Genomic DNA, 229,880 nt, shown 5'->3' with positions numbered 1-229,880 from the left:
GTTCTGTGGAGAAATAATATGAATAATATGAATAATAGCTAACAGTTATTAAGCATTTACTATCTATTAGGAATGTCTCAAGTTGCTTTTTTTCTCATAAAATCTTTGCAACAATCTTATGAGGTTGATAACTAGTATTATCTTTTTTTTTAAAGAGGGGGAAGCTGATGCTCAGAGATATTAAATGTCCTGTCCAAGATCACCTAGGCAGGAAGTTGCAGACCTGGGATTCAAACTCAAGCAGTCTGACTTCAGCCCCCCACCTCCCCTCTTTCCCTTTTAAATATGATTTTTTTTTTTTCAGAGAGAGAGAGAAAGGGAAAGGAAGAGAGAGAAACATCAACTGGCTGCCTCCATACAGCACCCCAACAGTACCCCAACCAGGGATGGAACCCAAAACCCGGGTATATGCCCTCACTGGGAATCAAACCAGCAACCTTTTGGTGCATGGGGCACTGCTCAACCAACTGAGCTACACTGGCTAGGGCAGGACCTCTCTCTGAACCATGACCTTATACTCCCTATTTCATGACCCCTTTGAAGTCCACAGCCCTTGACCCCCAATTTTTGGATATTGTTTTGAAGTATATGGAATGATCAAATGGGCAGAGATAAGAATAGGATCTAGTGGAAGTTGTTTCACTTTTTTTGTTGTTGTTTTGTTTTTTACCACCTTCTTAATCTGCTTCTGGTAATCACAGCCTAGAGGTGATACTTCTACACCAGAATACGCAGATAATACGTCAGTCCTTACAGGGGCTTTTCTAGGACACGGGGGGCCCAGCTAACTTTAATCACAGATCAGAAAGGGAGCTGGTTTCCTGAAGTCCTAGAAGTTAGTGAAAATTCTGGGGTTGCTGATTACAGTCCCAGATGAATTTCTGCCGAGATATGAGGGGTGTGCCCAGAGGGTCGTGGTGCTGGTTCTTCCTTACTCCTGCGACCTTTTCCCTAACAGCTCTGGGAAGATCAGAAAGGGAGGTGGCAAAGAGTACCTTCCTCAGGGAACACTGCGGGGAAGGCTTTCCGCGGACAAGGAGTACTTAAATACCCGGCTTTTGTAAGTCAAGCCTCTCTCTAGTTGGAACTGGGGCCTGTGTGTCTGGGTGCTGAAAGCCACTTCTCATGTTGGCTGAGTCAATTCAAGACATCGTGATAAGGGCTTACAAAAGTATGAGGGGAGAAGGAAACCCGGGCTCTACCCTACCAACATAGCAGGGCGAGACAGGGAGTCACTGGCAGGAGGAGGCTGGTGTACACATCTACGATGCTATGGGGCAGACCAGCTAGGCTGCAGTGGTTCTCGACCTGTGGCCGCCGAACGACCCTTTCACAGGGGTCGCCTACGACCATCCTGCGTATCAGATATTTACATTACGATTCATAACAGTAGCAACATTACAGTTATGAAGTAGCAACGAAAATAATTTTATGGTTGGGTCACAACATGAGGAACTGTATTTAAAGGGCCAGAAGGTTGAGAACCGCTGAGCTAGGGGGACACAGTGTCTAGTTGACAGCGTGGTAACCAAGGGCCAAAGGTTGTTTGAACATGTAAAAATCTTCATGGTTTAGAATTCAAAAAGCCTAAATACAATGCAATATTCTGGGTTGGGTTCTGAAATAGAAAAAAAGACATTAGTGGGAAAATGGGTGAAATTTGAGTAGAATCTTGAGTTTAGTAAGTATAAAAAATACAAGGACAAATGGATATTCCCTTCCATTTGTGTCCCCCAGGTTCTCAGTTACCTTACCATAACCAACCAAAGTGATTAGTCACATCTGTCCTTCTGAGGGTTTTTTAGGCTTATACAAGCACACATGTGTGCATTCTAATTTACAGAAATGACAAGATAATATATACCGTGTTTTGGCACTTGCTTTTTAAAAAATCTTAAGATATTTTAGTATTGAACAGGAAGAAAATGGCGGCCGAATAGGCAGACCTGTCATGCCCCTCATCTCAGGGCCAGACTGGAAATGCAACTAAATTGGAGAACATTCAGCTGGAATTACCATCTCAGGTCCAGCGGAGGAGGAAACGTATATCAAGGAAGGACAGAGAATGCCTGGAGATGGGTAGGAAGGGCAAGGTCGCGAGAGGAGCTGACCCAGCTCCCGGGGCAGCAGGCTGGTGGGCTGAGAGGGAGGAGGGCGCTCCCCACTACGGGAGAGTCTGCTCCCTCAGGAGATAGAGGCCCGGCCCCCAGGCTGGGCTCCACAGCCCGGAGCACCAGAGCCCAGACCAGCACCCCTATCATCCAGCCGTGAAAGGCAGCGGGGCTGCTGGCTGCCGCGGAGGCTTGAGCCCATGGACTGGAGCTGGTTGGAAAGAAAATAGCGGTTTCGTGTTTTGTTTTGTTTTTCCGTAAACCAAGAGCCCAGGAGTTTTTCATTTGCAACTACTCACCTGAGGCTCTTAGGGGTCTGACCTAAAGCACATTAGAATCCTTAACAGATCTCAAAGGCCTATAACTTCTGAGGAAGGCTGCTGTGCCTGCTTGATCTCCAGGTTTGTTGTAGCTTGTCTACCCTTGGGGTTAGCGGAAGTACTGGTTCTGCTTTGGGGCCTGGGGACCTGTACACCTTGAGTATAAGTCTCCAGGTGTTCTCTGTTTGTGTTCAGGGAGCCCTTGGTCATCCATCACATAGCTTCTAACATTTGTGTAGTGCTTTCCATTGACAAGGAACTTTACATTATGGACCTTATTCCTCACGACAACCACGAGAGGGAAGTATGGAAAGATTTGCCCTTGTGTTGCCATGAGAAAGCCTTGTGGAAGGCCTGGGATCAGGTCTTCTGATTCTAAACCATGTAGTCCTTTCATTCTTTCACCTGGTCCTCTTTGCTGGGAAAGCTGAGTTGCTTGGAATGTTTTCTTACCTGTTTCTACTTCCTCAGTAGATAATTATTTATGGCTAATATTGGAGGGCTTACTCGTGTCAGGCACCACTAATCTAAGCACTATATAGGAATTATTTAAGCTTAGCAAACACAGGAGGCAAGCTACACAGCCCCACTATACAGATGCAGAAACCTAGATTCAGAGAGCATAAGTTATTTGCCCAAAGTTGCACCAGTCATTGATGTCAACCTAGGGCTTCCTGACTCTAGTGTACACTCTCTTAACCCTGGGTACGCTGCTCTGCATCAGGACTGACTGTCCATCTCCTTGATATGCTCTTTCTAAGGACTCAAACAAAGTTTTTCTCTGGAAATCCAATACCTTTTTTTTATATATAATGATAAACTATAGCATGGAGATAGGGCATAAAGCAAGGAGTAGTGATAATATCTGGTTATGAGTTCTACAGCTTCTTCTGATTTATTGTGTAATTCCAGGTAAAGTCTCTTTCTCCGTCCAATATTCTCAGCCATAATAAGGAATTAAAATTTGGCCACAAAGCAGAGAAGAGAAAGAACATGAAATATTGAGGTGCAGTTGAGGGAGAAATATTTGAGTCCCAGAGAATGAAGACATTTATTTGTACAAATAGAAATTTGAAATATCATTAATGCTATGGTGATCATTACTACTTTGTAATGAATTAGATTCAGACCTGGTAACCCATTTACCAGGTCATCTTGCTAAATAAAGGTAGTTGGAAAATGCCTGCATGTACCTTGGTTTTCTGTACATGAACTGTACTGTCCACCACTTCTTTGTTATTGTATTTTTTCCATTGATTCTTTGAAAGAGTGGAAGGAAAGGAGGATGGGGAAGGGGAGGAAGAGAGAGAGAGAGAGAGAGAGAGAGAGGAGGGAGGGAGGGAGGGAGGGGAGGGGAGGGGAGGGGAGGGGAGGGGAGGGGAGGGGAGGGGAGGGGAGGGGAGGGGAGGAGACACATTGATTGGTTGCCTCCCATGTGCTCCTGACTGGGCTGGGGATCAAACCTGCAACCCAGGTAGATACCCTTGACTGGGAATCAAACCCATGACCCTTCAGTGTGTGGGCTGATACTCTATCCACTGAGAAACACCATCCATTACTTTCTTGATGGCCTTTTCAATGGAACAACACTTCTGGGTCTGCCCTGAGAGAACTGGCTACACACAGGATTCTCTCATGCACTGCGTGGAAGAGGCAAGCTTAATAAATGTGAGGCAAGAGGTCAGCGAGCCCAACAATGATGTCATTCTGACTTGCTCAGGACTGACCGTTTTCTGTTGTGGCACTGAGAGGTATTCCAAGCACAAGAGTTGATGGCTGTTGATCCCATCTGCCTGTGCTTCTCCACATTCTTGATGTTTTGTCTGACAGGCACTGGGCAAGTCTAACCCTGTCTTCCCTTGACTCACCGAGTGAGCGAACTGTTTGTGGGTGTTAGAACTCAGTGCTTTTGTGCTGAGAATGTCATATAGTTTCCCCTTGGGTTGCCTTAAATCCTCAACCCAATCTCATCTCTTGCCTCTGGTGCTCCCTCGTCTTTAGTTTCATGTGGGGTGTGTGGGATGCCGAGAGGAGACCACAGGGAGCAGTAGAGAGAAGAGGGTATGGAGACAGCTCAGTCCGGCAGTTCTATACTTGCAGTGCTTAGCTGACTTCTAGGACACCAGTAAAAAGGGATCATTTTAATCTGGCAAAACCCACAGCCGATCGGGACAGAATTGCTTATTGATGAGCAGCTGTAGCTGTCATTTGCTTTTTCTGAACAGAGACTTTTAAGACTCTCCCTGAGCAGAGGATGCCTTTTTGTTGCATAGAAAGTATTTTTCCAGATGAACTTTTAAAATCAATGACTTTGAACATCAGTGTATATTAGATTCATCAGGGGTGCATGGTAAAGTGTCCCACCCCATTCTCAGGGGTTCTGATTCAGTAGGTCTGGGGTGGGAGCCAGGGGTCTGCATTTTTAAACAAGCATCCAGTGGCAATTCAGATAGCCATTGGACCACACTCCCCAAAGACTATCTTAGATTTTGTTCCAGTTCCATTGGCTCACCTTTTGAAATAGCCTCTTTCTGCTACAGTCTGTTTTTTCTTTCTTTTAAAAAAAATCTTTATTGTTGAAAGTATTACATAGGTCCTCCCCCCACCCCACCCCCATTAACCTCTTCTAGCTGTTCCTATTCCCCCCCCCCCCCCAGGCCCTTACCACACCATTGTCTGTGTCCAGGGGTTATGCATATATGCATACAAGTTCATTAGTTGCTCTCTTTCCACCCATCCTCCCCTGCCTTCCCTCTGAGCTGCTACAGTCTTTTTTAATCACTTTCTTTATTGCAGGATTTATTAGCATCTCCATGTTTACTACCTGTTTCATTGTCACATCATCACTGTAACCAGAGAGGAAACCAGAGGTGATTACCTCCATTTTACTGGTGGTAAGGGGGTGGGAGGTGAAATTGAGACATAGAGAGAGGTAGGTCACAATGAGTCAGGCACAGTGGTGGGAATTGAAGTCCAGAATTGATGACTCTCAAACCAGGCAATTTTCTGGGGCCTATTTTCTCAGCTTGTGATTTCATATTTAATCATAGTTATTCCTTAGATGTCCAATTAATTGTGCTTGGGTAAGCAAAGCATATTTGAGTTTTAAACAAAATAGTTTAGTATCAGTGTGCTAATTTTTGCTCAGCATATCTAAGCTTGCCAAAGCTTGATGATGATATGTATGGAACTGACTTAATGTGCTTCTCTGTGCCCTTGCTTCCTTTATCATTTCTGAAGACTTTTTACATAAAATGTAAGGGACATATTTCTCGTCCCCAAACCAAGTAGAACCCTCTCTGATCTTCTGACTAGTAAAGTACTAAATCGAAAAGCTTCTTAGTCCTCTGTTTCTCAAATTTGTATAGTATTTGAATCCATTTCTAAAGAAAAAAAAAATCTTGCAAGCTCTGTCAACTTAAATTATTTTTATTACAATGTTACTTAAATTTACAAATAAAAAGTAGAAACAATGTTCTTTTATTTATAGTTCTTCTTCAACTAAAACATAAAAAATAGATTTATAAATGAAGTACAAATAAGACCACAAAACTAACACTATGTTGATAGTATAGTCGTTTAACATGACAAATGAAGTATTTTGCTGAGACTAAATCATCCCTTGTATTGTGACTAAGGTATTGCCTTCAACTTCCTTTGCATCCAAAGTGCCACCACGTGACCTCTATTTTCTCACTTTTCTGTTAGCACTGCTCGGACAGTACAGTCCCATGATGTCATCTGGCTTTCATTTTGCTCATGAAAATACTACTTTCCTTTTAAATCTACCACTGTTATTTTCTTCTTATCCCAGAACAATAAAAGCAGCACTGAAACACACATAGTAAATGTAGGTATCGAAATTGTGTGGCAACACCAAGCTATACAGCAGTCATTCAAGTAATGCAGAATATGCCATGTGAATCCAAAAGAAACGTCAAAATGAAAATCCTAGAGAATACATCCACAGACTTAATTTTAGAAATACTGTTCAAGTCCATTGGTCCCCAGACTTGCACTGCTATCAAACTTCCTATCTATTGTGTTTACTTCCAGGACCCCCACATTTGAAAAAAAAAAAAAGTAGCTTAAGTTGCATTTATTAATAATTTTACATTTTTATTAATCCCACTTTAGAGCTTGTGATCACCACATGTAATTATCACTCCAAGTTGCTTATAGTCCAAAACAAACAGAAAAGACCGGACATTCTAGTAATGCTGTGCTGTCCTCACAAGGGTAAATAAAAACTTTCCATGAAGTCTTGTAAGAAAGAATCCCATGCCCTCACCCCCGCCCCCTGCTGCCTTTGACTCGGAGTTCAGGGGAGCTGGCTGAGCCTTTCTTGTACAAGCAGAGGAGCCACTCCATCCACTTTGGAAGGAGTCAAGCTTGCCCTACTTTTGCTTGATTGTTGTACTTCCAAGCATGTTAAAGACCTAAAAGATGGGAGGGAGAAAATACAACAGAAGGCACCATGCCAGTCCCAAACTGAAAAGAAACACAAAAACAAGAGAGCAGCATGTTTTTAACAGCTTGCATGCAGAAAGCGGAAAAAATACTGCCTGGGAGTTGGGACAGCACTGTTCTTTTTCTCCCGCCGCCCTCGTTATTTGTCTGCGGAGCGGGAGCCAGACATACAAGTCTGGAAGGAAGAGGTGGAGGGGTTCTAGTGGGGAAAGGAGGGAAGGAGACCCAGGGGCGCAGGGCCAGGATGAAGTCGGGGAGGCGCTAAATCTTCTTCCTCCTGGCCTTGGGCATCCCCTTTGGTCCGCCCGAGTCCTAAGAGGCCACACAGCGCAGGCCACCCACCCAGGCAGTTCCCGACCGCTTCAGACCAGCACGAGCAGGATGAATCCCTGCCCCTGTTTCCTTCGCCCAGAGAAAGGATGCGGGAGCTCACTGCGCTTCCCCAGCCTGTCTTTCTTCAGGCGTTCACACCTACAGTTCCCGCCCGGGGGCCGGGCGGAGACCGCCACCAGCCGAGCAGCGCCTCAACTCCTCCGCCCGCGCGGAGCCGGAGCGCAGGACACAGCCCACCCTGCTGGGGCGCGGGGCGTGGCCGGGGCGCGGGGCGTGGCCGGGGCGCGGGGCGTGGCCGGGGCGCGGGGCGTGGCCGGGGCGCGGGGCGGGGCCGGGGCGCGGGGCGGGGCCGGGGCGCGGGGCGGGGCCGGGGCGCGGGGCGGGGCCGGGGCGCGGGGCGGGGCCGGGGCGCGGGGCGGGGCCGGGGCGCGGGGCGGGCGGCGGTGAGCAGGCTGAGGAGAAAGAACATGGCGGGTGCGGCTGGGACCGGGACCGGCTCGGGGGCAGCGGGCGGAGACGGAGACGATTCGCTATACCCGATCGCGGTTTTAATCGATGAGCTCCGTAATGAGGACGTGCAGGTATTGGAGTTGGGCCGGGGGGAGGAGGCGGGCTCGGTCGGGCGCGCGGGTAGGGAAGGGGGAAGGCCGGCGGCGAGGGGGGCGGCCAGGGATTCAAAGAGCTGGACTCAAGCAGAAACTTGAAGGGGAGGAGGGGGAAGCCCCATGAGGACCTCCACCCGACCCCCGGGGACCTCCCCGGCACCCCTCCTCCGGGCCCCCTAAGGCGTAGGCCCGGCGTCTCGCCGGGCGGTTGTGGAAGAACCGGCTTCCCGCCGGGGCGCCCCTTCCGGGCGGTGCGGAGGGAGCGCCGCGCGCCGCGCTGGGCCGGGGTCTGGAGGAGCGAGCGGGAGCGGGGTGGCGCCGGGCGGCGGGGCTCTGGGGGGCTGCGCGGTGCCAAGGGCCCTTTGAAGTGAGGTGAGTCGGGCCTTGCTCCGGGCCGGGAACTGGCCCGGCTGGTCGGGTGGGACGCGGGCGGCGTGGCCGGACCCGGCGGAGGCGGTGGGGCGGCGCGGGTGGAACGCTCCTTGGAGAGGCCGGGCTGCGGGCAGCCCGTCGCCCGCGTCCCCCCGGCCGAGCTCTTTGTAACGTGGCCACCGCCTGGGTACCCCGTCCGCTCTCATTCCCTTCTCCCAAGAGCCCTTCCGTGGGCTCATGGAGCCACGTTCCCCTGCCCCCGAGTTTCCTCGGAATGAAATCTCAGTGGAAGGCGTTCCTGCTCCTTCCCGGGGTGCCATTCTCTCGCCAGTTTGCAGCTTTAGCCTTTGGTTTCTGTAGTTTGTTTTCTTCTCGCGTTCTTTTCTGAAGCTCCGCCTCAACAGCATTAAGAAGCTGTCGACCATCGCCCTGGCGCTCGGAGTGGAAAGGACGCGAACTGAGCTGCTGCCTTTCCTCACAGGTCTGTGCACTTTTGCTTAAAGAAAGGCCTGGGCACCACCATCTTCCGGTTGCTTTCAAAACTGGGTGTGTGAGGATGGGTTAGGCATGGCATCGGGCACTAAATTGAGCCTGACACTTTTGGGCAAAAGAAACCGTATTCGGGCATTAACTACTGTTTACCTAACAGGGGAGCAACGGATAGGGGATTGTGAGATTCCAGTTCATTCTGTAGAACAGATCCAGGAAGGCTCCGGGTGGAGGAGGAGGAAACCACCGTTAGGCCAGGACAGGACCGTCCAGTGACAGACTGAGGCTGTTCTGAGTTTCGTTTGCGGGTCCAGCCCCGGGCTGGCTGTCCTTGCTGATGCCTACGGGGTTGCTGTCATTTCCAGACACAATTTATGATGAAGATGAGGTGCTGTTGGCTCTTGCTGAGCAGCTGGGAAATTTCACCGGCCTGGTGGGAGGACCTGACTTTGCCCACTGCTTGCTGGTGAGTATCTTCGCCTACCCTCCTTCTAGAACTTCTACATACAAACGGTTCATTGTTTGGTGATAGGCACACGGCAGCATTTTTAATGCAGATCTTATGGTTAGTCCCAGCGTTAGCCGTGGAGAGAACAAATATTGTAGGCACTTCGGATTCAGTGAACCCAACCCATTCTTAGTTTTTCTGACTATGTATATAAGAACTTCTTCCTCTTTTCTTGTCTGTCTCTGTTGACTTGTTAGTTTAGACTTTGGGAGAAGGATTGTTTGTATCTGTTTATGCTCCTCACACCCCATCCCTGAAGTTGGAAATCTTAATTCTCATCTAGTAATATGATGACTTTGGAAACATTTGTCTACACTAATAAAAGGGTAATATGCTAATTACACCGGGAGACCTTCCAGACATCCTTCCGGATAAAGCCATGGTGGTGGGCAGAGGCGGTTAGGGGTGATGGGGGGGGCCCCGCGGGGGTATGGGGGGGCAGTTGGGGGTGAGCTGACGGGCAGGGGGTCCAGTTAGGGGGCGAGCAGGCCAGCAGGGGGGACAGTTGGGGGCGAGAAGGCCAGCAGATGGGGGGTCCAGTTAGGGGCGAGCAGGTCAGCAGGCTGAGTGGTTAGGGGCCAGAGGTCCCGGATTGTGAGAGGGGTCCCAGATTGGACAGGGTGCAGGCCAGGCTGAGGGACCCCGCCCCCATGCACAAATTTCATGCATCGGGCCACTAGTGTGTGTATATATATATATATATATATATATATGTGTGTGTGTGTGTGTGTGTGTGTATCTACACTAATAAAAGAGAAACATGGTAATTGGCGTACGACTGCTACCCTTCCCATTGGCTAATCAGCGAGATATGCAAATTAACTGTCAGCCAAGATGGCAGCCGGCAGCCAGGCAGCTTGAAACTAACATGAGGCTTGCTTGCCTCAGTGACGGAGGAAACCAACGTTCCCCGCCTGCGGCTGCAGGCCTCTGAGCCTGCAGTTTAAGAAACATTGTAACGAATACTGCCAGACTTCAGCCAGCAGATTCGCAACATTGTATGCAAAGGCCAGAAACCTACTTTCAGCAGCGGAGGCCTAAGAGCTGGAGCCAAGCCTCAAGCTAAAGCTGGCCCAGAATAAAAAAAAAAAGGAAAAAAGGAGCGTTTGGGAGTTCAGTCACCCCCAGCCTGAAAACAGCCCTCAGCCCCTCACCCAGACTGGCCAGGCACCCCAGTGGGGACCCCCACCCTGAAGGGTGTGTGACCAGCTACAAACAGCCATCATCCCCTCACCCAGGCTGGCCAGGCACCCCAGTGGGGACCCCCACCCTGATCCAGGACACCCTTCAGGGCAAACGAGCTGGCACCCACCCATGCACCAGGCCTCTATTCTATATAGTAAAAGGGTAATATGCCTCCCAGCACCGGGATCAGCGGAGCCGAGAGGCCTCCAGGCACCGGGATCAGCGTGACAGGGGGCAGCGCACAAACACCCTGATCGGCCTGCTCTGTGTGTGACAGGGTGCGGCACCCCAACCCCCCCCCACCCCCCCCGGGCCCTGCTCTATGTGTGACAGGGTAGAGCCATAACCTCCCCATCAGCCCTGCCCTGAGTGTGAGAGTGGCGGCGCCCCAACCCCCTGATCGGCCCTGCTCTGTGGGTTATAGAGGGCGGCGCCCCAACCCACTGATCCGCCCTGCTCTGTGTGTGACAGGGGACGGTGCCCCAACTCCCCTATCGGCTCTACTCTGTGAGTGACGGGGAGCTCCTCAACTCCCTGATGGGCCCTGCTCTGTGCGTGACAGGGGGGAGCTCCCCAATCCCCTGATGGACCCTGCTCTGTGCATGACAGGGTACGGAGCCCCAACCCCCTGATGGGCCCTGCTCTGTTCGTGACAGGAGGGAGCTCCCCAACCCCCTGATGGGCCCTGCTCTGTGCATGACAGGGTACGGAGCCCCAACCCCCCTGATGGGCCCTGCTCTGTTCGTGACAGAAGGGAGCTCCCCAACCCCCTGATGGGCCCTGCTCTGTGCGTGACAGGGTATGGAGCCCCAACCCCCAGATGGGCCCTGCTCTGTGCGTGACAGGGGGTCGTGCCACAACCTCCCCATCGACCCTGCCTTGAGTGTGACAGGGGGTGGTGCCCCAACCCCCCAATTGGCCCTGCTCTGAGCCCGACCAGGGACTGCACCTAGGGATTGGGCCTGCCCTCTGCCACCCGGGAGCAGGCCTAAGCCAGCAGGTCGTTATCTCCCGAGGGGTCCCAGACTGCGAGAGGGCACAGGCCGGGCTGAGGGACCCCCTCCTTCCCCCCGAGTGCACAAATTTTTGTGCACCGGGCCTCTAGTGTGTGTGTGTGTGTGTGTGTGTGTGTGTGTGTGTGTGTGTGTATATATATATATATATATATATATATATATATATATATATATACATTAGCTTTCTGTCTTTGATTATAAGCATAACTTTTACTTCTGACTTACTTTGTGAATTTGAAGAGTTCAGTTCAATTTAGTTGGCAGTTATTAAGAGCCTGCGATATCAGGCACTGAAGTTACAGTGTTGATGTTAAAGAAGACCATTGTGAATGGAATGAGATCTCTGTCCTTACGTATCAACAAATAATTACTGTATAGAGTTAGATGGAAAAATAGAAGCCCATAGAAGGTATCCAAGTAATAGAGAATAGAAAGGTATTATTAGTCCAGAGTGATAAGGGAAAACCTCTTGGTAGATGATGTCTGAACTTGGTTTTGAAGGATGTTAGGAATTCCACAGTTGGACAAGATAGGGATGTATGCTTAAAGGCTGAAATGCTGTCTATATGATGCTGACTCATGATTTCTATCTCTACCTCCAACCTTTCCATGGAATTCCATGTATATATATATATATCTGTCTCTATATCTGCCTGTGATTTTTCCACTTGGATATCAAACAGGCATTTCAAATTTAACATGCCTAAGACAGAACTCGGTTTTCTCCCCAAAATATGTCTTTCATGTAGTTGTCCCATCTCAGTAAATGGCTTCACCACCTACCCAGTTGCACAAGCCAAAACCTCGAAGACATTCTTGACTCTTCTTTCCCTCATTTTCCAAATCTAATTCATTAGTAACTCTTGTAGATTCTCTATATATTCCAAATCAATCCACTTTTTTCCATCCCTATTACTACCTAGCTCATGTTTCCTCTAGTCTTTTCATATCACATGATTTTTCCTCTAGATTACTTCCTAACTAGTTTCCATCTACTCTTGCCTCCCACCCACCTTACATGTCACTCTTCACCCCACAGATGCATCACTTCTGCTATGACTCTCAGAATATCCATATTCCTGCCATAGCTTTACCTCAGCTTACAAATCCTTGCCTTAAGACTGTTGCCCTAGGTATTCCCTCTAATATAATGTTCTTTTGAGCTTCCTGTGACTGGCTCCCTCCCAGGCATTCAGATATCAACTTCAGTCTGTTTACTCAAAGAGGCCTTCCCTGACCACCCAACCTGAATTGCCTCCCAGTCATCGCTTATCATCATATTCTAGTTTTTTTCAGAGTACTCGTTTTCTTGATTAGTTGTTGTCTTCCTCCATTAGAGTATAAACTCCACTCAAGCAAGGAACCTGTCTTCCTGTTTCTTCTCTATCCTCAATGATAGAATCCTATATAATAAAAGGATAATATGCAAATTGACCGAACATCGGAATAACCAGTTGTTATGACGCGCGCCAACCACCAGGGGGCAGACACTCAATGCAGAAGCTGCCCCTGGTGGTCAGTGCACTCCCACGGCGGGGAGCGCTGCTCAGCCAGAAGCTGGGCTCATGGCTGGAGAGCACAGTGGCAGTGGCACATGCCACTCCCGCCTCCGTGGCAGCACTAAGGATGTCTCTCTGACTGCTTAGAAGTGGGACTACAGTCAGATATCCCCCGAGGGCTTCTGGACTGCAAGAGGATACAGGCCGCCAGGCTGAGGGACAACCCCCCTCCCGAGCATGAATTTCATGCACCAGGCTTCTAGTATAATAATAATCCTTTATTGAAAGATCTTGGAGTTTAAATCAAGAGACAACTCATATGCAATTTTCAGGAACTTGGCCTTATCCTGTAGTAGTGATAGAGATTATACCATGACTAGGGGCCCAGTGCATGAATTCCCTTGAAAATAACTGGCGGGGCAGGAGGTAGGGGGGTAAGAGATCAACTAAAGGACTTGTATGCATGCATATAAGCATAACCAATGGACATAAGACACTGGGTGATAGGGGAGGCTAGGGGACTGTCTAGGGCGGGGGGATAAAATGGATACATATGTAATACCCTTTGTAACACTTTAAGCAATAAAAAAAAAAAAAAAGAAAGAAAATAACTGGCTGTGAGGCTGCGGTTGCCACAGGGGTGGGTCTCGGCCTATCCTCTGTGCCCCCACCCGGCCCCTCCCACAGCAGCCCCCGGTCCCCTGTCTGCTGGCAGCCCCTCTCCTGCCACCTCTGCTCCCATACACTGACTGCATGAAGCGATTGGGGCCAGTGCCAGCAGCGGGTGCGAGCGGCAGCTCTGGCACTGGCAACGGGTATGAGCGGGGCCGGCGCAGGCAGCAGGCGCAAGCGTCAGGCGGGACCACAGCACGCAGGAGCAAAGAATTTTCAGTATCCACCAGAGGCTCGCCCCGATGACAGCTACCGGCACCCTGCCTTGGTCTGGCACCCCCCGCTCACCTGCTCCACCATCCCGCTGCGGCCTACGCCTGCCATGTTCTGTGCTCTGCTGCCTGCTGCTGACGCCCGCCATGTTCCGCACACACTCCCTGGTGGTCAGCGCACGTCATAGTGACCGCTTGTTCAGTTGTTTCGCTGTTCGGTCTATTTGCATATTAGGGTTTTATATAGAGAGATATTGCATGAGAGAAGGTCAGAAGGCATGGCCAGATTATGAAAAACCTTCGCAAGTAAGAAAGCAGTTATCTTTTCAAAGGGTTCCCAAAATCCTCTTATGAAAGTTGAGTACTTTCTTTTCTTTTTCTTTTTTTAAGGAAACTTTTGGTGTTTTTTAAAAAATATATTTTTATTGATTTCAGAAAGGAAGGGAGAGGAAGAGAGATAGAAACATCAATGATGAGAGGGAATCATTGGCTGCCTCCTGCACGTTGGACCAAGCCCGCAACCCAGGCATGTGCCCTTGACCGGAATCAAACCTGGGCCCCTTCAGTCCACAGGTGGACCCTCTATCCCTGAACCAAACTGGCTAGGGCAAAACTTTTGTTTTTAATATATATTTTTATTGACTTCTCAGAAGAAGGGAGAAGGGGAGAGATAGGAACATCAATGATGAGAGAGAATCATTGATTGGCTGCCTCCTTCAGTGCCCCCACTGTAGATCGAGCCCACACCTGGGCATGTGTCCTGACCGGGAATCAAACTGTGATCTCTTGGTCCGTAGGTTGATGCTCAACCACTGAGCCACACTGGCCAGGCAAAAGCTGAGTACTTTCTGCCTTAGTGTTTCAAACAATTTTTGAAATGGATTATTAAGAAGATATGCTTCTTTCCTTTGACTTACTATAATTGTTTCACTCTTTACAAAATTTTTATTGATTTTAGGGCGAGGGATGTAGAGATAGAAACATCAATCTGCTGCCTCCTGCACGCCCCCTACTGGGTATCAAGCCCGCAACCCGGGCATGTGCCCTGACCAGGAATCGAACCGGTGACCTCTTAGTTCATGGGTTGACCCTCAACCACAGAGCCACTCCAGCTGGGCGTAATTGTTTTACTCTTTTGGTCAGTTCTAAATGTGGTTTTTATAGAAATGACCAAATTCAGTTCATGGCATATTCTGAATGTACCTGACCAAATACAAACCCAAAAGGATGAAGTTTAAGGAACCAGCTGCTTTCACTTTTCACTGGATGGTGTCACTTATGGATCTCACACCAGAGCAACCCCTTTGATCTTTTCTGTTTCTTAGCTGCAAGCAAGGATTGCTACCATCTCTATACTCTACTTAATTGTTAGAAACTACTGCTACATATCTGGCTAATGGAAAGATTCTGTATGTATTCTGAAAAAAGTGATTTTGTACTCAGCCTTCTATAGGTTGGATAAGTTGTGTGGAGGTAGTGGACATGGGTTGCTTACATCTCCAGGAATGGTAGAATAATACTCATGGCCTGATGGAGATGTCATCATATTATTATGGTGCCCAGTGTTGGTCATGATTTTGCACTACTTTTGAATAAATATGGATGAACCTGTCTGAATTTGGCTATGTATCTTTTAAACCTAGTGATTCAGCTCACAATAGTATTAATATTGTGTCAAGTCCCCTCCACTGTGTCATTTGTAGACACCATCTGGGAATTGCCATCTGGGACATGAGATCTTGGCTGTCCTACAGAAGTCGTGTCTTCAGGTTGGACACACCATATGTTATCGCTGTGTGAACTGAAAGTAGCCATTTGGTGTGATGTAGCTAACATTCTGGTTACATGTACCACCTCCCTTCAGTCACTTTAAAAGGTGATAATCTGCATCTAACCTGATTCAGTAAGTTTTTTTCTCTGGTTTTCCTCTTTGGTCTATTCAGCCTCCTTTGGAAAGTCTGGCAACGGTGGAAGAGACTGTGGTTCGAGACAAGGCTGTGGAGTCCCTGAGGCAGATCTCCCAGGAGCACACGCCTGTTGCTCTGGAAGCTCATTTTGTACCTCTGGTGAAACGCCTAGCGAGTGGGGATTGGTTCACGTCTCGCACATCTGCGTGTGGTTTGTTCAGCGTTTGCTATCCCAGGGCTTCAAATGCTGTCAAAGCAGAAATTAGACAGTAAGATATGGTATTTTTTAGTTATTTGGGGTTATTGGGACAATTTACACAGCACCCTCTTACCAGTAAGTGGCTGATATCAGGATAATAAGATTGATGACATCACTTTTTATTGTCATGTTGAATATACCAGTGTTTTGTCTTTGTTTCTTCCATGAGTAGAAACCTAATCACAGTGTTTGTAAGAGAAAACCTCTAAAAATGCCTTGCTGTGTTTGTGTTGTTGGGGGGAGGGAGTATTTAATCAATGATATTTGACAGGAAGTACCTTCATTATTTTATCTGCTCCAGGCACTTCCGTTCCTTGTGCTCAGATGATACACCAATGGTACGACGTGCTGCTGCTTCCAAATTGGGCGAATTTGCAAAAGTTTTAGAATTGGATAGTGTGAAAAGTGAAATTGTTCCATTGTTTACTAATCTAGCTTCAGATGAACAGGTAAGTTAACTCAGTATTTACGTTACACATATATGCTCCTCTCCTCTAATATTTTAAGTATTTCTTTGGGGAGTTTGGTTCTCATGTTAGGATTCTTTTTGCAAAATTAATACTTAATTCTGGCCTTGATAAAGTTTAATATGACTCATTTCATTGTCTTTATGTTTCTTTCTTAATCAGACCATGATTTTCTCTTACATTGGCAGTTGTTATAAAAGGGGGAAGTCAGAGGAAATGGGATCCATAATTAGGACGATCAAAGTTGCATTAAGGGGTAACATACCTTTGTGCATTGAAGGCTGGCTTGTCCTATGGGAGGGTAAGGATTCCTGGAATTTTTGACTTTCAGATAAACAAGCACAGTATATGTTAGGAAAGCCATTTGGCCCTTTGCATCTCTGTGTGCGTGTGTAGGGTGATCTCACATAATAGCAATTTTAAATCCAAGGATCTAGATTTCTTTAGTGTAGAAATAGCAATAATAATAAAAACAGCAAGCACCTAAATGCAGTACTTCATCTTCCTTGGCCTCTTTAAAGTTGTTTATATAAATTAATTCATTTTTTCACAACAGCCCCATGGGGTAGATAACCCATTTTACATTTTAGGAAACAGAGGCACAGAAAATTGAAGTAACGTGCTCAAGGTTGCCTCATTAGTAGTGGAGCTGGGATTGGAATCTAAGCACTTCACGGCGTTCACAGTGAGGCTGTACTGCCTCTGTGTGGTGCTTCAGAGGATCAGACACCAGAGTTTGTGGGCTAGAGTGAGTCCTTTGGGGTTTTTAATTTGCCTGGTATCTGCTCTAGAATCACTTAATGTGGACAGGACCAAGAGCACCAGGCACATGCTGATGAGTCTTATTTTTAGATTCTAAATTTAAAGATGATAAATTTTACTTCCAAAGAATTTTTAAAAATTATTAAAATAACATTAAAAAAATCAGTACAAAGTATGCATCTTAAGTGAATTATTATAAGGTAATGTCATCTTGTAGCTGTCACCTATGAAACAACAGAATTTTGACAGCCACTACCCCAGAAGCCCTCTCTGGCCTCCCAGACACAACACCTCCTTCACTCCCCGCTTGTCACTGCCCACCCCCTTAAGACTAACACTTTATCTTGACTTTTATGATAGTTAACTACTTCCTTCTCTTTGCACTTTTATGACTCAAACATTATAGTTTAAAACATTGTCCGACAGATCTCTAATGTAAACTACCTATTTTAAGCTTTTTGGTAGCCACATTTTAAAAAGTAAAAAACAGGTGAAAATAATTGTAATGATGTATTTAACCCAATATACCCAAAATAATTATCATTATAACTAGGCACTTTTCACGTGTGGATAGTGGTTACCACATTGGACAGCACAGACTTAGAATCCTCATTTGGGATTTTGGTGATTACATTTTCTATAGTATAATTTAACATTTTCTTTGTCCTCTGTATTTCCTGTAAAATGGTAGTTGAATCTTGTGGTGGGGGTGGGGTTGGAAACTTTTTCTGTAAAGGACAAGGTAGTAAATACAGGGGTGGGCGAAAGTAGACATACCGTGGCAGTGTGACATTCTCTTGAGTTATTGAAGCTATTGTAATAATAACCTGCATGTGTTTTTCTATATTTGCCCATGCCCACCCCTGTAATTTAGGCTTTGTGGGCCAGACAGTCTGTTGTAACTACTCAGCTCTGAAGGAAAATAGGTGATAAAGAGATAAATAAGCAAAATATCAGGGATAAATGCTATGATGCAAATATAGAGTAGGGTGATACAATTGGAAGTGATTATAGGACATTTCTCTAAACTGGCTAGTCAGAGAAGGACTGTGAAGAGGTGACATAAACTGAGACAAGAAAGAAAAATGCCAGCCATGACCTTTCCTAGAGTGTCAGCTCCAGGAAGGGAGGACACATGTGGATAGTGGTCCTACAGTTGGAACCTAGTGGGTGAAAGGGACTCTGGTAAAAGATGAGGTTGGAGAAGATAAGCAGGGGTCTGGTCACAGAGGGCCTTTAGGCCAGGATATGTAGAGTTTGGGTTTTCTTTTCTAGATGCAATGAGAATACACCAAGATTTTAAGCAGGGGTGTGACTTGATGTAATTGAGGCTTCTGGGTGGAAACTAAATTGTAAGGTTTACTTTACAGTTCGGGGGGGGGGGGGGGGGGCCCGTGGCGGGGAGGGTGAGAATAGAAACAGGAAGACCAGTTAGGAGGCTTGTCTATACTCCAGTCAATACACAGTGGTGAACTAGGGAGCTATAGTGAAGAGGGAGAGAATCTGGAGGTAGGTATGGAGGTAGAGTTAGTAGAACTATGATTGGGTTGGGTGAGGGGAAGAGGCATCAAGAAGATCTTGATTTTTGGATTGAGCAACTGGGTGGGTGGTAGTGTCATTGCCGAGGTAGAGAAAATTCTGGGAGGAGCAGGTTTGGGGAGAAAATCAGTTCTGGAAGAGAAGTAATTGATTAATTGAACAAGTATTTATTGGTATATTTTTCCATAGATGGTAGCAGTCCCTTGATTTAGCATCATTTTGGGAGTCCAAAAATATCTATAGCTGCTACCAAGACCTAGTTCTGCCCTTTTTAACCTGTTCATTTGGGTAGAGGAGTGTCTTGGGCACATAGTAAGTTTTTGTTGATCTGAAATTTTAAAAATTTGTAATATTTTGGAAAGTTGGAATCACTCTTATCTTTCATGTATATGTGTGTACATATGTACACATATATGTATGATATATGTGCATATATAAAATATGTAGTTATATAAAGGACTTTGTCCTGTTTCTCCTGGGCACTTATGTTTACATATTTTCAGTTTCTACTTATATAGTTATTCCCAAATCTGTGGTGTCAGTTCCTAATTTCTCATTGATTTGTCTAGTTGTATATTCCCACTTGCTCAAAGGACATATAGGTGTCACATTGACACTTGGCACTTTACATTTGGAAAGCTCAGTTCAATCATTCCTTATCTTTCTAATTTTTTCATTTTGCATTTTCCCAGACTTGGCTACCGCAAAGTTATCTTGTTCCTGGGTCTCAACATTGAAATCCAACTTTTTAAATTACTCTTTTGTTTTTCTATGTGTTTCTTTCCAAGTCATCATCTTATACCTCAATTCCTATTACTGCCTGCCACTTCAAACTGAGTACAGGCTGCCCTATCTGAAAGCAGAGCGTTCCTGTGAAACCTTTGTAAGCCAAAGTGGCGTAAAGCAAAGAAGCAGTTACCTTAGGGATACATCTTGCTAATAGGTGCACAAGTTAAATACAAATAAAACCCAGGTGCACTGACAGTTCAAGGTGCTGGCATCTTGATGCTAAGACGCCGGGTGTAGCTCCTGAGAAGGAGCTCTGTGCAGCCACTGCTTGAGGCGCGCTGCGTCTAATGGCTCCTGCAGAACAAATGCTGAATGCTGGCTTCGCTTTTCACCTTTTTTTGTAAAAGCAAAAATCCTTCTCAGGCTCCTTTCAGGTACGGAAACATGTATTAATCTAGGTTTTTCATAAAAGCAAAGTTGCAGAATGAACTTTTGAGAAGCGGGGGTACCTGTATTTTGCTAACAGCTCCCCAATGATTCCCTTACTTATTATTCTCTTTCTCTGTCCGGATCTGTTATAAACTTATATAAGCATAGTTTTCATTATTTCTCTCAGCTTTTTTATTAGAGTGAGGCTTTGAAGATATCATTAAAATGTTCTTTTTATTTTTACTTCATTTAAAAAACAGCAACTCTGCACTAGCCAGTGTAATTATTTTGCTGTTCATTCACAGAATAAGTTTCTACCTTTGTGACTTTGACATACTATTCCAGTCAGAGAACAGCTATTTCCAGACACAGACACATGAAGCTGCATGTAGTGTAGTTCAGCAGTCGCCAACCTTTCAGACCTCACAGACCACCAGTGGTCCACGGACCACCGGTTGGCAACCGCTGGTATTGTTGGTTTGCTTCTGTGTGTTTTTTGAAATGACACTCAGAGCACACCCCCACACCATATACTTTGACTGTCAGTAAATGTTGTCTAACAGAAATAAATTTTATTCCTTTAGGATTCAGTGCGCCTCCTAGCTGTGGAAGCTTGTGTCAGTATTGCCCAGTTACTGTCTCAGGATGACCTTGAGTTTTTGGTGATGCCTACACTTCAACAAGCTGCAGAAGATAAATCTTGGCGAGTTCGCTATATGGTAGCTGACAAATTTTCAGAGGTAAAATTATTGCACTGGTATTTTCTTTAAGTACTAAAGAAAAAGAAAAACAAGAAACCCACAAGTTTGCTGTGGTACCAAAAATCTCTGAATTCTTATGAATCAGAAGTGTTTGTGGCAAAAATGTATACCTGAAGTTGTGCTGTTTTGTGTTTTCATATTAATTATTTTGTTAGTTTGCATTTAAACCTGTACATATTATTTTATAGCTCCAGAAAGCTGTGGGTCCCAAAATCACCCAAAATGACCTCATCCCCGCCTTTCAGAACCTACTTAAAGACTGTGAAGCTGAAGTCCGAGCGGCTGCTGCCCACAAAGTGAAAGGTTAAGGAGTTCCGTTTATGTTGCAGGATGGCTTGTTTATTTTGGTGCATTTTTTTTTATGTCAGTGAATTTTTATGATTTTTGTTCTAGAATATGTTTTCAAATAAATAGAGATGATTTTATTGTATAGAAGTGTTACATTATGTAAGTTAAAACCAAACAGCCATTTTACCTTGTTTCTATTTTTTAATGCCTTTTCACGTTGGATTAGTGTGATCCACAGTGCCATCTAGATTGCCAAAAAAGTGTATTTAGAACAAGGGTCACTTCTTAGAGATTTTTTGCTTAAACGTATGATTGATTTAACTTGAAACTTGATATAACTGGTTAAATTTCTTCATTTGGCTCCTTATAAATCGTTCTATGTAAGCATTATTTTTTCTATTTATCTCTTTTAGAACTTTGTGAGAACTTGCCCATTGAAGGTAGAGAGAACATAATTATGAATCAAGTGCTGCCCTATATAAAGGTAAACCTAACTTTAGTTTACTTTTAGCTTTACCTCTGCCTTATGTGAAGGCAAACTTTGCCTCTTTTTTGTTTGTTTGCCTTAAAGCTCTTTTGAGTTTAATGGAGGACAAGGGATGAATGGGATAGGTGTGTTAATGTGTGACATTATTTATCACTTATTAGTAGTGCGTTATAACTGAAAAATGCTGGTTGGCACAAAGGTTTGTGTTATCTGACAGTTGATCTGAGGAAACATTATCAACGAATCTATTGAAATAGTGCTGTCTTTTTAAATTCCTTGGGAAATAGTATGGAAGTTTCTGTTGTCTTGCAAAAAAGAAAGGCTTTTAATTTTTGTGTTTTTTTTTGTTAGGAATTAGTAACTGATACAAATCAACATGTCAAATCGGCTCTAGCTTCTGTAATTATGGGATTGTCTACCATTCTGGGCAAAGAGAATACCATTGAACATCTTCTACCTCTTTTTTTAGCTCAGTTAAAGGATGAGGTGAGTCTGGCTATAAATTCTATTGCTTGATAGACAGTGATTTGGTTTGGTTTTGGTTTGAGGTTTCACTAAAATAGAACCCAAAACAGGGATAATGCGATTTTAAAAAGTAACCTATTTTAAACTAGTGACAGTCCTTGTGTTTGAATATGGGTTGCAAGTTCCCCAGAAAATGGGCACTAGGAGCCATAGATATAGACTTAAAAATGTCTCCTCATTCTCTTTGTCTGATTCCTGCTGAGAGGCTCTGGTTTCTTCTCTTCAAACTTAATAGATCTTTGTTTAAAAAGTATCTTTTATTTAAATATAATATCAACATTATACTGATAGCTAACATTTATTGAGTAAAACTATATGCCAGGCATGATCATAAATGCTTTGGCACGTATTATTACCGGTAATCCTCACAGCAGTCTTAGAGGAAGGTCTTATCCCCATTTTACAGATGAAGCTGAGGCACAGAGATCAAGTAGCTCACCCAAGGTCTCGGCAGATCTGGGATTTGAATGCATATAATTTGATTCCAGAGCCTATGCTCTTTACCATCCTGTAGACTTTTTTCATAGATATATATTTAATTGATTTCAAAGAGGAAGGGAGAGGGGGAGAGAGATAGAAACCATCAATGATGAGCAATAATCATTGATTGTCTGCCTCCTGCACACCCCGTACTGGGGATCGAGCCCGCAACCAGGGCATGTGCCCTTGACTGGAATTGAACCTGGGACCCTTCAGTCTGTAGGCCGACGCTCTATCCACTGAGCCAAACCAGCTAAGGCCATCGTATAGACTTTTTATTGAGAGTTAAGAACAGTTACAGTTATGTGCTTTGAGTTATTTGTGTACCCAGTATTAAGTATTTCTTCCAAGACTACTTACTTTTTTACCTGAGTCAATAATTTCTTATTTTAAACTTTAGTTAGCAGTTTTTACCTCATCATGACAATAGGAAAATATTGGACAGAAAACTTGATTTTTATATGTGTTCTTTTGGGGCTTGTGTACTTGCAGTGTCCTGAAGTTCGTTTGAATATCATCTCCAATTTGGATTGTGTAAATGAAGTGATTGGAATCCGTCAGCTCTCTCAGTCTCTTCTTCCTGCCATAGTGGAGCTGGCTGAAGATGCCAAGTGGAGGGTCCGGCTGGCCATCATTGAGTATATGCCACTGCTGGCAGGCCAGCTGGTGAGTGTGTGTGCTCCATGAAGTGAAGGATAGCATCAAATAGTTGAGCAGATTTATTGTGCCAAGTAGAAGGCCCCAATAATTTGTATGATTTTGTTCATTTAGACACATCTAAGTATGGTAGGTCCTAGTTGCTTGTAGATGGCTTTTATTTTCATTAATGCATTAACTTCTAACAGAAAGGAATTATATTATAGAGACACTTTTTACCTCACCACCATCTAAAAGCAAAGCCATAAAAACAATGTTTCTTGGAATGTAACAGATTTTGTGTAATTTAATGTCTCTGTGACATAAGGAATATTTAACTGAGAGGAAAAGGGAGTATTGTTTTAAGATAAGTTAGCTTTGATTTTTGCTCAGAGCAGCTTCCCTGCTTGCCTATATACTGAGCAAAATGTCCCTAGCTTCTGCTTTTTTTTTCCCCAGCTACTTTTTTTGCTTTCTGGTTAAAAGGGAGTTGAGGAATTTGATTAGAAAAGGAGTATTGAAGTTTTTTTTTGTTGTTTTTTTTTTTTTTAAATATTTTATTGATTTTTTTCAGAGAGGAAGGGAGAGAGACAGAGAGCTAGAAACATAGATGAGAGAGAAACATCCATCAGCTGCCTCCTGCACATCCCCCACCGGGGATGCGCCCGCAACCCAGGCACATGCCCTTGACCGGAATCGAACCCGGGACCCCTCAGTCCGCAGGCCGACGCTCCATCCACTGAGCCAAACCAGCCTCGGCGAAGTTTTTAATGCTAGTATTTTGGCCAGAGTCCACATTATCAGATTATCTATTACTTTTTTTTTTTTTTTACCTATTACTTTTTGAGTTTTCACGGTTATTTTTACTCTGTTATGTTAATTAAATTTTCAGTGCTGGGTTTTATGGCCACATCCTTTCCTTTCTGTTTTCATAAATGCCTAGATCAGCAGTTCTCAACCTGTGGGTCGCGACCCCTGAAAATACATCCTGCATATCAGATATTTACATTACGATTCATAACAGTAGCAAAATTACAGTTATGAAGTAGCAACGAAAATAATTTTATGGTTGGGGAGCACCACAACATGAGGAACTGTAGTAAAGGGTCGCGGCATTAGGAAGGTTGAGAACCACTGCCCTAGATAGTTCTAAGTGTGATATACCATTACCCTATTGGTAGCATTTATTGCAGTGCAGTGTGGCTGTCAAAAACTAGTTGGGGGGAAAAAACTCAAGGCCTATCATGTGCCCTAATTTTTAGAGGAGTTACATTAAATATGTTTCTCTAACCAAATGAAAACACAATTTTTAAATAATAAAAATTGCTATTTAATATCCCTGGGGGGCGAGGGAACTAGTTGGGAAGATAGACAGGTGATCTTTTTTAAGGTAAGGACTGTGTTTAGTGTTGGATTGCCAGTGCCTACTATAGTGCCTGCCATTATCAGGCACTTAGCATTTGTCGAGTATTAGATAATGAATACCTGAATATTTTTAGAGAAAGCTCAAAATATGTCAGTTTACAGCTAACATTACTGCAGTTTGTTCCCCGTCTCTCACCCCACTTCCATTCCTTTCAGATCAAACCATATGGAATCTAGTTTTTTACTTTCTTGAACCACTGAATTTGTATTGCTAATTTTGTTATATTTAAATGCATCTTGTGATTATCTGTGGCATCATGTTTTATAAAATTTGAAGTGTCCCACTCTTCAAAATGGATGTAAAAAATATCACTCTATAGCTAAAAGGGTCAGGCGAAGTCATCTTGTCACTTTTTTCCCCATCACTCCCAAGCACTGAGGGTCATCCTTTGTTCTTCACTGGTGACTGTCATGGGTCACCTTCTCCAGAAGGGAAAGCAGCAGTGGCTAACTGGTTGGCCAAAGGCTGAAACAACTGTGCAGAAGAGAGGGAGAATTGTAGTACTCTTTTCTTAAACCTCTATTCCTCATAGATCTGGAGGCCAGCAAAGGCTGGCAGCTCCACAGAGGAGTATAGAAGCAAGTAGATGCTGACTTTGGCCGACTCATACCTTTTGGGCAGGGCTGATACACATTGGTCATGAACATTTTGTTAATACAACTTCAATTTCTTGTTCGTATATATTTTGTTTTTATTTTTTTATCTGTATCAGGTAGTCAATTTATAAAATTCTTTCAAGACATTACATATGGCCTGGCTTATGGACCATGCTGAATAAATGTAAAGTTAAACCACAAAAATCAAGAAATAAAAGTTAAGATTTAAGAGCCTTGGCCAAGTAGTTCAGTTGCTTGGAGCCTTGTCCTGGTATGTCAAGATTGTGGGTTCAATCCCCAGTCAGGGCACACACAAGAGTCATCCAATGAACACACAGATATGTGGAACAGCAGAATGATGTTTTTCTCTCTCTCTCTCCCCCTCCCCCCGCCCTCTCTCCTTCCTACCCTGCCTCCCCATCTCTCTCCCGCCTTTCCTCCTCATCTCTCTTCCCCTTCTGCTCTCTAAATTCAATTTAAAATTTTTAAAGAAAAATTCATAACTTGAAATGAAAAAGAAATCTTTGAGAGCTGACAGTGATTTAAGTATATGCTAACACCTATTCATGATCTATTATTATAAAGCATTTTATGTTATTAAATCACTATTTTCAGAGTACTTTATTTGAACTATATAATCGCTGTTCAGGAACTTCTTAGATCCAAAGAAACATGTAGATCCCAAAGGGAGACTCTAGGAGAGCACTGTGTCACAGCATTCTCTTGCATGGTACAGAATCCCCACAGTGACAGGTCTGTGTAAATCAGCTCTAGGAGCTTGTCCCCTCTTGTGCTCGAGTGGCCTAATGTTGACAGGAAGAGCTAAACTGGAAGAGCCAGGATGGTTCCACCTGTGACTCTGCTGGGTCACCTGCAGTGTTACGCCTGCTTTATTCTCCCTCTGCTTCCTCCCATCATCTTAGAAATATTCTGTTTAAGTGGAAATATCTGTATTTCTTGATATCAGTTTCTTCATCCTTAATGATTTATTATAATCTTAACCAAAAAGGGAAATTTTTTGAGACTTATTAATATTATTGACAGAGAAGTACGGATTGATAGTTTCAAAAATAGTCATGAGGATATAAAGTACAGGAAAGGAAATACAATCAGTGATACTGTAATGACTGTGTGTGGTGCTAGTGGGCACTGGGAATACCAGGGGAACACTTTGTAAAGCATACGATTGTCTAACCACTACGCTGTACACCTAAAATTAATACAAGTTTATATCGAATGAACGTAAACTGTAATTGAAAAAATTCTTTAAGTAGAAAAATATATGTTATTGACAGATATTTTACTGGGTAGTTCCTTTTTACAAATAATCTAGATAATGCTTGGCAGACTGTCCATACTGCATTCTTTCTATCATTTGCAGTATCGCATCTGGCTCCTGACCATCCGATTCTCTCCCACTTAGCAGGGCCTGGGCCATCTTACTTTGTTTATTATTTCTAGCCAATAAAATAGATTTACAGTTTGTAAATCAAATTCCATGGTAATTGTTTTCTGGCTGGTTCATGAATTCAGCTTATTTGGAAACGAGTGGTTTTTAGCTTTTAGTTTATTTTGGTGCAATAAATAGATTATCTTGATTTCTAAATTTTGTTAGATGTGTATTAATGGAATCGTCTACCCATAGGGTGTGGAATTCTTTGATGAAAAGCTGAATTCTCTATGTATGGCCTGGCTCGTGGACCATGGTAAGTAAATAAGTTAAAACCAGGTTGTTATGGAGTGTTCGTGTCTTCGCATCTATCCCGTGTTGTTTATTATTTCTTTTTTAGAATGGACGGCTCATCTGATTGCCTTCCTGGTGTAGTGATGAAGAAATACTGTGATTAAAGTCCAGTTAGTTTCCTCTGAAACACAAGTTTGATGTTTCTGTTTTCTACCAATATTTTCTGTCTTAAACTTTATTTTTTTCATGAACAATCTCTTTGCTTCGTTTCTTACTCATTCTATTACATTATTTTCAGACTCTTACATACACATATACTCACTTGTTGGGGTCCAGCCCCAGCAGGTCCAGGGGTCCCCAAAGGTGTGGACGGAGTCGGCGAAGAAGGAATGACACGGAGACAGTGTTTAGTTGATCAGCAGCCTAGCCAGGTTCTCTAGCCAGGATCTCCAGCCAAATTCTGTCTTTTATTGTCTTGTTACATCTGTATTTATACCAGTTGATTTTAATCCTGTCAATTTCTATTCCAAAGGTTTCTTCATTCCAGGGAGTAAAGATTATGTAGCTTAAGCGTGATTGTTCATAGTTAAAGTGATTAACTACCCGCCTGGCATTTAGTTAAGGGGTTTTATTCCCTCCCTAACTTCAGGGAAAAATCCCTACCTGGGGAAACAACCTTTCCCAGAGAGGTGACCTTGGTTAAAACACATAGTGCCATGAAGGTGAGCAAACATATTAAGAACAGTATGCTATATACACCAGGTCCCTTGAAACATATGCTGTGCAGATGTTTCTTCCCTGCAGCGACTGTGTCAAGCAGCAAGGATGGACCGCCTTCCAGCACTCACTTTTTTTTAAATCCTTACTTAAGGATATTTTTCCATTGTTTTTTTTTTCTTTTTTTTAAATGGCGCCAGCACCCAAGGTCAGGGAGTCAGAGATTTTAAATTGTTTTATTACTTATCTGTCTGTTTTTCAGCATCATTTTTTTTAATCCTCATCCAAGGGTATTTTTCCATTGATTTTTAGAGTGGAAGAGAGAGGGAAAGACAGAGAGAAATATTGATGTGAGAGAAACATCGATTGGTTGCCTCCTGCCCTCACCCTTCAGTCCGCAGCCCGACGCTCTTGCTACTGAGCCAAACGGGCTAGGGCTACATATACTCATCTTGAGGTCTTCTGCTTGACCATGCTGTCTGGGTGGGGCAGAGACTGGAATCAGATGAAAGGCCCATGGGGAAGAAATGGTTACATGGCTTGTTTGAGTGACACAGAGAAGGAGCTATACAGTGGCACAGTCACGGAGTCCAGTCCAGACCTGGCATCTTCAGTATAGTCTGAGAACTGTTCAGGTGGGGCCCACGAGGGAGGTCGTGACATAATCCTATGAGCTTCAGTTCCATATTTTGGTGCATATAGTAGGCATTGTGTTCCACAGCATCTTATGTATACTTTATGTACTGAGTGTATCTTTGTTCTGCAGCTGCTTGTGTCTGGATATTTGGGAGGACAGGAATATTTGTGTCTGCTTGTACATGTAGGTGGTTTTGTTAAGGGCATATTTGGATCATATGGGAGGTCATATGGCTAAGAGTATGAAGAGGAGGGGTATGAAAAATGTGCAAGTCTCATAAAGGCATATATATATGTAGATAATAGTAGTGTTTTCAAACTAGATTTTGAGGACTATTTCATTTTTCTTATCTTTTAAAGTTACCTTTCTGTGGCCTAACTTTTTTTCTTTTTAAATGAATCTTAATATGGTGAATCACAGGAGAGAAATTTCTCTTTTTAGAATAAAAGTGTTTATGTGATTTCTGATATATATTTAACATTAGTGAGACTGACATCCCAGAAGATTCTCTACTTAATTATTCTTTCCTTTTAAAAAAAATAAATATTTTTATTGGTTTCGGAGAGGAAGAGGGAGAGAGAGAGAGAGAGAGAGAGAGAAAATATATATCAATGATGGGAGACAAATGTCGATCAGTTGCCTCCTGTATGTGCCTCAAACAGGGATCGAACCCACAACTTGGGTATGTGCCCTCACCAGGAATCAAACCCACCACCTTTTGATGCATGGGACGACACTCCAACCAACCAAGTCACCTGGCCAGGGCTTGTAGGGAATTATTAAGTGTTAAAGCAGGTACATTTATTCACAGAAGACATTTAACATTTCTCAACATAAACATTTTTAAGGGAAAACAGGCATGAAGGTCTGAAGTTTTTATTTGCTATTGTGTAGATGACCACAGTGGCCGCCAAACTAACCTCCTCGCTGTCTTCTCCCTTTAGCTTTCTTGCCACTATTGGAGTAGTCTTGCTAAAGTACCACACTAGTCACCAGGTGACAGCTTTGCTTTAAAAACCCATCTTTTTATTTTTTTTATTTTTAAATATATTTTAATGATTTTTTTACAGAGAGGAAGGGAGAGGGATAAAGAGTTAGAAACATCGATGAGAGAGAAACATCGATCAGCTGCCTCCCTCACACCCCCTATTGGGGATGTGCCCTCAACCAAGGTACATGCCTTTGACCGGAATTGAACCTGGGACCTTTCTTTCTGCAGGCCGACGCTCTATGCCAGCCGTGGGCAAACTACGGCCTGCCGGCCCGTTTGAAATGAATAAAACTAAAAAAAAAAAAAAAAGACCATACCCTTTTATGTAATGATGTTTACTTTGAACTTATATTAGTTCACACAAACACTCCATCCATGCTTTTGTTCCGGCCCTCCGGTCCAGTTTAAGAACCCATTGTGGCCCTCGAGTCAAAAAGTTTGCCCAGCCCTGCTCTATCCACTGAGCTAAACCGGTTAGGGCCCATCTTTATTTTTTTTTTATAACCTCTCAGTGTACCTTTCAAGATGTTCTGTGTTTTGGGTCTCCTATACCTGTCCAGCCTCGTGTTTTCCCAGATTTCAGCTATCTCCTTTGTGTCCTGGGTAAATTTTTTTACCCTTTCTAGGAATTACCCTCTCTCCTCTTTCCTTACACAAATCCTCTCTAATCTCTGAGGCCCAGTACAAAGACTTTTTAGCGCTTCCTGTTCTCTCTTCTCAACTGCTACAGCTCTCACAATCTTTACACAATTTCACACTTTATTATAATCAGTCTTATACCATGTGACTACTTGGAGTATGGTAGCTTTCATTTTTCTAAGTGTATGATTGTGAGGAGAAATACATGTATTTTTCCTGTTACACATAGCATATAGTAGGCACTGATACTTGTTAATTAATTAGTGATGCCTATAATGAGCTCCTTACCTTCTTTTTCCTTGGACATATTACACATTTTGAAACTGTAGTAAAACCAGATCAGTGTATTTATGAGTTGTAGCTGACATGCCACTGCAGCATGGCTGACTTTGGAGTGTGTTTGCAGAATCTTGATTTTGGCCCGCCTTTGCTGATGATGTACGTAAACTAGGTCGTGCTGTACTGTGAACAGCATTTGTTTTTCCCTCTCCTGCAGTGTATGCCATTCGCGAAGCTGCCACCAACAACCTCATGAAACTAGTTCAGAAGTTTGGTACAGAGTGGGCCCAAAATACCATCGTTCCCAAAGTGTTAGTAATGGCAAATGATCCTAATTATTTGCATAGAATGACCACCTTATTCTGCATTAATGTAAGTATTACACAGCTATTGCTCAGGCGTTAAAGCAGTTATTCAAGATTGTGTTCCTGAATTCTGAATATATTGTCTTCTATTTGGAATGTATTTCTTACTGATTTCTTTGGATAGTTAAGAGATGAGAGAAAAATGTCAGCTCTCAATCCATGTTAAAATCTACAGTAGTGAAGTCAGTTGTGAATTCTGCTCTAATTCTGTTTGGGTTTTTTGAATTCTACTTTGTATTCCTCATTTTGTGCTCAAACTAGAAACATTTTCCTGTTGGCCAGTTACTTTTTTTTTCTTCTTTTTTTTTTGCCCCACCCAACCCACTTTTCTCTCTTCACCCTACGACCCCCACTCCCCGAGGCTATGCCTCCCACGCCCCTCCCCCCATTGTCTGGCCAGTCCCCATTGTCCGCTGCCCTCGGTAGTTCCAACCTCCTCCCCATTGTTCCAGCCCCGCATCTCCAGCCCCACTTGCCCCTCACATCTCTAGTCCCCGTCGCATTCCTCATCCTTCTCTAGCCTGGGTTCTGTCCTACGACCCCCCAGAAATCAAGATGCTGGGTGGGGAGGGGGTCGCTTTGAGGTCCTGGCATTCAAGCGCCCTCTTCCAAGGAACCCAGGTTCCAAGAACCGCAGGACCCCCTCCTCTGAGACCCTCCACACCCACACACCCAGGTTCCGGAGTGCCCGCATCCGTGCGCACCTCTGGTCCGCATCTCTACCCTGGATCTCAGGGTCTCCTCTGCGCCCTGAGAACCCTAGACGCTCCTCCGTGGACCCTGGCATCGGAGCTCCTCTCCCGCCATCCATCCCCAGCATCTGGGAGCCCAGCGCTTGGTTCTGTTTTCCCTCGGGGAAACCTGGACCCCTAGGGTTCAGGTCCAGGGAAAGAGAACGGGCGCCCCTCCGGCTAGCACTCACCCCCAGCAGCAGCAGCAGCAGCAGCAGCCGGCGCGGCGGGTCCATGGCGCAGCCGGCGGCACCTGCCCCCATCGTCCGCCTCCCGCGGCCACGCCAACTTCCAGTTAGTCGCACTGCGGACCGACCGGGTTGCGCTGCTCCGGCACCCGCCCCCCGGAGCTGGCGGAGGCTCCACTCCCTCTCTACTTTTTTTTATTAAGTATTAATTTTTCTCTTTAGATTTGGGGATATTTTACAAATAAAAGTGTTTTCTAGGTACTGTCTGAAGCCTGCGGTCAGGAAATAACTACCAAGCAGATGCTGCCTATTGTATTGAAAATGGCAGGAGACCAAGTGGCGAACGTCCGTTTCAATGTGGCCAAATCCCTGCAGAAAATTGGACCAATTCTAGATACTGAGTAAGATTTTAATATTATCCTTATTTTATAGGTAGATTAAAAATATGACATGATAGTGGGGAGTAATGGTTACAAATAAGTTCGGTGATTTTTACTTTACCTAAGGTGTGGGTTTGTTTAAAGAAAATAATAAAATAACCATTTTTGCAGGTGTCCAATCTTTTATATTTAAACTCATATATGTGGAGATCATTGTCTGAAGCTATTTCTGCTGAGAACTTTAGATATTATTTAGTATTTGTCAAACTTATAGGTGTTTTAAAAGATTTTTATATTTTAAACTTTAAAAATTGCCTTAGAGCCCTAGCTGCTTTGGCTCAGTGGCTAGAGCATCGACCTATAAATCGAAGGGTCCCGGGTTCAATTCCAGTCAAGGGCATGTACCTCAGTTGCAGGGTCCTCCCTGGCCCAGGCCCTGGTTGGGTCACATGCAGGAAGCAACCAATCGATGTGTTTTTCTCACATCGATGTTTCTCTCCTACGTTCCCTCTCCCACTCTAAAAATCAGTGGAAAAATATCCTTGGGTGAGGATTTAAAAAAAAAAAAAGTTACCTTAGAGCATATGTACCATAAAACATTTTTCTGACCCAGAAGACTGCCTTTCACAGATCATACTGTTGGATTTCAGTGCTTTGCAGGAGGAAGTTAAACCGGTACTGCAGAAGTTAGGCCAAGATGAAGACATGGATGTCAAATACTTCGCACAGGAAGCTATAAGTGGTATGTCCTTCTGTTGTCTGCCTTGCAGCTTTTGCTTTGGTTGACGGGGTGTAAGTGACGTTAAGTGGGCAAGGCGATAAGCATATGGGAGACGGGAGGGTGTTGAGTGCCTGGAATGCTTCTTCCCTTCCTGGCTCACCACTGAGCAGGCCGTTTCTCAGCCCCATGTGTAGGGATGGGGAGGAATGTGATTTTCACTAGTAAGAACAGTTTGTTTGGATTTTAATCAATTTTTAAAGTTTAACTTTGATTAGCCTGACAGAGTAGAAAAACTGACCACAATGAGAAGTTCAGTCTCCTGCTTTTGGATAACTGTTGTGCTCAATAGTCACATAGGTATTTCATGAACTTTCTGTGCCACTAACTTGATTCTGTTTGGAATTTTCCAGTGCTTGCGTTGGCATGATGAGGAGCAGGAGGGAAAAGACTTTACTAATTTCTTAACACAGATTTCTAGTCAATGTGTTCTTCAACTGGATGGAGAAAAAAATGGAAAACCTTCAAGACCTCATCCAAGCAAATGGCAACAGCTTCCAAGAAATCAAATTTCAGTGACTTGATTCTTTTTAAAGATGTAAAGGGATTGTTTTTGCTTGTCTTCCTTGTTGGGATAATTATACACCATTCTTTTTGTTTGTGACCAGTTCCTGACACTCGGTACAGTCGTTTCTTGATTGTCTCCAGGGATTTATTGGGCACTTCTGGGCTCCTGCACCCTCACCGTTCCATCAGCCTGGCCACTTACTGTCCTGACCAGGGCTGGATGGGTTGGGACCCAGACATGCAGTGGAGTGATTCTCTTGGTGTCTGCTTGTAGCTGTGTGTCTGTTCATCATTCCAAAGTTAAATGTACATGGTTTAGAATAACTTATGTTATAAACCCTCTATCTGGGAGACACATCGAGATTTAACTGTAATGAAAGCCACATTTTCCTGGATAATGATGGTCTGCGTCAGTGTCTTACATGAAAGGGGAATGTGGAAGCTCAGAGTTCATGTGTTGTTTGTTCTGGTTTTTCTTTGCCTTATTTTGACTGTAATCATGTCACTCAGAAACCTGATGTGCAGATGTATTGCTGCTAATGTGTAATGTTAAATCCGAACTGAATTTCCACAGCTTATACCACTGTGTTCAAAATACTTCTCTCTCTCCTTGCTGAGAAACTTAAAATTTAGTGCCTTTGAATAAGCAGTAGTTCTACCGTGTCATTGTAAGATTGCAGTTTTGTAATTCCAATGAGAAAAGGAATGACTGGTATAATACTGTGAGGATTTCCTGCGCTTAACCTCATTCTGCTTCCAGCTGGGTTAACATCTGGTCCTTGCTATGGCTTTCCAAACTAAATTTCATTACTACTTCTTTGGTATGGATGATGCTGGAATCATCATTTGAAAACTTTGTTTTTCTGCTTTTACAGTAAAACCTCATTAACTTTTCCTGGAACTTAAGATAACTAGTTAAGCTGAAGGAAGGGTTTCCTGGAGCAAATTAATAGTTTGTAAGGAAACCTCTTGGATCCGAACTAAAACTGTTTTGAAGCTCTCTTTAAAAAGTACCCTTTTGCCAGTTAGTACACCGATTACTAATCACTTTTCAATTACATTAAATACTTTTCATGAGGATTTTTATGAGCCCCCACTTTTTTTTTTTTTTTTTAGATATATTCAATTTAGTCTTTATCCCTAAAATATATACATTTGTATTTCATGGAGAATTTAAATATATTTCCATGTAAATTTATTTACATTGTCACCTATTCAAACTCACCTTGTCTCTAATGAATGTTAATGAAGTTTTATTGTAGCTTATTTTTCTCAGTGCCTCTTGCTAGATAGTTTGCTTGTTCCATTTTGGTTTTGGAATTATTTCTTTTATTCACAACCTCTTTTAAACCCAGTGCACCCTATTCTGTTTTTTGAAAACCAAGTTTGAGTGAATTACTTTCAAGTTTGTCTTACCGTAGAAAAACAGAACATTTTGAATCAGAAATTGCCTGCATTTAAAATTGTCAAATTACCTTATAGTAACTTTCTATTTTATTACTTTTGGGGCTAAGAATTAAATATTTTTCCTAAGCAAAAATCTTTTATACAGTCTCATTTTTTATCTTAAACTATTATGCTGTAAACATCTTAATTTTAGTTTCATGGTTCTTTTTATTATTATTATTATTACCTGTAGGTTATGTTTATTCTTCATTGAATTTCATTTTTCAGAGGCTGTTGTCTTCATTCTTGAAACAAATTTGTACAAACATTGCTTTATTCTTTGGTTGGAAATACTGGTTGGTTGGAAATGTCCTGGTTTTGGGGTAGACTTTTAAATGCTCTTGTGTGCCCCCTGGGGGTCCTGTGTATGGACCTTCTACCCCAAGACTATGGCAAAGGGGAACCCTTTGCTTTTTCAGACATGGGTCAGGGAGCTCAGCAGGGCCCTGCCTTTTTAGATGACTTCTTAGGGACTTCACTGTGTCTTTCTGCCTTAAATGGTAGGGAATCCCCTTTGTTACTGCTCAGAGGAGTTGTCTTTTTTTTGCTAACTTGGTCATTTTCTCCACAGGTTATCTTGCTGTCACTATAATGTAAGCTCCAGGAGCTCAGTAAGGGCAGGGATTTTTGTCTGCTATATCACCAGCACCCAGATAAGTATCTGGTGTACATAGTAGGTACTCAATAAAAATGTGTTCAATGAATTTTTAAAATCTGTCCTCTGATATGTTGTGTTCATGGAACAAGTCATCAAAGGTACCAGACTGCATCTCATTCTCCCATTCACAAATGAAAGGCCCTTACTGCTTTTAAGAAATTAGCTTTATGTGACCCTTCTCCGTCCCCTCTCTTAGGCAACAGTTCCATTTGGCTTGGTGCAGTCACTAACATAGACTGCTGCTATTTTTTCATCCCAGGCAGTTCATATCAGTTGTTTGGTCGATTAGGGAAGGGAAGCAGAGACAAACATACAACCTATGTCAATAAAAATGTCTCCTCAACAGTGGAATTCACTTCAGTGTTCTTCCCCATTTGTGTGGGGTTTACTCCTCGGAGATTTGAGAGACCAGACCTTAATTCTCTGTGCTGCCGAGTGGGTATGAACCTGAAGATGCATGGTGTTTCCTAAGAATAAGCTGGTTCATGTGTGACTTCTGACAAGGCCTTGTTGACAGCCCTCAGCTCGTGGAACTACCACAGCTTGACCACTGTGATGCATGGTCTTGGGGTCTCTGCTGGACAACTTGTCCTGATTCACAGTAGGCAGCACGCTAACCTCTGAGCTGTCCTAAGCATTCAAGATAGTGCATGGGCCTCCCGGGGAAGAATGTCATCTGGACCCCGTCGTAGCTATGGCAATGCTCTCCTTGCGATTGTGACGCTATGTTGGTGAGTTCCTGTGGAAGTCACGTGGTACCCTCCCCACAGAGATGGCAGGGCCGCAGCCACAAGCTGGGTGCTTGTCCTACCCTTTTGCCTTTGACTTCAGTTCCTCTGGCCTGTTTTCATTTTGAAGCTCCTGGCTTACAGCCTCCTGTTGGCTGCTTGGGTGTGACCTGAGCGAGAGGAGCTACCTTGTTAGTAGGTCTAGGGACTGGTCTGCTCCTAAGTAATCGTTCCCTCGGATTCTCCTGTTTCCAGCCAGTTCCTTGCGCTTCTCCTGTTCACTCACGTGTCTCCAGTCCTTTCTTTGTACCCAAAATAGCCCCTCTGTCCTCCCCATGAGCCTGCTGTGTCCAGGAAATGACAATGTTCAGTTGAGGGAAATGTGGAGGACGGGGAGTTAGTTCCTCGTTGGGTAGGAAAGCCAAGCTGCTTTCTGCAGAGCTTTCTGACGGGTGCTCTCAGTCCTGAATGGAGCCAGTGCTTGTCTGGCTGGGGCTCTGTAGGCCGGCAGCACCGAGGGGGGAGCAGCCCCGGCTACCATGAGGCTGATCACGCATGTACCGCTCTGGAGGAAAAGCACCCTCAGTGAGGTCCTGGTGTCACCCCGCCTCCTCCGCACAGAGGTGCATGTGCCTCCCCACGGCCACGCCTGAGCCACGGAGGGCATCCTGGCTGGGACATGCCGGCCCAGGGACAGTTTCTGTGCTGCCGTCTGTGGCTAGTGGTGGCCCACGGGCTGAGGAAGCTGGATTTCCCCGTGGGCTGTGGAGAGCCCAGCGCCCCTGGGGCTGACCACCTCCTGCGACCCAGAGGGCCTGGAGAGGACGCGCACAGACACCCTGGGCCTGAGGCCTCCCCGCCCAGGGGCTTAGGTGTGGGTGGAGGACAGTCGCGTGGCCTGCTGCTACAGCAGGCAGGGGGAGCTCCGTCCCGGAGGACAGCAACGTTTTTAGGGCCAAGAGAGTATACAGGGTGGGGCAAGAGTAGGTGTACGGCTGTTTGTATGGAAAATAGTACCATCTATGATAATAAAAGTGTAATATGCAAATCGGCCAAACAGCAGGACGACCTTCCGGACGACCTTCTGGAGGACCACGCTATGACGCGCACTGGCGCCAGGCCAGCCAAGGTGGGTGCGATGCGATTGGTCAGGGGGCCCCGCCATCGCTCCTCGACTGCCCCCCGTAGAGGGCGATCCATGGGGAGTTCTGTGATCCATCGCCCGCAGGGGGAGGCCCAGGCCACCCTGCCGGCGTCGCTGTGGCAGGTGTGCGGGGCTGGGCAGCAATCACCCTGTAGAGCAGTGCTGGGGTGACCCCGCTCAGCCGCAGCCAGCCCCTGTCCGACAGGTGCCTGAGGGGGTCAGCCTTTTTCAGTTTCACGGAGTTGGCCTTGGGGAAGACACATTGGTGGAAGGAGCAGGAATAATAGTTTTTAGGTCTAAACCACAGACTTAAACAAGGAGTTAGGTTTTCCTACAAATGCAGGGTCAGCTGGCCATGTCATTAAATGTGTGGTCCGCCCCTGATCTGAGCAGGGACTGGCGGAGGCGACCCCCCCCCCCCCCCCCCCGGCAGGCTTGCTCAGGCCTGTAGGTGGCCCTGTGAGAGCCACAAGCTGCAGAAAGAGTATTAGCGGCCATGCCCGAGCCTCCAAACTGTGTGCAGGCACCTTGTCAAGCGCTTGGCACAATCCCACCTAATTCTCACAACTCCAGGCATAGGTGCTGTCAGCGCCAGTTGTCAGGTGGTGGTGAACATGTGCAATACCCAGACCCTCCTCCAACCCCGTCCTGTCCACTGGGGGGGGGGGGGTGGGGGGGGGCGGGGATGGCCAGGCCCAGCAGCTCGAGGCCAATGAGTGTGCAGTTCATTCAGCCCAGAAGGCCCTGCTCCGTCACACAGGAAGCCTTCCCTGCACTTGTTTCGCTTAAGGAAAATGACTCGGGGTGAGACAGAGAGGGTGTGAGCTGTTGCCAGGCACGGCCCTGCATGTCAGGGGCCAGCGGCCAAGTGAGTGATCCAGGAAGTCATCCAATTACAAACCAGAAATTGTTCTTAACCCCTCACTCACTGTCCGGGGTGCACAGCAAACTCGCCCAACTGCCCAAATGGGGTCAGAGTGAACGCTGGCTGCTCAGAACCCTAGCAACTCTCCCCAGTTCCTGGCTGGCTTTGGGCCCATGTGGGAGCCAGTCCTCCTCCCAGGGCTCGGGCCTGCCTCTTGGTCCAAGAGTGAATGGCCCGACGGTGCGGGAGCCAGTTCTTTTTGGTGAAAGGTGCCTCTTTGGTCCCTCGGAGACTGGGCCTCCGTGTCTGCAGAGCCGTCTGTGCTCTGACGTGGCACGGGTCTCCCAGGCAGGACCTGCCGGGGCACCGGCCACCGCGCACACCTGGTCGGTCCTGCCGGGCCAGGTGGGACTGCCCTGGACAGTCTGCAGGCTGCTCCCTGATGACAGCTGCTGGGGGCTCTGTCAGGAGGGTTAACAGACAATTTGTTTATTGAATCACGAAATAGCTGTCACATGATTTTAATCAAAACACCATTTCCCTGGCAACAGTGATGTCAGTCTTGTTATTGCAGGAAGGAGCAGCTGTGAGGGACATTCAGTCTCCAGGCCGAGCCCAGGTTTGGAGACGGAACTCAAGTGACGCACCCATAAATAATGGGCACAGGTCCACGTCCGAGTCCGCCCTCCTCCTCTTCTCTGACGGGACAGCGTCCTGCACAGACACTGGCCGGCCCGGCCTGCATCCGACTCCACGGAGCTCTCACCTTCTGCACACCTTGCCGTTTCTACCCTTGTTTCTACTTCTGATTTTTCCAGTTTTCCTCGTTTCCCCCAAACTCAGAAAATCTCTGGGGCCATGGGACCTCTGGCCTCTGCCTCCTGGCATCTGTCTGCCCTCGGTGCCCTAGGCTAGCGCTTGCAGAGCCAGGCGGCTCCAGCAGCCTTGGGGGGCGGGAGGGGCCATTCTGTGGAACCGGCTTTGTGGGGGAGGAGCAACGGCTGGTCCTTTCCTTGTCTCCTGAGAGCAGATGGGGGGCCAGGTGCTGCCCGAGGGTCTCCAGGGCAATTCTAAGGAGCTTGGCTGTGGCAGGGCCAGAGGATCAGCTCTCTGAACCCAGAAGGACTAACGAGGCCTGACAATGGATCAGAGCCCAGGGAGGTCAGGGTGAGCGTCATGGCAGCTGGAGCAGTGCCCTCAGGCTCCAGCCTCCACTCCCCGGGCAGAGAAACCCCCCAGGCCCTCTCACCCCTCACCCAGGAGCTTGACCTAAAAGTTGGGGACTCGTGATAAAGGCCTCTTTCTAGGTGCCCATGGCTACTGCTGCCCAGAACGCGTCACCGAAAATGAAGAAATCTCAGGCACAGTTCTTGGTTCTTAATCTGGAGCTGGGCTCAGGATAGGACAGCCATTCCTCACGAGGGAGGAGATCCCAGGCGCCAAGCAGCATCTCTCTGTCCGGTTGGAGCAGTTACGGTTACATGACAGCAGGGCAGCCGGGAGTGATGCTGTGAGCATCGAGGTGCTGCCCAGAGGCGTGTTATGCCAGCTGCACTGAACCTTAGAGTAAACCGGGGATGAAGTCAGCCAGGCTGTTTCCAAGTTACTGGGGGGATAGCGAGCCTTTGCAGTGATTTTCCCAGATCAGGGGCAGGGCTGGGAGAGGTGCCAGAGGCTGAGGACTCAGAGGTTCTTCCCTGCCTAGGCCTGTCCCTGGAAGAGAAGGGGTAGGCACCACCCTGCCTGGAGGGCCTTTCTGGCCAGGTGGCTTCTCCAGGGGCTGCGCTGGGGAAGCGGGGCCCAGTTCTCAGCCTCGTTCCTGCACAGGCCCTCCTGGCCCTGCCCTTTCCCTCCCGGGGCCCCTCCACCTGCCCTCACTTCGCTGGCACAGGGACCAGAGGGCAGGTCTCGCGGTCCCAGACTGGAGTGGGCCAAGGCTGTGAACCCAGGGTCCTCGCACGCTGCGCTGCCAGGGGAGGCCGGGGCCCTTCCTCAGCTCAGCTGCATCCAACTCCCCAGCTGCTGGTGGCCCTGACGTGGTCAAGGACTGACTCCTGAGTTCTCAGGCCTCCTCTGGGCATCCCTGGCCCATCAGTCCCTCCTTTTCTCTGGGGAATTAGGGAGATCGAGTCAGAAACTGTCAAAGCCTGCCTGGTCGTGGAGCAGCTCACTCCTCCCTCTGAGAGGCTGGCCCCCCGGTGCCTCCCTTCTGGGCCTGCGTTTTCTGAGGTTCTGCCAGGCCAGCTCTTGGGGGACAGCGCAGGGGAGCTGCTTCCCGTGGTGCTGGGTCCTCCTCCCTTCCCCTGTCCTGGCGCCCTGCCTGGTGGCTCAGCCCTGCACCCACTCTGCCCAGGCTTCGGACTGCCGGTTCAGACCCGCTCTGGGTCAGGCGTGCCTAGGAAAGGCCCCTGGAAACATGGACGAAGGAGGTGCTAACACTCCTGAGGGGGGTCTGCAGCTACAGGCCCAGGAGTTCAGTTGCATGGTGGGCTGGGACAGTGGCAGGAGGAGCTGGAGCTGAATGGCTGGGGGCAGGTAGCAAGCTCCCCACTGCCTGGCCTGGCTTTCAGGGTTGGTCTCAGTGATTTGTGGTTGTAGCTTCCCATCTGGGTGTGGGCAGATGTGCTGGGATGGCTAGTGTCTGAGATGAGGGGCCGGTGCCTTCACTTCAGTTATGACCCACATCGGTCTCCCAAGGGTCATGGCTAAGTATGAGCCTGCACAGTATCCCCGCCCCCCCCCCCCCCCCCCCCACCACCTGCCCCGTCCTTCAGAGCTGCTCAGCCTGGTCACTGCTGTAAAGTGCTCGTTGGCTGGGGCTGCAACAGGAAGGGCAGAGCAGCTCATTGCCGGGAGCCGGTTCATGCTTGCTGTTTCAAGGGACCTGGCATATATGGCATACTGTTCTTAATATGTTTGCTCACCTTCTTGGCGCTGTGTTTTAACCAAGGTCACCCCTCTGAGAAAGGTTGTTTCCCCAGGTAGGGATTTTCCCCTGAAGTTAGGGAGGGAATAAAACCTCTTAACTAAGTGCCAGGCGGGTAATTAATCACTTTAACTACGAACAATCATGCTTAAGCTACATAATCTTTACTCCCTGGAATGGAGATAAGAAATGCCCTAACCTTTGTAATAGAGATTGATAGGATTGAATCAACTGGTATAAATACAGATGTAACAAGACAGCAAGAGACAGAACTTAGAACACAGAACTTAGAACACAGAACTCAGAACACAGAACCTACAAAGAACATTCTCTAGAGACAGAAGAACTTCGCTGGAGAGAACATGGCAAAAGATCCTGGACAGAAACTGGCCTCAGAACCTAGAGACAGAACCTAGCGAGAGAACATGGCAAAAGATCCTGGACTGAACCTGACTACAGAAATTGACAAGAGAACCTGACTAGAACCTGGTGACTGAACCTGGCTGGAGAACCTGGACAGAACCTGGCTGGAGAACCTAGCGAGGGAACATGGCCACAGAACCTGGCTGGAGATCCGAAGCAGAACCTCTCTGGAGATCCAGACCAGAACTTGGCTGGAGATCTGGGCTAGAGATCCTGGCTAGGCTGCTGATCAACTGAACGCTGTCTCCGTGTCATTCCTTCTTCGCCGACTCCGTCCACACCTTTGGGGACCCCTGGACCTGCTGGGGTTGGACCCCAGCAGCTCATCCTGTGCAGGTGACTGATTTGGTAGTCGCGTGGCACCTAGGATTCCGTGCACAAAGCTCAGGACGTCCTCCACGGTGTCCTGGGGCTGCAGGCAGAGCCGGCGCCTCCCTCCCTCACCTGGGTCCCTGGGGAGGGTTGGCATACTCAGCAGGGAGGGCCCGTCAAGAACCCCGTAACTGAAAAGGGTTCGCGTCAAGAACCCCGTAACTGAAAAGGGTTCGGGGCTGCAGGCGGAGACACTGATGTTCTTCTAAGTCAGGGGTTAAAAACACCATAACTTGGGGTCCATGAATGGGCCTGGTGGGTGCAGGAATCAACTCCTCCCCTGAAAATACCTGTCCAAAGATGTGCCTATATGCCTGTTACTTGGGAAGAGGGGCCAAAGCTTCCACCAGCGTATCAAGGGGATCTGTGAAACCTCAGTTTAAGAACTCATGGTGTGTCCTGGCCGGGTTGGTCAGTTGGTTAGAGCGTTATTCCAATACTCCAAGGTTGTGGGTTCAATCCCTGGTCAGGCACATACAAGGAACAACCAATGAGTGCAGAAATAAGTGGAACAACAAAGCGATGTTTCTTTCCCGTCCCTCCCCTCTCTCTCTCTCTTTCACTAAATCAATAAAAACAAACAAAAAAAACCATGCACCTTAGCTCGTTTTGCTCAGTGGATAGTGTTGGCCTGTGGACTGAAGGGTCCTGGGTTCAATTCTGATCAAGGGCACATGCCTGGGTTGCGGGCTCGATCCCCAGTAGGGGGCGTGCAGGAGGCAGTCGATCAATGATTCTCTCTCATCACTGATGTTTTTATCTCTCTCTCCCTCTCCCTTCCTCTCTGAAACCAATAAAACATATTAGAAAAAAAAACACAAAACAATAAAACACACATGTAAAAACCCTAATGAGGTAGAGAAGAGCAGATGGCCAACAGAAGCTGGGGCCCTGCTGCTACCTGCCTGCCTCAGAGGGGCACTGGTACTGCCTCCCTTCGGAAGTGTGGGCGCTGTCAGCTCGGGGCCTCCAGCCCAGCCCCTCCCGCCTCTGGGCGGAGCCTCCGGCTCTTGGAGGCCATGGAACTGCAGTATGGCTCTGGGGCAGGGCGGGCCGGGGCCTGATGGCTGCTGAAGTTCTGGCCGGTCTCTGCTGGCAGGCCTGTTGTTTTTGCCTGTACCCTGCGCACTGGGGTTGTTTTTGGCAACACAGAAATGATGGAGAAATTTGGTGGGAAAGGGGAAAGTTTGCAAAACACCATTACTGAAATCGAGTGCTTTCCTTAAAAAGAAGTGCACTTGAAATTCACAGAATTCTTGGGTAACAGCCGTGGGGGCGCAGTGCTGAATGCCTGTGAGCAGCGCCAGGCCAGCAGAACACATCCATGGAGACGGCTAGGCTCTCCTCCTGCCTTAGCTGCCCCGCCCGCAGCCGGCAGATGCCCTGGTTCGGGAACTGTCTCAGTTCTACAGCATGGGTTCAACTGGAATGGTTTGAGTGAAACCAAATCTCAATTGAATTTGCTGTCAGAAAGTAAGGCTTTTCCTCAGGGTCTGGCACTAAACCAAGTCCCGAGCAAGCCTATGAGTGGCCTCAAGTGCTTCGGCAGATGGATTCTTCCAGCACCCGAGGGCACCGAGCGGGCGCCTGTCCCCGGTGACGTCCACAGCCTGTGAGCCGAGGCCCTTGGCAGGCCCATGCAGAGACCTGCCATCGTGCGTTAGCAGCGGTCTTGCTGGCCTTCTGTCCCCAGCCCTTGCCCTGCAGCTGGCTTGTCCTGCCGCACGGCCCTCGCCAGGCTGCCTCTGAGTCAGCCCGGAGCACCAGGCCCCAGCGCGCCCACCCGCCCGCCCGTGTGCAGGCTGCGGTCAGCTCGCCGCCAGCGTTCTGCCGCGGCAGCCGTGTGCTCGGGCCATGTCAGAGCCGGTATTACTTACCCTGCTGACGTCAATGGAAACATACTATCCATGCCCTTCGCTGCGGCCTGAAACGAGCCAGGGTTCAGGGCACGCGGCCACCTCCGTACTCTCAGAAAACCCACCCAGGCTGACAGGGTAAAGTCCCCTGTCATTCGCCTGACACTCAGCGTCCAGGCTCTTAGAAAACACGTTTTTATTTTAATTCAAGAGTGTTGGAAATGTAAAAGCAGTATTTTTTCCTTGCAGAAAACTACCCCATTTAAATTAATGTTTGATACAAAGATCATTTATTAAACTGCATTTTAGGCTATTTTCTAACATTGAGTGACAGTTACATTGTTTGTTTGTTTTTACTTTTTCACATTGAAGCTATTATGATTTGCACTCAAAATACCAAAGCTGTTAAACTCACCATTTATTCCTTAGTCATTAAAAAAAAGCACACGTTAAAAATAACAATTAGATTAAACTTTATCAAAAGTAAGTCACAGACCAAACCTCCCTCAGAAATAAGTGAATCGTCCTGCCCTTCCTACAAAGTGCCATTATCTCTGTATGACTTTTATTTCTGAAACTGCAGCCCCCAAAGGAAGCCGCCTCCTTTTCTGTCTGTTCATTTCCCTTCAGAGATGTTGGTGGAGGCGATTTCTCTTACATCAGTGTGGGGAGGTGTCACCACACGAACTTCTTTGAATGAGAGTTTGGCCAGACAGGCATCACAGCCCACGGCAGGTCCCAGTTCTCTGTATTTGCAAATGTGAACGTCATTCCAATCTGTGGTCATATTTCCTGGGATGCTATTATTCTATTTTTATTTTTTTTTAATTGATCTCAGAGAAGAAGGGAGAGCTAGAGAAACATCAATGATGAGAGAGAACCATTGATTGTCTGCCTCCTGCACCCACCACACTGGGGATCGAGCCTGCAACCCGGGCATGTGCTCTGACCGGGAATTGAACCCTGACCTCCTGGTATACACTCAACCACTGAGCCACACTGGCCAGGCTATTTTTATTTTATTTTTAAAGCTCCTCTCTACCTACCCATTTTGCTTCTGAAAAGACAAAGTATCAAAGTATGTTATTTTCTTTAATCATAAGTGTCTAAGCAGCACTTTTACTTGATGTACCTTAAGTGGAAAGCAGTACAGCCCTCCTGGGGCCCAGGTGAGGTCAGGTTCCTGGGGCGAGTCTGCTGGCTGGGCAGGCTGCAGCTGTGCCATCTGGCCCCTTGGCACCCGAGGAAGAGGTGTCCTAGCGCCTGCTTCTGTGGGAAATGACCGTATGGTGTAGCTGGGAGAAACTAGACGTCTTCAGTGTGAGCCTACACGTCTGGAGTTGGTTGGCGGGGCTGGGGGGAGGTCTGAGGGGCCGCACCTCCTAGCCTTGTTCAGAGGGCCACCTGGACAAGAGCAGTCGGCACCGGAGGGCCCTCTCCCTCCAAGCCAGGACGCTGTGGAATGGAGAACCAGGCCGAGGGGACGACGTCACTCACCCAGCGCTTAACCGACTTGGGGGCTTGGTACGTGGGGCTGTTTGCTCATGAAGCGTCAGCTGTTACTGGTGATGGGAAAGGACATGGAACGAGCAGCCAGAAAGCCCAAGAGCTTGTCTTGGCTCCCCCACTGGCGAGCTCCGCGCCCTTGACAGCCACCCAGACTTCCGACAGCTTTGGTTTCCTGGCTGTAACAGTGAGGACTGTCTGTCCAGCTAATTTCAGAGAACTGTGAACAGAGGAGGTCACTGTGGAAGTGCTTGGTTAACGTGCAAACCTCAGCAATGCTCCTCTGGACAGGCAAGCTGCGGACTGGGCAGGAGCCTCAGCCCCACCATGGCGAGGTGTGCGGGTGGCGAGGTCTACGGGCAGCGCGGCCGCCAGTTTCTCAATCCCCGAGATCACAGGCCCCAGTTCTGCCCACGTGGGATGTGGACACAAGGTGGTGATGCAACTAGCTAGGGCAGTGGTCGGCCAACTGGCCCCTTGAGTGTGGCTCTTCCACAAAATACCACGTGTGGGCGCGCACGTACAGTGCGATTGAAACTTCGTGGCCCATGCCACGGGGCCAAAGAGCCGCATGTGGCTCACGAGCCGTGGTTTGCCAACCACTGAGCTAGGGTGGCTGTCAATCTGGAATCAGCAAGGCGACCCTCGTGGGGAACAAGCCTGTGAAGGGCCCTGGGGACCGGGCTCCGGGCCAAGGCGCCGTGGAGGGCCGGCCCTCGTGCACCTTGCTGCTCCCGGGGCCGCAGCTGACACAGAAAGAACTGGAAATGCGTGGCTTCCTGGGATTCAGGCCAGGGACCCACACTGCTGGCCCCGCCAGAGGGAGGCATACGTTCAGGAGGGCAGAGGATACTGCTCTTGTCCACATGTCACTCTGGAGATAAGCTCTGAAAACATTTCCAGAAGCAACAAAATGACCCAATACGCGGCCTGCCGATACAGTGACTTCAGCCAACGAGCTGCTCCCGTTTCTACCTCTGATGTCCAGGCAAAGTGACGGAGCAGCTGGGCTTCCCAGGAGGCAGGAGGGGCGGCCCAGGTGAGGGCCCCACGGTCGGCCCTGCACAGGGATGACCCAACCGTCCCGGGACCAACGCTGCCCAGGGCGCCGCGTGCTGTCGCCAGAGGACTGTGAGGTCACCTGGAGGACGCGTTTCCTCACCGACAGGACTTACGCAGGACTGCGCCCGGTGCGCACATGTAACCCGGAGCTGGGAATCCTGACCCCACACAGACCCCTGTGTAAGGACTGGGCGGGACTAGGGGTCGGAGGGCCCCAAAGGACCCACTCGCCTCACCATGTCCGCGTGTCTGAAGGGTCTGCCCTAACCAGCGGCGGCTCTGGCCACCGCACACCCGGACCCGACCACCCAGCAGGGAGGCGGCCGCTGCTCGCCTCCACCTTCCGGGCCATCCAGTCACTCTCCAGTCACACACCCTCTTGCCCACCCAACGGCAGGCTTCTCTCCAGGAGCCCGAGTTCAGGCACTGATCACAGTGTGGCCGGGGCCAGTGTGGGAGGGGCACTCCCTCAGGCTGGGCCTCCCTGCCCAGGGGGGCGCCGGCCTCCCTGCCCTGGGGCCTCTGAGGTTAGGGGCTCCCAGTCCCAGGCTCCTGCCAGTCCCACTGACCAACTCAGGACCCGGCTTGCACACTCAGCTCTTCGTTTCTGAGGCGGGCGGGGCCTCACTCTTTCCTGGGAGGCGGCTGGTTCAGAAAGAAGGGGTTTTGTTCACATAAGAGCTGACAGACCCTCCAGTCCTCCTTTCCTAGTTCCTCTCCTGGGCCCCGGGGCTTCCCATGAAGATACTAAGGGCGGCTGGTGAGGAGACCCTCTGGGCCTGTGCCCAGGCAGCAAGAGGGCACAGCAGGCCTGGGAGGGCCGGGGTGGCGCCCGTGGGACACACTCTATGCCCTTGCTGAGCCCAGCATGTCAGTGGCATGTACAAACTAGAGACGTTCTTGCCAACTGGAAATTGCGGAATTAGTGCATTTTTCCCGAAATAGAGACTAACCCTGGATTAAAAAAAGGACAAAAACAAAAAATAAAGTACCGCACATATTGCACTGTTTGCTGAATGAAATTTTTACCTCATGTTCATCTCCCCCAGGTCTCTTCAGAGGAGCCTGGTTCACACGCTAACAAAGCCAACGATGCCCATACAAGGGTGCACCCGCTGCCGACGTGGAGCGCGGAGCCCGGTCAGCGGGCAGCAGCGAGGAGCCGTCCCAGTGCCACGTAGTGTCTGTGCGGGGAGTACCTGAGGGGGCAGGGCTGGGAAACGCCGGCTGCTGCAGACCGTCTCCCCACCAGCCTGTGTCAGTGAAGACAGAGGGTTATGGGACTTGCTGATTTCTGCTTGAAATACACAAGAAAAGGAAAAGCGAACAGGAGCTCACACCCCTGGCCCAGCAGGCCAGCTCAGGCCCCTGCACCAGATGGGGGCCTGTCCCCGACCGGCCTGGCCACCACCGCTGGGTGCTGGCCGAGGTCTGTCTCTGGGTCCCTTGGCTTCCAACAGCCTCTCTGCTGCCCCCCCGCCCCCGTCGGCCTGACTGCCTGGCACAGCCGGGGTGTCCTGGCTAACGGGCTCCTAGCCTTGCTGCCCGCCTGTGACCACGCCTCTCCCGTGACCGCGCCTCTCCCGTGACCGCGCCCCTCCCGTGACCAAAATGAGCAGCCCCCACTGCTTGTTCCAGTTCACTATGGAAGGATTTAAGTTTCATAAATATTACAGCACTTCGATAATAATTTTGGGAAAACATCCTTCAGTCTAAACAAATTCAGCCCTGGTTTACAACTGGCATATTCTGCAAAGACTTAAAACAGATTAGAGGCCTTAACAGAAGGATCTCTTAAATGAAATATTTCACGAAATCATCAATCTTAAGCACGAGGGGCAAACCATCCCCGAGGAAGAGAATGAGTCCTCCCGCTTTCACATGTGCTCCTCACAGACATGCCCGCCCGCCCTCCCCGCAGCCGCCCTTGCTGACCAGGTCCTGCCCTCGCCCAGGGCCCCACGCAGTGTCCAGGCCCCAGGGGGAGCCGGGAACAAGGCTGCTCAAGTTACCAGCCCGCGAGGGGCTGGGCAGGTGGGGGCAGAACAGGACTCAGACCCTCCGGCTCCTCCTCACCCGCCCGGGACACACACTACGAAGAGGGAAGGCGCCCTGGACGCAGCTGAGGTGGCTCCGCTCGTGCTGTAGGAAGAAGCCGTGCCTAGTGCATTCACCTGCTGACAGGAGAGCAGGGAGCCTCTGTCACTAACACTGAGCTTGTAATGCGTGGCTGTGACCGTCCAAATGACAGGTGACTCGGCACACAGTTAACTGGCTGTAGCATCTATTTCTTACTTATTTTGATGAATGGACTGCAAGGGTTAAGTTTTGTTAGTAATACAGTGAGTTTGGCAGATGATTTGCTTCCGTGGCTGGCACGTCTGTGGTTTGGAATATTGCTGTGATACTCTAACATTTCATTACAAGTCAAACTTTAAGGAAATGAAGAATGCGATTCCCACACAGTGGGAAACAAACTGAAGTGACTTTGGATTTAGCATTGACATGAATGGAAACTTGGTTTCTACAGAAAAGAAATAATTAAAGCGTGATCCGGGAAAAGGCACGGCACTACCACGTCACACGGGAGAGAGAAGTTCATTCTTCTGGTTCTTAAAATGTCTAAGTCCTCTATGCAACTGTCCGGATATACAAAGCTCAGTAAACTACTAGCAACAATAATATAGTGTGAAGTCAAAGTAGTTACTACATTTGAAGAGACACCACGTCCCGTCCCCTAAAGGCCGACTGTCCGACCGGAAGCCCCCACAGATCTGTGCGCCGAGGGCTCCTCGAGGTCCTGGCCCAGCCCGCTGTGGTGGGTCCTGTGGGTTCTCCAGGCGACATCTCCGGAGCCCCGAGCCCTCTGCGTCTGTGACCCACGGTGCCTTCTGGAGGGGTGCTGCTCCGGGAGACGCTGCTGTAGGGCTTAGTACCAGCGGGTAGCGGCCCCTGAAACAGCTCACACTCGATGCTCGGCGATGGTCTTGGGGACAACGTGCATCAGCAGCTCAGAACTTTGCTTCGGCGACAAAGCACAGCCTTCCCTTATGACCTGTGCATCACATTCATTATGTATCTTGCTGGGCCTTTAAGCATGTTGCTCCTGGCGTCAGTGAAAAATACTGCCTCTTCCCCCCACATCTCCCTGCGTTCACCAGTCTCCCTTGGTAATGGTGTAGTTCTGTATAAAACCGAGGTCTGGGTGTCTTATAAAACGTTTGTCGGCGTCTCCGTGAAAGCTTGCTCCACCCGGCACAGCTGTGTGCCAGCGTGGGCCACCGGGAGCCGGGAGGGCCGAGCCGGGAGGGAGCAACAGCCACCTGGCCAGGCCTCCAATTCCAGTTGGGCAAGTTGGTTCTCCCCTTTCGGGAGAGGACAGAAAACAAGCTTTAAATGTAAAAGGCTGAAATAGAAGTAAAAACACACGTGCTTCCTACGCTGGACCTGCCCCGCTTCCGGGCCGGGGCTAGTTCACCAGGACGTAGCCGCTGTGCTGCGGGTCCACGGCCTCCAGCATTTCACAATCCAAGAGCCCAGGGAACTCGGGGAGGGCGAGCGGGTCATAGCTGGAGGGGTCCTCCTGCAGCCCCGAGCTCCTGGGACAATCTGGCGCTGCCACGCCGCCCTGCTGGGCTCCGTCCAGGGGGTACTGATGGGGAGTGGGGTATTCTGGCTCAGGGGAGACGGTGCCTGGCAGCTCGCAAGTCTGATAGGAGAACTGTAAGGACGCTGGGGCAGCTCCCGACTGTTGTGGTGGTGGCGGCGGCGGGGGCGGGGGCGGCGGTGGCGGCTGCTGCAGGTGCGCCTGAGGGCCGGGCGAGGAGGGCAGGGGCCGCAGCGGCATCTCGGGGTACTGGCCGAGGAAGGGGCTGTACTGCATTTGCTCAGAGGCCGCCAGGACCGGGCTCAGGGGCTGCGTCAGGCTGAAGGGCGGAGGCTGTTGTGGTGGCGATGGTGCCTCCTGGTGGGGCTGTGGGTATGAGCTCTCCGCTATCTGCATCTGGTTAAAGTATGCCTGCAGCTGAGACTGCTTCTGGAGGAAGAGTCGCTTCTGCTGGAGTCTACATTGGCAAAACCAAAAGAAAGCATGTTAAATCTCCCTCAGTGATAGCAACTTTAATGTAAAGCAGTGTCCGCCACCAGCCTCAGCCACCCACTTCTCTTTCTGTGGCAGAAAAAAGAGTCGGGGGTAGGAGCAAATAGTGTCGCTTTTCTTCAACCTAATCTCACTTTTTGTCCCCCAATTCCGACTGGCCTCAGTGTGACAGTAAACACGAACTCATTTTCTCTGAGGCGCTCAAGTATTTCTCCCTATGAAGCCAGAGGCTGATTTCCCAGCTGCAGTGTCCAAAGGGCGGGGGTGACCCCTGGCCTCCCTGGGGGCCTTTGGTTGATGGGGCAGGGCCATGCCGCCTTGGCCACGCTGCTCCTGCTTGTGAGGCCAGGGGGCAGGAATTACCGCAAGGGAGGATGTGAGATGAAAAGGAAAACAGCACATCTAGGGCTGCTATTCCCCGGCAGGCGCACAGCCGCGTTAGCCGTCACGTCTTGGACACTGGCTCATGCATCAAAACCTATTTTCCACCCTGGCCAGGTGGCTCGGTTGGCGCATCACCAAAAGGTGGCGGGTTTGATTCCCAGTCAGGGCACTTTCAGGAGGCAACTGATTGATGTTTTTCTCTCTCTCTCCATCTCCCTCTCTAAAAACATATCCTTGAGGATTAAAAAATAATTTAAAAACCTATTTTCCTAGTAGAGGCAACACCAGGGTGAATGGATACACCCAGCAATCTTTTTTTTTTTTTCTTTAACTGATTTCAGTGAGGAAGGGAGAGGGAGAGGGAGAGAGAGAAACATCAATGATGGGAGAGAATCACTGATCAGCTGCTTTCTGCATGCCCCCACTGGGGATTGAGCTTGCAACCCAGGCATGTGCCCTGACCAGGAATCGAACCATGACCTCCTGGTTCATAGGTTGACGCTCAACCACTGAGCCACACCAGCCAGGACCAGCGTTCTTAAGTCTTCCACAAAACAAAGTGACTTCTTCGGCCAAAGGAGCTCTCTCACCTGTGTTCCTGCAGCTGCTGTTCAAGGCTCCGCGGTGGCTCCTTACAATACAGCTGACAGGTGTTCTGGGCTTTTGGCAGAAGGCTGGGCTTCTGGAAGAGCAGAAAACAACCCAAGCATGACAATGTGTTGCCATCTAGGGCACGGTCATCAGACTGGGCCGCTGCCTGGAGGAGGAGGCCAAGTGTGTCCTCCACAATCCACGCAGAGGGAAGGGACTGATGACACTTGCTCACTGGGACCCTGGGAGAGCTTCGGGGCCCACAGCTTTGGGTCAGCAGGCCTGGGCTGTCTCAGCTCTAACCTACTTCAGTTTCCATTTCTAAAAGTCCCCTGGGACTGCGAGGTTCGTGGAGAGTATAAACAATGGGAAAAATGGGGCTAAACCTCGATAACAAAGGCAGCAGCACCAGCTGAATGAACAAATGATTCATCTTTTGAGGTTTTCAGGCACCAGTGTAGACGCTGACGTTTGAAATCTGCGAACGTGAGATTTCCATTTTATTTGTTCCTCATGATGAGGCCTAACGTGAGAAGCAGAGGCCGGGCTTCCCCTTCCGGCCACTGTGGTGGTCTCCCTGCCTGGGGCTGAGGACAAGCCCGCTGCCGGCACAGAGCATGCCCTGAGTCTGAATGTGTTTCCAGAAACCAGAAGTGCGCTGTCAGGCCCCCTGCCTGTGAGGGATCAAGCCGCCACCCTAACCTAGTCCTGAACAAGCCAACAGGCGCCTGCTGTGCAGAGCCGGTCCTAGCCCAGCACAGCGGGAGCAGCAGGGGAAGGCCCACCTGGAGTCTGTGCTGCAGGTACTGGGCCTCCAGGCTCTGCTGCGGGGACAGCGGTGGGTGCACGCTGGAGGCGAGCGCAGGAACGCCTTCCGGCTGCTGAACAGCTTCCTCCTGAGGAGCAAGGCGCACGTTTTCAATTCTCCAGGAGAAAGTTTCAGCTTTTAGTTGAAGCACCTGGGCAAATGCCCAAGAGGAACTCCAGCCCGTACACACGACCCTCCCAGCTTTGGCACAGCCAGCAGGTGGAGGGCTCATCATTTACAGAAAATCTACCCGTGGGCCTGCAGTGACGGTCACCTCGTCAGTGCTGGGCAGTAGGCGCCAGCACCTTCCCGGGGCCTCAAAGGCTCGAACAGCCTGAATGCACTAACAATAGGCTCAAAATAAACTTACTGGATAAATAGCAATTTCTTTTGTATCTTTAGCACAAAGAATCCATTTATAATATTTAATGAAGTGATAGCACATTAAAAGTAGTGGTAGTAAGCTTCTCATTTGGGTAAAGTTTATTATTCTAAATTTTTGTGTGTGCGCCTGGGGGGAGAGGATCAGAGGTAATTCACATACAATCTGCCCCGTGAACCAGACACAGCTTGAGGTGCCAAGGCCTCCATGGGGCCCAGATCACCTGGCCAACGTGGACAGGCATCACCTGTCAGCAGCAGGTGGCAGCAGCAGGAAAAGTTTTGCAAAAGAACCTGTTTGCTCCAGGACTGGAGTGAGTCCTCCCAATGAAGCGACACATCTTCAGGACACACTCACTCCTCGCACTCACCAAGCCACTGTGGAAAGGGCCGGAGCACTCACCTGAGGGCGGCTGCCAGCCAGGTCCTGGAGCTGAGGAGCAGCTGACGCCAGGCTGGGGTCAGCCTCTGGCCCCAATTGTTCATACAGCAGCTGCACTTTGTTCAGCTCTAGAATTCCTTTGGTTCTAGCCAGATTCTGAAGATGTTGTCTAAATGCTACAATGCCTGGAAGAAAGGGCAAGACCAAACAGTTTAAATAAAACACAGGCCTCTCAGTGACTACAGGTATGATACCAATATGGCCACAACCCCCTTCGAATCCTACCAGCTGGGAACTTGAGAAGGCAGGAGGGGAGCGGCAGTTACCTTGGGTGAGGGAGGTGTCTGAGGCCCTGCGGCCCTCCCTGAAGCTCACGGGTGACCTGTTGTGGGCCTCTCTTCTCTGGGAGGTCAGGGCCTGCATGGCTGGGTTGGCAGGTCTCAGGCTTATGAAGGGAGATGCCATGCGAGGTGAGGGCTGGTTGGCTAACATGATGTCTTTAAGGGAAGGGTTGTCCTCCAGAAAGTTCAGGTCCCTCTGAACAGACCCCATGTCATACTCAGAGTCCACACTGTCCAGGGAAGGGTTGTCACTCATGGAGAAAACTTTCCCTTTAAGAGAAAACAGAGCAGATATGAGGAATAGCAAACAGTGTCTTCTTTGAACAAAAGACACAAAGTGCAGCCAGCTTGAGTTCTCCCAGTGACAATGTCCTTAATCTCCAACCAGCACATTTTTTTCAGCACCATTTTTCACGTCAATTTAATAAGCTTTGAGTTTTGTGGGGAGAACACACCAGAATCTGTGCCCAGCAGATCTCTGCCACCCCAAAGTGCCAGGGTCCTGGGTAAGCCCCCGGCACTCGGTGAATTCTGGGAGTAAGGAGACAGCTCAGAGGCGACTGCCCTCAACTGCTGAATGTTGTCCACAAAGGAAAAAGCAGACTGGTTTCCACAGGGGAAATGCTCATCACAGACTACGTCCTAGGAGCTGATTGGAGACTGGGCTGTGACTGATAGCGTGCAGACTTCACCTGCAGCTCAGTGGATGGCATACCTGAACCCGGCACCACGACCAGCTGATTGGTCACTTCGGACAGAGTGTGCCGTCTCTGCCCACCACGCGTGGACTGGAACGCGTCAAAGGCCTGGCTGGGGTCTTCCTCGGCCTCTCCCTCTGTCTCCAGCCCTTCGTCAATGGAGGTCTCCATCATGCTGCTGGGCAGGGACTGGCACCCCTTCCTTGCCAGGACAGGCGGCACAGGGTCCAGCAGACAGCCATTGACCTAAACGTCAGTGCGAGAGGAAACTGTCAGTTGCTGCTCTGCTGAGACATTTGAAAAATCCACGAGGATTCAAACATGTTAGCACTGTGGCAAATCAGTAATTCAGGATGAAACTGAGTTCAGCAAACATTTTCTTTGTTTTTAGTATTTTATGACCTTGTAGGACAACCTTCCTGAATCCTTGAAATAAAGTGATGGCCTGGGTAAGTATTGTGATCCCTCATAGCTCTAACATTTGACTCAAAGTAATAGTCCAGCCTGTTATTTTCAAGAAACTATTTCAAATGGGATGGTTTATTTGTTTATTTATTGTACAATATATAAATACTAAAAATGTACAGATATGTTATTAATGACAACATGGAGGGCAAGCCAACTGCAGCACCGAGACCGGCGCCCAGTATGGCCACACCGGCACTGCCTCCCAGGTTTCTCTGAGTCAGCATTACAATAAACAATTTCTTTAGCAGTTTCCAGGTGAATAGGGGTACAGTAAGTTGATGCCTACCAGTTATTTCTTTAAAATCAGGGGAATGAAGAGGGGGAAGATGAGATTTTTAAGAAATGCATGGCTCAGAGCTAACCGAAAAGAGTAGTCACCACCATTCTTCTAATTTTCAACCACAAAACATACTGCAAGGTTCCAGACATACTTTTATGTTTATAATTTAAGTACCTAACTATCTGGTTAGGTCTTTAACTGGTTCTATGTGTTTGAGGAATGGAAAAAAGAATTCTTTAAAGATGGACTGATACCACAAAGAGGACTGAAAAAGATTCACTGGCAAACAGCCCGAGCCTTATGCTACAGAATAACAAGCGACTCGCAGGCCCCTGCAGAGGCACGGAGCGCTGTCCTCCAGCCACACACACAGCATCCCCAGTGCCCATCCCCCAGGGGGAGCACAGCACAGCTCCCAGGCAGCTGACACGCACACCAGCTAACGGCAGCAGAAACAGCAGACAAAGGGGAGTTGTGGTTGCCTGCTCTTCTGGCTGGTAAAAGCCCCACCGAGGAGGCAATTATTTAGCTCATTACCTTAACTATCCCCCCGTGGAAATCAATCTGTTTTCTCCTATGAATAGCTGCTCAGGAACAGCCAGTCACAGACGCTGAGTTGTAAGCAGCACTTTCACCTGAAATACACTGGGTAGAGCTTTTGTTTCCTTTGGAAGCAGGCTAGGCGCATGTGTGAGAGGTGACGTGGGACAGGCCTGTGCCAGACACAGGAAACTTTCCTCTTATGGCAACCCGTCTGAAGGCGCTGCAAGGCCCTTTATTTGGAGCGGGAGCCTTGGGTGACTCAGATCTTTGTTTGCCTGGGGGAGGGGACAGTAATTCCATAAAAACTGCTCTGGGTCTGCGGCCATTACTTGGATAAGGTGGCCAGTGCGTTTTAAAGTGAGGAGGTTAATTTAAAATGAAGAGTGTCAGATGCTTCCGTTCCAGACTAAGACCCATCTTCCCCATGGCACCAGTAAAACCTGAAATCCGGTCAGCAACTTCTATTCTGCCCTTGGCCCTTCTCCAGATCAGTTTTCATTCTTTGACTACACTTAATAGTTTTCTTGTAGGAGAGAAGAAAACTCAGTCCTCTTTTTGGCTGTTTAGAAACTTATTCATACTTCTAGGTTCCTTCACTGTCTACTAATACAATTTTCTAAGAATAGCAGAGGATGATTTAGAAATGAAAAAGCAACAGAGAAAGAACTGTTATAAAGTAATTATCTATCTTTACACTTACAGCCTATGTCAAAATTTTATCAGATACTTCTTGCAGTATAGTCTTACAACAGCCAGAGCCTTCTGTCCTTTTTGTCCTTTATAGAGAAAAGTTACCTTTTTTGGAGTACTAAAAAACCTTTCAGTCTCTCTGAATTTGTCATTTTTCCTGTCAAATTATCTGCTTATAAACTCATCTCCTCATCTAAACTACAAGAGGAATTATGTCTTTTAGTTGGAAATGTTTGCTGAGCCCTGGCTGGTTTGGCTCACTGGATAGAGCGTCGGCCTGGGGACTGAAGGGTCCCGGGTTCGATTCCAGTCGGGGGCATGTACCTTGGTTGCAGGCACATCCCTGGTGGGGGGTGTGCAGGAGGCAGCTGATTGATGCTTCTCTCTCATCAATGTTTCTAACTCTCTATCCCTCTCCCTTCCTCTCTGTAAAAAATCAATGAAATTATATATATATAAAAAAAGATAGAAAATGTCTGCTGAATTCAGTTTCATCCTGGGACAGGCAGAAGACAATGACCGTTTCTGAGATGATGTTTGATGATTGAATCAGAAGCAGCCTGGAGTCTGGCACAGGTGTGGTCATCTTCAGCTGTGAGTCCACTTTCTGGAACAAGGGGTCATCATGCCGCCCTTCCCTGCCAACTTACTACCAGGACACTTGATAAAACAAGAGCCTAACTGAGTTCTCGGATTCTGTGATCGCAATATTGGGCTGATCAACCTCGGCTGCTAGAAATATGATCTTCTGCTCTAGGAAATAATCTAGGCTAACTGTAAATTACAGGAATTCAAATAGAACATGGGTAAATGTATATTTTCCAATACATTGTTTTTGCCTTTCCTTAAAGCTCAAGCAATCACTTCACTTCTAGTAAGAGACTTCCTATGCATGTAGGAGTCAAACTCAGAGACTCTACCGCTAACTGATACCATGTGCCTGTGCTGACCACAAATACAAGATCATAGCACAGGTACACTGTTATGGATGGAATGTATGAGTCTCCCCCTAACTCTGAGCGTGGCTGAAGAGACACAAAAAAACTCTCCATACGAGCAGAGGAAAGGCCCTGGAAGGACACTGTGAGAAGGTGGTCCTCTGTAAGCCAGGAAGAGAGCCCGAACCAGAAAACAAATTGGCCGAAACCTTGATCTTGGGCTGTAAAAATACATTTCTGTCATTGAAGCCACCACCCAGGCTGTGGTATGTTGTTGCAGCAGTCTAAGTAGACCAATACACAATATTAGCCCGTTGAGTTTGGAGGCTGGGACTGTGGCTTATTGAATTTGTATCGAAGTGCCTAACAAGCTGGCACATGTTGAAAAGGTGCTATGGGGCTCAAACCTCAGCTCGATCACTGTTATCAAGTTGCTTAACTTCTATAAGTTAACTTCTATTTTCTTTTTCACTTGTAAAATGGAAGTAAAGTTGTTTGGGAAGATTAACTAACTAACTATATATATAAAATGACACAGTACCTTAGGTACTCAATATATTGTATGTATTATTTTTTTATTGACCAAAGAGAATGCTTTATAATAATAAAACATTTTAAAGTATCAGAATGAAAGGAAATTTTCTTTTAAAGCCTTTTTACCATCTTGAGGCAAGTTAAAATAAACAACCAGGTGAGGAAGAGAAGAACTGGATAAGCTGAGTACTAGGAATGTCTCTGAAGGAAACACTCAGAGGCACCAAGATTTAGACACAAACATATTCCCCTGAAGCATGGAGGAGAAGGAAAAATAAGTACCCAATGTCTAAAAACAGGAGTGTGCACAGTTAAGAAAGGATCTGTCTAATACAATATATTAGGCAGTTAAATATAACTCATGATTTCAAAGATTTCATGAGATGGGAAAAATGCTCATGATGTTATATTATGTAAAGCAAAATACAAAATCACATATCATAGAATATAATTTTTAAAAAGTCTATCTACTTACTGAGTCCCCCTACACTCACCCACCCACCCACCTCTCCATCTATCTGTAACTCCCTCTCAGGAAATATACCAAAATATACTTATCTCGGGTAGTGGGATTATGGATAAGCTAATTCATTCTTTAACAGCTCTCTGGATTTTCCCTATGTGAGTTTCATTTGTTTTGTTGTTTCCAATTATGTGTTTAAAAATTCAAATTCAGATATAAAAGTGCGTTTCTTCCCTTTACCAAGCCTGAGAGGTGAAAACTGTTAGGAGCTGGATGTACATCCTTCTCAGAACTTCTCTTAGGTGTTTTACTACCTCTATAATAACAGTTATTAAAAATGTAAGCAGACATGAAACACATTTACTACACTAGCATTTTCAGTTTAGCCTCACGGTTCCCTTCTGCTATCCAGCTATGAAAGCGGAACTTGGAAAATCCAGTTATTATCATCTCCAATAAAATGTTAAAAGAGACTGAAATGTGTGTGTGTAAAAAAATTCAAGATTCCCAAAGAAACCCTCAAAAAAGACCGACACAACAGGGTTTGTGCATCTGCCCTCCAGATGGTCTCTTTGTCACCTGGGTTTCAGTTAGTGCTCAGAGTTGGGTGACTGTCTCAGAAGGGTGCCATTTTTTGGAGGAGCCCCAAATCAACATTTCAACACGAACTCCCTAAAGGACTTCACTGACAGTTTTAAAGTGAGGACTTTTAGGAGGGAAGGAGTGAAAGCTCTGAGATGCACAGAACCTGCCACCACCTGAGATGTAAAGGGGTGAGCAATACATGCAGTTATGAAGCATCTTCTAGAAGACAACCAACAGGTGTTACGTAGTCAATGAGGATGAAGCCGTAGGACCCACAAGGGAACTGGATGTCTGCCTGCTAGTTTGGGATGTGTGGGCATTTATTGATGGGCCCCAAGGAAAGTACTAGGGAGGAAAAGGCATGAGCATTTTAAAAAATATGTATTTTTCTTATTGATTTCAGAGAGGGAGGGAGGGAGGGAGGGAGGGAGGGAGGGAGGGAAAGTGAGAGAAAGAGAGAGAGAGAGAGAGAGAGAGAGAGAGAGAGAGAGAGAGAGAGAGAGAGACATCATTGATGAGAGAGAATCATTGATTGGCTGCCTCCTGAACACCCCACAATGGGGACTGAGCCTACAACCCAGGCATGTGCCCTGATTGGGAAGTGAACCATGACCTCCTGGTTCATAGGTCAATGCTCAACCACTGAGCCATGCCGGCCAGGCACGTGCGAGCATTTTTGCTGACAAACAAAATGGTCCACAAGTAAGACAGTGTATCTCTACGGGCTGGCTGCGTGCCAAGGTGGCTCTGCCAGTGTGGGTGGCCAGTTCTAGCGTGGCACTGCTTTTCCTACAAATGCAAATATACCATCTAGCTACTATCTATATCTTTCACAAAAATCATTCATTTCCTGTCTGTTTCCTAGCTACGGTAACAATAACAAGCTTTAAAAATAGCTTGTCCTATATAATACAGCAGACAGTGCCCAATCTGTGTTTTGGGCCTGATGCCCTCATAGACAAGATTTTAGCAGACTGCAATTTTTCAAGGGACTTAGATCTTAAAATAAATAAATTATGTCACCCCAATGTAGTAGCAGTTTATGAGATTACTGAACATGCCAGGCAACCACGGCAGAGGGAAAAAGACTGTCCCCAGCAGGTGGTGTTCTCAGGGGCATGGACACTCCTGGGGTTCAGCACTCCACTTACCAGCTCTGTGTGGCGGCCCAGCATCCAGCTGCCTTGACTATGCTCTAGCTAAACTCAATATTTAGCTTCTGAATCAGTTCTGCCTCCAGAGCCCCCTATTTCTGATAATGGCACTCACCCTCCCCATCATCGAGGCTCAAAATACTACTATCAGTTTGTACTTCTCTCTGGACCCTAACAGTCTACCAGTTTTATCTATATGATCTCACTTATAGCATCCCCTGCTCTCTGGTTTCACGAGCACTACCCTATTTCAGGCCCTCTTTGTCTCCCCCACTGGACACATGTTCTAACTTTCACTGTCCTTGTCACCAGTCTCTCTCCTATGCAATGTACCCCTCCTGGCTAATTTCTGAAGTACAACATGGATCATAGTGCTTCTTTGATAAAAAAAAAATTCAATTGTTTCCCCCTACCTTGAAAAAGTCCATTTGAAAAAACTCTGTTGATGACACTGAGCACATTCCTACACAGAGCACCCTAGCCTGGAGAAAAGCTTCCATCTCTGACATGCTGCTCATCTTTCTCCCACACAACTCCCCGTCACAGCCCTTTCCACAGAGCCACTGTGCTGGCTCGGATGGACCCCAACTGTCCTGATGTTTGCTGTGCCCGGGCTTTTCCCTCCACCTAGGTGTCACACCATTTCCATCCAGCCAGATTCTGCACATCTCTCAGCTGCTAGCTCTGACTGTTCGCCCAAAGACTTTCCTGTTCAAATCAGCTAAAATCAACTCCCCCTGCTTCCTTCTAGTTTTAAATCACTTTGATTTCTATTTATTTAAACCAGAGGTGGGGAACCTTTTTTCTGCCAAGGGCCATTTGGACATTTATAACATCATTCACAGCCATACAAACTTATCAACTTAAAATTAGCCTGCTATATATGGTCAAACATTTAATTAACTCACCCCTAATGCCTTGGCAGGACCAGACCAAATGATTTCATGGGCCTTCTATGGCCCACCAGCTGGATGTTCCCCACCCCTGCTTTAAAACAATAATCTACACTAATAAAAGACAAACATGCAAACTGACCATACCTTCACTATGCCTTACAGCGAAGTTACGCCCACCAGCCAATCAGAGCAACTATATTCAAATTAACCCAACCAAGATGGCAGCCGGCAGCCACGGAGCTGGAGCAAGCAGGAGGCTTAGTTGCCCCAGTGATGGAGGAAGCCAAGCTTCCCGCCTGCCGTGGATGGCTCTAAGCTCCACTCAAAGCAACAAAGTTTCAATCATTGAAGGTAAATACACCCACGATATCTGCTTTCAGCAGGCTGTGGCCACGGAGCTGGAGCGAGCAGGAGGCTTGGGTTGCTCCTGGTGGTGGAGGAAGCCAAGCTTCCCTCCTGCCCGCCTTGGCTGGCTCTGAGCTCCTCTCAAGGCTACAAAGTTTCAATTATAGAAGGTAAATAAATCCCGGAATAAAAAAAAGAAAAAGAAAAAAAGGAGAGGCTGGGAGCTTCCATCACCAGGGGGGCTTGGCCAGCCTGAAAATGGCCCTCAGCCCCTCACCCAGACTGGCCAGGCACCTCAGTGGGGACCCCCCACCCTAAAGGGGGTGTGGCCAGCCTGAAAACAGCCATCAGCCCCTCACCCAGGCTGGCCAGGCACCCCAGTGGGACCCCCCACCCTGATCAGGGACACCCTTCAGGGCAAACCAGCCAGCCCCCACCTGTGTACCAGGCCTCTATCCTATATAATAAAAGGGTAATATGCAAATTGACCCTAACAGCAGAAGGACTGGGAATGACTGGTCACTATGACACACACTGACCACCATGGGGCAGATGCTCAATGCAGGAGCTGTCCCCTGGTGGTCAGTGCACTCCCACAGGGGGAGCTCTGCTCAGCCACAAGCAAGGCTGATGGCTGCCAGCACAGCGGTGGTGGCAGGAGCCTCTCCCGCCTCCTCAGCAGCACTAAGGATGTCCGACTGCAGCTTAGGTCTGCTCCCTGCTGGTAAGTGGACATTCCCCAAGGGCTGCTGGGCTGCCAGAGGGATGTCTGACTGCCAGCTTGGGCCCTATCCCCCAGGGAGCGGGCCTAAGCTAGCAGGTGGACATCCTCCGAGGAGTCCCAGACTGCAAGAGGGCATAGGCTGGGCTGAGGGATCCCCTGAATACACAAATTTTTGTGCACCGGGCCTCTAGTGAATGATAAGAAGAAGAAATTAAGAAAATTATCCCATTTACAATTGCATTAAAAAGCATATTATATCTAGGAGTAAATTTAACCAAAGAGGTGAAAGATCTGTATTCTGAAAACTATAAAACACTGAAGAAAGAAACTGAAGAGAATACAAATAAATGAAGCATATACCATTGTTCAAGGACTGGAAGAACGAGTATTGTAAAAATGTCCTTAGTACCTAAAACAATATAAAAATGAAATGCAATCTCTATTCAACTGCCAATGGCAGTCTTCTCAGAACTAGAACACAGCTACAATAATCAAAATAGTATGGTGTTGGCATAAAAGCAGATATATAGATCAATGAAATAGAATAGAGAGCCCAGAAATAAAATTTCCAATAAATAAACTCCAATAAATAATAAATTGACTTATATGGTCAATTAATCTATGACAAAGGAGGTAAAAATACACAATGGGGGTCAAGACAGTTTCTTTAGTAGTGGTTTTGGAAAAATCGGATACATGTAAAAAATGACACTGGACCACTTTCTTGCACCATACATAAATATAAACTCAAAGTGGATTAATGATTTAAATGTAGGACCTGAAACCATAAAACTTCTTGAAGAAAACAGGCAGTAAACTCTTTGACATTAGTCTCAGCAACATCTTTTTCAATAGGTCTCGTTGGGCAAGGGCAACAACAACAACAACAACAACAAAAATAAACAAATGGGACAACATCAAATTACAAAGCTGCACAGTGAAGGAAACCATCAACAAAAAGAAAACTACTGAATGGGAAATGATATCTGTCAATGATACATCCGATAAGAGGTTAATATCCAAAATATATAAGACACTCATACAGTTTAACATTAAAAAACCCCCAAAAATCCATAAAAAATGGGCAGAGGACCTAAATAGACATTTCTCCAAAGAAGATATCCAGAAGGTCCAAAGACATATGAAAAGATGCTTAACATCACTAATCACCAGGGAAATGCAAATCAAAACCACAGTGGGATACCACCTCACACTTGTCAAAATGGTCACCATAAAAAAATCAAGAACAAGTGCTGATGAGGATGTGGAGAAATGGAAACCCCTGCTCACTGTCGGTGAGAATGCAGACTGGCAAAGCCACTGTGTAAAATAGTATGTAGGTTCTTCAAAGAAATAAAAATAGAGCTGCTATATGACTCAAGAATATCACTTCTGGGTATATATCCGAAGAAACTCAAAACACTAATATGGAAAAGCTATATGCACCCCTATGCACACTGCAGCATTATTTATAACTAGAGGCCTGATGCATGAAATTCGTGCAAGGGTAGGTCTCCTTCCCCCGGCTGCCAGCACCGGCTTCCCTCTGGCTGCCAACAGGCACCTGGGACCTGGGCTTCCCTCACAGCCTCAGTTTTGTCTGGAAGGTCATCTGAAAGGACGTCCGGTCTAATTAGCATATTGCGCTTTTATTATTATAGATAGCCAAGACATGAAAGCAACGTAGGTCTCCATTGACAGATGAATGAATAAAGAAAATGTGGTGTATATATATATACAAGGAAATATTGCTCTCAAGGAATGAAATCTGGCCATTTGCAACAACATGGACGGACCTAGAGGGCATTATGCTAAGTGAAATAAGTCAGAGAAAGACAAATACCATATGATTTCACTTACATGTGGAGTCTAAAAAAAAAAAATCAAAAGAAGTGAGGAAATAAAATAAAACCAACCCATAGATACAGAGAACAAGCTGATGGTTGCCAAAGGTGAGGGGGCTGAAGGAGGGGTGAAAAAAATAAAGGACCTATTATATTTTATCAATTTATTCAGAATAGGGTACACTGTTTTTAGTTATGCATCATGTCTTTTCTGCTACATTATAAACTTTGAGGCAGAATTAATGTATGACTCACCTTTTTATTACCTAAAAAGGCCAAAAAAACAGGAAACCAATACTTATTAAGTACCTACAATTTGGCCAGAACCTCAGACATTATTTTAATCCTCACAATAGTCTCATAAAGTTGGTAGTCTGATATTACATAAGAGAAAAAGCAGTTCAAAGAAGCTAGTCAGGCCCTGGCCCGAATGGCTCAGTTGGTTGAGCATCATCCCATGTACCAAAAGGTCACAAGTTCGATTCCCAGTTAGGGCACAAGCCCAGGCTATGGACTTGATCCCTGGTAGGGGCATGTGGGAGGCAGCCTATTGATACTTGTCTCTCTCTCTAAAATCAATAAAAAACATATTAAAAAAACACAACAACAGCAAAGAAGCAAGTCAGTCTTCTTGCCCAAGTTCACCCAACTAGCAAAGAACAAAGTCTATTTTGAACATACTCCAAGACCTGCCCATTTCTACGATCCTTTGTATATCATTTGATGCTAAATATATAAAACACACATTAGAAGTAAATATCCATTAAGTGAGAGAAGCTGTCACCATCCACATCCTAAAAGCCACCTGCATATAGAATAGTAGGATAAACTTATCTCCGCTAAGCATGTCCAAACAGGACAAAAAGGATGTTTCACCAGAACAGATAGCATGTCATCACAGAGCTGCAGTAAAGAATCTAAGAATGCTCTTTTTAAAAAATATTCAACAAACATATATTGTATATAATCTTACGTATATTACCCTGGAAAGATATAAAGGAAAGTCCCTGCCTCTAGGAACTCAAAACTGAGCCAGGGATAGATACACCCCCACAACTAACTATAATATAAATATGCACATTTCTTAGAAGAGAGGCAGTCAACTCAGACAGAGCCACGTCAGCACCAGTTATATTTGTTATCAGAATTACAATTTGTTTAAAAAATATAAAACCTATGTGTGATCTAGAAACTTGAAAAGAGAAGGATTTGGCTAAGGAAAGAGAAGGAAAGCTTTTGAAAGGACATATGAGGTCTGACAGTTAGGTAAGTGCTAATGATATGGCGGCGATGAGAGCCCAGTTCAGCCCTGAACGCTCTTCTCAGGCTCTGCTACTCAAACAACACTCCTGAGTGACGTGAGGACATGACAGAGTTCAACAAAGTCCAAGTCCAACACCTAAGGACCCAACTGAAGTCTCCAGCCAACCTACAAGCTCAGCCTCTCAAACACACCCGTACCTTTGGAGTGTCAACACACTCTTCTTCCATAAACGCTGCTTCTGCCTGACAGCTGGACGCTGGAAATGAAAAGGCCTCCACATTGGATGCCTGAGGGAGGAGGGTAGATCGCATCAGTCGCATGTTCGGCGAATGCATGGTCACTGGGAAACCCACAGTTTGTGCCTGTAAATAGGGCAAGAACAGACAGTTTAGGAACATTAATACCTTCCATATAAATACACACATTTCTTAGAATAAAACAACTCTTCCTGATACAATTAAAGGATAAATCGTTATTTGTTGGAAACTCCAGAAAAGGTATTGATTTGAAGCAGTCTCAGCAACCTATTATTCTGAGATAGGCTGTACAGAATTTCATTCCTGTTCCATGTGAGGCACACAAGTTTCCCAGAGATGACAAGAAAGCCAGTCTTTCTAAGGAATCTAAGAATGCTCTTTTTTAAAAAATATTCAACAAACGTATATTGTATATAATCTTACGTATATTACCCTGGAAAGACAAAGAAAAGTCCCTGCCTCTAGGAACTCAAAACTGAGCCAGGGATAGGTACATCCCCACAACTAACTATAATACAATACAAAGGACACTGCAGTAAGTGCTCTCTATCTGCCCTTGTGTGTGTGTGTGTGGGGGGGGGGGGGCGGGGGCGGGGGTAAGGTGGTGTGCATTTCTTGGCAAGGGTGTGTATGAAGAGGAAGAAGAGAGTGGCAGCAGTTACTTGGAGGTGACAGGAATGCCCTTCTTTCAAGGAGACACTGTCTGAACACAGCTTGCTGGCCCAGCGGAGAGAGATGCTTATTGCTGAGCAACTTCAGTTCCTGAAGTCAACCTACTAGAGAAAGCGCTCCTGGCGGTGCAAAGCCCATTCTTCCTGTCTCCTTTAAGTAAACAAGCATTGCAAACTCTCCTTTAAAAAATCATTTTAAAAAGAACCTTCCTTCCTGACAGAAGGCAAGGATTAATTTTAAAGATGAAACTGTTGGACAATCCTTTCCTCCCATCTCTTCAAAACTAGCAGAATAATTCATTAGGTGCCCTTTGAACATTACAGACATTGTAAACATCTGAGGGAACAATCATCAGACTAGTTTCTAAAAGGCAGAGGAATGGCCTATATTTCTCCCATAATCACCTCAATGGGCATAGGATGGTGAATTTTTAATTCAAACAAAAAGGACCAAGCAGTATGATGCTAGCTTCTCCACTTCCAAGCCCTGGAAATAATTCCTGGCTCCATCACTTACTACTTGTGTGCACTTTACTAGGTTACTTAACCCTCTGAATTTTATTTTTCACCAGTAAAAAAGGGCATAATACAAGTGAAGTTAGTGTAAAAGGTAGCATGTAAAATCCTTCACTCAGTGATGCTAATTCCTCCTTTTTTTTCTTCTAAAATCTTAAAATGATCACAAGAATTTAACATAGGAATTAGATTGCAAAGTGAATACAGTTTTATTCTTAGACACTATCTAATGGTTCCCAGTTAAAATTTCAGGTTGATGTTTTTAAAAAAAAAATATATTTTATTTATTTTTTACAGAGAGGAAGAGAGAGGGTTAGAGAGTTAGAAACATCAATGAGAGAGAAACATTGGTAAGCTGCCTCCTGCACACTCCCTACTGGGTATGTGCCTGCAACCAAGGTACATGCCCTTGACCAGAATCGAACCCGGGACCCTTGAGTAAACAGGCCAATGCTCTATCCACTGAGCCAAACCGTTAGGGCAGGTTGATGGTTTTTAACAATGGGGAGATATGTTAGAAATACACTTTATATTTGAATACTAGAGGCCCGGTGCACAAAAATGTGTGCACTGGCGGGAGGGGGGGGTGTCCCTCAGCCTGACCTGTGCCCTCTCACAGTCTGGGACCCCTCAGGAGATAACCACCTGCTGGATTAGGCCCACTCCCCAGGTGGCAGATGGCAGGCCTGATCCTGCAGTGCCTGCCCTGCCTCCCCTGGTCACAGATGGCAGGGCCGGATCTCACGCTGGGTCACAGATGGAAGGCCCGGATGGCGGCGGGGCGGGCGGCCAATTGCACTGCCCCGCCTGGCCGCCCCGGGTTGCACACAGCAGGCCCGGATGGCGGAGCCCCAACCTGCAGTACTCAAATTTAACGGCCATCTTTGTTGGGTTAATTTGCATACTCTTCTGATTGGCTGATGGGTGTAGCAAAGGTATGGTCAATTAGCATCTTTGTCTTTTATTAGTGTAGACTAGAGGCCTGGTGCACAAAAATCTGTGCACTCGGGGCGTCCCTCAGCCCAGCCTATGCCCTCTTGCAGTCTGGGACTCCTCGGAGGATGTCCACCTGCTAGCTTAGGCCCGCTCCCTGGGGGATAGGGCCCAAGCTGGCAGTCAGACATCCCTCTGGCAGCCCAGCAGCCCTTGGGGGATGTCCACCTACCAGGAGGGAGCAGACCTAAGCTGCAGTTGGACATCCTTAGTGCTGCTGAGGAGGCAGGAGAGGCTCCCGCCACCATTGCTGTGCTGGCAGCCATCAGCCTTGCTTGTGGCTAAGCAAAGCTCCCCCTGTGGGAGTGCACTGACCACCAGGGGACAGCTCCTGCATTGAGCATCTGCCCCCTGGTGGTCAGCGTGTGTCATAGTGACCAGTCATTCCCAGTCCTTCTGCTGTTAGGGTCAATTTGCATATTACCCTTTTATTATATAGGATAGAGGCCTGGTGCACTGGTGGGGGCTGGCTGGTTTGCCCTGAAGGGTGTCCCGGATCAGGGAGGGGGTCCCGCTGGGGTGCCTGGCAAGCCTGGGAGAGGGGCTGATGGCTGTTTTCAGGCTGGTCAAGCCCTCCCCCCGCCCCCAGTGGGGACCCTCACCCCATGGAGGTTTGGCCAGCCTGGGTGAGGGGCTGATGGCTGTTTTCAGGCTGGCCACAACCCCTTTAGGGTGGGGGGTCCCCACTGGGGTGCCTGGCCAGTCTGGGTGAGGGGCTGATGGCTGTTTTCAGGCTGGCCAAGCCCCCTGGTGACGGAAGCTCCCAGCCTCTCCTTTTTTTTTTTTTATTCCGGGATTTATTTACCTTCTATAATTGAAACTTTGTAGCCTTGAGTAGAGCTCAGAGCCAGCCAGGACGGGCAGGAAGCTTGGCTTCCTCCATCTCCAGGGGCAACCTAAGCCTCCTGCTCGCTCCAGCTCCATGGCCACGGCTGGCTGAAAGCAGGTAGCTGGGGTTTATTTATCTTCTATAATTGAAACCTTGTTGCCTTGAGTGGAGCTCAGAGCCTGCTGCAGCAGGCGGGAAGCTTGGCTTCCTCCATCACTGGGGCAATCAAGCCTCCTGCTTGCTCCAGCTCCGTTGCTGCTGGCCGCCATCTTGGTTGGGTTAATTTGCATATAGTCGCTCTGACTGGCTGGTGGCCATGGCTTAAGGCATAGCGAAGGTACGGTCAATTTGCATGTTTGTCTTTTATCAGTGTAGATACTTTAAAAAATATGTAGAATGTACTTTATATTTGGTATATTCCAACATCACTGGGTATACTTAATGAGATAAAACAAAAATAGAGCCCTAACTGGTTTGGCTTAGTAGATAGAGCATCGGCCTGTGGACTGAAGGGTCCCAGGGTTCAATTCTGGTCAAGGGCACATGCCGGGTTGTGGGCTTGATCCCCAGTGGGGGGTGTGCAGGAGGCAGCTTATCAATGATTCTCTCTCATCATTGATGTTTCTATCTCTCCCTCTCTCTTCCTCTCTGAAATAAAAATATATTAAAAAGAGAAAAAGAAAAAATAGCAATAGCAAAGTGTTGGATTATTATACGGATAGTTAAAACAGAAAAAAAAATACATTGCATACTATTCTGAGCATGATAAAAAAATAGCTTTCCTTATATCATCTTCTGTAGGCTTATATCCTGGGCCACTTTTGAAGCTAAATAACTTTTTTTCCTTTCAAGCATTAGTCATTTAAATTACTTTTTTTTTAGCCACCATATCACAATATAAAATTTAAATTTCCTAACAAAGTACTTTTGATATATTCTGCTCACCCTCATCACCAGTTTTTCAAAGGAGAAAGCTGAACTGTGATTTCTATTTCTCAAAATTACTACACTGCCCTACATGAAAGTGGTCCATGTCACCAGGTGAAGACATTTCTGGGAGATACTGCCCGGGAAGTGAGATGCCCACCTGGCCACTGCGATGAGCTGCTCCCTCCAGAGCCTGTCTCCCCTTAGCTGTGACTTTTTACAGGGCAGGGCCGCCTGTGCCCGACAGTGTAGCACTGTCCTAGGCAACTCTCTCATCCAACCTGGACTCCGGCACTAACTTACCATGAACTTGGTAAGGACAGAGGAATAATATTTTATCGTGACAATCACTTCATTCAGGTTTTTGGGGTCTGCTTTTTAGGATTCTTGCAATCACTGAGGGGACTAACCAGTTGTTTTGGAACTAGGTAAGTTACAAATATTCAAACAGTATGCTCAGCACTACAGAGCTGACTAAAGAATATATTATAATAAATAGATGGCTGATTAATAACCCCACTTCTTTGGTAATAAACAATGATCATCTCTAACTAACTGTAATGACTTTTAAAACCATGTTTATTTTTCTGAATCTCTTCTGATTCTGTTCTTTCCAGAATCATGAAAATAACGTTTCCTTCTAAGGGAAAATCTTTATTGTCCCAATAAGAACATGCATGTATTGACAGAATTGTTTCTCCCCTCCCCCGCCCAAATCCATATGGGGGAAAAAGTAGGTTTACAGTTGTATAAATTAACAATAAGTAAATAATATGAGAATAAACTGTTTCACATACTCACAACTGTAAACCTACGTTTGCCCACCCCTATATGTTGAAGCCCTAACCCCCAATGTGACTATATTTGGAGATAGGGCCCTTAAGGAGATAAATAAGGTTATTAAGATGTAGGGTGGGTCCTGGTATCCCTTTAAGAAGAGGAGGAGACACCAGAGATCTCTCTATCCAAACACATGCAGAAGAAAGGCCATGTAAGGGCTCAGCCAGAAGGCATTTGTCCACAAACCAGGAAGGAAGTCCTCACCAGAAACCAGCCCTGATCTTGGACTTGTAGCCTCTAGAACTGTTACAAAATAAACTTTAGTTGTTTAAGCCATCCACTCATACAGTACTTTTTCTTACAGTTGTGGAAAGCAGTAATTAAAGAACTGGGATGAGTGTTTCATTCTTGTCTACTTACAGTTGATGGAAACTTGGAGTAGAAGAGCTGTTAAGAACTAGGAATTAGAAAAAGGCATGACCTTTTTTCTCAGTAGTTGTCTGCACTCAATTAGATGCAACATTTCCTGCATATTATACAGCAATGCAAGTACTCTACATCTATCTAGGAATGGAAATCTCACTGTTTTCTTAGTAGTATCACTAGACTGTGACTCCTTAAGGGCATGGACTGTTTCCTAGGAACCTCTGACATAGTGGCTGATACACAGCGCTCTACTTGCTGAACTGAGCTGCTGGTATAGTTTATCACTTTATCTTTGTAGCAAACTTATGAAACAAGCATTTCTATTGCTATTTTATATTTAAGGACACTGGAGCTCAGAGGTACTGCCTGCTGAGGTCACTCAGCTCATTATGGAACCCAAGGCCTGCATGATTCGACGCTCATGTAACCTTTGCGTGGGATTGTGTCATTGCTCCAATTTCTTTCTGCTGCATCAATTAAGTGATTTGCACTTCTATAAAAACATTCAAACATCAACGAATTAAAGGGAGGAGGTCCTATGAAAACTTTAAGCAGATTTATATTCATAAATCTATTTTCTAACAAGTTCAGCGCTAAACATTAGAATGTGAAATCTTGGAGGGAAATGAGCACCTTCTTCAGCCCAGTGCCTGCTGCTTCCAAAGGCACTGCGCTAAGACAGTTCATGAAGGTGAGCTAGGATTTCTGCTCCAATGACGTACATTTTAAGTCACAGTGGTAAGTAGTTTTCTATGGCAACTTGCGTCAATGTATAAAATGAAGAGAACTCATGGGGTGTGTGGTACTAAAACGTTAGCAAACATAAGAAGCTATATTCTACATCCGAGCCCCAAGCCAAATGAAATATAATTTGAGATCTCCCAGGGTATGTGCTTCAAGTTCAGATATGAAAGGAAGTTGTGTACATGTGTATGCTCCAAAGCAACCGTTTAAAGAGCCCCCTCCCTCACATGTGCAATGATAAGAACACAGAAGTGGGAGGGAAAGCCTGATCCAGCAGTGGGTTCTCTGCTTCTCTCGTTGTCCAGCAGTGTTTTTGAGGGGAAGGCGACCACTATATCGCACTATTATTACCCCAACTCAGGAATTCTCATGTTACCCCCTCCTTTCCATCTTTAAAGCAAAACCATTTAATGTTAAAGGATTCCAAGTACTCAGAGATATTCTAGCCCAAATATCTGGAACTTTATCAACATATTTTTTACTCACATTAGTATTAATATTCACATTATTTTACATATTAAAGTATACCATTTGCCTCTTAAAATCAAGATTTTAACTTCCTTGGTTATTTTTTCCCATATGTTCTATAGAAGCCAAAACAAAATACTATTATAATCCTTTAGATTTTAAAAAACTGCTACACAAGAAACACTCTGGGGCTCTTCCTGCACTCTGAACAAAGTAAGCACTCACAGAAGTATATGGAAATCCTAAAAGATGGTATGAATGAATCACTTCTCTTTTCAACCTTTATACAGATGGTTCCCCAGCTCTCTTCAGTCCCAGCCTTTCTTCTAGATCCAGATCCAGTCTTCTTCTAAAGCAACTGAGTCGATGCTCCACTAACTATTCTCTCAGCCTTTGGCTCAAGAATGGAGTCTTCTCTAACTCATCGTTATCCCCCTCCTCCCCAACACTTATTTATTACTTTATATAACGAAAACTTACCTAGCACTTACATAGCACTGTTGTAAGTGCTACACAATTATTCACTAATTTAAACATCATAAAATCTCCATTTTATTACTTGGGAAACTGAGGCATGTATGAGAACAACAAGAAACTTTAAAAAAATATGTTTTTCTTGATTCTAGAGAGAGAGGAAGGAAGGGGGATGGAGCAATAGAAACCCCAGGACTCACTGCCTCCCACAACCACATCAAAATTACAACAAAAATACAGAACAACCATCATTCAGAATCGCCTGAAAGCTGGCTGAATGGAAGTACAACTAGAGAAGGAAAGAAGAAAGTACATTGAGACTGGTAGGAGGGACAGAGGTGCAGAACGGGCTGGGCTGGTACCCACGTGGGCTGTTTTTGTAATCCAGAGGGAGATCGTCCCTGCAGAGGCCTCCGTAAGGAGCAAGGGATCCCAGCCCCACATCAGACCCCCCACCCCGGGTCCAAGAGCTGGGAAGCGAAGTCCTTGTAACTTTAGGCTATAAAAACCAGTGAGCATTGTAGCTGAGGGAACATGGAGGCTACTGGAGAACCAGGTGTACCCCCCTTAAAGGATTGTGCACAAACTTACTCTGATTCACTTCCTCTGAGCTCCAGCGCTTGGAGATGTTGGGGGACCCAGTCACATAGGGGGAGGAACTGGATTGTCTGGCATCAGGGCAGGAACTCAGGGGTGGCTTTCTATCAGATGGAGGGGCTCGCAGGGGTCATTGTTCTTATGCTGAGACCTCCCCTGCCCCAGGGCTGACTGGCAACCATATCTGAGTTCCCATCAACCTGGAGCACTCTGTTTGCTCCACCCTGATGATTCCCTGAGACCTCATCCCATCTAATTTGCAGCCCCACCTAAGCTGTTTGTAGCACCTTTTTCGTATGAATGGCTTATCCTCATTCAGGCTTCAGACTTTGCTAAAATCTCTCAAACAGGCTGCAGCCTGTGTCAGCATGCCCAAAACCTATCAATAAGAGACCCAAGACTTGGCACCAGCACCAGCCTGCCTTGCTTCCCAGCTGGGCCTAGCCTGGGCACTAGCAAATCCAATACAACTAGGAAGAATCTGCAGATCTATCTGTAGCTCCTTCCAGGTGGCCCAGGCAGTAGCTGTCTTTGCACCTCCCTGGAGACCCAAGAGCCAGAGCACCTGGTGGACAGCTTCAGACCATACCAGATTACAACTCTACACATCCACAAGAGACACACTCAAGGGGAAGACTCAGTGAGCACCAAAACCTTACTGAAGCAAGTCCTGCTCCATAGGGGTGTTTCCTGCACAGCAGCTCTCCCACTGTAGTTGCAGCTTGTCCTCACAGCCAATTGGCCTGGAGGTCAATTCCTCCCAGTAATGCCAATAGCAATCAAGTCTCAACTATAAGACTGTTCGTACAGCCCACCCAGGGGTGCACCTAGAGTGCCTACCTCAAGTTACTGGAGAGGCTGAGCCACTGGGCCCTAGAGGACACCTACTATACAAGGTCATTCTGCCAATTCCAGGAAACATGGCAGCTCTACCCAATATATAGAAACAAACACAGGGAAGCAGTCAAAATGTGGAGACAAAGAAACATGTCACAAATGAAAGAAATAAAAGAAAGCAAATTGCTGGATACAGAGTTCAAAACCACGGTTATAAGGTTACTCAAGGATCTTCAGGAGACCTTCAAGGATCTTAGTGAGAATGCCAAGGACATGGAAAAAGACCAGTCAGAAATTAAGCATACACTAACTTTAATAAAGAATAATGTACAGGGATTCAACAGTAGGGTAGAGGATCCCAAGAATCAAATCAATGATTTGAAATATGAGGAAGCAAAAATCACCCAATCAGAAGAGCAAAAAGAAAAAAGAATCCAAAAATATGAAGATAGTGTAAGGAGCCTCTGGGACAACTTCAAGTGCACCAACATTTGCATTATGGCAGTGCCAGAAGGAGAAGAGAGAGAGAGCAAGATATCGAGAACCTATTTGAAGAAATAATGACAGAAAACTTCTCTTCTCTGGTGAAAAAAATAGACTTACAAGTCCAGGGAGCACAGAGAGTCCCAAACAAGATAAACCCAAAGAGGACCACAACAAGACACATCATAATTAAAATGCCAAGGGCTAAAGACAAAGAGTGAATCTTAAAAGCAGTAAGAAAAAAGCAGTTAATTACCTACAAGGGAGCGCCCATACAACTGTCAGCTGATTTCTCAACAGAAACTTTGCAGTCCAGAAGGGACTGGACAAACTTCCCCTACCTGGTGCAAGAAATAGACTTACAAGTCCAGGAAGCGCAGAGAACCCCAAACAAAAGGAATCCAAAGAGGACCACACCAAGACACATCATCATTAAAATGCCAAGAGCAAAAGACAAAGAGAGAATCTTAAAAGCAGCAAGAGAAAGACAGTTAGTTACCTACAAGGGAGCATCCATACGACTGTCAGCTGATTTCTCAACAGAAACTTTGCAGGCCAGAAGGAAGTGGCAAGAAATATTCAAAGTGATGAATGCCAAGAACCTACAACCAAGATTACTTTATCCAGCAAAGCTATCATTCCGAATTGAAGGTCAGATAAAGAGCTTCACAAATAAGGAAAAGCTAGCCCTAGCCGGTTTGGCTCACTGGATAGAGCGTCGGCCTGGGGACTGAAGAGTCCCAGGTCGATTCCGGTCAGGGGCACGTACCTTGGTTGCAGGCACATCCCCAGTGGGGGGTGTGCAGGAGGCAGCTGATCGATGCTTCTCTCTCATTGATGCTTCTGATTCTCTATCCCTCTCCCTTCCTCTCTGTAAAAAATCAATAAAAATATATTAAAAAAAAAATAAGGAAAAGCTAAAGGAGTTCATCACCACCAAACCAGTATTATATGAAATGCTGAATGGTATTCTTTAAGAAGAGGAAGAAGAAGAAAAAGGTAAAGATACAAATTATGAACAACAAATACATATCTATCAACAAGTGAATCTGAAAATCAAGTGAATAATCTGATGAATAGAATGAACTGGTGATTATAATACAATCAGGGGCATAGAAAGGGAGTGGACTGACTATTCTTGGGGGGGAAAGGGGTGAGGGGGATGCGGGAAGAGACTGGACAACAATCGTGCACCTATGGATGAGGAAGTGGGGGGGGGGTAAGGGCAGGGGGTGGGGTGGGAACCGGGTGGAGGGGAGCTATGGGGGGGGAAAAGAGGAACAACTGTAATAATCTGAACAATAAAGATTTAATTAATCAAAAAAATGTTTTTATTGATTTCAGAGAGGAAGGGGGGGAGAGAGAGAGAGAGAGAGAGAGAAACATCAATGACAAGAGAGAATTATTGGTGGGCTGCCTCCTGCACGCCCCCCACTGGGGACCAAGCCCGCAACCCGAGTATGTGCCCTTGACTGGAATCGAACCTGGGACCCTTCAGTGCCCAGGCCGACGTTCTATCCACTGAGCCAAACTAGCTAGGGCAGAGTGACAGACTTTTAACCATTAAGAAAAAAAGAGAGAAGACCCAAATAAATAAAATCAGGAAAGAAAGAGGAGAAGTAACAACTGATACCACAGAAATACAAAAGATTATAAGAAGGTATTATGAACAACTAGATGCCAACACAATGGATAATCTGGGAGAAATGAATAAATTCCTAGAAACATACAATTTTCCAAAACTGAATCAAGAAGAAAGAGAAAATCTAAACAAGCCATTTAAAACCAACAAAACTAAAGCAGTAATCAAAAAGTCCCAACAAACAAAAGTCCTGGACTGGATGGCTTCACAGATGAATTTTACCAAACACTGAAAGAACTAACACCTGTCTTTCTCAAACTATTCTAAAAAATTCAAGAGGAGGGAAGACTCCTAAGCTCATTTTACAAGGCGGGCATTACCCTTATTCAGATAAAGACACTACAAAGAAAGAAAATTAGAGGTCAATATTGCTGATGAACATAGATGCAAAAATCGTCAAGACAATATAAGCAAACTGAATTCAGCAATACATTACAAAGATCATACACCATGATCCAGCAGAGGTATTTCTGGGATGCAAGGCTGGTACAGTATCTGCAAATCAATTAACGTGATATACCACATTAACAAAATGAAGGATAAAAATCATATGATCATATCAATAGATGCAGAAAAAGCATCTGACAAAATCCAGTATCCATTATTATTTTTTAATATATTTCTATTGATTTCAGAGAGGAAGGGAGAGGAAGAGAGAGAAACATCAATGAGAGAGAATCATGATTGGCCGTTTCCTGCACAGCCCCTACTGGTGATCAAGCCCAAAACCTGGGTATGTACCATGACCATGAATCAAACCATGACCCCTTGGTTCATAGGTCCATGCTCGGCCACTGAATCTCACCAGCTGGGCCAGTATCCACTTATGATAAAAACTCTCAGCAAAGTGGGAATAGAGGGAACATACCCCAACACAACAAAGGCCATATATGACAAGCCCACAGCTAACATCATACTCAACCCGGAAAAACTAAAAGCGTTTCCTTGCTCTAGTCTGTATGGCTCAGTGGATAGAGCATCAGCCTGTAGACCAAAGGGTTCCAGGTTCAATCCCAGTCAAGGGCACGTACCTTGGTTGCAGGCTCTTTGGGCCCTGGCCCTGGTCAGAGGCAATCAATCAATGTGTTTCTCTCACATCTATGTTTCTCTCTGTCTTTCCTTCTCTCTTCTACTCTCCCTAAAAATCAATGGAAAAATATCCTCGGGTAAGGATTAACAAAAATAAATAAAAAAAATAAAAATAAATAAAAAAATTTAAAAAAAATAAAATAAAATACAATAAATAAAATAAAATAAATAAAATAAAATAAAAGCGTTTCCTCTAAGACAGGGATGTCTTCTTTCAATACTCCTATTCAAAAATAGTACTGGGCCCTAGCTGGTTTGGCTCAAAGGATAGAGCTACTACCTACTGAAGGTTTGATTCCAGTCAAGGGCACATGCCTGGGTTGCAGGCTCAATCCCCAGCAGGAGACATGCAGGAAGTAGTTGATCCATGATTCTCTCTCATTATTGATGTTTCTATCTCTCCCTCTCCCTTCCTCTCTGAAATCAATAAAAATATTAAAAACAAAACAAAACAAAACAAAACAAAAAAACAACAAAATAGTACTGGAAGTCCTATCCACAACAATCACACAAAAAGAATAAAATAAAAGGCATTCACAATTGTAAAGTAAGAACTAAAACTATCATAATTTGGCGATAACATGACACTATATATACATATGGACCCCTAAAGATTCCACCAAAAAAAACTCCAACTAGAACTAATACAGGAATTCAGTAAAGTAGCAGGATACAAAATAAATATTCAGAAATCAGTTGCATTTTAATATATCAATAATGAATTATCCTTAAGGGAAACTAAGAAAACAATCCCATTTACAATTGCATTAAAAAAACAATCTAGGAATAAATTTAACTAAGGAAGTAAAAGACCTGTACTTGGAAAATTATAAGACACTGAAGAAGTTGAAGATACAAATAAATGGAAGCATATACCGTACACATGGATAAGAAGAATTAACATCATTAAAATGTCCATACTACCAAAAGCAATCTATAGAATCAATGCAATTCCTATCAAGATACCAATGGCGTATTTCATAGAACTAGAAAAAATATTCCAAAAATTTATATGGAACCACAAAAGGCCTCGAACAGCCACAGCAATCTTGAGAAAGAAGAACAAAGTTATAATTATCATGCTATACTAAAAGGCAATGGTAATAAAAAAGCATAGTAGTGGCATGATAACACATTTAGATCACTGGAACAGTATAGAGTACGCAGAAATAAATCCATGTCTATATGGCCAATTAATATTTGACAAAGGAGGCAAGAACATAGGAGAGAGTAAAAACAGTCTTTTCAATAAATGATGTTGGGAAAGTTGAACGATACATGGAACTTCTTAAGACCACCTTTTTACACTATATTCAAGAATAAACTCAAAATGAATTAAAGACTTAAATGTAAGACTCAAAACCATAAAACTCCTAAAAGAAAACCTAGGCAGTAAAATCTCTGAAACTCTCTTAGCAATATTTTTTCCCCCTGATATATCTTCTTGGAAAAGGGAAACACACACACACACACACACACACACACACACACACACACACACAAATAAACAAATGGGAGTACATCAAACTAAAAAGATTTTGCACAGTAAAGGAAACCATCAACAAAATGAAAAGACAGCCCACTGAATGGGAGAATATATTCACCAATGATACATCTGATAAGGGGTTAATATCCAAATTCATAAAGAACTCATTCAAATCAACACCAAAAACAATAAAGAATCCAATTTAAAATTGGCAGAGGTCCTGAACAGACACTGCTCCAAAGAGGACACACAGATAACCAACAGACATATGAAGAGATGCTCAACATCACTAATATCAGAGTGATGCAAATTAAAACCACAATGTGATATCACCTCACACCTGTCAGAATGGCTATCATCAATAAATCAATAAACAAGTGTTGGTGAGGATAGGGGGAAAAGGTAATTCTAGTGTACTGTTTGTGGGACTGCAGATTGGTGTAGCCACTATGGAAAACAGTATGGAGGTTACTCAAAAAATAAAAAAATGGAATTGCCTTATGACCCAATGATTCCACTTCTGGGTATATATCCCAAGAAACTCAAAGCACTACTTCAAAAGAATATATCTACCTCTATGTTCATTGCAGTGTTATTTGCAATAGCCAAACTATGGAAGTAACATAAGTGCCCATCAACAGAGTAGATAAAAAAGTGGTGGTACATATATATATAATGGAATATTACTCGGCCACAAGAAAATCTTACCATTTGAGAAGGCATGGATGGACCTAGAGAATATTATGCTAAGGAAATAAGTCAGTCAGTGAAAGACAATTAGCATATGATTTCACTTATATGTGGAATGTAAAGAACAAAACAAACAAAATTGAAACAGACTCATAGACAGACAACAGAAAACAGACTAATGGTTCACAGAGGGGAGAGGGATTGGATGAAAAAAGATGAAGGGATTAAAAAGTACAAACTGGTGTCCTGGTCACTATGGTTCAGTTGGTTGCGCATCCTTCTGTGCACTGAAAGATTGCTGGTTCAATTCCCATTCAGAGAATATGCCAAGGTTGTGGGCTCGATCCCCAGTAGGTGGTTTGCAGGAGGCAGCAAAATGATGTTTCACTCTCACATTGATGTTTCTCTCTCTCTCCCCCTCTCCATTCCTCTCTAAAAATCAATAAAAAAAAGTTAAATTGGTAGTTAAAATAAAATCACAGGATGTGAAGTCTAGCATAGGCAATCCTATCTAATAAAAGAGAAACATGGTAATTGGCATACGACCGCTACCCTTCCCATTGGCTAACCAGGGCGATATGCAAATTAACTGCCAGCCAAGATGGCGTCAGGCAGCCAGGCAGCTTGAAACTAACATGAGGCTTGCTTGCTTCAGTGACGGAGGAAACCAACGTTCCCTGCCTGCCTTGCCGGCCTCTGAGCCTGCAGTTTGAAACATTGTAACAAATATAGAAGCTAAACAAAACCCCAGAAACCTACTTTCAGCCCGCCGGGATCTCAGAGCTGGAGTTATACATTGTTTTGATTATAGAACCGAAACAAACCAGATACCTGCTTTCAGCAGCGGAGGCCTAAGAGCTGGAGCCTCAGAGCTAAAGCTGGCCCAGAATAAAAAAAAATAAAAAAAGGAGCGGTTGGGAGCTTCCGTCACCCGCCAGCCTGAAAACAGCCCTCAGCCCCTCACCCAGACTGGCCAGGCACCCCAGTGGGGACCCCCACCCTGAAGGGTGTGTGACCAGATGCAAACAGCCATCATCCCCTCACCCAGGCTGGCCAGGCACCCCAGTGGGGACCCCCACCCTGATCCAGGACACCCTTCAGGGCAAACCAGCCGGCCCCCACCCGTGCACCAGGCCTCTATCCTATATAGTAAAAGGGTAATATGCCTCCCAGCACCGGGATCAGCGGAGCCGAGAGGCCTCCCGGCACCGGAATCAGCATGACAGGGGGCAGCGCCCAAACCCCCTGATCGCCCTGCGGCTCTATGTGTGACAGGGTGTGGGGCCACAACCTCCCTATTGGCCCTGCTCTGTTTGTGACGGGGAAGGCGCTCCAACCCCCTGATCAGCCCTGCTCTGTGCCTGATAGGGGGGAGCTCCCCAACCCCCTGATCGCCCTGCGGCTCTGTGTGTGACAGGGTGCGGCGCCCCAACCCCGTGATCGGCCCTGCTGTGTGTGTGACGGGGTAGAGCCATAACCTCCCCATCAGCCCTGCCCTGAGTGTGACAGTGGCGGTGCCCCAACCCCATGATCGGCCCTGCTCTGTGGGTGATAGAGGGCGACGCCCCAACTGCCCCCACGGGCCCTGCTCTGTGTGTGACGGGGTAGAGCCATAAGCTCCCCATCGGCCCTGCCCTGAGTGTGACAGGGTGCGGCACCCCAACCCCCTGATCCGCCCTGCTCTGTGTGTGAAGGGGTGGTGCCCCAACTACCCTATCGACCCTATTCTGTGAGTGACAGGGAGGAGCTCCCCAACCCCCTGATCGGCCCTGCTCTGTGGGTGATAGGGGGAGCTCCCCAAGCCCCTGATGGGCCCTGCTCTGTGTGTGACAGGGTACGGGAGCCCCAACTCCCCTGATGGGCCCTGCTCTGTGAGTGACAGGGGGCAGCGCCCCAACCCCTTGATTGGCCCTGCTCTGTGCGTGACAGGGGGTGGCGCTGCAACCTCCCCATCGACCCTGCCTTGAATGTGACAGGGGGCGGTGCCCCAACCCCCCAATCGGCTCTACCCTGAGCGTGACTGAGGGTGGCATCGCAACCTCCCGATCCGCCCTGCTCTGTGCATGACTGGGGCGGCGCCCCAACTCCCCAATCGGCCCTGCTCTGAGCCCGACCAGGGGCTGCACCTAGGGATTGGGCCTGCCCTCTGCCACCCGGGAGCAGGCCTAAGCCAGCAGGTCATTATCTCCCGAGGGATCCCAGACTGCGAGTGGGCACAGGCCGGGCTGAGGGACCCCCCCCTTCCCCCTGAGTGCACAAATTTTTGTGCACCGGGCCTCTAGTCTAATCTAATAATAGACAAACATGGTAATTGACCATACCTCCGCTATGCTTCCCATTGGCTAATCAGCAGGATATGCAAATTAACCCAACCAAGATGGTGGCTGGCAGCTATGCAGCTGAAGCGGGCAGGAGGCTTGCTTGCTCCAGTGATGGAGAAAGCCAAGCTTCCTCCCTGCTGTGGCTGGGCTCTGAGCTCCACTCTAAGCAACAAAGTTGCAATTATAGAAGCTAAACAAACCCCAGATACCTGCTTTCAGCAGGCTGTGGCTTCAGAGCTGGAGCAGCAACAAAGTTTCAACCATAGAAGGTAAATAAATCCCAGAATAAAAAAAAAGAAAAACAGGAGAGGCTGGGAGCTTCAGTCGCCGGCTTGGCCAGCCTGAAAACAGCCATCAGCCCCTCATCCAGACCGGCCAGGCACCCCAGTGGGGACCCCCACCCTAAAGGGTGTGCAGGCAGCCTGAAAATAGCCATCAGCCCCTCATCCAGGCTGGCCAGGCACCCCAGTGGGGACCCCCACCCTGAAGGGGGTGTGACCAGCTGCAGCCATCAGCCCCTCACCCAGGCTGGCCAGGCACCCAAGCGGGACCCCCCCTCCCTGATCCGGGACACCCTTCAGGGCAAACCAGCAGGCCCCCACCCGTGCACCAGGCCTGTATCCTATATATTAAAAGGGTAATATGCAAACTGACCTTAACATCAGAAAGACTGGGAATGACTGGTCACTATAACACACACTGACCATCAGGGGGCAGACGCTCAATGCAGGAGCTGCCCTCTGGTGGTCAGTGAGCTCCCACATGCAGGAGCTCTGCTCAGCCACAAGCCAGGCTGATGGCTGCCAGTACAGCGGTGGTGGTGGGAGCCTCTCCCGCCTCCTCAGTAGCGCTAACGATGTCTGACTGCAGCTTAGGTCTGCTCCCCGCTGGCAAGTGGACATCCCCCGAGGGCTGCCGGGCTGCCAGATGGAAGTCTGATTGCCATCTTAGGCCCAATCCCCCGAGGAGCAGGGCTAAGCCAGCAGGTGGTCATCCCCCGAGGGGTCCCAGACTGCGAGAGGGCACAGGCCGGGCTGAAGGATCCCCCTCTCCTCCGAGTGCACACATTTTTGTGCACTGGGCCTCTAGTACAGTCAATAATATTGTAACAACTATGTATGGTACCAGATGGGTTCTGGAAATATTGGGAGGGGGTAGCACTTTGTAAAGTATATGATTGTCTATCCACTATTCTGTATATCTGAAACTAATACAAAATAATATTAAATGTAAACTGCAAACAAAAAGAACAAAATCTTGCCATCTGCAGCACCATGCATGAGCCTAGAGGCTATTATGTCGGACAGAGAAAGACAAATGCCATATTATTTCCCTTGTATGTGGAATCTAAAAAAACCAAAATAAACAAGCAGACTAGAAACAGACTCACAGATAGAGAACATTTGGATGGTTGCCAGATGGAAGGGGGTTGGGAGGATGGGTGAAAAAAAGGTGAAGGAGTCAGAAGTACAAATTGTAGTTATATAATAGTCATAGGTATGTAAAGCACAGCATAAAGAATATAGTCAATACTATAATACCTTTTATGGTGTCAGATGGGTGATCATTTCCTAAATTATATAAATGCTTAATCATGGGTTTTACATCTGAAACTAATATAATATGTATGTCAACTGTAACTGAAAAAAAAAAAAAGGAAGGTGCTAAAACATTTGAGAATCTAGTGAATGACAGGCAGAAACTTTACAGAAAAACAGAGCACAGAGGATGAAATCCTAACCCTTTGTAATACAAGATGAACAATGTGTCAACCATGTGAACAGGCACATGCACAGATAAGACTATTGGCTAATGGGGTGTTACCTTGGCAACTGTTTGTTCAGCAATGGTGCTGGGCCGCCGCTGGCGGGCATCGAGCCTCTGCTCCACAGGAAAACTGCTCCTATGTGATTTCAGGCGCTCCACCAACAAGTAATAAATGGCAGCGAAGTGATTGTAGCTCTTGTTCTGCAAAGACTGAAAGAGAAAACAAGTGCTGAAGGCCAAGAGCCATAAAAATCAATCCAATGATCTATACCTGTCTAAAAAAAGATGGAAGAAATAATGTTTTCTTTCTTACAAACAGAGTAACAAAGTATGCCTCAAAATAAAAGCTATTCTAGAGTTTAGAATAAAAGACAGATCGTTTCAAGTTTCTAGTTTTAATTATATACAGGGTAATACCTTTAAATGACAGGCCCTTTGATATTAACAGGATCCATTTATTTTTCTGCATTCAGAGAAAATGCCATCACTGTCTCATGCAGACATTCCCCAATGCTGTCATGTGGTTCCATCTCATAGCTGTAACTATGGTATAAGGTCGGTTAGCAACCTGAGCCCAGAGGCTCTAAATCTATAGCTTCTACACAAGTACAAGCCATTGTACTCTGAAGTGACTGATTAAAGTCTTTGGGGAACTTTCTGGTGATTATTTTAGGCTGGAAAATGACATTTGGATGCTATATTGAGAGACTCTGTGTCTCCGTTCCTAGGTAATTTTTTCCTCTTGAAACCTTAAATATAAAGTTGCTTCCCAATTTTTCACATTCCTCGTCTGCCAGATTTCCCAGGGTACTAAGGAAACAGAGAAACAACTGCTCCTTTCACTTTCAATTCCACCTGACAGTCTGCATGGGCGCTGTGCAGTACACCTCAGAGGGCAGAGCACTCAGCACAAATCCCAGACCAGTGGAACTGTGCTCACAGCTGCCACTCTGTACCTACTTCATGGACAAGTACAGGAAAACATCAGAGTGCATGACAAGCAAAGCAGGAAAGCCAGTCTGGTTTCACTTATGGCTACACTGAAGGAAAAGGAAGTACAGTTCAGAGCACTTAATATTCATAAGGAAGCATTTAATATTTTTTGTTATGGTCCCTCCTTAAAAGTACTATTTTCTGTTTGTTTTACTGTTGTGTAGGTATTAAGAATATGTATATCTTATGAACATGCTATTAAGGAAAGAAAGATATGAAAGTGACGAGAAATTTTCTAGGTTCAAACCTTCTCGTACTTCCATATCAGGAATCTACCTGTTTTTGTTGTCTCAGTTTCTCCAGTTCACAAGCTAAATCCAGTTGGTTTTCCTAAATCTGATGCCTACCATTCTTGTTTTCTGCTCAGCCCTCAGCCTTGTTCCATAACTGCACATTTATGTTCCATATAAACTAGTTTATTACCTACATCAAACGTTATGGTTCATCTTAGAAGAAACTTGCTCTTTGTATTTATTAAGCTTCTGTCTTTGTCTTTTTCTCAGACCTATATACACTGAGTGGCCAGATTATTATGACTGGCCAGATTATTATGACCACCCCATCAGTACTTCGTTGGGCCACCTTTTGCCTTCAATACTGCGGTGATTCTTCTTGGCATTGACTCCACGAGATGTTGAAAGGTGATATGAGGAATCTGACACCATGCCTGATGAAGAGCACTGTCCAATTCTGTGAGATTTGATGGTTGTGGAACCAGATGCCTGATGGCTCTTTTAACTTCATCCCACAAATGCTCAATTGGATTGAGATCTGGTGATTGTGGGGGCCACCTAAGCAAGGTAAAGTCTCCCTCGTGTCCTTGAAACCACTCCTGCACAATTCTAGCACCGAGGCATGGCGCACTGTCTTGTTGGAAGAAGCTGTCTCCATTGGGATATGCCATCAACAGGATGAAGTTGATCAGTAACGATACTTAGGTATGTTGTGCTATTCAAACATTTATAATGATCTGGCCCTCTAGCAATTTCAGCGGGAAATTATAGATAATTTGCCTACAAACATCAGGTGGTCATAATAATCTGGCCAATGTATACCATTCCTCTCGAGTTTTTGGCAGATGGGGCAAAGGTAGGAATTTATACGTTGAGTAAAAGCAAAAAAACACACAAACATCTGATTAATCTTCAGGGAATATTGAACAGTATGTCTAGGTGCTGGGGATGGCCATGCTAAACGACTAGGCTGATAGGTATGAGCATGAAATTACAAGTTACTGAGTACAACAGAATCCTAAAATTTTTTCAGTCAAATCTCTGATCACTTTACCTCAATGGTTTTCTGCTGATCTATTCCAAGGCTGTGCATCAGTCGCAGAACCTGTTCATTAAACTCCCCAATGGATGGCTCATTTTCTTGGCCTTGTGGATAGAGAACAGGTCTCTGTACAGGAACTTCTATGAGCATCCATTTATGCTCCTTGATTTGAGCTATGGTTAGCCTTTTGGACGGGTCTAGGACCAACATCCTTCGAATAAGGTGCTCACAATCTATGGAAAACACAATGGTACAAAAGTCACGTCAATCGCCTTGCACTTCAGGGTGTTTGCTCTATTCATGTGACTTTGTACAATGGCAGTAATCTTTGTGTCCTCCACAGTGCCTACTGGAAAGCAGAAGGTCAAATGAATAAATAAATACATAAAGGTTACTTATATTTGTCAAGTACTCAGGGTGAATGTTGACACACAAAATTAACCATCACTGTGAATGAATACTTAAGAAAAACAGGAGGCTGCAGGCCTATCCAATTTTGTGCTAAATGAACTGCTTTATCAACTGAAAATATCTAGACACAGACTTAGATTTCCACTAGAGGAAAAAACAAGCCTTCTTCCTAAAATAAGCAAATAATAAATGATCCTCAGTTATGTCTAAGACTCTGTGAGGCAAGAGCTAGCCTGTGGACTGTTGCTTTCTCCTCATCAGTGAAACTGAGACAAATGTATGTGAAATATTACTTACTCCTGATTACACTAAGAAAACTGTACTGCTGCAAGTCTGGGCACCAGCTTATTTCCTGAGCTGATATCATGCTTTTTACCATCCCACATAAGCTTGGATCACTTGGTAGGTGCCAGGAATTCTGCTAAGTGCTTTATACAGATTAATTAATCCTCACCACAGCTCTCTTGGGAACTATGGTTTTTTCCATTTTATAAATTGAAGAAATAGAAGAACAGAGAGGAGATATGACTGAACTTAGGATTGAAACCAGGCAGTCTGGTGCTAAAGTCTACACTCTTAACTATTGAAGCATCATTTCTACCGTTTCTAGGAACAAAAGCATTAAGGGTGATAACTAAAAACTAATCTAAGGAGTAAACCTAACTGCTGCCTATGTGCATGAATTTCATCCACCGGGCCTCTAGTCCAATATAAAACTGGTTGGGATTACAGCACTTCATCTTAATTCAATAGTTTTGCCAGTTGGTTTTCAAATTTAATTTAAACATTTTAATTTTGCAACTTCCTGCCAAAAGATATGATAAAATCCATTTCAAACTTAGAGTAAAATGGTTGTGAATCTGTATCTACAAAGAACTTCTCTAAGGCTAAAATAAATGTGGGGCATTTATAGACGGAGAGTAAATGGGGATACTTGTGTTTTTAATCTGGGAAACTTGTTGTTTTCAGTTAGGAAGGCTGGAACTTTCCTCACCTACACGGAGAGAGTTGCTTATTTCTATGGCTTTTAAAGTAACTCAGTCACTTCATTTATCACCCAAACTCTTAGAAAAAGGGAGGCTTTGCCTACGCATTTCATTAGGAGCACAGACTCCGTAGTGCCCAATTAGTAAGATGAACAGGTTGTTACCTTCTGACATGAAATACGGAATCCGGAATCTTCCTTCCAAAACCCTTTGCCTCAAAATAGGAAGAGTGGGTCCATCAAAAGGCAGAGCTCCACAGACAAGGACATAAAGAACAACTCCCATGCTCTAGGGGAAGAAAATAACGGGGTAATTTTCATACCAAGAACTTCAAACACTCTTTGCTTCCCAAAATATCCCTTAATATCCTATGGACTAAAAAAATTTCTGTTTGAATGTACTATTTTCTTGAATTTGAAAAAAAATCTGAAATGCTAATTATTACAATAAAGTATCCTATAATAAATATCAAAATATGTTAATCATTTGATTTCTACTTAACTTTAAATTACTGCTGATGTTAGAATAAGAACATCTGTCCTTAGAAATTCTTCCCTAGAATCCAATTCAAGATGCTCAACTAATTATAGTCCAATGGGTAAGGAAAGTATGAACTACTGCCTATGTGTCAGATACAAGAGCTTTAAAGATGAGCCAAAGTACCAAGTATTATCCTTATAGATTCATTTAACACAACACAGCAAAGCAAAGAAATACCCAAATATCCAGCTGTGGTCCTTCATACTGCTGCCCTTCAAAGACTTCTGGGGCTGCATAAGGGGGGCTGCCACACCAAGTTGCCAGCAGTTCACCACTTTTAAAGAAATTTCCAAAACCGAAATCTGTTGGAGTGGAAATAAATGTTACTTTCATCTATGGTCTCAAACTATACTCAATTTCTCTGTAACAAATTTTATATGCTATATTAACGTTATCACTGCTATTTACTTTGTGAGGAATGGGATGACATCTATTCCATCTTCCTAGCACTCAGCATATATTCAGCATTCAAAAAATATTTCTTGAATGAATGTATTAATGAATCAAGTTTTCTTCTCAAAGATAATAAGAGATTAGAAAAAATACTTTAATACTGTATTTTTAAGGCTGAAAGAAAATCCATTGGTGTGGACAACAAATTGAATTTGATAATCTCAGAATTTTAATCACTCCATGATTTAAGAGTTAGCTGTCTTAATATGGTCTACAAGAAAGGAACTAAATGAGTAAAACTCTAAGAGATTTACCTAAACACAACCAAGTGACTGGCTGTTCCTACAGTCATTATCCCAGGGCAGCAAAATGTATCACCTTTTAAGGCAACTGAGTACAGTGTTTCCTAAGTAACAACTCTCTAAGTGCTGGCCCATGCATCTTGATATAGGCAGATACCTACCTGAATAGCTAATTAACATGTGATGGCTACATGGCCCAGTCACAGGCCACCTATCACCAGTACTTACTCATTTGTGGAATGCAGTGGCATTATACTTCAAAACAGTTAATGGCCTTCCCCAACTACTCATACTGAATCTACATCTTCAATATACAGCATGCACTCTGGAAATACTATACTCACATGCCTTCAATATGCATGAAAATTACAGCAGACTTCAGTGAGCTCTGGTATAAACACAAGCTTGTGCCCTTCTGCTCAGCCTTCACATAGTCTCATGTTCTTACTGACGAAACAAGTTCCTATTATTTTGTCAGGTATAGCCCCACTGTTCTGTTACAGCCTGACTGAAGAACACTGCCCTAGTGACAGGTACTGGCTCTGCACAGCACTGATGGACAGTGAGCGGCCCCAGGGGACTGGATCAAGTCTCTAGTGCCAGACTGACTGGCTGTGTGACTTTGGATCAGTCTTGGTGCTTTGTGAGCCTTAGTTTCCCCATCTGTAAAGCTGAAATAATAAATATACATAGTCAGCAGGTTGTTGTGGGAATCCAATGATAATATAACCTCACAATCTTCACACCTTGAGTTTGTACCTTACATGGAAGCATTCTCTCAGCGAGTTGATTTAAAGCTGGTGGCAACCAGCAGTGTCAGTAACAACAGTCACAATCTCCAACATTACAGCTTCATGGCAGAGTACAAACTAGGAAGTTAGGGAGAACTAGAGCTGGCCTCCCATTTTGCCACTTTCTAGCTTCAAGTCCTCTAGGAAAGTAATTTAACTTCCCTGAACCATAGTTTCTGTATCTATAAATGTGGGGATACCCACCTGCCAAGACAGGATGCTGCGAGGATTAAGCCAGATTAAGAGTATAAAATGCCTGGAGCCTATGTGAAACGAGCTCCCTTCTCCTTGTGTGGAGCATCATTATCAACTACCGCCTTTCAGAGAAAAAGGTCCTGAGAAAACACACAAGAAAGGTAGGAAAAGTATAGTGGAGCTCAAGGGTTCAGAAGAGAAAAGGGTGCATGGGGGAGAGCCTCAGGCGCAGTCTACACCTGGTGGAGCAACACTGTGGTCTGTCCTTGGCATCCAGGAGTACGAGACAATGAGAACTTCTTCCTTCTCAGCTTCAGTCCTATACTCTGTTTTCCAAAAAGACTGTGAGAAAGGTCTTATTTTCTCAATTCCACCTCTAAGACTAACGACTCACCACACAATATATGTCCACATTGATACACTTCTAATAATCTAGAAAACCTATATTCTCAAATGAGTCAAGAACTACACGTTCAAATAATATTTAAAGAGGAAAATGTTAATTTCACGCACACAGAAAAGCACACGGAGCTCTGCATGAGTGTTTGGAGATCCTGAAATAGGTCCGATAATTGCTGTGCTTCAAACCATAATCACAGGATGAGTTTTAGCACACGTAGTTGAGGATACACTCCAAGCAGCATTGTAAAGTTTTAATGTCTCAAAAAGCCATTCCAGAACTCCTTCATTCTGAACTTTCCTGGACTCTGGTGGAATGAACTCAGGGGTGACTGGGCAGGGGCTGGGCAGGAAGCAGCCTGGCCTTTTTATTGCCTGAGCTTGCTCACTGTACATTTCCTAGGCATGAAGAGGCGAGGGCAAGGAAAGCGTCACGTGCTTGTGGCATTCCAGGCTCAACCTTGGCTTTACATGTCTAGGACACAGAAGTGTCTTGTTAACTTGTGAGGAGTGGTTACCAAGCAGATGTGTACTTCTATTTCCTGTAAGTAACTAAAGAAAATGGGAACTTGAGCCTGTAGAAACAATAAAACACCCAAAGACATTGAGGTTTATGAAGGCTATTATTAATGGCATATATGCAGATGTTTTCTATAAGCTTGTCAAAGTGCTTATACACATTGTATTTGTAATCAATCATCTGATACACCAGTGAAGGAAAACTCTAGAGTCAGGCAGATTTGGAATCAAATCCTGGGTTTTCACTTAGCTGTGTGATCTTGGATAAATTACTTAACTTCTCGAACAGAGCCTTGGTTCATCATTTGCAAAATGGGGATAATACCTACACTTCATAAAGTCTCTGTGAGCAACTTATTGTATATTATCTATACTAATAAAAGGGTAATATGCTAATTAGACCAGGAGACCTTCAGGGAGATCTTCCAGACAAAGCCATGGTGGCGGGGCTGAGGCAGAAGTGGTTGGGATGATCAGGACAGGAGGAGAGGGAAGTTGGGGGTGATCAGGCCGGTGGTGGGGGGCAGTTGGGGGCGAGCAGGCTGGCAGTGGAGGACAGTTGGGGGAGATCAGGCTGGCAGGGGGGCAGTCGGGGGCGAGCAGGCTGGCAGGCAGGTGAGCGGTCAGGAGCCAGTGGTCCCAGATTGGAGAGGGTGCAGACCGAGCTGAGGGACAACCCTCCACCCCCTGTGCACGAATTTCGTGCACCAGGCCACTAGTCTATTATAAATAGATAATATATAATGCATGAGTTACTCAAAAGAATAGAAGAATAGTAATTCTTCCTCTTCTTGCTTTACTTATCTGCCTTCTCCATCAGACTAAACTCCTTGAGAGTAGAGAGGGGAATGATATATGTCTGAACTCCCATCACTTAGCACATGCTCTCTGTAGAGAGCAGCCATTCAATGAGGGTTTGCTGATGAATATACTGTCATCTCTCTTGGAAGTACTTACTATGTGTCAGAAACTTCTCTAGGCCCTCTGAAGATGATTTCTTCTTAATAACCCTCTTTGGTATTCTTACAGGGTTATTAAGAGAAAGTGAGGGTAGAAAGTTAAGGACCTTGCTAGAGTTTATACTAAGTTGTAGAATTGGAATGGAAACAAAGTCCTCACTGTTAACTGCCACCTTTGTGTCCTTCCTGGCAGTGATTTGTAACTATTTTTGAGCAAATTAATAATGGTCAGGTTTAAGAAGTGGCAATGGAAAGGCACTTAAAAAGAAAAGCTTTTATTTCTTCACAGGAATCTGGATGACTTGCTTCACTCAGTCTGCAGCTTTCTGCCTAGAAGCACACAGTAAAATGAAGGATGAGCAAGAGGGATGAGATACGAAAATGGAACAGCTATGCAGGATTTGTTTCTTATTGCCATTTATTCAAATGCAATGCATTAATGTGTCATCCTACCAACCAAATTCACTGCATTCTTTCATTAAACATTTGAGTGCATACATGGATCAACCACTGTGCAAACACAGAAGAGATTCTAAGTACAACAGAGAATAATAAAAGACAGTACATTTTCGTCTGAATTTTGGAAAGCATTAAGAAAACAATCACTTGAGCATTATTCCTCTTTATGCTAGACCCAGATCCAGCCTGGCCTGCTGGAAAGGAAAGATTCTTCTAGTCTAATTTCTTCTGCAGTGCTCTGATCTGTAAGTTAATTCCTAACACGATGGCCGCTATGTCCCTCAGCCGTTGTTTCCTGTTTCTCCGTCATAAATTGTATGCCATATAATGTTGAATTTGCTTTGTCATGAATATTTATTTTATTGTTTGGGTTGCAATTCAATACTACTGTTATACTGTTATTTATTATGATGCTTTGGCCATTAGGAGCTAACTCAGGTTGGCTCCTTTCAACATGCCATGTCTTTTAAAAATTTCATTTTAGCCCTGACCGGCTTGGCTCAGTGGACAGAGCATGGGCTTACAGACTGAAGGGTCCCAGGTTCAATTCTGGTCAAGAGCATGTACCTTGGTTGCGGGCACATCCCCACTAGGGGGTGTGCAGGAGGCAGCTGATGGATGTTTCTCTCTCATCAATGTTTCTAATTCTCTATCCCTCTCCCTTCCTCTCTGTAAAAAAATCAATAAAATATATTTAAAAAAATAAAAATTTCATTTTAAGTATTTCCTTATTTTTTGGCAACAGAAGATGTTCCAGGCTCATCTTGTATTTTCCCTACCCCAGCCTTGAAATCAACCACTTTCCCAGAGGGGACCTGGTTCCCTTTACAGAGGAATGACATTTAGAAACCAAGACTAGGACTTAGAGGAGCTCATCACAACTGGGATGTCACTGCTTCTAAGCCCCGTCAGCAGACAGTTAGGAAGTGTATGTATGAGTGCTAGTTCATAATAAATACTTGTATTTATTTTTGTACCTATCTATATGTATATATGTTTTCTTAAAACCCTTCATTTCATACTGATACTTCTCACACTGATCCAGGGTTCAGCCTAGAATTTTTATTTATTTATTTATTTATTTTTAAAAAATATAAATATTGATTTTTTACAGAGAGGAAGGGAGAGGGATAGAGAGTTAGAAACAGAGAAACATCGATCAGCTGCCTCCTGCACACCCCCTACTGGGGATGTGCCCGCAACCAAGGTACATGCCCTTGACCGGAATCGAACCTGGGACCCTTCAGTCCGCAGGCTGACACTCTATCCACTGAGCCAAACCGGTTAGGGCTAGAATTATTTTGATACTATTTTTATTCATACATAATTGAGCAACTCTGAAAAAATTGTGAAGGTATAAGTGAGGCAGGATAGAAAGAGGTTAGGGAAAGCTCCCAACAAGTGGAATGAGGAAGTAAAAACAGACACTGCAAGCCCGATAAACTGCTAGGGCCTCTCATCAGAGCCCCCACTTCCATGCATGATCAAAGTGAGACAGTTTATGGCAGGAAATCACTGAGGTGGTGACAGAAGTCAACAAGAACTGGCTAACACCAGATCAATCCAAGATGGAGGAAAAATTCACTGGAAACTGACCCCTAAGCTCTTTATACCATCATTATAATGAAAATTGACACAAGTAGGAGGGGGCACCAAGGATGAAAAATGCCAGGGCATTTCAAGAACCGAAGGACTTGTATAAGCATAACCAATGGACACAAGACACTGGGGGGTAGGGGGGAGGTGAGGGCATGTGCAGGAGGCGGGGGGGCATTGGGGAGGCTGGGGGAAGGTCAATGCCGAGGGGAAAAAAGGAGACATATGTACTACTATCTGTAATACTTTAACAATAATAATAAAAAAAAGAATGACCATTTTAGGAACAAGACCCCCCTTCCAACCAGAAGGCAGGCACAGAATTTGACTCCACAAAGTTCAGGAACAGCCCATGCTTATAAACATACAAAATCCCAAGAACTGACTGATCACGCTTGCCCCTCAACTGGCGAGTTTGCTCGCCTCCCTGTGTACTTTGGCTTCTTTCAGAGCAGCGCCTGGGTGACTTACAGGCAGTGGCAGCTCCTTTCGGGCTTACCCTCTGACCCTGACTACAGGAACCCACGTCCTGGCCTCTTTCCCTTAACCTACATAAAACTCGCTTTCCCTTTCACTCCAACTATGATCTTGACTTCTTTCTTGCACAAAGTCAAGAACCTGCAGGTCATGGAGTGCTTAGGGGTCCCATGTTGGGTTGGCTTTGATGACATAAAGAAGTTTCTTTCCTCTGCAGAAATTTGTCATTTGGGTAAGAGTAATTGTACTCTCCCTCATAACATACCTTGAATTTGTCAGATGAACTGTGATTTTCAACATCTGAAACATAGCAGGAAAAAGACAAATCTTCCTAAAAAAATATCTTAGCTTCTCAATTTTAAGAAAGTTCAATATAAGATCATAATAAGTTTTAAAAACAAAATGACAACTAGTCCTTCAACACTGACTAATAAAATCCAAAAACTTTATGTCATGCCTACTTTGGGTTAAGCATTATACATTTGATATTTCTGCATTTATTCTCTCACCTAATCATGAGGACGGCCCTGTGAAGTGCTGGGAAGTATCATCACCCTTACGTTACAAAGGAGGGAACTGAAGCTCAAAGTGGTTAGTTGACTTGCCCAAGTATCTACAGGTCCTTTGAGTTCCAAGCCAGAGGTCCTTTTTCACTATATCACAGATGTTCCAAGAATACCACGAGTCAGAGAAGTTTAATTCAATTTCACACCACACAGAGAGATTTCCTAATTTATCCCTCTGCCAGCAGACCTTGACAAGTGAATGCAATGTTAATAGCATCCTAATAAGTGAATGGGAATAATTAAGATGTACACAAAGTAAATGTTAGAAATCTACACCAACATTCATTTTAGGACTCTATCTTCATTTTAAGACTGCATGAGGCGTTAACGTACCTATCTTGTTCTTTTCACATGAAGATGATCCATGCTCCTGTCCCTATGACCCTAATGCATGTAGTCCAAGGTTTTACTCTAACGATAATTTTGAGATTTCCTTATATTAGCATATTCTCTTACCTGGTTTCTGTGTGACCTAAAATGTTTATAAAAGAGAGAATTTGGGGTAGAGTATTTAACCACAGAAAAGATAAATTACTGTTGACTGGCTCTCATGGAAATTTATTTGGCCTTGAAAGCTGAATCCTCTAGGTATCTCTTATCTAACTAACGAGTAACAGAACATGAATATATTTGAAAAGAGTACTAGAACTGCTATTATTGTTTTCTGTTTTATATTTTGAAAGTGACTGATTGACTTGTATCTTCCTGATAACAAAACCTAATTAGTACAGAGTGTATAAGCTGATCCTGATGCTTACTGTCTGATGAGGACCAAGCACATTAGAGAATTCTGTGGTGTCTGTTGGAGTGAAGTAAATTAAACATTAGCATGCATACAAACCATCTGGGGAACCTGCTAAAATGCAGATTCTAATTCAGTAGGTCTAGGTTTGGGCTTGAAATTCTGCCTTTCTAACAAGCTCCAAAGTGATGCTTATGTGCTGGCTCCTAGACTACTCTTTGAGTAGCCAGGAAATAGAGATTAACCAGAAGCTGTGGAAAAAATATGGACGATGCTAAACAGTGGACTGTTTATTGTTGTAGAATGATTATAATTACTAAATACTTCAGGATTTTTACTTAAATGACAGATAGACCAAGTAGAAGATGTCATTAGGTAAACTAAGTCATTTTTTACAAAAAGAAAAAAGCAAACAAAATATCGAACATCAGTCTTTAAAGCTAATAAAAGGTAAACAATTTCTAGGAATGAACACAACCAAGGCAAAACTCCAGCAGGGTGTTAAAATGTCTAATTTAGAATTAAAAAAACCACAACCCCTCCTCCAGAGCAGCACATGGCTTTAGGGTTAAGTTTATCCTGGTTTCTAAAATTATCAGTAGAATTCAGATATGTAGACTCACTGAAGAGTTACACCTCTTTTGTAACTATTATAATAGGAGCGAAGAAGACAATTATGAGGAAAAGAAAGCTGACCAATGGAAGGTAGGTGCGTGGTAGAGATGAAGCTGACCCACTGCACAAACTGAATAGCCATCAGCCAACACTGACGTCAACGCACACTTTATTGCCCACCAGCAAGAAAAGGCCAGCTGCATAGTTGACTGCCAAACATCAGGCACGCCCGCCCTGCCTGACCGAAGGGCACAAATACAATCAGCACAGCTGAGATGGAATGCCATCTTGCTGACCAGAGCAAGGCAGCTATTTGTCCAATGAGAGAGTTCAGTGAAATAAGAAGCAAATCAATTCCTTTAGTCCAAAATGGAGTGGGGAGGTGGAGGTGGGAAACAAAGCAATATGAAACAAACCCTGCGAGCTCTCTTCCATATTCCAGGCTTAATGTGCTGCTAGGGCTAAGTAGGCTTGAAGGATAAAGATAAGGTCTCATTGGGCTTGCTGAGGCAAAGCTGTTTTACATTGGACCTAATGCTAGTGGCAGGAGAATAATAAATGAAGACTTCTAATAAATATTTTACCAATGAAATATGCCTCAGGCTCCCCCACTCTTTTTTGGTTCCAGGGCACAAAACTGGATTTTTATATACAAAAACCTTGTCTCAAGGTCTTCTAGCAAGCAGGAAGATTGTTAGAAGCAATAATGGGAGAGAGTGGCCACTCAGAAACCCTGGGTCAACTCCTAAAGGAAGCACTGGCCTTCGGCTAAAGACAAGGGACTTATGATGCACAGGTCAGATTAACGAGTCTCATTACACATTACTAATTATAATGAAGGTCCCTCGGGGAAAAAAAATTAATTTGCATCAAGCAGAGATAATTTAGAATATAAATGGTAAACTTTCTTTATTCCTCTGAGGATTTGTATTTAATAAGGCTATAAGGACTTGGTAATTAAAAAAACCCCACATATAGTGTGGGGGTTTATATAGCTATAAAAAATTTCAGGATTTGTTTTCATATGGAATCAATTACACATTAAATACAAATACCAGCTCCCTTTAATTGAGTGTTACAGGGTGTCAGCAACAATTTATTTAACGAACACTAAAATACTACTATGTACCAGGTACTGTTCTAAGCATTTTACAAATATTAACCAGTAACCACTAGGAGATACGAACTTCTATCATTCCCTCTTTACAGTTAAGAAAACTGAGGACAGAGAAGTTAGGTAATGTGTTCAAGGTCATGCAGCTGGTAAGTGGCAGAGCCAGGATTCAAACGCAGGCAGCCTGGCTCTGGCTCCCATGTTATTATCTACTACCCTCACTGTCTCTAACATTATCCCTAATCCCTACAATGTTCCCAAGGAACAGAGTAATCTCTGCCTAACAGATATGGAAACCTAGACTCCAAGAGGTTAAATAATCAGCCCAAGGTCACAAAGCCAGAATTTGCACCTGAACTGCCTGATACCAACTCCACATTCTTTATGTGAAGCCTTGTTTAAACTGTGATATTTGTGAAAACTTCCTTCAGGTAATTCATACATTTTTATCTTTATCTAACTATTTATTGCTAACATTTCAGACTAGGAAAGTTAAAGAATAAAACTAAATATCGTTCATCTACTTATTTTCAACTTTATGCTTAAATAATCATAGCAAAAATAACTAGGAGAAATGAGTGCTCCAATTACTAATACTAATGAAAGCCAATATTTCTTTGCATTTTGCCTCTTACTCTGAATGTCCTAACACTCATATTTTGCGAAGGCTGGAGGTCTCATAATTGAGGCACCGAGCATACACAGGTGTGGATGAACCCATGGCTCATCAGTGTCTGGTGTCTTTGCCCACTGGAGCATAAAGTAGATGCTGATTTCAAAACCATGTTTCTGTACTTATTGAAATGAACTGTTGGTTTCTGTTTTACAAACAGAGACAAATACAGGATAGTTTAATCTAGTTTTGGTTTGCAATTCTCTTCAATTTCAACATATAAGATGGCTAAAACAGTTCATTTAATTCAACCCATTTAGCAATTAAAGAGATCTTCATAAGTAGAATAAACAGAGACTGAGAGAATAATTTTATATTTTATTCTGGGTTCTTGCAATTTTTCCATGGAGCCCCATCTTTCCTACTTGTGTTAGATTTATTTAAAATTTAAGAAGAATCTTCTGAAGTCGGCAGATATTTTTAAAGAAAGCAGAGCCATAAAGTTATAAAATCTATGGATAAACATAAATATCCTGGAGAAGTCCTTTCACAGCACTGGAGCACATCTAAGCTTTGATGGCATGTGGAATCCCTCATGATCTGGCTCTGCTTACTTGTCCAAGCTCCTTACCTATCATTCCTCATGGGGACCTATGTCCCACTAGATCTGCTCTGTAGTTTCCCTACAAACTTTGAGTTTTCGGGCCTGCCTGCCTTTGCACATGCTAATCCATCTGCTTGGAGCTGCATCCGTACCTCACCCCTTCAACACACTCTCGCTGTCCCACCACAGATGTCTTCTTCTTAAGCAAGTCTTAGCTAATACTCTCTTCAAGGCAGAGTCAGTCTTTCTCCTAGCCTTTACAATAATTTTCTCTCTGTGTTATATTGACTTAAAGGTCTAGTTCTGGATTAACTCAAGGTAAGAGCAGAGTTGAGTTTTATTGCATTGCTGCCATTTTGTCTTGAAATATTTGCATCTATAGGACTTAGCTCAGGAGCACAGTAGATGCTTAATAAACATTTACTAAAATTTGTGGTAAGTGGTAGTGAAGATGACAAAAAAATGTGAGCAAGAAGACATCTGAGTGCTTAGATACAGTGTGTGTGTATACTTATGAGACATGGAATCAAGGACACCAAATGTATACATACAGAATGATGGAACTCAAAATTCAGTTAGTGAGTACCCCTTGAGGGATAACTGGCAATGCTTGGAAACAACAACATGGTGCAGTGGGAGAAATAACACACTGTGGTCAGAGAGACCTAGGTTTGAATTCCGGGTGTGCTACTTATTATCTGAGTCACCTTGACAAGTTATTTAATCTTTTTGTATTTCATCTTTCTCACCTAAAAACTGGCAAGAGCTATGCAGCTTCTAGGGTTGCTGTGAAGATTCAATGATAAAGTACCTAGCATAATACCTGAAAATAGTGAAGGTTCAATAAGTTAGCCGTTTTACTAGTTTAACCAGAGAGAACACTTTAGGTCTTGGACATTTTACTGATCTTCTAGATAAAAATTAGAAGACCTTGAAGTTTAGATATTAAAAAAAAAATAAAGCAACAAAAACAAACAAAAAACTAGATATCCCATAATGACGTTAGAAATACTGAGTTTACCTACCAATATTCCTAGATCATATAGATAGATGATAGCCAGGTAGAGGTGAGTATGTTTGTTTCCAAGTTTCTTTGGTTCTACTTGAACATTTTCTTTTGAGAAGTTCTCTACGGAGCACTTTGTAATTCCTAGAGCGTATGACTCACACTCTAACCTTTCTCTGCTTGAAAACACTCCCAAAGCTCCTCTGAGGTATTGTCTTGTGATTTTTTGTTGTTTTGGTGATAAGTGAATGCAAAGGTGAAGCAGGGGTTCCCCCCTCCTTTCTACAGAGGTAAGGACTTCGAAAAACAAGAGCCAACTCTGAAGAGGGCAATTTGAGGGCAGCAGATTTTTTCAAAGAGAAGTAAACAAAAATTCCAGGGACGTGCAATACAGCAAAAAGGAGTGAAATGAAAGAGAGCAAATGGAAGGGCCAGAAGATGGGAAAAACACAAACGGGAGAAGTGAACACACATAAGAAACTATGGAGACACTAATATAGTGGATTGCATTTTCAAAACAAAAATGACAAATATATAATTCTTTATATATATAAAGTGGGACTATAGCAAATTAACTTTAGCTTATCAAACACTTTGTCTTATTCAAGTATTCCTATTATTTAAAAAAAATCACAGACTACAGAATGGAAAATCCATTCATTACCTCCTTGCAACATATGTAACACTGGCATTTAAAATTAATTATTAAAATTAAAGTAACAATAAATAAAGTTAAAGTAAATAAAAATTATGTACCTTCCTCAAAATGCTCAGACAAAAACTAATGGGACCTGGCATAAACATAACCAGTTAAATGAATCAATCAGAGGTTTTTAATAGAGGTTCTATTTTATACCTCAAGGAGCTGTTTTCTCCCTAAACTTTCTCCAGTGAATATCTAACCTCGCTGGTCAACCAAGAATTTCTTGGTCAGCGCCTCTCATCTGCCTTTGTTCCTCTTTCATAACCCTATAACAAAACACCAGCATTTGCAATGTTGTTAAAACCCTATCCAAAATAAATCTCCCTCCCTCCATCTCATCCTACAATCTGGTTCAGACCCACATTTTCTTTCTTTTTTTTTTTTTTATTTTATTTTTTTATTTTTAATTAAATCTTTATTGTTCAGATTATTACATTTGTTCCTTTCCCCCCCCCCATAACTCCCCTCCTCCCAGTTCCCGCCCCACCCTCCGCCCTCACTCCCCACCCACTGTCCTCATCCATAGGTGCACGATTTTTGTCCAGTCTCTTCCCACATCTCCCACACCCCTTTCCCCCCCAAGAATAGTCAGTCCATTCCCTTTCTATGTCCCTGATTCTATTATAATCAACAGTTCATTCTGTTCATCAGATTATTTATTCACTTGATTCTTAGATTCACTTGTTGATAGATGCATATTTGTTGTTCATAATTTGTATCTTTACCTTTTTCTTCCTCTTCCTCTTCTTAAAGGATACCTTTCAGCATTTCATATAATCCTGGTTTGGTGGTGATGAACTCCTTTAGCTTTTCCTTATCTGTGAAGCTCTTTATCTGACCTTCAATTCTGAATGATAGCTTTGCTGGATAAAGTAATCTTGGTTGTAGGTTCTTGCTATTCATCACTTTGAATATTTCTTGCCACTCCCTTCTGGCCTGCAAAGTTTCTGTTGAGAAATCAGCTGACAGTCGTATGGGTATTCCCTTGTAGGTAACTGAGTTTCTTTCTCTTGCTGTTTTTAAGATTCTCTCTTTATCTTTTGCTCTTGGCATTTTAATTATGATGTGTCTTGGTGTGGTCCTCTTTGGATTCCTTTTGTTTGGGGTTCTCCGCGCTTCTTGGACCTGTAAGTCCATTTCTTTCACCAGGTGGGGGAAGTTTTCTGTCATTATTTCTTCAAATAGGTTTTCAATATCTTGCTCTCTCTCATCTTCTGGCACCCCTATAATTCTGATGTTGGTGCGCTTGAAGCTGTCCCAGAGGCTCCTTACACTATCCTCGCATTTTTGGATTCTTTTTTCATTTTGCTTTTCCGGTTGGATGTTTTTTGCTTCCTCGCATTTCAAATCATTGACTTGATTCTTGCGCTCCTCTGGTCTGCTGTCGGGCGTCTGTATAATATTCGTTATTTCAGTCCGTGTGTGCTTAATTTCTAGTTGGTTCCCCAATATAAGATCGAGGGTCTTATTAGTTTTCGTGTAGATCTCATTAAGTTTATCGGCAGCTTCTAAACAGTTCTTGAGAGACCTTAAAAGTGTGGTTCTGAACTCTATTTCTTCCATTGACAATTTTGTCCTGTTTCTTTGTCTCCGCATTTTGTTATGCTTCCTTGGTGCACCCCCTAGTGGTCTTTGTTCGCAGTCTTATAGATAAATCTTGATTGTTGTAGCTAATTCCAGGGAGGGTTTGACCTCCAGGCCAAGTGGCTATGAGAATCAGCTGTGTCAGCAGTGAGAGAACTTCTGTCCTCTAGGGAGGTGCTAATCTAGCCTTTGCCTGAGGCTATCCGGCAAATGCCTCTGTGCAGGGCTTGGGTGGGGCGGGTCGCACAGGATCAACAGGGTGGGCCGGAGAGAGCAGTTATGGCGGCTCTCAGTCCTGTCCCAAGGGGCTCTGCCTCTCTGAGTCCCAGCAACCGCTGCAAAGCTCCGAGAGAAAGCTGTCCTCGCTCTGACCGAAGCCAGACAGTCCCGCTTCTCCCGTTTGAGTCTGGGTCCCTAAAGACTCGCCCGGATCTGGTGCTCAGAGTCTGCGACTCCCTCCCGATTGAAAACAACAACCGCGCCCTCCGCCGCCAGCCCGCTCCGCGCACTCCGCACCTCAGAATTTGACTTCAGCACTGCGCCTCCTCTGAGTGTCCGTATGCGTTTCTCTTTCCTCCTAGTTGTAGGACTTCCACTCAGCCAGCGTTCCTGTGGTTCTGGGTGATGTCCCTTCCGTTTTTTGGTTTCACTTTTGAAGTAGTTGTTCAAAGCAGCAAACTCCTGCGTTAACCTATGCCGCCATCTTGGTTCTCCCCTGGATTTTATCTTTGGATTCCAGACCCACATTTTCATTCATTCTCTTTTTTTAAATTTATCTTTATTGTTGAAAGTATTACAGATACCCCCGCCCTCCCCCTTTATCCCCTTCACCGCACTATTGTCAGGCCCACATTTTCGTGATTGGACTACTGCATTAGAGTCCTTATTATCTTCCTGTCTTCAGTCTTATTCACATGTCCCACCTGTCTTTACTCTGGTGCCAGAGAGAGACATCATTCTAACATGCAAATCTGTCATCCCAATCCCACTTCACCCCTATCCCCACCCTAAAATGTTCAATAGGTTAGACCCCCTATGACCTACAGAATAAACTCTAAAATCTTTTTCATGGCACTCAAGACCCTTCACATTCTGGTCTTGGCCTACCTGCTCCTCCTGTATCAATCTACATCCCTCCCTTTTCATTTTCCCCATCTGTAAATCACTGTAGCCACCCGCCCCAGCAACCTGCACTGCTGCTGCAGACCTAGCATCTCTCTCCTCTGGCAGGGCCCCACAAACAGACCTGGACACAAATCAGATCGAAGATACAAATGAGACACCAGCTATAGCCCTGCCACTGTGCACATTAATAACAAACCGATTTCCCTTTCTTTTCATTGCATATATTTCTAAGGAAATGAATAGAATACACTTGTTTTTTAAGAAAGCTTGATGTCATCAGTAGAAATGCTCCAAATCTCTGCCTGCAGTTCTCTTTCTGCAAACACCCAGCACAAGGACTCACAGTTGATCACATTAGAGCCAGCTGTGCCCCAGTTACCTGCTATTTTGATATTCATGTTGTTATCCAGCAGGAGATTTTCAGCCTTGAGGTCACGGTGCACAATCTTCCGACCGTGACAATAATCAACAGCAGACAGGATTTGCCAGAATTTGCGCCTGGCCTCAGACTCATTTAACCGGCCGTGATTAGCAAGATAGTCTGTAAAAGAAGAGAGAATTTAAAATATTCACCAAAATAAAATGACCCAAACATTCAGATTTGGGATTTTTTCCCCTTGAAAAGTTTTTATAATGACTAAAGGTTCATGTTCAAATACTATGCTGTTTTCCAAGTTTCTTGCCTTGAGAAAGCAATTCCAATCATATTTCACTAGAATCCAGAAAAATGAAGAGTCCAAGATGAGACAATAGCTAGTGGCATAATATTCACAGTGCAACTTAAAGTAACCTTTATGCCCAAGCACTCCCTCTGTTCTTTTCCTTAAAAATTTACTGAGTACTGAATATTCCTAATCACATTAAAAAATAACATTTATGTAAAACGAAGAACATGAATCAATTCTCTGACATCCAATCAATCAAGGTTATCTTTCTTTGTTTTTAAAAAAATGTTTTCATTGATTTTTTGAGAGAGAAGGGAGAAGGATAGATAGAAACATTGATGATAGAGAAACATCATCAATCAGCTGCCTCCTGCATGCCTTCTACTGGGGATTGAGCCCACAACCTGGGCATGTGCCCTGACCTGGAATCGAATCAGTTCCTGGGTTGAAGCTCAACCACTGAGCAACACTGGCTGGGCAAGGTTATCTTTCTTTTAAAAATTCATTTTATGTAGTTATTATAGAAACCACCTGTAACATGAGATACAGTGGTCCTTGGAAGTAGCTTCAATAATTCACACCATGTTGTTCAATCGAGCAATTCAGATCCATCCAAGAACATGCAGACTTGTTCTTGAAACCAAGCACTCTTATGAGAGACACTGTTCTCTAAAAAATATGCTTTATAAGATACATTAGCCTTCTGTGCAATGTTATAATCTCTATTAAAGCAGTTTACCTGAAAATTAATTCTGCATATATTTATATAAATTTAATAAAACTAAAATAAATATGCAACTCATACAAGTTTTACCTGAAGATCTTAAAGGCCTCTGAAATGATCTTTTGAGGGAAAGAGGATAACATAAACCATGACAGGCTTTTCTATTTAATTATTTCCCCCAAGCAAGGAACTGTACTGGTGAATCAATAGTGACAGCACCTTCACGCATTTTCTGCTCTAGACAATGTGGTTTACTGTTTGCAAATTCCATGCCTTTGGCTCATATCATATTTACTATAAAATTTACTAACATTTGTACAGCCCTTTACAGTTTATAAAGCATGTTCACATAACAGTATCTCAATCTTCCTAACATCCCTCTATGATAACTATTACTCTAATTTCTATTATATTTGAGGAAGCTGAAGATCAAAGGAATTAAGTAACTTGGCTAAATTCATACATTTATTAGGTGGATGGCTGATCTGGAACTAGAAACTTTTTTTTTTTTTTATGTGTCATGAATGAGTTTTATTTATTTATTTATTTATTTATTTATTTATTTATGTATTTATTTTTATTGCTTAAAGTATTACAAAGGGTATTACATATGTGTTCTTTTCTTTTTTTCCCCCGCCCTTGACAATCCCCTGGCCTCCCCTACCCCTCAGTGTCTTATGTCCATTGGTTATGCTTATATGCATGCATACAAGTCCTTCAGTTGATCTCTTACCCCCCTCCCTCCTGCCCCCAACCCTCCCCGGCCTTCCCGCTGCAGTTTGACAATCTGTTTGAGGCAGCTCTGCCTCTGTATCTATTATTGTTCAAAAGTTTATAATGGTTTCTATTATCCATGAATGAGTGAGATCATGTGGTATTTTTCCTTCATTGACTGGCTTATTTCACTTAGCATAATGCTCTCCAGTTCCATCCATGCCGTTGCAAATGGTAAGAGTTCCTTCTTTTTTACAGCAGCATAGTATTCCACCATGTAGATGTACCACAGTTTTCTAATCCATTCATCTACTGATGGGCACTTAGGCTGTTGGAACTAGAAACTTTTGAATTTTTTTTAACTCTATCAAGCTGCTTCTTTACTAGATTCCTGTTAAAATCATAACCATCCTTTCAAACCCTACTCAAATGCCACTTTGATATTAAACAGTCCCTCACCACTTCAAATAGAAATAAATCACTTCAAATCTCTCTTCTTGGAACTCCTCATCACTTATAACACACTGCCTCACACTTTATCTGCATATATATCATAGTTATCCCAATGTGTGTTCATGCCTGGATACACACACAGCCCCAGTTCCAATACAGTGTTTCAGAAAATAAAAAAATACCTTCATTAAAGCTTCCCGAGGGTAGGGACAATATCACTCTTCTTTGTACTTCCCACAATGCTTAACACTGTGCACAAAACATCGTAGGTATAGTATTTAAATACTTAATTGCTTAAGGTCTTATCCTGGATGCTATCATGAAACTTTCCATCAACAGTATTACAAAATATGGAGTATTAGTGTTATACTCTACAAGTTATAGGCTTTAAATTTAGCTGGACATTTTGTATTTCCTTCTATATCAGCTATTATCACAAGCTGAGATCATCAGCTCATCACATAGTAGACATCCATACTTCTGAAAGGCAAAAGGGCCACTTAAGAACAAATATGCAGGACTTTCAGTCAAAATGTCCAAACTGTATGTCTAAGTGCACTGGCAAGTAGACCCTGTGCTTTCTATTCCTGAGTATACCTGAGCCTCCTTCTATACTGGATGAGTTGGGGAATCCATAATGAAGGGTTGGACCTGTGGGCCAAACTTAATGAGGGAATGCAACGTTTTCTGTGAGGGAATCTCTTTTGGCTGGTTAGTAATATATTCCCTATGATTCCACACCAAATCCTATTACAGTGAGGCAGCTATATCATAGACAAATAAATGACAGACAAAATTTCTTCCTGTTGAAAATGCTGAGTTAATGTGCATCCTTGGAAAATACTTTTGAAATTTTGGCAATATAGAGAAACCTAACAGATCCAATGTGAACATGTATGGATTAATATGTACGGAAAAAGAACCCAAACTGTTGTCTACAAAATGAGTCCTGGGAAGCACAACGGAATCTACAGCAATATGATTTTTTGAAGCAGTCAGTAAAAAACTGGCACCACCACAGCCAAGGGGGGAAAAAGCTTTAATACTTGGCAAGAAGGGTACTATCGTAAAAACTAAGGCACAGTACATCTAAGCCTAAAATTATCATGTAGAGTCACAGTCCTCACATGTCAATAAATGTATAACACACAGTGTGAGAAAAATGACAACATCTGCATTCCAGAGGTTTAAAGAAGTGGTATTTTCACCCCTTAAGCAAAAATCTCAGCGAGTATTACAGCAAGTATATCTATTATCTTCCCAATTCTTTATGATTTCTGCAGTGTAGGCAGCCTTCAAAACTATATACATCTGCTGAGAAATCAGTAGAAGTAACTGAGGCAAAAACCTGTGGCTGCCAGTAAAACCAGTTTAGGTATCCACCATCCTCAGCGAAGGGCACTGTTATCAATCCAATCTCCAGTTAATAAACCATGACATCAAGTTACTATGCAAAGAGCACACACACTCGTATGTGACAACTCGTCTACACTCATGGCCTATGTGTGTATTTTTGATAAATGGATACGGTTTTCAAATAATTGTTTTTTTCCTACCCTAACTGGTTTGGTTCGGTGGATAGAGCGCCGGCCTGCGGACTGAAGGGTCCCTGGTTCAATTCCGGTCAAGGGCACATGCCTGGGTTGCAGGCTCCATCACCATTAGGGGGTGTGCAGGAGGCAGCCAATCAATGATTTTCTCTCATCATTGATGTTTCTGTCTCTCTATCTCCTCCCTTTCTCTATGAAATAAATAAAAATATGTATTTTTTAAAAATTGGCTTTTTCTTATGTTTGCATTTGTACTGATTGTAAAGTGAAATGTAATTTTGTTTGTTGACTTTAATAATAAAACTTTTTAAGGTTTTATTTTGTATGTCCCCCCCCCCATTTTGTTTTTATGTTAATTGGTTTTTATTGAATATTACAAAAGTCATGGTCTGTGACACATTGGACAATTAACAAATTGGTCTTTCAATACTGATAGTTTGAGAAATATTGGGATAGACAAATATACAGGCAATTACAATATGCTGTGATAAAGGCTAGAACAGAAATAAATATGTACTAATAAATATATTATTTTTAAAAATCATTTAAAATTTTCTTTTTATTATGAAAGTCTCTAATATGCATGAAAGTAGAAAAATTAGTATAATGAACCCCTAAGATTCAAGAGTTCTCTAAATTTTGCCATACTTGCTTCATTTATCCTTTTTCCCGTTAAATTCCTTTTTTTTTTTTTTTTTTTTGCTGTAGTAACCTAAAGCAAATCTTGACATAATTTGGTTTCACTCTAATTTTGTATCCCTAAAAAACCCACACCCCTTTCTTATATAAATACAATGCCATTATCACATCTAACAAAATCAACAATTCCTTAGTATTATCTAACACACAGTCTGAATTCAGATTTTCCCAGTTGGCTATTTGAATCAGGGTCCAAACAAGATGTACATTTTGCAATTACTTATTTTGTCTTTGGAGTCCTTTCATTCTGGAACAGTTCCTCTCCCTTCCCCACCTCTCCCCATGGCACTGACTTAAAGAAACTGGACTGGATGTCCTACATTCTGGATTTGTCCTTGGCTTCCTCATAATTTTGTTTTGAGTTATTCTTCTAGCTCCTGTATTTCCTGTAAATTGGAATTCAAGTATAAAGAATAGAATAGATTGTTTACATTTTTTTGGAGTGGCAAGAATATGTCACAGGTGGATCTACTAGGAGGAATATAAGATCTGGTTCTCCTACTTCTAGGAGCACTAAGATCAATCAATGAATTATGGGGATGACAGACTGATCTTTCAATTAAAAATTTTCACCACTCACTCTCCAAATGTGGTTCTAAAGCTTAAGTACACATCAGAGCTCTTAGAGGGCTTGTTAAAACAGATTACTGGGACCTACCCCCAGAGTGTCTGATACATTGTAGGTGTTGGAAAGGGCCCAAGAACTTACATATTTTTTAGAAGTATCCAGGTGATGCTTAAAATGCTGGAATGGGAACCACACTTTGAGAACCACAGCTCTGATTTCAGTATTCATTGGTGGTCATACCTCAATCAATTACTTCACTTGCAAAACTGTGGTCTTCCTATTTTTAAAAAATTCCTGCCACATTTATTAGATGAAATTCTTCTGTAGAAAAGAATTTTCTCTTGTCAGTTAGGGCTATTTAATTATCCTGGAATACAACTAAAACAGGTGAGGAAGGAAAACTGTTCAAATGTTCAATTCTTCCTCCTTTAAGTACCAATTTTCAGAGTAAGGGGTTGGTACAATGACTACCTCCAACAGTATCTATTAGGATGTGTGTGTGTGTGTGTGTGTGTGTGTGTGTGTGTGTGTGTGTTTCCCTCTTACATTTAGCTTTCTTTTCCCTTTCTCTCTTGTATGATTCTCTTAACTATCATAACGAGTGCATGGATTCTTACTCCTATATATTCAGTTTCAATCAACTATAGTCACTATTCTTTTTGATGCTCAAATTTTTCCACCTCTGTCTAGTGGGAACCACTTTACAATGTTTCTGTCTTTTAATATGACCAAAGAAATATTTAATACATTTACTGCTTTCTGACATAATAAAAATGTCTCATGCTTATCTTGAATACTTCTTGCCCCAAACCTGGAATCAGTCATTTCTCCAGAAAGCACTGGAAATGGTATCTGGGTGCTCGGGTGCTTTTTAGTTAATTGGTTGGTACTGCTTCTAAGCTTTTTCAGGGACAGAGTTAGGAAATAAGTACTTTTAAAGAGAAAAAAAATTAATCCATTCCATTTCAAATTTAAGGTTATAGGAATTAGTTTTCTTTGGTTTTTATATTTGCATTCTTTTCTCTTACATAAAAAATCCTGGTTCTTTTTTTTTCCTTTTCTCTTTTTAAAGATATTCTGATTGATTTCAGAAAGGAAGGGTGAAGGAGAGAGAGAGAAAAACATCAATGATAAGAGAGAATCATCGATTGGCTGCCTCTTGCATGCCCCACACTGGGGATTGAGCCTGCAACTTGGGCATGTGCCCTGATCAGGAATCAAACTGTGACCTCCTGGTTCATAGGTTGATGCTTAACCACTGAGCCACGCCAGCTGGGCAAGATCCTGGTTCTTAACATTAGCATACATTACTTGTTTTATCCTACAATACTCATAAAATATTTTCAAAATAGTTATACTAATATTACTACTAAAAATAAAATTACTGGATGAACTTTAAAAGTTAACATTTCTTTGCAGTTCTTTTAACTTTGAGATTATACTGTCCTAAGAATGCACAGGCCTACTACAATGCTTTATAATCGCTTGAAAAGCTATTGTGTCATGTGTTGCCACCATGATATAAAGATAGTACATTTATGTGTTTGTTTATAAATATTAGGGATTCCTTTTTCTCCTGTTTAACTTCATTTTTTGAATATGTAAAACACTTACCTTCTGTTTAATACGATGCCAAAGTTAAAACTATGTAACACCATATAGTCCAAAAAGTCTGTTCCTATCCCCTGCCCAAAAGTAATTGTTTTTATTAGTTTTTGGTTTACCCCTTCTGTGTTTCATTTTGTATGTGAAAATATGTGTATATAATTGTATACTCCCTGCTTCTTACACAAAAACATTTGTCCTTTTTTCCTCCCCAGTTCATAGCAGTACACACTAGATACTAAAAGTTAGTAGTGTGGTGCTAAGAATAAAGGCTCAAGAGTCAGGCTGCCTGGGTTCAAATACTGTCTTCACACTTGCTAACTATGTGACCCCAAGCAAATTACTTAAACCTAACCTCCTATCCCTTCATTTGGTCTAAAAATGGGATAATAGTAGAATCTACCTCACAAAGTTATGTGAAAATTAAATGGAAAAACTGCCATGACAGTTTTACTGTATGTGGTTAGATGAGGAAAGAAATTAAAAAAGAAAAATAAAACACCCCTTCCCAGTGTCTGACACATAAGTGCTCAAAAATGTTAGCTGCTATTATTTCAACTATGATAATGTTGTTATACTGTCAGGAGCTGACTCAGGTACCTTCCTTCCCTAACCACCATCTATCCACTGCTTATGATATGGTTTCTATGTTTCACACTCCACTGACAATGCTTTAAATTTCACCAGTAACTTCCCTAGTCTAAAGCCAATTACCTTTTCTCAATACTCACCTTTTATGACCTTTCATTAAATTTCACACTTAATTGGTTCTCTAAATATCCCTCCTGGTTGATTTCATGTTTATCTAGTTTTCCTCCATCTCTTTCACTAATTGGCTCTTCTTTCTCATCTAACCACATAAAACTACCATGATCTAGTTCTGGGCCTTTGCCCTTTTTTTTTCCCTAAACTCCTTCTCTCATAGAATTAATCGAAATTGCCACCTTCTTGTGGATAACCTCGGATCTACTTTATTTTTAGCTGGATGATGTTAGTTCTCTTTCACGCTCTTCTTATTGAGTGCCTGTCTCATGAGTGCCTCTTTAGTCACTACAGTCACGACATGCCTTTACACTGGCCTGGGGCCTCCTGCTCACAGATTCTATTGAGAATCCAATGAAAATTGTATTTACATACAAACACTCACATCTGATATGCAATTTTGAGGTGTCTATAAAATGTTAGGTTTAATCAAGGTTAAGAAACTCTGCCTTGGGATATTTCATTCATTGATTAGAATTTTTATAAAAATAAATTCCAGATTTGCCAAGTGCATTTGACTTTTTAGTAATTACTCAATTGTACATCTACACAGATTTTTCTTTCTGCTACTGCAGTGTTATCAAGACTGAACTCTCTTTCTTTGTATAAACTTTATTACCACCTTCTAAGTCACTGTAACTATTATCTTAGTCACTCAATCTCAAAAATTCAAGTCACTTCTACCAACCCCAAAATTAAGTATAACGGAAGCCCCAAAATGTAGATTTCAAGTTACATAGATATAATTTTGTAATATAATTAATAAATGTTCTCAACCTGTATTTATAGATAATAAGTCTAGATTTCATAGCACAATGCCTGACACATAAGAAATGCTCAGTAAATGTTAGCTGTTATCCTCCTCACAATCATCACCACCATCATCACTACCATCACCACCATGTAGATATCCCTCTCTTCCTCTAAGGATAAGGGGCAGCTTTCCTAGCATCGTATCAAAGTGGAGAAACCCAGCCAATTGCATTTCCTTAAGTTTTAGGGATATCAGAATCTTTGAATGACTTCCTTTCAGCTTACTGTTCTTCAGTTGGAATTAGCATCTCTTAAAGCTGGAGCTGACTAATAATAGTCCAAAAGATTAATAATTTATAAAATTAATGTTGCATTAAAGTGATTAAATTTATAATTTTATCAATTTGTATTTTGGGAGTAAAAAGGCTGATGCCAATTTAATATTTTATGCTTAACTAGCCTTTTAAAAAGGCTAAAAAAAACCCCACATATTAGATAATTAAATCCTGGTCAAAGGTGCCTAACCCACTGATTTGCATAAACTTCACACTTCTGAAAATCATAAATTTGAAGGGAAATTGTGTTTTTAGGAATATAATCACTCTCAACCATGAAGCTCCAATAAAGTAATTAAAATTGGCTCATTTGTCCCTTTCAAATATTGTGAAGGTCCATTATTTTCAACCCTCAGATTCAAATTTCTACCCTTCTTTTTCTCTAACATTTCTCTCCTCTAATCAATACAAAACGTTGCTGGAGCCCGGCTGGCATGGCTCAGTGGTTGAGAGTTGATGTATGAACCAGGAGGTCACGGTTCAATTCCTGGTCAGAGCACATGCCCGGATTGTGGGATGGGCATGTAGGAGGCACCAATCAATGAATCTCTCTCATCATTGATGTTTCTATCTCTCTCCCTCCTCCTTTCTCTCTGAAATATATGTGTGTATATATACATATACATACACACACATACACATATAACATTGCTATATAAAAAAGATACTCTTATCTTACTGTAACTCAGCACTCTGGCCTTTGCCGACTTAGACTGTGCTGATCCTAACCAGTCATTCCTAAATAAAATCAAACTAAGAAAGGAAGGTTTATTAATAAAACAAAGCGCTAAAAACAGTTTTAGTACATTAATATATGTATCACTTTACATCGTGAACACTAAAAATGGATTAAGTATATGATTTGTATTAAATTAGGATAACATTAATTATTCTCATTTTAAATCTTAGATTATAACATTACTTATATTAAATTACATTAAGCTTAACCTTGAGACACATTTATGAATATGAAACTATAAATTTTAAAACATTTTATTTTCTGTTTGTTTTTATCAGTGTGTAATCATTTCTAATTGTGTGCCTGACAAAAATTAAAGGAAATTGTTGTTGTGGTACACTCTGGCAATAAATGTGCTTTCAGCAATTTTCCTACATTAGATTGTTCACATCTGTTAAGACTCTGAATCAGTTCTTCCAGCTATGTGGGACTACTGAAACCAAGCACAGTCTTCTGGTAAGTAAATGTGTTTTGAGGTACATAGTTTAAAATGTTAAAGATTATTTACAATTGACTTTGGAACTATATGTTAAAGTTTTCAGCAACTATTAAAAGCAAATATGATCAAACATTTCTAAAAGTATTTATAACCCTCATATAGAAGCCAATAGGTTGTAATATCTGGTTATAGCAACTTCAAAAAGTTTCATACCATTTTTTTCAACTTTATTTTTATTGTTGACACTATTAGAGATGTCCCCATTCTCCCCTCCCCTTTGCCCACCTCCTTTTGCAACAGCATGGATGGACCTGGAGATTATTATGCTAAGTGACATAAGCCAATCAGACAAAGTTTCAAATCTTTAATAAAACACACAATATAAATTTATGATTTCTTTTACCTAAGAAGATTTCAAAGTATAGTAGAAAAAGGTCCTAGAGCAGTGGTTCTCAACCTTCTGGCCCTTTAAATACAGTTCCTTATGTTGTAACCCAACCATAAAATTATTTTTGTTGCTACTTCATAACTGTAATGTTGCTACTGTTATGAATCGTAATGTAAATATCTGACATGCAGGATGGTCTTAGGCGACCCCTATGAAAGGGTCGTTCGACCGCCAAAGTGGTCGCGACCCACAGGTTGAGAACCACTGTCCTAGAGGCAAACACGCCTGATTTGGGATGCTGTTTCTACTTCTCACTGCTGTGTGACCTTGAGCAAGTTAATCAGGTCCTGGATGACTGGTTTATCAGGAATAAACCCCGCGTTTTGTCTTTTGTGGGAGGGCCCTAGCTTAGGCTTCTCCACATATAAATTCCAACTTGATGGCAAAGACCTTTAAGAGTGTTTCATTTCCACATGTATACTCTCGGCTCTGTCCATACACAGTAATTTCTTTATCCCGTTGCATGAAAATATGCTGTTTGCAGTGTCTAATAAGAAACTAGTAGTTACAACACAAAGTATGCATTAGAAAAAATTTATACTTCCAATTCTGAAACATTTAATAGGGCAATCAAGCAAGAAGGGTTATAAAAACAAACATGTGCAGAGAATATGATTTTGGCCCAGTATTCCATATATCTGTACAGATCTCAATAAAAACACCCCCACCCCATTTATGAAGCAGAATAAAATCAACAACAAAAGAATCATGACCACAGTAGCTTACTTAGACCCTCAATTGTATTGAATCTCTTCAGGTCAATCTTAGAGCACAATGCTTTCTCCCTCATGGGATCAAATTTAAAAAGACAGTTGAACTTTATTTTGAGTTTAAAGTGTAAGGGTCATTAATTTATTTATTCATTTAACAAATACTTGGTGACTTCTTTGTGTTAGCCACTATAGTTGGCACTTTGTCCTCATGGAACTTCTTTTTGGGTGGCAGAAATGACAATAAATAAATAGAAAGGTAAAAATGATAGACTATGAAAAGTTCTACTTCAACAGGGGAGAAAAGCATTCAAGGAACGATGCAGCACACTCATGAAACCAAAAGGACACCAACAGAGGCTAATGCATAAACAGCAAGGAAGAAGGGAAGGCTGATGATGAGACCCAGGAAGTGGAAGTCCAACTCTGTCAGAATACAGAAGGCTAAGGAGGGAGTCTATAATTTAAGGTATTGGGACTGTCCTGCACTAGAGATTGAGAGATGTAGAGGATCTACCTACTACATAGTCACAAACCTAAACAGAAAGCCAAAATGAGGGGACAAAGAAACAACTCCCAAGTGAAAGAACTAGAGAATTCTCCAAAGGAGAGATAAATAAAGCAGAGATAAGGAATTTATCTGAAACAGAGTTCAGAGTAATGATGGTAAAAATGCTCAACAGCATGAAAAAAAATATAGTAATTATGAAAAAAGAACAGTCTCAGATAAAGAATGACATAACACAAATAAAGAACACATTGGAAGGCATACACAGCAGATTACAGGAAGATGAGAATCGAATCAGTGAATTAGAAGACAGAGTTGAAAATATTACTTAATCAGAGAACCAAAAAGAAAAAGCAACTAAAAAACAGGAGGCCAGATTAAGGGAGCTGTGAGACAATGTGAAACATAACAATATTAGAACAGTAGATGTGCCAGAAGAGGCAGAAAAGGAGAAAAGAAGAGAGAAGGTGTTCGAAGAAATAATGGCAGAAAACTTCCCTAACCTGGTAAAGGAAAAAGTCACACAAGTTCAGGAGGCACAGAGTACCCCAAATAAGAAGAACCCAAACAGGCCCACGGCCAGACACATCACAATTAACCAGTTAACTTTCACAATATTTTGGATTTAAGAAAGGTCCGCTGCTTGCATCTATAGACGCTTATGGCATACAAATGGTTAAATAGCCAAAAATTAAAGACAAAGAGAGAATCTTAAAGGCAGCAAGAGAAAAGAACACGGTTACCTACAAAAGAGTCCCCATAAGGCTGACACCTGATTCCTCATCAGAAACTACAGGCTAGAAGGGAATGGCATGAAGTACTCAAGGTAATAATAGAAAGCAAGGATCTTAGACCAAGGTTACTATATCAAGTAAAGCTATTATTCAAATTGATGGTCAAATAAAAAGCTTTCCCGACCAAAAAAAGGTTAGAGTACATCACCACCAAGCCAGCATGATAAGAAATGCTAAAGGCATTGCTGTAATGAGAAGAAGAAACACAGAGAGAAACCTACTCATACAGAATTAAAATGGCAATAAAAAAGTACCTATCGGCCGAAACCGGTTTGGCTCAGTGGATAGAGTGTCGGCCTGCGGACTGAAGGGTTCCAGGTTCGATTCCGGTCAAGGGCATGTGCCTGGGTTGTGGGTACATCCCCGGTGGGGGATGTGCAGGAGGCGGCTGATCGATGTTTCTCTCTCATCGATGTTTCTGACTCTCTCTCTCTCTCTCCCTTCTCTCTGTAAAAAATCAATAAAATATATTTTTAAAAAAAGTACCTATCAATAATAACCATAGCCCTGATGGTTTGGCTCAGTGGATAGAGCGTCAGCCTATGGACTCAAGGGTCCCAGGTTCAATTCTGGTCAAGGGCACATCCTCAGTAGGGGATGTGCAGGAAGCAGCTGATCGGCGTTTCTCTCATCGATGTTTCTGACTCTCTATCCCTCTCTGTAAAAAATCAATAAAATATATTTAAAATAATAATAATAACCGTAAATGTAAATGTATTAAATGCTCCAATCAAAAGGCGTAGGGTAGCTGAATGGATACAAAAACATGACCCAACTATATGCTATCTACAACAGACCCACTCAAAATAAAAGACACACACAGGATGAGAGTGAAGGGAGAGAAAATTTTTTTCCATGCAAATGGAAAAGAAAAAAAAAACTGGAGTAGCAATACTCATATCTGACAAAATAAACTTTAAAATGAAGGCCATTATAAGAGACAACAAAGGTCACTACATAATATTAAATGGATTGATCCAACAAGAGGATATAAACCTGGTAAACATATATGCACCAAATATAGGAGCAGCTAAATATATAAAAAACATGTAGAGGACTTGAACGGAGAGATTGACAACAATACAGTCATTGTAGGGGACTTTAACACCCCTCTGACTTCACTGAATAGATATTCCATACAAAAACTTAACAAGGAAACAGAGACTCTAAAGGGCACACAGGATCAGATGGATTTAATTGACATTTATAGAACATTTCATCCCAGCATAGCAGAATATACATTCTTCTCAAGTGCACATTGATCACACAAAGATAGACCACATGTTAGGACACAAAACAAGTCTCTCAAGTTGAAGAAGATGGAAATCATATCAAGCATCTTCCCAATCACAGTGGAATGAAATTAGAAATCAACTACAGTAAAAACACCCCAAAACATTCAAACACATGGAGGCTAAATACCATGTTATTAAACAATGAATGGGTTATCAATGAGATCAAGAAAGAAATAAAAAACTTCCTGGAAACAAATAAAAATGAACACACAACAACCCCAAACCTCTGGGACACAGCAAAAGCAGTCCTGAGAGGGAACTTCATAGCACTACAGGCATACCTTAAAAAACAAGAAAAACCATAAATAAACTATTTCACCCTATAGCTTAAAGAACTAGAAAGAGAACAACAAGAAAAGCCCAGAGTAATTAGAACAGCGGTTCTCAACCTGTGGGTCGCGACCCCTTTGGGGGTCGAACGACCCTTTCACAGGAGTCGCCTAAGACCATCGGAAAACACATATATAATTACATATTGTTTTTGTGATTAATCACTATGCTTTAATTATGTTCAATTTGTAACAATGAAAATACATCCTGCATATCAGATATTTACATGACGATTCATAACAGTAGCAAGATTACAGTTATGAAGTTGCAACAATAATAATTTTATGGTTGGGGGTCACCACAACATGAGGAACTGTATTAAAGGGTCACGGCATTAGGAAGGTTGAGAACCACTGAATTAGAAGGAAGAAAATAATAAAGATTAGAGCAAAAATAAATAACATAGAGACTAAAACAACAATACAAAAAAATCAATGAAACCAAGAGCTGGTTCTTTGAAAGGATAAACAAAATTGATAAACCATTAGCCAAGAAACAGAGAGAGAGGACCCAAATAAAATCAGAAATGAAAGGGAGGAGTAATCACTGATACCACAGAAATACAAAGGATTGTAAGAAAATACTATGAACAACTATATGCCAACAAGCTGGATAATGTGGATGAAACAGACAAATTCCTAGAAAAATACAATCTCCCAAAACTGAATCAGGAAAAATAAAAAAACCTGAATAGTCCAATAATAAATGATGAAATAGATGCAGTAATCAAAAAACTCCCACCAAACAAAAGCCCAGGTCTGGACGGCTCAACAGGGGAGTTTTACCAAACATTAAAAGAAGAACTAATACCATACTCCTCAAACTATTTCAGAAAATCCAAGAAGAAGAAACACTTCCAAACTCTGTTTATGAGGCGATCATTATCCTAATTCCAAAGCCAGGTAAAGACACTATAAAGAAAGAGAATTATAGGCCAAATATCCCTGATGAACATAGATGCTAAAATCCTCAACAAAATATTAGCAAATTGCATCCAGCAATATATTAAAAAGATCATACACTATGATAAAGTGGGATATACTAGTATTCCAGGGATGCAAGGCTGGTACAATAATCGCAAATCAATAAACATGATACATCACATAAACAAATTGAGAGATAAAAATCACATGGTCACATCAATAGATGCAGGAAAAGCATTCGACAAAATCCATCACCCATTTTTTATAAAAACTCTCAGCAAAGTGGGAATAGACAGAGCTTAACTCTACATGATAAAGGCCATGTATGAGAAACCTACAGCCAACATCATACTCAATGGGCAAACACTAAAACCATTTCCCCTAAGACCAGGAACAAGACAGGGACGCCCACTTTCACCACTCCTATTAGACATAGTACTGGAAGTGCTAGCCACAGCAATCAGATAAGAAGAAGAAATAAAAGGCATCCAAATTGGAAAAGAAGAAGTAAAACTGTCATTATTTGTAGATGACATGATATTGTACATAGAAAACCCAAAGACTCCATCAAAAAACTACTAGACTTAATAAATGAATTTGGCAATGTAGCAGGATACAAAATGAACACCCAGAAATCTATGGCTTTTTAGACACCAATAATGAGCTCACAGAAAGAGAAACTAAAAAAAAAAATCCCATTTACCACTTCAACAAAAAAATTAAGATACCTAGGAATAAACTTAACTAAGGCGTTAAAAGACCTGTACTCAGAAAACTACAGGACATTGAAATAAGAGATAGAGAAAGACATAAACAAATGGAAGAATATACCATGTTCATGAACTGGTAGAATCAACATCATTAAAATGTCCATACTACACAAAGCAATATATAGATTCAATGCAATCCTCATTAAGATACCAACGGAATATTTCACAAACCTAGAACAAACTCTCCAAAAATTCATATGGAATAAAAAAAGACCCTGAATAGCTGCAGCAATCCTGAGAAAGAAGAACAAAACTGGAGGGATCACAATATCAGATATCAAGCTACATTATAAATCCACTGTTCTCAAAACTGCCTGGTACTAGCACAAGAACAGACATATACACCAATGGAACAGAATTTCTCTAACCCAGAAATAGACCCAAGCCATTATGCTCAATTAATATTTGACAAAGAAGGCAAGAGCATACAATGGAGTTAAGATAGTCTCTTCTATAAATAGTGTTGGGAAAACTGGAAAGATACATGAAAAAAAAAATGAAATTAGACCACCAACTTACACCATACACAAAAATAAACTAAAAATGGATAAAGGACTTAAATGTAAGATGGGAAACCATAAAAATCTTAGAAGAATCCATAGGCAGCAAACTATCAGACATATGTCATAGCAAGATCTTTACCAGTACAGATACTAAGGCAATGGAAACTAAGGAGAAAATAAACAAATGGGACTACATCAAAATAAAAAGCTTCTGCACAGCAAAAGAAACCATCAACAAAACAACAAGCCCACTGCATGGGAGAACATATTTGCCAATGTTATATCTGTTAAGGGTTTAATCTTCAAAATTTACAGGGAACTCATAGAACTTAACAAAAGGAAGATAAACAATCCAATCAAAAAATGGGCAAAGGACCTAAATAGACACTTTTCAAAAGAGGACGTACAGAAAGCCAAGAGACATATGAAAACATGCTCATAGTCACTAATCATCTGAGAGATATGGCTATCATCAACAAACCACAAGTGCTGGCTAGGATGCGGAGAAAAAGGAACCCTCCTGCACTGCTGGTGGGAATGCAGACTGATGCAGCCACTGTGGGAAAAGTATGGAGTTTCCTCAAAAAACTAAAAATGGCACCTCCATTTGACTCAGTAATCCCACTTCTAGGAATATATCCCAAGAAATCAGAAACACCAATCAGAAAGGATATATACACCCCTATGTTCATAGCAGCACAATTTACAATAGCTATGATTTGGAAATAACCTAAGTGCCCATCATCAGATGAGGGGATTAAAAAACAGTGGTACATCTACACAGTGAAATACTACTCCGCTGTAAAAAAGAAGGAACTCTTACCATTTGCAACAGCATGGATGGACCTGGAGAGCATTATGCTAAGGGAAATAAGCCAGTAGGAGAAAGATAAATATCACATGATCTCACTACTTTGTGGAATATAATGAACAAGATAAACTGATGAACAAAAATAGAGCCAGAGGAAAAAAATATTTTAGAATAGAAGTAATCTTGTTATTTGCAGATTTTTAATATTTCCTAAAAGTTTTGTGATATTATACTATGTTAGTACAGTTTTGGTAATATTATTATTTTTAAAATATTTTTTCTTGAAAAATTAATTTATTTATCATATTTAAAATTGTTTTTCTTGAAATATTTATTTCATGTAAGATTATTATACTTAAAATCATTTTTCTCAAAATATTAATGTTTATTGCATGTAACATTATACATAAAATTGTATTTCTTGAAATATTAATGTTTATTACATGTAACATTACATTTAAAATTATTTTTCTTGAATTATTAATGCTTATTGCATGTAAAATTATATTTAAAATTGTATTTCTTGAAATATTAATATTTATTGCATGTAACATTAAAAAAATAAATTAAATTAAATAAAGGGACAGTAAAAAAAAATTCAATTTTAGAAGAGAGAACATGGAAAAAAAAGATTGGAAAAACATTAAGTGCTTTTTAGTTGAGAGACCTGTTCTAATTTACATTTTAAGAGCTCTTAAAAATAATCTGAAACTATGAACTCTATTTTAATAAGCTGTACAGTTCCACAAGCAAAAATTCAAACAAAAATTTAAGCACCCTTATGGGAATGATCCTAATAGCTGATGTGAGAGCCATAAAGAGATAAATTCAGACCCTAATGCAAACAAATTTATAATAAATATGAGAAAAGAAGGTTAAATATTAAGAGTTTTAATCAGCCTTTCCAACAATAATAGATGTCATGAGGCAATACTGGCTTACAGACATAAGATGAGATACTGTCTGAAATATCATAAGCTCTCTTAATTCCAGAACAACAGCCGGGTTTTCTTACTAATTTTGATATATGTAGTAACATTTCATTAATTGTCCCAGAACTGTTTTTTAGGCAATGATTAAAAAAAAAATTATGTCAACTGAATAACCTAGGGAAGTACCCAGTAATATTTAAACCACCAGGTGATGATGTCATCTCGAAGGCATTAAAACATTCCAGACAATTCTCTAAATAGGTATTTTCATCCCACCTATTTTTATCATGTCTACAGGATCTCAAGGTCTGCTGTTAATTATTTCTGAGCAATGACTATGACTGGACTAATAAATGAATCACTCTAAGCTGAACTACTGATGTGTCTATTTACTCAATTTGTGGTAGTGTTATAATAATATTTATAAATGCAATCTGGTCACACTTCTAACACATTCTTTACACAGATAAATATATCCAGATAGCTATTTTGATATGCCATTATTTTTTTAAAAGGGAAGAAATACAGTCCAAAGAAAAGACTATGGTTTATCAAACCATGCAATTTTTAGGAATTATGGTTGTAATGCCAAACATGGGGAATAAGATACTGATGATGAAGGAAGCAAATGTGTTAATTTTAATATTTTCATTTCTTTATATAGTACTCTAAAGATACATTTTTAGCAAATAATTGAGGTCTAGGACATTGTCATCATTCACTCATAAGTCAAAGGGCAAAGACGTAGTTTTATGTTTTCATTGATTTCTTCAGGTGAGTTGAGAGAGGAAAACAATGAAGACAGGCTGGACTGGTTCATTCAGAAATGGGCTCAAGAGTATAGATATGGCTGTGCTGCATAAAAACAATTTTTCAATGAAGCTCCTGAAATAAACTTAGTTAAATAATAAATCAAGTTTCTCGGGTAAAAAAGCCCCTTAGTTTATCAGCCAGTGGCCTGACTATGTTTCCTGGGGTCTTACACACTAATTAATAAGTCACTTGTCAGAGAGGAGAAAGGATAACAGTGAAAAGGAAGGGATAGCTGGGGGAAAAAATCACACACAAACAAACAACAAAATAAGACCCTAACTATCTGCTCAAATTTTCAGAAATCAAAAAGGACAGTTAGTTCAACAACAAACTGACATTAGAAGGTTGAAACATTTCTGTGGTAGACTTTTGTCCCCACTTCTTCATTCCTTATCTGTAATAGGATTATTTATCTATAACCTCTTGGGTGACTCTGAATGCCTCCCAGGAAAACAGACGGTATACATCCATACCCTATCGCATTTAATCTTGGTCAAGGGGAATACAGGTGGTTCAACTTGGTCTCCTGTATTTCTACTATCTACTGTGAGAAGAGAATGCCCTGGAATGAGAGACAAGTGGAACAGAACTGAACCCAGCATTCAGCTTGATATAGAGCCACCCCAGCTGCCTCACAGACAAAATACAGTGGGGCCTTGACTTACGAGTTTAATTCGTTCCGAGACCGAGCTCGTTAAGGAGCACGTTAACTCAAATTACTCTACCAACTCAATGCAAAAAATCGGCCGAGAGACAGCTGGTATCTCAAAAAACTCGTTAGTCGGGACACTCATAAGTCAAGGCCCCACTGTATACTTGTTAATGTAAATCATTGAATCATAGAGGTGTTTGTTATATAACATTATCAGAGCAGAAATATGACTGATGAAGTTTCCAATAATAGAAAAGTGGTTGGCTTAGCTATAAAATAAACTACAATTGCACAAAGAAATCTTCTGAACATTTTTTGCTACACAATTTAGATGACATTTATAAATGTTTTTATTGATTTTAGAGAGAGAGGAAGAGAGAGAGAAACATCAATGTGAGAGAAACATCGACCGGTTGCTTCCACGGGACTGAACCCACAAACTGTGTATGTGCCCTGATGGAGAACTGAATTGGCAACCCTTAGTATGGGCTGATGCTTAACCAACTGAGCAACACTAGCCAGGGATTTAGCTGATATTTTGTATTACTAATTACACATACATTTGCTATTATTTTTATACATCTGGATGACATCATTATATATCAAAACAAACCTGACTGAGTAGGAACTTCTCATGTAGACTGTATTAATTACTGGCTCTATTATGTTGAGCATTTTTACCATCATTACTCAGGACTCTGTTTCAGATAAATTTCTTATCTCTGCTTCATTTATCCCTTCTGGAGAATTCTCTAGTTCTTTCATTTGGGGGTTGTTTCTTTGTCTCTTCATTTTGGTTGACTGTTTGGGCTTGTGACTGTTTTAGGTAGATCCTCTACACCTCTCAATCTCTACTGCAGGACAGTGTTAAAGGCTGCTTCTGACTAATTGGATCAGGCAAAGACTCAAAGCCTCCAGAGACTGCCTCTGTCTGCAGACTAATAGGATTCTGACTTGAATTGTCCCCAGGGAATCATCCTCAGGTGTAGCCAGAGTATTTTCAACAGGGTGGGGCAGTTGCTTCTGCTTGGAGGCTAATTATTATTTTTAATCTCTTAAGTGTCCTCAGGGCAAGGTGTTTTCCAAGAGGGTGTGTCAATTATCTTCTTCCCAGGCCAGGCAAATGTCTATGTGAGAAAGATGTCCTCTGCTGTGAGAGGGAATGACTCAGCCCAGAAAACTTGGGGTGTCTGCCTTCTGAGCTCTATCCCCAAGTCCCCATTCCTGATTTCTGCTTTCACAGCTCCAGTCCACTTCACCCACCCTGTGCCAGAGCACAAGGTGGGTGGCTCCACAGGGAATTTTTGTGTGTTGGCCCTTCAAGAAGGTGCCGGAACTTTCAGCTGCCACTCCCTGGCAGACAACACCCTGCTGCTTTTCATAGCTGGATGTTATGTGGGTACCCTGCTCACGTTTGGTGCTCTATGCTGGTGAGCCAAGCTTGGGGATAGATCCCAGAGTTCTCAGTGGCAACCCTCACAGCTGAGATATCTCTCTGGGACTTCAGTTGCTGTCTGTGGGCACCCGGCCAGCCCTTTCACATCTCTGCCCCTCCTACCAGTCTCTATGTGGTCTCTACATTCGGTCCTTGGGTATTAGGGTTCTTCCTGTGAGTTTTCCAATGATTATTCAGGAAGCCTTTCCATATTTCAGTTGTAATTCCAGCTTGTTCCTGGGAGCATGTCCGTGTAGCATCCATCTACTCTGCCACCATTTTTAATGTTTATTGGCTCTATTATGTAAGACTAGAGGCCTGGTGTATAGATTTATCCACCAATGGAGTCCCTCGGCCTGGCCTGTGGGGATCGGGCTAAAACCATCTCTCTGACATCCCCCAAGGGGTCTCGGATTGCAAGAGGGTGCAGGCCAGACTGAGGGACCCCACCGGTGCACAATTGGAGCGGGGAGGGATCAAGGAGGGGCTCCAGGGCGTGTCCAGCCCATTTCGTCCAGTCCTGATCGGCTAGACCCCAAAAGCAAGCTAACCTACCAGTCAGAGCGTCTGGCCCTGGTAGTCAGTGCACATCATAGTGACTGGTCAAACGGTCAGACACAGCATATTAGGCTTTTATTATACAGGATAATGTAAAAAGCACTAGTTTTATTTCCTCTCAAAAGTTCACTTGATCAATTTTTCCAAGCCAAGTTACCCACTATTAGCACCTGGAATTACCTACTGCTTCCTATATCAGCTATGTGTACAAATGTGACTTCAAATTTGCTTTTTGTTTATTTATTAAAATTTTTTTTACTGTGGTAAAATCATGTAATATAAAAAAAATCTTAACCATTTTTAAATGTACAGCCCCCCCCCCCTTGTTTTATTTTTATCTCATCATTTTCTCTGTAATTTATGGCACAAAAATTGCGAGGGCACTTATTTTAAGTATTGGAGAGAAGTTAGATGCATTGGGGTAGAAGCTCTGAAGCTACTACTTATTCAGCAATGAGGCTGACAGGACAGAATCCAAGGTGAACAATGACTGCTAGAAGCCAGAAGAAAACATCAAATTCAAGAGGGGCACAGGGAAGATAAGAGGTACATGGTTCCAGCTTGGGCAATATTTAAGATCCAATACAGGTAGATTTCCTAAAATCTACTTTTAGAAAACAAGATTTGACATTTCATAAAGCTAGTAGTAGTGTGCCAAAACAAGTGTACTCCAAGTGACAGAAATACAGTTAAATGAAAGCATGGACATAAGGACTGTAACCATATAGCTAATTAATACATGTTCTTTTTAAAAATTTATGTATTTTTAAAAAATATTTTTATTGATTTCAGAGAGGAAGGGAGAGGGAGAGAGAGACAGAAACATCAATGATGAGAGAGAATCATTGATCAGCTGCCTCCTGCACACCCCTTACTGGGGATTGAGCCTACAACCTGGGCATGTGCCCTGACCGGAACTCAAAATGTTACTTCTTGGTTCATAGGTCAACACTCAACCACTGAGCTACACTGGCTGGGGAATACATGTTCCTTTTTAACAAAAGAAAAAGAAACTGTAAAAGCTTATGAAACCTGCTGGTTCTAAAAATTTAGTGGTGATGTCCCTGAATAACAGAGGAACAGGTACAGTCTTGAGCAAAGTTTTCTTCGGTGGCCTTTGAAAGATTAATATTTGACAAAGGACATGACTTCAGAGAGTTGGTTTGCAGAGTTAACTCTTACATTTACTGATGTCTCCAGGTGATTTGAGTGGCTAGTCCTATTGCAAGTGTGGTTAACCAGGAAAGAGATTAGCATGGTTTTCTAGTAATTACTCTTAGTAAAACCAAGCACACTGTTACCATGACTGCTAACACACAAAAAGCACTCTAAGACACAGTTTGTCTTAAACACTTTCTCACAAATTCCTAAATTTTAATTAAGTCAGAGTTTAAGCTAATAGTGGTTGGATCTACAATTTAGAAAGTGTTTGCATTCTCATCTCAAAGTTCCACATCGACTGAAGTTAGAATATGGCTCTATGACTTGAAAGACTTTAAAAGTCCTTGTATCCTAGTGCAGGTGATGTCTATAGATTTCAAAGCAAGAGTTTTCTGATTACCTATTGTTGTTGTTTAGTTAGCAGGTTTCAATGGTCTCTGACCTATCTTTCCATCAATCTTTTGTATCCTCTTTGAGCAAAAGAAAAAAAGAATTTAATGATAAATCCATGCTTTCTAGGAATTTCTTAGAGACATGTTAAATCTAATCACCGTTTAGCCAATTATTACAAGAATGTTAGTAATAAAGAATAAATTGATTCCTTTACAATTTTTATTTAAACATTTCCACTTTATGCCCTATCTGGTGTGGCTCAGTTGGTTGAGCATCGTCCTATGCACTAAAAGGTCGCCAGTTCAATACTCGGTGAGGGCACATACCCAGGTTGCAGGTTTGATCTCAGTCGGAGTGTGTACTGGAGGGAACTGATGGATGCTTCTCTCTCATATTGATACTTCTCTCTCTCCCCCTTTCTCTTCCTCTCTCTCTCAAATTTAATAAAAGCATATAAAAATTTTCCACTATAAGGTTTACTAAACATCATAGGCACTGTAGAGCCATGTAACTCTGAGAGGAGCTAAAGCTAGAGCCTTGGGGAAATTCTGAGCTTGCCATATTTTAAATTTAAAGCCCATCAAGTTCTAGTATTACCAACAGTTCAAGTAGAATACCTTATGTGCTATTCAAATATTTGTGGACCCTTAAGCTTTTCCATAAATAAGGATGTCTATTAACCAAACAAACTGGAAAAAGCAAGTGAGACCTGTCAATGCCTTTGGATTTGATCCTTTGAATTCTACAGAATTAAGCAATCAGTGCGAGCATGGATTAATCATTCACATGAGTTTCTGGCTTTATGTTTCTTCATGCAGATAAATGATAAAGATTTAATGCACAGCATTGTAAACTACTATAATTAGGCTACCGTTTGTGCCATGAATGGAATGAAGTTTCTTAAATACAGGGAGCCACATAACACACAAATAAAAGGCAGAAAAGATACTTTGGGAACTGAGAATGTGCAGCAGGGTTTGGAAGTGTAGTCTATGATCACTGAGAAAGGGATAGTCAAGTTCAGAGATGCCGGTAAGGGATTAAGGAAATGATCTAAGTCAGTGGTCGCCAACCTTTCGGAACTCATGGTCCACCAGTGGTCCGTGGACCACCAGTTGACCGCTGATCTAAGTAACCATAATGTCATTTGGGCTGGTTAAATTACCGTAGCCAAAATGCTCCAAAGTGATTCACATTTTACTGCTAACTTATCTAGACATTTCCAATTAAGTTTATTGGAATTTTTTTGTGAGCACACATTTCTAATTTTAGATGGAAGTTCAAATGAAAAGTGGTTTCCTTAACCATCTTCTTTTTTTTTTTTAAACAGAATAGTTTATTGATTTTTTCTTTTTTTTCTTATTTTTTTAATTTTTTTTATTGCTAAAAGTATTACAAAGGGTATTACATATGTGTCCTTTTTTTTTCCCCCACCCTTGACAATCCCCTGGCCTCCTCTACCCGCCCGCCCCCCCCCCCCCGTGTCTTATGTCCATTGGTTATGCTTATATGCATGCATACAAGTCCTTCGGTTGATCTCTTCCCCCGCCCCCCTCCTGCCCCCCAACCCTCCCCGGCCTTCCCGCTGCAGTTTGACAATCTGTTTGAGGCAGCTCTGCCTCTGTATCTATTATTGTTCAAAAGTTTATAATGGTCTCTATTATCCATGAATGAGTGAGATCATGTGGTGTTTTTCCTTCATTGACTGGCTTATTTCACTTAGCATAATGCTCTCTAGTTCCATCCATGCCATTGCAAATGGTAGGAGTTCCTTCTTTTTTACAGCAGCGTAGTATTTCATCGTGTAGATGTACCACAGTTTTCTAATCCATTCATCTACTGATGGGCACTTAGGCTGTTTCCAGATCTTAGATATGGTGAATTGTGCTGCTATGAACATATGGGTGCATATATCCTTTCTGATTGGTGTTTCTGGTTTCTTGGGATATCTTCCTAGAAGTGGGATCACAGGGTCAAATGGGAGTTCCATTTTTAGTTTTTTGAGGAAATTCCATACTGTCTTCCATAGTGGCTGCACCAGTCTGCATTCCCACCAGCAGTGCACAAGTGTTCCTTTTTCTCCACATCCTCTCCAGCACTTGTCGTTTGTTGATTTGTTGATGATTATTGATTTTTTTTACCTTAGTACATAGTTACTTCATTTTTAAAATCTTTATTGTTGAGAGTATTACAGATGTAATTTATTGATTTTTAGAGGGGGGGGGAGAGAAACATTGATGTGAGAATTTAACATCAATCGGCTGCCTCCTGCATGCCCCCAACTGGGGGTCAGGTGTGAAATCCAGGCTTGTGCCCTGACTAGGAATTGAATCATCAACCTTCGTTCCCAGGATGACGCCTAACCAACTGAGTCACACTGGCCAGTGCCTAATAATCATTTTGATGAAACATAGCAATTCCATAAAGCCAGAATATTTGTATATAGATTTTAAAGCAACTATATTTCTTAGGACTGTCATGTTTTAGATACAGGGAGGTTCTGAGAGAAATAAATACACATATACAAGTGTATTTCCACCCTCCTCCCACCCCCCAACTTCTCCAAACTCTCACCAGCTTAGCTCTATTCCAGTCGGAATGAGACCTACCTGGAAGCGGACAGAAAAGGACCATGCATGTGAGTCATACTAAAGGAGTTAACTGTAATTCTTGCTCTCTTTCAAACTTTTGTTTTCTACATTTCCTTCCTAATTTACCTATCAACGATACATCTTTCCTAATCTTCCCAACTCAGGAAAAGACCACTCTAATCTTAGAGTTAATCTTGAGACCCTTTTCTCTCTCCACATCCACATCCACAACCAATCCATCAGCAAATCCTGCAAACTCCAGCTTCAGCATCTGTCTAGAATCGCATTTTCCTTCATCATTCCTCCTCTCTTCTAAGCCACCATGATCCCCTGTCTGAACTATTATAATAGCTTCTTAACTGGTTTTCCCACTTCTATCCTTGACACAGCAGCCAGAGGATCTTTAGAAACATCTTTATGTTATGCCCGTCCCCTGTGCAAAACCACCAATGGCTTCCCATGTCACTCAGAGTAAAAACCACGTCCTTACCATGGCCAAATACAGTCATAAATTATCTCAAACTGAAAACATCTCTGATTTAATAAAAAAAACAACACACTTAACTCAACAACTATATAATATAGTGAAGTGTGACTGGCCATAACCCAAACCTAAGGTATGTAGTCAAAATTGTCAGTGCTGGCTATCAAAAACAGGCCTAACCTTTGACACAGAATTACATCTAAAGTTTTCAAGGACACGTGTAGAAATAAATTCAGTGCCCACACCAAGCAACAATCTAAATGTCCATCAATAGAGGGATGGCTAAATAATTTATGGCATATAAGCATACTATGGAACACTATGAAGCTGTTAAAAGTGTTATGAATCTTTACGTATTTACATGGAAGTATCCAGTATTCATATTCTCTCTCTCTCTCTCTCTCTCCCTCTCTCTCTCTCTCTCTCTCTCTCTCTCTCTCTCTCTCTCTCTCTCTCTCTCTCTCCTTCTCTCCCCCCCCCACACACACCTCACTTTAGTAATTCCAAACTAAATGCAGTTTTTCACATATACTTGCCCTTGCACAACTGTTCCCTCTTAACATCTCCACCCTCCTTACTCTACTGATTTCTACACATCCTCAAGACTCATCTTAGAGTATCATCTCCTTAAGGAAGTATTTCCTGACTTCTCTGGCTGGATAGGACAGGTGCTCAATGTTTGTTGAGTAGATTATAGGGAAAATATCTACATTTTCTATATTCTAAAACCTAGCCTGAAACTTTACTCTAAAAATTAAGTGTTATCTACTCTCTCTAGTCCTCACATCCAGTGTAATTTGTATGTAACAAGTTCAACCACTGATATGGAACTATGGTCCTTCCCTAGAGGTCTTAAGACATCGACTTGGAAATGTGTGGATGAAGAATAACTTTCTAAACAGCTTTATTGAGAGTAATTAGCACCACATACAATTCACCCATTCAAATGACACAATTCAATGTGTTCTAGTACATTCATAGGGAGACTTATTTTTATTTATTTTTATTTTTTATTATTGCTTAAAGTATTACAAACGGTATTACATATGTGTCCATTTTATCCCCCCGCCCAAGACAGTCCCCCTAGCCTCCCCTATCCCCCAGTGTCTTATGTCCATTGGTTATGCTTATATGCATGCATACAAGTCCTTTAGTTGATCTCTTACCCCCCTACCTCCTGCCCCCCTACCCTCCCCGGCCTTCCTGCTGCAGTTTGACAATCTGTTTGAGGCAGCTCTGCCTCTGTATCTATTATTGTTCAAAAGTTTATAATGGTCTCTATTGTCCATGAATGAGTGAGATCATGTGGTATTTTTCCTTTATTGACTGGTTTATTTCACTTAGCATAATGCTCTCCAGTTCCATCCATGCCGTTGCAAATGGTAAGAGTTCCTTCCTTTTTAGAGCAGCATAGTATTCCATCGTGTAGATGTACCACAGTTTTCTAATCCATTCATCTACTGATGGGCACTTAGGCTGTTTCCAGATCTTAGCTATGGTGAATTGTGCTGCTATGAACATAGGGGTGCATATATCCTTTCTGATTGGTGTTTCTGGTTTCTTGGGATATATTCCTAGAAGTGGGATCACAGGGTCAAATGGGAGTTCCATTTTCAGTTTTTTAAGGAAACTCCATACTGTCTTCCATAGTGGCTGCACCAGTCTGCATTCCCACCAGCAGTGCACAAGTGTTCCTTTTTCTCCACATCCTCTCCAGCACTTGTCGTTGGTTGATTTGTTGATGATAGCCAGTCTGACAGGTGTGAGATGGTACCTCATTGCTGTTTTAATTTGCATCTCTCGGATGATTAGTGACTTTGAGCATGTTTTCATATGTCTCTTGGCTTTCTGAATGTCCTCTTTTGAAAGGTGTCTATTTAGGTCCTTTGCCCATTTTTTGATTGGATTGTTTATCTTCCTTTTGTTAAGTTGTATGAGTTCCCTATAAATTTTGGAGATTAGGCCCTTATCAGATATGACATTGGCAAATATGTTTTCCCACACAGTGGGTTTTCTCGTTGTTTTGTTGATGGTTTCTTTTGCTGTGCAGAAGCTTTTTATTTTGATGTAGTCCCATTTGTTCATTTTTTCTTTAGTTTCAAGTGCCCTAGGAGCTGTATCAGTGAAGAAATTGCTTCAGCATATGTCTGAGATTTTGTGGCCTTTGGATTCTTCTAGAATTTTTATGGTTTCCTGTCGTACATTTAAGTCCTTTATCCATTTTGAGTTTATTTTTGTGTATGGTGTAAGTTGGTGGTCTAGTTTCATTTTCTTGCATATATCTGTCCAATTTTCCCAACACCATTTATTGAAGAGACTATCTTGGCTCCATTGTATGTTCTTGCCTCCTTTGTCAAATATTAATTGAGCATATTGGTTCGGGCCGATTTCTGGGCTCTCTATTCTATTCCATTGATCTATATGCCTATTCTTGTGCCAGTACCAGGCAGTTTTGAGAACAGTGGCTTTGTAATACAACTTGATATCTGGTATTGAGATCCCACCTACTTTGTTCTTTTTCAAGATTGCTGCAGCTATTCGGGGTCTTTTTTTATTCCAGATGAATTTTTGGAAAGTTCGTTCTAGATCTCTGAAGTATGCCGTTGGTATTTTAATGGGAAGTGCGTTGAATTTATAGATTGCTTTGGGTAGTATGGACATTTTAATGATGTTGATTCTACCAATCCATGAACACGGTATGTTCTTCCATCTGTTTATGTCTTCCTCTATATCTTTTTTCAACGTCCTGTAGTTTTCTGAGTAGAGGTCTTTTATCTCTTTAGTTAAGTTTATTCCTAGGTAGCTTAATTTTTTTGGTGCAATGGTAAACGGGATTGTTTTTATAATCTCTCTTTCTGAAAGTTCACTATTGGTGTATAGAAATGCCTCAGATTTCTTGGGGTTAATTTTGTATCCTGCTACAGTGCCAAATTCATGTATTAAGTCTAGTAGCTTTTTGATGGAATCTCTAGGGTTTTGTATGTATAATATCATGTCGTCTGCAAATAAGGACAGTTTTACTTCCTCTTTTCCAGTTTGGATGCCTTTTATTTCTTCTTCTTGCCTAATTGCAATGGCTAACACTTCCAGTACTATGTTGAACAGGAGTGGTGAGAGGGGGCATCCCTGTCTTGTTCCTGTTCTTAGGGGAAATGGTGTTAGTTTTTGTCCGTTGAGTATGATGCTGGCTGTGGGCCTGTCATATATGGCTTTTATTATGTTGAGGTATGATCCTTCTACTCCCACCTTGCTGAGAGTTTTTATCAAAAATGGGTGTTGAATTTTGAGGGAGACTTATTTTTATAAACAACACTAAAAACAGTCTCTGAGTTTGGAAAAGATCAATTTGTGATTACTATGAGATGTAACAAAGAGGTGGTTTTAAAAAAGCAAATGTTACATTTTATATAATTGTCTTAAAATATTTCCTTAAGAAAACCCATCTGGGGACCACATTCCTGTGCATTTAGGAGGAGGAAAGAAACATGTACCATTCTCAATCTCCTCAAATGTTAAGAAAGGCATGTCTAGGGCTTAAAAATATTTGTTGAATGAATAAAATTTCCAACTCTCTAGTAAATCTTTCCAACTGGATATTATTCAATTCTTCATATTCAACACATTCCAAATGTAACTAATTATTTACTGGTTTCCTTTGTAACTTCATCAATTCCTATTACCAGTATTTCCTTCATAGTCACTTTTGACATCTGCCTCTCCTTCATTCCATTATATTTTCTAGTGTTGACTTACAATTTCACAGCTGAAAATCACACTCAGGACACAATCCCCTCCTCTTACTTGGCCCACCTGAAACGTTCCTGTTGGTAGCCTCTTGGCGTTTTGATGCATGTGGAGACACTAAAAATCTAAGTCTCAACCCAAACTCAGTTTTCAACCACAAACTGGGTCTGCCTCATCATATAAAAAAGTAATACTCATTATGATAACCAACAATAGGCTTTAATAAATATTTTAAAAGATGCCTCTTGAAGGAGACACAAACATCTGGTACAATCTTGTATCTTTCTTACTAATATTATTATCTATAACTAAATCTAACTTTCCTTATCTCCAAAATCTGATTAGAATGCTAATGAAATCCTGGAGACTCCCTTTTCATCACACACCTTTTTGAGACTACTTATTTTTGGCACTGCAAATCGGTTAGCCATTCAGGAATTTGCTCTAACTCTCTTGTTCTCTCAAGTAGTATATAAAAAAAGGGACTATACCTTAGAACTTAACAGAGTGTAAATATGCCATGATTATTCTCTGTAATAAGTTCTGTTTTCCTAAGATTTTTCTGCTCTTTGTGTTGTTACCCCCAGGATTTACTAGTTAGGTGTTTCCTGAAATTTACATTCAATTTCCAATTTTTAGCCTGATTTGACATTATAAATGTAGATTGATTAAAAAGTTAGGCAAAGCTTTGAAGCATTAGAAATTTATTAATCTTATGTGAAAACCATGAATGTGCCCTAAAACTGAGGAGAAAGAGAACAATCCTATATAATAAAAGCCTAATATGCTAACTGTCCGGTCGTCCAGCCAGCCGTTCAACCAATCAAAGTGTAATATGCTAATGATATGCTAAGGCCACTCAACCACTTGCTATGACGTGCACTGACCACCAGGGGGTAGACGTTCTGACTGATAGGTTAGCTTGCTGGGATCCAGCCAATTGGGACTGAGCAAGAACGGCTGGACATGCCCTGGAGCATGTCCCTCTCTGGCTGGCCAACCTCCTGCATCCCTCCCCGGCCCTGATCGTGCACCAGTAGGCTTCCTCAGCCTGGCCTGCTCCCTCTTGCAATCTGGGACCCCTTGGGGGATGTCAGAGAGCTGGTTTCGGCCCAACGGTAGAACAACGAGTGACTATGATGCACACTGACGACCTGGAGGTAGATGCTCAATGCAGGAGCTGCCCCCTAGTGGTCAGTGCATTCCCACAGGGGGAGCACCGCTCAGCCAGAAGCTGGGCTCATGGCTGGCGAGCGCAGCGGTGGTGGCGGGAGCCTCTCCTGCCTCCATGGCAGTGCTAAGGAAGTCCGAATGACGGACATCCCCAAGGCTTCCCAGACTGCAAGAGGGCGCAGGCTGGGCTGAGGGACTCCCTCGAGTGCACGAATTTCGTGCACTGGGTCTTTAGTACAATATAAGTGTTTGGATTTTTTAATGCCCTAAAAAAACACAAACAAACAGCAAAACAAACCAGATTATTGAGTTTAGGAGACTAATCAGCCTGCAATTATGTTTGCAAAAGTCTGTTGTTGCTGAATTTACTTCAGCTTTTATAAACCACCTTTAATACACAGAGTATCTTTTTTTATCTTTCAGTTAGAAACATAAGTGCCTATCAGAAAACAACTTTTAGGCAATCCATCCTCCCACCCTCACCAAGGATTTTAATTAGTTTTATAATAGCTCGGGAAATAACACAGGGAAGCAATACCATTCATTCCTTAGGAGTGTCCTTAGGAGAAAGCCCAGTATCTGAAATTGTGTCCCTCTGTATCACAAGAATTTAACAAAAACTCCATTGCCACTATGTCTTTGTGCTTGTTCCACAAGACAAACCGAAACCTCTAGCCTCACTAAGATCTCCATAAGGTTGTGGGGAGGCAGAGGTGCCAGAATTTTAAATTTTGGAGATCCTAATAGGAAGAAACAATAGGGTTGCTTCAGCATCAATTTTAAGAGCCTTCTATCCTCTTTACTTCATGCCAGTGTAACAGCTACAATCACGTTTCTCTGACCCTGTTCTTTCTGGAACTCTCCAAGGTTCTGACCCTTACTGGTGGTCTAGTGACCCAGAGAGCAGCACTTGGAAAATCAAAGTTCATGCAAAACAAGGGAGGCTCAGTGGTTCTCTGCCATTTCTAAATTTTGATTCTAATGTCTCACACCCACCTTGACCTTACTCTGATCATTTCATCCTATCCCTGGTCTACACCTGCCTCACCGCATTCCTGGTGCATCTCTAAATCGAAATTCCTACAGTATCTGGATCTATTCCAGGTTTTATTTTGAGTGTTTAACCATTATTATTATTATTATTGTTATTATTTTTAGAAAAGAGCTTCAATGAATTGTGGGAGAAGGATCAGATTTAATTTAACATTGACTGGGTGGTTAGATCAGAGCCAATGCAACTGGAGAAAAATATTTCTCTCAACACTTTATATATTTTATTCCACTCACTTCTTGCTTGCTTGGTTTCTGAGAAGCTGGATGTTATTCTTCGCTCCCCTACAGATAAGGTTTTTCCTCTGGCTTCTTTCAAGATTTTTCATTATCTTTGATTTCCTGCCATTTGAATACACTCTGCCTCAGTACAGTTTTTAGGGACCATTTATCTTGCTTGGTGTTCCTTGAGCTTCCTGGATCTGTCTGTGGTTTGGGCTTGACATTAATTTGGGGGAAATTTTCAGTTATTATTACTTCAAATATTGCTTCCATTCCTTTCTTTCTTCTCCTCCTTCCTCATCACACATATTATACCTTCTGTTGTTCCAGTTTTTGGACATTCTGTTCCATTATTTCCACGTTTTTCCCCTTTGCTTTTCAGTTTGGGAAGTTTCTATCGACATATCCTCAGAGATTCTTTCCTTAGCCATGTCCAGTATACTAGTAAGTACACCAAAGGCATTCTTCATTTTTGTTAGTGTTTTTGATCTCTATCTTAGACTCCTTCTTAGAATTTCCAGCTCTGCTTATATTACTCATCTGTTCTTACATGTTGTCTACTTTTTCCATTAAAGTCCTTAGCACATAGTTGTTTTAAGCTTCCACTATGATAATCCTATTATCCCTGTCTTATTTGAGTCTGGTTCTGATGCTTGATCTGTTTCTTCAAACTGTGTTTTGTGCCTTTTAATACGCCTTGTAATTTTTTGTTGAAAGCTGGTCATGATGTACTGGGTAAAGGAACTCTGGTAAATCACCTTTAGTGGTATGGTGAGAAGATATGGGAGACAGGAAAGCATTCTTTTGCTCTAAAACTCACAAAAGTGTGCAGCCATACCCCTCTGCAGTTTTTAACTCTCAGACCCATCTACACTGAGCTTCCCACAACTCTTCATTCAGGTTTCCCCATCCCAGGACTGGTTCCTGCTGTGGCTCCTGCTCTGGTAAGATGTGATTCTCTGCATTTGCCTATCCATCTTTCCAATTTAGGGGCAGCAGTTTGCCCCGTGACTGCTGATGCTTTAGTTTGTTCAGGTTTTTATTTGTCGTTAGGATGAGGTGATGACTTCCAAGCTTTTTATGTGCCAGACCAGAAACCAGAAAAAATATTGCAAATGTGCAAATTCCCCAAGACTGTTTCCTCTCTCCCAGAAAGTATTCTGAAGCCCTGAGCTAACGAGGGAAAAGGAAAAGATAAAGTAAGGTGATGAGCAGCCTAAGAGTCCGCCTGTTCCAAACATACCTATCAGAATCACTCACAATAGTTAGGCCATTGTGAGCAGGGAAACGAAAGGCAGCTCACGGCATCCTGACTGTGATCGCATTTCTCTAATGAGAGAGAGAGAGAGAGAGAGAGAGAGAGAGAGAGAGAGAGAGAGAGAGAGAGAGAGAGAGAATATGAATGTGTGTAGGGAATGTTTCAAAGAACTGTCAGAAGTAACTGCAAAAAAATACCTGGAATCTTATCTCACTTTCTCCCACACTCCCGTCTACCCAGCACCAGTTTATGCTGCCTCAACCTTTTACTGTGGTGAAAAATAGTCAGAAAACATGATTTCCAAGTCTTTCAAAAGCAATTTCACAGAAAAACAAAAAAGGACAAGGTTATGCAGAACTAGCTCAAACGCTTTAAAAGCAGGTTAAAGAAGAAAAACTTTGATTTTATTTCTTATGAAGTTAGCATTACAAATGGTGGAAGGCAGAAGACATTAATGTGGTGTTGCCTGGTACTGGCCCAGGGTTTTCCTCTGATTCCTCCTTAGGGAGGGTAGGGGTGGGTTGCATAATGGATAGATCACAGGCTCTGGAGTTACAATGTCCAGGTTCCAAATCCAGTACCACCACTTATTAACTATATGAACTTGGGCAAGCTACTTTTCTGTGCTTTAATCTTCTCAGCTGTAAAACAATGAAAGCTGTTTTCTTTTTCTTCTTTTTTTATATGTGCCTCAGGCATGAAAGAGCTCTAGCCACCAACACAGACATCAAACTAGAATCAACTAAGGACTGTACATCTGCTTTGCTCCTAATTCATATAAGAGCAACACCACCAATCAGGTGTCTCCTTGCCCTTTGACAGGGGGTTAAAGCTGTTTTCTATGAAGGTGAAATAATTAGGGTTACACACTTAAAATAAAACCTGGCACATGGTATCATCAACAGAAATTCTTGTCAATTTTTAACTCCAAAATTTATCTGGCTACCTACCACCTACACCACTACCTTCCAAGCCCAAGCCACCATCAGTTCTTGTCTGGAACTTGGCAATAGTCTTAACTACTCTCCTTGTTTCCACTCCAATTCTAGTCTAGTCTATTCTTTAGACAGAAGTTAGAGTGATAACTTAAAAACTATGCCACTCCTCTGCTCAAAAATCTCCAATGGCTTCCAGTTTTAATCAGGATAAAATCCAAAGTCCTTACCATGGTTGATTCGGCCTTACCTGATCTCACCCATTCCTGGCCCCTCCCATATCTCCCCTTCCCCATCTCCTACCATCTCTGCTCTTGCCACACTGGTTCTCTACTTCTAAGACTTTGCATTGCTCTTCCCTCTGTCTAGATATTCACACTGCTTTCTAATCTAATTCAGGTCTCTCTTACATATTCCCTCCCCAGAAAGGCCTCTCTCTAACTACTGCCCAGAGACTCTACCTTGCCTCTTCTCTGCTTTATTTTTCTTTTTAGCACTCTTTGCCACTTGTCATTATGTATATTTGTTTATTTACTGTACTATTTCTTCTTCTCTTAGGATGTAATTAAACTCTATGCAAACAAAGATTTTAATGGTTTTTTTGGTATCATCTGGATCTAGAACAATGCTTAGCATATAGTGGCTCAATATATACTTGTTGAATTAATGAATAAATATTTACTATTTTCCGATCTGTGACATTTTCTTTATTCCAAATTATTCCAACAGCTTCCAAACAGGATCACATGCTTCCAATCTCTCTGTCCCCAATTCATCTACATACCACAAGATTATTCTACTAAAATGCTGCTTATTCCTCTACTCAAGAATACCCCTCTTTGAGCCCAGCAGTTCCGCAGTGTGCTGAGTCAGATTTAACACATTATATGAGAAGAGAGACTTGATGATTAAGTTTGGAAACTATAGGGTTCGATAAGTTTGTGTGATTTTACCACAGAACTTCTCAGTCTTTAATTTATGAGTATGCAGTGTAAGTCTCTGGGAGAAGAATTTCATATTTCCCACTGTCTGTGACTACGGAATGAGTCCTTTTTCAAGGAGCAGGTCAAGGACTCAGTTTTTGTGAAATATGCTGTAGGCAACAGAAGTATTGAAGACCATTTATAAAAGTGGCCACCAGGGCTCCAGGTACAATTGAAAGAATACAGTTGTCTCTGGTACCCTTCCTGCTTCCTTTCCCCATCTCTCTTCTACATTCTGTGGGTTCTCTTTCTTACCAACAGAGCTTATTAAGCAAAAACAAACAATACCCCATTGGTATATGCACTTTCTAGGTCACCTTTGAAAAGATAAGTCTTTCTGGGCTTCTAACCTACTTTAGTTTTCCTTTTGATCATAGTCTTGTTTTTCACAAACACAAGCTATATTTTGAATCTTTTGCCTGCGTACTGTATCAAGCAAAGAGAGAGTATCATAGTAGACACTCAGTATTTTTAGATTCATCTTAATAATTAGTAGATACAAATTCAGCAAGATTCAGGCCATGCAAAGTGAACACTCCTTACTATAAATTAATCCTAAAAATCATATTAGATAATGCAGCTTGGATATTAAATCTATTAGGTTCAGGTGTTGGAAAGAATGTCTTTACTGATACTATAATCTTATATGGTATGCTCATTGTGAACAAGGGACTTTCTCTAAATTATATTCCCTATATTGCAAAAATGTTATGAGACCGGATACTCAATGTTTTTAATGACAACAAGAAGCACTATTTCACTGAAATCAATGTATTCATTACTGAAAATCTCTGAGGAAGGACTGTGTCTGTAAGAGTTCAGAAAATAATCCAAGAGGTACACACCAGTCATATTCCAGAGTACCTGTCTGCCATGCCCTTTTGGGAGAGTCCTCACTTTTACTAGAAAACAGCTTTGTTTTATACTATGTACAGACTATATGCTTTCCAGGCCATAGCTAACTGGGAAAAGGGGCACATACCTCACCCAAAGATAACTTTAGTAAACTGTCTTTCATCCTGATAGAACTTCAAATTTCCTCACAAGAAATTCTCACAGTAATTATCATTTTAAAGGAAGAGATTATACACCAATATAGATGAACATGTATCTTTGAGCAGAAGGACTTTTCTGGGTCTCCATCAATAGAATGCCATTCCTTTCCACCCTCCAGATAAGGCTTCACTGACCACACAGGAAAATGCCCTCCATCCCAACCCCAGAGACAAGCCTGATTTAGTCTCTGTGTAATCCCATGCCCCCTGCCAGTGAAGTATTTAGGAATGGTATATTCTGGTGGCTTCTCCTCCTTACCAAGAGAGTTTATTAACCACCCAAAAATCTCTAACTGCAAATCTGACCAATAAAACATGATGGGGGAATCTAGTCATTTCCAGAAAGATTTTTAGAAAAAGTTTTCTCACTCCTAAGAAAAAGCCACAGAAGGAAGAAATGGCTGTAGCCATTTTACTAAGGATAAAGCCAATCCCAGGGACAGTAGAATGAAGGAATACAAAGAGCCACGGCTTTCTGATGACACTGTTGAGCCTCCAACCAACCAACCAACCAACCAACCAACCAACCAACTCTAAAGGCTGCTCTTCTTCTGACTTCCTGTTACAGGAGACACTACATTTCCTCCTTTTTCAGCCAATTTGAGTCAGGATTTTAGTACTTGTAGCTGAAAGACTGCTGTCGGTTATACTTTACCAAAACAGGAAGATAGAATGCAGCCAAAATGGGAATTTATCAGCAAAATCAGCAGCAATCCTAGTACTATACAAAGGTATCAGTCAGAGACCAGATCCTTTCAATAGGTCCTGCAAGTTCCAACTCAAATGCCATCTCATTAAAAAAAAATCCTGCCTAGCTCGTTCAGCTTTGTCACTGTTATATGAATATGTCTCATAGTCCAACAGACTTGAAAGCAGAAAACCACATCTTACTCAACTTTTAGTCCACAGCACTAAGAACAGTGACTTATAAGAAATAGATGTTCAAAAAATATTTGCCTAAAAATATTCTTAGGCTATTAGAGAACAAAAGGGATACTGAGGTTTCTCTTTCTATCTTTAGGTTAAAATAACAGGAAAGGCCTTATAAAGGGTTTCTATTTCCCTCTTAAAGAGAATTTGAGTTACCCAAACATCTAGTTTAGAGTATAAAACACAATTAAAATGTGTATGATATCACACTGAGGGAGAAATAGAAGTTTCTGAGAAAAGTAAGAAAACTCAAAGGGAACTGATTGGGCAACTAGCTCAATCAACTCAAGTCAGAGTTTTCACATGATTATTTTATTTGGAATGCCAAAATCACTAACAGTGAAGATCATTTATTAGTGTGAGGCATAACACAAAATAAAATTTCAGATTAGGCATTTCAAAAATGTTAACAAATGCATCTCAGAAACAAATTAAATGCATTATTTTGCATTATAAATAACGTGTCCCTGTTTCCTCCCATTAATGAGGTTCTCTAAAAAGAGATTTTAAAATGGTGACAACTACTATGTCAGTTACTCTCATAGAATGGCAAGTAGAAAAAGGTGAGTTGTACAACTGGAGAATGGATAGCAAACCAGCTTGAAATTATATAATGATCAGGACAGTATCCTTATGGCAAGGCCTATCAGCATTTGACCATATTGAATAAAATTAGTTGCATATGATTGCATTTAGGATGTTAAACCTTCTTGGTAAATAGAAAAAATAACATATTCTCTAGTAAATGAATACCTAGAACTATTAGTAACAGAGAAATGGTTAAAAGCAACATAAATATGTTTCTTGCTGATGATCTTGGTCCACAGAAGCACAACCTGAGCTGTAATCATCAATGTTGGACAGTCAGTTCTCTCAGTTCCTCAATAAACATTTATAGAGTACAGGTATTTTAAGTAAATGTTCTCTCACAGGAATTAATATTTGAAAATCATCTCATCCTCAAAATTATCTTCTAAAAGGGTCTGTGTCTATAGTGAAACATAAAGTCATATTCCCCACAAAGCGTTCATACTAGATTTCTCTAAAAGCGTGAAGCTGATGGGTGTACACAGTCTTAATAAGACACAACAGATGGACATGTTTAGTGAAACATGGATAAGACTGTGGAGAAGAGACAGTTGATGACAAGCAGAAAAATGTACAATTCTCACTTGCATTTAGGTGTGGGGAACGGATTTAAAAGCTACTTGAGATGCCTTAGAATTGTAAAACATCATATAAAAAAGTTATTTTATACTGACTAAACAGCACAATATTAAAAATTCACCTTTCATTTAAAATAACTCATAACTGGGTTTTTATATGGATAGAACTATAAATAGAGTATCAAGTGACAAAAATCATACAACCAAGTAAAGACTTAAGTACAGAAAGAGACAGGTAAACAATATCTATTTTAGCTAAACAAGCTGACTATGGCCAAATACTGTTTGAAACCAATGACTCAAATCTTGGAGCATTCTATACTGCAAAGTGTAAAAATCTGCAACATAGATCATGTAATAATCATGGATTTCAACAAACAAATGAAAAAAATGCTTAGCAGGGAAAAAGAAATCAGCTACTCCAATCCTGACATCTAGTTTTATTTTTCTTTTTGAGAGTTTTTTGTTTTTTCCAGGAGGATCTGCCCTATCATTAGAGCTTCTGAGTTTTTTCTTCCCTTTAAACATGTTTAGCTTATATAAAAAACCCACTGAAATAACAGGGCAGAAATTCCTTTAACAGGAAATAATAAGATCATTGTTATGGAGCAAAAAATGTTTACTAATATATGCTTTATCATAATCACTGTTTTACTTAAACAAGGTTTATTTTTACTTTCCCACAGTTCTTTGTTTCAATTTCTTAACAATGGATCCCATCTTATAGTTGACCAAAGAATTCTAAAACACACATGCAGGTGCCAAAGAATAGCTAATCAATAAAATAAGTAAAGCAAGTGAAATCAGATGTTCAATCTACATAGCTAACTTATAAATTGCAGGCAACATGGAAAGGGAGGAAAGAAAGATCTGACCAAAAAAAAAAAAAAAGATAACTTGTATTCCAGAAACATTGCAGCTTGTCCCACAGTGATCCTAAAATTACCAGTGGAACACTTTGGTACTGGCACTAAAATGGAATTAAATCTATTTTCCGATATGATTCTTAGGTATAAATCTGTTGCTAAAACTGACCATTCCTCACTGTTTTAAGTTCTTAGAAAGCTTCTGTTCAAAGCAATATGTACATTAATGTTTACATCCAAACTGATCTCCATCCTGTGAGGAAGACAAGCCTTCATTAAAGCACAGTATGAGGAGCCTTTTTCAGAAAATGCCAATATCCTTTCTCATTGCCCTTCTTGTTAGATTTCCTTTTTCTCTTGCAACTGGAACAATTCTTCTAGTGAAGAGAAGGATGGTACCAGGGCTGAGGGACAAGTTTCTAAGTATTTCTGAGTTGAGAAGGACCAACGGAAAGCTGCTTTTCTAATTGGATAGTTCCCAGAACGATTCGAGAAATGACAGCATTCAAATTCAAGCCTGAAGTTAATTTTATAATATGTACTGTGACAGAAGGATCTCTAACTAAATTGTCTTTTCAGAACTGAAGTAACAATGTCTTTTCCTATGGCCTCTGTTGGTTTCCTGTCTGTCCTGCTCTTGGGGTGATGCTCTGGTGGAGGGTAGCTGGGCCCAGGACTGAGGTCAAGTTTCTGAGCACTCTGTCAGCAATGCTGAGCGGGAGGGAAGAGAGGCTGCCATGTCTTCCTGGCAGTTTTCTTCTTGGGGCAGCTGGAAAGACTCAAGATTTGAGGTTGTGTGGAACTTCAATGGTTGGTTCATGGAAGCAAGTCACAGCTTAAATTGGATTGTGGGCCTAGATGGGAAGGTGATGCTCAAGGCTCTCAAATTGCTAAAAGTTGGCCCCGAAAGGACTCCAGCCCAGTTTGGGTCTTCTAAGAGTTTTAAAAGAAAAGTGAAATATATATTCAATTAGCAATAATCGTGCCTTGGATAAACCTCATTGGCTATGATACTGCCACTGTGCAAAGCTAAAAGTGAGGTATTTTAACATTTATCAAGGGTCTGTATGTACTAGAGACAAGGCTAATAGATGGGAACACAACTATGAGTAAAGAGAACATCCAGTCTCAAAGACACAGTTTAATAAAGGAAAATGTTTCAGCACTATAGATACACAGGGGTGAACAGATGTTAATGGAGCAGGATAAGTTAGCACCCAACTCTGTTCAATCTACTGGGAACTTCCTTCTTTTCTAAGACCCTGTCCTAATCTGTAATTTATGTATTCATTACTGAAAATCTCTTATAGCTAACAAATCCCATCTACTGGCTCTTGGTTCCTTGCTGTTAAGTAGGAATTGACAACCAAATATATCCAGTAATCATCTAAAGAAATCTCTTAACATAAAATATATAGATCACAACATACACACCAACAGAAAAGAATCAACTTTGGAGAAAAAAGACACTATAAAAAGAGAAAGTATAACAAAATTATTGTTGTTCTCAGAGAGCTAAGACATTGTGAAATCATCAAATAAAAAATGATTGTTATTGAGGAAAGAACCAAGATGGGAGTATACGTAAACACTGGTACTCGCCGCCTCCCACAACCGCATCAAAATTACAACTGAAATACAGAACAAGCATCATTCAGAACCACCTGAAAGCTGGCCGAATGGAAGTCTAAAACTAGAGAAGTAAAGAATAAAGCACATTGAGGCAGGTAAAAGGGACAGAAGCACGGAACGGGCTGGTCTGGCACCCACATGTGGCATATTTTTAAACCAGAGGGATATTTCCACTGCAGAGGCCTCCTCTGAGAAGCAAGGGGTCCCAGCCCTACACCAAACCCCCCTGGCCCAGAGTTGCAGAGCTGAGAGGAGAAGTTCCTGTAACTTTAGGCTGTAAAAACCAGCATGGATTCTGGCTGAGTGACATGGAGGTTGCTGGATATCCAGGCAGGCCCTCTTAAAGGGCCAGCACATGGACTTACTCGGATTTGATCCCTCTGAGCTCCAGCGCTGGGCAGTGGCATTGGGAGAACCAGAAACATACTGGAAGGAACTGGATTGTCTGGCATCAGGGCAGGAACTCAGGGGTAGCTTTCTCCCAGATGGAAGTGCTCATAGGGTTCATTGTTCCTGTGCTGGAACCTCCCCCATCCCAGAGCTGACTGGCAGCCATATCTGAGTTTCCATTATCATGGCTCATACTGTTCACTTCACCCTGGTGATTCTCTGAGACCCCATCCCATCCAACTTACAGCCCTACCCAGGCTGTTTGTAGTGGCATTTCCATATGAATGGCTTGTCCTGGCTCAGGCTTCAGACTTTCCTAAAATCTCTCAAACAAGCAACAGCTCATGTCAGTGTGCCCCATACTTATGATCCGGCACTAGCACCAGCCTGCTTGGCCTCACTTGGGCATTTACAAACCCAGTACAAATAGCAGCCATCTATAGATTGCTTGGTAACTCCTGCTGGGTGGCCCCAGGCAGTGGCTAACTTTGCACCTACTGGGAAGCCCCAGAGCCAGTGCACCTGGTGGACAGCTTCAGACCATACAAGATTACAACTCTACACATCCACAAGTGACACACTCAAGGAAATTAGTGAGAACATCAATGACATGAAAAAGGACCAATCAGAAATTAAGCATACACTAACTGAGATAAAGAATAATTTACAGGGAATCAACAGTAGAGTAGAGAATGCCGAGAATCCTCTACTATTTGGAATATGAGAAAGCAAAAGGCACCCATCAGAAGAGCAAAAAAAAAAAAAAAAAAAAAAAAAAAAGAATCCAAAAACATGAAGATAGTGTTAGGAGCCTCTGGGACAACTTCAAATGAACCAACATTTGCATTATAGGGGTGCCAGAAAGAGAAGAGAGCAAGATGTTGAAAACCTATTTGAAGAAATAATGACAGAAAACTTCCCCTGCCTAGTGAAAGAAATAGACTTACAAGTTCAGGAAGCACAGAGAGTCCAAAACAAGAGGAACCCAAAGAAGTCCCTACCAAGACACATCATAATTAAAATGGCAAGTGTTAAGAGAGAATCTTAAAAGCAGCAAGAGAAAAGCAGTTAGTTACCTACAAGGGAGAACTCATATGGCTGTCAGCTGATTTCTCAACAGAAACTTTGCAGGCAAGAAGGGAGTGGCAAGAAATATTCAAAGTGATGAATAGCAAGGACCTACAACCAAGATTAATCTACCCAGCAAAGCTCTCATTTGGAAATGAAGGTCAAGAAAAAGAGCTTCACAGATAAGAAAAAAAATAAAGTAGTTCATCACCAACAAACCAATATTACATGAAATGTTGAAGGGTATTCTTTAAAAGGAAGAGGAAGAGGAAGAAGAAGAAAAAGAAGTAGAAGAAGAAGAAATATGAACAATAAAATAGCAATACATATCTATCAACAACTGTATCTAAAAATCAAAATAAACGAATAAGAAATCTAATGAACAAAATAAATTGATGAATAAAATAGAATCAGGGGCATGGAAACATGGAACAGACTGATGAATCTCAGAGGAAGGGGGGTTGGGGAGAGACTAACCCAAAATCTTATATGCATATATGCATTACCTATGGACACAGACAATAGGGTGAAAGCTTGGGGCAGGGCAGGAACCGGGTAGAGGGGGGCAATGGGAAGAAAAAAAGGGGACACCTATAGTACTCTCAACAATAAAAATTTTTTTAAAAAAGATTGTTGTTTTTACCTGAAACCATGATCCTATTAACCAATGTCACCAATAACTTTAACTAAAAAATGATTGTTATTTTAAAAGAACCAGGGAACAAAATTAACTCATAGATATTAAAAATATGACAGAAAAAATAAAAATAAAAATATGACAGCAAAAGAAAAGTTGAAGAAAAATGAAGAAATCCACCAAAAAGTGAGGCAAAAAGACAAAGACATCGAAAATTATTTTGTATAAAATAATTTTATATAAAAAGAAAAAAATTAGAGGGTTAATCCAGTGTGGTCAATATCTAAATAATAGGCATTTGTTAAAAAAAAGACAGTGAAAATTAGGGAAGGAAACCATCAACTAAGTAATTGAAGATAATTCTCTAGAACAGAAGGATATGAGTTTCCAGATTAAAAGGGTCCACCAATAACCTGGCACTATGAAACAAAACAGACCTATACCAAGGCATATCATTGTGAAGTTTCAGAATACGGGGGACAAAGAGGAGATCTTACAAGCTCACAGACAGAAAACAGTAATTCATAACAAAGACCAGGAATTGGATCAGTTTTAGCTTTTCAAAAGCAATCCCGAAAACTACAAGACAATGAAACAATGTTCTCATTATTCTGAAGGGAAATTATTTCCAACTTAAAATTCCATTCCAACTATTAAGTATTATAGTAAACGTGCAAGATCTCAAGGCATGTATGGCCTCAAAAAATGTACTCTTATTATTCACTAGAGGCCTTTTGCACAAATTCGTGCACCAGTGGGTCCCTCGGCCTGACCAGTGGGATCGGGCTGAAACTGGCTCTGACATCCCTTGAGGGGTTCTGGATTGCGAGAAGGCCCAGGCCAGGTCAAGGGACCCCACCAGTGCACGATCAGGGCCAGGGAGAGATGCAGAAGGTTGGCCAGCTGGGGAGGGACCGCGGGAGGGCTCCAGGGCATATCCGGCTCATCTCACTAAGTCACTGGTCCGCCGGATCCCAGCAGCAAGCTAACCTACCGGTCGGTGCATCTGCCCCTTGGTGGTCAGTGCATGTCACAGTGACTGGTCGACAGGTCAACCGTCTGCCCCCTGGTGGTCAGTGCATGTCATAGTGAGCACTTGAGCTGCCTTAGCATATCATTAACATAGTATGCTTTGATTGGTTGAACTGATGACGGGACAACCGGTCACTTAGCATATTAGGCTTTTATTATATAGGATTCTTTCCTCAGGTTTCTGCACAAATGTGTATCAGCAAGGCTCTTCTTGACACCTTTTATAAAAGAACAAATCTTCATCCCCATCCTGGCTTTTGTGTCATCCTTCTCTGAAACACTGGAATAATAATTTTCTTTTAATCCCTCCAACCTGAAACTCTCTCACTAAAATATAATTTCCAAGAGGACAAGGATTATCCATATTCACTGATGTGTTCTGAGCACAACAGATTCTCAGTAAACAATACTGCGTCCACAGGAATAAATAAATAAATTTATACTAGTAGAGAATAGAGCAATAGCATAATCACAATATCTATTCAAATAAGAGGATAAAGTGTAGGCATTTTCAGAAACACAGATCTTACTCACAGAGTGCTTTGTGAAAGCAGAAAGAATATTCTTCAAAATAGGAAGAAAAGATTATTTCCTACATGGACTATGGTTTTCTGATTTTATCCTAAGTAGGATATCTATCCCTCTTACTACCTTAATTAGCAGATAAAATCTATCTCTGGTTCTCCCCTTTCACAAAGAAATAGCTTACTCTTAATTAATTCGATCTTATTGAGATTCCTTAATAGTATGATTCACTTAGTGGAAATTCATCCTGAAAGAAGCAGAAAACACAGACTTCCAAAAGCCTCACATGAATAGAATTTGGCTAGGTATGGTTATGGCCAGATCAGAACAGCTGATGCTTCTCCCTCCCTTCACTGTAGCCTAGCTGCAGCTGCAGCTGCCAGACATGGGAGAGGCTCACTGCTCACAGCACAGAATGTCGGCTTTGAACCATAGCTAGAGGCAGGCTGCCAGTCATCTGCAGGAGATAGCTGAAATTAAAATAGAAGTTAATGGAAAAACTCGACTACTTTTTAAAACGTGTCTATTTAATTAAGGCCTGCTAGGCCTATATTTCCAAATATATGATGCTTAAAAATATATTTAGTCATCTTTGACTAATCCATTTCATTCACCAAATATTCACAAACTAAACTTTGTTTCCTGAAATTTACATACATCAGCTTTTTAGACCTAGAAAATTGACTATGATTTCTTCTACTGCAGTGGCTAAGTCACTCATTTCTTTTTTTCCTTTTAAATCCCAGCACTAGTCACAGTATCAAGCACATAGTACTTAATGAACTCATCCATACAACCCCCTCATTTTCAGAGACACTAAAGTTCAGAAACATGTGGCTAGCTCCAGAGGTTTATTTAGAAGTTAGAACTAGGACTAGCACACAGAACTTATTCCAGACTTTTCTTTTAATGTCTAACCAATTCAAACAAAGATGTGGGGGAAAGCAACAATTAATTTTTGAATCGTGAATCATGCTGGCTCTTATATGTAGTTACTAGTTTCCCTAAAAGTTAACCAGAAAGATTTACAAATAATCCAATTAGATCTGACCTCTTCAAAGGTAACAATTTTACATGCATCTAATAAAAATTCAAAAGAAAAGATCCTAAATTTTATATTCAAGGACAGTCTATTTAATCTGCATGAATTCAACATTTGCATACCCATTCTGAAGTATACACAGATTTAATCTTCCTGCAGACATCTAGCATCCTCAGACGTGTGAAACCAACATTCGCCTATACATCTGCACAGTAGATCATGTTCAGTTAATAAAGCTCATACAAGATGTGATGGGGAGGTACATAGGGGCTGCATCATTATACAAATTCTATACCGAAGGCAATGGGTATATATAAAAGCCTAAGCGACCGTCCGACTGGTAGTTATGATGCGCAATGACTACCAGGGACGCTGAATACACAGACATGGAAACATGGAACTGACTGATGAATCTCAGAGGAAAGGGGGGAGGGGGAAGGGCGGGAAGAGATTAACCAAAGATCTTATATGCACACTAGAGGCCCTTGGCCTGGCCTGCAGGGATTGGATTGAAAGTGGCAGTCCAACATCCCCTGAGAGGTCCCGGATTGCGAGAGGGCGCAGGCCAGGCCGAGGGACCCCACCGATGCATGAGTCTGTGCACCTGGCCTCTAGTTTTAAGTATAAAACTGACAGATGTGCATTTTAGAAAGATCATTTGACAGCAACATGAAAGATGATTTAGAAGAGAGACAAAATTGTAGGCAAAGAGACCTTAGGCTGCTTGCTCAAGTAATTCAAGTGAGAAATGATGAAGATCCAAACTAAAGGGATGATGGAACAAATTGAAGAAGTGAGTACAGATGTAAGCAGTACTGCAACTAGGATCCTGGTTAATAATTTAAAAACCCAAAGAACTAAAATGTAAAGTAGAATCTTCAAAGTTTATTGAAACTCATAATAAAAGGCAAATAAACAACTTTTCTAACATTATCTTCATGCTGTTAAGATAGTAACCAAGGCCACCAAATTTGTCCTTTAGATTCTCTGAGTAACTATCTAAAGGTATTTTGGCTAAAACAAAGCCCCCCTTTAATCCCAGAGCCAGCATCCTAATATGTTACCATTGAAAGGGAAAGACAGGAAATGAATCAATAAACCCCAGGCACATGCTTGGCCTGGAAAGACACAGCATATCAAGGAGCAGAAATCTGAAAACAAAGGCTCTGGGTAATTAATGACCAGGCCGGAAACTGCTGACTGCCGGTTTAATTGTTTGAATAGTGCCCAAATTGTCTGATGAGGTGACCACCCTAAGACTTTTGTACCATTTACTGCCTATGACCACATGGGCAAACATGAGAAATAGTTCTAAAGAATGCAGGAATCTTGAATAACTTTTATTAATCACATCTATGATTCCAAAGAAAAATTTTAAGAGTTAAAACCTTATAATATTTATAAACTAGTGTCCCAGTGCATGAATTCATGCACATTGAAATTAACTAGAAGAAATATATTAATATCGCTATTCACCCTTCCTCTATAATAGAAGTGTCAACCAAATTCACAATCGACAATGACAGATCGAAACACACACATGTGATTGGCGCCAGTGAGAGCTTTATATCCTATACTAGTAGCCCTGCGCAGGAATCTGTGTGCCAGTAGGTCACTGCCACCCTCCTGTAGCTCTCCGCCCGCTGCCCCTCCCTCCTGTAGCTCTCCACCTGCTTCCCTGCCGTCCTGTAGCTCCCCCTGAACCCTCTCTTAGCTTGCTGCCCTGCCCCCTCTTGTAGCTCTCCACAGCCCACTTGTACCTCGCTGGCCCACCCTCCTGCTGATCCGTGACCTGGTCATGATGCGCTTGGTCGTTATGCCTCAGGGTGTAATGGCTAATTAGTATATTCCTCTCTTATTATATCTACACTAATAAAAGACAAAGATGCTAATTGACCATAACTTTGTTATGCCCTAAGCCACGCCCACCAGCCAATCAGAGCGACTATATGCAAATTAACCCAGCCAAGATGGAGGCCGGCAGCCACGGAGCTGGAGCAAGCAGGAGGCTTGATTGCCCAGGCAATGGAGGAAGCCAAGCTTCCCACCTGCGGTGAGCCGGCTGGGCCTCCACTCATAGCAACAAAGTTTCAATTATAGAAGATAAACAAATCCCAGATACCTGCTTCCAGCCAGACTCCACTGGGAGCTTGGGTGGCTGGGGGTTGTGGCCAGCCTGCAAACAGCCATTGTCCCCTCACCCAGGCTGGCCACACCCTCATGGGGTGAGAGTCCCCGCTGGGGGGCGTAGCCAGCCTGCAAAGGCCCTCAGCCCCTCACCCAGACTGGCTAGGCACCCCAGCAGGACCTTCTACCCTGAAGGGGCTGTGGCCAGCCTGCAAACAGCCATCAGCCACTCACCCAGGCTGGCCAGGCACCCCAGGGGGGACCCCCACCCTGAAGGGGCTGTGGCCAGCCTGCAAACAGCCATCAGCCCCTCACCCAGGCTGGCCAGGCACTCCTATATAATAAAAGGATAATATGCAAATTGAGCCTAACTGCAGAATGACTGGGAATGACTGGTCACTATGACACATACTGACCACCAAGGGGCAGATGCTCAATGCAGGAGCTGCCCCCTGGTGGTCAGTGCGCTCCCACAGGGGGAGCTCTGCTCAGCCACAAGCCAGGCTGACGGCTGCCAGTACAGCGGTGGTGGTGGGAGCCTCTCCCGCCTCCTCAGCAGCGCTAAGGATGTCCGACTGCAGCTTAGGCCTGCTCCCTGCTGGCAAGTGGACATCCCCCGAGGGCTGCTGGGCTGCCAGAGGGATGTCTGACTGCCAGCTTAGGCCCAATCCCCCCAGGGAGCGGGCCTAAGCCAGCAGGTGGTCATCCCTTGAGGGGTCCCAGCCTGGGAGAGGGCATAGGCCAGGCTGAGGGACCCTGCTCCCCCGAGTGCACAAATTTTTGTGCACCTGACCTCTAGTAGGATAATAAAGAGCTAATATGCTAATTAGACCAGACAGCAGAATGACCGTCCGGTCATCCAGACGACCTTCCAGACGAAGCCAGGGCAGCTGCGAGGGCCAAGGCAGCCAGAGTTGCAAAGGCCTACCCTTGTACGAATTTTGTGCTTCGGGCTTCTAGTATATAGATAAACTTGCTTAATTAGACCTGCTTTCTGATTTAGCTAAACTTTTTTCAGCCCAGTGAAGCACCTCAACTTCTCTTTCAGGTAATTGTCAGCTACACAACAATAAATATCAACACAAAGCAGGTTATTATTGTAGATCACGCAGGGAGAACAAAGCGTAAAATATTTAACTGCATCAGTGTTTGACTATATTCTGCGCAGTGAGAAAACCTGAAGTCATTTTCAAGATCCACCATTTCTTACTTTTCAGTCGGGTCAAGTTTCTAAGCTTTCTAACTCTCCGTTTTCTGGCTAATGAAAAGAAAATAGGATTCCACTGAGTCTCCTATCTACCTACTCCAGGATTTCTGTGAGGATCAAATGAGATGAGGCACAGGAAAATGCTTCACAGACATTTGGTTACAGTGTAAAATGTTTCCACCTGGCTATAATCCAAGTCATGTCCCCAGGCTGAAGAAACTCCAAGGAGGCTAGTCGCTAGGGAGAGGAAGCTGGGCATTGCTATGTGACTAATACCCTTCAGAGATGAGCGCCAATGACTACATAAGAATTAGAAAACAAAAATTATTCAGATTAAATGTATATGCCCTTATTTACCTTTATACTAGGGAGGTATGGAGTTGGAAGAATGTAAGTGCAGGCTGGTTAACTACCAGTAAGTACTCAAAAACTGCTCAGTATACTAGAGTAAGCGAGTTTTCTCCCTTGATTCAGTTAGCATTTCCTCTTTCGTGTTTATCTTCGGAAGTATAAATCAACAGAAAAGTTCTTTCAAAAACTGAACAAAGAAGTAACTCAGACTACTTAACCTGGCAGTGTTCTCCTGTTGGCTTCACTAAGTAAATAAGGGATATGAAGCCAAACTAGACTATTACGTCATTCATTCAACAGGTGTTTATAAAAAGCTGTGTATTATGCTAAGTCCTCAGCAGAAACTTACAATCTAGTAGAGATAAAAAGATACACACAAAGACTTTAAATGACAATGAAAAGCAATAAGGTAGGTAAATTCTAAAATGAGTTGTGCAGCCTGGCCCCTGTGGCTCAGTGGTTGAGCATCGACCCATGAACCAAGTGGTCACAGGTTCAATTCCAGGTCAGAGATCATGCCCAGGTTGTGAACTTGATCCTCAATAGGGGGCATGTAGGAAGCAGCTGATTGATGTTCATCAATGTTTCTATCTCTCTCTTCCTCTCCTTCTAAAAATCAGTAAAAAGACATTTTAAAAAATAATAAAATGAGTTGTGCAGGAAAGAGAACTAAGAGGAAATCAATGTGGATAGAACTGAGAAAGACTTTACTGAAGGATGGAACTTCAGGTAGGCCTCTAAAAAAGGTAAGATTTGACTATGTGGAAAGCAAAGGGCTTTCTAGGTCTCCAGATCAACATGAGCACAGATTTGGAATCAGAAATTTACATGCTCTGTTTTGAAAACCAACAAGGAGATAAGCCTAGTTATGGGTTTTGTGGCCATTAGATTAGATTTGGTCATTACATTTGGTATGAAGTCCACTGGCCAGTTTCCAAAGTACTGAAGACAGGGGCTCAAGAGCTTCCTGCATCCATTATAGTGGAAAGAACTATTACATACTTTGCCTATTTCTAATTTTAATGAGAACATTAAATTAATGATATCTATCAAATTCAATTCAATTAACTGACATGCTTAAGGCAAAGTAGGGAGGTTAGAGAATCCTTCAGGCAGAAGAAACAGTAAGGTACCAAGTTACTAAGACAGAAGAAACCTGTTAAATTCAAAGAACTTTAAGGGGGCATATAACCAGTTAGTATAGTGGAGTTAGTAAAAGCTCAGCCTTTGAAGTCAGACTAAGGCTTACTGGTAAGTCTTGGTTATGCCACTTAAGGCTTACTTGCTCTATGACGTGGGCAAATTATTTAACCTCTCCATGCCTCAGTTTCTCTACTGTAAAATAGAGATATTAATAAGTCCCCATCTTATTTAAGGGTTTATGTATATGTACAGGAGTTAGCATAATGCCTAGCACGTGGTAAATGTTCAAGAAATGATAACCTTCATTGCTATTGTATTTAAGGTCAGGGTGTATAGAGTGTAATCATCCTTCTTGGCTTTGTTAAGAATCCTGAACTTTATTCTAAAAACAATAAAAGCCCCTGAAACAGGTTTAATCAGATTTTTTGTTTTAAAAATATGGTGTAATTAGTACTTCTTATAAGAAACACCAAAGGAAAAATATACTATTAAAAAATGTTTTCTTTTCTTTGAGGGATATGCACCTGTCTTTCTCTGAGATAAAATTCTGTAAATGACTATATATTATTTTCACTGCGACATCCAGAAAGATTAGAGCCCTATCTGAAGCTCCTGGGCCCTTACTGCCTGCACTTTTGTGTTCCCTTCCCCCACAGCTCATGATTATTTCCTACTGTTCTATGCATTTTCTGAATCACTTCTTTTTCGTATTTATACTTTAGAATCATTGTTTTTGTATTATTCTTCTTCGAAGCTACTCTAGCCATTTATAAAATGAGGTGCAATCTAACCAAACAAAAATAAAGGGCGTAAACACTACAGCCCCATAATGCACGAATCATGCATTATAGATGCAGTCCCAGCATGCCACCCAAATCACTCTTTTGCTGTAAACCTAGTCAGATGAGGCAAGAAAACCAGATGGCACAGGAAACCTTCTATGCAAAGAAAGAGCAGCTGAGGAGTATAGAAGGCCCTTCCTGCACAAGCGGGCGCAGTTAGGGCAGTCAGTGCCAGCAGCAGCAGAGAACTGGAAAGTGTCAAGCTGCTGGGAAGTTATGTACCAGATCAAGGCTGGCGTTTTTATTTTTTGTTTATGAATGTTTTCTCCCAAAAGTACTTCACTTCGTCATAACCTTCATTGCTCTACTGTTCTATTTTTTTTTCAGCTCATGAAACCCTTTGTTGCTTCATTTATCTCCCTCCTCAACTTGGATCTAACTGTCAGCTATTTCAACTCTCACCTCTTTGGCCACAGCAACTCCTAGGTGCATTTGTCCTTCTACCATTCCAGTCCACAGCCTGGGTCATTCATATTGTCTACTTCTCCTCCTGGGCTGGAAAGCATTGCTGACTGTGAGTCTATCGGGAACTCCCTCACTGCTAATTATCAATGCTTTCATTCACCACTTGACTATCATATGAGTACCACCAGCTGTTCTAAACCTTTCCCCACACCAGAGTGTGTAATGTACTGGCTCCTTCCCTGGTGCCTCATCTGCTACATTACAGAATGAATGAAATCTCTTCTACATGAAAAAACTCATTTTCCTTCTATATATTTCACCCCAAAGCACCTTTGTAGCAAAGTGCCACTTGGTTTTCAGGATACTGCATTCTCTTGGTTTTCTTCCATGTCTCCTTTGCTGGTTCCTTCTCTTTTAATGTTTGAGTACCTCAGAGATCAGACAGTGGTGCCTTCCCTAATCATACTCACTACTTAGGTGGTATCCATCTGTCAGAAGTCCTACTGATTCCACTTTCAAAACATTGTAAGTCTGACCACTTAGCACTACGTGCAGCACTACCACCCTCGTCTAAGCCAGCATCATCTCTCACTTCAACTGCTGCAGCAGCTTCCTACCTGGTTTCCCAGTTTCCACCCTTGCTTAATACACTCTATTCTCAACACAGAAGCCAGAGGGATGCTTTTAAAATGTTAAATTAGATGAAATCACTTCTTTGTTCAAGCACCTCTAACGGTTCCCTAATTTTAACAAGAACCAAAGTCCTTACAATGGCCTACAAAACCCAAATCTCCCGCACTCCTGCCTCCCATTTACCATTTTGTCCTCCTCTCCTACTATTCTTTCTTCTTGTTTACTCTTGCTCTTCCTTCTTGTTTGCTTTTCTCTCGTCATGCAAATATCCCTGCTATTCCTTGAACACACCAAACATTGCTGCCTCAGGACCTTTCATTTACTCTTCCCTCTCCCCGGGTCACCCTCTTATCTATATACTGAGATTTCTAATTTTTGCTCAAATATCAGTTAGACCTTCCCTGACCACTCTATTTGATATTGTAATCAACTTCCCTACTCCTCATGCTCCTCTCCTTGCTTTATTATTTCCACATATTAATATCTAATACACTACACAATTTTCTTATTTTGTTTATTGTCTCTCTCCCTCAATGAGTATGTAAAGCTTATGAGAACAGGGATTTTTGTCTGTATTCTTCATTGTGGTATTCTCACCACATAGAATAGTGTGAGACACATAGTTGGCTTTCAATAAAGATTTCCTGAAAGACTGAGTGACTGAGTGAATGTAAGAAAGAAAAGGAAAGAAAAAAAAAAGAAAGAAAGGAAGAAACTTGCCCAAAGCAATGCAACAATTAATATAGTGCAGCTAGCATTATAAACAATTAATATGGTATAGCCAGATCTGCTTGACTTCAAAGCCCATACCATCTATCTATATATATAAAAGCCTAAGTGACCGTTATAACCGGACAACTGGCCAGTAGCTATGACGTGCACTGACCACCAGGGGGCAGACGCTCAATGCAGGAGCTGCCCCCTGGTAGTCAGTGTGCTCCCACAGCCAACCTCCCATGGCTGGCCAACCTCCCGCAGTCCCTCCCCCTGGCTGGCTGGGTGGTCAGTGTGCTCCCACAGCCAACCTTCCATGGCCGCCAACCTCCCGTGATCCCTCCTCCCGGCCGGCCAACTTTCTGTAGTCCCTCCCCCTGGCCAGCCAACCTCCTGCGGTCCCTCCTCCCAGCCAGCTGGCCCCAATCAGCCCCGATCGGGACTGGGCGAGATGGCCCCAATCAGCCCTGATAGCTGGCCAGGTCAAGGGATCCCACCCATGCACGAATTTGTGCACTGGGCCTCTAGTTCTATTATCACATCTGTTAAGAAGCTTCTAAATAAGTCAATCTGAGAAAGACAAATATCACACGATCTCACTTATTTGTGGATTCTGATGAACAAAATGAACTGACCAACAAAATAAGACCCAAAGCATGGAGGCTTGGAACAGACTGATATACCTTTATGTGAGGGGTTGGAGGGATGAGAAGAGATAAACCAAAGAATTTATATACTTATATGCATAGCCCATGGACATGGGCAACAGAGTAGTGAGGACCTGGGGTGGGGAGTAAAGGAGGAGGAAATGGGAGATATTTGTAATACTATGAACAATAAAAATATATTTTAAAAAAAGAAGATCCTAGTTAAAAAAATACCTTAAGAGTTTAAGTGAGCTCAATAAGCATTATCATAAAAAAGAGAAAAAAATAAGTAAAAGAGGCAAGATAACTGTCTCCTGAAATACAATTAGAACATAAAACACTGAACATCAGTCAAAGAAGAAGAGGGATCTTTGAGAGACAGGAAATAAATGAGGAAAGGCCAGTGACTTCAACTGCTGCAGCAGCTTCCTACCTGGAAAGTGTGCAGGTCACAACATAGTGAGCAGAAACCCAGCAAAGTCCTTGAGTTGAAGAGACAGAGCTGAGAGTCTAGAAAGAAAAAGGCCAATAGACACTACAAAATGGAGTACCAGAGAAGAGAGAGCTACACATGGATAGAACACTAAAGTTCCACAGAGGGTCCCCCCTTCAGCTTTCAGGAGTCTACTAATTGGTTCATGTGTGTGAAAAAACTACCCGAGAACAAAGAAAGAACCATCTGAGAGGATCATAGAGAATAGTGTCTAGACCAGCCATGGGCAAACTATGGCCCGCGGGCTGGATCCGGCCCGTTTGAAATGAATAAAACCAAAAAAAAAAAAAAAAAAAAAAGACCGTACCCTTTTATGCAATGATGTTTACTTTGAATTTATATTAGTTCACACAAACACTCCATCCATGCTTTTGTTCCGGCCCTCCAGTCCAGTTTAAGAACCCATTGTGGCCCTCGAGTCAAAAAGTTTGCCCACCCCTGGTCTAGACTGAGTACTGCTCCAATCATAAAAGAAAGACCCAAAATGGATCAAACTTTCCAAATAATTTAACTACATATCCGAACAAAGATTAAGTTGAGTTATAGAAATATAAAAATATGTGGCAACCAGTAAGATAAAATTGACAAAGTCTGCCATCCAATCAAAGACTAGCAGGCATGTAAAAAAGCAGGAAAATATAACCAAAATTGAGGAGATATATCAACCATTCAAATCTGATCCAAAACTGATAGAGATGCCAAAATTAGGGGACATGGAATTAAAAGTTATTAAAACTGTACTCCATTTGTTCAAAAAGCTAACTAAAGACATAGAAGATGTTAAAAAAAAGCCCTAATCAAGTTTATAGAGCTCAAAATGACAATGTCCGAGGATAAAGAATTAACTGGATGAGATTAATGGCAGATTAGACATTGTAGATGATTAGTAAACTTAAAGATACAGAAATAGCAACTATCCAAAATGAAATACAGAGAGAAATAGGAATTTTTTAAAATGGAAAAGCACATCAGTGAGCTGTGGGAGGATTTCAAGCAGCCTAATATATGTATAATGGGAGTCTCTGAAGAAAAGGAGAGTGAGCCAGAAAAATCAGTTAAAAAAATAATGGCTGAAAATTTTCTGAATTTGATGGAAACTACATTCACAAATCCAAGAACTTCAGTGAACACCAAACATAAGAATCATAAAGAAAACCACACAAAGGCACATCATAATCAAATTATTGAAACCAGTGATATCAGAAAATCTTAAAAGCAGCCAGAGAAAAAAGGCACATTACATACAGAGGCATAAAGAAAAAGATGACAGCAGATTTCTTGTCAAAAGTAATGCAAATGAGAAGAAAATGGACAAACGTCTCTAGAGTACTGAAGGAAAAAAGTCAACCTACAAATATATATACCCAGTACAAATATCTTTCAAAAACAAAACAAAATAAGATTACTTAATTTAATTTAATTTTGTTGTTGTTGTTAATCCTAACATGAGGATATTTTCCCATTGATTTTTAGGGAGAGTGGGAGAGAGAGGGAAAGACAGAGAGAAACATCAATGTGAGAAAAACACATCGATTGGTTGCCTCCTGCATGAGCCCTGACAGGGGAAGAGCCTGCAACCAAGATATGTGCCCTTGACCAGAATCAAACCTGGGGCCCTTTGGTCCGCAGGCCAATGCTCTATCCACTGAGCCAAACCAGCTAAGGCTAAGATTATTTTAGACATATGGAAGCTGAAAGATTTAATCACCAACAGATCTGCACTACAAGAAATGGTAAAGAAAATCCTTCAGGCAAAAGAAAAATGACACCAGATGAAAATAATGTATCTACACATAGGAATGAAAATGAAAGCATGTATCTACATATAGGGATGAGACAATGATAGCTCCACTGCTAAATATGTAAGAGTTTTTAAAAATTTGAAGTGTCTTTAAAACTAACTTTTTAGACAAAAACAACACTATGTTTTATAAAATAGGTATAAGAAAAATGTATGACAAGAACATAAAGACCAAAAAGGCAAAGCAGAAGTATATTATTGTAAGGTTCTTATACTGTATGTGAAGTGCTGAATATTACTTAAACGTAGACTATAAGTTAAAAACCTGTATATGGATGTTCATTGCAATTCATGAGTAATAGCCTAAAACTGAAACCAACCCAAATCTGTGTCTATCCTGTGTCTATCAACACAGGAATGGATAAGCAAATTGGAGTAAATTCATACAATAGGATCTACTAACAATAGAAAAAATGTTGATTCGTACAACAAAATGGATGAATCTTAAAATAATTATACCGAGAGAAAGAAACCAGACAAAGAGCACATACTGTATGATTACATTTATATGAACTCTAGAAGACACAAACTAATCCTCAGAGTCAGAGAACAGATCAATGGTTGCCTGGTGGTAATGTGGGACAATACAGATTACAAAGCACACAATAAACTTTTAAGAGTGATGGATAGCTTGATTGTGGTGATGGTTTCTTTCACATATGTAAAACTTATTAAATTGTACACATTAAAATATGTGTAATTTATTGTATATAAACTATTCCTCAATAAAGCTGCTTAAAAAACAATTTTGGACTTAAATTTAGGTTAAAAACAAAAAATATTTAGACTATTTACAGTGCTCTGGCTCCACAGAGTAAAAATAAAATAGATGAAAGCTAGAACTAATAAAATACTTATAATTTTTAAGGGTTAAGTTGGATCACAGAAACCAACTACTCAAATACTTTCTTATTAAAGACTAGAGGCCTGGTGCACGAAATTTGGCATGGGTAGGGTTCCTAGGCCTGGCTAGCAATCAGGGCCGATCAGGGCCTTCTGGCTGCCGGCCAGGGCCTCCCTTCCCCAAGCTGCCGGCCGGGGTCTTCCTTCATTCAGCACTGCCCCCTGGTGGCCAGCACACGTCATAGCGAGCATCGAACTTCTGGTCTCCCAGTTGAACTCCCCAGGGGGCACTTTGCACATAGCCTTTTATATCCTACTAGAGGCCCAGGGCACGAAATTTGTGCATGGGGGGTGAGGAGAGGGGTGGGTTCCCTCAGCCCAGCCTGCACCCTCTTCAATCCAGGACCCCTCGGGGGATGTCTGACTGCCGGTTTCGGCCCAGGGATCGGGCCTACACTGGCAATCAGACATCCCTCTCACAGTCCTGGACCGCTGGCTCCTAATCGCTCACCTGCCTGCCTGTCTGGTCACCCCTAACTGCGTTCTTCCCCTGCCGGCCTGATCGCCCCTCACTGCCTCTGCATGCCGGCCAGATCGCCCCTCACTGCCCTTGCGTGCCGACCTGATCGCCCCCAACTGCCCCCTCCCTGCCAGCCTGGTCACTCCTAACTGCCCCCCCCCCTGCCGGCCTGGTCGCCCCCAACTGCGCCTCCACCCCCCCACTGGCCTAGTCGCCCCATGCAGCCTGCTGTTCAGTCGTTTGGTCGTCCCTTACTAATCCCCCTGCTGACCTGGTTGCCTCACACAATCTGCTTGTTCAATTGTTTGGTCATCCCTCACTAACCCCCCCGCCGGTCTGCTCACCCCACGCAGCCTGCTTCTTCAGTCGTTTGGTCGTCTCTCACTAACCCCCTGCCGGCCTGGTCGTAGGCAGCCATCTTGTGAGGGCGTGAGGGTTAATTTGCATATTACCTCTTTATTATATAGGATATATTCTATAATAATAAAAGTGTAATATGCTAATTCGACCAGACGTCCTTCCGGATGACCTTCTGAATGAAGCCGGGGCTGAGAGGGAAGCGTGGGTCCCGGGTGCCAGAGGGAAGCCGGTGCCAGCAGCCAGAGGAAGGAAGGTCTACTCTTGCATGAATTTCGTGCATCGGGCCTCTAGTATATAATAAAAGCCTAATATGCAAATTGTCCCCTGGGGCAGTCATTCGACAGGAAGACCAGGAGTTCGACCGCTTGCTATGATGTGCGCTGACCACCAGGGGGCGGCGCGAAACATGGTGGGCGTCGACAATCGAACTTCCAGTCTCCTGGTCAAACTCCTGAGGGGATACTTTGCACATTAGCCTTTTATATCCTATCCTATCTAATAAAGAGGGAATACGCTAATTGACCCTCACACCATCGGAAAGATGGCGGCACCCACAGCCACAAGATGGAGGCGCCCAGTCCCCTCAGCCCCGCCCAGGCGCCTGTCTCTGGAGTCCCCCAGTCCCCTCAGCCTCCCGGCCACCCAGGGCCGGCCCAAGGCACAGGCAAGCCTCAGATGGCAGCTGCCCAGCTGCCCAGGGCCAGCCCAAGGTGCAGGCAAGCCTTGGATGGCAGCTGCTGGGCCACCCGAGGCTTAGGTAACCAGGGCTGGCCAAGGCTTGCGCTGCCAGCAGTGGCAGCAGCAGAGGTGTGATGGGGTGTTGCCTTCGCCTGATTGCTGGGTGGCCTCCCACCCGAGGGCTCCTGGACTGTGAGAGGGGGCAGGCTGGGCTGAGGGACCCCCCTCCAGTGCATGAATTTTCATGCACCGGGCCTCTAGTATAATCCTATATAATAAAAGCCTAATATGCTAAGTGTCCAGTTGTCTGGTTAGCCATTCAACCAAAGCATAATATGCTAATGATATGCTAAGGCCATTCAACTGCTTACTATGACATGCACTGACCACCAGGGGCAGACGCTTGGACTAGTAGGTTAGCTTGCTGCTGGGGTCCAGTCGATCGGGACTGAGCAAGACGGGCTGGACACACCCTGCAGCCCTCCCATGGTTCCTCCCAAGCTGGCCAATCTCGTGCATCCCTCCCTGGCCCTGATCGTGCAACTGTGGGGTCTCTCAGCCTGGCCTGCGCCTCCTTGCAATCTGGAACTCCTCGGGGGATGTTGGAGAGCCAGTTTCGGTGCAACAGCAGAATGACCCGTCACTATGACATGCACTGACCACCAGGGGGCAGACACTCAATGCAGGAGCTGCCTCCTGGTGGTCAGTGCGCTCCCACAGGGGGAGCACTGTTCAGCCAGAGCTGGGCTCACGGCTGGCAAGCGCAGTGGCAGTAGTGGGAGCTTCTTCTGCCTCTGTGGCAGTGCTAAGGATGTCCAACTGACAGCTTTGGCCCACTCCCCGGGGAAGCCGGCCAAAGCTGTCAGCCGGACATCCCTTGAGGGCGCCCAGACTGCAAGAGGGTGCAGGCCGGGCTGAGGGATCCCCACCACCCAGTGCATGAATTTTGTGCACCGGGCCTCTGGTATATAATAAAAGCCTAATATGCAAATTGTCCCCTGGGTCAGTCGTTCGACAGGGAGACTGGGAGTTGACCACCAGAGGGCGGCACAAAACATGGCAGGCGTCGGCAACGTGGTACTGGCAGGCGGTGCTGCCGCCCGGCTCCCAGGCACTAAGGGAGCCAAGCAGGGGGCCTGACCCCGATCAACTGCCGCGCAGGCGGGATGGTAGAGCAGGTGAGGGCGTGACGCCCGGCCACGGTGGGGTGCCAGGCAGGGCTGCGGGGCTGCGGGACTGCGAGGCTGGGGGCGAGCTGGGCCCCATCCCTGCAGGCCACCCTGAGGGACCCCACCCATGCACAAATTCGTGCACCGGGCCTCAAGTATATAGATAAAAGATATCCCAGAAAATTAGTGACTTGCCCAAGGTCTTACAGCTTCAGTTAAAGGCTTAATAAACTGTTTTAAGATCCACAATGGCAGGGATTGTTATTTAGGCCACCACTGTATCCTTTTTACCTAGTACAATGCCTGGGACATGGTAAGAGTTCAATAAATATTTGTTAAAAAGGAGGGTAAAAACGAAGATAAAAGGAAAGGAAATCTCCCTTGCAATATGACTGAAAGTGTCTCCCTATCTTCAATTTTCTAATCTCTAACACAGGTGAGAAAATTAAGCAATATCTTTAATATCATAAATAGAAGAGAATAAATTATATTCCATATTTTTAGCTTACTGAATATTTTATTATATTTGAATGCTTAAAAATTTCTAATTCATGTTACCAACTCTTGAACAGGCAGAAGAATAGAAAATACTCCGTTTATGAAGATTAGTGACATTTTTAAGTTTTAATCCTCACCTGAGGATATGTTTTTATTGATTTTAGACAGAGAGGGAGGGAGGGAGGGAGGGAGGGAGGGAGGGAGGGAGGGAGGAAGGGAGAGAGAGTTAGAGAAACACTGATTGGTTGCCCCCCGACAGGGGACTGAACCCACAACCTAGGTATGTGCCCAGACTGGGAATCGAACCCCAAATCTTTATTTTGGTGTTCAGGATGATGTTCCAACCAACTGAGCCATCTGGCCAGGGCGACATTTTCAAATTCTGAAAATTAAGGAAAAGTGCTTACCAAAAATTTCTCCATTTTTTGCATATTCTGTCACAAGGTACAACATGTTTTTGGTCTCCATTACCTATTGATAAATAATTCCATATTAGTCTGACAGGAAAGAATTGAAATTTGCCACATTTTATAGAGTTACTTATTTTAAAACTACTAATAAAAGTGTCAAAGTCATGAACAATTCAGAAGCTGGCGAAGTATAAGACACAATATCCTTATGCTAACACTCTGGTGAAAATCTAGATCCTTGCTCCTCCAAGTGTCATCCACGGACCAGCAGAGGCAGCACTGCTCAGGTATCTTAGAAATAAATGTAGGCTCTCAGGCCCCACCCAGATCTACTGACACATAATTTATCTTTTAACAAAATCCCCAGGTGGTTATTATGCACATTCAAGTTTAAAAATGCTAATATAGGTAACTGGAGTTTTGAAGTTCAATTTTTTACCACCTCCTCACTGATTTTTCTAGCCCTGTGTGATACGGGAGACGCTGATCAGGGAAAGGAGAATAAAATACAGCTCAGTTTATCTGGCACAAGGTGATATTCCTCCTACTATACTTTAATACTGTAACAAGTATTATTATTTTAAAACATTGTTCAAAAGTTTCTTCATAACTCCACCGCTATATATACTTTTATTTAAATTAGTTTTTCTAGGTTCAGAAAAGAAGCCTGTCATTGTCATAAACTTGATTTTTCAAACTATACTGAACCGAAAAGAAATGAATTTACAAATTCAAAACTGATCGAGTTTTAGATTGCCTCTCTGTAATACTCTATCATTTTATATACTGGCACATACTAATAGCATAAAATTGAACTGCTATCTACTAAACAGCTGAAGCAAATTTGCTTTAACATGTAGGTGTAGGACTACCCCCTATCAGACCAGAAAACTAAGAGCCACCTACAATTTGGGTTTAAACAAGTCAAACAGCAAATCAACTTACCTGATCATTTAGTTCAAATAAACATAGAATTATCATGTGAAGCTTCATGTTTTAACCTCAGTTTGGCTTATGGTTCATCAGAGACTTCTAAGAATGTGATTATTTTTTTATAAGTATCCTCTTCAGAAATTTTTTTTAAAAAGTGTAAAGGGGCCTGGCTGGCGTGGCTCAGAGGTTGAGCATCAACCTATGAACCAGGAGGTCACGGTTCAATTCCCGGTCAGAGCACATGCCTGGGTTACAGGCTGGATCCCCAGTGGGGGGCGTGCAGGAGGCAGCCCATCAATGATTCTCTCTCATCATTGATGTTTCTATCTCTCTCTATCTCTCCCTTCTCTGAAACGAATAAAAAAAAAATTATAAACTAAAAAAATTTTAAAAAGCGTAAAGGGAGAAATACTCTGGTGTACTATACATTTGACTTAAGAGGGCCTCTAGGGTTTTAGAACTTCAGGAATTGTTTTGAGTGGCACACCACAGTCTCTCATTTTTAGGTAATGATAATGCTAATGGTCCCACACCTCTTTAACTGCAAATTTCTATCAATAAAAAGTTGTTTAGCTAAATATGTATATGTGTATGTACATATGTATACATAAAATATGTATCTGCATTTTGAATATATAAAGAGATACAAATTACATACTCGTGCCACTGTCTAAATACAATAGGTACATATAGTCTAGCATACTGTAACATTTTAGTTTGAAACTAATTTTCCAATATAAATATTCCACATCTTAATGAATGAAATTATTATAAGTGTTTGGTATTACATTACCATTCTTAAAGATGAAATACTCTTTAAAAATATGAGAAAGTCTTCCTTTTAAAAAACATGGTTTACACTTAAAATGGGTACAGTTTCCTACAAAAATTATATCTTAATAAAGTTGTTTTTTAAAAAATGGCTCAGTTACTTTATCTAATATAACAACCCAAATAAAACATAAGATTTGGCTCTACGTATTACAAATATGTCATTAAGTAATAAATCATTTTTGGCCTTTGTATTTCATAAAACAATAGCAATATATTTTTTAAGTAAGCAAAATTCCCATGTCCTCATTAATAGTACCACCACCAAAACCCAGCAGGTTTAAGATGATATCACAAATGCACAACTATGAGCTTTTAATTAAAAAAAATTTTAAATATATTTTTATTGATTTCAGAGAGGAAGGGGAAAGGAGAGAGAGATAGAAACATCAATGATGAGAGAGAATCATTGATCAGCTGCTTCCTGCAGGCCCCTACTGGGGATTGAGCCCGAAACCCGGACAAGTGACCTGACTGGGACTCAAACCATGACCTCCTAGTTCATAGGCTGATGCTCAACCACTGAGCCACACAGGCCAGGCAAGCTTTTCAAATAAATAACTTACAGTCTGAGAGACACGTTAAAATTAAGTTACGAGTTTTCACTTTCCTAATTCTTTATTTGAATATAGAAAGGTGGTTCTACTCAGTTTAGTAAAAACATGACATCATCCTTTTTTAATACGTTGAAAAAACTATCATAAAAGAGAAAAATGATGATGCAAAATAGAGAACTGAATGTGAGAAGCATGGAGAGTTGTAAGGCTAAGTCATACCTGATAAAGTTTGATTATGTGAGGATGGTCTAACATTTTCATTATTTGTACTTCTCGGTAGATTTTCTCAAGGTTCACTGCATCCAGCTGAGATTTATCTATAATTTTTATCGCCACCTGCATCCCATACACAAATAAATACAATTAGTATAGAATGGTTAACATTTTCCAATTAGAATCTTTTTAATAAATGACATCTGAGACTTCGCCTGTAGGTTCCTATTACAATTATAGCTAGATTAAATTCAATGCTCATTTATTCATTCAACAAATAGTTCGTAAACATCTACTACGTGTAAAACACTGGTATATTTTGTTTGGTAGTGTCTTCAGTGTGCTATGAAGAATAACCCTACAAAGTTACTTTAATAAAACATATTCCCCTTTCAATACAAACGTAATGCCTTTGTACTCCATTTATAAATTAAATAAAATCTCAGCAGTTTCAACTAGTTATTATCCCACCACAAGGTACCTATAAATAAATGATCAGCCAAGTAGAACACAGTTTCTATTGTGCTAAAATGAAACACACATACACACACACACACACACACACACACAAGGCTAAGTGACCGACTGTACATCTATCCAACGAACCGGCCAGTATATATGACGCACACTGGCAATTTAAAAATAAACACATGTGCAATACATATAAAGCTCTTGCTGGCGTCTTAGCATGCGTGTGTTGCTTTCTCTTGAGTTCGAAGAGCGCGTGACATTAATGTTGTAAATACTTCATCACAAGGGAAATTAGTCAAGCAATTTGAAAGTGTTTTTACTCTTAATGTGGTATACAGGGAGATATCTGAATAATCAACTTATCAGTCATTGTTTTTATAACATGTTTTTGTTGTTTTATATCATGTCTTTGTTGTTTTTATATCATGTTGTTGTTTATTTATTAATCAATTTATATATTATTTTTGTATACATTTTACTAATTTTCTTTCATCTCTGACACTTCTATTATAGAGAAAGGGTGAGTAGCAATATTAAAATATTTCTTCTAATTTCCTTTTAATGTGCAGGAATCCATGCACCAGGCCACTAGTTTTTCTAGAAAAGCCAAGTGATAGGTTCAAAAGCTAATATAAATTATAAAAATTCATCTCCAATGAAGCTACCCATTGGATTAAATTTTTTAAGATATATCTTTATTGATTTCAGAGAAGAAGGGAGAGGGAGAGACAGAAACATCAATGATGAGGGAGAATCACCAATTGGCCGCTTCCTGCACACCTCCCACTGGAGACCGAGCCTGCAACCCCGGGCATGTGCCCATGACCAGCATCAAACCTGGGACACCCCGGTCCACAGGCCAATGCTCCATCCACCAAGCCATACCAGCCAGGGCTGATTTAAATTTTGTTCTAAAAAATAAAGTGCAAAAACTCAAATGTTAGTAATTATACTAAATTTTGACTTTCATAACGAAATCTAATTTTTAAAAATGTGGCCTCTCCGACAAGTGCTGGAGAGGATGTGGAGAAAAAGGAACACTTGTGCACTGCTGGTGGGAATGCAGACTGGTGCAGCCACTATGGAAGACAGTATGGAGTTTCCTCAAAAAACTGAAAATGGAACTCCCATTTGACCCTGTGATCCCACTTCTAGAAATATATCCCAAGAAACCAGAAACACCAATCAGAAAGGATATATGCACCCCTATGTTCATAGCAGCACAATTCACCATAGCTAAGATCTGGAAACAGCCTAAGTGCCCATCAGTAGATGAATGGATTAGAAAACTGTGGTACATCTACACGATGGAATACTATGCTGCTCTAAAAAGGAGGGAACTCTTACCATTTGCAACGGCATGGATGGAACTGGAGAGCATTATGCTAAGTGAAATAAGCCAGTCAATGAAGGAAAAATACCACATGATCTCACTCATTCATGTGGGAGGTAGGGGGGTAAGAGATCAACCAAAGGACTTGTATGCATGCATATAAGCATAACCAATGGACATAAGACAGTGGGGTATAGGGGAGGCTAGGGGACTGTCTAGGGCGGGGGGGGGGGGAATGGACACATATGTAATACCCTTTGTATTACTTTAAGCAATAAATTTAAAAAAATGTTATAATAAAAAAAAATGTGGCCTCTCCCTGTTATAACTAGATAGGAACCCAAACCTTCCCAAGGTTAATAATTTGAAGGAGCTGCACTTGAAAATGAATAACTAGGTAATCAGAAATCAACAATCATGTACCTTTTTTTCATACAACCAAAAAAACCCAATTTTTAAAAATTAGTATATCTTTGGTTAGGAAATGAACCATTCTGACTTAAATAAAATTTTCAGATAATTAGACACCACCCAAGTTTAATTGTAAGTTCTGAAGAAACTCTAAAATGTACTTTTTCATTCTATGTATGTATTCTGAACACAATTCAGTTTTATGTTATTTCAGGGTAAATTTAAAATATTGATACTGTATGCACGATAATCTAATAGGACTCAGCTTGTCAAATCCCTCAGACCCTCGATTATACAATTATTTTTTTCTTCTTTCCTTATAGCTACTCTGTCCTTTGCTTGTATCTCTACTGTAAGGTTTATTTCTTTTCTTTTTTAAAAAAATATATTTTATTGATTTCTTACAGAGAGTCAGAAACATCGATGAGAGAGAAACATCGATCAGCCGCCTCCTGCACACTCCCCACTGGTGATGCGCCCGCAACCAAGGCACACGCCCTTGACCGGAATCGAACCCGGGACCCCTGAGTCTGCAGGCCGACGCTCTATCCACTGAGCTAAACCGGTCAGGGCTGTAAGGTTTATTTCTTACTTTTGTCTATTCCTAATTTGCTGTCACAGCTTGTTTTCTGATTTGAATTAATTGTAATCCACAGAAGAACTCAAGTTCCCAAGAGAAATCAGATTACTAAATATATTCATAAAACTAAATTTTTGCCTAAGAAGAAAGGGGGTAGGGTAGAGCTTCTTTGCTAGGCAGTTTTACAATAGTTATTTTGATGTTTGTTAGTATTTTGCTTCTGTAATCAAAATATTCTAGAAAGTAGAAAGTGCTAAACTTTGCTAGAAATGAGACTATAGGCACAGTTGTTATTTACTTTGGTTAAACGTTGACAGATAAAAAGATAACTCTATACTTGAATATTTTCAATATCCCTTAGGATGGTAACATTGGCATATTTTGTCTCCCAATTTTAGCTGTCTCTTTATATTTGCTTCTACTAGTATGTATTAGATAGGACTGTTATGCCTCCCATTCTTTGTGGGCTGGCCTAGCGTAGAAAGTATCTTGAGGGGCCCAGTAGTGCAGTCTCTTTGTTCAGCTGAGCTGGATGCTCTAGGAGTGCCCCTTGTGTGCACTGTTTGGGCTCTCCTGTTGTAATTGGGACTTGATTGTTGATGTCCCGTTTGTGGGAGGGATCTCCACTCCGACTTGCTACCAGTGGAGTTCAACCCCAAGGTTGTCGTGCCAGCTGTCCAGTGGGCAGGGACTCCTTAGCCCAGAGGCTGGGTCTGCTTTGAGTCTCACGCCTTGATTTTCCCTGTTCTGAGCTGTACTTCCCTCACCGAGCTAGTCCTGCAGGTGTCAGCTGCAGGTTGTTAGCTGCAGGTGTCAGCTGCAGGCGCTTGGGCTCCCGCTGGCTTTTGCCTCACTGAGCAGTCTGGGATGGGTCTGCTGTGGAGACCCCAACTGCCGTTTCTGACTAATTAGATATGTATGCATTGTTTTAAAAATAACCTTCAGTGAATTTATTGGAGATTAGAAAAATTAATATTCCTTCTGCAAGTGTTCAAAAAGAAAGTTTCCTATACAACTTTAGAGGGCATATTGGATAAGCTAAAATGATTACTAAATCCCACGTAAAGTAGCAACACTGAATATTATAACCTCAGAAATAGGAAAACGAGAATTAAAAACAACAAAATACTGCCCTGGCTTATGTAGCTCAGTTGATTGACCGTCATACCATGTACCAGAAGGTCTCCAGTTTGATTCCCAGTCAGGGCAACAAAACAAAAACAAAAAACCTAACAAAATACCTAATATGTCACTTATATCTCAAAAGATACCATTTTCACTTATTATATTTACAAAGATTAAAATGTAAATACCCTTGAGAGTTAAGGTTCAAAGAGATGGCCACTTTTATATGTGGCTGCTAGGAATATAAAATAGGTTATAACTTTTCTATAAGGTAATTTGACAATGTCAAGAACCTTAAAAATCATCCATCCCATTTAGCCTAAGGATTCTACTTCTAAGAAATTACTTGAAAGAAATAATCTGAAATGATAATTTATAACATTAAAAAGTAGAAACAGTAACTAGGAAATAATTACATGAACTATGGTAAGTTTACATTATGACTTATTAATATTAACTATTAAAATGGTTCCTTTTAATAATATGGAGAAATGCTTAGACTAAAAAATAACGGATTATTTTATTTTTCCATTATACTTTTCTGTATAATTTCTCTTTGATTAAAATGAATACTTTTCTAATAAGAAAAAAGAAAATGGAGTTATATTTATCAAATATGCTAACTTCTCTATCTGTTAAATATTAGTCATTTTCTTAATTTCTAAATTCTTTATAAAATGGGTATATTTTAAAACTTAAATATTAGTTAAGACTATATATAGGGATGTTTCCAATAATCTTGTTAAAAAATACACACAAATATAACAACTACGTAAAATACAAATTTGCACAGATTAAATGTAAGAGCAGAAATCAAATAATGTTAAACTGATGAATAAAAGGAATATTTTCATGTTTCAACATATAATTTAATGCTTATGTTACCCTGTATGATAAATTTAGAAAAAATTATTTCAAAAAAATATTATTTCACTTCTCATAAGAAATATTAATCTCATACATTTAAAGAAACCACACACACGAGTGGCTTTGAGGAACTTTATAAGGAAGTTACAAAATAAGAGCTATTCTTCTAGTAACAAATCAGAAGGCATTAACATATGTTTGCTGTCTCAGGTAATATCTGCTTCAGTGTTATTTACTACTAACACACTAATTCTACATGGTCTCTCTAAAGTAGCAAGTAGATTTATCCTTACCATACAATTATATTTTTAAAGTTAAAAAATAAAATTTGACTAAAAAGTGAATGTAAGTAGTCTACAATGAAAGGGTTTCTGAAAGCAGTAAAAGTCAGTAGTAAAACTGACATGGAGTTCTTTAATTACCCTTTAAGGGTAAATAAATTAGACTTTTTTTCCAATTTAAAATTTGACTTTTAAAATACAAGAATTTATATAATAAAATAAGCCCTCATTAAGATTTAATTTGATTATTATAATGATGGGTAAGCGAAACCAATTGGAGTAAGGGTAAATGTTAGTATACTTTTATACGCATACAAATTCAACTGAGAATTTTTAAGACTATAAATGATTAAAAATAATCTTAAAAATTATTTAAGCAAATTTACAAAAAGACAACTCAATTAAAAAATGGGCCGAAGAACAAACAAGCAATTCACAAAAGAAATACAGTCATCACATGAAACTGTGTAATCAAAGAAACGCAAATGAGAATAAGATATATTATTTTCTTCCATCAAATCGGAAAAGATTTAAAAATCTTATTCCTGGTAAATATGCATTCTTCCTGGTAAAAATTAATAGGTACTCCTTTTTTATTTTAGGGTAATTTGGCATCCCATGCCATAAGATACAGATGTAAAGACATATTTCCTGACCCAAGAATTTCCATAACTATGGTATTACCCTAAGGAAATAATCAGATAGGTATACAAAAATGTATATACAGGAATGCTCTCTGAAACATTATTTTTGAAAGAGAAACAGTGAGAGAGCGAAATAAGAACAGGAAGTTGATAAATAAAATACAGTCAGTCATGTGCAAGGACAGTTAGTATTTAACTGAAGTTCTTTTTAAAACTTTGGGAAATTTCACTAACACAATAAAAAACACAGATTACATATATAGATGACATCAATTTTATTACCTATATGTAGAACATATGTGAATAACTAAGAGGATATGAACTTAATTATCTCTTGGTCTGGATGGTGGAATTAAGGATATTTATTTTCTTCTTTGAGCTTTTCAACAATGTCTACATTGAATAAGCAATGTCTATAATTATTTTTGTAGTTGGAGGAAAAACACATAAATACTATGATAATTTTAAAGAACTTAAAACAAATTTTAGCATCACTTTTTAGCTTACTCCATCCAAGATTCATCTCTTAACCTGTTTAAAGTATTTTTAAAATGATGATTTTTTAAATTACATTCCCAAATGTAATTCTTTCATTCTTCTAATAATCTGAAACTTTGAAGGGTAAAATCGCATTCTCCACAAATGTTCTGTATAAAGGAACTTTTACATAACTTATAAAAAATATGCAGCCAGAAGTTAGAAGTACTAGGTACACCAAAGAGGAAAGAAAGGTATCTTAATGTATTTCTGGAATCCATTTGGCTCCAAGAAAATGAATCTGTCATCAGCAGTGGGTCATAAATCAAATGTCATCATGTGAATCCAAGAATCGAGGCCAGTTTCAGTTATTTCTAAATAAATGTTTTCTTAATTGCCTGATACTGAGATATAATTTCCCAGTGGAATTAAACTAAGAACACATTAAACTCTGTTAAAGTTTAAAGTTTCTACAGAATATAAAAATTTACACAACTCTTATTTTGCATATTTGCCTCCCTCAACTGCCCCAAAAGAACAGAGTATTTTGAACTAAATAATTTGCCAAATATTACTAGCCTGGGTGCCAAGAAACTAGAGACAATTTCTAATAAAGCATATATCTTCCATGATAAATAAAATAATTATTTCATCACAAAGATCATAAATAGGCCTAGATACAAATATGGATGATTAAATTATTTGGTAGAAAGTCCTTCTGTTGCCCATAGTACAGCTGCTGCTTGAAATCTGGACTACTTCATAGCACAAGATTAATACCAAGAATACTTAGAGGAGTCTTAAAATTTTAAAGCAAAGTATAAAATTCAGTTGTATTAAAAAAATAAGTTCTCTTCTTCAAGAAATATTGCAATCAGGGATATACCCTTCTCTGGTTTCTTACCCTTGCTCCAAAAATGCAACTTGGATACTTTATTTGGAAAACTTAAAAAATATATTTTAATGTAATAGTTAAAGAGTTATGCCTAAATATAAAAGCCCCAAATGCACACAGAAAGCTTTTCAGTGAACAAAAGCAGTGTTCGGAATGTCCTTACTATAAGTTTTGTATTCCAGGTTCTCTTAAAGGGTAGGTGCCATTTAATAAGGCATTTTCAGAATCTCTGTGAAATATATTTAAGATTCCAAGGACCACATATTTATGTGTTCTTTAGCTAAACATGATAAATTTGATAAAAATATATTACTCTTTAATATAAAAATAACCTTCTCACTTGTTAATTTCCTTCTAGGAATTTACCTCCAATTTCTCCTTCCTGAAAAAATAAAAAAATTCAGACAAAGAGTTATATACACAAAAATCATTCAGTGCAAGTTATTTACTATAAGTCAACACTGGATGCTATCTAATCTACACTAATAAAAGAGAAACATGGTAATTGGCGTACAACCGCTACCCTTTTCATTGGCTAATCAGCTAGATATGCAAATTAACTGTCAGCCAAGATGGCTGCCGGCAGCCAGGCAGCTTGAAACTAACATGAGGCTTGCTTGCCTCAGTGATGGAGGAAACCAACGTTCCCCGCCTGCCGCTGCAGGCCTCTGAGTGGGCAGTTTAAGAAACATTGTAACAAATACCGCCTGACTTCAGCCAGCAGGATCGCAACATTGTATGCAAAGGCCAGAAACCTACTTTCAGCCTAAGAGCTGGAGCCAAGCCTCAAGCTAAAGCTGGCCCAGAATAAAAAAAAAAAAAAGGAAAAAAGGAGCGGTTGGGAGCTTCAGTCACCCCCAGCCTGAAAACAGCCCTCAGCCCCTCACCCAGACTGGCCAGGCACCCCAGTGGGGATCCCCACCCTGAAGGGTGTGTGACCAGCTGCAAACAGCCATCATCCACTCACCCAGGCTGGCCAGGCACCCCAGTAGGACCCCCACCCTGATCCAGGACACCCTTCAGGGCAAACCAGCCAGCCCCCATCCGTGCACCAGGCCTCTATTCTATATAGTAAAAGGGTAATATGCTCCCAGCACCAGGATCAGCGGAGCCGTGAGACCTCCCGGCACCGGGATGAGCGTGACAGGGGGCAGCGCCCAAACCCCCTGATCGCCCTGCGGCTCTGTGTGTGACAGGGTGCGGCACCCCAACCCCCCCCCCCCCCCCCCCCCGCCACGGGCCCTGCTCTGTGTGTGATGGGGTAGAGCCATAACTTCCCCATCAGCCCTGCCCTGAGTGTGACAGTGGCGGCGCCCCAACCCCCTATTTGGCCCTGCTCTGTGGGTGATAGAGGGCGGCGCCCCAACCCGCTGATCCGCCTTGCTCTGTGTGTGACAGGGGATGGTGCCCCAACTCCCCTATCGGCCCTACTCTCTGAGTGACAGGGGGGAGCTCCTCAACCCCCTGATGGGCCCTGCTCTGTGCGTGACAGGGGGGAGCTCCCCAACCCCCTGATGGGCCCTGCTCTGTGTGTGACAGGGTATGGAGCCCCAACCCCCCTGATGGGCCCTGCTCTGTGCATGACAGGGGGTGACGCCCCAACCCCCTGATTGGCCCTGCTGTGTGTGTGAAAGGGGGTGACGCCCCAACCCCCTGATGGGCCCTGCTGTGTGCGTGACAGGGGGCAGCGCCCCAACCCCCTGATTGGCCCTGCTCTGTGCGTGACAGTGGGTGGCGCTGCAACCTCCCCATCAACCCTGCCTTGAGTGTGACAGGGGGTGGTGCCCCAACCCCCCAATCGGCCCTGCTCTGAGCCCGACCAGGGGCTGCACCTAGGGATTGGGCCTGCCCTCTGCCACCCGGAAGCAGGCCTAAGCCAGCAGGTCATTATCTCCCGAGGTGTCCCAGACTGCGAGAGGGCACAGGCCGGGCTGAGGGACTCCCCTCCCCCCCGAGTGCACAAATTTTTGTGCACCGGGACTCTAGTGTTCAATAATAAGGGAATTATTAAGTAAAATAGGATTCATCTGTAAGGTAGAACACTGAAGATATTAAAAATGTTTTATCAAGTCCTGGTCAGTGTGGCTCAGTTGGTTGGGCACTGAAAGGTTGCCGGTTCCATTCCCCGTTAGGGCACATATCCTGGTTGTGGGTTCATCCCTGTCAAGGTGTGTGGGAGGCAGCTGATTGATGTTTCTCTCTCTCTCTCTCTCTCTCTCTCTCTCTCTCTCTCTCTCTCCTTTTCTCTCTAAAAAGAATCAATAAAAACATTTTTAAAAAATGTTTTATCAACTTACATATAATAAGCAAAATGCTCAGGCTGTAAGTGGAAAAAGGGATACAATGTATATACGTGTACCTACCATGTGATCTCATCTATGGAAAAATGCATTAAAAAAGATGACTAGAGGGAAACACACCATAATGTTGAGAATGACTTATTCCCACTGGTGAAGAAATTATACATGTACTTTTTTATGATCTATTCTTCATATTTTCTACATCGAGACTACATTTCTTTAATAGTCAGAAAACAAGAAAAAGTTTAAGGGTACAAGTGATTTTTCTGGAATTTTACTTAACAGACAAAAAAACTAGCCATATAATCAGATAAAAGGTAAAAGTTCTTTGCTAGTATAGTATTAATAAAATAAAACACTACTCAAGGACACATAGCACTACTGCCTAAAATAGTTTAACAGTCTAAATGCTACTATTCTTTTCCCATTATGCTAATTTTATAAAATTAGCCACTCTAATTCATAAATCACAAACAAATACTACAAAGCTTTTATGAAGTACTGCATTATATTAGGAAGCCTTCCCTTTTGTTTGCAAATTTTCACAGAAGTCCAACATGGGAATACTGCTTCAGATGATGATGTAATTATATTTCTTAATGTTAAGCTATTTAACTGATTAGACCAAAATGAAGATCTCTTTTGTCTACTGATTCCCTCCCCTAAAATGCCAACAGTCTTGGATCTCCCAAGCTCTGTAGAAAACATTATTTTTTAATGATACAGAACAAGAGGCAGAGAAGAGCCCATTCAAAATAAAAGGGTCCAGTTGTTCATGACATTGATGTTTAAACTAAGCCCTAAAATCTGTCTTGGGTTCCAATTTTAGAAAAAAGACCTCTAAGTTTTAAAATACACAAACATACTGATATTAAAGTATACTATATTGAAGGACCTTTTATAAGCAATAAGTATAAGTATATTTTGCTGATACTGTTCTTTATACATTATTTTCACTGTAATTACTGTACTGTGCTCAGCAATGAGAAGCTAAAATAATGTTCAATAAAACTTTAAAGTTTCCACTAGCCTTTTTATTTATATTTGAAGTAGCTATTGTATTTATTAGACATAAATATACAGTGAATTAATGACGATAACAAAATACTTCTTTTTAAAAACTCTCATTAACAACAAATAGTACACTCTAAGAACAATTGTTCTTACAACTGTATCTAGACAATTCTAAATGCAAATTATCATAAAACTTCACAGCAACTTTACAAAACTTGAGATCTACAGGAACCTTTCGTTAATTACCCTGCTATTTCACTCACCCCTCTCAACTTGAATATCTCCAATCACACCAAATCACCACAAACACACTCACCCTATGTTAAACGCACACTACTTCTTTTTGTATGTTAAGGACACCTTCTTTAGAAAAGCACAAAGGAGATGGGCCCTGTGGACTAGAAATTTAGCTCTTAACACAAATCATTTTACACACACATATACTACACACACAATTCAGAATCTGGGTGCTCTTTCACAATCTGACCTGTGCCTTCAATTACGAACTGATCTCACTCCATCCGATAGCCAAATCGTGGCACTACTTCACAGTGCCCCCTAGCTCTGCAAGATATATCAGGTTAAAACTGACATCTTTTGAACTGTCAAGCTCAACAGAATGTGTCAGTCACTATAAGCCCCACTTAAACAGATACTCTATTACCCAAATTTCATCTAATAAATAACAGCTCACAATTAAATCTTGCTACTAATACTGATAAGACCTGATGAGGAAAAAAAATGATATGAACTGACGGGTTTGGAATTTAGCCACATAACAATATATAGTTCAAAGTTCTGTAGCTTTTGTAACACGCAATTTGTTTGACTTTTAGACAGTTATGAAGCAAGGACTCATATAAAAAATACACTTTAAAAATGCCTTCTTTTAATGTAATTTAAAGGGGAAATGCCATATCATTAGACCATAGTTCTTTAGAAGAATGGAACCAATTTCTTCATTTAAAAAAATGCTGGATCAGATGAAGTAATCTCACTATTAGTCACAGTATTTATCATTACAAACTTAATCTGAATTGCTAACATTGAGAAATCTGTGAGAGGACAACCTGTAACCTTGGTACTGATGCTAAAAAATAAGTCATATTTTGGGTTACTTCAAGATCAGTAAGGGAGGGTGAACAGTGAAGATGACGCAATGACATACACCCCTTCTTTTTGGCAATGGATCCCTTCACAAAAACAAAGAAAAAAACAAAGTTAAGCAAAACTTCTAAGAAAAACAGCTACGAAAATTACTCAAGCTGTCAACTGCCCTCCACCTTACACTGCCCTTCTGAAAAATGAAAAGGTCCTGTTATTCCACATTCAAACCCTAGTACACCCACACTAATATGGGGAAAAACGGAAAGGGGTGAAAACTGGGAGAAAAAAACAAACTGAAAAATGATGAAATAACAGAACCACTACCATGAGGCAAAGTGGAATGTGGAATACGTCGAAAACACCAGGTTTTTGGTTTTTTCCCCCTAAAGAATGGTTGTTTCTACCGTTTTTTTCTAAAGTATTTAATTTGCACATCTTAAAATAGAGACCCCGAGGAGAGCAGCTTGAGGCCGTGGAGGGAAGGGGGGCGGTTAGGTAAGAACAGGGACTTGTGGGGAAATGTGTGCGGTGCATTAGAATGTGCAATGCGGGGGGGGGGGGGGGGGGTGCGGAATCCGCCGGGAAGCAGCGGCGGCTTTGCGAGTGCAGAGCGGAGTCGGCGGCGGCGCGGGGAACGCGTGTGCACAGCCCGGAGCACACCTGGCAGCGCGACCGCCCGGGGTGAGACAGGCCACGCCGCCCGCCGGGCAGACGCAGGGAGGACCGCTGTCACCAGCCCCATTGTCTGGAGTGTGGGAGCCAGCCGCCTGCCACCGAATCGGAGGCACTGTCGGGCAAAGGCAGGGAGAGATGACAGCGGCCGTCCGGGCATTCTCGGCCACCGGGGTCCCTTCCTCGCGGGGCCGCGGGGGGCGCCGAGGTCACGGGGGCGCGCGATGCCCGTCTCCGGAGTCCGAGCGCGGGAGGGCGTCCCCTCCGCGGGGCCGGCGGCGTCCCGCACCGCGCAGCCCGGGAGCACCTCACTTCCCCTCCCACCCCACCCCCAGCCGAAAGCAGGGAAGACGCGGAACTTGGGCTCCCGAGCGGAGGCCACGGACCGGGTCACGCCAGGGTGGGAGGCGCTGGCCGAAATTCCGCGTGGCCGCCGGGGGTTGGCGTCGGGAAAGGCACAGCCCCGGCTGGTCGGGTTTCCAAGGGGACGACGACACTCGGTCCGAGTGGCCCGGCCGCGACCCCCTCGGCGCTCACCGACCCGCTGCACCTCCTGGGTCCTCAGTCCCGGCCCTCCCGCCTCCGCTGGTGACCCGGCCTCCGGGGGTCTCCCCAGGCCCCGCTGCAGCCGCCCCGCTCGGGAAACAGCTCCTCTCCCCAGCCCTCGCCTCGGACGCCCCCGCCGAGCCCGGGCCGCACCTCCGTCTTGGTGATCCGGTGCCGCCCCAGCTTCACCACGGCGAAGTTGCCCTTGCCCAGCGTGCCCTCGATGTCGTAGAACCCCACCCGGACCGGCCCGCGCTGCAAGTGCCTCGGGCCATCCGCCATGACCATGCTGGGTCCCGCTGCCCGACACGGCGGACTGGAGCGCGGGCTGGCGGGCGGCGCGGCTGAGCTCGGGCGACGGCCGCTCGGCTCGCTCCTCGCTCTGTCCCTTCAGCTCCGCTGGGCCCAGCCAGGCGCGCGCCGCTGCTGACGTGCGTCGACGTCAGGGGGCCGCGGCAGGGGGCGGGGGCGGGGCCGGCCGGGATTGGTCACCATGGCGACCGGAGCAGCGCCGACGTCGGCGGGCGGCGGGAGGGAAGGGGGGCAGACCCGCGGGGCCTGGACGGCACGTTCCTTCCGGGCGGCGGCGCTCTGAGCTCTCCCCGCCGCTCGGCGGCTGCCAGGGGCGGGCGTGCACCCCAGGACGCCCCGTGCCTCGGCGTCCCAGCCGTGGGCCGAGAGCGAGCCCTGGTGGGCGGAGTGGAGGAATGCAGCGGCCCGGCCCGGGCCTGCCGTTTGGTCTCCTTCCCCAGCGCCCGCGTTTTCCGCCCACCCGGACCTTCCCGCCAAAACCTCTCCCTTATGGCTGCGGTGTGTCTTAATTTTGGCAGGGTCAGAGAACTGTGGCTGCCACGGGGAGGTAAAGTGCAGCATGGCTCGCAGGCACATTTCTTTGTATCCTTTTCTCGTTTTGTTTCTAGATAACCCCCCCCCACACACACACACACATTTTGACGTCTCTGAGGAATCATTCTGACAGCAGCACGATCGCTTAGAGATGAACAGAATGTTAGTGTTGAAGAGACCCTAATGCAGGGATCTGCAACCTCAACTGGGCTTCCGAGCCTCAGCACTGCCCCCGCCCCACAATGTATGCACATGTTTTTCCTACTTGAGTTTGTCTCTGGGGAGTTGGGACTATAGTTTTTATCAGATTCCCAAACGTGTTGCTGACCCCGAAAACGTTAAGAAATACATACTTAATCTGTTGCACTTTCTTTCCGGAAGGGGAATCAAGTTCCAAGGAATGAAGGTAGTTGCCAAGTCACTCAGGTTAATGCAAGAGTTAAGATTGCAAATCTAACCAGTCTTCCATACGCTGACCCAAGGAAACAGGTAGTGTTATTTTAACATTTTGAAATATATGTTATTGTTTTTTTACAGAGAGGAAGAGAGAAGGATAGAGAGTTAGAAACATCGATGAGAGAGAAACATCGATCAGCTGCCTCCTGCACACCCCCTACTGGGGATGTGCCTGAAACCAAGGTACATGCCCCTGACAGGAATTGAACCGGGGACCCTTCAGTCCGCAGGCTGAAGCTCTAGCCACTGAGCCAAACCGGTTAGGGCTATTTTAACATTTTGAAATACATTACGTGCCTGCAGATCTTGGTTTCTAAATGCCATTCTCCACCAAACATAATCAAACTCTGGAGAAGGCTGATTCCAGGGCAGAGAGAGGGAAAGTATTAAATGCCCTTGAAGGCTCTTGTGCAAGAAAGCAAGATTTTCAAAGAATGATGAAGACATGTTGAAAGGAAATAGGACATGGGGATGTAAAGTACAGCATAGGAAATACAGATAAGAGATACCCACACAGCTCAAAGGAGAGGCAATCAACTCAATCGAAAGTTTCACAGGAGAGTCTTCCAGAAGATGAAACTTGAGTGGAGTTGAGAAGGTGGAGTAAGGGTTAGCCAGGTGGAGAAGGATTTTATGATCACTTGAAAGAGAAGAAACAGCATGAACAATGGCTCTGAAGATATGAAGAGTCATGATGCACTCAGGTAACTACTATTAGCTGTGAATGTCGAGACTCAATAATACTGAGAGTGTCCACAGGAAAACAGAAGATACATGGCACCATGTGCTGGAGGGCTTCTCCTCTCCTTCCAGCCAGGCTGTTGCTCCTAAGCCCTCCAAAGAGAAATTCTGAAGTTGCAACTGGGTGGGAAGCTGCTGGAGTGATGGATTCCAACTGCACCAGTGGTGTGATGGGAGAGGTTAGAGAGAGAGAGAGATGTTGAAGATTGCTTCCAGGTTTCTGACAGGAGTGAACAGATGCGATCAATTACTGAGAGCTGACCATGTGCCATTCACTCTGCTGGTCACTGAACATACAAAGTGGATGAAATATGGACCTAGTCCTCAAAGAACATGTAATATATTTAATTCAGACATTTAGTTCTTATTCCTCGACTATATATAAAGGTACTGTAAAAGACTATTAAGTAATTAGAAATCAATATATATTATGTCTGTGTGCTGGAGCAAAATGAGTTCTGCTAGGAGTAGAATTTCTGCATTGCCATTTACAAGCTCTGGATACATAATTCTGGAGATTGGCAGAGAGATCTAGGCTGAAAATTTAGAGATTGATAGTACCGATAAGTTGAGGTCAAAGATGTGAGTGGTACCACGCAGTGGGAATATCAACAGTGAAGAAGACATTTCAGCTATTTATTGCCTTCTGCTAGTCTAGGAGTCTGTTACTTACAGCTCAGGGGGATACACACCCAGATTGATGGGGGGGGGGCGCTGGTGTTGAATTTTTGCCATTATGACTCAACTCTGAATGGAATAAATGTTATCTTCAATCTTGGAAAGTGTATTATATCAGGAAAATTAGAACTTTATTAGTTACTGATTTACTGGTGGAACTGTTCCTTTTGGTTCTGTAGATATATTTTGGGAGCTGTGAGTATGTAAATTTCAGGTTTTTATATAATTACTAGAGGCCCAGTGCACGAATTCATGCATGGTTGGGGGGTCCCTCAACCTGGCCAGCAATTGGGGCCAATCAAGGCCATCTTGCCCAGTCCCGATCAGGGTGAGCTGGCCGGGGGAAGGGACCAAGGGAGGTTGGCCATCCAGGGGGAGGGAACGCGCGAGGTTGGCCGGCCGTGGGAGGTTAATTGTGGGTCAGTGCGCATCATAGTGATCGATCAAACAGTCAACCAGTTGACCAGTCGTAAACGGTTGCTTTTATATATATATATATAGATGTCCAATTTCGGTGACTATTAATTTTAACCTAGTTTTAGCAGATACTTTTAGATTGTTTAAGTGTTATACTTAAATTTCTTATATTTGTAACTACAAATATTATTTTAACTTGTACATTTATTTTTGGTCTCCAAGACTAAGGAATATATGTATTTGCTTAGTTCACCAACCTAAAGGTAACAAAAACAAGCCAATTAAAAGAACTCCCTACTTTCCTCTATACACACCCCCTCTCACCCCCCAAAAAGTGAAGAAGACAGAACCCTACACTATTTGTTCAGCACTCACAGGAGTGAGTGACTAAAGAGAAGCATCCCCTCCCTGCCACGGAAGAGAGGCCAGAGAAATAAAAGCAGAATGGAGAGAGAAAAAATATCTTTAAAATGTAGGGAGAAAAACATTTAAAGGAGGGAGTACTTTCAATCACTGAAAAGATGTCAAGCAAGCTAAAGATGACAAGAATTCATTGGATTTAGGCATGAAGAGATAATTAATGATCTTTGCAGAGGAGTTCAGAGTACTGAGGGTGGATGCCAAACTGGAGTGAGTGGGAAGAGGCAAAGAAAAGTAAGCGTAATGATCATATCAATAGGACCAGAAAAAGCATTCAACAAAATCCAACACCCTTTTTTGATAAAAACTCTCAGGAATAGATGGAGCATATCTCAACATGATAAAGGCCCGATATGACAAACCTACAGCCAGCATCATACTCAACGGGCAAAAACTAAAACCATTTCCCGTAAGAACAGGAACAAGACAGGGATGTCCTCTTTCACCACTCTTATTCAACATAGTACTGGAAGTCCTAGCCACAGCAACCAGACAAGAAGAAATAGAAGGCTTCCAAATTGCAAAGGAGGGAGTAAAACTCTCATTATTCACAGCTGACACGATGTTGTACATAGAAAACCCTAAAGACTCCATAAAAAAAAATTCTAGATTTAATAAATGAATTTGGCAATGTAACAGGATATAAAATCAACATCCAAAAAATGATGGCTTTTTTATAAACCAATAATGATATCAGAAAGACAAAGTAAACAAACAATCTCATTTACCATTGCAACAAAAAAATTAAGATATTTAGGAATAAACTTAACCAAGGAGATAAAACACCTGTACTCAGAAAACTATAAGACATTAAAAAAAAGAGATAGGAGATATACACAAGTGGAAGAATATACCATGTTCATGTAGAATCAACATCATTAAAATGTTCATACTACCCAAGGCAATCTATAGATTCAATGCAATCCCTATTAAAATACCAATGGCATATTTCACAGAGCTAGAACAAATACTCCAAAATTTATATGGAATCAAAAAAGACCCTAAATAGTTGCAGCAATCTTGAGAAAGAAGAACAAAGTTGGAGGGATCACAATACCACATATCAAGTTATATTATAAAGCCACCATAATCAAAACTGCCTGGTACTGGCACATGAACAGGCATATAGATTAATGGAACAGAACAGAGACCCCAGAAATCAACCCAAGCCATTACACTGAATTAATATTTAACAATGGAGTCAAGACAGTCTCTTCAATAAATGGTGTTGGGAAAATTAGAAAGATACATGCAAAAAAATGAAACTAGATCACTAACTTACAACACACACATGGAATAAACAAAAAATGGGTAGAAGACTTAAATGTAAGTGTGAAACCATAAAAATCCTAGGAGAAACCAGAGGCAGTAACATCTCAGACATCTCTTGTAGCAAAATGTTTACAGATATATCTCATAAGGCAAAGGAAACTAAGGATAAAATAAACAAATGGAACTACATCAAAATATAAAGCTTCTACACAGCAAAAGAATTATCAACAAAATGGAAAGAGAGCCCACTGTATGAGAGAACATATTTGGCAATGATATATCTGATAAAGGGTTAATATCCAAAATATATAAGGAGCTCATACAACTTAATAAAAGGAAGACAACAATCCAATTAAAAAACGGGCAAAGGACCTAAGAGACACTTCTCCAAAGAGGACATACAGATGGCTAAGAGACATGAAAAAATGCCCAAAGTCACTGATCATCAGAGAGATGCAAATTAAAACGACAATGAGGTACCATCTCATACCTGTCAAAATTGCTACCATCAGCAAATCAACAAGTGACAAGTGCTGGCGAGGATGTGAAGAAAAGGAAACCCTAGTACACTGCTGGTGGGATTGCAGACTGGTGCAACCACTATGGAAAACAGTATGGAGTTCCTCAAAAAATTAAATATGGAACTGCCATTTGACCCAATGATCCCACTTCTAGGACTATATACTGAGAAACCTGAAACACAAATCAGAAAGAATGTATGCACCCTTATGTTCATAGCAGCACAATTTGTAATAGCTATGATCTGGAAACAGCACAAGTGCCCATCAGTAGATGAGTGGATAAAAAAGAGGTGGTACATTTATACCATGGAATACTATGCAGTAAAAAAGAAGAATCTCTTACCCTTTGAGACAGCATGGAGGGACCTAGAGAGTATCATGTTAAGTGAAATTAGTCAGAGAAAGACAAGTATCACATGATCGTACTCATATGTGGAATCTAAGTAATAAAATAAACCGATGAACGGAGTGGATCCAGAGACATGGAAGCATGGAACAGAGTGCGGAATCTCAGAGGGAAGGTGGGGAAGGGTAGGTGGGTGGGAGATAATCAACCAAAGACCTTGTATGCATATATGCATAACCCATGGACACAGACAGTAGGATAGTGAAGGTCTGGGGTGGGCCGGCAGGGGTGGGCTGGAGGGGATCAATGGGGGGGGGGGGAGGGGGAATTTCTTCAACAATTCTTTACTTTCAACAATAAAGAATTATTTTTTTAAAAAGAAAAGTAAGTGTAGACCATTCTTTCAAGAAACTTGTCTATGAAGGAACAAAGAAAGAAGGGGATATAGAATCAAGAGAAGTCTGTGGTTGTTTTTTTAAAATTGGTAGATGAGCATTTTTGGAAAGAGCTAGAAGAGGGAAAGATTGAAATAAAGGTGATTAGAAATCATCTATAGAGGGCAATGAAATCAGGACTACAAGGGACTCTTTAGTCAGGAGCTGAGGTGCCTCTTTAACTCTGATGTGGGTAGGGGAAGGAAGCAGGGGCAGCTTTGGCTGCAGGTAAGCAGGAAGTTTGCAATGCATCAGTTTACTCTGTGAAGTGGGAAGCAGACTGTGCACAGAGTGTGAGAGTAGAGGAATAGGAGGCTTTAGATGAGTGGTGAAGGTTTGAAAATCCGCTGTGAGGATGAGAGAGGAAATTGATTAGGACACGTAGAAAACTTGCTGGGCAATAAGAAGCTCCAAGAAAGTTCAATTGAGGCAGGAAAACAATGAATTGGTAGAAATACCATTTTACATGGTCTTGGACTTTTTAAAAAAAATTCTTTATTGATTAAGTTATTGCATATGTGTCCTTATCCCCATATTACCCCCCATTTCCCCCACCCATTCCCCCCACTCAGGCTCTCACCCCAACATTTTTAAAAATATATTTTTATTGATTTCAGAGAGGAAGAGATAGAAACATCAATGATGAGAGAGAATCATTGATTGGCTGCCTCCTGCACATTCCCTACTGGGGATTGAGCCCACAACCCTGGGCATGTGCCCTTGACCAGAATCGAACCTGGGACCCTTTGGTCTGGAGGCCAACGCTCTATCCACTGAGCCAAACCAGCTAGGGCAGTCTTGGACTTTTTGCAACAATGTTTAGTAGGCTGGATGTCACACTGGTACAGGGTTGGAATTTGCTGTATGGACTCTATAGAATGTTCAAGGGGCAAGGGAGTTGAGAATTTGGCAAGAAAACAAATACATGTAATCTGGATAATGAGATAAAAATAAGAAGGGGCTGGAGACTGATGGGAAAATGGAGGGCTCAGTTGTCTGGGGCATAGGTGAGATGAGAGCAAGGGCGTGAAAGATCTTGAGAAGGAGTCATGTCTATGCTGGTATATTTGAATTAGATATTGTTTTGGTGATGATAAGTCCTCAATAATGGGTAATTAAGGTGAGTGGTCTGCCTTCCCCCCTACTATATTCCTACTATATCTCCCTACTATATTCCTATATGCCTGGAGCATGATGAGTTTTCAATATATGTTTGTTCTAAATACAAATAAAAATGCTTGATTTTCTGCTTTCCAGTATATTATACCAATTCCCGTTTCCCTACATATTTCATTAGTTAATCATAATTATGGGTAAGTGTTCTAAAAAGTACTCTATGCTATGAGGTTGTAGAACATGGGGTCCTGATTTACTCTGGAGGGTGGGAGTCAAGAAGTTTTCCCAAGGAAGTGACATTTAAGGTGATATCTGATAAGTCAATAGGACTAAGCCAGGGGATGAGATGTGGGGAGAGCTTTACCAGCAAAAGTAAAAGAATTTTTGAATACTTGAGGTGGGAAGAAGCTGAAAATGTTCCAACTGAACAGTAGCAATGGAAGTAGAAGGATGGGCTGAAGTGCATATTACATAAGGTCCCATATACCCAAATGTACTATATAATGAAGTACATTTTAACCCATAGACTTGAAATGGGAAAGTTGACTTATAACTGTTGTTGTCAGCCTGTAAGCATTAATAGGAATTATGATATTATATCGATACCTGATTCTACACAGCGAAATTTGAAAGTTGAAATATTTTATTTATCTAAAATGTTTCTTCCAGCAGCCTCCTACTTCTTTTCTACAAAACCTTTGGATTAAATAAAGCAGATGTGATAGCCTTCCAAAACCCACTATCAAAATGCACTTTGGTTATCGGATGAGTGTCTCTAGGCCTCCTTCCTCTCTGCTATTCTAATTTTTTCGCATTAGCTTCATGATTGGGTTAATTAGGTGTTTGTGTAGGGAAAAGATAAGCATCAATTTCTGAAATTCCAAGAAGGCAAGGAACAGCACAGAGACCTTTGGCAGATGATAGGAAAGGGAGGCTCACGTAGGTAAGCACTGTAATGGAAATTTTGAATCTTTGTTTGTCCTGGTCAACTGTGGCCCCAGGAGATACTTGTTTTTCACAGTTTTGTTTAATATAAACTTACATAAAGCCTCCAATTTAGCCAAGATAGAGAATTAACCTGGGCTGACTGCTGACCCCAAGATCAGTCTTGGAGAAACTAAAGAAGAAAACCATCATGAAATAGGAAGTGATGGGAAAGAAGTAAAACAAAACAGAGAAATCCCTGGGGGACAGTAAAGCCTGTTTTGAACTAGTGTGTGTATGTGTGTGCATCTCCTGGGGTAGGAGACTTCTATGGAGATTACCCACAGAAGCTCAGATTGCTGGTATACGTGTCCTCAAGGATGACAATCAGACTGAAGGGAAGCTAGAATGTGGAAAACTGGTGAGGATTGACTGACCTTGATCATTTACTCACTTCTGTCTCCCAAATCTCTCCAGCTTCTTGGGCTAGTGAATTATTAGTTAGGAGTACCTCCTTCTTAAGGTTACTTCTCCTTGAGGGGTGGAAAGTGGAGTGGGTCTCATAGTAGGGCCCTGACTTGAAGAAATATTTGGGGGCATGACACCCAGCCTGAGCAATTAATTATGGTAGTCTGGTGCTTGGAGCTCTCCACTCTAGGGTTATCTCCTCCCCTCTCCTTAATCGCACTGGATGTTAACGTAGATTGGGCTCTGCTCTTTGGTCTTTTCCCATACCAAATGCTCAGACAGAATAGCTGATAACATCAGAGAAATATCTGTTCATAGGTGGAAGTAAGGAGAGGTCTAAAGAGCATAACTACTTCAAAAGAAAAGAACAACCTTGATTATAGATGCCACCAGAAGCAACTATATTAAATGGTTAACAAAAATCTATAATAATAAAAGCATAATATGCAAATTGAATGAACAACCGAACAGCAGAACAACTGTCTGGATGACCTTCCAGATGACAATGCTATGACACACACACTGGCTCTAGGCCAGCCAAGGCGGGTGCAATTCGATTGGTTAGGGGGCCCTGCCATCGCCCCACGATCAACCCGCAGAGGGAGGCCCAGGCCAGCCAAGCTATCATCACACCCCACGCCTGTCGCCTGCAGAGGGAGGTGACTGGAGGTGGGGGAGGGAGGACAGCACCACACAGATGGCAAGCAGTGGCAGCAAGGGGGGCAGGACCAGATGCCAGCAGCCGTGGGAAGGAAAGTCCCAATAGGCCCTGATTGCCAGCCAGACCTAGGGACCTTACCCAAGGGGTCCCAGATTGTGAGAGGGTGCAGGCTGGGCTAAAGGACACCCCTGTGCACTAAATTTCATGCACTGGGCCTCTAGTAACAATAATAAATAAGGAAATCATAAAAGAGGAAATATTAGGCAATATATAATAGTAGAAATGACCTCAGATGAGATAGATATGGTTAAAAAGAAAATTAGTGAGCTGAAGACCTGATTAAGGAGCTTTTCTAGAATGAAGCAAGAAAGAATAAAGAAAAAGAATATATAAAATAAAGTTAAGAGATAAAATTGTGTTGGAATACAAACTTCAAATTACAGATAATAGGAGTGTCAGGGAGAGAGAAAAATAAAAATGGACAAGAGGAAGTATTTGAAGAAATGGAAATTAATTTCCCAGAATTAAAGAAAAAAGAAAGAACTCATATTTATTTATGTACTATCATACAAGAGTGATAAATAGAAACTAACCCTGGTAATATTATCATGAAATTAAAGTTTTTACAGGCAAAGATAAAATTCTAAAAGTTTTGAGAGACAGAGCAGATCAAATGTAATGAAACAAAAATCATCAGGATCTCAGACTTTTCAAGAATAACAAGAAGACAATGATAATATTTTTAAAGTATTGAAAAGACAAAAGAACTTTGAGCCTAGATTTATATTCAGCCAAATTGTCATTTAAATGTGAAGGTATAATAAAAATGTTTTAAGGCTATAAGGCCTCACAAGGTTTGTCACACAGAGACCCACATGGAAAACAGTACTGGAAAAAGATACTCAAATAAGAAAAGAAAATCCAGGAAATGCTGGTAGAGATGTATTACGTAAATATAACCAAATGCCTGGAAAAAGTTTGCTGTTGCTTTTCAAAAACTAGTGAGGACCAAAAGAAAAAGAAAATGAAGTATTTCTGCAGTAACCTAGACTTAAATTCTACACAATATCAAAAGGTGGTGTCCTTAAGTTAGACATTTTTAAAGTAGATAAATAAAACAGGATACATTAAAGAAAATAGAAGGAAGGAGGTGGCAGATTAATGGGGAGTGGAGAGACTATTCCATAAATGGATTTATAAAATATGGTTATTTATCTGGAAAAATGATATTGACCCTTACTTCATATCAATTGTAAAAATGAACTCCAGATAAGTTAAGAACTTCAATGTTAAAAGTAAATTTTACTAATTTGATTAGAAAATATAGGTAAATACCTTTCTGATTTGGGGGTTAGGGAAGCATTTATTAAAGACATATATAAAAGCCTGTAACCATAAAATATGAATAAATGTGACTATATTAAAATTAAGATCTGAACACTAACAAATATCTTGCAAAAAGAAAAGAGAGAAGGTACTGCCCAGCTGGCATGGCTCAAAGGTTGAACATCAACCTATGAACCAAAAGGTCACTGGTTCTATCCCCGGTTAGAGCACATGCATAGGTTAGGGGCTCAATCCCCAATAGGGGGCATGCAGGACGCAGCCAATCCATGATTCTCTCTCATCATGGATGTTTCCATCTCTTCCTCCCTCTCCCTTCCTTGCTGAAATCAATAAAAAATATAAGTATATATTTTAAAAAAGAGAGAGAAGGTACCAACTGGATGAAGATATTTGCAACTCAATCAGTAATGAATTCATAGCATGAATATTTAAAGGTTTCCTCAAATTAATAAGGAAACGATAATCCAATAGAAAATGGACAAGATATATAAACAGGAATTTCACAGAGGAGAAATCACATATAATCAATAAAATATTTATGAGATGTTACTTATTGATTGGGAAAGACAAATTAAAATCACAATGTGATACCAATTTATACCCATTCAATTGGCAAAAATTAAAAATTATGACAATGACAAGTATTAGAGAGAATGTAAATTAATAGGGTTTCTTATACAAACTCTTGGGAGTGAAAATCGGCATGACCACTTTGGAAAGTTTTTCATTATCTAAATGTTGAATATTTCTATATTCTATAATTCAGCAATTCTACTTCTAGGTATATACCTAAGAAAACCTCTGTGTACATTGGAAACATAAGCAAGAATGTTTCCTGCAGCACTTACTGCACAGTAAGATAAATACCTTAACCCAAATACTTAGTCATAGGAAATGGATAAATAAATTGTGGTAAATTTATACAGTGGCATATTATATAGCACAATAAATAGCTATAAGCAAGAATATGAATAATCTGAGCAATACAATCTTTAAAAAAAGAAGCTCCTAAAGATTTTATAAAGCCTGCCAACCTTTTTATAATGTTAAAAACAAAAAAATGAACAATATAATTTTTAGGAATACAAATATGTTATAAATATATAATTTGAAAAACATACTTTAATAATAACTGCAAGATTCAAGGAAGGGGAAGAAGTAGAGGAATAGATTGGGGAGAAGATCATAGGTGTGTGTAAATGATTGTTAATGTTCTAATTTTTTTAAATCCTCACCCAAGGATATTTTTCCATTGATTTTTAGAGAGAGTGGAAGGGAGAGGGAAAGACACACAGAGAGAAACATCAGTGTGAGAGAGATACATCAATTGGTTGCCAGGGATTGAGCCTGCAACTGAGGTACGTACCCTTGACCAGAATCAAACCCGGGACCCTTCAGTCTACAGCTGGACGCTCTATCCACTGAGCCAAATTGGCTAAGGCAGTGTTCTAATTCTTATCTTGGGTGGTTGTTCACAACTATTTACATTATTAATAACAAGAAATAAGTACACAGTATATATAATAGAAACAAAGAGGGCCATGCTTAGGCAAGTGATGAAAGTGTGTCATGAATGCAAGATAATCCAATTCTGTGCACTTGAGTGGGAAACAAAGAACAGCATCTACTTCCCCACTATGTTTCGCTTTTATTATTAGTTATCATTAAGCCACACAACAATCTTGTTTTTAGTTACTAATATAATCCCCTTTTTATGAATCAAATCTTAGTGAATTAACATGATTTGTTTGAGTCCACAAAGCTAGCATCTGATAGAATCCAGAATTTGAAGTCTCAGCTGTTTGACTGTAAGGCTTAGCACTTAACAACTGGGTTAGACTCCTGGTTACTAAGACTATTTTACTCACTGAGATATCAACAAAGAGCAGTTATTCTGCTGAAGATAACAATCTCTTGATAGGTCAAGGTAGGAGTTCACCTAACATTTAATTATTTTGCCATACAGGTATGCCATGGCAAGTCAAAGAATTTACACATGCATGTCATAATGGAAAAGCTGTGTTCAAATGAAGTCACATATCATATCATTGAATAAGAATTTGAATGCAAGAAAGCTCAAGTAAGAAATGTCGTTCTCGCCGAAACCGGTTTGGCTCAGTGGATAGAGCGTCGGCCTGTGGACTGAAGGGTCCCGGGTTCAATTCCGGTCAAGGGCATGTACCTGGGTTGCAGGCACATCCCCAGTAGGGAGTGTGCAGGAGGCAGCTGATAGATGTTTCTCTCTCATCGATGTTTCTAACTCTCTATCTCTCTCCCTTCCTCTCTGTAAAAAATCAATAAAATATATTTTTTTAAAAAATGTCATTCTCTTTTGGATCAGAAGTGATTCATTTCTCTAGTCCAAAAAATGCTCCTTTTTCATATGTCCACACAAGAATGTAAAAATAGAGTGCTTGCAAAACCTTTTCAGTGTTTGTAAATTTTCTCTACACCTAATTTTTTCGACTTTGTGACCTCTTCTTTAAAGAACACCAATTTGAAGCTAATGCCCCCGCTACTGGTTAGCCATATTTTGTCATAAATGTCTTCCTAAACAGCATCCATCTATCCCTGTGAGTAAAGATAATTTGATGCTTTTTTTTTTCACATGTGGGAGCCAATCTCTGATGCAGAAAAGGCCAGAGAGAGATCTCTTTGTCATCAAGCCTTTCCCAGCTTCTATATAATATATGTGGCAGAGTCAGGCCCATTTGAAAACTTAACAAATGTGCCAGGAAGAAAACCAGCACATGATGCTTATTTTTAGTGCCCTTATTTATTTGGGAGGGCAGAGTCGACAGTGAGAAGGAGAGAGGTGTATGTATTTTTATGTGAAGAAGACAGAATGCCACCAAGAACCTGGTTTGTGGGCAGATGCCATATAATGACTTGTACAAAAACATTGGGGGAAGAATATTAGAGGTGTGGAAGTCAGATTGAGAAGCAGCACCTAAAGCTTTTGCTCTATAGCTAAAAATTCTATTAATTTTCAACTTAGCATCAAATTAAATTTATTATGTACCCTCACAGACACCTGGCTTTTGGGTATATCTCTTCCCTATTTCTCCTGAAGTTGGTGCTCTCATTTCCTTCCTGTGTTTACATGTCAAATCTATTCATCAGAGTAAAATGAGGACCTCTGAGGGCAGAAATCACATTTAATTTTCTGTTAGGTTCAACCCCCAATTCCCAAGTAGTGCATACCACATGGTAAATAACAATTACACTACTTAGCTACCCCTTTCAAATTGCCATGTTAAGAACAAAAAACAGCCCCATCCAGTAGCCCAAGGAAATCCAAATGAAAAGGATGAAAGAAGATACTGACCACTCCCCAGAAGACTAAATACAGTAATTTTATTGTTTTGCCCATAATCACTGTTTGACCAGAAACATTTCAGGATATGTTGGTTCTAAGACATGGATATTCAATAATCAAGTTCAGAAAACATCTATTAAAATGGCTTCCCTTTCCCTTCACTCCTGAATCTCCAAATCCCTAAATACCAAAGAAGGTGAACAATATGCTTTCTACAACTATTTTCAACTCATACAGTATTTGACCACAAAAACCTGACAGAAAATTTAGGAGCAACTCTGAGCATCAAGAAGCTAGCTACATCGCAGTTAGATTCTGTGGGTGTGGAGCTAAGAGCCTTGGGTTATGGTCTTGGCTTCACCAAGTTGTAGGTAGGTAACTATTGGATAGTCACCTGAGTTCAGTTTGTGTCTCAGTTTCCTTATATGCAAAGTAGTAATAATCATATCTGTTTTATATGCTAACTTCACTGGGTAGGCAGGTAATGCATGGGAAATCACTTTATAAACTATTCCTAGGTCCTCTTCTCTGTATTCTTTGCGGAGTGCAGTAGAGGGGTCACTCTTTCTACTCCATTATGCATCTATATACGGAAAACATCTGACTGCCTTCAGTCTGAGGCAAGTGAGGCCTGCCCTGGCTTAAGAGGGCCTCGAATGTCACAATGCCCCTTATCCTGGACCCACTCACCCCTTGCCTCCAAATTTATTTTTTTAATTAACAATTTTTAATTGATTGATTTTTTTTAGAGAGAGAGAGGAAGGGGAAAAGAGAGAAAGAGAAACATCGATTTGTTGTTCCACTTATTTATGCATTAGTTGGTTGCTTCTTTTGTGTGCCCTGACAGCAATCAAACCCCAAACTTTGGTGTATTGGGATGATGCTCTAACTAACTGAGGTACATGGCCAAGGCTCGCTCCCAATTTCTTAAAGAGTACATGGCTCTTTCTCTCGCTTGGGCATTCAGCATTGATATAACATGGCCATAGCCTATATATCCACTTTTATAACTAACACTTTTTAAGCCCTAGGAAAACATTTTTCCACATTTCTAACCTCACATAATCAAAACAGGGGATGGCTGCCCCTGAATGTGATAGAGCTTTGTGGGTTGTGCTATTGTTAAAGACAAAGTCCCACACTGCTTTGAAGTGTGGAGAGCATCTGAGTGATAGGAGTGCTTAGGTAAGAGGAAAGACAAATTAACCAGTTCTTCAAATCTTCTCTTTCAACAAGAATGAACAAATCTTTCCATATTCAATTATTATTCTCCAGCAGTGCTAAGTTTTATGTTTTCAAAAATTTAGGGTGCTTTCACAACTGTTGCACATGGTGGCTGAGGAATTTTTTGCAACATTAACTTGTGTATATATAATGAAGATCTAACTAAAACATTTATGAAGCATGATATCAATTATTTGCATTGGCAGCTAGAAGGACAATAAATTCTGAATGAGGAATTGTTTTATTTTTGTAAACCATTTAATAACATTTCATTAACATTTTAAAAACTAAATTTAAAAAACTTTTATTTAAAATGTTGACATTCCCCAAGTGGGTGGGGGCTCCAGCACAGAGGCCATGCCATCTTGAATGGGAGAGCAGTGGTGGCTAGGAGCACAGTTTCACCACCACCCAGATTGGCCTTGGACACCACCCCGGACCTGAGCAGTGAGCCACAGGCCAGTGTAACCTTGTAAGGGACCCCATTGGCTCTGGGACCACTCCCCCCCGCCCCCCGCCACCACCACTGCAGTGACTTGCAGAGTTGCATGCCATTCCCACCATAAGTCATATGCCAATGGGACCTTGCAGGCAACCCTAGCCATGGGACCTGGGATCCTAAGCACATCTATAACAACTTGCATGAGGTTGGGATGAGGCACATAGTCAGACAACCTGTGAGGAGACTACAACCATGAATGGGACAATAACATTCAAGACCATCTACATCAGGAGAACCCAAATAACTCAAGTGGGGGGCTTTCCTAGAACACCCAGATCAGGAGATCTGCATGATGCACCAGTGGGTGCCACAAAACACCTACTACATAGGACCACTCCCGAAAAATCTGAATCGCATAGCAGTGTGATCTAAGACATAGAAACAAATACAAAGCAACAGAAGAAACGGGGAGACAAAGAAACAATACCCTCCAAAAAGAAAAGGAGGAATAGCCAGAAAAGGAACTAAATGAAATGGAGGCAAGTAATTTGCCAGATAAAGAATTCAAAGTAATGGTTATAAGGCTGTTCAAACATCTGACTGAGAATTACAAGCAACTCAATGAGAATTATAAGGAGCTGAATGAGAAATACACCATGAGTAAGAATCAAGAGGAAATGAAGAATGACATAGCTACAATAAAGAACACCCTGGAAGGTTACAAAAGTAGACTAAAAGAAGCTGAGGAATGTGGATAGGGTAGAAAACAACAAACACCCAATCAGAGTAGCGATTGGAAAAAAAATTTAAAAAGCAGGAGAAGAGTTTAAGGGAACTTTGGGACAACATGAAATGAAGCAACATCTGCATAATAGGGGTGCAAGAAGGAGAAGAAACTGAGCAAGGAATACAAAACCTGTTTGAAGAAATAATGACAGAAAATTTCCCTGACTTGGGAAAAAAAAGTCACACAAGTCCAGGAAGCATAAAGAGTCTCAAACAAGATGAAGCCAATAAGACCCACACCAAGGCACATCATAATTAAAATTACAAATGTTAAAGACAGAGAAAAATGTTAAAAGCTGCAAGAGAGAGACAGAAAGTTACCTACAAGGGATCTCCTATTAGATTATCAGCTTATTTCTCAACAGAAACACATCAGACCAGAAGGGAATGGCATGAAGTATACAAAGTGATGAAAAGCAAGGGAATGAATCCAAGAATACTCTATCCAGTAAGGCTATCATTCAAAACTGAAGGTGAAATCAGGAGCATTGAGGGAAAAAAAGGACAAAGGAGTTTATTATCACCAAACAAGCAATGCAAGAAATGCTAAAGTGATTGTTGTAAAAAGAAAAAATAGAAATGGAGGAAGGAACACAGGCATAAAGAAAAAAAAATGGCAACAAGCAAGTATATATCAATAATAACCTTAAATGCAAATGGATTAAATGCTCCAATCAAAAGACATAGGGTAGCTGAATGGATAAGAAAACATGACCCATATATGTATATGCTGAGTACAAGAGACCCACCTCAGAGCAAAGGACTCACACAGACTGAAAGTGAAGGGATGGAAAAAAAATTTTTCAGGCAAGTAGAAATGAACTAAAAGCTGGGGTAGCAATACTCATATTTGACACAATAGACTTCAAAGTGAAGGCCATAACAAAAGATAAGGAAGGCCACTTCATAATACTAAAGGGATCGATACAACAAAAGGATATAATTCTGGTAAACAAATATGCACCCAATACAGGAGCATCCAAATACATAAAAAAAAATTCTGGAAGATATCAAGGGAGAGATCAACAGCAATACAATCATAGCAGGGGACTTTAATACCCCATTGACATCACTGGATAAATCTTCTAGATAAAAAAATCAATAAGGAAACAGCAATCTTAAATGACTCACTAGATTAGATGGAACTAACTGACATCTTCAGAACATTCTATCCCAAAGCTACAGAATATACATTCTTCTCAAGTGCACATGGGACGTTTTCAAAGATTGACCACATGTTAGGACACAGGCTAAGTCTCTACAAATTCAAAAAGATTGAAATCATATCAAGCATCTTCTCAGATCACAATGGCATAAAATTAGAACTCAAATACATGAAAAACAATAAAATACAAACACAGGGAGGCAAAATAGCATGCTATTAAACAATGAATTGGTTACCAATGAGATCAAAGAAGAAATAAAACACATCCTGGAAACAAATAATAATGAAAACAGAACAATCAAAAATCTATGGGATATAGTGAAAGCAGCCTAAGAGGGAAGTTCATAGCACTACTGGCCTAATTAAAAAAACACAAGAAAACTTGCATTAAGTTATCTAACCCTACAATTTAAAGACTTGAAAGAGAGCAACAAGAAAAACCCAGAATAAATATAAGGAAGGAAATAATAAAGACTAGAGCAGAAATAAATAACGCAGAGACAAAAAAAACAACAACCCCAAACAACAAAAATTAATAAAACCAGGAGCTGGTTCTTTGAAAGAATCAACAAGATTGATGAACCTCTAGCCAGACTCATGAAGAAACAAAAAAAGAAGACCCAAATAAACAATCAGAAATGAAATGAAATTAGAAATGAAAGAGGTGAAGTAACAACAAACACACAGAAATACAAAGGATTGTAAAAAAGAAAATACAATGAACAATTCTATTACAACAAACTGGGCAAAGTTGATGAAATGGACATAGTCCTAGAGAAATACAATCTCCCAGAAAACCTGTATTGGCTGATAACTACTGAAAAAATGAAGCAGTAATAAAAAACAACAACAACAACAACAAAAAAACCAACTTCCAGCAAACAAAAGCTCTGATCTGGATGGCTTCACCAGGGAATTTTATCAAAGATTCAAAGAAGTAACACTTATCCTCCTCAAACTATTCAAAAAAAAAAAAAGAAAAAAGAAAAAAAGAATTCAACAGCAAGGAACACTTCCAAGCTCTTTCTATAAGGCAAGCATTACTATAATCCCCAAACTAGTTAAAGACATTACAAAGAAAGGGATGACAGGCCAAAACCCTGATTAAGCATAGATGCTACAATCCTCAACAAAATTTTAGCAAATCAGATCCAGCAATATATTTTAAAGATAATACACCATAACCAAATGGTACTTATTCTGGGGATGCAAGACTGGTACAATATCTGCAAATCAATAAATGTGATACAACATCACATAAACAGATTGCAAGACAAAAATCAAATTATCATATCAATGAATGCAGAAAAAGCATTCAACAAAATCCAACACCCTTTTTTGATAAAAACTCTCAGCAAAGTGGGAATAGAAGGATCATACCTCAACATAATAAAAGCCTTATATGACAAACCTACAGCCAATATCATACTCAATGGGCAAAAACTAAAACCATTTCCCCTAAGAACAGGAAGCAGACAGGAATGCTTACTTTCACCACTCCTGTTTGGCATAGTACTAGAAATGCTAGCCACAGCGATCAGACAAAAAGAAGAAATAAATGGCATCCAAATTGAAAAGGAGGAAGTAAAACTGTTGCAGATGACATGACATAAAAAACCCTAAAGACTTCATCAAAAAACCACTAGATTTAATAAATGAATTTAGCAACATAGCAGGATATAAAATGAACACCCAGAAATCTATGGCATTTTTATACACCAATAATGAACTCTTGGAAAGAGAAATTTTAAAAAAATCCCATTTACTATTGCACCATAAAATTAAGATACTTAGGAATAAGCTTAACCAAGGAGGTAAAAGACCTATACTCCAAAAACTAAAGGACTTTGAAAAAAGAGATAAAGGAAGATATACACAAGTGGAAGAATATACAGTGTTCATGGATTGGTAGAATCAACATCATTAAAATGTCCATACTAACAAAAGCAACCTGTAGATTCAATGCAATCCCTATTAAAATACCAACAGCATATTTCACAGACCTAGAACAAACTCTCCAAAAATCATATGGAATTTAAAAAGACCACGAATAGCTGCAGCAATCTTGAGAAAGAAGAACGAAGTTGGAGGAATCACAATACCGGACATCAAGTTATACTATAAAGCCACCATAATCAAAACTGCCTGGTACTGGCACAAGAAGAAGCATATAGACCAATGAAACAGAACAGAGAACCCAGAAATAGACCCAAGCCATTATGCTCAATTAATATTTGACAAAAGAGGCAAGAGCATACAATGGAGTCATGACAGTCTCTTCAATAAATGATGTTGGGAAAATTGGACAGATACATGCAAAAAAAAAATGAAACTAGACCACCAACTTACACCATACACAAAAATAAACTCAAAACAGATAAAGGACTTAAATGTAAGATGGGAAACCATAAAAATCTTAGAAGAATCCATAGGCAGCAAAAGATCAGACATATGTCATAGCAATATCTTTACCAGTACAGCTCCTAGGACAATGGAAACTAATCAGAAAAACACATGGGACTACATGAAAATAAAAAGCTTTCGTACAGCAAAAGAAACCATCAACAAAATAATAAGAGAGCCCACTACATGGGAGAACATATTTGCCAATGATACCGCCGGTAAGGGATTAATCTCCAAAATGTATAGGGAACTCATACAACTTAACAAAAAGAGAATAAACAATCCAATTAAAAAATGGGCAAAGGATCTAAACAGACACTTCTTCAAAGTGGACATACAGAAAGCCAAGAGACATATGAAAGAAAACGCTCACTAATCATCAGAGAGATGCAAATTAAAACAATAAGGTACCACCTGACATCTGTCAGAATGGCTATCATCAAGAAATCAACAACTGACAAGTGTTGGCAAGGATGTGGAGGAAAAGGAACCCTGGTACATTCCTGGTGGTAATGCAGACTAGTGCAGCCTCTGTGGAAACAGTAGAGTTTCCTCAAAAAATTAAAAATGGAACTCCCATTTGACCCAGTGATCCCACTTCTAGGGATATATCCTAAGAAATCAGAAACACCAACCAGAAAGAATATATGCATTCCCATGTTCATAGCAGCACAATTTACAATAGCTAAGATTTGGAAACAGCCTAAATGCCCATCAGCAGATGAGTGGGTTAAAAAGCTGTGGTACATCTACACAGTGGAATTCTATGCCGTTGTAAAAAAGAAAGAACTCTTATCATTTGCAACAACATGAATGGACCTAGCAAGCATTATGTTAAGTGAAATAAGCCAGTCAGAGAAAGATAAGTATCACATGATCTCACTCATATGTGGAATCTAATGAACAACATAAACTGATGAACAAAAATAGATCCAGAGCCATAGAAGCATCAAACACTCTGTCAAAACTCAGAGGGAAGGCAAGGAAGGATGGGCGGGTGGGAAGAGATGAACCAATGAACTTGTATGCATATATGCATAACTTGTGGACACAGACAATAAGGTAGGCCTGCTGTGGGAGGGACAGGGGTGGGCTGGGAGAGGTCAATGGGCGGGGGGGCAAAGGGGACATATGTTTAATCTTTCAACAATAAAGATTAAAAAATAAAAGGACATTAATTTTAATTTATGTATATATTTATAATTTTAATAGGTGTTTTTTTAATATTTTAGAAGAGACAATTTGTTGGGCAATATATACAAATAATTTAATATTTTTATTTCTTACATTTAGTTCATATTTTTTTATGAAAACATAACATTTTATATGGTTTGAATGCACTTACATTTTAATTTTATATCTTTACTGCTGGTAAAACAATTATGGAAAATATTCATAATAACAGTTAATTAGTGATTTTGCCAATATAAAATCAATAAAAATTTTAGCTAGTCTGTAAATATTGGTACAGTGAGTAGATATAATGTAAATTTAAAACATATTTAACCACATTTATGAGTATGAATTATACTCCAGATCAATAAAAATCTATTATATAAGCAGTTTCTCAAGTGGGGGCTCTCAAAAGGGGGTATAAGACATGCCAGGATTAAGGAGGGGGTGGGATTTCTCAAAGTCTTTGTTAAATATACTGTATCTTCTGGAATACAAATTTTCTCTTTGAAGCTTTTATTTAGATATGAAAACAGAGTAGGTGGAAATTTAAGCAAATATTTAAGGTAAACATAGAACTTTGGAGAAATGTGTATTTATTGAAGATGGTTAGGCCACTTCCCCAGGGATGTGCATTTATACACGTATGTGTGTGTGTGTGTGTGTGTGTGTGTGTGTGTGTGTGTGTGTGGTGTGCAGCTGGCACTTTTCTCTCCTAGTACTTCAGTGGAAAAAATTAAAAGCACTGAAAGAGAGAATGAACTATTGCACAGGATTAATATGTTTAGGGAGGGATTGACAGAATCTTTAAAAAATCCTTCATTTGCAGAGAAGAGAGGCATTACACCATGTTGCCAGATTAACCGATTGTCTGTGTGTGTGACACTAATGAGACGAAGTCATCAATCCTGAGGGGTTGGTTACTTGAACTCTTACTAGTATGTAATTGCTTGGCCACTGGCAAAAGTGAAGGTGAGAATATGGAAGACACAGCACAATCTGTTCTGGGAACAAATGAAACAAACATTTTCTACTAAAGGGGGTAAGTAGTGCTTCTGACATGCCTATCTGTGTTCTGAGTCCTCAGTTCCACGGAGGCACTATGAAATCTCAAGTGAGTTCCATCCTGCTTTCTGTTCCTCTCTGCTCGCTCTATTTTCTCATTTTGCAACGTGAGAGTGGTCATTCTAGGGAGAAGAGTCAGGAAAAAAGAAACAAGAATGTTAGGAGTTAGGTGGCCTAGTCTTAGTTCTGCCTACAGCACTAAGTAGTCATGAAATTTGGAGCAAGTTCATTGAACTTTGCTAGGCCCCTTTTTCCTCGCCTATTAATGAGAGTTTTGGTGACAATATGATCTCTAAGTTTTTTTCTAATTCTAATGTTCAGGATTATTTTTGAACAATTAATCCCCTAAAGTGTAACCTTGATGAGATTTAAAAAAGGCTTGATCACATAGCTTTCAGAAACTGTTAAGAGGCGATGAGTTTCCAAGCTTCTGAAAATACAGTCAAACCTTGGTTCTCGAATGTCTTCCATCTCAAACAATTCAGTTCTCAACCAAGTTGTTCACAGAAAAATGTCTCCGTTGTTGAATAAAACTTTGGTTGTCAACTGACAACCCTTTCATGCTGATATCTATATGATCAGTCACACATCTCTCAGGCAACAAACAAACAAACAAAGAAGAGAATGCGAAAGTATGAGTCACTTTCCTGCTGAACCTCACGTTAACTTCTTAGGAAATTGTGCTGTGAATATTTTCATGGTTTTTTGTTTGTTTGTTGTTTTTTTTGCTTTTGTTGCTGCTTAAATATGTAGAGTAAGTCACCATGGGTCCTAAGACAGTTAGTGATAGCAGCAATGTGACAAGGAAAGTTATGAGAACAAGAAATAATAGAAAAAGAAACAATTTCAAAGTATGATAGAGGTGTTCACATGTCTGATATGGCTACCAAGTATGGCATGGTGAAATCAATGGTTAGCACAATTTTAAAACATGAAGAGGCCACCACCAGTGCTTTTGTTGTTAAGGGTGTGAAAGTATTCACACAACAATGATCATAGGCAGTTGAAGAGGTAGAAAAATTGTTGTTGATTTAGATAAATGAAAAGCAGTTAGCCAGTGATCGCATCTTGGAGGCAATGACATGCAAAAAAGTGAAGAAGCTGCATACTAACCTCCGAAAGCTGCCCTTGCGACAAGTGCTGAGAGTGATTCATTGAAGGCTAGTAGGGGGTGGTTCGAGAAATTTCAGAAAATAAGTGTAGTGAGGCATGGGGAGTGTAGCCAGTTCTAACAAAGTAGCTGCTAATAATTTTGTGACAGAATTTCAAGAATACATAGAGGCAAAGGGATTTGTTCCCCCAACAAGTGTTCAATTGTGATGAGACAGGCCTCTTCTGGAAGAAAATGCCAAGAGGACCTACATCACACAGGAGAAGTCACTGCCAGGACACAAGCCATTGAAGGACAGGCTGATGTTATTGTTGTGTGCAAATGTGAGTGGGGACTTTAAATTGAAGCCTCTACTAGTTTACGATTCTAAAATCCTGTGAGTTTTCAAGAAAAAAATACTGTCATAACAAACAAATTGAAAGTGGTATGGATGGCAAATAGCAAAGGTTGGGTAACCAGGCAAATTTTTTTTTTAATCCTCCCCTGGGGATATTTTTCCATTGATTTTTAGAGAAGGTGGAGGAGAGGGAAAGACAGAGAGAAACATTGATGTGAGAGAAACACATTGATGGATTGCCTCCTGACCATGGCCTGGGCAGGAGAGGAGCCTGCTGCAAGGTATGTGCCCTTGACCAGAATCAAACCCAGGACCCTACAATCCACAAGCCAATGCTCTAATCACTGAGCTAAACCAGTCAGGGCCAGGCAATTTTTTATTGAGTTGATTTACAACCAGACAATCAAAGAGTCTGGGCTCCCTGGCACTACTTGAGCCAATTAAACAGAGACAGGATTGAATCATATGTGAGCATTTATTCCAACAATGCCAGCAGTATGGAAAACAGGCAGGTCATCCACAAAAATCTGCTCTGTCCCCCACCACGAGCCAGCTGCTTATGTTGGGTAGAAGGAGGAAGATTACATAGGGAAGAAGGCAAAGGGATAAGAATGGGTATGCAAAATGGACAGTTTACAGGTAATGTGGGCTGGTGGGTTGCAAAGGCCTATGGGTATGCAAAGGGCTGGGGCTTTTCAAAGGGCTGGCACCTCTGGTTTCTGCTACAAAGTTGTTAATCTTTCCATGACAATAGGCAGCTCCCAGATGTGGAGGATGGGCTGTATGTTCAGGTGTGCAACTCCCAGCCAGGTTGGAATGTGCTTTCTTTAATCAGAACAAAACAGGCAGGGTTAATAGTGCATGATTAGTATTCCTTATAATTATAGCTGGTCCCCAATATTCTATTTCTGCCCCTAACAGATTCATGAAGTGTTTGCCCCAAGTATGAAGAAATACCTCTGGGAAAAGCAGTTACCACTCAGAGCACTTCTTATCATGGACAAGGCTCCTGCCCACCCTCCAGGCTTGGAGGCCAAGCTGATGGAGGAGTACAGCTTCATCCCTGTTAGGTTCTTGCCACCTATCAATTTCCTCCCATCCAGCCCATGGACCAGCAGGTCGTTTCTAATTTCAAGAAACTCTGCACAAAGACCCTGTTTCAGAGGTGTTTTGAGGTGACCTCTGAGTCTAATTTGACCCTCAGGGAGTTAGTTTTGAAAGGAACATTTTAATATCCTCACTTGCTTGAGGATCATAGAGAAAGCATGGGGGGAAGTGTCTTCCAGGACCATGCAATTAGCCTGGAAGAAACTGTGGCCGGAGCCATTTGCTAAGAGAGGCCTTGAGGGCTTTGGGGAGGAACCTGTGTCTCTTGTGGAGGGTATTGTGTCTCTGGGCAAGTCCATGGGCTTGGAGGTGGATGGTGGTGGGGAGGAGTTGGTGGAGCATCACAACACTGAGCCGACCATGGAGGAACTCCAAGGCCTTCAGAGGGAGCAGCCACAGATGGCAGCTGAGGAACACTCTTCAGAGGAGGAGGGAAGGGAGGATATTCCTATTTCACTAATCAAGGGAATACTTGGGAAATGGGAAGAAATGCAAAGTTTTATTGAGAAATGCCACCCCGACAAAGAAGTAGCACACCCTGAGATCAACTTCTTCAATGGCAACGCACTGTTTCACTTTAGGCAAGTGTTAAAACACAGGGAAAAGCAAACATCATTGCATAGGTTTTTAGTGAGACAGAGGCCTGGTGAGCCTGAAGCAAGTTCTAGTGGAGCAAAGAGGCAAGAGAAAGAGCCCTAGAACAGCTACCTGACTTTTTTATGGAAGGGACTCCCGTTCCAAACAATAACATCCCTCCCTGTCTCCCCTCCATATTCAGTCATCAACAGCTCTCACAATTCAAGTTCTAGTGTGTACGTAAATTTTCATTTTTACTGTCTATTTCATTTCCTTTTTGTTAAATTTTCATTTATATTTCATGTCCTTTTTGTTTTTAAAGTGTTTATAGATTAAACAGTACATTAGACATATACTATATATAAGAAAGGTTAAAACAGGGAAACAGTTCTGGGTCTGGAATGAATTAATTTAATTTACATTACTTTTTATATTTATTTATTTTTAATTCTTTATTATTTATACTGTAGTATTACATATGTCTCCTTTTTCCCCCATTGACCTCTCCCCGGCCACCCCCACCCCCCAGTACATGCCCTCACGCCCCTAGTGTCTGCGAATAATTGGTTATGCTTATATGCATGCATACAAGTCCTTTGGTTGATCTCTTACCGCTTTCCCGCACCCCCCCACCCGCCCCTCCCTTCCCTCTGAGGTTTGACAGTCTGTTTGCTTCTGTGTCTCTGGATCTATTTTTGTTTATCAGTACATGTTGTTTGTTAGATTCCACAAATGAGTGAGATCATGTGGTATTTATCTTTCTCTGACTGACGCATTTTGCTTATCATAATGCTCTCCAGGTCGATCCATGCTGATGCAAATGGTAAGAATTCTTTCTATTCTACTGCAGCGTAGTATTCCACTGTATAGATGTACCACAGGTTTTTAATCCACTCATCTGTTGATGGGCACTTAGGTTGTTTCCAAATCTTAGCTATTGTAAATTGTGCTGCTATGAACATGGGGTGTATATATCCTTTCTGATTGGTGTTTCTGGTTTCTTGGGATATATTCCTAGAAGTGGGATCACTGGGTCAATCGGGAGTTCCATTTTTAATTTTTTGAGGAAACTGTACTGTTTCCACAGAGGCTGCACCAGTCTGCATTCCCATCAGCAATACATGAGGGTTCGTTTTTCTCTGCATCCTCACCAGCACTTGTTGTTTGTTGATTTGTTGAAGATAGCCATTCTGACAGGTGTGAGATGGTACCTCATTGTCATTTTGATTTGCATCTCTTGGATGATTAGTGACTTTGAGCATGTTTTCATATGCTTCTTGGCATTCTGTATGTCCTCTTTCAAAAAGTATCTATTTAGGTCCTCTGCCCATTTTTTGATTGGATTTTTTATCTTCCTTTTGGTAAGTTGTATGAGTTCCCTGTAAATGTTGGAGATTAAACCCTTATCGGATATAACATTGGCAAATATGTTCTCCCATGCAGTGGGCTCTCTTGTTGTTTTGTTGATGGTTTCTTTTGCTGTGAAGAAGCTTTTTATATTGAGGTTGTCCCATTTGTTTATTTTATCCTTAGTTTCCATTGCCCTAGGAGATGTATCGGTAAAGGTATTGCTAGGACATATGTCTGATATTTTGCTGCCTATGGATTCTTCTAGGATTTTTATGGTTTTCCATCTTACAGTTAAGTCTTTTATCCATTTTGACTTTATTTTGTGTATGGTGTAAGTTGGTGGTCTAGTTTTATTTTTTTTGCATGTATCTTTCCAATTTTCCCAACACCATTTATTGAAGAGACTGTCTTGGCTCCATTGTCTGCTCTTGCCTCCTTTGTCAAATATTAATTGAGCATAATGGCTAGGGTCGATTTCTGGGTTCTCTGTTCTGTTCCATTGATACATATGTCTGTTCTTGTGCCAGTACCAGGCAGTTTTGAGAACAGTGGCTTTGTAATATAGCTTGATATCTGGTATTGCAATAACTCCAACTTTGTTCTTCTCAGGATTGCTGTGGCTATTTGGGGTCTTATTTTATTCCAGATGATGTTGGGGGCCAGATGTAAGCTGAGGTCCTTGCACCTGAAGGGGCTAGCAAGGCTGGGACCCTTACCCACACAGTTTTCCCAGACTTGTTTGGATGGCGATTATCAGTAGAATGAGAACAGCCTTTCATGGCTTACCAAGAAGTCTGTAACTATTTACTGAGATATGCTGTACTGAGAAATTGTCCTTCTGCTGTGTCTTTCCCTTAGAGATTAAGAGGAACAAAGAATACATTCCTCTTGACAGACCTCCTATTCAGTGTGTTGTGTATAAATAAGATTGTGTGGCTAATAAACTTCGCTTCAGTTCTTCGAGAACTGGAGTCCCCCCGACCCCGCTTTCCTGTCTTTCTTTCTTTTCTCAATTCCCACCTCCCTGCCTCAGCCCGGCTCAACCTTGTCAGGCTGGCCCTGACAAGACGAATTTTTGGAAAGTTTGTTCTAGGTCTGTGAAATATGCCATTGGTATTTTAATGGGGATTGCATTGAATCTATAGATTGCTTTGGGTAGTATGGACATTTTAATGATGTTGATTCTACCAATCCATGAACACGGTATATTCTTCCATTTGTTTATGTCTTCCTCTATCTCTTTTTTCAATGTCCTATAGTTTTCTGAGTACAGGTCTTTTTCCTCCTTGGGGTATCTTATTCCTGGGTATCTTAATTTTTTGGTGCAATGGTAAATGTGATTTTTTGTTGCTGTTTCTCTTTCTGTGAATTCATTATTGGTGTATAAAAAAGCCATAGATTTCTGGGTGTTAAATTTGTATCCTGCTACATTGCCGAATTCATTTATTAAATCTAGTAGTTTTTTGATGGAGTCTTTAGGGTTTTATATGTACACCATGTCATCTGCACATAATGACCGTTTTACTTCTTTTTTCCCAATTTCGATGCCATTTATTTCTTCTTGTCTGATCATTGTGGCTAGCACTTCCAGTACTATGTTAAACAGGAGTGGGAATCCATGTCTTGTTTCTGTTCTTAGGGGAAATTATTTTAGTGTTTGCCCATTGAGTATGATGTTTGCCCATTGAGTATGAGGTTTGTCATATAAGGCTTTTATTATGTTGAGGTATGATCCCTCTATTCCTACTTTGCTGAGAGATTTTATCAAGAAAGAGTGTTACAATTTTTGTCGTACACCTATGGATGAGGACAGTGGTGGTGAGGGGGGTAAGGGCAGAGGGTGGGGTGGGAACTGGGTGGAGGGGAGCTATGGGGGTAAAAAAGAGGAACAACTGTAATAATCTGAACAATAAAGATTTATTTTTTTAAAAAAGAAAGGGTGTTACATTTTGTCAAATGCTTTTTCTGCATCAAGTGATATGATTATGTGATTTTTATTTCTCAATTTGTTTATGTGATGTATCACGTTGATTGATTTGCAGATGTTGTACTATCCTTGCATCCCCAGAATAAATTCCACTTGGTCATTGTGTATGATCTTTCTAATGTAATGCTGGATCTGATTTGCTAGGATTTTACTGAGGACTTTAGCATCTATGTTCATCAGAGATATTGGCCTGTAATTCTCTGTCTTTGTCGTGTCTTTATCTGGTTTTGGGATTAGAGTAATGCTGGATTCATAGAAAGAGGTTGGAAGTGTGCCTTCCTCTTGAATTTTTTAGAATAGTCTGAGGAAGGTAGGTTTTGGTTCTTCTTTGAATGTTTGGTAAAACTCCCCTGTGAAGTTGTCTGGCCCAGGGCTTTTGTTTGCTGGAAGTTTTTTGATTACTGCTTCAATTTCTTCAATAATTATTGGTGTATTCAGATTTTTTTATTCTTCCCGATTTAATTTACATTATTTCTAATGAGAAAAAAATTATTTGGTTTTTGAACAAATTGTTTCTCTAACAGCTTTCGAAACAAATTAAGTTCGGGAACTGAGGTTTCACCGTATAAGGATTATACCTATAGTTCTGATTTCAAATTAGGAGTATCAGTATGAATGAATCATGTATATTAAAAAAAAAAAAAGCTTTCTAGCTCTGTCCACTGAAAAGGCCTAGAAATAGAGACAACCAAGGGGTCCAGGCTGCCTGTCACTACTTGAGCTAATTAAGCAGTGACAGGGTTGAATCATAGATGAGCATTTATTCCAATAAAGCCGGCAGTATGCGAGATCAGCAGGTCATCCACAAAAATCTGCTCTTCCCCTCCCCACATGTCAGCTGCTTTTATTGGATAGAAGGGCAAAGATTACGTGGGAAGTAAGAATTACAGGCATGGGAAAGTACGTAAGGTATAATGGTTACAGGCAATAGAGCTGGAGGTTGCAAAGGGCAGGTGCCTCTGGGACTAGATAGTTTGGACAGCATTCCGATGTTAGCTCCCATGTCCCAGGGCGTACAACTCTCAGCCAGGTTATAATGTGCTTCCTCTAACCAGAACAGGACCATCATGGTTAACAGGCCATGATTAATATCCTATCTAATAAAAGAGAAAAATGGTAATTGGCGTACGACGATACCCTTTTCATTGGCTAATCAGGGCTATATGCAAATTAACTGCCAACTAAGATTGGCAGTTAACTGCCAACTAAGATTGGCAGTTAACTGCCAACAAGATGGCGGTTAATTTACATACGTAGGCACAATGCAGGGAGGCGAAAGGGAAAGCAGGAAGAAGCCCCCTGCCACTGACAGTGATCAGAAACCCAGGGGGGAGCTAAGAGCTGGGGGGCAGGGCAAAGGCGGCCCTGGGGCCGCCTTTGCCCTGCTCCCCAGCCATGATCAGAGAATCAGGTGCCTTTGCCGCCCTGGCCAGTGATAGCAGGAAGTAGGGGTGGAGCCAGGGATGGGAGCTGGGCACAGTCGAGGCTGGCAGTCCCGGGAGCTAGGGGTCCCTTGTCTGGGCCTAAAGTGAAGCCCACAATCGCGGGGCCGCTGCAGCTGTGGGTCCCCGCTGCCCGGGCCGGACGCCTCAGCCACAGGCGTTAGGCCTGGGCAGGGGCGGAGCCTGCAACCACGCGGAGCTGGGGGGTCCCCTGCCCAGGCCTGACACCTCTGCCGGAGGCCTCAGGCCTGGTCAAGGGGCCGATCCGGTGATTGGTGATCAGAGGGTGATGAGGGTCAACTCCTCTGGCCGAGGCGTCAGGCCTGGGTGGGGGGCAGAGCCGGGGATTGGGGGGATATGATGGTCCCCTTGCCCAGGCCTGAAGCCTGGGTCAGAGGCGTTAGGCTTGGGCGGGGGGTGGAGCAAGCGATCAGAGGGAGATGGGGGTCCCCTGCCCAGGCATGATTCCTGGGCCAGAGGCCTCAGGCCTGGGCGGGGGCCAGAGCCAGTGATCAGGGGGAGATGGGGGCCCCCTGTCCAAGCCTGACACCTCTGGCGGAGGCGTCAGGCCTGGGCAAGGGGCCGATCCTGCGATTGGAGGGTGATGGGGGTCAACGCCTGAGGGCTCCCAGTATGTGAGAGGGGGCAGGCTGGGCTGAGGGACACTCCCCCCCGCCACACACACACCCAATGCATGAATTTCGTGCACCGGGCCCCTAGTTTCTTATAATTATAGCTAGTCCCCAATATTATATTTCTGCCCCTAACAAAACCAGGAGCAATAAGCACTCCTAGCACCCAGACTAAGGTCTTTGTATACTAGTTTTCTCTAAACATAATCAAGGCATGTAGTGGGTGCTGTGCTGTGTCACCCAAATCCCCTTTCAGGATGAAGATCTCATTCCCCCCCTCCTCCCCCCTGATGCTGGGAGCACTGGAGGCTTCTGGTTCTCAGTTGAGCCACTATCTGGGCATTGCTCTAAACCAAGATTTCTCAACCTCAGCACTATTTTTAGACTGGACAATTCTTTGTTGTTGGGGGCTTTTCTGTGCATTAGACATTTAGCAGAATCCCTGGCTTCTACCCACTAGATACAAATAGCATACTACTCATGGTTGGGACAACCAAAAATGTCTCCAGATATTGCCAAATATCCCTAGGCGGGTGGGCGGCTTGGGGGTGTGTGTGCAATACTGCCTTGAGAACCGCTGCCTAAAATGAAGACAGCCACTTCACTCAAGGTTATACCTATCACCGGGGGTGGCCCATGTCCCATAACTGATTAATGTAGGTTATAAAGGTCAGGTGCTCTTGCCTCAAAGCAGGACAACTTAAAGGGATAGACTATCTCCAGCACTTCTGTGGGCTTGGCTGTGGGTATACTGCATTTCAACTTCTTCCTTGGCCCAGTCCTACTGATTCGGGTTGTTTTCCTTAGTAGGATGCAGGGGTGATTTCTTCCCTGGGTCCTTGTCCAGATGGATTAGAAGAATGAAGCCACAGACGAAAGGTGGTAGATGAAAAGGGTGGAAATGTAGTGGAAGCAAATACAGACTCCTGTGTAGGGAGGGGGTCCCAAGGGAATTACCCACAAAGTCCCTTCTTCTAAGGTTTATAAATGCTGTGGTTCCTTGTTTCTTCATGCTCCCTTCTAATTGGTCACTCTTTTTGCAGAATATCAACCTCAAAGCCCAAACTCCACATGGTGCCTCCCTCAGTCTCTCCCCCTTATCCGGTACAATTTCTCTATTTCCTGTGAAATCTGTTTTTCTCTTTCTGCCATTTGTAGGCATTTCTCTACCTTCTGTGAAAGTTTGTTTCCTTCCCCCACCCCCCAATACCCTTGGCTTTTCCTTATCTTCTGTGAATGGATGTCTTCCTCTCCCCTTATCCTGTGGCACCTCTTTTTTCTTTCTTTCTGTGAATGTATGTCTTCTGGTGGCTCCAAGCCCTCACCTACGCATTCCTCCCCCATGGACCCTCCTTATTCCTAAAACTCTCTAAACCTCCCTATTTAAGCCCTAATCGGTTTGGCTCAGTGGATAGAGCATCAGCCTGCGGACTCAAGGGTCCCAGGTTCGGTTCTGGTGAAGGGCATGTACCTTGGTTGTGGGCACATCCCCAGTAGGGAATGTGCAGGAGGCAGCTGATCGACGTTTATCTCTCATTGAAGTTTCTAACTCTCTATCGCTCTTCCTTCCTCTCTGTAAAAAAAATCAATAAAATATATTTTTTAAAAAAATAAAAATAAATAAATAAACCTGCCTATTTTATCCCTAAAACTCTTTCAGTCTCCCCTCTGATCAGGAAATTTCAACTGCTGTTGGGGACAAGGGCCGACAATCATTCTGGCTACTTCCTGCTGGACAGGGACATTGATTGGGGCAGTAGTCAAGGTCCCATCAGAGGTGGGCAATCTAGAGGTCCATGGAAGAAAGACGCAGTGGCCTCCATCTGTGGTTCCATCAGGAGGACAATTTGTAGCTTCAGGGCTTCTAAGCAGGAGGATACAAAACATACCAAAAGGTTAAACAGGCAAGGGCCAAAGATGAGTAATAAACACAACACAAACAAAGGTCTGAGAAGGGGAGCTAGCTAACTTCTCAGGGATGGCATCATATCTTTAATTTGTGCCCAGACCTCCGGGAAAAGAGATTGTGAGGCCCTTTCTTTTAGCCAAGATACTTGTTGGAGGATTCGAGTTGTTAGTTCCTCTACCTCTTTGGAGGTGTTTATGTAGATGCAGCAAGAAGTATTAATCATGGCATCCTGTGAGTAAGGACCATGTGTGCTAAAGAATCTATAGACTTCTGGATGTCCCTAAAGTTCTGGCCAGCATCTTCAGAAACTTGAGAAATGGTTCTGGTTAGGTTGGTGACTGTGACTGCATTATAAGTGACTCCCACCATCAATCCAACTATAGCAGTCATTAAAACCATTACTCCTAGAACCATGAGAATAATAGGCTCCCATACATGTTAGATTAGGCCACCTTATGTGTTGGAAGAGAATTATTGCTGAATGATGGAATTATTGAAGACTCTGGTGGTGGTCTGATTCAGCCTCCGCTGTCCTATAGTCTAAGATCTGACACATTTTTTCCAATCTAGATGCTGGGGTCCCCATGATATTGAATCATTGCCCCCCGCAAACAGATATTCCTCCGGGAGGCACAGGAGGCCAGGAGTAACAGGGATGGTGGAATTGGCATCTAGAGAAGCATCTATCTGTTCAAGTCCTTGACCTAGATGGGTAGGGAGTTTGCTGTGTAGAACTGATCTCTGGGGATTGTAGTTTATAATAGAATGTCTAAGAAACCAGGTGTATATGTCTTTTTGTGTTTTGTAGTCACAAGCATGGCATGGGGCCTGTTGAGAGAGGCTGCAGGGGAGTATTGTATGGGAGATTACAGGATTTGAATATGGGTATCCAAGACAAGGAGGGTCTGGGGTCTGGTTAAAACTAGGATCTATGTTTGTCATATAAGAGTAACCTCCTACGGTCCTAGTGAAGGCTACATTTTTAAGAGCTTTCAGAACAACGATCAGCAGATTGGAGATGCCCAGAGGTGCTCATGTAAGGGTAAGGTAGCATGACTCTGAGAGGAACATGGGAGATGTATATCCATTTGAGATAATCTGACCCTGAATTGGGCTGCTCATAACACACCCAGCCGTCGGGAATTTGGGGAGCCAGTATGGCTGAGAAATTCATTAGGACATTAGTTTCCCAGTCCCCTGCTATACTAGGGATACAGAAAAGGGCTATAGGTAGGAGCATTTTATGGTATTTCTGTGTCCCAGCAAGGGCAGAAAATGTCTCCTTCAGGTACCAGCCTAGGGTTCTGGCAACACTCCGAAAAAGGCAGAATAAGAACTATTAGGAAGATGAAAACAATGATTATCCAGAAATACCAAAGCATGTTACTCATCTGGCACTCGTTGACTCTCCAGGATCCTTTCGAAAGAGAAGTTTCAGGTCTTCCAGAGGCTCACATGAGTAGCAGTCTGGTGATTCAGTTGATGGCAATACATCTTCGTCTTCCTCCTGTGCTAGCATCCAACGCTTTAGTCGAGACAGATGTATCCAGGAATCGACTCCACTGACCTTGATCGCAGCGGGGGCTGGATAAAATTATGAGATAGGGACCCTCCGATCATGGTTTCATAGTAGTAGAGCAGATAGGTAAAGCCTTAATGAGTACCAGATCTCTAGGCGTTAGGGGTGGAACCTGGGGATCCCTGGGTCTGGCTTCAGAGAGTTGGTGTAAAGTCTGCTGAAATTTAGCCAGTGCTGTAATATCTTGTACTAATGCCATGGTTTCCTTGAATACAAGGAAGTCATTGGTAAGAAAAGGATGGCCATAAACATTTCATAGGGCTAAGCCCTAAGTTTTGGGGAGTACTTCTAATTCTTAGTAGGGCTATAGATAAAACTAGTGGCCAGGAGAGGTGAGTTTCCTGGACAAGTTTACAAAGGCGTCTTTTTAGAATGTCATTTGCGTTTTCTACTTTCCCAGATTAAGGCCTCCAGGCATAATGGAGGTGGTATTTTATTCCTAGGGCCCTTGAGACCCCTTGAGTGACCTGGGCCCTGAATGAGGGGCCATTATCGCTCTGGAGAGAGTGTGGCAATCCGAAGCGTGGAGTAACTTCTGAAGTTAGAGTTCTGACTACCTCTTGTGCCTTCTCAGTCTTACAGGGGAAGGCCTCCACCCAGTTAGTGAAAGTGTCCACCCACACGACGAGGCATAGAATCCTTTAGCGTTAGGCATGTGGGTCACGCTATGGGCCAGTCTTCCCCTGGATGCCCTCCGGTTCTTGAAGACCGGGTAATGCTAATTCCTGGTTACTAGGACTGTTCCTTTGGCAGACCTCACAAGATTTGACTACTTGTTGGGTGGTCTTCATGAGATCCTTTTCTGTAAATAATTGCTGAATTATTTGATAGGTCTTCTCTCCCCTAGATGAAATGCCTGGTGCAACGCCCTAATGACCTTCCACTGACGGGCTTTAGGGAGGAGGAGCGTATCCCCCGCGGTCCGAATCCATCCAGTGGGAGGGGGAGTATATCCTCGGGAGTCAGCCCATTCCTTCTCCTGTGTATAGTAGGGCTGACTATCCCGCAGGGAGTCTTCCCAGACTAGAGGGGCTATTGTTTTCCCAGGCTCTTGGGTGGCAGCCTTGGCTGCAACATCTGCCCGCTGAGTTCCCGCTGTTATTTCATCTGTTCCTTTTTGATGCCCCTTGCAGTGCATGACGGCAACCTCTGCTGGCTGAAAAGCGGCTGATAGGAGGCGGTCGATTTCCTTGTGATATTCAGTTGGGGACCCATTAGCAGTTAAGTAGCTCCTCTCCTTCCAGGTGGCTGCATGGGCATGGAGCACTCGGAAGGCATATTTGGAATCAGTAGAGATGTTAACTCGTTTTCCTTGGCTTAACGCTAAGGCTCTAGGGACAGCAATTAATTCTGCCAGTTGTGCATTAGTCCTCGGGGGAAACGGCTGGCTCTCATTTAAAGAAACAACCGCATCTCTGGCTTTTTTGACTCCTGGCTCAACATAAGAGCTGCCACTGGTGAGCACTCGGAGGCTTTTCCTTCTCCAGCTGCATAAGTTTGTAAAATAAACTGTTCACACTCGTGCAGAAGCTCTCCACTCTCCTCAGGGAGAAATGAGGCAGGGTTCAAGGCAAGGCAAGTCCTGATCTGAACAGCTGGGCCCTCAAGCAGAGGGCCTGATACCTGAAAAGTCGGCTATCAGAAGGCCATAGGCCTCCCCTGGTATTGAAAAGAGGGATGTGTATACTGTGAAGCCCTGTCCCAAAGTTAGCTTAACTGCCTCAGGGATCAGGAGAGCGACGGCTGCCACCGCCCATACGCGGGAGAGCCAGCCCTCAGCCACATCAGTTTCCTCACGCAGATATCCCACCGGGCTGTTGGGTCTGTCCTCTAGGTGGGGTCAGACTCCCAAGGCCATTCCCCCCTTTCTGTTACATACAGGTTGAATTCCTGGCCTGTTGGGAGACTTAAAGCCGGTGCCTGCAACAGGGCCTTTCTGAGTTGTTTAAAGACCCCTCGGCCTCAGGTTCCCAGGCTAAAATGGAGAGGCTGTCTGCCATAGTAACTGTGACAATGAGAGGAAATAAGTAGAGGGTGTTACAATGTTATAGCAGAAAATAATTAAAGAGTGTTGTAGGACACGTAGAAAAATACTTGTGTGAAACTTCATATGATGCTTTGGAAAGTAACTAGACAGGAGTGCACCCCGTAGATAAAGATTTGCTGTGGAAAGTACATGAGCAGGGGTGCACTCCATAGATAAGGACTGGTCAGAGAGACATGAGGTACAAGTGTGACTCACCCTGGAAAGTCCAGAACTTGTTTTGGTTTAAAGTGTAATTTGGAAAAATATCTTGTACCCTGATGGATTAACATTTGCCCTGACTGATATGCACCTGTACCATTGACGTAATTGATGGATTTACACCTTGAATCCCTGTGCCTGATTGGTAAGTACCTGGATTGCCGTGAGGTAAACCGTCTGGCTATAATAACGGGTCCCGAACCTCAGACATCGATCGACTTGATCTGAAGCTCCCCTGCTCCGTGCTGGACAGAAGACAGCTGCTACCCGATCGAGCCTCGACCGAACTTCGGGAGATCTAGGGCGGTGCAGCTGCGAACTCTGTCTCCTGACCCGACATCGCCAGCTACCAGTTGGCACCACAACTGCCTTCAGAGGAAGCCACACTTCAGGATCCCGTCAAGCCTGTACCCACAGCACCAAGAATTTGTGTGAGTGATGAAGTGCGGTGTGATTTGCAACTGCATATATTTGTGTGGCGTAATTCCTCCGGCAGTCTTCACTATGGTAATGTAAGGTCAGGTGATGATGCCTGCCCTCAGTCCTGCTTGCTTAGAGTAGTCTCTTCGCTAGCAACTACTTAATGTCTGAACACGTGCACGTTTAACTTTATCTCAGGGACGCCTTGGGTAATACCCCATATACTCTCCTCGGACATTGTCCTTCTGAGCCTCTTTAACCAGCCGATAAAGTGGGCTTGCTAACTCTCCATAGCCAGGGATGCCCAGAAGCCTCTCAATGGCTCTAGGCCAGTGGTTCCCAACCTTGGCTGCACATGAGAATCACCTGGGAATCTTTTTAAAATCCTGATTTCTGGGCCCCATCCTCCAGAAATTCTGTTTCTTTGTTCTGGGGTGAGGCCACAATATTAGTAACAAAGAAACAGAATTTCCGGAGGATGGGGCTCAGAAATCAGGATTTTAAAAAGATTCCCAGGTGATTCTCATGTGCAGCCAAGGTTGAGAACCACTGCTCTAGGGTCTGGGGCCAAGGGAAGCCAAGAATAGGGCCTTTCCAGTCCTGTCCTAAAGCTCGTGTTTCCTTTGATAGATTAAGGCCTAGGTATTTACAGATATCAAGTTGTATTACAAAGCCACTGTTCTCAAAACTGCCTGGTACTGGCACAAGAATAGGCATATAGATCAATGGAATAGAATAGAGACCCCAGAAATCGGCCCGAACCAATATGCTCAATTAATATTTGACAAAGGAGGCAAGAACATACAATGGAGCCAAGATAGTCTCTTCAATAAATGGTGCTGGGAAAATTGGACAGATATATGCAAGAAAATGAAACTAGACCACCAACTTACACCATACACAAAAATAAACTCAAAATGGATAAAGGACTTAAATGTACGACGGGAAACCATAAAAATTCTAGAAGAATCCAAAGGCAACAAAATCTCAGACATATGCCGAAGCAATTTCTTCACTGATACAGCTCCTAGGGCACTTGAAACTAAAGAAAAAATGAACAAATGGGACTACATCAAAATAAAAAGCTTCTGCACAGCAAAAGAAACCATCAACAAAACAACGAGAAAACCCACTGTGTGGGAAAACATATTTGCCAATGACATATCTGATAAGGGCCTAATCTCCAAAATTTATAGGGAACTCATACAACTTAACAAAAGAAAGATAAACAATCCAATCAAAAAATGGGCAAAGGACCTAAATAGACACCTTTCAAAAGAGGACATTCAGAACGCCAAGAGACATATGAAAACATGCTCAAAGTCACTAATCATCCGAGAGATGCAAATCAAAACAGCAATGAGGTACCATCTCACACCTGTCAGACTGGCTATCATCAACAAATCAACAAACGACAAGTGCTGGAGAGGATGTGGAGAAAAAGGAACACTTGTGCACTGCTGGTGGGAATGCAGACTAGTGCAGCCACTATGGAAGACAGTATGGAGTTTCCTTAAAAAACTGAAAATGGAACTCCCATTTGACCCTGTGATCCCACTTCTAGGGATATATCCCAAGAAACCAGAAACACCAATCAGAAAGGATATATGCACCCCTATGTTCATAGCAGCACAATTCACCATAGCTAAGATCTGGAAACAGCCTAAGTGCCCATCAGTAGATGAATGGATTAGAAAACTGTGGTACATCTACACGATGGAATACTATGCTGCTCTAAAAAGGAGGGAACTCTTACCATTTGCAACGTCATGGATGGAACTGGAGAGCATTATGCTAAGTGAAATAAGCCAGTCAATAAAGGGAAAATACCACATGATCTCACTCATTCATGGACAATAGAGACCATTATAAACTTTTGAACAATAATAGATACAGAGGCAGAGCTGCCTCAAACAGATTGTCAAACTGCAGCGGGAAGGCTGGGGAGGGTTGGGGGGCAGGAGGTAGGGGGGTAAGAGATCAACTAAAGGACTTGTATGCATGCATATAAGCATAACCAATGGACATAAGACACTGGGTGATAGGGGAGGCTAGGGGACTGTCTAGGGCGGGGGGATAAAATGGATACATTTGTAATACTTTAAGCAATAAAAAAAATAATAATAATAAAAAAAAGGCCTAGGTATTTAACTGAACGGGAACACAACTTGGCTTGGGAGACCTTATAGCCTTTTTTCCACCAGGAAATTTAGTAAAGCCTTAGTCCAGCGGTTCTCAACCTGTGGGTCGCGACCCCTTTGGCGGTCAAACGACCCTTTCACAGGGGTCGCCTAAGACCATCCTGCATATCAGATATTTACATTATGATTCATAACAGTAGCAACGTTACAGTTATGAAGTAGCAACGGAAATAATTTTATGGTTGGGTCACAACATGAGGAACTGTATTTAAAGGGCCAGAAGGTTGAGAACCACTGCCTTAGTCCCTTTCACGGAGATTTCCTCCAATGGGGCCCATAGTAAAAGGTCATCTATATACCGGAGGCCCTTAGTGCTGGGGAAACTAAACTGCCCGAGGCCTTTCGATAAGGCCTCCCCAAATAAATGAGGGCTATCCCGCAAACCCCGGGGCAGCACTGGCCATGCTAGCTGACTGCCCTGGTTATTAGGATGTTCAAAGGCAAATAGGAACTGTGATTCGGGGTTCAGGCGTATACAGAGAAAGGCATCCGTTGAGATCTAGTACTGTAAACCACTCTGTGTCCTCCAGAACCTGAGTAAGCAAAGTGTAAGGGTGAGGGGCAACTGGGTGAAGGGGCATCACTGCTTCATTTGCTAGTGGTAAGTCCTGATCTAATCTCCATTCACCATTAGGTTTTCGTAGTCCTAATATGGGAGTATTGCAAGGGCTGTTACATGCTTTTAACAGGCCTTGCTTCCTTAGGTTGTCTATTATAACCGTGAGTCCTTCCTGAGCCTCAGGCTTGAGGGGATATTGCCTCTGATGTGGGTATGAGGCTGAATCCTTGAGAAGGACCTGGACTGGGGAGGCTGTGATGGATTGTCCTGCGTGGCCCAAACATCAGGGTTCACTTCAGTCTCCACTAGGGGGAGGCATAGGACCTGCTCTGGATACATGTGGACAGTAGTTGCCAGAGGAGCTAGGATATCTCTTCCCAAGAAAGCTGTAGGGCTCTCTGACAGGATTAGGAAGGCATGGGAGAAGAACAGCTCACTCCAGCTACAGCCTAAAGGTTGAGAAAATATCTCTTTATTGGCTTTCCAGACACACCTATAATGGTTATCGCCTCTGAAGATAACTGACCAGGGTTAGAGAGAAGTATGGAGAAATTGGTTCCTGTGTCTCGGAGGAAATTAATTTCCTTTCCCTCAACTGTTAGGCCTGCCCAGGGCTCCTGGGTGGAAATGACAGTTCTCTGAGGAGCCGGGTTGGGAGACCCTGGGCCCCATCAGTCCTGTTGGGCAGCTGGGTCGTCGGCCCCGCCCCAGGGGACCTCCATTTCTGGGGGGACAGTCTGACTTCCAGTGGTTTCTTTGACAGGCAGGACAGGGCTTGTGGGGGGGGGGTGTCACCATGCGCCTTGGGGCAACCCCAGCGCATATGTCCAACCTGGCCACAGTGTAACAGGTGGCAGTGACTGACCATTGCCTCCGGGCTCTAACTGGGAGCCCTTGTTCTCTCCAAGAGACTTAGTTCTGGCCTGACTTCTCCTTTCCTTTCTATCCTCCTCCTCCTGGTCTCTATTATAAAACACAGAGGTGGCGACTTTCAGGAGATCGTCTAAGGTGGTCTCGGGGCCGATAGCCAATTTTTGTAGTTTTCTCCTGATGCCTGGGGCTGATTTAAATGATGAATTTATCCTTTAAAATCAACTGCCCCTCTAATGAAACTGGGGTTATATTGGCGTGCTTAACCAATGCCTCTCTCTAAGTCTCTCCAAAAATGTGGAAGGGTTTTCATTAGCCTCCTGGCTGATGGTAGTTAGTCTGGAGTAATTAATAGGCTTATTTTCCACATCTCAACATCAGGGTCCCACTCTGGGTCTGCATTGTATCTTTCTTTCTCTTCAGGGTTTGTAATGTCTCATACCAAGAACTGTAATAACTGTTGCCAAAGTTTCGAGCCTCTGCCAAAACCTTCTCCTTCTCTGGGTAAGACAAGGCTTGCTCTAGAAGGAGCATTAAGTCCCGGTAAGACAGGACAAATATCTGATTTAGGCTCTGAAAGTCCTCAATATAATTATCAGGATTATCGGAGAATTTACTACCAGGTTTTTCTTTATCTGGCTCAGGTCCTTAAGGCTGAAAGGGGCCTGAACTCTCACACCCAGATTGGCCCACCTGCTCTACCAGCGGGTAGAGACCTTCTGGGTGCCTGGTGTAGGGACTGCCCTGGGTGCCTGCTTTTCTGCTGGCAGGAGCAGTTTTTCTGGAGGTCCAGGATAAGGGGGGGCAACGTGATTCACATGAGGGTTCAGACGGAGGGCAAGAGGGCCCTGGGGTACTGGAGCCTTGTCCTCCAGCGGGTTTTGGGTTCCTGTTGTCAGGAGGGAGGGATCCAGTTTATAGTTCTTGCATAGATCTGGCTTGTCCCTTAGAGCAAAGAAAGCCTGGACATAGGGGACTTCTGACCATTTCCCTTCCGTCCTACAGAAAAGATCTAACTGCAGGATGGTGTCATACTTAATGCTTCCCTCTGAGGGCCAACTCTCTCCATTCACTAGTTGGTATGGACTACGGACCACGGAGGCCAGGCCTGAGGGCAGAAACAACCAGGTGCTTCTTCTTTAAGGTTTGTGGGTTAAAATCATCCCAAGTCTTAAGGTTGCACCCTAGGGGGCTGTCTTTACATGGTGTGGACTACACACTTCCCATCTGTAAGAAAACACACCAAAGGACATCCATCATCCTTTGTGACGCTCCCTTGGATGGTGGGGGCGTCCTCCCTCCTAGGTGTCCTAAGCGTGCGGGGAGTTCTCATTCACAAGGAGTGAAAGATTGCCTCTCTGTGTGGTTGCAGATAAGGGTTGCAGGACTTAACCAGGACTGAACCGCACTTACCACTGGGATCTCGGGGGCTCATGCCGAGCTGTCCTTCCAACTCTCCCTGTGCTGGGGTGTGGTGCATACCCATGTCTGCTCCCTGCGGGTGTGCCCAACAATAGGAATATTTCTCTAATGCCCTTGGGCCCTCTTGTAAAACTGATATTAATATCGGCTGCGTGCAGAGTACTTGGAAAGTTGGGGCTCCAACCCTAGAATTTCAAGGGGACTGGGAAGCCGTCCTAAACTTAAATCAACCCCATCAGTAGGCAGCTGCCCTTAGTCTCCTGCAGGAGTGTGCCTATCACGCTAATGAATCAAGCTAAGCAATTAACCCCTCCGGCTGGCGCAGTAAACCTCTCATCTTGCTCTCAGTAAAGCTGCCTGGTAAAAACCCCACTCAGACTGAGAGTAGATACTTAAAAGACTAAAACCTTCTTCCTATGTCCTCCAAAAATGCATGCCTTATGACTTCCATGTTCCTACTCTATCATTTTCCACCCTGACTCTTTCCAACAATGAAGAAAAGTGAGTCACTAGCATTCCTTAGACTGACCCCTATGAACACATTCTGAACACTTGCGCACAATCTGGAGTGCCAAAGCATGCCAGCAAAGGGCGGGGCCATGCCCTTACTTGCAAGCAGCAGCCTTGTGCATTCTCTCTCTCTCTCTCTCTCTCTCTCTCTCTCTCTCTCCCCCCCCCAGCCCCTCGCTGCATGGAGTCTGGGTGGCAGGGGAGTGCTCAGAAGTGCTCACACACTCTGCTCCCCTGCCCCTGCAACTAAAAAGCACTCTTACACAGGATCTGGGGTCTGGCCCATGAGACAGTGGTCTGGGAGGGGGCTGACTGAGATAGAAAGCAGAAGAAAAGGCAGACGACTCTTTGACTAAACCTGAGTGGGATCTGGGCCGGGGAGTGGACTTGTGTTGTGGGTCAAAGTGTGCTGCTTGTGGAGAGGGCTCCCAGGGGAAGTGATGCCTCTGGTAATCTCCCCTCCTTTATGCGTCAGTTTCTCTCCCCAGCTGTCTGCTCAGCCCTTATGTGCATTCCCTGGTCGGGTCAGAGTTTAATTACATTTATGAAAGAGCCCTGTGAGGCTGCCTTCTCGCCTTAGGAATTTAATCTCAGGCACCTCCACGAGGGCTCTTACTCACGTAAGGACATATGAGTCTCCAACCGGAGGGAGGAATTGCCTCTTTGATCTTCAGAGCTGGGCAGGGACCCAAGCACTCATTTAATTGATGACCGGGCTTTGTCTTGTAACTGGCCGGAGCCTAATGCTCTACCAGTGGTCGGCAAACTCATTAGTCATCAGAGCCAAATATCAACAGTACAACGGTTGAAATTTCTTTTGAGAGCCAAATTTTTTAAACTTAAACTATATAGGTAGGTACATTGTTATTAACTTAATTAGGGTACTCCTAAGGCTTAGGAAGAGCCACACTCAAGGGGCCAAAGAGCCGCATGTGGCTCGCGAGCCACAGTTTGCCGACCACAGCTAACCCAGTGGTTCTCAACCTTCTGGCCCTTTAAATACATCCTCATGTTGTGGCCCAACCATAAAATTATTTTCGTTGCTACTTCATAACTGTCATGTTGCTACTGTTATGAATCTTAATGTAAATATCTGATATGCAGGATGGTCTTAGGCAACCCCTGTGAAAGGGTCGTTCGACCGCCAAAGGGGTCGCAACCCACAGGCTGAGAACTGCTGCACCCAACCCAGCACCACTTCATCCTCACGTGGACACTTTACATGTGGCAGTCGTCCTTGTGGCCCTTCATTTGGCTGACGCCCACCTGCTTTAGGTTGGCCCTTGAGGTGGAGAGTGCGTCTGGGAAGGGATAGGAAGGGAGAAAGGAGAAATGCCCGCGTATGATGGCCGCCAGGTTTAAGTGGCTGGTGAGTGTCTGTTAATGTCTCCAAAATTATAAAGGGATGGAGTCCGTGGGTCCTTCGTGTTCCCAGCCAATGCATGAACTGATTCGGGGTGTTTTCCTGAGCAGGATGCAGGGGTGATTTCTTCCCTGGGTCCTTGTCCAGATGGATTCAAAGAATGAAGCCACGGACGAAAGGTGGTAGATGAAAAGGGTGGAAATGTATTGGAAGCCAATACAGACTCCCGTGTAGGGAAGGAGTCCCAAGGGGATTACCCACAAAGTCCCTTCTTCTAAGGTTTATAAATGCTGTAGTTCTTTGTTTCGTCATGCTCCCTTCTGATTGGTCACTCTTTTTTGCAGAAAATCAACCTCAAAGCCCAAACTCCACGTGGTGCCCCCTTTTTCGCTCTCTCCCCCTTATCCTCTAACAGTTCTCTATCTCCTGTGAAAGATCCGTTTTCCTCTTTCTGCCATTTGTGGGCATTTCTCTGTCCTCGGTTTCCTTTTCCCCCATTTCCTGTGGCTTTTCCTTATCTTCTGGGAATGGATGTCTTCCTCTCCCCTTATCCTGTGGCACTTTTTTATTTTTTCTATGAATGTATGTCTTCTGGCGACTCCAAGCCCTCACCTATACATTCCTCTCCCATGAACCCTCCTTATTCCTAAAACTCCCCACACCTGCCTATTTTATCCCTACAACTCCTTTCACTACTTTGGCCACTCCCAACAGGTATTGATTCTGAGACTTGTTGCGTGTAAATATTTGACTCAAACTCTTTCTTTGGGGAACCTAGCCTGAGACAGGGCTTCTGGAGAAGTGGCCGATTCCTGGTCTGAAACAGGAACTATACCAGATAAGCCTAATATCTGTTTTACCAGAAAGCAAGGAAGCTATCAAAGAGCTCTAGGGTCATGTCAGAAGGATTCTGCAGTCAGTTTAGAAAAGCCCTCACTGGTTAAAGATGATCAAATATGAACATTGATAATGATAGAAACTCAATGGATTGATGCTTAAATTCATGACATAAACGTACAAAAAACCCAGTCATTGGTCACTTGGGTGAAGGATGCAAGGAACTACCTCTTTAATTTGAAAACTGATAAAGAAAATAAATGTTTTTTTTCCTGTCATTCCTATATTATCTGAAATAGATATATATCTGAAATAGACCTAGATAGTATCTAGATATCTATCTATCTATCTCAGTGGTTCTCAACCTTCCTAATGCCGTGACCCTTTAATACAGTTCCTCATGTTGTGATGACCCCCAACCATAAAGTTATTTTCGTTGCTACTTCATAACTGTAATTTTGCTACTGTTATGAATCGTAATGTAAATATCTGATATGCAGGATGTATTTCCATTGTTACAAATTGAACATAATTAAAGCATAGTGATTAATCACAAAAACAATATGTAATTATATATGTGTTTTCCAATGGTCTTAAGGCAACCCCTGTGAAAGGGTCGTTCGACTCCCAAAAGGGTCGCGACCCACAGGTTAAGAACCGCTGATCTATCTAGATATCTATCTATCTATCTATCTATCTATCTATCTATCTAGATACGTGATAAGAGAAGACTAACAAAGAAGATTAATAAAGAATAGATGATAGAACTAGAACACCATTTTACAGCCCCTGAATAATTAATGATTTTAAGCCATGATCATCATGTCAGAAACAGAAATACCCAGAAATCATGTACCTCCTGATACATAGTGGGTAGACACCACCACTCTGTAGTGGTCTTGTGGGGAATTTAGGGGGCAGTCTTCAAGTCAGCCCTCACTTCTGGCATTAATTGCAAGTGTGGGGATTCCCCAAACCACCCTTAATCATGATAGTTCTCTAGAAGGGCTCCCAGAGCTCAGTGAAAGTGTTATACTAACAACTTTCAAGCTAAAGGATACAGATTAAAAGTAACCAAGGAAGTGCCAACTGATGATTGTTGGCGCCAATTCAATGCCAACAGAAATCCCCAAATTACGGTGCAGTGAAAAAGGAAATTTTTTCAGTGCAAACAGCTCAATTGTGATACAGCAGAGCTGTGAGGATAGCATGGAACAGCTCCATAGCGTTACAGTTCAATTTTAAAGCAGTGGCTATGGAACAGTACTGCTGTGAGATGGCCCTGGGGCAAGGCCCCTCCCTGTTTAGACAGCTCTGCTCCACTCCACTTGGTCCAATCCACTCCACTCTGTGTATGCTCTGCTAAACTAGGGAAATGCAGTGTTCAGTCTTTGGTGGAAAGTGAAAGTGTGCTCTCTGAGCCACTGGGGAGCTGACATATAGACAGAAGTCCTCACCCTGATTGGGTGTCCTGGGCTCTGATTGGTTTGTCCTCACACAAATGAGGACTCCAAATTCTTGCAGTTTGGTCCAAAAGGCACTGTCCTGATTGGTTGGAATGGAGCTGCTCTGATTGGTTGGTGAAGATGCTGATGGGCGTATAGCTGGGTAGCTCCAGTTGGATGGGCAAAATCTCAGTCCTATTGATTGAAACAAGATTCCAGGCACTCCTCTATAAAGGTGGACTCAGATGGCTTAATCACAGTGCAGGAAGGCAGTTCAGAGCAGGACAAAGGGAGCTTAGTGCAAGTTTCTCCCTGAAGTGTGCTTTGCAACAGAGGCCCCTGTATAGAAATGGCTGCTAGGCTGTTTTGTTTTTGTTTTTTATTTTAGCCCAATTAGCCACCAGGAGCCCTTCTTAGTAGGTATCTTCTTTCTCAGGGTCCACAGAAAGAAACCAGAAGAGTCCAGGAAAGGTCCAAATATGGACGTTCTAGTTGTCCTCTCTCCACAGGGTTGTGCACAGCATTACTCCCAGAATTGTTGAATGACAATACACACAGATCACTGCCAATCAGGGGAGCTCACCAGAGCCTTCCTGTCTAGAGTTTTTATTTGGTTGATAGCCTTCAAAGTTGAGCTGATTACATGTGACCCAAGGCCCCCAGGCAAAAAGAAGCATTCTTATCAGGCACAATATTCCAAGAGATAAAATATTACCTCCCAGAAACCAAAGCCAGACCCCTTGTTGGACAAGATTAAATTTTTACTATACATCTTGCAAAGCAAAAACAAAAACAACTCACATTGAATCTGAATCTGTTTAAGCCCTTCATGCAACTAACAACGTACAAGAAACAGGGGACAGAGAACATGTTAAATGACACCTTAGGGCCTCATCCAGGTGGCTCAGTTGGTTGGAGTGTCGTTTGGCACCAAAAGGGTTAAAGGTTCCATTCCCAGTCAGGACACATATCTAGGTTGTGGGTTCAGTCTCTGGTTGGGGCGCTAAGGGGAGGCAAGCAATTGATGTTTCTCACATCAATCCTTCTCTCTCCCTCCCTTCCTCTCTCTAAAAATCAATAAACATATCCTGGGGTGAGGATTTTTAAAAATGATACCTTAGGAATGAAGTCAGCAAATCCAGTTTATGGGAAACTCTAAAGGACAATCTTTAACAAAAAAATTGCAAAGAAAAAAGATAAGGAAGAGAAACCTATAGATTAAAGTAGACGTAAAAGACCTATTGCTCTATTACAATGTGTCTTATTTGGATCCTGATCTAAATAGAGAAGATGAAAATTTTATAAGAAATTGGGGAAACATGAATGATGATTGGATATTTGATAACATTAAATAATTATTGGTAATTTTTGCATTTGATAATTGCTTATGGTCTTATTCACAGAGTAAAAAAATCTTTTGAAGATACTGAAATCTTTGCAGGTGAAATTACATGCCTAGGATTTGCTTCAAAATAACCAGAGGGCCAATTGTTGGTGGTTGAGGTTTGAATGGAACAAGACTGGTTATGTGTTGTAAGAAAGCAAAATATATATATGTTGTGTTAGTTCATTTTTGCCACTTTAAAAAATGTAAATGGATATGTAATACAGCTCGGGCACAAGTGGCCTTCCTTTCCTGCTAAGGTGCATGGGTACAGCAGACCGTTCTCAGCCACTCATCGGCCAGTCTTCTCGGGGCCTTTGAGAGAACAGAAGGTGGTAAGTCTGGTTGAGGTTGGGACTAATATACATACTAGTTGAGGCTATGCAGTCACTGAAAGAGAAACAGATGTCTGTGTATACAAAAAAATGGATATATTTCATCTATTTTTCAAGGGAAATCGGAACAATTTTTGTTGTTGGCATTATTACAGATGTCCCCCACTTTCTCCCTTTTTCCCCATCTCCACCCAGGCCCCCCTCCCCTGGCCTTCACCACATTAACAGTTTTATTAGGATGATAAATTTAATGTGGATAAACATCTCATAGTCTGATAAACTCAGTGTTTTAAAATTAAAAGCTTCATAATTTTCCATTTAACTCTATTAGTTTATTTTTGTCTGTCTAAATATATGCCTATGATAGAATATTAAAATTATTAAGCAAAGGGAACTTATAAATGGTGAAGAAGAGTGTTGTAGGACATGTAGAAAAATAAATTTTGTTGACAGTTACCATGCCAGTCTGTGTACATGAACCTGCATATACTCTATCCATCCTGAAGACACACCATTACTAAAACATGTTCATTTTAACATCAATAACATCTTACTTGTATGCAATTGACCTAGGGCGGGTGATTTGCCAGCTCTTCCCATGCTTTGGGCTTGACACACAGTTCTCAGAACACAGACACTATAATACAAAGTGTTCCTTCCCTGGCTAGTGTGGCTCAGTTGGTTGGAGCATCATCCCATATACTGAAAGGCTGTGGGTTTGATTCCTCGTCAGAGCACATATGGAAGGCAACCAATAAATGTTCTCTCTCATCTCTCTCTCCTCTCTCTCTCTCTCTCTCTCTCTCTATATATATATATATATATATATAGATAGATAGATAGATAGATATAGATATAGATATAGATATAGATATAGATATAGATATAGATATAGATATAGATATATAGATATATAGATATATAGATATATAGATAGATATAGATATAATCTTTGGGTGAGAATTAAAAGAGTGTTCCTAATGATTTCTAGCATTCCTCCTTTTACAAAATGGGAAAGTAAATCTTTGGTGCTGTCCAAAAGCTGTCTGAGAAGCTGCAAAATAGTTTGGTTGTAAAAGACATCTGTGAGGTTTCCTCATTTAGATCTGGGGCTGAATGTGTATAAGCCAATATAAAAAGTTATCAGAAGAGACAAGATGAGAGCATAGATGCTTAAACACAAGAAACAGTTACAGTCTTGGATACAGTGAAAGTACATACCATCAAATAATAAGTACGAGGAACTGTAGCCTTTTAAGAAGTAGACTTTTGTTTAAAAAATTATTTAAGTGCATAACCAAAAAAATACACAAAGTGTTAACAGGTTCTCCTGTAAGTATATTTCAGTGACACCTGGATTCTCTGCTAGCTGGGCACAAAATAACTTTTGCTATTTCTTGTTCAGAACAGACTCAAAGCTCAATATTCTTCTGAAATCCCTAACTTTCTGTGAGAGGGTGCAGGCTGGGCTGAGGGACCCTCCCCCCCCCACCCCGCCCTGAGTGCATGAATTTCGTGCACTGGGCCTCTAGTATATACAGTACAATGGATTTTTGGTTAAAAAAGAGAAGGTAAATAACTCTACTCATTTACTGTCTTTACATGCTTTAATAAACTAATAAGTATCATTATGGGGGTGGGGCTGAGAACCGATGGGGAAAAATGGATGTTAAATAATTGAATGGGATGAAAGTTTGTGACTCAAAGACATCACATTTTATATCCACGTACATTTTATTTTTATTTTTTATATTCTTAATCCTCACCCTAGGATATGTTTATATCGATTTTTAGAGAGAGAGGGAAGGAGAAAGAGTGAAAGAGAAACATCGATCAGTTGCCTCCTGTATTCGCCCTGACAGGGATTGAATCAGAAACCTAGGTATGGACCCTGACTGGGAATTGAACTGGAACCTTTTGGTGCATGGAACGATATTCCAACCAATTGAACCACCCAGCCAGAGCATCCATGTACATTTTAGTACTGACTTGTTTGGTGATTAAGGAAATGGTATTTTATATTGGTAGGTGCTGGGTAAAAAAGCTGAGAAGCCAGACCCTAAGGAAGCTTAGAATGCAGATCTAATGCTGATGAAGTTCACTGCAGCTGTTTCCACCTTTCTAGTCACACTCTCTGTAGAGGCTAACACTCCATTGAACTGAGTGAGTCAAACCACATATCCAGGCAGACAAGAATAAAAAGAAAAAAAGACACAAAGAAAACAGATCAGTTATTTAATTAGGTTCTTCATAAGATATTTAGAACACCAGTTCATGAGGATAAAGCCCATTGGTGAAAGCAAACACAGAGCAGAGGTTGCCCTAGACTAGAGCCAAGGAATTGCTTTGATTTTTGGCTGAATTTCCGAGTCCACGGCTTTCTGGTCAACCTTGTCTTGGTCTGTAATCTCGTATTTCTCTTTCTCTCTGTCGAAGACCTCATCCTCCTGGTGTCTGGGCTTTCGCTGCTGCTTCCTGAAGGAAACATCAGTGAGATGTTTGGGGATTTCACACCACTGACATCAGTCTTGGTGGAGGTGGCGATGATGAATTTCTGGTGTGTTCTACACAGAGGAACTCGGTTAAGGGACAGAGGTTCAGTCACAAGTAGCAGGCCACTGCTCCGCTGCTTCAGGAAAACCACCCTCTTGCCTCTGGGGCGCTGGTGAGGACGATCAGAATGGTCCCGGGAGTGATGCTGGCCCGCAGTTTTCTCATATGCTGACAAGGGTTTCTTGTCGTGGCTCAACAGCTTTTGAGACACATCTTCAGTAGGATAATACCCAGGCATTCTGCGAAGTTTAGCCACTCGGGTACCACCAACTGGAATGGTGACACTAGCAAGAGCTTTCTCCTTTTTGTTTTCAACCCTCGATTTAGCTGCTGAATTCTTCCTCTGGTCCATGGCCTTTTGGGAATGCATAGCCAACTGGGAATATCTGCCAATTCCTCAGACCAGGACAGGGTCTCAGCCGCAGTGGGGCTTCCCTGTCTTAGGCATCTTGGCCGTGAGGTTACCCTTCTTAACCTTGCCACCAGCATTGGCCTTCTTCGCTTCAGGTTTCTCCTCCTTAGTATCCGGCTTCTCAGTTTTTCACCCGCCTTATTGCAAGATGAGAAAGAGCAAGGAAATCTTTGTGTATTAATAAACATCTCTTGTGACGCCCATGTAAATTAATTTTGCCAAATAGAAAGAACACACCAAATTAATGATATAAGTAAGAATGCAGAACAAGCCTATGTGGTCAAGTCTATACTTAAGGGGTAGGAACTGGCCAGGAGGGGCAAAGCAAGCAGGAATGATACTTGCCCTGCTGCCATTCGACTTAGCACATCATTTACCACAGTCATAAAAAAAGACAAACAAAGCAAAACAACAACAAAAAACCTCCAAATACTTGGCATTCTTAAATAAATTTTAAAAAGACAGAAACACCCAGTTTAATACTAGTTTCTAAAATCTAAATGAAGACCTGAGACCTTGTTGTAAGCTGCTAACTACCTAAAGCACACAACTTTATTCCTAATTTTTCAGTGTTGATATCTACAGACTGATGACAATGCTTGATATATGGTAATTATGTAAGGAACAAGCTACTATCTTGGCAACTTTTTTTTTTCTTTCTAAAGACCTTCCTTATTCTTTGGAGAGCTCAATCGTTCTCAAGTATGGTCTCTCTTGCAAAATAGTGAAAGTACTAATTCTTTTTTTAGTGGTTTTGTGTCTGAGTTCTCCTTTCACAACTGGTAATGGTTGAAGCTGGGTGAAAGATACTTCAGGTTCCTTTACTCTTCTCTCCAATATTGTATATAGTTGTCTTTTGGTATCTACAGGGGATTGGTTCCAGAACCCCCATGGACACCAAAATCCAAGGATGCTCAAGTCCCTTATATAAATGGCACAGTATTTGTATATAACCTATTTACATCTTCCCATTACTTTAAATCATCTCTAGATTGTCTAAAATACCCACTACAATATGAATGCTACATAAATAATTGTTATACTGTATAGTTTAGGGGATAATGGCAAAAAAAATCTGTACATGTTCAATACAGAGACAGTAATTATAGGCCTAACTACATAGTACACATCAACCACAGCATAGCATTTTTTTAATCTGAATATTTTGATTTGCAACTGGTTGAATCTATGATGTAGAATCTGCAAGTGCAGAACCTGCAGATTCAGAGGGTCAGCAGTATATGCTCACATTTCTATAATTAAAAATGTATAGATAGGGCTATATAGAGTATCAAAGAGCTATAGAGCTATTGTCAGTGCTTTTATGCAATGACATAAGGCTTAGTCTAATTTTAACTAGTTTCCAAACTTGAAGGCTACTTTGAGGCTGTCCGTGCTACCAGCATAAATGGCAGACCATGGTAAAGAGAGCACTGGAGTTGGCTGCCTGGAACCAAGGAAAGTTATCTTTTGTGGTTCTGAAGCTGGTGTTTTCTGGCTTTACTAGTGAGGTTAGGTTCCTCAATCTCAAATAGCAATGAAGGGAGCCAGAGTTTCCATATTATTTGCTACGCTCAGTGTGCATATCAAAAACAGATTCAAAAGCTATGGCAACTGAGAAATATTTGTTTTAATCAGTGTTTGGGAAACAAATGCTGGTATTTGGCTTCAGGATTGGCTTCTTCAGCATTGATATTGGCAGATCCAATTCACAATAAAGTCCTACAGCAATTGTGGTGTTTTTTAAAACCCCATATGGACTTACTCGAAAAAAACTGCTTGGTACATTTGCACATTTTTATTTCC

The 229,880-nt window shown here is 42.5% G+C and overlaps 2 protein-coding genes, 1 non-coding gene and 3 pseudogenes across 8 annotated transcripts; 1 reads left to right on the top strand and 5 right to left on the bottom strand.

The window, feature by feature from the left end:
- The first annotated feature begins 7,658 nt into the window (after positions 1-7,658).
- Positions 7,659-35,138, top strand: PPP2R1B (protein phosphatase 2 scaffold subunit Abeta). Of its 4 annotated transcripts, XM_059707845.1 has the most exons (15): positions 7,659-7,815; positions 8,602-8,692; positions 9,066-9,166; positions 15,736-15,968; positions 16,260-16,407; positions 20,469-20,624; positions 20,834-20,948; positions 21,347-21,417; positions 21,772-21,906; positions 22,918-23,091; positions 26,729-26,789; positions 30,248-30,402; positions 31,573-31,715; positions 32,345-32,436; positions 32,826-35,138. In XM_059707845.1, the coding sequence occupies exons 1-15, from the start codon at positions 7,702-7,704 to the stop codon at positions 32,840-32,842; spliced, it is 1,806 nt and encodes a 601-aa protein (XP_059563828.1). In that variant the 5' UTR covers positions 7,659-7,701; the 3' UTR covers positions 32,843-35,138. The 4 variants fall into 4 exon arrangements, with proteins under 4 accessions (XP_059563828.1, XP_059563829.1, XP_059563830.1 ...); XM_059707846.1 differs by lacking the exon at positions 21,772-21,906; XM_059707847.1 differs by lacking the exons at positions 15,736-15,968; positions 16,260-16,407.
- An 8,438-nt stretch (positions 35,139-43,576) lies between these two features.
- Positions 43,577-177,692, bottom strand: SIK2 (salt inducible kinase 2). Of its 3 annotated transcripts, XM_059707836.1 has the most exons (16): positions 177,418-177,691; positions 164,548-164,664; positions 162,005-162,068; positions 106,440-106,532; positions 101,721-101,882; positions 86,757-86,881; positions 86,204-86,327; positions 84,655-84,875; positions 82,432-82,584; positions 64,575-64,739; positions 53,667-53,895; positions 52,937-53,221; positions 52,632-52,795; positions 51,825-51,935; positions 51,039-51,130; positions 43,577-50,029 (listed from the first exon to the last, which is right to left on the bottom strand). In XM_059707836.1, exons 1-16 carry the CDS (start codon positions 177,550-177,552, stop codon positions 49,435-49,437), a joined length of 2,835 nt encoding a protein of 944 aa, XP_059563819.1. In that variant the 5' UTR covers positions 177,553-177,691; the 3' UTR covers positions 43,577-49,434. The 3 variants fall into 3 exon arrangements, with proteins under 3 accessions (XP_059563819.1, XP_059563820.1, XP_059563821.1); XM_059707837.1 differs by lacking the exon at positions 106,440-106,532 and having other exon boundaries at positions 177,418-177,690; XM_059707838.1 differs by lacking the exons at positions 84,655-84,875; positions 86,204-86,327 and having other exon boundaries at positions 177,418-177,692.
- On the bottom strand, positions 135,588-135,732 carry LOC132242451 (small nucleolar RNA SNORA48; annotated as a pseudogene).
- Positions 141,759-141,871, bottom strand: LOC132242494 (U4 spliceosomal RNA; annotated as a pseudogene).
- Positions 177,693-190,517: 12,825 nt separating the features above from the next.
- LOC132242462 (small nucleolar RNA SNORA12) lies at positions 190,518-190,665 on the bottom strand. The gene has a single exon (XR_009454648.1). It is a non-coding gene; the product is annotated as a small nucleolar RNA SNORA12 (small nucleolar RNA).
- A 36,703-nt stretch (positions 190,666-227,368) lies between these two features.
- On the bottom strand, positions 227,369-228,203 carry LOC132241711 (large ribosomal subunit protein eL6-like; annotated as a pseudogene).
- Between the last annotated feature and the right edge of the window lie 1,677 nt (positions 228,204-229,880).

Source organism: Myotis daubentonii, chromosome 9 (genome assembly GCF_963259705.1).
Source record: "Myotis daubentonii chromosome 9, mMyoDau2.1, whole genome shotgun sequence".
NCBI classification, from domain to species: domain Eukaryota; kingdom Metazoa; phylum Chordata; class Mammalia; order Chiroptera; family Vespertilionidae; genus Myotis; species Myotis daubentonii.
Note: the sequence above shows the minus strand (reverse complement) of the source record. Positions and strands in the feature narration are given on the sequence as shown.

Coding starts and splice junctions, on each gene's coding strand:
- SIK2 (XM_059707836.1), bottom strand. CDS start 177,552: ATGGTCATGGCGGATGGCCCGAGGCACTTGCAGCGCGGGCCGGTCCGG. Junction 86,328..86,756: donor GACCACAGCTGGATATTTGG/GTATTTCTTTGC, acceptor TTCTTCCCCTAG/AGCATGGGAGTTGTTCTTTA. Junction 51,936..52,631: donor TGGCTGGCAGCCGCCCTCAG/GTGAGTGCTCCG, acceptor CTTGCTCCTCAG/GAGGAAGCTGTTCAGCAGCC.
- PPP2R1B (XM_059707845.1), top strand. CDS start 7,702: ATGGCGGGTGCGGCTGGGACCGGGACCGGCTCGGGGGCAGCGGGCGGA. Junction 23,092..26,728: donor CACTGCTGGCAGGCCAGCTG/GTGAGTGTGTGT, acceptor GTCTACCCATAG/GGTGTGGAATTCTTTGATGA. Junction 31,716..32,344: donor GGACCAATTCTAGATACTGA/GTAAGATTTTAA, acceptor GTTGGATTTCAG/TGCTTTGCAGGAGGAAGTTA.